Source organism: Meles meles, chromosome 8 (assembly GCF_922984935.1).
Source record: "Meles meles chromosome 8, mMelMel3.1 paternal haplotype, whole genome shotgun sequence".
NCBI lineage: Eukaryota > Metazoa > Chordata > Mammalia > Carnivora > Mustelidae > Meles > Meles meles.
In genome coordinates, this window is record NC_060073.1 from 63749300 (window position 1) to 63993092 (window position 243793).

Here is a 243793-nt window from a genome sequence, read left to right on the forward strand (position 1 = left end):
GGATGGGAACCCACTGGCCACTGTTGGCCCAGGCGCCTTCCGGGGGCTGGCAGGCCTGACACACCTGTCACTGGGCAGCCTGCAGGGTCTCCCGCAGCTGGCACCCTATGGCTTCCGGGAGCTACAGAGTTTGCAGGTCTTGGACCTGTCGGGCAACCCGAAGCTCACATGGGCGGGAGCTGAGGTCTTCTCGGGCCTGGGCTCCCTGCAGGAGCTGGACCTGTCGGGCACGGGCCTGGTGCCTCTGCCGGAGCCGCTGCTGCTCCACCTGCCTGCCCTGCAGAGCATCAGCGTGGGCCAGGCCGTGCGGTGCCGGCGGCTGGTGCGCGAGGGCGCCTACCCCCGGCAGCCAGGCTCTAGCCCCAAGGTGGCCCTGCACTGCGTAGACACCCGGGAACCGGCTGCTAAGGGCCCTGACGCCTTGTGACAAATGGCGTTGCCTGGGGCCACATAACGGACTGCCGCTCTGGGCTCCCTAGGGTCCTGGGTAACTTATATTTTGTGTGCCAATGCCAGGGAGGGGGGGACCCTGCCAGCCTCTGGGGCAGCAGCATCGGAAGAGAGCTGTGGGCTGAGGGAGAGGCTTTGGAGCTGTGCCCAGCACCCAGAAGCAAAGTCTTGTCCCTCTTTCCGTGTTGTCCTCCAAACCATAACTAGAAGGTCTTCGATGCCAAACCAGACAGCAGTCCCCTGCTGTCCTTCCCCACTTGTCACCAAAGTGCCTTCCCTCAGGCCTGGGCCAACCTGATCCGTGACAGGAGGAGGGTGGAAGGGAGCTACTTCTGCAGGGTGGAGGTCAGGCCCATGGCTGAGCATCCCCTGGGGCCCGTGGTTCAGTCAGGGGCATGGGCTGCTTTTACGAAATAGCCCCCCTCTTTGCTCTGGGCACATGAGGCCCACCTAATCATTTTCTTTTCCTCTAGGACCCTGGGTAGAAGCTTAGTCATGGAAGGGACTAGAGAAAAAATCAAGTGCACCTCCTCAGGTGACAGATGGGGCAACTGAGGTCTGGAGAAGGAACATGCTAATCAGAGGTACTACGGCGGAGGCATGGCTGGCCCCAGGACCCTGCCTCCCAGCGAGGCCCTTTGCACTTTTCTGTTTTCTCTAAATCGTGCCCTCTGTCCCCTTCCTGGGCTCCCCCATCCGGCTATGTGTGCCCTTTCCCTGTCATTCCCAGGACCTCGGAAGTGGGTCTCTGGGCCCTATAACCAGCCATGTGGCACAGGTTAAGTCAGCTCTCCGCGGAGCCTCTGGAAACTTCAAGCATGCCAGTCCCAACCCTACCAGTGTCCCACTCTGGCATGGGGTCCCGCAACAACTGGAAATTCATCCATTGAGCCCTGACGCATACTGCCTCTAACGGACTCAGCAAGGAGTCCATGCGGTCCCAGAAACCCCCAGGAGCCTCCTGGATTCAGCCCCCACTGGCCCTGAGCCCCACGGCCTGTCTTCCCCATCCATCAGGAGGCAGGTACCCTTATCAGAGTTCATGCTGTCCACCCACGGTGGCGTCTGAGCTCCCCAGCCCTGGGCTCTGTCCTTAGTCTTTGTTTTATAAAAGTTGTTGTCTTTGTAATGGCCTGTGACTTCAACCCCCCCAACCCTCTCACCCCTGCCGGCAGGGGATGGAAACGTGTCATTTGTAAAAAGAAGAAAAGCATTGCATTTGTTCACTTTTGTAATACTGTGTCCTGGGGATGCTTTGAGGGAGGAGGTGTTGGGTGGTAGCCAAGAGACTGTGGCCCATTGGGCCTCGGGGTCTGGTCCCACAGAGATGCCCACAGGACAATGAGAGCTCTGTCCTCCCCCACCAGCCCCACCTTGCACCTAACTGGTCCTTGATTTAATAAACACTATAAAGTGTCCCTCTTTCCATCCTTCCACCCGCATCCACAGCCAGGTCTTGGGCAGCCTGTTCTCCCAGAAAAGCCCAGGAGCCTCACAGGATTGGGACAGTGAGCTGACACAAGGGAGCCAGTCAGGAATGGGCTGCTCCTTTCATTGTGGCTGCTACCCTATCTAGCCATCGCCCCCTCTCCACTGCCCCAGCTCCGTGACGTGTCAGGCCCTGGCACGCCTCTTGCCTTTGCTCAGGCTGTTCCTCTGGGTCTTGGCCTTCCGCCATCCCTGCTGCTCAACTCCTTCCCACTCTAATTGACTTGGTTCCTCCCTCACCTCCTCAGAGCTTTCCCTAAGGTCCTCCTTCCCCCCCTCCTGAGCTCCAGCAGTACGTGGTTTCTGCTTGGCATTTTGACTGCTGCAGGACCCTGACTCCCGTTTGCATACTTCCAGTCCTGGGAGCTTGCTTTCAGCTCATCAGAATGCCTCTGCTGTCTCTAAGTTGTTCCTTCTAACTGGCCAAGGTCTGCAGGAACATCCATCACCATCATCACCGACAATGACAAGCTTTTTTCTGCTACCTATTCTGTGCCCAGGGACTCATGTTCTTCGGGTGTGAGTGTGAAGGACACACACAAGATACCTGACCATAAGAGCTGCACAGGGAGCTGTAAGCACCCTGTGGTGGGACTAGGAAGTCTTCCTGGAGGAGGCAGGTCCACAGAGCTGAGGACAAGTGAACCTGGACTGAGGGGGATGACACTTACCAGGAAGGGGTCATGGGTGAACAATGGCACAGGACCCAGAATATTCAGGCTACAAGTATGGCTGGGAAGCTTGCCCATCATGTCACTCAACCCCAGGCTCGGGCTCCATGAGTGGGAGGCTAGCACCCATCAGTCAATATGGGAATAGGTATCTGGGTGAGACCTCAACACTCATGACCCTCAGATTGGTTCTCCACCCCTCCCTCATCCCCTGGGACAAGAGAGCCTTCAAATGCAGGGGCAGGTGGGGATCCTAGGGACTTGAACCCAGTGAGGTTTGACCCTCCCTAAGTCATTGAAGGGTGGGGGGAGGTGGGGCACATGGAATGTAGGTGTCTTTCAAATGGGGATAAAAAGTACTAAATTACAAAAATAAAAAGGGTGCAAAGCGGTGCTGAAGGCACTGTGGGGAGGCCAGGCCTCCTGCAGAAGATATGTGAATTCTGGGGCAGGTCACCTCCGCCCCGGGCTGCAGCGTCACATCTGCAAAAGCGAGGGGACTGAAGCTCCACGAGTGAGGGTGGGACCATCACACTGTGCCTTCTGTGGGGCATTACCCAGCGCATCCTACAGCGCTGGCCTGCAAACCCTAGACAGAGGAGAAGCCCCTCTGGCCAGCTGCCCTCACTGAACCCAGCATCCACGCGCCCCTCCAGAGACTCCCAGCCCGCAGCGCCACCATGTGGCCTCACGTGGCTAGACACACCCAGTCCGAAGTTCCTGGTTCCCAGGGCCGCACCGGGAGGCCAAGGCGGACCTGCGCAGTTCGCAGGCCCAGCACCTCATCCCACTAGCCACGCTGCCTTCATGCTGCTACAGGCTGCCCTCCTGGGTTCCTGGGGCCGAGAATGAGGATATTAAAACCTTAAAGAATTATAGAGATGAGTGCGAAGATCCCGTTTTAGACTTCACAGGAAAGCATTAAAATCTTGGGTCCATAACAAACCGGCTGTGTGACTTTGGCCACATCACTTGACCTCTCTGAACCTGGAGAAGAGGGATGGAAATATCTCCCTCCACAGGATTGTATGAGTAAATGAAGCAACATCTGTAAAGAATCAAGCACAGTGCCCGACACAAGTAAATGCTTGTTCCTGGCTTCATTGAACAGAAAACTAGGAAATAGACCGCAGAAGCAGGTAGTCTTTGACTCCTATTTTGAAAAATGACTCAAGACTGAAGAACATCACAAAGGTTTTGGACTGTAGAGTTGCAGGACAATACTCTAACACAAAAGATTTTCACTCTGGGTACCAAACATAGAATAGGCCTTCAGCACACATCAGCTGAGTTTCGGGGACAGGCAGACAGCTCAGGCACAGTTTGTCACCATGGCATAGGCAGGCTTCCACACATTTCCTTGCGTGCTGCTAACAATACAGCTTCCCCTTACTGGACACATGTTCCTTGGACTTGGTGGGCAAATACCATTTTCCTCCTCACCACAGCCCCAGGTAATATTGTCACCATACAGATGAGACCAGGTTTCAGCTGACCAATGGTGAGTCATTCTTGTGTGTCCTATTTCAGTGGCTGGACAGCTGTGCAGATCCCATACGTCAGAGAGGGCAGGGGTGCTCTGAGAAACTGAAAAAACACTGGGATTCTGTCTATTTTTCTGATGAAAAGAAATCAGGGAAGTTATGCAATTCTAAAGACCTCCAATCAGACTGTTGGTTCTGCATCACAGAGCATGAAAAAGCAAAGGTCAAAGTCAAAGTCCTCCCCCCTCCCCCCACCCGTGACCCTGTTTCACAAATGCAGAGACTAAGGCCCAGAGAAGAGCAGCCCAAGGTCACAAGGCAGGGGACCAGGATTCTGTGCTTCAGAACTGGTGACATAATTTGTGGGACCCAGTGTAAAATGACAATACAGAAACTCATTCAAAATTATTGAGAATGGCAAGATGGCAAGAGCAGAGCATGAAATCAAGTCCAAGGCTCTTCTAAGGTCGCACTGCCCATGAAGCCAGGCCGCTGTGCTTTACTCACACTATTTTACAGAGAAGGAAGGAACAAACAGCCCGTGTTGGTCAGGATGGCAGAGAGTGTCATCCCCCTGGAAGCCTATTCTTCTTTCAAATCTGGAAATTTCCCTCCATGGGTGTCATCATACCACCCCCTGATGTCCCCAAATTGTCATGGCCAAAGGGGTCTCAGAGAGGGCAGAGGAAGACATAGATACTAGCGCCCACCAGCTGCACCCAGACCAGCTCCCAGGATGTTTCTATGCACAAGACGGCCAAGCATGCCTGGGACAGAGGCCTACCCTCTGCTCCTACCTCAAGTACACTAAGATGGTAGAGGTCATAGGCTAATAGGGTCTTGCCCATTAATGCTCAGTGTTCTGTGTTGGCTAATGCTTAGGTGGGAGCAAATGTTCATCGATACCTGATATTTACCAATACCTAATGTCCATCAATCACAGTTCCTGCCAACAGCTGATAGCTACAAAGGGAAAACGTCCAGTGGCGGTAATGTCCGCTATTGCTCAACAAATACCAATGGCCACTGTTTGCGGGGAGCTAATTGTGACGATAACTGCTTTATGCATCGACACCTAATGTCAGTCCATAGTCAGCATCTGGCAACAGCATCTGGCCATCCAGCGAAGTCATGTGTCCTGTGTTTATTCTTCTCTTTTATTTATTAAAATGCCAGCGGTTGTGTTTATGGATGGGATTGTGTTTGTTGAGCCAAGCAGGAAATTCTTCCTGTGTTTACTGTTTAATTCCAAAAGCGATTTCTGCTTTTATTTTGCATCCCTGTTAGTCAAAATATTCTGATTTAGGAATACACATTTGTGTTTCTTGATACCTACACGTAGATATGTGTAACATGTATATGTCATTATTATATACATGATACAAGAAAACAGAGAAAAAGAGAACATGGTTTTAGAACAGAAGTGTCAAGGCAGGAAAAATGTTCTAACTAGTTGTTTCTTAGAAGCAGCAACGTTTTCCCAAGTTGTGTGATGATTCAAGCATCAGCCCTCCTGCTCAGGTGAAGGATGAAAAGCCAGGTTCCCTAATAAGGTCAAGGACCTGACACAGGGCCCCTTAAAGCCTCGTAGCCAGCAATGAAGGCACAGGCTCAAAGCCCGGCTTTGCTGCTTTCAGCTAAGTGGCCTGGGGTAAGCCCTTTAACCTCTCAATGAGCCTCAGTTTCCATGTCTGTGAAATGGAGTTGGTAACTATCTCACAGGCTTGTGGTGAGGAATAAGTGAGTCAATGTCATAAAACACTTAGGCTAGGGTCTGGCATAGAGTAAGTGATAATAAATAATGTAAAATACTATTTTCTTGAAAATTCCTTCTTTGTCAAATTTAGAAGCATGCTGTGACTCCAAATACTCTCGGGCAGAGTTTCTTCAATGGCCGTCGGCTCTCAGCAGGTGACCTCATAGAAGGTGTTATGCTCAGGAACTTGGCTGAAGATAAGTTCTACCCTCTGCACCAGTACATTTCAAAATTGCCCTCGTCATACAATTTCTTTCTGACCCAAAGCTTGTAAGGGAATAGTGCTTGGGAAATATTCCCCTAACCATCCTCTTTGGGCCTGGCGGTCACAGATGGAACAGCCAACCTGCTGTGATTTGAAACGCAGAGAAAACATTCCACTCTCGTGTCACCATCCCTGACAGCCTCACTGTGCCTGAAATATCGCCTATTATTCTTTGGCTTAAGCTATGGACATGAACAAATGTCTGTGTGGGATGGGGACATTTGCTAACTACTGGGGAGCAAGGGGCACCTGACCGCTGTCTCCAAATGTGACGTGCCCTAAAAATGACTTTAAGGCCTATGCTATAATGGTTGCTGAGACGACGGTGCTAGAGGTCAGATCATGAGATCCAGAAAGAAGGTAGTTGAAGGAGAAGGTCTCTTACTCATGTAGCCTCTCCACCAACCATTGTGATATCCTGTCCTATTGATGACCCCCTGACCCACCTCCTAGTAGTACCACCCTTCTTTTCAAATCTGGATTGGAGCCAGATTTGCTTTACTCAACAGGAGACAAGAGAAGTGGCTCAGGGTCATTTCCAGACGTACATTTTAAGAAGGCCTGATAAGTTTCACTTTTGCAACCTTGGGAGCCTGGAGTTGGTGAGGCAATGTAGAGAAGCCGTAGACCATATGGAGAGAGAAAATCTCAATCATCCTATAGCCCAGCAAACCTCAGACCACAGCTGAACACGGGAGTGACCCCAAGCAAACCAGCTGGAGAACTGGCCAGGCGATCTCAGCCCTGATTGTAGAATCCCGAGCAAATAGAACGATTGTTGTGCTAAGCCATTATTCTTCAGAGTGGGTTCTTTCACAGAGCTCTTCCATGGGGCAGTTAATATCCAAAACAATCAAGTCTAGGCTCCAGGATGGTTAGTTGGGAGCGGGGGGTGGGTTGGGGAGTGGAGACCAGGCAGAGAAGCACTGTTGAGAGGAAACGCACCTACAAAGCATTCTTGAGTTTCTGAGATGCCGCGCTGCCCGTGAGCTCATCTCTTGTTCTGTGTGTCTTGAAGCCTCCCAGGGGCCTGGTCAGGCTCCCCTCAGCCTCACGCTCTCTTCCCAGCACCCTACCCCAGCCCAGACCGAGGACTTGCAGGTCCCCAGACAGACACACGTCTCAAGCAGGGCCCTCCCCTTGTCTCACCTCCAGTCCTAGCTCAGACCTGGAAGAATAAAGACCCAACATCCCCCGCCCCTGCCCTGTCCTGGCTAACAGGCCTTCCCTGTCCCCCAGCGGCTTTCCTCCAGGCGGCCGGCTGGACATCTATGACGGCCCTGGGGCAGGGCTGAGGTGGCGGGGAACACCGGGGCCACTAGAGGGATGCGGGTCTGGAATGCAGCGGCCACCCCCTCCCTGAGCGGGCCCTGAGAAAGGTAGAGCTTTTTGTCCCTTCCCGCAGACTGTGGGCAAAGTCATACTTAGCACAAGCTTTAAAAATACTCTCCCCATCCGCAGACACAAACACTGTAATTCCCTTGACGGGCCACACCCACCCGCTGAATCCAATGTCCTGTGCGGACCTGTGAGAAGTGGGTAGGGACAAAGATGGGGGCCTGTGGGGAGTGTTCTCTCGGGGTTGAGCAGACCTGGAGGGAGTGGCGACACAGAACTTCCCATGTTTCTCCTCGGCTCTAACCTAGTACCTCGCCTGCCCTTTGAAGAGACTCTGATCACCTTTATTTATCCAGCTTACACTTTACACTGAGGGCAAGAACGGCGCCTACCTTGCCTCCCAGAGGGTCCCTGGCACCCAGGCTGGCTACCCTGGCACGTAGTTGCTTGTCAATACATTCCTGAAAATAAATAAATGTGTTTGTTGCATCTATTTTACTGACAGTAAAATGAAGGCCCAGCGAGGTTAAGTGACTTTCCCAAGGCTGCCCAGCAAGCTCATGGCAGAAACCTGCTCTTGAGACTTCCAGTTCCTCTGCAGTAGGACCCTCCCTTCCCTTTCCGCTCCTCTCTCCCTCAGGTGGCAGCTGTGTCCTTCATCTACCTGAGCTGGGATGGGGAAGGGGTCCCCTCTGAGGCTCCCCCTCCTCCTCTCCAGCTCCTTGACAGGGAAACACCTCTGCTCTGACTCTCCCCCAGGTGACGAGGTCTGTGCCCCGCTTCACCCATCCCTATGGCAGCCTTACTGTCAATGGAAGGGTGAGTGCCCCCCTCCCCTGCCTCCGCCTGCTTCCCCAGCTGTAACATAGTCAGACTCTAAGATCAAGGGCTCCTTCTGAAAAGAAGGTCTGGTAACCCCTATGAGAAAGACTGAAGCGCCAGCCCCCTCATGCTCGCAGCATGGCACACAGCACAAACCCTCACCAGAAATGCCCAGAAATCTCATTTTTTCCAAATGTACCAAAATTTCACCTCAATGTTACGTAAGTTTCTAACTTTTGTGTGCGTGTGTGTGCACGCACACACGTGCACATGAATGGTGGTTGTGGTAGCTTTCAGTTTTTGTTTTTTTTTTAAGATTTTATTTTCATTTACTTGAGAGAGAGAGACAGAGAGAGCACAAGTAGGGGAGAGGGAGAAGCAGACTCCCTGCTGAGCTGGGAGCCTGATATGGGGCTGGATCCCACGACCTAGAGATCCTGACTGGAGCCAAAGGCAGAGGCGCGCTTAACCATCTGACCCACCCAGGAGCTCCTGGCTTTGAGGTTTTAAAAACAAACAAATCCAGATGATTCTCCCACAGAATCAGGTTCAGAGTTTACACAGCGCTCACCTTCCACACCCATACCTCCTTTGCTCTTCACAACCTTCTTGTGGGGAAAGGAGGGCTCGGCTTATCCCAACCCGATTCACAGATGGGGAAAGTGAAGCCCAGAGCGTAGGTGGCGGAACCTGGGGCTTGTACTCAGAAGCCCTATTCAGAGTGATTCCATTTCAAAAACAAAAGGAAAAGAAAAAAAAGAAAAAAGGCCAAAGGTAATTACTGCACAGAGAGACCTGCCCAAAAGCTTGCTTAGTCCTGGCAGGGAGCTAAATCAGCTGGTGGGAAGCCCATTTTCTAGGAAGTGGGGGTAAGAGGAGAGAAGAATAATAAAACCCTGGGACAAAGGCAATAGGATGCTGAAAAAGTGACTCAAAGGATTAGGGCAGCCCAGGGGTGAGCCTGCATGCCTCTGTGCTCAGGATCCACCCACACACACTTGGAAGCCCTGAGATTGTCAAAAACACCACGGTCCTGGCTGAGAGGTGTTCTGACCCCAGCCCTGTCATGGCGGCTCCCGTGGATTGCAGTAGGAAGTGGCAAGTGGCTACCTAAGCAGGGAGCCGCATTCCCATCGGACAGGAGGGACTCCAGGGATCCTTGCAAGCATTCAGGTGCTGGCAGAACCAGGAGCAGAGGCCAGTCTCTGACCTGTCAGTGTCGTCCCCATGAGAGGGCCAGGCCAACGCATGCCTCTTGCCTTTCCCCACCCACTGGCCCCTTTGCTTACATCCCTGTTCCTGGAGCTGATGCTCTAGTCCCAGGCTTGGGGCACAGAGGGTGAGGCAGCCCCTTGAGGAGAGAGCAGAGGGGAAGCTTGGAGAAGTAGAAGTCTGAGTGAGTAGTGGCTGTTGGCAGTCCCCAAGGACTGCATTCCTTCACATCTTCCCCTCTGGTAAAATAACTTCCAGTCTTTAAAAACTAACCTTTATTCAGGTGATTTGTTTAAAGTTCCCCAAATAGTCACTGCTTATATATTGACTTACTTCATTCTCACTATGCAGAAATATGTTTGACAGATGAGAAAACTGAGGCTCAGAGAGGTTACCTGATTTGCCCTATGTCACACAGCAGGTAAGTGACAGATCTCAATTTTTTTTTTTTAAAGGAAACTCTGTGCCTGTTGTGGGGCTTGAACTCATGACCCTGAGATCAAGAATGGCATGCTCCACCAACGGAGCCAGCCAGTTGCCCCCAGATTTCAGATTTTAAAAGCAAGTCTGTCTGACTCTGGAGACTATAAATAAACTAGGTGTATAGACAGAAAACACATCCTAACCACCCAGAATGAGAAACAGAGACTCCTAGAGTATCAGTCTCCTCTGTTCTTCCTCACCACACCCGAGACTGGGGTTTGGAGGGGAACTTGGAAGGGATCTGAGGTCCTGCAGCTGGTGATCCAAGTGCTCTGATCTGCGCTCCAGCCTAAACCACCGACCTGTGAGCGGGGCCAGTAGGGAGCAACCTCTAGTCACCCCCACTTGATTGTTCTATTGGCCAAGGGCAGTTGCTCTGGGGTTGGGAAGCCCCTCAGAGAAAGGCCCTATGAGCCCAAGTCTTCATTATTCCCCTTCTTAGGTAACCGGCTCAAAGCCAACCAGTCGAGTGGGCCTGAATTTGAACCCAGGTCCTCTGACCTTCCTGTCCAGGCCTCCTCCCTGCCTATCCCAAGGCCTTGTTCAGTGTCAGATGTACCGAGGACATATCGTGGACCACGGCTATTGTGGATGAGGCTATGGCATAGTCCCATATCCCATGCCCAGGTCCATGGCACTTTAACAAGGACTTCAGAGATTTCACTAAAAATGTCTCGCCATGTGGGGAATACCCAGGCACAAAGGCAGGTCAGCAGGGAAAATATTTAGCTTCTGGAATCAGAGTGGCAGGAAAAGTGGGGACACCTTGCCCTCCAGCTGTCCCTGCTGCTTTCTAGCTACATCTACATCATGGAGCTCTGGGTCCCTCACCAGAGAGTGGGGATACCAACCCTGTTTGCAGCCCATTTGCACCACCCTCAGAGCCCCTGTCACATGGCCTGGCACACTTTGGGGGGCCTCAAAGGAGCCGGCAACTTCCTCCACTTCCTGAGGTTGAGATTCGGGGTGCATCCCGGGACCAGGCCTGTGTTGGGTTTGACTGGGCAGTACTGGTGCCATGCTGGTATGTGAGTCTTGTGACTCTCTGTGCTATTAGGCATAATGGGGACCCCAGGGAGGCTTGGGTCATTATGTCATTGACATCCAGCCAGGAGCACTGATAAGACAAATTAATGTGCCATGTAGCCAGAAACCACGGAGGAAAAGGAACCAAAAGGAACAATGCAATCAGTAATGCCTGTCTACCACCTGAATGGTGTGTAAGATTTCAGAGCAATTGCATGTCCGTGCAGTTTTCATCTGAACAAAAGCCTTGTGAGGAGCTAGGAAGGCACTGTTAACTCCTTTTACAGAAGAGAAAACCGAGGGTCAGAGAGGAGTTATGTAGTTAATCCAGGGTCATACATGCAGTGGTAGAGAGGAGAGTAAACTCTGGGCCTGGGCTTCTTACCCAGACAGGGAAGGAGGCAAGGACATGGGAACCCAGAATCCTCCTGTCTGCCCCTGCAAAATTGCCCTTAGTAGTAAAAAAAAAAAAAATGCAAACGAAGACACTGTGGGATGCCGTTTGCACTGTTATTGTCTCGTTTCTAGGAGGTGGTGTCTCCTTGCAGGACAGGGTGGGAACATAGGCTGTCTCACACCCGGCACAAGAGACAGAACTTTGGCACAACTTTGCTGAAGAGCAGTTTGGCAATATGTACCCAATGTCCTATAATGATTTCAAAATAAAAATTTTGAATGAAGCTGCAACCCCAGCCAGGGGCTGGGTACTGGCAGGGAAGGGGACCTGAGGGCACCCTCTGCGTGTGGATCAGGGTGCAGAGTACACAGCAGAGCTGTGACATCCAATGAGCTGTGCCCTTTGATACGTATGCTGCTCTGTGTCTATATTAAACTTCAGTACAAAGGGGTTCTTTAAGACTAAACCTACAGAAGAACATTTAAAGATGGGAGGAAATGTCCATACATATATAATATAAATATCTTAAGTAGAAAAAAAAGGGCACAAATTAGTATATATTATTTGACACAATATTTAGTTTAAAATTATATAAATCCAGGGGCTCCTGGGTGGCTCAGTTGATTAACCCTTATGATCTCTTGGTTGTGGGATTGAGCCCCACATGGGGCTTTGTGCTCAGTGCGAGTCTGCTTCAGATTTTCTCTCCCTCTCCCTTCTGCTTGCTCTGTCTCTCTTTAGTAAATACATAAAATTAAAAAAAAAATAAAATAAAATCATATAAATTGAGGGCACCTGGCTGGCTCAGTTCATGGAGCATGTGACTCTTGATCTCAAGGTCATGAGTTCGAGTCCCATGTTGGACATGGAGCATACATAAAGAGATAGATAGATAATAGATAGAATCATAAAAATGTATATATATGTAGAGAAATGCCTAAGAAGATATGCCAGGTTGCTAACAAGGCTGCCTCTGGCTGGTGGAATTATGCTTCATCTAAACTCACTTCTTGGCTCTGTATTTTCCATATTCACTATGATAGACATTGTTTTAAATGCTAGCCTCCGATGTTTGTATGGAATTCCCTAACTTACACGTATTTTTTAATAACCATGTTCTTAGAAAGATCCACAGGACAGAGATAATTATTCACCTTTCAAAGATCAGGCAACAGTAGGCCAGGGAGGGAGCCACTTATCCAAGGCCTCACCACAGCTGCACATGGAGTGAAGGCTGACCTCAGCTCTCCCAGCTCCCACGCCGAGCTGTCCCCATGGCAAAAGACCATGTTGGGCACAAAGAGATTTCAAAGGTAGTGAAAATCATAGCTCTCTCAGTTGGATTCACATCACATTCAGTCCAATCCCACCATCTCTACATCATGCACCAGAATGGCCATGTGCTCTCTCCTTACATACCTCCAGTGACAGGGGACTCACTGTCTCCTATGGCAGCCCCTTCCATACTGCTCTATGCTTAGTGAATTGCCCGGCATTTTCACTGACCCCCAAGTCCATACCCACTCCTCCACCTTCCTTCACCCATCTTCATCATACTTGTTGGGCTACACGAATACATATGATCCCTCTTTCTTGTGGTAGTTCTGTGGAATTGGGGAGACAACAATCTGTTCCTGTCCCTCACTCCTAAGGATAGGACTTTGAGGTTCATATTTTCTAGACCCAAACCCCAAGGCCCCAAGAAAATTGAATGACTCACCTGAGGTCCCACAGTGATTTCAGTAGATGCATACTGAGTGTCTGCTGTGGTACAGGATGCTTTCTTGACTCTGTTCTTATGACTGGAGCTACCTGGACACTGGGGGACCACCTGGGATCCCTCTTTTAGGAGTAAGAAGTAGAAAGGAGACATGTCTCAATGCCAAACTTGCTTCCGAGTCCTCTGGAAGCCATAATCCACCCCCCCCACCCCCACACACACACCAGAGTCTGCACACACGCTCCACCCACACACTTCCCTGCCCAGAACTACTCCCAGGCCACCCAAATCCCTCAGATCCCACCGGAAGTCCCAGCTCTGCTCTTGCCATCCTAAGGAAATGAGTCAGGTGGGAGGGACTGAGGAAGGGAATGTGAGGAAGGAACTGAACAGTCCTGGTCTCTCATAGGGGGTTCTGAGGTGACCTTGAGAAAGTCACTTCTTCCCTTGGGACTTCAGCTTCCCCGTGTGCCCACCAAGGTGTGGGTCCCCACCCCAAACCAAATCCCCACAGGTGCTGTTGTGAGGAGCCTTTAGGATCCAGGCTGGGGAAGGTCTTAGACAGATCAGGGGTCTGGGATAACCGAGTGGTGCAGGAGCTGTGGCTGTTTAAAGCCTCCTTTCTTCCCTGCTTATTCATTCAAGCCTCCTCTCTCAGGCCAGGGCCAGGCACTAGTGGGAGGGAGAATCTTCAGCCAGGGTACCACCCCCAGGAGTCCATGGGGGCCGGTGGAGGGGAGCAGCAGCGGGAGGCTGGTGGAGAAGGGGATCAGAACGCAGGCAAGTAAACCAACAACTGCAAATGACGACACAAAGCTCGGGGCACTGGGAGAGAATCCCAAGAAACAAAATCCGCTCCGTCTGTGAGATACAAGGAGGAAGAGTTGGTCTCTGGCGGGACTTTGAAGGAGGAGGAATAAGAGCTTTGCACCATGGACAAGATGGAAAAGGACATGGAGCAGAGGCATGGATGTGAGAACGGCCTCCCCTCCTGGCCCAAGAAGATCTTTCTAAAGATCCCTGCAAAGACTCCCCAGAATGAGCCGCCTCTGTTTGCCGGGCTCCAGAGAGACAGCCTGAAGCAGAGAACAGAGAAGCTGTAATAAAAGGCCTTTCAGGTCTTTCTAAGGTCGGCGATTCTGAGCTGACCCCAATTAGAAGGAAAGCACAAGGTCGTTTTCCACTCTGTGCCCAAGAAGCAGTGTCACATTTCAGGACAAAAGAAAGATCTCAAACTGAAGTTACACGATTACAAAGCCCTCCATGGAATCCGTATGCCTTTGCCTCGGCCTTTGCCTCGGGCTTTCCCGGCCTGAGGGCCCTCATCTTCCTAGATCTCAGCTCTCAGAATCCTGTTCTGAGGTTCCCTGGTGAGGGCCTGGGCCCCTGCACCTCCTGCCAGAGGGAAGACCCTGGAGAGAGCTGTGGGTGGGGAAGGACTGGACATGGCTGCAGGCGGGTGGCCAGCGCCCTGACCGTCAGGTCTCCCAGCTGGCCCCCAAGGGGTAGAGAGGTCCTTTTCTCACATGGACGCCCAGTTACCCGTCTCCTTAAAACACAGGTACAGCAATCCCCTTAATCACAGTTGTCCTCCTCTGCCAAGACTAGGAGCTTTGGCTTCTCTCTCTGCCCTCAGGGATGGTAGGTGGGTAAACTTAACACCATCCTGGTTCCAAGATGAGTCAGAATGGAGACTAGGAGGAATGGGGAGGGCGGGTGCAACTCCAGGAGTCCAGGTTACCAGAGAATGTCTGAGTTAGGGCTGAGGGCCCACAGAGGAAGCCATCGCAAGACTTGATAACCAGCAGTGAGGGGTCAAGGCAGATTCCACATGTTGGCTTGGCTGATGTGTTGGTGGTGGGAGGGCAGAAGAGAAAGCCAGGGGAGAGGGCTGCATAATGAGCTAGCAGGAAATGCCCATCGCCTCTTAGAATTTCACCTTTGGCATAATAGGAAAAAAATTGTAGATGACGGACTTAGTCAGTAGAGAGGTAAGTTAAATCATCTGTTTTATCTGTACTAGGCAATATTATAAAGTAGGAGATATGGGGAAAGAGTCACAATAAATTATGTTTTGAAAGTGGGTCATAAGAGTATTGCATAATATTCCTAGTTCTGTAAAAGTAGATGTATGTATCTGCGGATGAACTTTTTTGTTTCTTAATTTTTTAAAAGATTTTATTTACTTATTTGACACACAGAGAGAGAGATCGCAAGTTGTGAGAAGCAGGCAGAGAGAGCAGGGGAAGCAGGCTCCCTGCTGAGAAGAGAGCCCCATGCAGGGCTCGATCCCAGGACCCTGAGATCTTCAGCTGAGCTGAAGGCAGAGGCTAAACCCAATGAGCCACCCAGGTGCCCCGATGATTTTTTTAAAAACTGAAATAGTAAACATCAAAATATTACAAGTGGTTATCTCTTTTTTCTTCTTTTTAAAATTTATTTGGGGGAGGGGCAGAGGGAAACGGAGAGAATCCCAAGCAGACTCTGTGCTGAGCACGTAGCACAACAAGGGGCTCAGTCCCACAACCCGGAGATCATGACCTGAGTCGAAATCAAGAGTCAGATGCTTAGCTGACTGAGCCACCAAGGCGCCCAGGGGTTGTCTCTTGATGATGAATCATTGGGGATTTTTGCTATCTTCTTTGTGTATTTTTCAAATTCTTTCATGAGGAACAACAAGTGTTACTTATGTATGTGCTCTGTTCTGAGGAAGATATGGAGTCTGGACTGACAGGTCCTTAAAGCAATAAAAAGGGTCTCAAGATACTTGTGTGTGTGTGTGTGTGTGTGTGTGTGTGTGTGTCCTGTCACATGGGGAAGCCACCCCTTGGCCCCAGGCAACAGCTGGGTATTTGCCTGTCTGGTTCTAAGCAGCACAGTCCCTTCTGACTCTTGGATCCCAGTCCATGGAGGACAGAGATCGCCAATAAATTGCATCAGGATCTCTGGCCTAGAACAGCTCTGGGAGCTTACTCCAAGTGGGGTGAGGCCGACCTCCCAAGGCCAAGAGCCCGGAAGAGGAATGGGACAAAGGTAAGATGCTGTTGAGCTGGTCCAGGTACATGTGATAATTAAAATCAATAAACTATTCAATAAAAATGTACTGAATGAATTGATGAGGGGCGAGATAAACTTTGTGAATCTTCTGGATACATTGGGAATTATTTTTTTCAAATGACAAGTGAATTAAACAGAATCATAGAGAAATTATTTCAACACCAAGTACTAGTCTGTACATCAGCTGCCACAGATGAGTAGTGCTCAGTCCCAGTAAGATCCCAGTAAGTCCTAGTGAGACACACCACTGGCTGCTTGAGATTGGACTGAATTCTGTTCTTCCCTCGTAGCTGAGTCTAGTCTATGGTGGCAGCTCGGTTACATTCTGCTAAGTAAAGAGAAAAGGATGGAACCAGGGGCCTCCCTAGCTGTACTGTCACCCCCCTGAGCTCATTAGTTCCTCATACTTCCCTCCAGAAGTTCTGCACATGGGATGTCCTTGGACACTTGCCTGAAATTGGCAGAAAGCCCCTGACCTTTTCCTAATGAGAGCGTTATTAATGTTCTCTGACTCCAGAATGACAGCTCGCTACTTTTTTTTTCCCCATGCTTCCCTGAAAACCTATTAATGTAGGAGCATCTGGGGGATTTCAAAGTTGACAATGACCTTGACAGTTTCTGCAGCCGCTCTGCCTGCGGTGCCCTCGGGCATTCAGTGGTATTTCATAGGTTCACATAAGCCTTCCAAGGAGCTCCACAAATTCTACCAATTCCCATCCAATCACTCTGACATCTTCTGAGCAGACGAGGTGGCCATTTCCTGGCAATTATTCTTCATCTTGCCTCCCTCTGTTCTGCACCACTGTGGTTTCTGCCCCCTAACATTGCCAGAGGTTTAGAATCAAACTCTGAGTCATGGACTCATGAAGGTCAGAGCCTGAAGGGTCCCAGTCTGGGGGGCGGGGGGAGCAGTGGGTCCAATCGTTTTGTGCAAATTCATTTCCATTCTTTTCATGCATCATTACTGAGCTAGCTGTTCTTCTGTGCTGGGCCCAGTGCCAGGTTCTGGGGGCACAGAGCTGGTGTTCCGCAATCTCCCCAATAGCCTTTGAAGAATTTGCTCGCACTCACAGGGTAGAGAGACCCTGTAGACATATCCAATTCATTCATATCTGTTGAGGGCCAGATAAAGTCCAGGAGAGGGAAGGGCAGGCTCCATACCTGGCATGGAGTCCTATATGGGGCTTGAATGCCCGACACTGAGTTCGAGAACTGAGCAGAGATCAAGAGTTGGCAGCTTAACTGACGGAGACACCCAGGCACCCCGAGGAGCTTCAGTCTTCTTTGGTCTCTTGGGTCATCCAGGTAGAAGTACCCCCAGCTGTTTGGGGCAGCTGTCCACTGGCCATACTCTTCTCCACAGAAGCCCTGGAGAGACAACAAGTCTCCTTTCCCCTACTGCTCTGTCTCTTCAGTCCCCCAAGATTATACCCCTACCTGGGCATAAACTTTTCCTCTCAGATGGCTGGGACAATCCTAAAAGGTGAAGCCAAGAAGAGATAGCTTTATTTAAGCAGCAAGGCCAGAGACAGCAAGCCCCCAAGCCCAGTCCCTGTCTGCAGACAGGGGTGAGTTTATTTGCTGCTCTATCTGGGGGTCTTCAGAAGAACCAAAAGGTGCCCCAGGGTGGTTTAGGTAAGGTTTCCCAAGTCCTCTGCAGCATCACCTGAGGGCTTACTAACCTGTCTTAGCCTTACCCCAAACCTGCACCTCTGCTGAGTCAGAGTCCTTGGGGGGGGCGAAGCCAGAAATCTGTGCTGCTAATAGAGTCCCCAGGTGATTTTTAGGCCTGTCAAGTTTCAGAATATTTCATCCCCTAGTTTCTCTTTCGAATAAAAGAAAACTTATTGACCATTCCGGTCAAAGGATTTTACAAAATTCTTTAGTTCTCTTCATGATGTGGGTGTGTGTATGTATGCATATGAGGGGCGTCTATATGGTGCATATATGCATATGTGGTGTGTATGTGTAATATACATGTGCGTGATGTGTGTGCATGTGTGTATTGTATGTGTGATGTGCGTGTGTGTGTGTTGGGAGGGCAACAGGCAGGCAGGAGGAAGGTGGATTGGTTTTTCACTACACATGGAAAGACAAAAGTCCTGGGCGGGGGATACCTGGGTGGCTCAGTCAGCTTAGTGTCTGACTCTTGATTTTGGCTCAGGTCATGATCTCAGGGTCATGAGATCAAACCCCATGTTGGGCTCCATGCTCAGTGGGGTGACTCTGCCCCCTCTCCCAGCTCACATGTGCTTGGTCTCTTTCTCTCTAATATAAATAAATAAATCTTAAAAAAAAAAAAAAAAGATAAAAGTACTGGGGTTCCTGGCTGGCTGATTTGATAGAGCATGTGACTCTCAAGGTCATAAGTTCAAGCCCCATGTTGGGTATAGAACTTACTTAAAATAGATAGATAGATAAAAGTACCTATCTTTGGGGAGTGAAGTTAATAGCTATTTTTCTTTGGCCTTCTGTTCATTTTTCAACTTTCCAACAAGGGGCATATTTGACTTATGCAACAAAAAGAAAAAAATTAAAAGGAATTCACTGTATGTCACTGTCACCCACATTGAATCCCTTAGTCCCCGCAAATCCTATGAGTGTGCTGCTATCCTTGTCTGATGTGTCAGTGGAAGAATGCTCACTGACTGTTTTAGTCTGGCTACAGGAGCCATCTGGAGACAGGGATCCACCCTGTTCTGTCATCCAGGGCTGGCCCAGATGGCCTGGTAGGGCCTTGGCTCCGTCCTGAGCATTTAATTCCCAGGGTTCCAGGGAGCCTTGGAGCTGAACCCTTGCCAAGGGGGGGGTGGGGACCAGGTGCAGAGCATGAGCCAGGATGGAGAGCTGCCATAGGTCCTCACCTCCAAGACATGCATTGCCGTCCTTGTATTGATTTTTGAAATGGAGTTCGACATCTAGAAATTGACATGTACATTTAGTGAGGTGATAACTTCTTGTTTTCCCAAAGGATCTTATTAAATCTGCAAGTTATACTCAGAATGGAGCACAGTGCCAGGCTCACAGTGGATGCCAAGAAATATCGCTTAATAGATGAATACATATATTAAAAGGAAAAAATAATACCTGTCTTTTTATAATAGCACCATGCCTTCCACTGATCCCAAAGTAAGTGATGCTTGCCTGGGGGGCTCCCCTGGCTTGCTTGGCTTGGCACAGTCCCCTGGGGGACACTGAAGAAACACAGTGACCCTCTGAGCCATGTCTGAGGGGGCAGACACTTTCCCTCCTGTCTTTATACACACAGAGTTTCTCAACCATCTCCCCAGGAGCATAAGAAAGTTTCTGCTCAAAGAGCAAAGTGTCTGTCCCGTGCCGGGTCCCACTGTGCCACCACCTTCTCCAGTCTGTGGCCTGTGTGACTCCTGTCCAGAGCAGGGCTTTTCCTTTAGGAATGTGTGTGCTTACAGAAGGTGAAGGATAGAACCAAGCAGCCACAGGGTAATCAGGTGCTAATTTAAGGCAACAGGCACCTCCCACTCCTATTCCAGAGCAAAGGAATTACATTTAAATTTTGTAAAAGATTGACTGATTGATTTTAGAGAAAGAGAGAGTGTGTCCACGCAAGCAGGGTGGGAAGGGGGTAAATGGGAGGGTAGGGAGAGGGAGAGAGATAACCCCAAGCAGACTCTCCATTGGGCACAGAGCCTGACACGAGGCTCATCCCATGACCCTGAGATCATGACCTAAGCTAAAACGAAGAGTAGAACACTCAACCGACTGAGACATCCAGGCTTCCCAGGAATGATGACATGTAAAGGGATATTAAGCTGAACCCTACTGATAAAAAAAAAAAAAATGTGATTCATTCCAGATGCGGAGTAGTTCATCATTATAAGAAAATTAACTATTTTGAATGGTTGTCCCCTTGGCCTGAGAAGGGAGTGACTGAATCCAGCGTTTAAAGGGATTTGGCATGGAGCCTGGGTGGCTCAGTCACGTAAGCATCTGCCTTTGGCTCAGGTCATGATCTTGGAGTTCTGGGATTGAGCCCCGCATTAGGCTCCCTGCTCAGTGGGTAGGGGGTCTGCTTCTCTTCTCTCTCTCTCTCTCTCAAGTAAATGGATAAACGTCTTTTAAAAATAAAATAAAATAAAACAAAATAAAATAAAGTGATGTAACATCTAGCTAGTGGTCTCTAAGCAGGTCTCCTTGGTTGGTGGGGAAACTCCATCCCCATTCTCTAGTTGCTGTTGGCCCCCAACCCCACCCCACTCCAACACCCTATTAGGGCCAAGTAGACAGGAGGATAAGGGGCAGACGAGGATTAGCTTGACTGTTGCAGATGTAACTTCGCATTGGGTCCTTCTCAAGATGGCTCTGCAAAATCATTGGCATTTGTCTTGCAGGGAGGTCTGTGGGCCCCTCACAGCCTTTCCCCATCCCTGAGGAAGTTCCTTGGTTTGGATTTGCCTTCTCTGGCTGAGAACTATGCCTTTTCCTCAGCTCAGCTCAGCTCCACTTCATCTCTTCTGAGGTGCCATGTGCCTTCCTAGGAGGTCCTCTTAATCCAACTCCTCTCTATGGCGGGCGGGTGGGAGAGGGGAGGGGCGGGGAGCGCGCTCCAGGCTCTTTGGGAAAAACCTCAAACATCCTTGCCCCGCCAGAATCTGGTCTGTTCCTAAAGCACCGCCATCTCCGATTTGGCCACTAGTAGGCGCTCTAATCAAACCTCTAGCCAATAGACCTTCTCAGGCGCCAGGCAGGTACTAATCTGTACTCACTACATGTCCAGGCACACAAGCTACATTCTCTGGATGGTTTCCAGAAAGCCCCCCTCAGATGGCTTAAGTAAGGAAGAGATTCCCCTTTGGCCTTCCCGTCGGGGGTCAGGGTGGGGCGCAGACAGGGACAGAGATGGAAAATACAATCCAGTCTCCAGGGAAGACTTCTTTACCCAGCTTTCTTTATCCAACTTTCTGTGTATCTTCAGTGGGGGTTTTAGGCTCTTAGTAAGTCCTGTGGAAGTTGTCCTTCCCTTGGTCTGTGGTGCCTCCATGGGCTCTCTGAGACAAACAGGAAGTTGCCTCAGCCCTGTCAGGCTTCTTTGATTCCAGCATATTCAGGCTTCTTTGATTCCAGCATATTCTAGGTACACAAGGAGTCTGTGGGATGTGAATTCAGATCCCCCACTCTTTGCTTAACAAGTCACTTGGGCAAGTTGCTGAACTTCTCTTAGTCCCAAGTTCCTTACTTGCAAATTGGGTTTTAAAATCCTTATTTCACAGAGTTTGGGAGTTTAGGCAGATAATATCGTGGGGCATTTGGCATAGTGCCTGGCTTATAATAAATGTCCATTAAATGAGGATCATTATTCACATGGTCCTGCTCATATGTGAGCTTCCTGCTCTGGGCCTGGGAAGCTTCCAGGTTTTCCAGGGCTGCTTTGCCTTGGGATAAGCTCATCAATTACGCTGCCTGTTGCCAGCTTGTCTCCCCGAGGAGCAGTAGGGAAAGATCACAGGTGTTACCTTCACACAGGGTGGGTCCCCTCTCTACCCCATCACTTCTCAGTGAGGTGACCTTAACTATCTCTGAACCGGGAGGTCCCTCCCCTGAAAAGTCAAGACACTAACAAACTGTTTAGAAAATAAACCTCCCTTGGTCTCAGAGGGCTGTTCTAAGGATGAAATTAGGTGGCATATGGCAGGTATCTGGCACAACCCTCATGGCCTGGGAGCCCTCAGCAGTGATTAATTCCCTCCTCCTCCCCCTGAGAGGGAGCAGTGGGGACAGTATCTGTCACCTGCATGTCTCCATCCATAAAACAGTTGTGATAGCTGAAGAAAAGAGTCTCTTGTACCAGGTCACTTGCACTGTAAAGGGTGAGTGGAGTTTGACCATTAGCAGGAAGAAAGAAAAGACCAGAAGTTCTAGAAATAGCTCCTGAAGAAGAAGCCACTTTAAATTTTGCTCCCCAAGGAAGATTCAAAGCAGATTGTTCTGTTGAAATGTGTGTTTGTCTCAGGAATCGCTTATACACGGTTGCTAAAGAGGGGTCCAGTGTCTATGGTACATGGGAGCCGTATTGATTTTTTTTTTAACATTTTATTTATTTATTTGACACAGAGATCACAAGTAGGCAGAGAGGCAGGCAGAGAGAGAGGAGGAAGCAGGTTCCCTGCTGAGCTGGGAGCCCAATGCGGGGCTCGATCCCAGGACCCCGGGATCATGACCTGAGCCGAAGGCAGAGGCCCAAACCCACTGAGCCACCCAGGCACCCCCATATTGATTTTTTAAAATTTAAATTCAGTTAGCCAAAATATAGTACATCATTAGTCTCAGATGTAGTGGTCAGTGATTCATCAGTTGCATATAACACCCAGCACTCATCACAACATGTGTCCTCCTTAATGCCCATCATCAGGTTACCCCATCCCCTGCCCACCTCTCCTTGCCCCTGCCCACATCCCCTTGATTCTTATGTAACATATTCCAGCACGTCCGTGTTTTGAAGCAATTAGGAACAAGCTTTCTCATGACTAAAGGGGAAGCGGCAGCATTTTAGGAAGGTCTTACAGAAAGCTGAAATTCCTGCAGAAGTGCTTTCCTCTGGGGCATATTGCTGCTGATGTAGTGGCTTCAGGAACCAAAGTCCTCTCCACTCTGTGAGGCTCTCGGGGAAGCGGATTGTGCAGATGAAGAAGCTGTGGATAGACTTCCTCTTGTGTCGATGAAAACTTGTTTTCTTTTTTGAAGAAGTCTAAACCTTAGTTGGGGTTTTTCGCTTTGGGGACTCCAGCTCTGTTAGAGGCAAATGCCCTAAAAATCCCACAGGCGGGAGGAGGAAGCTCGGGTTGAAGGCTGCTGGCATGTGGTGACCAGGATGCTGTGGGCAAGTGCTGGCAGCCCCGGGGCCGCCATTGACTAGGACTGCTGCTGTATTTGTTAGTGCTCTGCTTACTGAGTTCCATAGGTCTTAAGTGTCATGCCCCCAACTTACTCTTTTGCTGGGGTTAAACGCTATCATTTATTTTTTCAGAGAATTTTATTTTATTCAAGGGGTTTTAATCCATCATATCCATTATTTATTTTGATGCTCAAATTAGCCTTTGCTTGGCTAGTGGGACATTATCCTTTTTTTTTTAATATTTTATTTATTTGACAGAGAGAAATCACAAGTAGGCAGAGAGGCAGGCAGAGAGAGAGGAGGAAGCAGGCTCCCTGTGGAGCAGAGAGCCCGATGTGGGGCTTGATCCCAGGACCCTGGGATCATGACCTGAGCCGAAGGCAGAGGCTTTAACCCAGTGAGCCACCCAGGCGTCCCCATTATCATTCTTTGAGCCCTTTCTTCATTTCTTTTTTTTTCTTTTTAAAAATTTACTTATTTTATTTAAATTTAATTAATTAACATATAATGTATTATTAGTTTCAGACGTAGAGGTCAGTGATTCACTAGTCTTTTGTACTACCCAGTGCTCACTACATCACCCGCCCTCCTTAATGTCCATCACCCACTTACCCCATCCCCCCCCCTCCCTGCTAGCAACCCTCAATTTGTTTCCTATGATTAAGAGTCTCTTATTGTTGTCTCCCTCTCTGGTTTCATACTGTTTTATTTTTTCCTCTCTTTTCTGCTCTGATCCTCTGTTTTGTTTCTTGAATTCCACACATAAGTGAGATCATACAATAATTGTTTTTCTCCAACTGACTTATTTTGCTTAGCACAATACCCTCTAGTTCCACTCACATCATTGCAAATGGCAAGATTTCCTTTTTTGGTGGCTGCATAATATTCATATATGTATATACACACATACCACATCTTCTTTATCCATCCATCTGTCAATGGACGTTTGGGCTCTTTCCATATTTTGGCTATTGTGGACATTGCTGCTATGAGCACTGGGGGGCAAATGCCCCTTCAGATCACTACATCTATATCTTTAGTAAACCCTATAATTTTTACACCATGAGATTTTTGCAAAAGGACTTTCTTTGTTTTATTTTCTTTTTAAGGTCTTACATATGGCATGGCCACATGTGGATACAGATGTCCACATTAGGATCCCACGGGCCCATTAGGATTACTCAAACCTCCACGAAAGCAACAATTAAAATGCTTTTGGGGTCGTTCATGCCCATATTTTCTAGGTTTGATAAAAGCTACGTTACCGCAATAAGAGACTATTTCTCAGATAGAAAAGTACATTTCAGAGGTAAGTGAAATTCAGATGTCATCTCCTCCAGGAAGCCCTCTCTGCCTTCTGCCAGGTTGGGCTAGGGGCCCTCCTCTGGTCTCCCTCAGCTTCCTGCATTTCTCTGTCTCCGCTCAGAGTACATTGTGTGGTCACTGCCTCCACCGGTACATGGGTCTCACTGGTCCTTGGGGGTCAAGGGCCTAGCACAAGGCCGGGCACTGGGGTGGCATCAGGGAGCACTGTGCACTGAAGGAATAACATGGAAACATAGTTTGGGGCTGGTGAATAGAATAGTGTGACTCAGCCTGTACTTGCAGCCAGTGAGAACTTATTTCAGAAACCGTTTACCCCTCTAAGTCTGTAGTAAGCCTGTGTGTAAACACTTTTTACAAAGTTTGTGAAGTATTTAGCTTTGTTTACTAGCTCTGGCACAGGCCTCTTCCCAGCCTAGAAATCCCCCTGAGGTTTGAGGCGCTGTGTGCATGCATACAAAACCCAAGATGGGACTGCATGGAACAGTGAGGAAAACCAAAGCAGGAGAGCATGGGAGGGTAAGAAAGTGCTGGGCTGTGAGTTAAGCCGTATTCCAAGTCACACTCTGATATTCATATGCCATGTGACCCAGAGGGTCTCTTTGCCTCTTTGCTAGTTTCCTCATCTGCAGAAGGAGGGTGTTGGAGTAGGTCCCACCATTTGTTCAACACATATTGGTCTTCAGGACCTATGCAGTCTCTCCGTGGAGGAAAGAGGAATTAACGTCTACTGATGGGACCTACAGTGTCCCAGGCAATTTGTATCTAATATATGAATTAAAGCCTCCTACAAGGTAGGCATTATTATCCCTATTTTATAGCTGCAGAAATCAGGCTCGAGAGATTAAGTTACTTAGGGACACCTGGGTGCCTCAGATGGTTAAGTGTCCAACTCGATTTTTCATTCAGGTCTTGATCTCAGGGTTATGAGATTGAGCCCCGTGATGGGCTCCAGCTTGATGAGGAATCTGCTTATGATTCTCTCTCACCCTCTGCCCCCACTTCCCTCCTACCTGCTCATGCTCTCTCTCTCTCTCAAAAACAAAAAACAAAACCCAAAAAAAACAAGGTTAAGTTTAAGTGACTTATATTTGCTCAGGGAGCTGGCAAGCAACAGAGCTGGCATTGGAACACAGGTCTGCCTGACTAAAGATTAAGATGGTTCCCACCCAACATGAACTCCATGATTTAAGAAAATAACAGTTCAGGGGAATGTATATTCATCTCCTCCCTTAGATATGTGTTTTCATCATTTAAGTGAAAAAAGGATTCTGGGGCACATGGGTGGCTCAGTTGGTTAAGTGTCTGCTTTTGGCTCAAGTCATGATCCTGGGGTCCTGGGAACGAGCCCTGTATCAGGCTTTCTGCTCCTCCCTCTGCCTCTCCCCCTGGCTTGTGCTGTCTCTCTCATTCACTCACCCTCTTGCTCTCAAATAAAATCTTTAAAAAAAAGAAAGAAAAAGAGATTCTGACTCAGAAAACAAATAATGTCCTGTTCTAGCTTATATGTTATAAAAAGCTGAAAGATGACTTGTTCATTCCTTTATCCATGCATTCACTCATTTGTTCAACAGATATGTATCGAGTGTCTATGCAGAGAACGCACACTATTGGAAGCACTGGATAAGTGCCATGAACAAAGAGAGATGAGGTCTTTGGTCTCATGAAACTGACATTGTATTGGGAAGATAGATAATAAGACACAAACAACTAAATAAGATGATTTCAGTTTCCTGTAAGTTCTAGGAAAAATATAAACTAGGAGAAATGATATGGCAGATTGCAGGTCTACCAAAGTCAAGATCATTAGAAATGGCCTCTCTGAGATGACATTTGAGCTGAGATCCCGTTGAGAATGACCAGCATGTGATGATCAGGGGAAAGTGCTTCATAGGCTGAGGGAACAACAAGGGAAAAGGCACTGAGGTAGGGACAAGTTTGACTATCTGAGAAATAAAAAGAAAGCCAGTGTGGCTGGAATAGATCAACAATTGGGAAAGTGGCAGAAAACAAGGTGGGAGATGGCGCCATGAAGCCATGGTACAGAGTTTAGATGGCTAGGCAAAGTCACTGGCAGAAGGTCAGCAGGGTCATGACATTCAACCTTAGAGACACTCTGACCCAGGCATCTCACATTAGTCCAGCTGAAAAGACCTGTCTGGAGACCCAACGAAGTCAGCTGGTAGTGGAACCAAGAGTTACTGGAAGACCATGGTCTCCCTACTCCCCAGGAGGGTAAATCAGAGCTCTTGGCAGTGACCCTGGCTGTAACGGAGCTGTCCAGGCCACCGTCGTGTCTCTGTCCTGATCAATTGCACCAACCTTTGCTGGTCTTCTGACTCACATCCTTACCCTCCTAAGGTTTATTGTCTACACCGTAGGCAGAATGAGCATGTTAAAATTTAGTTTAGATCATGTCCGAACTCTGCTCAAACCCTCTGATGCTTTCCCTGTACCTTGCTATACTGTTCATTTCCGTATCCCCACCAGACGTGAGGCAGGCTCTTGTTTGGGAGCCCTGGACCCTTGGTGTGCTGAACACAGGCTCCAGCAGGCCAAAAACAAAACTCTCAGTAACTGCTGAAGGAATAAACATGTATAGATATAAAACCATGCAAGCAAGCAGACAAAGTGACTTGCTTTTTGCCTCTCTAGAGTCGTCTGGTTATCCCTGGGGTGTAGCACATTTGTTAAGATCATGGGCTCTGACCCAGACTGCCTAGACTGAAAACCTGTCTTTTCCACTTACCAGTGACTGGAACTTGGTAAGTTATTAGGCCTTTGTGTCTCAGTTTCCTTGTTTATATAAAGCAGATAATAATACCATCTAACTTGTAGGGTAGTTGTGCGTATTAAATTAGTCAGGATATATGAAGGGCCTGGAACAATTCTTGGTAACCCCCGACTACTAGTCATTGATATTATTACTGATATCTACATTTGCAGTGAGTACAAATGAATGCAAAAAAGGTCTAGACGGCTTCCACGGAGACTCCTGGTATTGGAGTCAATGCCCTGTCTTCGGAGGTTTCCCCTAATTAGCTGGCATGAACTTGGGCATGAACTTGAACAAGTCATTTCACCCTTCAGAATCTGTTTCCAAATCTGAAAAAGGAAGGTCATCTTACTTCCCCCGTTGGAGGATAGCTTTGAGATTAAGCGAGATTATGTCTATCAAGTTTTTGGCACAGGACCTGGCACCCACTCAAAAAGCAACAAATGTTTCCTTTCTTCTCCCCTCTGGCCTGTGAGCTCAACAAGCATGCCCAACCAGGGATCCTTGTTAAACGGGCCTAAAGCTGCCCACACGCTCCGTGCCTAGCACAGAGCCGGGCCCTGTGGATGGACAATAAGCAGCAAACAAACAAAAGCAGCAAACAGACAATAAACACTTGTGGACTCTTACTTACGTAGGCTGCCTTGGCAATATTTCACTCATCTGTCCCCTGGGTTTCATTTTTTTCTAGAAAACTTACCCAGAACCTCATCATCTCTCATGGTGGCTATGCCAAGGACCACCTACTGATCTCCCCATTCTGGGAAGGGCTTGTCCCTCCAGCTGTACTGAACACAGTACCAGACTGATCTTCCTACAGTACGGCTCAGACCACGCCCCTTGCCTTGCACAGAAGCCTTGGTGACTTTCTGGGCTGAGCCAACCCATCCCCGCTCCTTAAGCTGGTGGTAGAGGCTCACCATAGACCACCCCTGGCTGTCCTCACCAGGTCCTCTCTCTACCCCCCTCCAACCTTAGACACACACACACACCACAAGCTAGAGTTGTTCCTCCCACATCTATTGCTACAGCACCCCACGGTACTGCTCCTTGCACCCGTGCTGCTGTGGACCTTGTACTGTGTTCATCTGTGTGCATGAGCCAAGTGGGTCCTTGGTCAGTGTGATGAACAGCTGCGTGTTGGCCTTGCATAATACATACTTGACAGGTGAGTCCCCTAATCTTGCTTGTTCTAGCATGCAAAAGTGTCTTGAATCAGTCTCTTGTCCTCAGCCCTGCTGTTCCCTAAGTCAGACTGAGTCCTCTCCCCCTGGGACCAATATGACAGCGTCCTAGCTGTCTCTCTTCTTTCCTTCTAAGCCCCACTGCCAGAGTGCCCTTGCTAAAACGAAAATCTCATCATGCCTTTCCCAGGCTGAAACCTTTTATTAGCTTCCCCAAGGCCACTGCCTAAAGCTGCCTTCCTTTTCAGCCTCTTCAGCCTAATCTTCTGCTCCCCCCAGCCCCAGCCCCACTCCACACTTCCCTGTGCTCCTCCAGTCATGCTTATAATACCACAGCAACCCTGTGCTGCTTCAGGCCTCTGTGTCTTAGCATATGCGGTTCCCTTTCCTTCAAATGACACACCTGCCCTTCCTGTCCCTGTCATGTGATAAACAGTTGCCCATGCCTCCAAACCCAGTTCTGCCGAGAGTTTCGCCTGTGCAGGAGGAGATGGCTGACACATGAGCACCCCCCACCCTTGCCATACATTTGCCCTACAAACCTCCGGCATTCTCTGTGCACCAGACGCTCCTTAGAGGCAGCTACGGTTCTGGTCAGATCCCTGTGGGGGCTATTGGTACCCTGTGTTGATGGGAATGGTGCTCATATCAGCCTTGTTTCTTCCCCAGAGCACTGAGCTCCGAGCGGCTCCTGGCTCTGTCTCCCAGCACCCCTCTTCACGGAGGGCTCACACGGTGCTCACACATGGGGGAGACCCATGAACAGGAGCAACATAGGCACAAACGGTCTGTCAGTCTGTCTCTGAAGACTAAGGGAAGGCAAGTGTGGAACGGCACAGAACAACTTCCAAGATCTGAGCAAGGCTGACACAGTCTCTTGCCTCTTATTCTGCAAGCTTGCCCATCACTAACGAAAAGATGCCTTACCTTTAGCTGTCCTGGGACTCCTGCTCAGGCTTCGGTTGAGTGGCTCCCAGTGGCAAAGTCCTCCAGAAATGCCCCTGCAACCCCCAGAATGCTGGGCGGCGACCAGGTCACACAAGCTGCTGACAGCCCAGCACGGCGGGAAATCAGCTTTGTTACCATGATAGGGGGGAGGGGGCAGGAAATCTGTAAGCTCTGGATCTAGCTTCCCCTGTTCAGAGCTTCAGTGTGTCCCTTCTTTTCTTTGACAAAGCTTGCTGATGCTCACTTTGTACTTGGCATTGAGGACGGGGAAAGAAATTAGACTGTCCCTGCCCTGGAGAAGCACCTTGTCTATGGAAGCTGGCAGCAGGGTTCAAGACAAATCACGGAACAAGTAAGTCACCATGTGGTGAAGTCCCAAAGAGCTAGTTCCTAAAGGAGGAAGGAACATGGTGCCTTCTAAGAATGTCAAAAAGAGGGGCTCCTGGTTGGCTCAGTGGGTTAAGCTTCTGCCTTCGGCTCAGTTCATGATACCAGGGTCCTGGGATGGAGCCCTGCATCCAGCTGTCTGCTCGGCAGGGAACTTGCTTCCCCTTCTCTCTTTCTGCCTACCTTTCTGCCTACTTGTGATCTCTGTTAATAAATAAATAAAATCTCTCTTTTTTAAAGATTTTATTTATTTTTGACAGAGAGAGATCACAAATAGGCAGAGAGGCAGGCAGAGAGAGAGGAAGGGAAGCAGGCTCCCCGCTGAGCAGAGAACCCGATGTGGGACTCGATCCCAGGACCCTGAGATCATGACCTGAGCGGAAGGCTGTGGCTTAACCCACTGAGCCAACCAGGCGCCCCAGTAAATAAAATCTTTAAAAAAAAAAAAAAGGGAAGAAGAATGTCAAGAAGATAAGTGAGGGGTACCTGGAGATTAGGGGTAAAGATCCCAGGTGAAACAGGACACATGTGCAGGGTGGAGGTAGGGAGAACAGCCTTGTCACTATCGTTAAGAGCTAACGTGGGTGTGGCACACACTCTGCCAGGCACTTTTCTAGATGCCTCACGTGCGTTAACTCCTTTCATTGTCCCAATAAGCGATGAGGTTAATTGTGATTATTATCCTATGAGCCATGGAAACCCATTGAATGGTGGCCAAGCAGGGCAAATAAATCAGATTTACATATGAGAAATTTCCCTCTGACTCTGGTGTGGTGCACCAAAGAGGGTTAGAGTGGATATAGGATGCCCATCAGAAGGCCTGCACAGTCGGGGACCAGAGGCCAGATGCCAGGAGCCTGGGACCTGGGGGCTGGCTGTGGGGGCGGAGAGAAGCGGACACTTCTGAGGGCTATGAAAGAGTGGAGTAGACAGAACTGGTTAGTGCTTACTCATTCTTCGGGACTCAGCCAGCCTCCCACAAACCTCCTTCCCTCCTCCTCTAGGCTCCTCCAGGCTTGGCCACCTTGCTTCCTTCTAATAGCCCTGATCTTACTCAACACCAGATTCCAGGCCAATTTTCCAACAAGCACATCACTGAAAGCCAGCTGCCCAAATGAATAATTCCTCAAACCATCGCTTTGCCAAATGGTTAATAAGCCAGAAGCAAATTCATAATAAGCCAAATCATTCAACGCTAATTCCTAAATTTGCTTGTTTCATTTTATTTTCTTTACTTTTTTTTCTTTTTTTTTTTTTAAGAGAGAGAGAGCATACGTGCATGTGAGCAGGGGGGCACAGGGTTGGGGCGTTGCAGAGGGAGAGCAAGAGGGAGAATCCATGCTCTGCACAGAGCCCACCCATGGCTTGATCTTAGGACCCAGAGATCATGACCTGAGTGGAAATCAAGAGTCAGACCCTTAACGGATTGAGCCACCAGGTGCCCCTTTCAAAACTACTATGTAATTTATAGCAGTTGATATTAGATGGGACAGGGTTTTGGTTTTTTTTAGTTGTATTAGGTATGTAAAAAATGATACTTATAAAAATATGCATAAAGTATAAAAAACAATGATACAACAAAACTCCTGTAGGCTCCTTGCTGAGCAGAGAGCCTGATGCTGGGCTCAATCCCAGGATCCTGGAATCATGACCTGAGGTGAAGGCAGACGCTTAACTGACTGAGCCACCCAGGCGTTCCAGTCTAAGTCATTCTTTACAACAATCCAATGAAGTACAAATAATTAGCCTCATTTTATAAAGTACTTGAGGTTCAGAAATTTAAATGACTAGGGATATGAATCCAATAAGAAGTGCAAGATTTTATACATTGTATCTCCCCCATTTCACGAGGTGGTCTGTGAGAGGAAAAACCTAGCCTCTGACTCATTCTCTAAGCAAAGGGTTCCTCTCCGGACAACTCCTACCCATGTTCCCCCGACCCCTGTATCCCATTCTTCCCAGCATGTCACTAGTTCCTCCTTTCCAACCTCATTCCTCCCTGTCCCCTCCTCTCCATCCCTAAAACCCATCATTGTCCACTGTTCGAACCGATGTTGACCACTCACTGAATTAGAACAAAGAGCCAAGGACCTTAATCTCCCACCTGCCCCTTCCCACCTTCCCCATACCTCAGCTTCTTGCTCCTAGACAAGAGTCTGCTCTCTCCCTCTGACAGCCCACAGCTCTGCCCTACTCTGATGAACCTGATTGCTTGGCCTGGGATGTAGCATAAGCCTCTCCCAGATGGGAGCTCATTGAGCAAGGGTCTGGTCTTTCATGTCTATTTCCCCAGCAGCTCCAGAGAAGTTTTCCCTAGTGATATTTAGCACTTTTCATCTCATGTTATTACTTTAAATTTTTTTAAAGATTTCATTTTTAAGTAATCTCTACACCCAACATGAGGCTCGAACCCACAACCCCAGAATCAAGAGTCACACACTAGGGGCGCCTGGGTGGCTCAGTGGGTTAAAGCCTCTGCCTTCGCCTCGGGTCATGATCCCAGGGTCCTGGGATTAAGCCACGCATCCGCATCGGGTTCTCTGCTCAGCGGGGAGCCTGCTTCCTCCTCTCTTTCTCTCTGCCTGCCTCTCTGCCTACTTGTGATCTCTGTCAAATAAATAAATAAAATCTTTAAAAAAAAAAAAAGAGTCACACACTCTACTGACTGAGCCAGCCAGGCACCCCTCTATCTCATGTTATAAAGGACCTGTTTTATTCTCCTTTATCTCCCCAGATCTCAGCTCAGGACCTTGCACAGAATGAGCAACAAACATTTAATGAAAGAATCCATTTTTACCCAAACCACTTCCCATGCTGTGCTTGGATTAATTTCAGTTAATGTTTACTGATCTGCTTTAGAGTACCAAATATTGTGCACAGCCCTCCTGTTCTGGGTCAGCCAAGCCATTCCCTCCATCTCATCTCTACGGGCTCAAGCAGAGGGCCTACTAGGCATCTGGTACCTTTCTGGGCATAGTTTCAAAGACCTCCTAAAAGTCTGGCCCCCAATAACAAGCACTGAGATTCACATAGCTCTTCCAAGTGGAAGCAGCACTGTCAGACCCATTCGATCTGCCCAGCCCGAGTGCTACAGGTGTCATGATCTCCGTGTTGCAGATAAGAAAAACCAAGGTCCAGAGATACCAAACGATTTGCCCTGGTCCACACAGGAAGTCTCCAGAACTGAATCCAACTTTTCTAAAGCGAGAAACCTGGCTTTCCCATTACAGAAATCTTCATGGCCGTTGGCAAGTCAGCATAGCGGAGTTGAAAAGGCTGGTAGCTTGGAGTAAGCCAAACTTCGAGTCTGAGTTTCAGCCTTATCACTTAGTAACTGCGTGACTTTAATGAAGTCTTTAGCTTTCCTAATCCTGAGTGTTTCATCTGCGGATGAGGCAGTGACATCTACCTCACACGGTGATGAAGATTCACAGGAAGAAAAAAAAAATGTGTATAAATTGCCTTGTACCTAGTCAGGGCTCAGTAAACTGAGAACTTCGCCTGGCCCCACTGTGCCCTTCTGCCTAATCTCTATGACTATAATCCAATCCTCCAAGTTCTGTGCCCTATACTGTTAGTCTGTGCATGTAAGGGATTGCTCACCCACAAAAGATGAGGACACTGGGTTCAGCACAAAGGACAAATGCATATTAATTTCCTCATTCCTGGGCGCAGTTCTTTATTTTCCTCTGGTTGGTTGCTTGCCTTCTCTGAGACTTTTAAGAGCATATATGTTTGGGTTTGCCCATAGCCTGATGTGGCCTGCTTTAGCTACAGAGCATGGTTTCAGCCTTCCTTCTCCCACACTGAACTCCTTTCCCCACCCACCAGCTACCAAGCTACAAAGGAGTCTGTGGTTCCTTGAAGCCCCCATGACCCTCAGGGGACATTTTTTTATAGCTGTTTTTCATCTCAGAAATGATTCCAGGCCCGACAAATGGTCTGCAACAAAGGGTCTATCAGTCTATTTCTGAAGACTTAACTAAGTGCAAATGATGGGGGCAGGCCAGGTCCTAGGACCCCAGGACTAGTCAAGAGAAACCCTGGCCATGTGGACAGGATGGAAATGAAACACCAGGCAGCAAGAAGTGAGAGCAGAGTTTATTGTAGGTACAGAGAGAAAGTGCAGACGCAGACAGAGTGTCTGGGAGACCCAGAAAGGAAAGGAGGATATCTGGTCTTTGTTCGGGGGTCTCAGGGTTTTTATTGAGGATTGTGGTCTGGTGTACCTGTCTCCTCAAGGCATCTAGGAACCCCTTAGAATAAAGACGAGGGTCCAGGTGTTATTCCTTGGAGCCCGGGCATGTGATCGTCGAGATGTCTAGCCTAGCTCGGGTGGTCTGGAAATCACATGGGATAGCTGCTTCTGATCATTCTCACCTGGTCCTTCCTTAGATATTATCTATTTTAAAAAAGCATTAACTCCTTGTCTCTTACAATAAGGATATGCACTATTTGCATTCTGAGGCATGTGCAAAGTGGGATTGCAGGTTCTAGCAAGAACAGGAGCAGGGAAAGGAGGGAAAAAAGCAGGTTTTTAGGCAGTCGGTCAGTTTCCCTATCTCGCAAAGTCACATGGCTCACACCAGTGCTAATTATTATTATGACTGCAGCTGGCAGTTACTGGCTGTCTAGATGTGTGCAACGGCACTAAGTGCTTTACACACGATCTCATCTTATCTTTACAACAAAACATTGGGATGGGTAGTTATCTCTGTTTCAAAGATGAGAAAACTGAGAATTAGAAAGGTTGGGTGACTTGCTCAAGACTACACTAGTCGCAGAGGTGTGGTTCAGAGCCCTGTCTGATTGCAAGCCCGACTTCTTTCCCCCAGTGTGTTCATGGGAGATACAAACCCAGAAACAAATACTTCATTCCTTGCAAATGTCCCTTAGTTTCTGATTATAAAATGTGGTTCTGAATACAAGAGTCCTCCTCTGGAGGAGGAGGATCAAGGACTGGGATGAGGGGAAGATTTATTTTTTGAGTACTTTTTTAGTACTTGGTGCATTTTTTCTACTGGTATGATTTTTTTTTTAAATCTAACAAAGGGGGGGTGGGTAGAATATGCCACTTTGGCAAGTGGATTGTTTTATGCTGAAAGCAATCAAGACCCAGCTGATTCAGGAAAAGCTTTTTATTTCCCCCTTAACTACCTAAAAGAATTTAGAAAGGGGACTGTAACCAGGAAGAGAGCTATTACCTAAGATCACATTTTCATCTGGAAGACTTCACCTGCTTGGCAGGGCAAAGGGTTTTTTGCCCAGCATTTGCGCTTCTCACCTTCCTGTGAATCACCTTCCCAGGTCCCTCCCCTTTGAGATCCCAGACCCAGGTCCTTGTCCTTAGCTTAGCAAGGTATATAAGCCTCAACTGCGTGGTTGCCTTTGAATTTCATACCTTTGTGGGGACTTGTTTTTCTCTTGTTAAGCTACCTTTTTATTATAGGTGGGGTCTCAGCCAAGAACCTAGAATAGTTTTAAAAAACCAATTAAAACATAGTAGAACGTTTAGAAAATATAGTCAATAATAAAAAATCGTTCTAAATCCCACTTTACATAAATACTCACTTCTGGCTTTTTTTCTAAGCGGGTGTTTAAAATGGGATCACATTTACACATACCGCTTTTTAACCTGCTTCACCACTCCCCCTCCATACCCCCTCCCCACTACTTATTTGCATCTTATGACCTACTGCCACATCTTTTTATGTTCACGATACAGATCTGATAGTACTGATGTTTTTCCGGTGGTTTACAAGCCCTTAACACTAGGAGAAAGCTAAGACAAACATTTTTGAATGGGAATCCTGTGCACACCCGACTGTGCACTCAGCTCGCTCCCAACTGATGCTCCTAATGCCCCTGCCTCGGAGGCAGGGACCCCACGGGCTCAGGGCTCAGTACAAGGTGTTAGGGATGCTGGTCCTGGGGCAGGGGCTGGTGTCCCTGTGATACCCACAGAAAGCTCTCCCTCTGGGCTAGAGCTGGGCAGAGCAGAGGTCAAGTTACAGAGCTTCCTGGCTGGACCCAGCTCCAGGAGGGTCCCCTCCCTTCCACTCTGGCTCTAGGCTCAGTGGCACCTGCAGGCAGGAGTCCCAGCCAGCAGGGAGTGGCACACCAGGTCATGCCAGTGCCATTTTGTGATTATAACGCTGATGGCGCCCACAGGCGCGAGTCAGTCCCTGTGACAATGACTGAGGTTCCTGTAAGGGGAGCCCCCCCCCCCCCAGACAGCTAAGAGGCTTGGGGAGGTGCCTGCCATCACGGATGGTGGTGAAATGACCTGAAAGATTTAGGATGTTTCTGGATCCCAAAGTCCCTATTCTGTATTCTCTTACCGAATCCTTTAAAAAATTATAAATATGGCACACACAAAAATAGAATAATATAATAAACTCTGTGTACTCTTTACACAGCTTAGACACATCTTTGTATTTTCCTATATTTGCTTCAGCTCTTTTGTTCTCTAAGAAATGGGGCACGAAATATATAGTTGAGTGTCTCCGTGTGACCTCCCTAATTCCATTCTTATCTATCCCATAGAGGCCACTGCCATCTTGAATTTGGGACTTATCAATTTATTAACTGAATGTGTGTTTTCAATGCTTCTAGTACATCCGTATGGTTTTGCATGGTATAAGCTTTATATGAATTGTAGCCTACTGTGACTATTCTGCAAACTTCCTTTTTCTTCCCCTCAATCTTACGTTTTTGGGATTCATTCAATATACCTGCGGTATACAATTTCATTTTGTGATTATACTCCAGTTTATTTAAAAATCCTTCTGTTCAATAAATAATCATGGCAATAAACACTCTTGTTCACACCTCCTAATACATAGATATGAGGGATTTTAGGGTATGTTCCTAGGAGTGTGTGAATCATGCTGAATCGTGCTGTGGGCACATCTTCACCTTCCCCTTCACCAGCCACTGCTCTCTGGAGTGACTGTCTCTCATGTGACATTTCCACCAGCAGTGTATGAATGTTCGTGTTCTACGTGATTGACAAACTTGATTTATCTCTCTTTTTAAAAAGATTTTATTTATGTATTTGAGAGAGAGAGCCTGAGTGGTGGTGGGGGGCACTGGTTTGGAGCTTACAGAGGGACAGCAGACTCCCCACTGAGCAGCGAGCCCAACACAGGTCTCCATCCCATGACCGTGAGATCATGATCTGAGCCAAAGGCAGATACTCAACTGACTGAGCCATCCAGGGACCCCCAAACTTGATTTATATTTAATAAAAATGAGGTGTTTTTTTTTTTAAAGATTTTATTTATTTGACAGAGAGAGATCACAAGTAGCAGAGAGGCAGGCAGAGAGAGAGCGGGAAGCAGGTTCCCTGCTAAGCAGGGACCCCAATGTGGGGCTCGATCCCAGGACCCTGAGATCACGACCTGAGCCAAAGGCAGAGGCTTTAACCCACTGAGCCACCCAGGCGCCCTGAGGTTTCTTTTAAAACCAAGTTCAAGTTTCATCTCTTCCATTTGCTCTCAATTGTACCTTGTATGAATTATTTTGACTCTCTAAGCCTTGGTATTTTATTTTATTTTTAAAGAATTTATTTACTTATTTGTCAGAAAGAGAGAGAGAGAGCATACAAGCAGGGGGAGCAGTAAGCAGAGAGAGAAGCAGGCTCCCCGCTGAGCAAGGTGCCCGCATAGAGCTGGATCCCAGGACCCAGGGATCATGACCCCAGCCAAAGGCAGATGCCCAATCAACTGAGCCACCCAGGCACCCCTAAGCCTGGGTATTTTAATCTGCTAAGTGGAAAAGTGATTTTACTTTGCTAGTCTGAGAGAATTAAATGAAAGAACGCATATAAAAATACTTGCTTAAGGACTCCTGGGTAGCTCAGTCAGTCGAATGTCTGCCTTCAGCTGGGGTCATGATCCCAGGGTCCTGGAATCAAGTCCTGCATCCAGCTCCGTGCTCAGCAGGTAGCTTGCTTCTCCCTCTGCCTCTGCCTGTTGCTCCTCCTGCTTGTGTGCTCTCTCTCTCTCTTTCTGTGACCAATAAATAAAATCTTTGAAAAAAAAAAAAAATCTTGCTTAAATGCCTGGCTAACATAATAGACACTCCATAAAGAGTAGTAGTACCAGTAACTATAGTAAATGATCAGTTTGTATTGAGTTCTTGCTATGTGTCAGACATTGTCCTGAGTGTTTTAAGTTCATTATCTCATTTACTCATAATAGCAGCCTTAGGAGGTTGGTACAAGTATCAGCTTAATTTTTCAGGTGAGGGAGCCAAGCAAATTGCTCAAAGTCACAGAGATAACGTGAGGTCTTGCTGGATTCAAATCTCTGGTCTGGTAGGGAGCTTACACTTAAACCCACAGACAATGGGGAACCACTGAAGGAGAATCACTTGTATTTGTTCATTTGCCTATCTGACAAGAGTCTGTGCTACCCTATACGTAATAATCACCATTTTTTAAAAAAGATTTTGTTTATTTATTTGACAGAGAGAGACACAGCCGTGTCTCACAAGCAGGGGGAGTGGGAGAGGGAGAAGCAAGCTCCCCACTGAGTAGGGAGCCGGATGCGGGGCTCGACCCCAGGACCCTGGGATCATGACTGAGCTGAAGGCAGACGCTTAATGACTGAGCCACCCAGGCACCCCAATAATCACCATTATTATGTGGGTGGGGCATGTGGAGGAGAAGGACAAAGGAGCTAGAAAGGTAGTCCACTTTGTTCCCGGCCCTGTGTTGGGCACTAGAGACACGATGGGGCTCAAGATACTTTCCCTGCCCTGAGGTTGCCTAGATTCTGGTTCCGTGTTTCTTAAGATCTGGTTTCTGGACCATGGATCTCACGATGACCCAGGCTGCTTGCCCAACATGCAGATTCCTGGGCCCCCAGAGACTGGGGCAGGGGGCCCTGCAGGTTTCTGAAGGGACATAACAGGCAGCTATTCTGGTATTCACAGACGTTTGAGAGCCACTGATCTAGCTGATTAGGAAGACAGACAGCCACAGTAGCAGACAGCCACACTGCAGAAAGATAGGAATTACAATAGCAGGTCTGGGAAGAGTTTCTGGAGGAAGCCTGGAGCGGTCTGAAACCTGAAAGATAAGAAGTTAGCTACGGGGACAGGAAGGGAAGGGGAGACGTCCACAAAACCCAGCTGTGAGAGAAGTGACTCTTCTAGGGAAGAGTATTTAAAGTATTTTAGGATTTCCTGGGTGGCTCAGTCCGTTAAGTGTCTGCCTTTGGCTCAGGTCATGATCTCAGGGTCCTGGGATTGAGCTCCACATCAGGCACTCTGCTCAGCGGGGATCCTGCTTCTCCCTCTGCCTATTTGTGCTCTCTCTCTCTCCCTCTGTCAAAGAAATAAATAAACTCTTAAAAAAAAAAAAAAGAAAGAAAGAAAAAAGGATTTTAGGGTGACCGGAGTGGAGTGTGGGATATGTGGCAACAAGGCTGGAAAGGTGGGTAAGGTCCAGGTCACAAAGAACTTTGTTGGTCACATAGAGGAGTTTGGACTTTTTCCCCCACAGGTAGTGGAAAATCACTGAAATTTGAGTGACGATTCAGAGGAGGGCACTGATAGTTTTGAATTGAAGAAAGAGCCCCCTGGCAGCTGTAGCATAAAGAATAGCAGTGGGACTAGAATGGGGCAAGGGTTTCCTCAGGGATCTGAGGGAGGGCACAGGCAATGAGGACCTGGACAGAGACAATGGCAGTGAGAGAAAGAGAGAGGTGGACAGACCGAAGGGCCCACAGCCGTGATAACTGATTGGATACGGCTGGATGGGGATAGGGAGAAGTCAAGGCTTCTTTCTTTAGCAAACTGGGTCAATGGTTGTGAATTTCACTGTAGTAAGAAACCACTGGAAAAGAAACCAATTTGGAGGGAAAACGATGAGATCACCTTATGACACACTAAATTTGAGATCCTCCTGAAATATAGAGAACTGTCCAAAAAACAGCTGGAAATGCAGGTCTATGGGGTATCCTGTTGGTTGCCCACTTAACATCCTCTTCCCCTTCCTCCCTAACGGAAGCCAACTTTGTCTGGGACAGTGATGTGCCTTGTTAAAACATCCATCCTCCTAGACCCTCTTGCCAGTCTTCCCAGACTCGATAGTTGGTCAAGAGATCCAGCTCTTCCCAATAAACTCTAGGTGGACATCATTGGATGGAGGTTCCAGAAAAGCTTTTGTTTTCCTGATAGCAATGGACAGGTCCAGTTGGCACATGCCTTTTACCCTTGTCCTTCTTCCTTCTTCTTCTTTTTAAAAAATATTTTATTTACTTATTTGACAGAGATCACAAGTAGGCAGAGAGAGATGGGGAAGCAGGCTCCCTGCTGAGCAGAGAGCCCTATGCAGGGCTCGATCCCAGGACTCTGAGATCATGACCTGAACCGAAGGCAGAGGCTTAACCCACTGAGCCACCCAGATGCCTCCTTCTTCTTTCTTCTTGCCTAAACAGAGTAGTGATGCTTGGATAAGGTGAAGCCATTTTGTGACCATGAGGATGAAGGCTGATCGCATACTAAGGGAAGCAGAGAAGAAAAACAGAATTTTGGCATTGTGGAGCCCTGGGCTGTCTACCATCTGAGAAAAATAAACCCTAACTTAGTTAAGCCACTGGGATTGGTTTTCTGTCACCTGCAGCAAAACATGATCCTAATTGATTAGGGCTAAAGGGCTCCAGAGCTAAAGCTCTGGAGACAAATCTGGGTTGGATTGAGATTTGGATCAGCATCTAGATGGTAACTGACAGTATTTCAGTGGATACAAGAAAACCAGCACCTGAATAGGCACAAATGTAAATGATTCTTCTAAATTGAAGTGGACTTAATTTGTAGACACAGTTGAAAGGAGGAATTCTTGTTCACCAGGAAAGAGTCTTTACGTTACTTTATTGTTGATATTTCCATAACCTCATTCAACACAAAACAATCAATTTAGGACTATTCAACTACTACTCAACCCCATGACATTTATTTTGTAACAACTTTCCGGGTGCTAACCCAAAGGCAAGGATGTTTCATATGCTGGCAATTTACCCCCCAGGGTGTGGTGTGTTTCATACTCAGGAGGTGAATTGGTAAACCTCAGTTTTCCATGAAGCAAGTGCCCTTGGAGTTTCTTTTGGGAAGGCTGGTATGTGGACTTCCCAGCACCTGTATTGCACTTTAAACTGATGGTCTTATCTTTTGCCAAGATTATTTGTCACAGTCTCCTAATTAACTAGAAGGTTGATCAGGCTAATTTTCCTGATTCCTCTCTTCTCCCTGTCCTGCCCCCTACAAAGAAAAAAAAAATCCAAAAACCAGAAACCTATTTTCCCTAACACGTGGAAACATGTTATTCCCTTTCTCGAACACTTTTGTTGTCTCTAAGATAAAGCCCAAACACCTTATCTCAGTGTATTAGGCCTTAATCTTTCTATCCTTAGTTTCTGATAAATGTCCCCACCTCTCTCCCATCTCTGCACACTGGTCAGCCACTCTGAATGTCTCATTCTGCCTACATTTTTCTCATCCTTTTTTTTTTTTTTTTTTAAGATTTGATTTATTTATTTGAGAGACAGAGAAAGCAAGAGCAGGGGGAGGGGCAGAGGGAGAGGGAGAAGCAGGCTCCATCCCAGGACCTTGGGACCAGGGACTGGAGCCAAAGGCAGACGCTCAACAGACTGAGCCCCCCAGGCGCCCCTTTCTTGCCCTTTAAAGTGCTCACAGACTATTTTCTTGCCCAATAATGCTTTCTCTGCCTCTTGCTCTGAAGGACTACCCCCATCCACCCACAGCAGCCAGGTTAATTTTCTGGCCTTTGGGCAGCTGGGAATGCTGGAAACCCAGGAGTAGTCAATCCCCCGTTCTCTTCTCCTGGATCTCTTTCCCCAATATCTCTCCATATCCTGTTGACTCAACCCCTTAACCATCTGTGAATTTGTCCTCTCCTCTCCGTCACTATTGCTGCTAACCAAATCACTGCAAGTCCCTACAGGAGCCTTCGTGTGGTCAGTCTTGCCCAATTCAGTCAATCTGTCCTCCTCTCTGCAAATTTACCCATGTCACTCCCTAAAAATTCTTCCTGTCCCTGATGGCATTATCCCTGCAGATCCCTCTCAAGCCTTATTTCCCACGCTCCAAGTACAGAGAGAAATCGAGCCCGGTGCTGGCCTTCAGCCCTCTGTGCTTCACAGGCCCCTTCTCCTGCATTCCTCAGGGCTAGCATGGCACAATAGTTAAGAACATGGCCCCTGGCACCAGAACTGCCTGGATTCTAGCCTCTGCTCAGCCACTTCTTAGTTGGACGCCCTTGGGTGAAACATTTAATCTCACCGTGTCAGTTTCGATATTGGTAAATGAGGGCTAAAGTTAGCCTTCATCTGTGGGATTGTTAGGAAGATTTTAAAAGGTAATACTAAAGACTACTCAGAACAGGGTCGGGAACTGAGCAAATCTTATCTCAATATTAGCTATTATAATTATTACATTTCATTTTGATCCTTGAAAATTGTCTTTTTCTCTCCTTCTATTATCTAGAATAGTGCAGAAGACATGGTAGGACATGGCTTGTGGCTAAGATAAGGGGGCCAGGGAGCAGTGAGGGGAAATGCTGAGAAACTAGGGGCCAAAGAAGCTTCCTTAGCTCAAGTCAACAAAAATTGGCTTTGGAGGACCTGGATGACTTGGTCCATTAAGCATTTGACAGTTGATTTCAGCTCAAGCCTTGTTCTCAGGGTCATGTGTTCAAGCCCTGGGTTGGGCTCCATGCTGGGCATGGAGCCTTCTTTAAAAAAAAAAAAACTGACTTTTTGTTCTCTGTGACCCAAATTTCAGCTTAGTTTAGAAAACAGGTCTTATGGGAAAACCAGGCCCAGATGTTCTCCACCGTCTCTCTCGTGCATGGTGGACAGGATGATGCCTGTCTGTTTCACCAAGGGGGTTTCCTCCTTCCTTCTAAGTGACAATAATAGCACAGTACTACGAAGTATTTTGATCTCATTTCATTTCCCAGGCACTGTATTTTGCAAACATCTTTTTCACTTAATCCAAACATGAAGTGGGTACTGTTACTTCCCCATTTTTTTTTTAAAGATTTTATTTTTAAGTCATCTCCACACCCAACACGAGGGTCAAACTCACAACCCCAGGATCAAGAGCCACATACTCCACTGACTGAGCCAGCAAGGTGCCCCTGCTTCCCCATCTTATAGATGGGGAAATTGAGGCTTGCAGTGGTTAATAGGACTATAATCACAGCTTATTAAGAAGTGAGTTTGGGACATAAGGTTACATTTACCATGTTCCAGAGCTGGTACTTTTCTTTTCTTTCTTTCTTTTTTTTTTTTTTTTTTTTTTTAAGATTTATTTATTTTAGAGAGAGAATTGGAGTGAGTTGGGGGAAGGGCAGAGGGAGAGAAAAATCTTCAAGCAGACTCCAGCTGAGCATGGAGCTGGCCACAGGGTTGATCCCATGACCCTAAGTTCATGACCTAAGCCAAAACCAAGAGTCAGGACACTTAACTGACTGAGCCACCCAGGCGCCCGCAGAGCTGATATTCTTAACCTCTTCACTGCTATGCCAGATTGCTTCATAAAAGTGGATGTTTTACTTAATCTGAGAAATACCTGTGGACTTGTTCACATACTAGTTCTGGTGCTAGGCCCTGGGAACACAGATATGCATATGGGTGATCATTTGTTTCCAGGAACTCATAGCTGCCTTCTGTGTACAAGCTAGTCAACAGGCAGTGAGGCCAAGTGTGGGAAATGTACAGGGTGCTAGGGAGCAAGGAAAAGAAAGCGTTAAGTCTACCTGAAGAGTGGGACCTGGGATCCAGGTACGGAGGTGGCAGTTGGGTCTCAAAGTCTGAGATTGAGAGGGATGATTACTCTAGTGATATTTCTGGAAGCATAAGCATGAGCAGGTGCATAAAAATTTATTCTTTGATGTTTGTCATGTATTTTAAGTGAGAACAAGAAATCCCAAAGGATGTCTGGGTGGCTAAATCAGTTAAGCATCCAACTCTTGGTTTCAGCTCTCACCTCAGGTCATGATCTCAGGGTCATGGGATCTAGCCTGGCATTGGGCTCCCTGCTCATCAAGGAGTCTGCATAAGATTTTTTCTCTCCTCCCCCTGCCTTTCCCTCCACCCTGTCTCTCTCCCTGTCTCAAATTTAAAGAAAGAAAGAAAGAAAACTCCCAAATGATTTGTGTTCTGAAACTCTATTGTAATAGGGGCATCTGGTTGGCTCAGTCAGTTAGGTGTCTGCCTTCAGCTCAGGTCATGATCCGAGGGTCCTGGGATCGAGCCCCACATTGGGTCTCTGCTTGGTGGAGAGTCTGCTTCTCTCTTTCCCTCTGCTGTTTCCCCTGCCCGTGCCCTGGCTCTCTCTCTCTGTCAAATAAAGAAAGAAAGAAATAGATAGATAGGTAAAATCTAAAATAAATAAATGAATAAGCTCTATTTTAATAAAACATACATATGTATATTTCTTAATAAAACACACACACAAACAGAAAGATGTTTGGTCCATTGTATACCAAAATATTATCACTGCTTATTACCGAGTGATGAAATTTCAGATGATTTTTTATACATGTATTTTTATTGTAGGTTATATTTTTATATTGTGAAATATAACTTTATTATGGGAATGTAAATTGGTATAACTACTTCCAAAAGCTATTTGGCATTATCTATTAAATGTGAAAATGTGCAGACTCTTCCATTCACAGGTAATATGCTAAAGAAATTCTTGTGCATGTGTATCAGATGTGTGCAAATGAGTGTTCAAAGTAGCCTTGATTACAGTAGCAAAAATGGGTAAATGGATACATACAGTGTGGCATGGTCATGCTATAGAAGACATATAGAAGACAATAGATGACATTATAAAAGAGTTAAAATGAAGAAACTGCAAGGTTTTTTTTTAAGATTTTTATTTTATTTATTTGACAGAGAGAGAAACAGCAAGAGAGGGAACACAAGCTTGGGGTGGGGAGAAGGAGAAGTAGCTTCTTGCTGAGCAAGGAGCCCAATGTGGGGCTCTATCCCAGGACCCGGGGATCATGATCTGAGTCGAAGGCAGATGCTTAACAACAGAGCCACCGAGGTGCCCCAAGAAACTACAAGTTTTATACAACAGCATAGATGAATCTTAAAAGTATATTGTTGAGCCAAAAAAAAAAAAAAAGTCTAAGAAGAATGCTTACTATATGAGTCTATTTTTATAAAATTCAACAACATGCAAAATATATACTCAGGGATACATTCATGTGATAAAAGTATACAAAGGTAAAAGAATGATACAAAATTTAGGGGGGCCTTGGAGGAGCAGTTGGTTAAGTGTCCAACTTGTGGTTTCAGCTCAGGCCCTGATCTCAGTGTCCTGAGATCAAGTCCTACATCGGGCTCTGCATTCAGTGCAAAGTCGGCCTGAGATTTTCTCTCCCTCTCCTTCTGACCCTCCCCATGCTCTCTCTATCAAAAATAAATAAACAGATCTTTTAAAAAAACAAACAAACAAAATTCAGGAAGGTGGTTGCTTCTGGAGGGAGAGAAGTAATGAGATTGGAGAAGGATACATAGGGCTTAAGGCATCAGTCATGTTCTAGTTCTCAAATAAGTTCTATCTTAATCAGGTTCTAGCTCATCATTATTCTTTTTTTTTTCCCTTAAAGATTATTTATTTATATGACAGACAGAGATCACAAGTAGGCAGAGAGGCAGGCAGAGAGAGGAAGGGAAGCAGGCTCCCAGATGGGATCATGACCTGAGCCGAAGGAAGAGGCTTTTAACCCGCTGAGCCACCCAGGCGCCCCATCATTATTCTTAATATAGTCAGTTATGTATTATTTTTACATGTTATATATTTCATAATAGGACTATTTTAATCCATATTTTGAAATTTCCCATAATGAACATGAGTACCGTCGGTTATATTAAACAGAAAGGTAACAAATGTAATGCCATTTAAAAAACTGTTATGCTCTTGTAGCTTTTCTTACCCTGGCCTCTTTATATTGTTCATTCACCACATATATGCTGAGGACTTGCTCTGTCCCAAGCTGTATGTTGGGGATACAGTGATGTTACATAGTTCCTATACTCATAGAGCTTACCCTCATGGGGGCTCTTTTGTGTCCCTGTAAAATTCTCAGAGTTTGGCTTTCACAATCAATATTTTACAGATCCATTAGCAATGTTTGTTAATGTAGCTGTTAAGCACCTGTATTCTGAAGGTAGCTGCTTAAATTCAAATCCTGGCTCTGCTACTAACTAGTTACATATATTTAAGCAAGTAACTTAACCTCTTTGTACTTTAATGACCTGAACTTGAAATGGTAGAGAGAATAGTATCTACCTCATTGGGCTGTGTAAAATTTAACTCAGTCCGTATAATATAAAGAACCCAGGACAGGACCTGGCTACTGGTAAATGTACCATAAATGAAACCTATTGTTATTGTTTTTGTTCTTTAAATATTCCTTGAGCACCAGTTCTGTGTCAGGCCCCATGAGAGACTGGTGATACAGAGACAGAATGAGACCGAGTCTGGAAGATGGATTCTTAAACAGACTACCATGAAATGTGAGAGAAGCTATAGTGGAGGGAAACCGGGGCTGCAGGACCATAGACAGGCCTCCAGACAGCCTGCGGGGAGGGGCTCTTCCCTCTCTGGGTAGTGTCCCCAAGTGGGTGACATGGTAATATTCCCACATACAGGATCTAATAAATGCTGACAGGCTACCACAGATGTGCCTTGCTGTAAGAAGACAAGAGGCAACGTGTACGTCATAAAATCACTTTATCTGTAAGCCTACACAGTTGGTTTCTGTGTATCAAATTTTCCTCTGCAGTTAGGAAATGGTGCAACAGGTCTCGTGTGGAAAAAATGGCTTACAGCTTGGATTTCTTTTGTTTTGGGAACTAGTAAAAAGGGTTTTCACTAGGAATCTAGTTGAAAGCTCCCAAAATTTGGGTTCTCAATTTGTTAGCTGAAAAACAAATACAGGGATTGGAAATAACATAAATATTCATTAATAAGGGAATAGTAACATGGATATACGATGATTAAGTACATTGTGGTATATCTATAATATCGAATATGATATAATTATTAATATGTTTACAAGGACTTTTTAATGGCATGAGAAATGCTTATGAAATATGAAATAGAAAGGCAACATTAGTTCTATCATGTAAAAAAATCCATAGATAAAAGGCTGGAAAAAAATATACTTACATGTTAACAATGGTTATTGCTAGTTGGTGGGATTATGAGTGATTTCCTTTATTTTTTTCAGAGTTTTCTAAACTTTCCAATATAGGAATATATTACTTCCTTTAAAAACACAGCTTTATTGGAGTACCTGGGTGGCTTTGTTGGTTAAATGTCTGACATCGGCTCAGGTAATGATCTCAGGGTCCTGGGACTGAGCCCCATGTTGGGCTCTCTACTCAGTAGGGAGTCTGCCTCTCCCTCTGCCTCTGTACCCTACCCCATGCTGATGCATGCGCACTCTCTCTCATATAAAATCTAAAAAAAAAAAAACAAAAACATAAAAAACCAGCCTAGTTAAGATATAATTAATCTACTATACTGTTTAGCATTTAGAATACTTACTGTACATTTGAAAGTATACAATTTGGGGCGCCTGGCTGGCTCAGTGGGTGGAACATGAGACTCTTAATCTCAGGGTTGAGTTTGAGCCCCATGTTTGGTATAGAAACTACATTAAAAAATAAAAAATCTTAAAAAAATAAAGCATACAATTTTATTTTATTTTTTTTGCATATTCAGAGTTGTGCAACCACTACCACATCTAATTTTGGAACACTTCAATGTCCCAAAAGAAACCTTGTACATATTAGCTATCACTTTCCATTCCCTGTTCCAGCCAACCACTCATTTACTTTCTATCTACTTTACTTACTACTTTACTTTACTAAAGATTTGCCTATTCTGGATGTTTCATACAAATATGTACCCTTTTGTGTTTGGTTTCTTTGATGTAGCGTAATGTTTTTAAGGATCATTGATATTGTATCATGCATCCGTATTTCATTTCTTCTTATTGTCAAATAATATCCCATTGCACGGATAGTCTATACTTTATTAATCCACTCATAAGTTTCCACTCTTTGGCTCCTATGAATAAAGCTGCTATGAACATTCTTGTACAGTATTTTATGGCCAGTTTTCAAATTCCTTGGCATACAGCTAAGAGTAGAATTGTTAGGTTCTAGGGTAACTCTGCTGAGTATTTTGAAGAAGGACCAGCCTGTTTCCCAAAGTGGTCATATCATTTTCCATACTATCAGTGCACGAGGATTCAAAATTTCTGTCTTTGATAATATATTATTTTTATTGTTTTTCTGATTATAGTCACCCTAGTGTATGTGAAGTGGCATCTCATCGTGGTTTTGATTTGCATTTGTCCAATGGCAAACATGGGCATCTTTTCATGTGATTATTGGTATTTCTCTTCCTTGGAGAAATGTCTAGCCATATGCTTTGCCCATTTTTAATTGTTTGTGTGTGTGTGTGTTTTATGAAGTTGAAAAAGGTCTTTATATATTCTGAATACAAGTCTCTTGTCAGATATATCATTTATAAATATTTCTTCCCCTTTTTGAGTTGTCTTTCCACTTTCTGGATGGTATCACTTGCAACAAAAAGTTTTTACTTTTGATGAAGCCCTAGTTACCTATTTTTTCTATCATTGCTTGTGCTTTTGTTATTTTATGTAAGAAATCACCACGTAACCCAGGGTTACAAAATTTATTTTTATGTAAACTAAGAGTTTTATAGTTTTAGCGCTTACATGTAACTCTATGATCCATTTTGAGTTAATTTAGTTTACTGTGGCAGGAAGGAGTCTAATTTCATTCTTTTGCATATGGGTATCCGTTGTCACAGCACGATTTATTGAAACGGCTATTTTTTCCCTATTGAATTGTCTTAGCATCCTTTTTGGAAATCAACTAACCAAAAACTTAGGGGTTTGTGTCTGGACTCTTCATTCTATTCCTATTAATCTACATGTTTATCCTTATGCCAGTATTACACTCCCTCGATTAGTATAGATTTTTAGTACTGAAATTGGGAAGTGTGACTCCTCCAACTTTGATCTTTTTCTAGATGGTTTTGGCTTTTTAAGGTCCCTTACATTTCCAAGCATTGTTTTTATACTTGGGAAAATTTTGTTAGAGAGAAAGATAGACCTTGCTGATGGTACTATGAAATCCATTTTGTTTTCTGAGAGTGATACTACGGCAGTGCACCTGTTTTCTTGGTCAGGTGAATTTTTCTCCCCTAAATTTTGTCCTGGTTGTGGTAGATTTTTTTTTTTCACTATTGATGAAAATGTGATGAAATGTGTAAGGTATTGAATTAGTCAAGACTTCATCTCCTATCTTCAGTCATTTGGCTGGGTCAGGGGTTCTTTCCACAACACCCTCAGTTTTTTTTTTTTTAACTTTTATTTATTTGACAGAGAGAGAGCACAAGCAGAAAGAGTGGGAGAAGGAGAAGCAGGCTCCCCGCTGAAAAGGGAGTCAGAGGCAGGGCTTGATCCCAGGACCCCAGGATCATGACCAGAGCTGAAGGCAGCCGCCTAATCAACTGAGTCACCCAGGTGCCCCACAACACCCTAATTTGTTATTTAGTCCAAGTAAAATAGTATCATACTCTATTTTTGAGGTCTCTATGCTGTTTTTATTGTAATTTCATCAGCAAATCCTGTTGGTTTTTTGTTTTGTTTTGTTTTTTTTAAGATTTTCCAAATAAATTCTACACCTAGCATATGGGGCTTGAATTCACAATCCCAAGATCAGGAGTCACATGCTCTACTGATTGAGCCAGCCAGGCTTTCCAACTCCAGCAAGTCACTTTTGAGTATCTATTTCTGATGTTCACTTTGAAAATACAAATAGATGTGTACTTATTCATTTATAAGTTATATATACATGATTATTATACATATTAAAAGCATACACAAAACATTTTAGAGGCTGAGATTTTAAAAACGCTTAGAAATAGAAGTTGTCCCACACCTCAACGCCTTTTATCCCTCTTGGATCTTTACTATTCATTTTAGCGTGTTCCAGCACCAGCCTAGGGCCAGGTACATAGCAGAAGTTTGATGTCTGCTGTTCCAAAGAAAATCTTCAGATATCCTACTATACCTATTAATACACACTGCCTCTATTCCTAGGTCTGCACCCTGAAAGTAAAGGTTTTTGCATCTATCATCTGCTAGGGTCACTTTGCCAGAGGCTGTGGGCACATCTCCCTTTGTTTTCTTTTACCTGTGATTGCATCTTATTTGACTATTTCCTTTAGAAAATAGCAATTGTATCATCCCTAACTATGATCTTCATTTCGAACTGCATGGTCAGGCATGTCCTGGGTGCCTAGACCATAAAGAATGATAGCAAGCTTTCTTATCCAGATATATCACTGGAGGGCAAGGGAGCTCTTGGGGGCAACAATGGGAGGTGCTTCAGGAAGCTGGATTTTTTTTTAAGATATTTTATTTATTTTTGAGAGAGAGAGAGGGAGAGCATAACCAGGGGAGCGGCAGGCAGAAGCAGACTTCCCACTGGGCAATGGGGGATCATGACCTCAGTCCGAGGCAGAGGTGGCTCAAGCCACCCAGGCACCCAGGAAGCTGGATTTTAAAGGGCCAGGGGGAGTTAGCTAAATAGAGAAGAGAGGAAGGCAGTCCCAGCTGAACAGCAGGGCCATATGCTGAGGTGGGAATGGACCCAGCACATTCTGAGCTAGGGAAGAATTTGAATAATTGCGGGCAAGGGGCCGGAAAGTTTGCATTTGTGTTTTTAAAAGATCCCTCCGGCAGCGCTGTGTAGTGTTAAGAGTGTTGAGGCTGGAAGTAGGGGAGGCTGTTAGTGCCTGGAGAGTAGGGCAATATTATAGGTAGCCTGTGGAAACCTCCTGCATTGGAAGCCGAAACTGAACCAGCTCAGCTTTAGGGCTTTGGCTGCATTCCTTTATTGGATCTCAACGCCCCCCCCCCCCTTTTTTTTTCCCTCCAGGGCTTTTTGGCCCTTTCCCTTTGTTCCCAAGAGACACTTACCTCTACCTTTATCAGAAAATCACTGTTTATTTCCTACAGTTCCCGGGGGCTGGGAGAGATCTGTTTCCGGGCTCCACTTGAGGCCTGCCCTCCAAGGAAGATACTAAGGTGCATCTCTGCACAGGTTTTATCAAGCCAGGACTTGTGGAAGGCTTCATCCCACCCTGCCCTCGTTAAAAATCAAACCACAAGCGCACAGACACAGGGATAAAGGCTCAGACACGTCCAGACAGAGAAACGCCTCAGGGTTATCAAGGAGCCCCTAACCTACAGCCAGGGGCGTGTCTGGGTGGGACTGGGAGCCGGGGAACCGTCACCCCTGAGGCCAGATCACAGCCCCGCCCTGGGAAGAAGGGGGCGGAGGAAAACCTCAGTGCCCTCGGGGTGGGCGGGGCGGCGGCCGAGCGCTGGCGGCCTGGTGGCGCCGGTGGGCGGGGTCTCCCCGCCGGGCACTGCCGCTGACGGCGCCGGCCCCGCCCCTCGGGGGAGGGCGTGCGGGCGGCGAGTGCGGTGAGCGCGCGAGAAGGGCCCTAGCCGGCCTGGGAGCCTCGGGAGCCGAGCGCAGCGAGCGGCGAGCGCTTGGGTGGCGGCGGCGGCAGCGTGCGCGATGGCTCCGGCCGCGGACCGCGAGGGATACTGGGGTCCCACGACGTCCACGCTGGACTGGTGCGAGGAGAATTACGCGGTGACCTGGTACATCGCCGAGTTCTGTGAGTGCGGGCGCCAGCGCCCGGGCCTGAGGCGGGAGGCAGGGAGGGAGGGAGGGCGCCGGTCTGAGGGGAGACGCCGCGTGAGGAAGGCGGAGGGCGGACCTGGCCGCCAGGGGAGGCACCAGGCCTGACCGGGGAGGAGGAGTGGGGAGCCCTGGCCTGGGGCAGGAATGGGAGCGCTGCTGAGGCGGGGAGCGGACGGGGGAATCAGTGCGTCGGCTTGAGGGGTGCTGGGGTCTGGACGGTTTGGGGGCGTTGAGTTTGGGGGAGTGGAAGAGAAGTGGGGAGCCCCCGCTGGACCTGAGGGGAGGCCTGAGGGGTAGGGCTGGGGTGGGAATTCCTGCCGGAGTGGAGGAGTGGGGCAGGCTGGGGCGGCCTGAGCGGAGGTTGGGAGAGTGGACACTGCTCGTTATAATGAGGCCCCGGGACACCTGCTCCTATTGTTGCTGCCACCACCTTCGGCCTAGGGGCACAGGAGAAAGGAACAGGTCCTGGCTTAGTCTTACTCCAACCGTGAAGAGTCCCAGGTTTTTTCCTTCCTCTTCGTCTGTTCTCGTTGGACCTCGTCGGTCCCCGCCAGGGAAGGTGCCAGGCTCTGAAGAACAGAAGGGACCAAGACCCTGCGCCACTCTGCCTTCTTTAAGACTACCTAAGGCTTAGGGTTCATCTGAAGACATTCCTTCCATTGCTTGCACCTTCTGAGGAGTTGGGGAACATCCTTCTCCAGCTGCTGCTCCTGACAGGCCCCAGTGAGGGGTGGGTGGGTGGGGAATTGGGTGTGTGTGTGGGGGGGGGGGGGGAATTGGGTGTGTGTGTGTGTGTGTGTGTATTTCGCCAGATTTTATTCCACTAGGCTAGAGGAGCACAGGAAAAATCTGCCACTTTTTAAAACGCAGTTTACTTTGGTTAAGTTTTGAGAGCACAGTGTTTTTGAGAGCACAGTGTTTGATCCTTCTTCTGGTACCTACCTGCTTCTGGCAAAGTACAGAGCATTTTTTGGGCTATTTCTTCTTTTAATTGGATCCACTTTATCAGGACACGAAGCAACTCTTCTTCGCTAACCTACCCTTTGTTGGGTCCTTTCCTCAGGTATTTGTTTGGCTTTCTAGGAAAGAGGCAAGAGTTTCCTGCTAGCTGATCCTACCTCATTCTCTTCACAATAATTGGCTAAATATAAAAAAACAAACAAAAACAAACCCTAACTCTTTGTAGTGTTCAAGACTTTAAACTATTCCTTTTAAACCACGATTTAGACTGAGAGTCACTTATCCAGAACTACTGGTTTAAAGTAATAATTTTTACGTAGTGATGGAAGTATAAGGGCAAAGGGATCATTTGTAGTGTAATTACTTGGCAGCCTATGTGTTGGCAAGGAAACGCTTTACCAGTTTGATGTTAGGTCATGTTGGCAAGCCCATACGTGGTCCTGAGAAGGTCCATGAGAGGAAGAGACTTTAAACCATGCTTTCTGAACTGGAAATGTGTAACATGGAAAAGAGAAACTCAAGGGTCTTCAAATTTTGGATGGGCTGTCATATAGAGCAGTTTAACTTTCTTTATTTCTCTAGAATGTGGAATTAGAGTGTATGGATGGAAACTAACTGTAGGGGAGAGATTTTGCTTCAACATAAGGAAACTTTTAAACCAAAGAATAATGGGATGGATTCAGGAGACATAGAGGTTCCTGAAAGTGTTGAAACAGACATTGCTCAACTAACTCACATGAATATTTTATGGAGAATTAATTGTTTAGTAAAGAAAAGGGGTTGGCTTTAGTTGGCCTTTAGGTCCTTTGCATATTTATGGGTGGATATAGGTAATAATGGCTCTTAGTTTAGAACCAAGGATTAGAATCAAGAGAAAACTGACAGTTAAGTCATGTGAGCTATGAGAGTGCAAGATACTTCGGTTCTGCCAGATAGCTCTGAGAAATGGGAAATGGCTTTTGGTCTTACTGTTCTCAGAGGAGGAAACTGAGCAGACTGCAGGGAGGGTTTTGACATAGGAATCGGGGTGCAAGAAGAGGGTAAGTGAATGTTGGTTGTTCTTTGCACGTGTACCTTTGGAGAAAATTATTGGGAGAAAGTTGAGGTCAAGTCTTCTTACCTAGGAGGCAGTGGGTATCTATTATATTTTGGAGTATGAGAACTTGATCTTTGAAAAATATGCTGGTTAATAATGGTGTGTTTAAAACAAATGTAGTTTTGGGTGCCTGGTTGGCTCGGTTGGAGAGTCTGCCTTCAACTCAGGTCGTGATCCAGAGTCCGCGGGGAGTCTGCTTCGCCCCCTCTCCTCTGCTTCTCCCTCTCTTTCTCTCTCACTGTATCACTCTCTCTCTCAAATAAATACATAAATTCTTTTTTTAAAAGATTTGTTTATTTATTTGACAGAGAGAGAGAGATCACAAGTGCAGGCAGAGAGAGGGGGAAACAGGCTCCCTGCTGAGCAGAGAGCCCGATGTGGGGCTCGATCCCAGGACCCTGAGACCATGACTTGAGCTGAAGGCAGAGGCTTAACCCACTGAGCCACGCAGGCACCCGATAAATTCTTCAATTAAAAAAACGCAAATGGGGTGGGGTATTGGGTTAGCCTGGTAGTGGGTATTAAGGAGGGCACATATTGCATAGAGCACTGGGTGTGGTGCATAAACAATGAATCTTGAAACACTGGAAAAATAAAATAAAAAAATAAAAAATATATAGTTTTATCATTGTTATAATATTTACAGTAATGACACAAATATTAAAGATAAGAATGGAGATAATAGGCATCTCTAAGTGCTTACTGTATACCACACTTTGCTAAACACTTCATCTATCTTCTCTCATTCTTTTTTTTATTTTAAAGATTTATTTATTTAGAGAGTGAGAGCAAAAGAGAGAGTGGGTGAGCACTCACTTGCATGTGGGGCATGGAGGGAGGCAAAGGGAAAGGGAAAGAGAATCTTAAGTAGACTCCCTATTTAGCTTGGCTTGGGGGGGTGCTCAGTCTCAGACCCTGAGATCATGACCTAAGCTGAAATCAGATCAGGAGTCTGTAACTCAACCTACTGGGCCACCCAGGTTCCCCTCTTTAATTTTTTTAACCTAAGGTTGCAAAATGTGGTGTAGAAATAGCATTCAAGTTGAGGTCTGATTCTGAAGGTACTATATGCCATATTCTATCACATTTTCATTTTGTCCCTGTATGTAAGGGATGATGATAGGTGAAAGAGTATACTATTGCAAAGGATAAACTGAATAATTATTCAAGAATCCTATCTTTTAGCATTAGGCTGTGTGTATTTTGAATAATAAAAAAATGAGTTTCTGGAATTGCATGTTCAGATGTGGCAGCAGTTCTGAGTTACTGAAATACCTGAAAATTTGCCTTTTTATTTTTTAATATCACCCAAGATCAGTTCAAATTCTTCTTCCTTTGTTTCTTCCTCTTCTCTTTTTTTCCAAATTCCTTTTTTGCTTGAGCCTATTGTAAGGACAGAGGAAAAGGTAGAGTTTTTTTCTTAATTATAATTGGGAAATAATATATCCCTTGGTGTGGCGGAAGTTATAGGTACAGGCAGTCCTCACTCTTTATGGTAGTGACCATGCAACTTAAAACCTGGCCAAGTAGTTTTTTTGTTTTTAGGATTTTATTTATGATGGAGAGAGAGAGGAAGAGAGGGAACACAAGCACGGGGGTGGGAGGGGGGGAACTGGAGAGGGAGAAGCAGGTACCCTGCTGAGCAGGGAGCTGGATATGGGGCTTGAGCCTAGGACTCTGGGATCATGACCTGAGCCGGAGGCAGAAGCTTAAGGGCTGAGCCATCCAGGTGCCCCCTGGCAAAGTAGTCTTAATAATCAATGGGAAAAGTTACAGTTGTTCTGAGAACTTCAAAATTTTTTGTCAAACACCATAAACCCTCTTATTGTTGGTTATAAATTAGAGAAATGAAAAAAAAATAGCAAAACTATTATTTAGTACTCTGTAATTTAAAACATTAAAGACACTGATAATTAAAATGTGTTATTTCTTTGTACAAAAACTTACCAAAAGTAGTTTGAACAGTGCTGGCTTTCTTGTCATGTAACATGTGATGTGGAATGAGTGATTTTTCTATGCCTTAATGAATTGTCATTCTCCTTTCTAAGTTTGGTTCAGCTTCAACATTTTACTCTTTGCACTTTCAATATTGTGAAATATCTCTGAGAGTTCTTCTAATGCAGAGTTTTTGCTGGCATCATTTCTTCTGGTCCATCTTCATCCTTTTCTCACAACCACTTTTTTCATTTATGTTGATAAGTTTGCATTCAAGTTAGTCTGGCTGTTTATCTTAGAGTCACTCAGATGGCAGCAGTCAACATCATCGTTGTCAGTTATTTCTTTGATAACTGTTTATGTGTGATTGGAATTGCACTTCCAACATTATCACTTTTTGTTTCTTTACTACACTTTCATCATTGTTGGCTATTTCCATTTTTTGCTTATTCATTTTTGTAAAATGTCACATATGTTCATTACCAGGAGACAAGGAGGCGACTCAGCTACACACTTGGCTGTCTGTACGTGAACTGAATAACAAAGTGCAGTGAATAATCACCAACAGTTTTTGCCTTAATTTTTTGAAAAGATTTTATTTACTAATTTATTTTGAGAGAGAATGCACCTGCATGGGGGTTGGAGGGAGGGTCAAAGGGAAAGGGAGAGAATCACAAGCAGACTCCCCACTGAACATGGAGCCTGATGCAGGATTCGATCTCATAACCTGCAGATGACCTGAGCCGAAATCCCGAGTTGGATGCTTAACTGACTGTACCACCAAGGAGCCCTTCAAACCACTTTTCAGATGTAGATCTATAGTAAGTCATTAGAGCTTAGTAATGCTTGAAGGCAAAGAGCATTTTGAAGTCTCATCTTGGTTTAGTATTTACCTGTGTTGTCCAAGATATTAACTAGGAAGAATTTTCATTTGGTAGCACATATTGGAAGAAATGATAGATTTTTTTTTTTTTTAATGGAACAGTAATTGGTATATGGGTAAATAAGAATGAATACCTCAAATGGCAATTTGGGGAACTTTACTAAGCCAGAATACATAGAATAGTGAACATTTATTTATTTATTTATTTATTTTTAAATTTTTAAAAAAATTTTATTTATTTGACAGACAGAGATCTCAAGTAGTTGGAGAGGCAGGCAGAGAGAGAGAGAGAGAGAGGAGGAAGCAGGCTTCCCGCTGAGCAGAGAGCCCGATGTGGGGCTTGATCCCAGGACCCTGGGACCATGACCTGAGCCGAAGGCAGAGGCTTAACCCACTGAGCCACCCAGGTGCCCCTAGAATAGTGAACATTTAAATGAAAGTCTTGGGATGCCTGGAAGGCACAGTTGCTTAAGCTTTCAGCATGGGTTATGATCCTAGGGATCATGGGATCGAATCCAGCATCTGGCTCCTTGCTCAGTGGGAGCCTGCTTCTCCCTCTGCCTGTCTGTCTTTCTCTCTCCCTGACAAATAAATAACATCATTAGAGAAAATAAATGAAAGTTTTGCCCAGTGTATTATTAGCTCTGGTTAAATTTTTAAGTTGTTCCTTTGATTTTGGGTTTACCCTATTCCTTTGCCAACTGTTTCTCCATTAGTGGGGAAAAAAAACATGACCTGGAGAGTTTTAGGTAATGCAAAAGAGCGTTTTAAAAGAAGTGGAGGCATGGAGAAACATTTTAGGTCTGGCAAAATGATAGCGCCCAAAAGAGACAGCAGAAGCATTTGATAGTGACACAAAAGTCCTACATATATACTGCGAGGAAAGTTCATGGTATAATGACTCGGAGCCAGGATCAAGATTCCTATCTGAACTTTGCTCAGTTGAATGTTGTGACTCTGGGCAAATCACTTAGTCATTGTTTGTATCGGCTTATTTTCTATAACATGAGAGTAATGATATCTAAGAGGGTTAGGAGAATTAAATGGCATGATAAGTGTGAAAGTGCACAATCAGGTGAAGTGCCTGGCCAATACAAGGTGCTCAATAAATAAGTCTAAAAAGTAAATCATACTGTGTTATAGTTGTGGCCTCCTCATCTGTAATGGTTAGTTTTATGTGTAAACTTGGCTAGGCTATCATATCCACTAATTTAATTAGATACTAATCTAGGTATTCTGTGAAGGCATTTTATAAATGTTGTCAAAATCTACAATCAGTTGATTTTAAGTAAAGACTACTCTCAGTGATGTGGGTGGGCCACATCCAGGCAGTTGAAAGGTTAAACTTTTGAGGGGGAGGTTTCTTCCTTGACTTACTTGACTCCTCACTTTAGTGGACCTTTCCTCTCTTCTCTTTTCCTCTCTTTCATCCTTTTTTTCATTTGTTTGCATATATTGAAAATATACCAGAATTTGTAGATGTTTTCAGTGGGATTGCTTTTGCACAAGATATACCCTTATCATTTCTAGCTACGTTCTCTCAGTGGATACCTCTTTAAATCTTGAGTGATTACTCCTTACAGGGTTGGGTGCTTCTCTTTCCCTTGGAGGACTTAAAAAAAAAAACACTTTTTTTTTTTTTTTAAAGATCTTATTTATTTATTTGACAGAGAGAGAGAGAGAGAGATCACAAGTAGGCAGAGAGGCAGGCAGAGAGAGTGGGGGAAGCAGGCTCCCTGCTGAGCAGAGAGCCCGATGTGGGGCTCGATCCCAGGACCCTGATATCATGACCTGAGCTGAAGGCAGAGGCTTAACCCACTGAGCCACCCAGGTGCCCCTAAAAAAGACTTCTTTAAAGAAAATTGTTCATTTGATAGAGAGCCTGCATGTGTGCAAGAGGAGGAAGGAGCAGAGGGAGAGGGATAAGCAGACTCTCTAATGATCGTGGAGCCTGACATGGGACTCGATCTCACAACCCTGAGATCATGACCTGAGTGGAAATCAGGAGTCAGACACTTAACAGACTGAGCCACCCAGGTACCCCTCCCTTCGAGGACTTTTTATTAACTGAAGGATAAAGGCCAAATTCTAACATGGCATGAAAACTCCTTTTTTTTTTTTTTAAATGAATATTTTTACAACAGTCAAGAATTCTGTAGTAAATATCTGTTCACCTATTGCCTAGATTCTATTTTAACATTTTATTATGCTTGTTTTATACTTTTTTTTTTTAAGGTTTTATTTATTTGACAGAGCACAAGCAGGGAGAGCAGCAGGCAGAGGGAGAGGGAGAAGCAGGACCCTGGAATCATGACTTGAGCCAAAGACAGCTGCTTAACTGACTGAGCCACTGAGGCGCCTCATGCTTGTTTTAGTGCATGTCTGCCCATTTACCCATTCTTCTGTCAATTCACTTTATTTTTTATACATTTCAAAGTAAATTACAGACATCTATACACTTTCCCCTAAATCCTTTAACATGCCTATCAGTTCAATTTTTTTTTTAAAGATTTTATCTATTTATTACAGAGAGAGCATGAGAGAGACAGTGGGCATGGGTGGGGAGGGAAAGGGAAAGGGAGAGGGAGAAGCAGACTCCTTGCTGAGCAGGGACCCTGATACAGACTTGATCACAGGACCCTGGGATCATGACCTGAGCCGAAGGCAGACGCTTAACTGACTGAGCCACCCAGGTACCCTTAAAGATCAATTCTTTGGGGGTTTTCTTTGGATGTAAAATTTATATTTGATGTTATGCATAAATTTTATGGTATATTTGCTGAATTTTAACAAGTGCATACATTTGTGTAACCAAAACCTCTATTAGAATATGGAATTTTACTATCAAGGGAGAAAGTTCCTCATGCCTCTTCCCTGTTAATCCTCACCTTCACCTTCCCCTTCTCTCTAGGACAGCCACTGTTCTGATTTCTCCCCCCGACCATAGATTAGATGTACCTGTTCTGAAACTGAATATAAGTGGAATCATGCAGTATTTACTGTTTGGTAAACAGTAAACTGTTAGTGGAATCATGCAGTATTTACTTAGTAAACTAAGTGGAATCATTCAGTATTTACTGTTTGGTAAACTTTCATTCAGTGTATGGTTTTTGAGATTTCACCAATGTTGTTGCAAGTTTTGGTAGTTCCTTTTTATTGCTAAGTGGTATTCCATTATATGAATATTCCACAGTCTATCAGTTTTCCTATTGCTGAACACGTGGCTTTTTTCAGGTTTTGGTAATTATAAATAAAGCTGCTATGAACATTCTTGCACAAGTTGTCTTGTGGAAATACATTTTCATTCTTATAGGTAAATAGTCAGGATTGGAATAACTGGGTCAGAGGGTTAATTGTGTGTTCAATTTTATTAGAAACTGCCAGATCTTTACTCAAAGTGGTTTTACATAGTGTTTTACATTCACAGCATTTCATCCACTTCCTCACTAACATTTGGTGTGTCTTCAATTTTCACCATTCTCTTAGTTATGTAGTTTTTTAACTCATTATGGGATCCGGTGTATTCTAAACTGTTTAGTCTTTGTTCCTCCTTTTCCCTATAATTCCTGCTTTCCTTGAATATACTGTACTCTTGCCAAAACATTGTTTATGTATTATGTTTATATTTTGGTGCACTTTTCATTGTTTGTGTTCTTCCCATGAGAGATAATAGTAAATGGTTTTTTAAAGCCATGAAGTTTGGGAGGTGGCTTATTATTCAGCAATAAGTAACTGAAATAGGGTCTAAAGTTGAGTTTTTTTTCTTTTTTAAAGATTTTACTTGTTTATTTGACAGATAGAGATCACAAGTAGGCAGAGAGGCAGGCAGAAAGAGAGAGAAGGAAGCAGGCTCCCTGCTGAGCAGAGAGCCCGATGTGGGGCTTGATCCCAGGACCCTGGGACCATGACCTGAACCTAAGGCAGAGGCTTTAACCCACTAAGCCACCCAGGCGCCCCTAAAGTTGAGTTTTGAGCAATTTTGATTTCCTGTTGTGTAAACTCAGAGTATGCCAAATCACACCATACATTTTATTCTTAGAGGATGAAACTTTAAAAATAATAATAAAATTTAATATTGACCTTCTCTTTGAAAATTTCAGAGAATTTTTATAAGCATCGTTTTATTTATCCCTATAATGCACTCATAAGACTCAAAAGAGGCGTTTTACCCAAAGAAAATAAATAAGTACTTTAGGTTGAAATAATTCAGTTGCATGACTGGAAAAATTTTTGACACATTATAGATGTGGACCATCTTAAAGTTCTTTAACTTTTCAGAGCAAGCTGCTTTTAACAGCAAGAGGAAAGACTGAATGGACTCAAAACAGACCTCTTAACATTGCACTTGTTAAAATCTTGATACTGCTGTAAAAACGGTCTTATGGCTGGAATTCATTCATTTCTACAAAACAATAAGGAGACATTCTAGGTAAGATAGTCTTCGCAAATGAAATATTACGGTTTCAGACTATTTTACCTGCTGGGTAGCAATTCCTCCCCACCCCCACCCCCTTTTTAAAGTAGACAGGAGGGCAGTCTGGTTTTGTTGTCTGATATCCATTTGATCCCTGGAGTTCCTTTAGTTAGTTTTGCCAATTGGATGTTCAGTGTTCTTTTACTACTATAGAAATATCCAACTTAGGTTAAGTGTCTCAGGTAGTGTCTGCCTTTGGCTCAAGTCACGCACGATCCTGGGGTCCTGGGATTGTGCCCTGCATCTCCCATCTCAGGCTTCCTGCTCAGCAGGGAGTTTGCTTCTCCCTCTCCCTCTCCATCTCCCTCTCCCTTGCTTGTTTTCTCTCTCTCTGTCTCTGTCAAATAAATAAAATCTAAAAAAAAAAGAAATGTCCAACTTAGTTTGACAATCAAAGAGAATTATGACCTTGATAAGGGAGGACTGTTCTTTTTTATTTTTTTTTATTTTTTTAAAAGATTTTATTTATTTATTTGACAGAGATCTCAAGTAGGGAGAGAGGCAGGCAGAGAGAGAGAGAGGAGGAAGCAGGCTCCCTGCCAAGCAGAGAGCCCGATGTGGGGCTCGATCCCAGAACCCTGGGATCATGACCTGAGCGAAAGGCAGAGGCTTTAACCCACTGAGCCACCCAGGCGCCCCGGACTGTTCTTTTTTAAAGAGCATTCATTAAATAAACATTTAGCCCCCTCTGTGCCTTTCTTTCATCCCATTTCTTCCTTTTTTCCAGAGATAACCACTATCCTTAGTTTATTGTTTATCATTTCCTAGCTTTTTACCATATGCATTTCTAAAAATACACTGTTAAGGTTTCCTTATTTTATAGTTTATATAAGTGGAATTATACTGTGTATGTGTGTGTGTTCATTCTTCAACTTGCTTTTCTCAATTATGTATCATCCTTGTTCCCAAGAATTATCTCTATTGATGGGTTTAGATATAGTTCATTTATTTTTACTGTTTAGAATTCTACTATACGAATATGTTGATTTATCCATTCTTCAATTTTTGGATGTTTTTGTTTTCAGGTTTTGGCTATTATAAATAATGTTATAACCTTCTTGTGCATATTCTAGCATACACAAATTAAGAGTTCTTGTATCTATTGACAAATATAATGGTTAGATTGTAGGGCATGCCCATATTCAACTTTTACTTTTCGTAGATCAGAAATTCTCATGTTTTTTGGTCTCATAACCTCTGTTATACATTTGAAAAATTATTGAGGACCCTGAAGAGCTCTGTGAGTTAAATTTTTTGGTATTTACTGTATTAGAAGTTAAAACTAAAAAGATTTAAAAGGCTCTCTCTGGCAAGTAAATAAAATCTTAAAAAAAAAATTAGTTTTTCATTTTCTGTTTCTACCCAGAAGTAGAAATACTGGATTTTATGGCATTTCTGTTTTTAATTTTTGGAAGAACTTCCATACTGTTTTCTGTAGAGGCTGCGCCAATTTACATTTCTACCAGGAGTGTGAGGGTTCCCTTTTCTCTGTATCTTCACCAACACTTGTTATTTCTTGTCTTTTTGATATTACTCATGCTGACTGGTATGAGGTGATAATCTCATTGTTTTGATTTATATTTTTCTGATGGTTAGTGATGTTGAGAGTCTTTTCATGCATCTGTTGACCATTTGTATGTCTTACGTGGAGAAATGTCTATTCACATCTTCTGTCCATTTTTTAATTGGATTGTTCGGGGTTCTTTGGATTAAGTTGTGCGAGTTTGTTTTTTTTTTTTAAATATTTTATTTATTTGACAGAGAGAAATCACAAGTAGGCAGAGAGGCAGGCAGAGAGAGAGGAGGAGGCAGGCTCCCTGCGGAGCAGAGCCCGATGTGGGGCTCGATCCCAGGACTCTATGATCATGACCTGAGCTGAAGGCAGAGGCTTTAACCCACTGAGCCACCCAGGCGCCCCAAGTTGTGTGAGTTTTTAAATATATTTTGGATATTAACCCCTCATCAGATACATCTTTTGCAAATATCTTCTTTCATTATTAGGTTGCCTTTTCATTTTGTTGATGGTTTCCTTTGCTGTGCAAAAAAGCTATACATAATTACAATGTATGATTTGCTAAATTTTGACAGATGTACTCCTATGAACCCATCACCACAACCAAAATTTGAATATACTCATCATCCCAAAGAGTTTTCTTAGCACCTTTGTTGCTTCATTGGTTGTTTCAGGTAGGAGACTAAATATGGTCCTTATTACTCTGTCTTAGGTGGACATGTAAATCCTGTTTACAGCCTATATTTCTTGTTATTGCCTTCTGTAAGAAGTCTTCCTTAATTATTTGGTAAACATGCTGTGTAGGTATCTTCATAAAATTGCTCTACCAACTATGAGACTAGTACAAGGCTATGTGTACCACCAGTAAATCGTTTCCTTCTTTAAAATAACAGCACTAATTCTAAAAATGACCTGAAATTTAAGTTGTATATTGAATTTCTGCTTTAAAATCTATTTTGTTCTTTTGTCTGGCCTATTTTTTACCCAGGCTTTTTTTACTGTCAGCTATTATGTGCCCTTATGTTTAAGTTGTTTATCTTATAAAGCAGATAACTGTTTCTTTTACTGTTAAAATTCAGTCTTATTTTCTGCTTTCGGTGACTACTGATATATTTTTATTTCCACCCTTTAAAAAAAAAAAAAAGATATTTATTTATTTGACAGAGTACGAGAGAGAGCATAAGCCGGGAGAGCAGCAGGCAAAAGGAGAGGGAGAGGCAGGCTCCCTGCCAACCAGGGATGTGGGGCTCAATCCCTGGACGTTGGGATCATGACTTGAACTGAAGGCAGATACCCAAATGACTGAATCACTTGGGCATCCCATATTTCCACCCTTTTTTATAATGCTTTTCATTCTACATCTATATTTCTTGCCTTCTTTTGGCAGTGATAGGTTTTTTAAATTTCTTTCTCCCCTCTACGGTTTGGAAACTACTGGTTTGTTCTAGTTCTGGTGTTTATTTAAATATTTTTTTAATACATGTTTGACTTAAAGTCCAAACTTACTTCTTCTCTCATTTTAGGTAATTGAAAGAAGCTACTTTAACTTTGTGTATGCTCCTCCTAACTTACATGTCATTTATTTATTTATTTGCCAGAGACAGAGCAAGAGAGAGCGAGTGCATCTTATTCAGTATGTAGTTCCACCTTGGATTAGTCTTTGCAGCATAACAAATTTCTACTTATGTAATGGCTTAAAGTAACACATATTTATAGTTTCACATTTTCTACGGGTTAGGAGTGTGGCTCTGGCCTAGCCGGGTCATTTGTTTAGAGATTCACAAGGCTGCAATCAAGGTGTTGGTGGGGGCTGTGGTCTCATCTGAAGCTTGAAGAGGGAAGCCTTTACTAGCAGAATTTGGTTCCTGGTAGTTGTTGGATTGAGGCTTCGGTTTCTTGCTGGCTTTTGGATGGAGGCTACTCTTAGCTCCTGGAATCTGCCCTTAGTTCCTTGTTACATGAGACCCCCAGAATAGGCAGCTCAACAACGTGGCAGCTTGCTTCTTCAATGCCAGCAAGGGAGTAAGAGACTCCAGCAGGATGGGTGCTGCAATCTCATATAATATTATCACGTACATGTAATTATGTATATCTCATCATCTTGCTGTATTCTTTTGGTTAGAAGCAAGTCACTAGTTCTGCCTACGTACAGAGGGAGGGAATTACACAAGGGCTTGGATACTAGGAGGTAAGGATTCTGGTGGCCACTTTATTAATTAATTAAATTATTTATTTGAGAGCGAGCGATCGAGCAGGTGAGGGGGGCATTGGGGGGTGGCAGAGGGAAAGTCTCAAGCAGATTCCTCACTGAGCTTAGAGTCCCACGGGGGGCTGAATTCCATGCCCCCAAGATTAGAACCCAAGTTGAAACCAAGAGTTGGACACCCAACTGACTGTACCACCCAGGTGCCCTATTTATTTAAAAAAATGTATTTTTTAAATTTCTTATATAGAGAGAGTGTACACAAGCACGGTGAGGGGCAGAGAGTGAAGGGGAGGGAGAGGGACAAGGTAACTCTGGCTGTGTGCAGAGTGACTGCTCTGTTGGATCCCATGGCCCCCTGAGATCGGGACCTAAGCCAAGACCTGAGCCCAAAGAAAGTTGCGGGTCAACGGACTGAGCCACCCCCGCGCCCCCTGGTGGCCACTTTAGAGTATGCCTGTCACAAACCTTGTGTTTATACTTCCAGAGGAGGTAATTGTTTTTATTGTTTTATTTGTTTTCTCTTTTAGACTAGGTCACTATGGAAGAACTTTCTTACTGTTTTCTGTGCTACTGGGTGGTTGCTTTTCTGTTTCATTTAACTACTGAGAAGGTAGTCCCTCAAGCATTTCATGTAGATGATCTCAGATCCAGTTCCCATCCTTCCGTGGTCCAATGCCTTATCTCTTATTCCTTTGTGAGCATTTGAAATTCTACTTTCTATGGTAATGAGACAGCCAATTCACTGCCCTACATCTTTCTCTTTGTAGAACAGTCATACTGATTTTCTTGGTTCTTAGTTTTTCCCTCTGGGAATTACTTTTAGTCTTTTGGAAGTTGAATTGTGCATTGAAAAATATATTATTAAATTTTATCCAGCATGCCTAGGTGTTTTTAAGAGAGGATTTTTGGGGTGTCTGCCATATTGCTTAATAGCTATTTCTTTATTTTAGCTAACAATTTATACATTTCAAAACTAGAAATACTATTAACTATATATACACACATAAAAATGTGTGCTTACAGATACATAAGATAAGAACTTCAGGTAGTGAGTATTGGCACATGTGCAATATAGAGTTGAGAAGTATAATGGATAAAGACTTTCACAAACTGGCCATTGATGACTTTTCTTATGTAATCTCTTGCCATTCTAAACACTTGCACTTTATACTTCAGCAATATAATTCAGCTTTTATTTCCTCAAGCACAGAATGCAGCTTCATAGTTTCCTGTGTTTGCATACATTATTCTTTCCGCTCTGGAATGTCCTGCTTTATCTCTCTCATCTCTCTTTACTTGGTTAATTGAGCCTTTTAAATTTTTTTCTTTCACATTCATTTTTTTCTCTTTAGCATTTTAATTATTATATTTTTCATTTCTAAAGGCTTTCTTTTTTAAATCTACCTGACAATTTCTGATAGTTTTTTTATTTTTTGGTTTTTTTTTTTTTTGCTTTCTTTTATTTCCTTAAACATATCAAACATTTAATATCTTATAATCCATTGACTCAGTATCTTTCATCTTTGCCTGTTTCTGTTGCTTGTTTTGCTGTTCTTCCTTTATGGCTGCATGTTTCCTTATGTGCTCTTATGATTTTTGATGATTTCATTTTTCTGTAGACTTGGGAAGTCTTTGAGACCATGTAAAGTCAATAAAAGGAGGGGCCCTAGGATCTTGTTCATTGTTGTATCCCAGGGTTTGTTACAGTGTTTACTATATGAGACTTGAGCAAATATTTATTGAATGAATGCTGTGTATACATTTCACAGAGTATTGTAATTATAAATATGTCTATATTCTCTATTATATTGATAATGCCTCAAGTTAAAAAACTTTTCAGCTTTAACTCAGTATCCATAGCACTTAGCACAGTATCTTAATATAGATTAAGTTCTCAGTAAATGTTGTTGGTTAAACCAGTGAGAAATTGCTTAGCATATTCTGCCCATTGTAATCTATAAAATAAAAAAGATTTATTTTTCCTTTGTTGTCATTTGAAGCCATTACTAGTGGAGATAAAGAAATGATGAATCAACTCAGATAACCAGTAGTATGTCTTGATCATGACTGATTAAAGCAGAACCTTTTTCCAGACTGAATTACAAAACCAAAACTTTTTTTAAGTTTATTCATTTAAATGATCTCTACACTCAGCATGGGGCTTGAACTCACTATCCCAAGATCAAGAGTTGCATGTTCTTCCAATTCAGCCAGCCAGGCACCTCTAAAACCAGAACTTTCGAAGTCCCGTGTCACTGAAGGCTGATCATATTATCAACTGCCAAGTACTTAACTGATTTCAGGGCATTGTGAATATAGAAGTATTACTAAATATCTACTATAAGTATAGTACTTTGCAATGTTGTATGATGGATTTTTTTTCCCAGTAGATTATGTGTTGTGTGAGGTATAAACTTAAAAATGTGAAAAGGTGACTAGCAGAAAAGATAAGTGATTTGTTTCAGCAGTGAAAGAATTGCCTTAAAAAAGTATCATTTCTTTAGTCATAATGGATCACAGATTAATAAATTCTTTTTTTTTTAATTTTTAAAAGATTTTGTTTATTTATTTATTTGACAGAGAAAGACACTGGGAGAGAGGGATCATAGGCAGGGGGAGTGGGAGAGGGAGAAGCAGGCTTCCAGCTGAGCAGGGAGCCCAATGCGGGGATTGATCCCAGGACCCCGGGATCATTACCCAAGCTGAAGGCAGACACTTAACGACTGAGCCACCCAGGCACCCCCAGATGAATAAATTCTATAGACGTTCAGATGAGTCTAGTATAATTGCCAGAATTACATGGCTTGTTTGGTTCTTAAGATTTATTAGGATAGACCAACGCTTATGATTGTGTCTCTCTTACTGTCTTTCCTTTTTCTTTTTCTTTCTCTTTTTGCATGTTGTGGTATTAGGAACACAGCTTGTTAAAGAACAAATGACATGAGATTGAATCTAGATCTTCCCACTTGGGAGCAATATGACACTAGGAAAATTTCTTAATCTTGCCAGATATGTAAAATAAGGATAAGCTCACAAGGTGATATTTTATATTAGAAAGATTATGTAAAGTAGGTCACTAGTTTGGCTCCAGGCATATAAACTCAATAGATTTTAGTACTCTTCTGTCTTATTCTTTTTCTTTTATTATCTAATTTGTGTGATTTTTTTTCACTATTTCATTCTCATTCTTTTTTTAAACAAAATAAAAACCAACTTTAAAATAAAGTCAGTATTCAGATTAAAGGTTATAATGGAAAAGACCACGCAAATACTCCAGTTATATGTATGTGTGGGTGTAAGAGCATTGCGGTTTTAGTTGGATCACAGAGAAACCTTTGTTTGCTACATGGGACACTTGTCTTGGCTGACCTATCTCATTTTCTCTGGTTTTCTTTAAAGCAGTTTTTTTTTTAGACATTTAAAAGCTGACACTTGGGCAGTGAATACCCTGAAAAAAAGTCTTGTTCCTCTGGAAATTGACCCAAAGTTATTTGGGTAGAACTAAAACAGTTCTTTGGGGGCAGGATGAGGGAGAGGGAGAGAGAGAATCTTAAGCAGGCCCCATGCCCAGTGTGATGAGGGGCTTGAGCTGAAATCAAGAGTCTGATGCTTAACTGACTGAGCCACCCAGTTGCCCCTAGAACAATTCACTTGAGAGATTTGGGAATTCAAAAAATTAAAAAACTTGTATTTTATTGTCTTTAATTTTTTTCCCTACTGCTTAGGAATTTGATTTAAATTAAATGCTGTTTAAGACATTAAGTTAAATGAAATAAATTCATAAACTTATATTTTACTTAATGTTACTTAATTTACATAATGTTTACTTAATGTTCTGTTGGAGCAAGTATTTAGTTGCTTACGGTCTTAAAGAATGAGATATTACTGAACATTAACAACTAATTATGCATTTTCAAAAATAATTCCACAACTCAGATAGGTTTTCATGTTTAGGAAATGCGTATCTCAGTGATTTGTTTTCATTATTCATATTGATTTGGAAGCTGACCAAAAGAAATGAATTATTTTTATTTCATTTTACAGAAAACTTTGAAATTACCAGGAAGTTAAAGATATATAACTCAATAAATATTTAAGAAATGTATTTATAACCATCAATTAGAGTAAAATCACTAAGACATTTAAATTACTTTATTTTACTTTAAATTCTAAATTATTCTTAATTATTATGATAAAATAAGAAAATGTTTTACTTAATTTTTTTTCACTTTGTGGATTTTTTTTTTTTTTTAAAGATTCACTCATTCACTTTAGAGAGAGAGCGAGGGCATCGAGGGGCAGAGGGAGAGGGAGAGACAAACTTTAGCAGACTCCTCGCTGAGCTTGGAGCCCAACATGGGACTTCATCTCACGACCCTGAGATGACGACCTGAGCCAGAGCCAAGGGTTGGATACTTAACTGACTGCACCATCCAGGAGCCTCTCATTTTGAGGATTTTTCTTTTTTCTTTTCTTTTTTTTGGAAGATTTTACTTATTTAAGAGAGAGTTTGAGAGAGAGCATGGGAAGGAAGGGGCAAAGGGAGAGGGAGAAGCAGACTCTCTGCTAAGCAGGGAGCCCAGTGTAGGGCTCAATCCCAGGACCCTGGGATCCTGACTTGAGCTGAAGGCAGATACTCAACCAATTGAGCCACCCAGGTGCTCCTCACTTTGTGGATTTTTTAAAAAAAATGAAATAGGACATTCTAATCGAAATCAACATAAGAATAGGAAATAGTTTATAAAATGGAAAGAAGACAGGTTATTAGTACCTTTGCATTTGAATCCTGATTTTGCCTTGTTCCAGCTGTACGATCTTCTATATATTAGGACAAATTGCTTAATTTTGATTTCACTTTCTTTAACTGTCAGATTTGATTAAAAATACCTTATAAGTTGGTTTTGAGGATTAAGTTAGACAAAGTAATGACCTTATGCATTCTAAAGTACCATATAAAATGTTGGATAATAGTTTTCTTAAGAATTTAGACTATCAGATTATGCACTTAAATTTAAACTTCCTTTTCATCCATGAACTGAGGAAGTATTCATTTTTCTGTTTTAAAATGTCTCCTTTTTTGCTACAACTAAACTCTCCCTAACGTGGTGTCTAAGCCTCATAATTGATGCTCATATAATTGTGGAATGAAGGAATGAATATGTTCAACCTCTTGATATCAACATTATGTATTGTTATTAACCTCTTTACTAGATAGATGGATATGGATGCCTTTGTAACTTATTTCAGGAAGCCTCATCAAGATGTAGAGATATCAGGACACCTGGGTGGCTCAGCCAGTTAAGCATCCGCCTTCGGCTCAGGTCATGATCCCAGGGTCCTGGGATCAAGCCCTGTATTGGACACCCTGCTCAGCGGGAAGCCTGCTTCTCCCTCTCCCACTCCCCCTGCTTGTGTTCCCTCTCTTGCTATCTCTCTCTCTCGGTCAAATAAATAAATAAATTCTTTAAAAAAAAAAAGATGTAGAGATATTAACTTAAGCCCTCAAATAATGGCATAGGCATTAATTGCTTCAGACTTGGGAGGCAGCCTAGTTTAATTGATAGACCTATACCTTGGGCTTGAGTCCAGTTCTGCCCCTTCTTGGTTGAGCAAAAGTGGACAAGTCATTTAATCTTTTGAGTCTGGGTTTCGCTAGTCTGCTCCTTAGTGGGGTTACTTTGGGAATTTAATGTTAGTGTATGTGAAAGTATTTATAGATATAAAAAGAAATTTTTGTTTTATTAAGATTGAAAAAAATATTAGCTGAGCCATACGGCTTATTTTTACATTCATGAAAGTGTACAGAAAATAGTATTGCAAAGATCTTTCAAGTTTGGGTATTTGAAAGGACTCATGAGTCTCCATATTTACCTAAGGCTTTTGTTTAAAGGATATGGTGTAGCAAGAGAAAGAGAGAGTGGAGAAGCGTTAAGAATGTGGGGGACATTAAGGGGAAACTGTCTAGAATCCTAATTTGTACACAGGTCCATTTTATCCCTGGATTTGACCACCAAGATCTGTGTGATAAATCCTGGGTTGTGGAGAGCTCAAAGCAGTTCATAGTGGGGTATTTTTATGTTGCTCTGGTCATGTAGTCAAGCCTGGCTGGCTAACCAGTTCTATCAGGTGAAAATGTGTCAGTAAACAAACTGGTTTACAGGTCATCAGGTAGTTTTGGACCTGAAACAGCACATCATAAATCTAATTGACCTTATCTTGTCCAAGAGCCAGATAGCCAGATGTCCTCAGAGATGAAGATGGAGTTTTCCCAGTCCAGCTGTAAATTGACCCTATCGTACACAATTATATTCAGAGCACCTGCTATGTACAAGGTATATGGTATGCCTTTGGAAGTGGCATTAAGACATCATCCTTGACAACTAGAAAGACTAGTGAAGAAAAGAAAGGTCATCAACAAAGTGGTATTGGCAGTTAGGGGAGTAGTAAGCATGACCTCACAGTTTCTAGGTGATTTCCTGCTTGCTTATTTAAGGCTTCACTGAGGAAGTAACAATTTAGATGTTAGAAGTAAGAAGATAGAATTTGTTTCCAGTAATGGGCCCTACTCTGCACAGACATGTTTAAAATCGTCATTGTGACCTCCCTACCATTGCTGAATGGTTTTATCTGCTTTATCTTTTATTTAATGACTTTTTCAACAATTAGATCTGATGAAATTTTTTATCCCTAAGCAACAGGGAAGATTTGAATTCTATCTCATGAAAAGATTTTAAGGAGGTATACAGCATAGAGAATACAGTTAATATTGTAATACACTTATAATGGGAAGCATTCAGTAATGTATAAAATTGTTGAATCACTGTGTTGTACACCCAAAACTAACATGTTGACTATACTTCAATTAAAAATTCAAAATTTTAATAAAAGGGTTTTAAGGAGCAACCACTACTTATTAAAAATATATACAGATTTCTAGGGAAAAATTACTTTTTTATGGTCTTTTTTGACAATGTTAAGAACAATATTAATAGGTCATATTTATTGACACTATGTGTCAACCACCATGCTAAGCACCTTATTTAATTATAATGAAAAATCTGTTTGAGGAACATTTATGATAATGGTCCTGCATATTTAGAGTTATTTCCTCTTTCCATGGAAAGAAAGTGGGTAACTTTCTTAACATTTTCAACATTTTATTATTTTTTCAGCGAAGTTACATATTTGCACGCTTTTGGTTGCCTTTTGTGTAACCAGTTGGGAATATATTCTTTCATCATAGAAGACTCTCTTAAATTAGTCATTCATGCCTTCTCTTCCCTCTCTCCCATCTCACAACCATCTTAGTTCAGTTCCTTGTCATCACTTATCATCACATTGGATTATTGTAGTCATAACTTCCTACTGTATCCAGTCTGTAAACTTAAAGTTATTCTTCTTTTTATCATTCCTCTGCATCATTTACTCCCCATTTGCTCTCTCTGGAAGAGTTCAGACTTTGTGTAGTTTGGTAGGGAGATCATAGACATATTGTCCATGTTTATATTAGTTCCACTGTATCAGAGTAGCTGTATGTGTATGTAGCTCCCGATATAACTTTCCTCCTAGGCTTAATAAAAGTCATTTGTCATGGTTTCCTAGGCACAACATGTTCTTTCTGGCTTTGTACATTCGTGTGCTTTCTCTACCTCAGATATTGTTCTGTGCACTTGTTTAAACTCCTATTCACCCTTTAAGGTACACTGAAATATTATCTCTTCTGTGAAATTTTCATCAATTATACCAAGCCAGGGATTAATGAATTGATACCATTTTCTATGAACTTCCATTATGGTATGTTGTATTTTTTTTATTATGTTAAAATCATGTTCATATGTTCATAAAATTAATGTTCATATGGATTTCCTTTGTGGAAACCACTTTTCTTGTTTTTCTTATTAGAGAGTAATTACTTATTGTGGAAAATTTTGAATCAGTCAGCAAATATTGATTGACTATTTTCAATATGCCAGGCACAGTGCAAAGTCTGGGAGAAACTGGTGAAATCTTCATGAAGTGTACACATTAGACTTGGGAAGTACTTAGTTCAGCTCTTCAAAATGTTGTGAAGGGAAATGTAGAAAATACAAAGAAGCAGAAAAAGAAAATGAAAAGCACCAATAATCACCATGTTCAGCATTACATTACAAAATGAAATGTAAAAATCAGACCTGGCCCCAGGAGGCCCATGAGGCGTAATTGATCTGCATAAGCAGTGGCTTAGATTCCCTGCTGCCAACTCCTGTGTCAACTCATCCTCAACCCACACCTGTGGCCTCGTGGACCATTTCTTAGGAGCAGTTAATTGTTTGCTGTGTATCCTCCATACTGTCTTTTATCTTTCTCTCTCTCTCTTTCTCTCTACACACACACATATTTTAAAAATAAAAATATATGACTATGCCTTATGTAGTATTTTGTGACTTGATTTTCTCAGTGGATGTAAGGAATACTTCCATTCTTTAAAAAGTGATTTAGAAGATAAACTTTATTTTTATTCTATTTGAGCTTACTTTAAATTAAAAAAAAAATACACTGAACCTACATTTCTGTATCAAAAGTGAAAAGATATTTGTTCACCCCCCTCATGTGAAATAATACATGGAACATACGTTCTTTTACTTTTACTTTTTTTTAAAACCTCATACAAGTTAAGATAAGAGGGCCTGAAATATGGCAGTGATAGTGAGGAGGAATGTAAGGGAACTCTAATGAGCATTCTCTACCCTTGCTTTTTGCCCTTCTGCCTCTACGATAGCTCAGGACTCCTTTCCATCTCTTTCCTCTTTTCCTTTTCTTCTTCTCCAACTAGGAAGTCTTTTTTTTTTTTGTCAGAGGGAGAGACACAGAGAACAGGGGGAGAGGCAGGCAGAAGAAGAAGCAGGCTTCCCACTGAGCAAGGAGCCTCATGCAGGACTCCATCCCAGGACCCTCGGATCATGACCTGAGCCGAAGGCAGCCACCTAACCAATTGAGCCATCCAGGTGTCCTGGAAGTCTGTTTTATATGAATATAAAGCAGTAAGGAAGATACTTGTATAAATGGACATAAAGATGTTCAATGAAATATTGTTTAATAAAAGAAACATAGCAACATAGCAACAATATTAAACAAAATATTGTTTAATAAAAGAAACACAGCAACAGGTATAAATGGACATAAAGATGTTCAATGAAATATTGTTTAATAAAAGAAACATAGCAACAGTTGGTTAGGCAGCTGTCTTCAGCTCCGGTCATGATCATGGAGTCCCGGGATTGAGTCCCCAATCAGGCTCCCTGTTCAGCAGGGAGTCTGCTTTTCCCTCTGACCTCCCCGCCCCCGGTGCTCTCTCTGTCTTTCGGATAAATAAATAAAACCTTTAAAAAACAAAACAAAACAAAGAAAACATAGAAACAACCTAGAATGTCCAGTGATATGGGAATAGATAAGTAAAATTGGTATATTCCTATGATAGCATACTGTACAGCAGTTGAAAGGAATGGACTATTATAATTATCTACTGGATCTCTCAATTTTTATTGATTAAAACTTTGTGGAGTGAGGGGCACCTGGGTGACTCAGTGGGTTAAAGCCTCTGCCTTTGGCTCAGGTCATGATCCCAGAGTCCTGGGATCGAGCCCCGCCTCGGGCTCTCTGCTCAGCGGGGAGCCTGCTTCCTCTTCTCTCTCTGCCTGCCTCTCTGCCTACTTGTGATCCCTGTCTGTCAAATAAATAAATGAAATCTTTAAAAAAAAAAAAACAACTTTGTGGAGTGATACAGAGTTATCTGATTTAGATAAAAATAAAAAGCACAAAGCAAAACTGTATGTTTATGGACATACATCATACATATATGTAAAATAATTTTTAAATGAATTACAGTTATGCACCCAAATTAACACTAGCCATTTTCTCTGGAAATTTGTGAAGGGAATTCGACTGGAGAGATGGTTGACTTTGATTATATCAGTAATAGTTCATTTACTTTATTAAAATAAGAGCTTGAGGCAAACATGGCAAAATGTAAGTTATGATCAATTTTTAGGTTTCTTTTTTTAAATTCATTTACATTCAATAAGCCAGCACATAGTACATGATTAGTTTCAGATGCAGAGTTCAACAATTCATCGGTTGCATATAATAACCCTGTTTTGGAAAGCCATCCTCAAAGTGCTAGCCCTGAGGGCAGCAGTGGAATCACAAGACCCAAGAATCCCATTCATTCTGTCTACAGTGGCACTTTTGCCAGCACAGGCCCAGACATTGGGAGAGCCAGACATGGGTCCCTGGGCCTCACCCTGGATGTCTCTGTGACGTTAGGAAAGACAGACATGGGTCCCTGGGCCTCACCCAGGATGTCTCTGTGCTCCCGTGCAAGTAAGGTAAGTGGCAGGTCAGTTGATGGGCGAGGTCCATTTCAGCTGTGAAATTTCCAAAATGCCCAGTTAGCACCCACTCTGGTTCTTAGACCTTGTGTTACCACCTTCCCACCCAACGCCTTTGGTTTTCTTAATGGAAGAGAACAGCTTTCATTGATCACTTTGTATGATGAGCTAAATAATTTTTAAAAATTATCTTGGGATTCCTAATTTTCCCTAAACTCCCCATATGGAACAATTGTTCCTGAATTTTTTTTCTTTTATTAACATATAAAAGTATTATTTATAAAAAGTATTATTTGTTTCAGGGATACAGGTCTGTGATTCATCAGTCTTATACAGTTCACAGCAGTCAGCATAGCACATACCCTCCCCAATGTCTATCACCCCACCACCCCATCCCTCCCACCCCCTCCCCTCCAGCAACCCTCAGTTTGTTTCCTGAGACCAAGAGTCCCTTATGGTTTGTTTCCCTCTCTGCTTTCATCTTGTTTCATTTTCCCTTCCCCTACGATACTCTGTCTTGATTCTCAAATTCCTCATATCAGTGAGATCATATGATAATTGTCCCTCTCTGATTGACCTATTTTGCTTAGCATAATACACTCTACTTTCACCCATGTCCTTGCAAATGGCAAGTTTTCACTTTTTTGATGGCTGCATAATAGTCCATTTTATATACCAGTTCTTCTGTATTCATTCATCTGTTGGATGGACATCTAGCCTCTTTCCATAGTTTGGCTATCGTGGACATTGCTGCTATAAACATTTGGGTGCACGTGCCCCTTCGTATCACTACATTTGTATCTTTGGAGTAAATACCTGGTAGTGCCATTGCTGGGTCAGAGGGTAGCTCTATTTTCAGCTTTTTGAGGACTCCTGTACTGTTGTCCAGAATGGCTGCACCAGCATGCATTCTCACCCACAGTGTAGGAAGGTTCCCTTTTCTCCGCATCCTCGCCAACACCTGTCGTTTCCGGACTTGTTAATTTTAGCCATTCTGACTGGTGTGACGTGGTATCTCATGCTGGTTTTGATTTGTATTTCCCTGATGCCAAGTGATGTGGAGCATTTTTTTCAGTGTCTGTTGGTCATTTGGATGTCTTCTTTGCCTTCATTTTTGTTCATGTCCTCTGCCCATTTCTTGACTGGATTCTTTGTTCTTTGGGTGTTGAGTTTGATTAAGTTCCTTTTTTTTTTTTTTTTAAGATTTATTTATTTGACAGACAGAGATCACAAGTAGGCAGAGAGGCAGGCAGGGGGGCCAGGAAGCAGGCTCCCTGCAGAGCAGAGTGCCTGCCGGGCTTGATCCCAGGACCCCCGGATCATGACCTGAGCCAAAGGCAAAGGCTTTAACTCACTGAGCCACCCAGGCGCCCCTTAAATTCTTTATAGATTTTGGATACTAGCCCTTTATCTGATATGTCATTCACAAGTATCTTCTCCCATTCTGTCAGTTGTCTTTTGGTTTTGTTGACGTTTCCTTTGCTGTGCAAAAGCTCGAGATCTTGATGAAGTCCCAATAGTTCATTTTTGCCCTTGCTTCCCTTGCCTTTGGCGATCTTTCTTTCTTTCTTTCTTTCTTTCTTTCTTTCTTTCTCTTTTATTTATTTGACAGAGAGAGAGATCACAAGGAGGCAGAGAGGCAGGCAGAGGCGGGGGCTGGGGGGGGGGGGCGGGGAAGCAGGCTCCCTGCTGAGAAGAGAGTTTGGCGATGTTTCTAGGAAGAAGTTGCTGTGGTTGAGGTCGAAGAGGTTGCTGCCTGTGTTCTCCTCAAGGATTTTGATGGATTGTTGTTTTACATTGAGGTCTTTCATCCATTTTGAGTCTGTTTTTGTGTATGATCTAAGGAAATGGTTCAGTTTCATTCTTCTGCATGTGGCTGTCCAGTTTTCCCATCACCATTTGTTGAAGAGACTGTCTTTTATTCCACTGGACATTTTTTTCCTGCTTTTGTCAAAGATTAGTTGACCATAGAGATGAGGGGGTCCGTTTCTGGCCTCTCTGTTGTTCCATTGATCTACGTGTCTGTTTTTGTGCCATTGCCACACTGTCTTGATGATTCTAAAGCATTGTGACAGAGCTTGAAGTCCAGAATTGTGATGTCATCAGCTTTGCTTTTCTTTTTCAACATTCCTCTGGGTATTCGGGGTCTTTTCTGGTTCCACATAAATTTTAGGATTATTTGTTCCATTTTTTTGAAAAAAGTTGATGGGTATTTTGAATGGATTGCATTGAATGTGTAGATTGCACAAGGTAGCATAGACATTTTCACAATATTTGTTCTTCTAGTCTATGAACATAGAACATTTTTCCACTTTTTTGTGTCTTCTTCAGTTTCTTTAATGTGTACTTTATACTTTTCTGAGTACAGATTCTTTGCCTCTGGGTAGACTTATTCCTAGGTATCTTAAGATTTTGGGTGCAGGTGTAAATGGGACTGACTCCTTAATTTCTCTTTCTTCTGTCTTGCTGTTGGTGTGATTTTACATCCTGATACTTTATTGAATTCCTGTATGAGTTCAGGCAGTTTTGGGGTGGAGTCTTTTGGGTTTTCCACATAAAGTATCATATCATCTGCAAAGAGTGAGAGTTTGACCTCTTCTTTGCTGATTCGGTTGCCTTTAATTTCTTTTCGTTGTGTGATTGCCGAGGCTAGGACTTCTAGTACTATGTTGAATAGCGTGGTGATAGTGGATGTCCCTGCCATGCTTCTGACCTTAGGGGAAAAGCTCTCAGTTTTGCCCCATTGAGAATGATATTCGCTGTGGGTTTTTCATAGATGGTTTTGATGATATTGAGGTCTGTACCTTCTATCCCTACACTGTGCAGAGTTTGATCAAGAAAGGATGCTGTACTTTGTCAAATGCTTTTTCTGCATCTATTGAGAGGTTCATATGGTTCTTGTTCTTTCTCTTATTAGTGTAGTGTATGACATTGATTGATTTGTGGATGTTGAACCAATCTTGCAGCCCGGGAATAAATCCCACTTGCTTGTGGTGAATGATCTTTTTTTTTTTTTAAGATTTTATTTATATATTTGACAGAGATCGCAAGTAAGCAGAGAGGCTGGCAGAGAGAGAGGAGGAAGTAGGCTCCCTGCTGAGCCGGGAGCCCAATGCAGGGCTCTATCCCAGGACCCTGGGATCATGACCTGAGCTGAAGGCAGAGGCTTTAACCCACTGAGCCACCCAGGTGCCCCATGAATAATCCTTTTTAATGTACTGTTGGATCCTATTGGCTAGTATTTTGGTGAGAACTTTTACATCCATCTTCGTCAGGGATATTGGTCTGTAATTCTTTATGGGTTTTCGTCAGATTTTGGGATCAAGGTGATGCTGGCCTCATAAAATGAATTTGGAAGTTTTCCTTCCATTTCTATTTTCTGGAACAGTTTCAGGAGAATAGGTATTAACTCTTCTGTAAGTGTTTGGTAGGATTCCCCTGGGAAGCCGTCTGGCCCTGGGCTCTTGTTTGTTGGGAGATTTTTTTTTTTTTAAGATTTTATTTATTTATTTGACAGAGAGAAAGATCACAAGTAGGCAGAGAGGCAGGCAGAGAGAGAGAGGGGGAAGCAGGCTCCCTGAGCCCCAGGACCCTGAGATCATGACCTGAGCTGAAGGCAGATGCTTAACCCACTGAACCACCCAGGCACCCCTTGTTGGGAGATTTTTGATGACTGCTTCAGTGTCCTTACTGGTTATGGGTTTGTTCGGGTTTTCTATTGGTTCCGTTTTGGTAGTTTATACGTCTGTAGGAGCGCGTCAATTTCTTCCAGATGGTCTAATTTGCTGGCATATAGTTGCTCATAAAATGTTCTTATAATTGTTTGTGTTTCTTTAGTGTTGGTTGTGATCGCTCCTCTTTCATTCACGATTTTATTAATTTGGATCCTTTCTCTTTTCTTTTTGTTAAGTCTGGCCAGGGGTTTATCAATCTTATATAATTTTTTCAAAGAACCAGCTCCTACTTCTGTTGCTCTGTTCTACTGTTCTTTTGGTTTCTATTTCATTGAGATCTGCTCTGATCTTTATTATTTCTCTTCTCCTGCTGGGTTTAGGCTTTCTTTGCTGTTCTTTCTCCAGCTCCTTTTGGTGTACGGTTAGGGTGTGTACTTGAAACCTTTCTTGTTTTATGAGAAGGACTCATATTGCTCTGTCCTTTCCTCTCAGGACTGCCTTTTGCTGCATCCCAGAGATTTTGAACAGTTGCGTTTTCATTTTCATTTGTTTCCATGAATTTTTAAAATTCCCCTTTAATTTCCTGGTTGACCCATTCATTCTTTATCAAGATACTCTTTAGCGTCCATGTTTTTGAGTTCTTTCCAACTTTTTTCTTCTGATTGAGTTCTAGTTTCAATGCATTGTGGTCTGAAAATATGAGGGCATGATCCCAGTCTTTTGGTACCAGTTGAGGCCTGATTTGTGACCCAGGATGTGATCTATTCTGGAGAATGTTCCATGTGCCCTAGAGAAGAATGTGTATTCTGGTGCTTTGGGATGGAATGTTCTGTATATATGTGTGAAGTCCATCTGTCCAGTGTGTCATTTACAGCCTTTATTTCCTTGTTGATATTTTGCTTAGATGATTTGTCCAGTTCAGGGAGGGGAAACTGTATCCCAAAATTTTAAAGAAAGAAAAACATATATACACAAAAAATAAGATTGAATACAATGAAGGGATGGAATGTGACTGTAAAAATGAAAATTAAAAAAGATTTTAAAAAGGAATTGATATGATGTTGGTTAAAATAGGAAGGAAGAACAATTCAAAACAATTTAAAAAGAAAAAAATTAAAAATTAAAAAAATTAACTGGAAAGATTAAAGAATCATGGGAAAAAGCCATGAATTCTATGTGCTCTCTTCCCCTAGCGCTGGATTGCACTTCTCATTGACTGGTAAACTTGGTCTTGGCTAGATGCTCTTGCTGATCTTCTGGGGCAGTGCCCTGTTGCAGTGATTCTCAAGTCTTTTTGCCCCAGGTGGAGTTGCACACTGTTGCCAGGGCCCAGGCTACATAATCTGCTCAGGTTTGCTCTCAGTAGCTTTTGTTCCCTGACAGCTTTGGAGGATGAGAATGAAAATGGTGGCGTCCCAATCTCTGGTCCAGGAGGAGCCAAGAACTCAGGGCCCCCCTCCTCAGTATGCCCTCAGAGAAAAGCAATCAATCACTCCTGTCTCCCTGGTCTCCAGCCACACTCTGTGTTCACCTGGCCTATGATTGAGCGTTTCTATCTCTGATACATGACACCGTTTGGAGTCCTCAAGCTCAGCTGATTCCTGCGGCACGCTCCTGTGCTGCTCCTCCCAGAGGAGGAAGGGGAGTCTCCTCGTTTCTGCCGCTTGTTGGGCCCCTGCTCAAAGAGGCCGACTGTGCCACAGATCACAGTTTATGGCAACCCCGAGCTGAGACCCCACTCCTCAGCTCAGTCTGTGCAACCGGCTTCCCCACTCCAACACCTGGGAGCTCTGCCACACTCAGGCGCCCCTCCCCGTCTTTCTGTAACCCCAAGGGTCCTGAGACCACACTGTCCGGGTGAGGGTTCCACTCCTGCTTAGCCACTGGAGCGATGTCCCTTCGCTGAGCAGACTTCTAAAAGTTCAGATTTTGTGCTCTTTCACTTGCTAGGAGCCAGCTGATGTAGGCTCCCTCCCCACCACTGTCTGTCTTCCTGTATATCACCTTGGATTCGTTTCTCTGCAGGTCCTGCCTTCCAGAAAATGGTTGCTTTTGTGTTCATAGAATTGCTGTTATTCTTTTCTTTGATATCCTGTGGAGTTTGTAGGTATTCATATAGTTTGATAACTAGCTAAATTCCTGGGACCAGATGAAATTTAGGTTTCCTACTCCTCCAACATCTGCTCTTACCCCCAGGTACCTTATTCTTTTTTCTGGATTTTACAGTTTCTGTAATTAAAGGTCATTGTGTAGCATCTGGCACAAAATAGATAATGAATTTCAATTTGTTTTGTTTTTGTCAACCATTCCTACAGGTCGAGTGAATCTTCGTAGTATCAGTAAGTACTTGGGATGTTACATAGGTAGTTTAATACCCCAGTTATTTAAAGCTTCTCCAGCCCCTTTAAACTTACTGCCTCCCGCCCTGTGGTGATACATCTTGAGGTACAAATTCAGGAAATAAACATTCTTTATTGTGCCGGGAACCAGTTCTTAGGAGAAATACCAGTATACCCTGTCTATCAACTTTTATATTGTTTCATGGTTATTGTTTCTGCACTTGGAAGTCTTCTGTAGATTACAACTCACTAATCTGCTACTAGTTAATTATTTGACTGCTATGTCAGTTTATTGCGAAACCTTTGTTATTTCCTAATTGTTTTTTTCTTCCAAGTTTTTATTATTGATTGATTGATTTTTAAAGATTTTATTTATTAGAGAGTGAGAAAGAGAGGGAGATAGTGCATGTGCCTGTGCATGAACAAGGGGAGGGGCAGAGGGAGAAGGAGGCTCCCTGCTGAGCAGAGAGCCTGGTTTGGGATTTGATCCTAGGACCCTGGAGTCATGACCTGAGCCGAAGGCAGATGCTTAACCCACTGAGCCACCCAGGTGCCCCTTCATTTCTTGTTTTGTTTTGTTTTTTCCTTTAAAGATTTATTTATTTTGAGAGAGAGAAAAAGAAAGAAAACGAGAGCATGGGGGAGGGGCTAAGGGTGAGAGAAGCAGACTCCCCACTGACTGCAGAGCCTGATGCGGGGTTCAGTGTCATGACCCTGAGATCCTGACCTGAGCTAAAATTAATAGTTGGATGCTTAACCTACTAAGCCACCCAAGCACCTCTTCTTCAAGTTTTTATTTTTTAATTTTTATTTTTAAAGATTTTATTCGTTTATTTGAGAGAGAGAGAAATCACAGAGGGAGACTGAGGGGGAAGCCGACTCCCCACCAAGTAGAGAGCCCAACATGGGGCTCCATCCCAGGACCTGGAGATCATAGCCATAGCTGAAGGCAGACTCCAACCAACTGGTCCACCCAGATGCCTCCCCACCCCCAAGTTTATATTTAAATTCCAGTTGGTCAATATACACTGTAATATTAGTTTCAGGTGTGGGAATTTAGTGGTTCAACCCTTACATAAAACACCTGATGCTTGGGGTACCTGGGTAGCTTAGTGTGCCTATCTATCTATAATTTATATTTATATATCATATCTTCTTTATCCATCGTCTATCTGTGGACACTTGGGCTCTTTCCATAATTTGGCTTTTATGGACAACACCTGGACTCTTTCCATAATTTGACTATTGTTGATAATACTGTCGTAAACATCAGGGCGCATGTGTCCTTTCAAGTTAGAATTTTTATATGCTTTGGGCAAATACCTAGTAGTGCAATTGCTGGATCATAGGGTGGCTCTATTTTTTTTTTTTAATGATTTTATTTATTTGACAGAAGGACAGCCAGAGAGGGAACATAAGTAGGGGGAGTGGGAGAAGGAGGAGCAGGCTTCCCGCAGAGCAGGGAGCCTGATGTGGGGCTCGGCCCCAGCACCCCAGGATCATGACCTGAGCCAAAGCCAGACGCTTAATGATTGAGCCACCCAAGCGCCCTGGGTAGTTCTATTTTTAACTTTTGAGGAACCTTCATTTTGTTTTTCATATGGCTGCACCAGTTTGCATTCCCACACAGTGTAAAAGTGTTCCCCTTTCTCTGCATCCCTACCAACATCTGTTGTTTCCTGTGTTGTTAATTTTAGCCATTCCGACAGGTTGTAAGGTGGTATCTCATTGTGGTTTTGATTTGTATTTTCCTAATGATGAGTCATTTTCAGCATCTTTTCATGTGGCTGTTAGCCATCTATATGTCTTCTTTGGAAAAATATCTATTCATGTCTTCTGCCCATTTCTTAACTGGATTATTCTTTTGGTTTTGAGTTTTTTAAATTCTTTATAGATTTTGGATATTAACCCTTTATCAGATATGTCATTTGCAAAGATCTTCTCTCATTCCAGAGACTGCCTTTTAATTTTTTTGATTGTTTCCTTCTGGTATATTCATGATTTTTAACTGATGCATTCCAGTTCTAAGTAAATGAGTGAGTGAAAAATTTAGTGAGACTAGTTTTGAATTAACGATAAATCTGATAAATGAGATTAATTTGTGAGTAAAGAATTACTCCATTACATCATAATTGAACTACTTATGAAATGATATCAGTTTTTGAATATCTTTACTATTTTGTAAATTTGGCACTAGTTTAATTTGCAAGAGAGCAGTCTGGTTTTCCTTTGTATTCCTTTATAGTGCTTTTCATATAGATATTCAGTAAATACTTGCTTTTGAATGAGTGAATAAATGTAAGGCTACTGCTCTTAAGAAATTTAACTAAAGGGGGTACCTGGGTGGCTCAGTGGGTTAAGCCTCTGCCTTCAGCTCAGGTCATGATCTTAGGGTCCTGGAATCCAGCCCAACATCAGGCTCTCTGCTCAGTGGGGAGTCTGTCCCCTGCACCCCCCCACCTACCTTTCTGCCTACTTGTGATCTCTCTCTCTGTCAAATAAATAAAATCTTCAAAAAAAAATTTAACTTAAGGACATAGATGTAAATACTTATGTTTTGATTTAGTGGGAAGGGAGCTATCTGTACAGGGCATTCTGTGCCAAGTGCCAGATGAGGGGTTAGAACAGTCTGTGCTGAAAGAAGAGGGAGTGATCATTTTCAATACTGTGACTAAGCAAACCTTACTGAGTTGGGCCCTGAAAAGAAAGTTTTAATGAAAGTGGAGAGGAAGTGGAGATTATAAAAATAATCATTTTCTGATTTTGTTATTTCAGAATGCCTCTTCATTCTGAATATGGTTTGGAAACTTCCCCTTTTTTGACCTTTGGATAAATCTGAAGTCTTTATTTCACTAAGTATTTCTCCAGGGAGATCAGAACCATCTTAGTTCCCTTGTTTTTCTAATTCATGTCTTCTGTATCGTTCTTTTCTGTTAATTGTTTATTCTCACTGTTCAGCTCTCATCTTTGAGCCTTCTTCAAAAGCAGCATTATGTAAATAAATGTTCTTTTTTTGCTATGAGCCTTTCCCTTTCCCTATGATCTCCGTCTTAATAGACTATAGTACCTGAGCCGTAACTAATGTGGGGCTCCCAAGGTCTTCTGTTATCGCTCTAAGAGACTACTATGTACTTGGCCTTTCTTCCCAAACCTAAAATGTACTTCCTCTTGAACTGAATATGGACATTTTCATTTTTATTATTTTATCATAGTTTTAAGTTTTATTTTTATTAAATACACAGTAAAGTGAAAATAGAATGTATGTTTTAAAAAATAATGTGTAGGGGCGCCTGGGTGGCTCAGTGGTTTAAGCCGCTGCCTTCGGCTCAGGTCATGATCTCGGGGTCCTGGGATCGAGTCCCGCATCGGGCTCTCTGCTCGGCAGGGAGCCTGCTTCCCTCTCACTCTCTCTGCCTGCCTCTCTGCCTACTTGTATCTCTCTCTGTCAAATAAATAAATAAAATCTTCAAAAAAAAAAAAAAATAATAATGTGTAAGTTTTGCACAGTGGCAGTATCGTAGCCAATGAGGTTTATCCGAGGTGCGATTATTGCTAATTAAAGAATAATATGTAAAACCAGTTTTCATAAATTAAATAATTTTTTTGAAGCTACTATATGCACTCTAAAGAAAATAGGATGACTCTTGTATTAGTAGTGACATAAATACTTTTTACCTTTCTTTCTTTTAAGGCATAGCTCCAGTGCTAGCTCCTTACTGAATCTCTTCTTGAGTTCCTTCCGTTTCCCTGAGTATGTTGTTGGGGGCCCCTTGGTCCTGCCAAGGACCTCCCTTGCTATTTGTTTACCTGTCGGTCTTTCCTACTAAGTTGTATATATATTTTCCCAGAACAGGAACCAGAGTTATAGTTATTCACTTGCTAAACCTTTCTTCCCATCTCCCATCTCAGTGCTTTGCCCATAGGAAATACTTAATAAATGTTTGTCAAATTGAACTGAATTTGTGCTCATAATTCTTTAAAGTAAGACATACCTATGTTGGTTTCCTGTTTTTATTCTGATATCTGTCTTAATAAAGGAGTACCTACTACTGTAATACGCATTTGTATGATTTTTTTAAACTCTGGGTGAAATAGCATATACTACAATTTTCTTTCTTTTTCTTTGTTATTGTTCTGAATTAGAAGGCAAGCTTTCTCCCTTTTGACAACTGTTCTGAGCTGATCTAAGTAAGTATCAAGACAGTTCCCAGGCAGCACTTAATTTTTATTTATTTTACTTTTATGTCCATTAATTAACATATAGTGTATTATTAGTTTCATAGGTAGAGTTTAGTGATTCATCAGTTGCTAATACCCATTGCTCATTACAATAAGTGCTCTCCTTAATGCCCATCACCCAGTACCCTGTCTCCCTACCCACCTCCCCTCCAGCAACCCTCAGTTTGTTTCCTATAGTTAAGAGTCTGTTATGGTTTGTCTCCCTCTCTGATTTCATTTCATTTTATTTTTCCCTCCCTTTCCCTATATTCATCTCCTCTGTTTCTTAAATTCCAGCACCTAATTCTTAATATGATCTTTTGGGTCATAGTTATTGTTTTCATCGTACTTTAAAGAATTTAAATATTTTTGCCCCCCCACCTTTACAGGTCAGGAAACTAAGTCTTTTTCTTTTTTTTAAGATTTTGTTGATTTACTGGGGCGCCTGGGTGGCTCAGTGGGTTAAGCCTCTGCCTTCGGCTCAGGTCATGATCCCAGCGTCATGGGATCGAGCCCCATATCAGGCTACCTGCATAGCGGGAAGCCTGCTTCTCCCTCTCTCACTCCCCCTGCTTGTATTCCCTCTCTCGCTGTGTTTCTCTTTGTCAAATAAATAAATAAAATCTTTAAAAAAAAAAAAGATTTTGTTGATTTACTTGTCAGAGACTAAGAGAAGCACAAGCAGGGGAAGCTACAGACAGAGGGAAAGGCAGGCTCCCTGCTGAGCAAGGAGCCCAGGACCCTAGGATCATAACCTAAGCCAAAGGCAGACGCTTAACCGGCTGAGCCTCCCAGGAGTCCCAGGAAACTAAATCTTAAGCATAAATAATTTTCCCAAGTTAACACAGCTAGAAAGTGGTATGAATAAAATGTTGCCTGATATAAATTGAGAAGATTAAATTAGATGGTCTGCCTGTCTTCTTTCAGCTCCAAAGTCTTTGAAGTTCTGGGAATCTTTTACATTATTTGAACATCTGTATAAGCAGTAAAATATTTGACAAAGTGAACTTGTTTTGGGGGAAAGTGTCAGGTTGCTTTCAAGCTCAAACCAGTTACTGCTCTCACAAAGATCGTTTGCTGACCATGCAGGAGGGTTCCTCATAGTGGCAATAAAGCAGTAATTTTTTCAGCTTCACCAGGTTTTAATGCTTCTATTTTTTTATCTTCCATTTTGGGTGGTGGTTATACAGCTGTCAGTGTCTACCCAGTTGCCCCAGGGCTTTCTTGTGTCAGGCAAAATTTGGGAGAACCAAGACTGCTGAGCACACTAGCTCCACCTACTGTCATGCTGAGGCAAACATCTTCCTACTGTTTCTCCTTTGAGAGTTGTTTCTAATTTATGTTTGTATATTGCTTTTTCCCCTTGATGTTCTTTCCTTTACTTTTGATATTTTAGTTTTCTTTTCATTTCCCAAAACTTAGTTTTACTTACTAAGAAATTTCTAAATTATGGGAATGTTGTTAATGTCTGTAATCTTTATTTGGTGGGAGAATACAAAGAAATTGTGTTTGGGGGTATGAAAATATTGTAGTTTTCAAATTTGAAAAAATTCCTTAAGTCTATATTCAAGTAGGATTCCTTCTATGAAAAAATTTTTTTTTGCTCTAATGTTTTAGTATACTTACTGTGTGGTATATGACTGAATCTCTAGTTTTTACTTCTGGTAACCTTTATTTATTTATTTGACAGAGAGAGAAACAGGGAGAGAGGGAACACCAGCAGGGAGAGTGGGAAAGGGAGAAGCAGGCTTCCTGCCGAACAGTGAGCCCGATGCGGGGCTTGATCCCAGGACCCTGGGATCATGACCTGGGCTGAAGGCAGACGCTTAATGGCTGAGCCACCCAGGCCCCCCACTTCTGGTAAAAAACTTTTAATTGAATTTTCTGGGAGCATCCCAAACCCAATTAAACTCCAAAGAGTAGTAATTTAGCCTTCATTTTCTATCATTCATTTATATTATTAATATTTAAATTTTAAACTATAAAAATACCCTGTTGTAGAAAATACAGAAGAAAGAGAAACGATTGGTTTACCATCTTAAAAAACCCATTCTTATCATATTGGTGTTTCGGGTAACCTTCAGCAACCATAGTTATGCCCAGCCATGATTAATGAAAACAGTTTTATAGTTGTGCTAGTTACCAACTTATCCCTCAGCTCCAAACTGATTCATTGCATGCTCTGTGAAAATGGACCTTTACATAGGTTTCCTTTGCTAACTGGCTGAATGTTAAACTTTACCAGTAGAGGGCACTGGAGAGACATTGGAAGAGGGAGGGGTTTTCCATGCTGGCCTGGTAGTTTCTCCAGTGCCTGGCTCTTCCATTACAAGTGGCTTATCTAGTGTCTCTCTGACAGTGCATGAAGATTCTAGTGCCCTGATCTTGAAGCTTGTCAGCTTTTACAGTGATAGCTCCTGCAGAGGACTGCAGTCAGCAGGATCCACTGGCCAGTAGCTCCCCACTCCATGTGATCAGCTTTCCCTAGAGGGCATATGAAGAACAAGTTCTTAAGGGTATAATTTTCAGTAAGCTCTGCAGTTGTGGCACTACAGCAACTTTTTTGTTGTTCTGTGAGCTGTGGTCATGCCCTCTCCAACAGGGTTTAGATCTCAGTCCTGGCTGAGACCTCTTCTTTTAGTATTTTATCTCCAACCTAGGAATAGTGGCCATTCCTTATATCTGCTATTTCTATATTCTCAAGTATTCTCTTCTTTTTTTTTTATTTATTTGACAGAGAGAGAGATCACAAGTAGGCAGAGAGGCAGGCAGAGAGAGAGGAGGAAGCAGGCTCCCCGCGGGGCAGAGAGCCCGATGCGGGGCTCGATCCCAGGACCCTGAGATCATGACCTGAGCCGAAGGCAGCGGCTTAATCCACTGAGCCACCCAGGCGCCCCTCAAGTATTCTCTTCTTATTAGCCAATCCCTCATTATTCCAAGTCTCTCATAGGTAATGATTCTTTTTTTTTTTTTTTTTAAAGATTTTATTTATTTATTTGACAGAGAGAGATCACAAGTAGGCAGAGAGAGAGAGAGAGAGAGAGAGGAGGAAGCAGGCTCCCTGCCGAGCAGAGAGCCCGATGCGGGGCTCGATCCCAGGACCTGGGATCATGACCTGGGCCGAAGGCAGAGGCTTTAACCCACTGAGCCACCCAGGCGCCCCATAGGTAATGATTCTTTATGGTAAACTTTTCTTATTCAAATTACCCTCTGGTAAGGGTTTCCCAAACACCAAAATGATAAAAATGGATATTTTAAGATGGTAAAATAATGGATTTTCTTCTTCTTTTTCCTGTATTTTCTACAATAAGGCTATATTGTTTTAATAATTAAAAATATTAATATAAATGAATGATAGAAAGTAAAAGCTAAATTACTTCTACTTAGAGTTTGGTCCTTGAGTTACACCATTTTTAAAAAATATTTTATTTATTTGTTTGAGAGAGTACACATGCTTGCACATGAGTGGGTAGGGGGAGGGACAGAAGGAGAGGGAGAAGCTTGCTGAGCAGGGAGCCTGACTCCGGGCTCAATTCTAGGACCCTGATCATGACCAGAGCTGAAGGCAGATGCTTAAACCAACTCAGCCACCCAGGTGCCCTGACTTATACCATTTTTAAAGGAGAAATTTTCAGTCTGTGGTCATTTTATGTGCATTTTTTTTTGTCCAGTAAAGCTAAATGACCTAATATTTATATAACTCCTTATTTATAAAGCAATTTCATATCTATTCTTTAAATCAGCTTTTTAAAAACGAACTTTTATTTTTGACTTTAACTTTATAGTTTTTTTTGCCTTTGTAGTTAAACCTTTTGGTGTCATGTTTAAAAGCTCATTGCCACTCCAGGGTCATCAAGCTATTTTCCTGTGTTTTCTTCTAAAATTTACGTTGTTTTACCTTTCATGTTTAGATCTGCAGTACATCTCAAAATAAAAAGTATGAGTTTGGGGCCCAGATTTGTTTTTTCCCATGTGAGTAATCTATTTGATCCAGAACCCTTTATTGAAAAGACCATTTTTTCTGGGGCGCCTGGGTGGCTCAGTGGGTTAAGCCTCTGCCTTCGGCTCGGGTCATGATCTCAGGGTCCTGGGATCGAGCCCCACATCGGGTTCTCCACTCAGTGGGGAGCCTGCTTCCCTGCCTCTCTCTCTGCTTGCCTCTCTGCCTGCTTGTGATTTCTCTCTGTCAAATAAATAAATAAAATCTTTAAAAAAAAAAAAAAAAAAAAAAAAAAAAAAAAAAAAAAAGACCATTTTTTCTATACTACACTGAAGGGCCATGTTTGTCATAAATCAGGTGACCATATAAGTTGGTTCTTAGGATCTTTTCTCTTATTCTTTTTGTCTGTCCTTGCTAATAGGCCTTGATATCTCTAAATACTCTAACTTTGTTGTTATTTGAGATTGTCTGGGTTCTTCTTGGCCTTTTGAATTTTCATATAAAGTTTAGAACCACTTTCTCAATTTGTACCCAAAAAACCTGTCAGGAGTTTTAGTCTTAAACCTCTTTGTTAGATTTGCATTGAGGTATGTGATGTATTTTGATGCTACTGAAAATTACACGTTGTAGCACTACAGCTTGCAGTTACAGATTCAAGTTGTCAGTCTGACTCAGGAGTCAAAAATGTCTTTATTACTATGTTTTCTTAGCTGTGTAGAGAGAGAAAGTGGGTACAGGATCATTATCTAATCTCAAGACCTATTATCTTCCCAAATACACAGATTCAAGTATAATACAGTAATACTTCAGGAGTCTAGGCCAGAAAGCAAGTCTTTTTTTTTTTTTTTTTTTAAGATTTTATTTATTTGACAGAGAGATCACAAGTAGGCAGAGAGGCAGGCAGAGAGAGAGAAGGGGAAGCAGGATCCCTGCTGAGCAGAGAGCCCGATGTGGGGCTCGATCCCAGGACCCTGATAGCATGACCTGAGCTGAAGGCAGAGGCTTAACCCACTGAGCCACCCAGGTGCCCCAAGAAAGCAAGTCTTCTACAAGGAAAAAATTCGTGCTAGCTTCAAACTTCTCCATAGTAATGTTCAATTGGGAAGACAACAGCATAATACTTACAAACTTTTGAAGGAAAGAGAGCCCAACATTTTATAGCTAAGTCATCTTTTGAGAATAAAGGCAGAGCACAATATTCTCAAACACTCAAGATGTCAGGGAATACAATACGTGTAACTCCCTGAAAAACTACATGAAGATGAATTATGAAATCTAAACAAGTAGATCATGGTTTAAAAAAAAAAGGCAAAATGGGAAGAAAAGTCATGGGGAAAAAGACTAGTGGTAGTTACTATATCCATTTAAATAGAGATTTGGGGCTAAAAACAAGGCTGAACATAGAATTACCATATGATGCAGAATTCCTGTCCTAGGTATATACCCTAGAGAATTGAAAACATGTCTACACACAAAAAAATGTATTATGAATGTTCATAGCACATTATTTATAAAGTCAAAAGAGTGAGAAACAACCCAGATGTCTTAACTGATGAATATATAAGTAAGATGTGTAATACCCAGCCAGTGGACTATTTGGCAAATATTTTATATTTAAAAGAATGAAGTTGGGCCCCTGGGTGATTCAGATGGTTAAGTGTCTGCCTTTGGCTTAGGTCATGATCCTGTGGTTCTGGTATCAAGTCCTGCATTGGCCTCCCTGCTCAGCGGGGAGCCTGCTTCTCTCTCTGCCTCTGCCTCTCTTTCACTCTCTGTCTCTCATGAATTTAAAAAAAAAAGAAGAAGTTATAGATACATGCATGCTACAAAATGGATGAGCCTTGAAAGCATTATGCTAAGTGAGAGAAGCTAGACACAAAAGACTACCTATTGTATGATTTCATATATATGAAATGTCTAAAATAGCTGAATCCATAGACACAGCAAGTAGATTAGTGGTTGCCAGGGAGGGTGGGGAGGAGAGATGGGGAGTGACTCTAATGGGTCTGGGGTTTCATTTTGGGCTGATGAAAATGTTCTAAAATTAGTCATGATGGTTGCACAAATCTGTAACTATGTTAAAAACCACTGAATTGTATACATGAAAAGGGTTTTATGATATGTGAACTATGTATTGATAAAGCTGTTATTAAAAAAATCCACAAAGGTAGAAAATGTTTGCAGAACTAGACTTACATCCTTGACATTGTGAAATATATAGGCCTCAACAATGTGGAAATGACAAAAAAAATAAGTACATGGGGAAGAGAGGTGTGAGGAAATTTTGGAGTATGAATTTTTTTATGTTTCACAGCAAGAATGCATTTGCTATAGGGGCGCCTGGGTGGCTCAGTTGGTTAAGCTTCTGACTTTAGATTTCAGCTTAGGTCATGATCTCAGAGTCATGGGATCAAGCCCTGGTACACTCCCCACTCAGCATGGCATCTGCTTGTCCTTCTTCTCTTCTTCAAATACATACTCTCTCTCAAATAAATAAATAAATAAAATCTTTTTTTTTTTTTTTTTTTTAAAAGGATGCTATTAAACCCACAAAAATCCAGGTCTCTTTTCTTTCTTTTAGTCTTTATTTTATTATTATTTTTTTTACTCTCTTTTTAAAATTAAACATTTCTAATACCTTTTTTTAAGGTTATGTCTAATATCCTATAAAACTATCTTTTTCTTAATTGATCCATTCTTTTTTTTTTTTTTAAAGATTTTATTTATTTATTTGACACAGAGAGATCACAAGTAGGCAGAGAGGCAGGCAGAGAGAGAGAGGAGGAAACAGGCTTCCTGGCGAGCAGAGAGCCCAATGCGGGACTTGATCCCAGGACCCTGAGATCATGACCTGAGCCGAAGGAAGTGGCTTAAACCACTGAGCCACCCAGGTGCCCCTTAATTGATCCATTCTTTCATCTCTCTCTATATGTAAAACTTATTAGCAAAACATGCTGCCATCTGCTATAACCATTGTTAAATTAAAAGAGAAAGAAACACATAATTTTATGAATAATACTAGAGGATAAGGGAGAAACTACTATACTCTGATTTCATCAAGCATGTATGTATGGATTTATTCATTCTACCAGACTTTCCTTAGTGCCTGCTCTGTCCTTGGTATTGTACCAAGTGAAAAGCATTATAAATATGAGTTAGACATGGCCCCTGTCCAAAAAAGTTCATAGTTTAATAAAGCAGCTTGTTATGCTTTCTTTGGACAGCTTTAATTTTAGAATGTTTTGCCTTACATTGAGTGGAAATCTACTTCTCTGTAACTCCAGTGATTTTAATTTTGATAGTTTACAGCTTCTGGAAGCCTTGTTCACCTGTAGTTTAATAATCCTTCAGATATTTGAAGACTGGAATCATGCCGTTTTCATATGATGTGTTTTATTAGTTAAGTGAATGATTCCTTTATTTTAGTCTCTTCTCTCAGTACTTAGGATTTGTGTTTGTGTAAAGCAGGGTGCCATAAACATTCCAAAGAGAAGCTGAAATAAAGCAGAGAGAAGGATGACCACTACCCATCTCTTCACATTTTTACCTCTAAATTTTGCTTTGAGGTAGTATATTCAGATTTTCCCCAAGAATAGTCTACTGTCATCTTTCTCTCTTTGGATCTTTCTCTTACCGTTGTCCTTATTCTGTCACAGCAGCCTATATTTGTGGTTTACAGTTTCTTATTCTAATTTGTAAAACTTTGCATTGTCCTTAACTGAGTTTTAGGTAGTTTATAAGACTCTCCTACCCCGTGCCTCCAGGTGATTTGAAATGTGTTTCTGATTTTCATAGTATTGACATCTCAGCTGAATTTAATATTATCTGTACCTTTGGGCATATTTTGATTCCTTTATCTCAGCTGTCAGTAAAGATTTTCGTTAATTTGAATCCTAGGACCCTCTGAAATGGCATCTTCTTCAGGTTTCAGCATCTTCTGCAAGTTTACTTAAAGCTATTGAAAACTGTTGTTTGGATATATAACTATCAGTCTGTCTAGTTCCCCACCTTATGTTTTCACCTTCCACCGAAGCAAATTACTTTGCTATTTGTGCAACTGGGAATTTACTTAAAACATTTTTAATAGAATACTCTTTGATACAATTTTTTAAAAGATTCTATTTGTTTATTTTGGAGAGAGAGCATGAGTGGGGGAAGGGGTAGAGGGAGAAAGAGAATTCTGAGCAGACTCTGTGCTGTGTGGAGCCTGACTCGGGACTTGATCTCACAATCTTGAGATCATGACCTTAGCTAAAATCAAGCCTGATCAACTGAGCCACCTAGGCACACCCTCTTTGGTGTAATTTTTAAAATATTAATAAGGACCTTCTTTTCACAAACACTGTGCTAGTACATTAAAGGGTAAGAACATTGACTGTAAGGACAGATAGACCTGGAATAAGATCTTGGCCCTGCCATTTATTGACTGTAAGGACAGATAGACCTGGAATAAGATCTTGGCCCTGCCATTTATTTACTGTGAGAATTTGGGTAAATTAAATAATCTCTTAGCCCGGGGCACCTGGGTGGCTTAGTCGGTTGAGTGTCCGCCTTCTGCTCTTGTCATGATCCTGGAGTCTAGGAATCGAGTTCTGCAGCTGGCTCCCTGCTCAGCAGGGGTCTTCTCCCTCTGCTCCTCCCCCCAACTCATGCTCACTCTCTCTCTTGCTGTCTGTCTCTCAAATAAGTAAATAAAATCCTTAAAAAATATTAATCTCTTAGCCTGACTTTATTGTTTGCTTAATGGGACAATAATGTTTCAATAGGTTGTTGTGGGAAACAAGTTAGCACATGTATAATGTGAAGTTCTGTACTTGGTACTTAACATACCAGTAGACTTTAGTTCCTTTTTCTCTTTTCAGGATCTAAATCAAATCTTATCACATCTATGAAACTATCCCCAACTGCCTTATTCCCTTTCCTAAAAGTTTCTTTAATTAATTTTTATTTTATCAATGTGATGAATTAAAAATATAAAAATCCAGTACATTGGGGCGCCTGGGTGGCTCAGTGGGTTAAAGCCTCTGCCTGCAGCTCAGGTCATGATCTCAGGGTCCTGGGATCGAGCCCCGCATCAGGCACTCTGCTTGGCGGGGAGCCTGCTTTCCCCTCTCTCTCTCTGCTTGCCTCTCTGCCTACTTGTGATCTCTCTGTCTCTGTCAAATAAATAAATAAAATATTTTAAAAAAAAATCCAGTACATTAAAAAATAAAAATCCAGCTAGTGGTAGAAGAATTGTACTAAAACCAAAAAGCAGTGCCTTTCCCTCATTTCTTTCTACCCTCTGGTTCTACTCCCCAGAAGCAAAACTTTTTTTTTTTTTTAAGATTTTTTATTTATTCATTTGACAGACAGAGATCACAAGTAGGCAGAGAGGCAGGCAGAGAGAGAGAGGAGGAAGCAGGCTGTCCGCAGAGCAGAGAGCCCGATGCAGGGCTCGATCCCAGAACCCCGGGATCATGACCTGAGCTGAAGGCAGAGGCCTTAACCCACTGAGCCACCCTTTAAAAACAGTTTTATTGAGGTAGAGTTGGCATACAACAGAGTGTGCATATTTGAGGTGTATAAATCAAGTTTTGACATATATATACGCATGTGAAACCATCACCACAGTCAAGATACTGAAGACACCTTAGCTCTACCCACACCCATTGTTCTTCTTTCTGACACTATAGGTTAGTTTATATTTTTCTAGATTTTTATACGAACTGTTTTCATTCTTGTCTGCTAATTCTTACATATGTGTCAGTTCTGGATTGGTTTTAATGGATTATTTGTCTCACTATGGGTTGTGGTTTTTTTTCTGTGCTTGGTAATTTTATTTTTTTTTTAAGATTTATTTATTTATTTTAAAGGTAGAGAGAGAGAGACCATGTGCGCAAGTTAGCGGGGAAGGATAGAGGGAGAAGAAGGGAGAGTCTTTGAGCAAACTCTCTGCTGAGCACAGAGCCTGGTGTGAGGCTCCATCCCACAATCTGAGACCATGACCTGAGCCAAAACCTGAGAGTTGGATGCCCAACCTACTGAGCCACCCAGGCACCCCATATTCATGGTAGTCTTTGAATGGATGCCAGACATTTTGTTTTTTACCTTGTTGGGTGCTGGATATTTTGTGTATACCAGAAATAGCCTTGAATTTTGTTCTAGGATTTAGTTAAGTTACTTAGGAATCAATTTTTATTTTAAATTTTGTCTCTGGTGTTATTGAGATATAACTGAAAACAGTTGACCCTTGAGTAATATGGAGTTGTGGAATACGGATCTGCCTATGCAGTCAAAAAGCCATGTATATAACTTTTGACTCCCCAGGATATAACTATTAATAACTTACTGTTGACCAGAAGCCTTACCAATAGCATAACAGTTGATTAACACATATTTTGTGTTATATGTAACATATACTGTATGTTTATAATACAGTATGTTAGAGGAAAGAAAATATTAGTAAGAAACTCATAAGGAAAATAAAATGTATGTACAGTATTATATTATATTTATTGGACCTGTGCAGTTCAAATCTGTGTTGTTCAAGGGTCTACTGTGTAACGTTATAAGTTTAAGGTATACAGCATGTTAATTTCATAAACATATATTGTAAAATGATTAACAGCATAGCGTTACATAATTACCTGTCACATAATTGCCATTTGTGTGTGTGTGTGTGTGTGTGTGTGTGATGAGAACATTTAAGATGAACTTTCTTAGCAACTTTTAAGTATATATTATAGTATTATTAGCTGTAATCACCATGCTGTACATTAAATCTCCAGAATTTGTTAATCCTATAACTGGAAGTTTGTACACCTTGGCCAATATGTCCTCATTCTCCAGTTCCCCACCCCAGCCCTTGGTAACTACCATTCTATTCTCTATTTCTCTGAATTTGGCTTTTTTAGATTCCAGATATACATGATGTCATATAGTATTTGGTTATCAAGGTAAGCTGGATTCATGAATACAAGTTTGGAAGTATAACCTTCTCTTCTACTTTTTGGGAACAGTTTGAGAAGGTTTGGTGTTAATCCTTTTAAATATTTAGTAGAATTCACCAAGGAAACTGCTTGTCCTCAGCTTTTCTGTGTTGAGAGGCTTTTGATTACTGATTCACTATCCTTACTTGTTATTGTTTTATTAAGATTTTCTTTTTCTTCCTGATTCAGTCTTGGTGGATTGTATATATCTAGGAATTTATCTATTTCTTCTAGGTTTTCCAATTTGTTGGCATATAATTGTTCATAGTAGTCTCTCATGATCCTTTATGTTTCTGTGGTATTAGTTGTAATGTCCTCTTTTAGTGGTGATTTTATTTATTTGAATTCTCTTGCTTTTTTTCTGAGTTAGTATAGCTGAGGGTTTGTCAGTTTTTAATCTTTTAAAAAGCCAGCTCTGGGACACCTGGGTGGCTCAGTTGTTAAGCGTCTGCCTTTGGCTCAGGTCATGATTCTAGTGTCCTAAGGTGGAGTCCAGCATCAGGCTCCCTGCCTGCTTCTCTCTCTCCAGCTTCTCCATGCTTGGGCTCCCTCTCTAGCTGTCTCTCTCTCTCTCTCTGTCAAATAAATAAATAAATAAAAACTTTTAAAAAATAAATAAAAAATTAAAAACCAGCCCTTCATTTCATTAATCTAATACATTTCTTTCTTTCTTTCTTTTTTTTTTTAAAAGATTTTATTTATTTATTTGACAGACAGAGATCACAAGTAGGCAGAGAGGCAGGCAGAGAGAGAGGGAGGAAGCAGGCTCCCTGCTGAGCAGAGAGCCTGATTCGGGGCTTGATCCCAGGACCTTGGGATCATGACCCGAGCCGAAGGCAGAGGCTTAACCCACTGACCCACCAAGGCATTGGTGGCATCTAATACATTTATTTCTACTCTGATTTTTATTTTTTTCCTTCTCCTAACTTTGGGCTTACTTTTTTCTAGTTCTTTGTGGTATAAAGTTAGGTTGTTTATTTGAGATTTTTCTTTTTTCTTCTTTAAAGATTATTTGTTATATGAGAGGGAGAGGGAACATGCTTATGGTGGGGGGAAGACAGGAAAAGAGAGAGAGAATCTCAAGCAGACTCCACCAAGCATGGAGCCTGATGTTAGTCTCCATCCCACAACACCGGGATCACAATTGGAGCTGAAATTTGAAGTCTGATGTTCAACTGACTGAGCCCCAGGCGCCCCAAGGTTTTTCTTTCTTTTTTTAAAAACAGGTATTTATTGCTATAAACCTTCCTTTTAGAATTATTTTTTTTTAACATTTTTTTATTTATTTGACAAACAGAGATCACAAGTAGGCAGAGAGGCAGGGAGAGAGAGAAGAGGAAGCAGGCTCCCCTCTGAGCAGAGAGCCTGATGCGGGGCTCTATCCCAGGACCCTGAGATCATGACCTGAGCCAAAGGCAGAGGCTTAACACTGAGCCACCTAGGTTTTAGATTTTTAACTGCATCCCATAAGTTGGTATATTGTTTCCATTTTCATTATTTCAAGTTTTTTTTTTTTTTGAAAGATTTTATTTATTTATTTGACAGAGAGAGAGAGATCACAAGCAGACAGAGAGGCAGAGCAGAGAGAGAGGGGAAGCAGGCCCCCTGCTGAGCAGAGAGCCTGATGCGGGACTTGATCCCAGGATCCCGGGATCATGACCTGAGCCGGAGGCAGAGGCTTAACCCACTGAGCCACCCAGGCGCCCCAAGATATTTTTTAATGTAACTTTTGATTTCTTCTTGCTCCATTTGTTGTTCAGGAATATGTTGTTTAATTTCCACATATTTGTGCATTTCTAGTTTTCCTCCATATTATTGATTTCTAGTTTTATACCACTGTGGTCAGAAAAGATACTTTGTATGATTTAAGTTTTAAAATTTTGCTAAGATTTGTTTTGTTACATATAATCTATCCTGAAGAATGTGTATTCTGCTGCTTTTGGTTGGATGGAATGGTCTATATATATCTGTTACATCCTTTTGGTGTCAAGCATAGTTTTATGCTTATTCCAACTTTTCTGTATTAGTTTTCTGTCTGGATTTACTATTCATGTAGAAAGTGGGGTATTGACGTCTACTATTAATTGTATTGTCTGTTTCTTCCTTCAGGTCTGTTAGTGTTGCTTAATATATTTATATGCTCTGATGTTGGGTACATACATACTTACAGTTACATCCTCTTGATGAATTAAGCCTTTGTTATTGCATAATGATCTTCTTTGTCTTTTTTACAGTTTTTGTCTTAAAGTCTATTTTGTCTGAGTGTAGCTATCCCTTCTCTCTTTTGGTTTCCTTTGCATGGATTATCTTTTTTCCATACCATCTCTTTGAGCATATGCATGTCCTCAAAGCTGAAGTTAATCTCTTGTAGCTGGCAAGCATACAGTCAGGTCTTGTTTTTTATCCATCTAGCCACTGTGTGCCTTTTAATTGCAAAATTTACATTTAGATTTTAGATAATTTACATTTAGATTTAGATTATTTTTTAGATAACTTACATTTACATTTAGAGTACTTATTGATAGTTAAGGACATACTAATGCCATCTTTTTGTTTTCTGTCTGTTACATAGTTCCCTTATTCCTTTCTTCCTCTTGCTGCCTTATTTTGTTTTTGTTTGTTTGTTTGTTTTTAAAGATTTTATTTATTTATTTGACAGACAGGGATCACAAGTAGGCAGAGAGGCAGGCAGAGAGAGAGAGGAGGAAGCAGGCTCCCTGCGGAGCAGAGAGCCCGATGCGGGGCTTGATCCCGGATCCTGGGATCATGACCTGAGCCGAAGGCAGAGGCTTTATTCCACTGAGCCACCCAGGCGCCCCGCCGCCTTATTTTAATTGATGATTTTCTGTAGTTATATGCTTTGATTCCCTCCTCTTTATTTTTCTGTAGGTTTTTGCTTTGTGGTTACCCTGAGGCTTACCTAAGACAACTTATAGATGTAACAGCCTTTTTTTCTGCTGGTAACAGCTTTGCTTGTTAAAACTCTACCCTTTTATTCTCTTCCTTGTAAGTTTTTGATATAACAGTTTACCTCTTTTTTTATTGTCTATTCATTAATAAATTATTATAGTTATAGTTTTTTTGTTTTGTTTTAAATTCCAGAATAGCTAACATATAATGTTATATTAGTTCCAGGTGTACATTGTAGTGATTTAACAATTCTATACATTACTTAGTGCCCTTTATGATAAGTACATTCTTAATCCCCATCCCCTGTTTAACCCATTCCTACCCCACCTCCCCTCTGGTAACTATCAGTTTGTTTTCTATTGTTAGGGATCTGTTTCATGGTTTCTCTCGCTCTCTCTTTTTTTCCTTTGCTCATTTGTTTTGTTTCTTAAATTCCACATATGAGTGAAATCATATGGTATTTGTCTTTCTCTGACTGGCTTATTCGGCTTAGCATTATACTCTAGATCCATCCATTTTGTTCTAAATGGCAAGATTTCATTCTTTGTTATGGCTGAAAAATACTCCCATTGTGTATACATATGCTACATCTTCTTTATCCCTTCATCTATGGATGGAAACTTGGGCTGCTGCCAGAATTTGGCTATTGTTAATTATGCTATAATAAGCATGGTGTGCATATATCCCTTCAAATTAGTGTTTTCACATTCTTTATAAATTTTTATCATTATGTTAATATTTTATAATATTTTACCATTTTAATGTTACTATTTGATATTAATATTTTATTGCTTTTATAAATAGAAAATATTATAAATGTTTTTATATTTATTTATTTGACAGAGAGAGAGAGCACATGAAGGGGGAGCAGCAGGCAGAGGGAGAGGGAGAAGCAGCCTCCCCACTGAGCAGGGAGCCAGATTCGGGCTCCATCCCAAGACTCTGGGATCATGACCTGAGTTGAAGGCAGCCACTTAACCATCTGAGCTGCCCAGGTGCTCCAGTGTTTTCATATTCTTTGGGTAAATACCCAGTAGTGCGATTAGTAGATTTTAAGGTAGTTCTATTTTTAACTTTCTGAGGAAGCTCCATACTATTTTCCACAGTGGCTGCACTAGTTTGCATTCCCACCAGCAGTGCATGAAGGTTCCTTTTCCTCCACATCCTTGCCAACACCTGTTGTTTCCTGTGTTGATTTTAGCCATTCTGACAAGTGTGAGGTGATACCTTATTGCGGTTTTTATTTGCATTTCCCTGATGATGAGTGATGTTGAACATCTTGTCATGTGTCTGTTGGCCATCTGCATGTCTCTTGGTGAAATGTCTGTTCTTATTTTCTGCCTATTTTTAAATTGGATTGTTTGGTTTCTTGGGTTTTGTATCAGTCCCTTTTATATTTTGGATACTAACACTTTATTGGATATGTGATTTGCAGCTATAGTTTTGTTTTGTTTTTTTTTGCAACTAGTTATTTTTATTACTTTTGTCCTTTCACCTTTATAAGTGATAGAGGTAAGTGATTAATATACCAGTGTATTATGGTATTATGGTATTCAGATTTGGACCACATGCTTACCTTCACCAGTGTGGTGTTTATTTTTATATATATTCATGTTACTAGTTAGCATTATTTCATTTCAGCTGGAGATCTTTCTTCATGGTTTTTTTTTTTTGTTTTTAGAGGTTGTGAGAATACAAGTGGGAGAGGGGGAGGGACAGAGGGTGAGAAACAGAGAGAGAGAGAATTCCAGGCAGGCTCCATGCTCAGCATGGAACCCAGAGCTTGGCTTGATCTCATGACCCTGAGATTATGACCTGAGCCAAAATCAAGAGTCGGTCGCTTAACTGACTGAGCCACCTAGGTGCCCTGATCTTGTGGGGGTTGTTTTGTTTTGTTTTTTTTAGATTTTATTTATTTGAGAGAAAGAGAGAGCCCAGTTTGGGGAGGGACAAAGGGAGAAGCAGGCTGCACCCTGAGCAAGGAGCCCAATGCATGGCTTGTTCCTAAGGCAGTCACTTTACTGGTTGAACCACCCAGGCACCCCCGATCTTGTTTTCTAATGTAAACGTTGATAGCTATAAATTTTGCCTTAGTGCGGCTGTTGTTTCATCCCATGAATTTTGGGATGTTGTGTTTATTTTAATTCATCTCTAAGTATTTTCTACTTTTCTCTTTTGATTTCTTCTTTGATCAGTTGGTTGTTCAAGAATATGGTGTTTATCAAAACAGTGTGTGGTACTGGCACAAAAACAGACACATTGATCAATGGAACAGGATAGGGAGCCCAGAAAGAAACCCATGCTTATATGGTCAACTAATCTCCATCAGGGGGGCAAGAATATATAATGGGAAAAAGAGGGGCGCCTGGGTGGCTCAGTGGGTTAAGCCTCTGCCTTTGGCCAGGTCATGATCTCAGGGTCCTTGGATCGAGCCTCACATCGGGCTCTCTGCTCAGTGGGGAGCCTGCTTCCTCCTCTCTCTCTCTCTCTCTGCCTGCCTCTCTGCCTACTTGTGATCTCCATCTGTCAAGTAAATAAATAAGTGGATTAAGCCGCTGCCTTCGGCTCAGGTCATGATCTCAGGGTCCTGGGATCGAGCCCCGCATCGGGCTCTCTGCTCCGCGGGGAGCCTGCTTCCTCCTCTCTCTCTGCCTGCCTCTCTGCCTACTTGTGATCTCTCTCTCTGTCAAATAAATAAATAAATTAAATAAAATCTTAAAAAAAAAAAAATAAAAAAATAAAATAAAAAAAATAAAAAAAATGGGAAAAGACAACCCCTTCATAAATCGTGTTGGGAAAACTGAATAGCTACATGCAAAGAAATGAAACTGGACTACTTTCTTATATCATACACAAAAATAAGCTCAAAATGGATTAAAGACGTAAATGTAAAAACTGGAATCCTAAAACTCCTAGAAGAAAAAATTGGGGTTCTTTTATTAAGAAATAAAGGAGAGTGATATTGGGATGGCAAATAGCCCCCCAAAATATAGGAAAGAAAAGAATATGTCATTTAATTTCCACAGACTTGTGAATTTTTGTTTGGTTATTTTTAACTTCATTTTGTTGTGGTTGGAGGAAGTATTTTGTATGTTATCTATCTTTTCAAGTCTGTTGAGAACTTGTAGTCTAACATATGGTTTGTCCAAATGTTCCATGTGTATTTGAGAAGAATGTATATGCTATACAGTAGAGTATTCTGTATATGTCCATTAATTGATATTTGTTATAAGCTCCTGTGTTGAAAATTACTCATTTTGAATTTTGAATGCTTTGTGCCACTTTATTCTACCCAGAATTAATTTATAAAATAGTTTATCCATTTCTTTCCCCCTTTTACTACTTATTTCTGCTTTGGGGTGTTTATTATTTCTTTGCTTTTCATGTTTGAGGTTTGTTTCTGGTTTGTAAAGATAGGAACAAAAATCAGATGAAGAGCCATTGTTAGAAACAAGAAATTAAATATATTGCCATAAAATAAAATTTCAAAAAGACATGCAAAATGCATACTCCAATTTGTTGCTGTTTGATTCAGTAGACAAAAGTAAAACAATTCTGTTATTTTATCTTGTCATTAGTCTATGTGGACTGTTCTTTCAGTCTCAATACCTACCTTTTCCAACCCATTTTCTGCTAAATCTTTGGAGTTCTTTTTGAGATACTTCTTTTAATCTTTAGAATTACCTTTAAGGGGCATGTGGGTGGCTCAGCTGATGAAGCATCAGCCTTTGGCTCAGGTTATGATCCTGGGGTCCTGGGATCAAACCCTGTATTGGACTCCCTGCTCAGCAGGGAGCCTGCTTCTCCCTCTGTAGCTCCCCCTGCTTGTTCTCTCTTGTGCTTTCTCTCTCTCTGTCAAATAAATAAATAAAATCTTAAAAAAATTTTTTTTTCTTTAATGACTATTCTGATTGAAAAATCTTAGTTTTGGGACACCTGGGTGGTTCTGTTAGTTAATCATCTACCTTCGGCTCAGGTCATGATAGAGTTCTACAAGGGGCTTCTTGCTCAGTGGGGAGCATACTTTTCCTGCATGATGCTCTCCCCCGTTTGCTCATTCTCTCTCTCTCTCTCACTCTGACAAATAAATAAAATCTCTGAAAAAAAGAAAAATCTAAAAAAAGAAAAATCTTAGTTTTACTTGTCAAAAGTTATCTTTATTTTAATTGGATCTTTTTTTTTTTAAGATTTTGTTTGAGAGAGAGAGAATGAGAGAGAGTGCAGGAGAAGGGGCAGGGTTAAAGGTAGAAGCAGATTTCCCACTGAGGTGGGAGTCTGACATGGGACTCAGTCCTAGGACTCCAGGGTCATGACCCAAGCTGAAGGCAGTCGCTTAGCCAACGGAGCCACCCAGGTGCCCCTATTTGGATCATTTTACAGTATTTATTTTGAGTAGAGAATTATTTTCCTTGTAAATATGTTTCCGCCATCTTTCTCAGAAGTCACCTATTTAACTTTTATTAAGGGCCAAGTTCAGGTATTTTTATTTAAAGTGGTATTGACTAATATAATTATTTTCTTGTGTTCTTCTTCTATAGGGAATACAGTGAGTAACCTGATTATGATTATACCTCCAATTTTTGGTGCAATTCAGAGTGTTAGAGATGGACTGGAAAAGCGGTACATTGCTTCTTATTTAGCACTCACAGGTATGTGTAACACTTCGTCTAAAAATGATGTACAGTATTCAGATGGATTATTTTTCTCATTCATACTTAAAATCAGTTCTTAATTTTGTGTTACTACACAACTTGAACATATTCTGAAACTTCTGATTTAAAATTCCAGTACATTGAACTACATTTTGAATACAGTTTTTAAAAAATCAGAATATTTCAAGCATACAGAAAAGAATAGAGATAATATAACAAATGTACCCATGTGTCTTACCACTCAGCTTTATCAGATGTTAGTACTTTGCGATATTTGCTTCAGATTTTTTTCTTTTTTAAGGAAATAAACTACTAGATAAAATTGAACCTACGTTTGTATTCCTGCCTGGTTTTATTCCCTTCATCCTCCCAGCTCATCCTCCTAGAGTTAATCTCTACACTTAATTTGATTATCATTTTCTCAGGTCTTTTTGTGTTTATACTACATATAATGTATACTTTAAAGTATATAATATATGGTTTGCATATTTTCAAACTATTTAAAAGATAGTACTGTATCTAACCTTTTGCAACTTACTCATATTCCTCTACCTTGTCTATGGGGCAGGGACTGTGTCTTGGTTATCTTTGTATCCCTATTGACTGGCAATTTAGTGGTATTCAATAAGTGTTGGATGGATGGGTGAATGAACTTTATCAGAGCCTAAGATGGGAAAATCTCTATGTCATGTTCTTCCATTATCATCATAATAAGAAAAATAACAGTTGATTCTAGTTTGTTTCTTTTATATATAACCTTCTAAACACAATCTCTTGTTTTAGCCCAAAGTATTATTTATACATAGGTAGAAAGGACTTTTAATTACTACAGATCAATAAACTATAATGTGTCATATCAGATGCTGTAATGTGTCATATCAGATTCTACTATAATTAATCATTAGATATGAGAGACTTCAGTTTCAGAATCCATTTCTCATATGCATGATATTTTAAGAAAGTTATTTGTTTTGGGGCACCTGAGTGGCTCAGTGGGTTAAAGCCTCTGCCTTTGGCTCAGGTCATGATCCCAGGATCCTGGGATCGAGCCCTGCATCGGGCTCTCTCCTCAGCAGGGAGCCTGCTTCCCTTCCTCTCTCTCTGCCTGCCTCTCTGCCTACTTGTGATCTCTGTCTGTCAAATAAATAAAATCTTAAAAAAGTTATTTGTTTTAAGAAAGTTACTTCAAAAGGAGACTTGTTCACAGACTTAGCTCTTTGCTTTATTTCCTGGGATTTTTAAAACAAAGATTTATTTATTTATTTTTAGAGTATAGATGGGTAGGGGCAGAGGGAGAGGGATTCTAATGCAGACTCCACACTGAGCATGGAGACTGACTCGGGGGTTGATCTCAGGACCCTGAGATCATGATCATGACCTGAGCCGAAACCAAGAGTTGGAGGCTTAACCGACTGCACTACCTAGGTGCCCCTATTTACAGGGATGTTTTAAGAATGTTTATAAAATACTGACAGGTCACAATCAGTAATAACAATAAGAATAAAAAGATTTGTGGGACTTCTGGTTGCCTAGGATGATAGTGTCCTCCTAAATTAGAATTTGTCCACTCATCCTCCCAGAAAACCACACAGATTAAGAAACAAAGTTCAGAGTACCACACTTATTTAATACTGTGAACTTCAGATCATTTTTAAATAAGTAAAAACACCAATTTCCAATAGAATTATCTTCGATGCTTTAGAGTTGGGGAAGTTTGAAACTGCGTGAAAAAGAGGAGAGGAGTTGAGAGCCAAAATCTGGAAAAAAAAAAAAAATCTGCACACTAAATGCAAAATTTCTGAAAGCAGTCTGAGATCTGGTAGATTACAATACTGGCTAAAGGTAAAGACTTTAAAATGTGTAAGACCTAAGGTAGCATGTTTTAGAAAGGTACTACTTCTGGGAAAGAGGTATATAAAAAGGGGATGGGACTGGGGTACCTGGGTGGCTCACTTGGTTAAGTTTCTGACTCTTGATTTTGGCTCAGGTTATGATCTCAGGGTTTTGGGATTTGAGCACTGCATCAGGATCTGTGCTGAATGTGAAGCCTGCTTGGGATTCTCTCTCTCCTTCTCTCTTAAAAAAAAAAAAAAAATGTATTTAAAGAAAGAAAGAGGGAGGGACCCTTTGGAGATATGTCAGTGAAGGGAAAGAAGGAAACTAGGGGGAGGAATTAAGATCCTGTGGAAACAGATGAACTAATCAATCAGACCCTTCCTCCTTCACTCCCTGTATTGCCCAAGTAAGTAAGTATATATGAAAGAGGGCACTGAACCTCACTATTCTGACAGAAGGGAGCAGTCTTGAGCTAGGAATTTTTAGGCCCCCCAAAATCTTGACTCTTTCCTTCATAGGGACCAAAAGAAGCAGTCTACATCCGTATAAAAGTACTGTAAAAAGAAAACAGAAAATGCAAGTCAAGATTTTTTGGCTCATGGGCATCTTTCCTGCACAAATAGTTACAAAGCAGAAAGAAACTATAGCATCAAACTCCAAGCTGAATTAACTAGCCTCAAAGAAATGAATCAAAAATTCAGAAACAAATAACACCCTCTTCTAAAAGAAATAAAATTAGAATTGATTAAACTTAGGAAAGATATTGAAGCTGAATTACAATGTGTTGAATATTAATAAGGGCTACTTAAGAAGGCAGAGAAGTAAGCAAAAGAATGAAAATTAGATGATGAAAAGGGCCAGAGAGAAAGTGATTGAAATGGAAGAGAGGCAGAGAAGACTTCATAAACATATCACTGGAGTCCCTGAAGAAGAAAAACAAAACAGTGAAATAGAATTTACGTTTAAAATTATAATTCAAGAAACTTTAGAAACAAAAGAAGAAAAAAATGAATTTGAAAGGTCCATTTCCTAAAACTGTCTTGGAATGATTAACTCTGAAACATAGCCTTGTAAAACTGGATTTTAAAAACGAAAAAAAATCCTTAAAGCTCTAATGAACAAGGGCCCCTAACTGACTAAGGCAAATAAATTAGGCCAGCATTACACCTCATCAGCAACACAAAGAAAGGTACCAGTGGAACAGCATTTTTAGTGTCAGCCACACATTTTCAATTCTAATAAAGTTGTTTTCAGATATCCAGAGTATAGAAAGACATTTTTAAACATGCAAGTCTCACTGACTATTATATACATGACTCCTTCCTCATGAATCTGTGAGCACTGTACTAATTTAGTAGCTACTAGCCACATGTGGCAATTTAAATTTAAATTAATTAAAATTAGATAAAACGTAAAATTCAATTTCTCTGTTGCACTAGCCACATCTCAGGCACTCAATGCTCATAGGAGGCTTGTGGCTACCCTGTTGGGCAATGCAGATACAGAACATGTCCATTGTCACAAAAAGTTCTGCTGATTATATTATACTAGAGAATGATGTTCATCCAACTAAGAAAAGACTGGGAAAACTTCAGCAAAATGTCTGATGATGAGATTTTAATATATTTAACTATAGATCTAAGTCTAATATAGGTGTGATAGAGTTAAAGGATAATATATGGATACATTATATGGTATAATAAGTAGAAAGAATGAAGTTTTTTTAAATAAGGGAAAGAGGGATGCCTAGGTTGGTCAGTTGGTTAGATGTCTGCCTACAGCTTAGGTCATGATCCCAGGGTCCTGGGATTGAGTCCTTCCTCAGTAGAGAGGCTGCTTCTTCCTCCACCTGCTCTGCCTGCCGTTTCCCCTGCTTTTGCATGTGTGCTCGGTCTCTCTCTTTCTCTCACACAAATAAATAAAATCTTTTAAAAAAAAGTTTAAATGAGGGAAGGAAAGGGCAAAGTAGAATAAATAAGTTCATTGACTGTTGCCTAGGTAATAAGTTGACTACTAAAGAATACAATTTAAAAGTAAGAAATTGGGTTGTAAAAGGTCAAGTAAGAAAATAAAGGGGGGCTCAGAGTACTATAAAATGCCTAAGTACAAAAGAAACCCTTAGAACAAAAGAGATGCCTTTTTTATATACCAAAAAAAGTTTTTTAAAGAGCAAAAGACTTAGCACTTAGAGAAATACATTAAATATAAAATATGTGTAACAATTATAGTAAGTATTATTGAGATTAAACACATCAATCGATACAAATGAGCTTAACTACCAAAGGAAAACATTTTTAGATTTGCTTACTAAACAAACCAAACTTTATGCTTCATATAAAAGATGCACTTAAAATGATTCAGAAAAAATTACAAATCATAGCAAAGTAGGGGTAGTGATCTTGATATCATATAAACTAGAATTCCCATTAAAAAGCATTAAATGTAGGGGGAGGAGCAAGGTGGAAAGAAGGAAACCTAAATATCGTATGGTCCAGGAATTCAGCTAGATGGTTACCAAACCATTCTGAACACCTACAAACTCAACAGGAGATCGAAGAATAGCAGCAGTTCTATGAACACAAAAGCAACCATTTTCTGGAAGGCAGGACCTGCAGAGAAACGAATCCAAGGTGATATACAGGAAGACAGACAGTGGTGGGGAGGGAGCCTACATCAGCTGGCTCCTGGCAAGTGAAAGAGCACAAAATCTGAACTTTTAGAAGTCTGCTCAGCGAAGGGACATCGCTCCAGTGGCTAAGCGGGAGTGGAACCCTCACCCGGACAGTGTGGTCTCAGGACCCTTGGGGTTACAGAAAGACGGGGAGGGGCGCCTGAGTGTGGCAGAGCTCCCAGGTGTTGGAGTGGGGAAGCCGGTTGCACAGACTGAGCTGAGGAGTGGGGTCTCAGCTCGGGGTTGCCATAAACTGTGATCTGTGGCACAGTCGGCCTCTTTGAGCAGGGGCCCAACAAGCGGCAGAAACGAGGAGACTCCCCTTCCTCCTCTGGGAGGAGCAGCACAGGAGCGTGCCGCAGGAATCAGCTGAGCTTGAGGACTCCAAACGGTGTCACGTATCAGAGATAGAAACGCTCAATCATAGGCCAGGTGAACACAGAGTGTGGCTGGAGACCAGGGAGACAGGAGTGATTGATTGCTTTTCTCTGAGGGCATACTGAGGAGTGGGGCCCTGAATTCTTGGCTCCTCCTGGACCAGAGATTGGGACGCCACCATTTTCATTTTCATCCTCCAAAGCTGTACAGAAAGCTTTCAGGGAACAAAAGCTACCGAGAGCAAACCTGAGCAGATTATGTAGCCTGGGCCCTGGCAACAGTGTGCAACTCTACCTGGGGCAAAGAGACTTGAGAATCACTGCAACAGGCCGCTGCCCCAGGAGGCAGTTTCTTCTACTAGACTAAAATATACCCAAAATCTAGTATGTAGCTCTATTCTATTCACCAGCCTGATCATACTCTTTTTTTTTTTCTTTCTCCCCTCCGACTCCAGTTTTGGGTTTCTTAATGATTCGGTTAGTATATATGTTTTTACCATTGTAGCATTTTGTTCCCTCATTCATCAATTTTCTCTAGACAAAATGACAAAACAGAAATGCTCACCTCAAAAAAAGAAAGAATAAGAGGCAGTTCCAACTGCCAGGGATCTGATCAATATGGACATTGGTAAAATGTCAGAACTAGAGTTCGGAAAGACAATTGTAAAGATGCTAGCTGGGGTTGAAGAAGATAACTAGAGAATCCTGTCTGGAGAAATAAAAGAACTAGAATCAAACCAAGTTGAAATAAAAAAGGCTATTAATGAGGTGCAATAAAAAATGGAAGCTCTAACTTCTAGGTTAAATGAGGCATGAGAGAATTAGTGATATAGAAGACCAAATGATGGAGAATATAGAAGGTGAGAAAAAGATGAACAACTACCGGATCACGGGAGTATTCGAGAGGTAAGTGATACCATAAGATGGAACAATGTTAGAATAATTGGGATCCCAGAAGAAGAAGAAAGAGCTGGACAGAAGGTATACTGGAGCAAATTATAACAGAGAACTTCCCTAATCTGGGGAAGAAAATGGGCATCAGAATCCAGGAGGCTCTGAGAACTGCCCTCAGAATCAATAAAAATAGGTCAACACCCCGTCACCTAATAGGAAGACTTACAAGTCTCAGAGATGAAGAGAAAGTTCTGAAAGCAGCTTGGAACAAGAGGTCTATAACCTACAATGGTAGAAATATTAGGCTGTCAGCAGACCTATCCACAGAGACCTGGCAGGCCAGAAAGGACTGGCATGACATAGAGGACTAAAGGAGAAAATTATGCAGCCAAGAATACTATATCCAGCTAGGCTGTCATTGAAAATAGGAGAGATAAAAAGCTTCTAGGATAAACAAAAACTGAAAGAATTTGCAAACACCAAACCAGTCCTATAGGAAATATTGAAAGGGGTCTTCTATGCAAAGAGAGAGCCTAAAAGTAACATACATCAGAAAGGAACAGAGACAGTATACAGTAACAGTGCCCTTACAGGCAATACATTAGTACTAAATTCATATCTTTCAATAATTACCATGAATGCAAATGGGCTAAATGTCCCAATCAAAAGACACAAGGTAGCAGATTGGATTAAAAAACAAGACCCATTGATAGGCTGTCTGCAATAGACTCATTTTAGATCCAAAGATACCGCCAGATTGAAAGGGAGGGGGTGAAAAACCATTTACCATGCTACTGGACATCAAGAGAAAGCTGGGGTGGCAGTCCTTAGACCAGACAAATTAGATTTTAAGCCAGAGACCATAATAAGAGGTGAGGAAGGACACTATATCATACTTAAAGGGACTGTCCAACAAGAAGATCCAACAAAATTAAAGAAACATATTGACAATAATATAATAATACCAGGGGACTTTAACACCCCCCTCCCTGAACTGGACGAATCATCTAAACAAAATATCAACAAGGAAATAAAGGGTGTAAATGACACTGGACAGACGGACTTCACACATATATACAGAACATTCCATCCCAAAGCACCAGAATACACATTCTTCTCTAGGGCACATGGAACATTCTCCAGAATAGATCACATCCTGGGTCACAAATCAGGCCTCAACTGGTACCAAAAGACTGGGATCATGCCCTCATATTTTCAGACCACAATGCATTGAAACTAGAACTCAACCAGAAGAAAAAAGTTGGAAAGAACTCAAAAACATGGACGCTAAAGAGTATCCTGATAAAGAATGAATGGGTCAACCAGGAAATTAAAGGGGAATTTTAAAAATTCATGGAAACAAATGAAAATGAAAACGCAACTGTTCAAAATCTCTGGGATGCAGCAAAAGGCAGTCCTGAGAGGAAAGGACAGAGCAATATGAGTCCTTCTCATAAAACAAGAAAGGTTTCAAGTACACACCCTAACCGTACACCAAAAGGAGCTGGAGAAAGAACAGCAAAGAAAGCCTAAACCCAGCAGGAGAAGAGAAATAATAAAGATCAGAGCAGATCTCAATAAAATAGAAACCAGAAGAACAGTAGAACAGAGCAACAGAAGTAGGAGCTGGTTCTTTGAAAAAATTATATAAGATTGATAAACCCCTGGCCAGACTTAACAAAAAGAAAAGAGAAAGGAACCAAATTAATAAAATCATGAATGAAGTAGGAGAGATCACAACCAACACCAAAGAAATACAATTTTTATAAGATATCACAAGCAACTATATGCCAGCAAATTAGACCGTCTGGAAGAAATGATTGTGTTCCTAGAGACATATAAACTACGAAAACGGGACCAGGAAGAAATAGAAAACCTGAACAGACCCATAACCAGTAAGGACACTGAAGCAGTCATCAAAAATCTCCCAACAAACAAGAGCCCAGGGCCAGACAACTTCCCAGGGGAATCCTACCAAACACTTAAAGAAGAGTTAATGCCTATTCTCCTGAAACTGTTCCAGAAAATAGAAATGGAAGGAAAACTTCCAAACTCATTTTATGAGGCCAGCATCACCTTGATCCCCAAACCAGATGAAAACTCATCAAAAAGAATTACAGGCCAATATCCCTGATGAACATGGATGTGAAAATTTTCACCAAAATATTAGCCAATAGGATCCAACAGTACATTGAAAAGGATTATTCACCACGACCAAGTGGGATTTATTCCTGGGCTGCAAGATTGGTTCAACATCCACAGATCAATCAGTGTCATACACTACATTAATAACAGAAAGAACAAGAACCATATGAACCTCTCAGTAGATGCAGAAAAAGCATTTGACAAAGTACAGCATCCTTTCTGGGTCAAAACTGCGCAGTGTAGGGATAGAGGTTTCATTCTTCCATATCATCAAAGCCATCTATGAGAAACCTACAGCGAATATCATTCTCAATGGGGAAAAACTGAGAGCTTTTCCCCTAAGATCAGAAGCTCGGTAGGGACATCTACTATCACCATGCTATTCAACATAGTACTAGAAGTTCCAGCCTCAGGAGACAGACAACATAAAGAAATTAAAGGCATCAGAATCGGCAAAGAAGTCAAACTCTCACTCTTTGCAGATGATATGATACTTTATGTGGAAAATCCAAAAGACTCCACCCCAAAACTGCCTGAATTCATACAGGAATTCAGTAAAGTGTCAGGATATAAAACCAGTGTACAGAAATCAATTGCACTTGTATACACCAACAACAAGACAGAAGAAAGAGAAATTAAGGAGTTGATCTCATTTATAATTGCACCCAAAACCATAAGATACCTAGGAATAAACCTAACCAAAGAGGCACGGAATCTGTACTCAGAAAACTATAATGTACTCATGAAAGTAATTGAAGAAGACACAGAGAGATGTAAAAACAGTCCATGCTTATGGACTGGAAGAACAAATATTGTGAAAATGTCTATGCTACCTAGCGCAATCTACACATTCAATGCAATCCCTATCAAAATACCATCAACTTTTTTTAAAGAAATGGAAAAATAATCCTAAAATGTGTACGGAACCAGAGAAGACCTTGAATAGCAGAGGAATGTTGAAAAAGAAAGCCAAAATTGGTGTCATCACTATTCCAGACTTCAAGCTCTATTACAAAGCTGTAATCATCAAGACAGTGTGGCAATGGCACAAAGACACATAAATCAATGGAACAGAATAGAGAACCCAGAAATAGACCCTCAACTCTGTGGTCAATTAATCTTCGACAAAGCAGGAAAGAATGTCCAATGGAAAAAAGACAGTCTCTTCAACAAATGGTGTTGGGAAAATTGGACAGCCACATGCTGAAAAATGAAACTGGACCATTTCCTTACACCACACACAAAAACAGGCTCAACATGGACGAAAGACCTCAGTGTGAAACAACAGTCCATCAAAATCCTTGAGAATACAGGCAGCAAATTCTTCGATCTTAGCTGTGGCAACTTCTTCCTAGAAACATCGCCAAAAGCAAGGGGGGCAATGGCAAAAATGAACTATTGGGATGTAATCAAGATAAAAACCTTTTGCACAGCAAAGGAAACAGTCAACAGAACCAAAAGCAATTTAAGAATGGGAGAAGATATTTGCAAATGACATATCAGATAAAAGGTTAGTATCCAAAATCTATAAAGAACTTATCAAATTCAACACCCAAAGAACAAAGAATCCAATCAAAAAATGGGCAGAAGACATGAACAGACGTTTCTGCAAAGAAGACATCCAGATGGCCAACAGACACATGAAAAAATGCTCCACATCACTCGGCATCAGGGAAATACAAATCAAAACCAGCATGAGATAGCTCACACCAGTCAGAATGGCTAAAATTAACAAGACAGGAAAGGACAGATGTTGGAGATGATGCAGAAAAGGGGGAACCCTCCTACACTGTTGGTGGGAATGCAAGCTAGTGTAGCCACTCTGGAAAACAGCATGGAGGTTCCTCAAAAAGTTGAAAATAGAGGTATGTTATGACCCGGCAATCACACCACTGGGTATTTACCCTAAAGATACAACTGTAGTGATCTGAAGGGGCATGTGCACCCGAATGTTTGTAGCAGCAATGTCCACAATAACCAGACCTTGGGAAGAACCTAGAGATCCATCAGCAGCTGAATGGATACAGAGGATGTGGTATATATATACAATGGAATACTATGCAGCCATCAAAAGAAATGAAATCTTGCCATTTGCAATGACGTGGATGGAATTAGAGGGTATTTCGTTGAGCGAAATAAGTCAATCAGGGAAAGACAATTATTATATTATCTCCCTGATGCGAGGAATTTGAATGGCAGAGTGGGGGGTTTGAGGGGTAGGGAAGGAAAAAATGAAAGAAGATGGGATCCGGAGAGGGACAAAGCATGAGACTCAATCTCACGAAACAGAGGGTTACTGGGGTGAAGGGGGTTATGGAGAGGGTGGGTGGGTTATGGACATTGGGTAGGTTATGTGAAATGGTGAGTGCTGTGATACATAAGACTGACAATTCACAGACCTGTACCCCTGGGGCAAATAATACATTATATGTTAATAAAAATAATTTAAAACGTTGAAAATAGAGCTACCCTAGGACCCAGCAGTTGCACTGCTGGGTATCTTTGTATCCAAAGATAGAAATGTAGCGATCCGAAGGGGCATGTGCACCCGAATGTTTGTAGCAGCAATGTCCACAATAGCCAAACTATGGAAACAGGCTAGATGTCCATCAACAGATGAATGGATAGAGAAGATGTGGTGTGTATATATGTATACACACACACACATACACACAATGGACTCTTATGCAGCCATCAAAAAAATGAAAATTGGGGCACCTGGGTGGCTTAGAGGGTTAAACCTTTGCCTTCAGCTTAGGTCATGATCTCAGGGTCCTGGGATCGAGCCCCACATCGCGGTCTCTGCTCAGCAGGGAGCCTGCTTCCCGCCTTTCTGCCTGCCTCTCTGCCTACTTGTGATCTGTCTCTCTCTCTGTCTGTCTGTCTCTCTCTGTTAAATAAATAAAAAAAAAAAATATATATATATATATATTTTTTTTTAATTTATTTATCTGACAGAAATCACAAGTAGGCAGAGAGGCAGGCAGAGACAGAGAGAGGGGGAAGCAGGCTCCCCACCGAGTAGAGAGCCTGATGTGGGGCTCGATCCCAGGACCCTGGGATCATGATCTGCACCGAAGGCAGAGGCTTTAACCCACTGAGCCACCCAGGCACCCCTATATATTTTTTTAAAGTGAAAATTTTCCATTTGCAACAACATGGATGAAAGTAGAATGTATTACGCTACGTGAAATAAGTCAATCAGGAACAATTATATGATCTCACTGATATGAGGAATTTGAGAATCAAGACAGGGGATCATAAGGGAAGGGAGGGGTAAATGAAAGAAGACGAAACGAGAGAGGGAGAATGAACCATAAGAGACTCTTGGTTTCAGGGAAGAAAGTGAGCATTGTTAGAGCGGAGGGGGATGGGAGGTATGGGGCAGCAGGGTGATGAACATTGGGGAGGGTATGTGCTATGGTGAGTGCTGTGAATTGTGTAAGACTGATGAATCAGAGATCTGTACCCCTGAAACAATAATGCACTATGTGTTAATTTTTAAAAAACATTGTGTGTGACAAAGACATTATAATTCTAGAAACCATGATTCACAATGAAAATACAAGTTATGATTATCTGTGCACCAAATAATACAAATACTATTTTTATATAGCAGAAACTACAAAAGATAATAAGGATTAAGAGAAACATAATAATAGAAGATCATAGTACGCCACACTCAGTACAAGACAGGTTAAGTGAAGAAGAACAAAAAGCAATATCTGAGATGTAACACATAACCAACTAAGTAAACCACATGAATTTAGGCTGAACTTCACACCCTGATAATAGAACATACGCCCTCTTTTCATGTGTGCATAAAACATTCCTAAGAACAAAAGAGTGAGTTCCATGAATAATAAGTAAAATAATATCCTCTGGTCATAATGCATCCATGCTAAAAATTATCAACAAATTCAAACCAGATGAAGGTTCTTCCTTTTCAAAATTTTAAAATCTTCTATTAATTCCTGATTAAAAAGGAAAATGTAAAATGGAATTATCAAATCCTAAAAATAGAGTTGTTACAAAAATTTTCCTGTCAGATTCTATGGGGATTTATTTAGAGCAGTCATTAGGACAGTCCATAGGCTTAGACACTTAATAATAAAAGATCAAAAAGGTGAAATATATTTTTTAAAGATTTTATTTATTTGAGGGAGAGAGAGAGCAGGAGCAGAGGGAGGGGCAGAGGGAGAAGCAGACTCCTGCTGAGCAGGGATCCCCAGGAGTGAGTCTGCGGGAGACCGACGTGGTGGTGGATCTCAGGACCCTGAGATCAGGACCCATGCCTAAGGCAGCTGCTTAATAAATTGAGCCACTCAGGTGCCTCCCAAAAAAGTGAAAAAAAAAAAAAAAAAAGTTTTTCTTAAAAGATTTTTTTATTTATTTGACAGAGAGAGAGAGAGTACCAGTAGGCAGAGCAGCAGACAGAGGGAGAAGCAGACTGCTGAGCCCAGAGCGACACATGGGACTCAGTCCCAGGACCTTGGCATCACAACTGGAGCCGAAGGCATATGCTTAACCCTCTGAGCCACCCTGGCGTCCTCAAAAAGTGAAATATTAATTAAGATCTAATAAGGCAAGAAAAAAGGACCACAATGTAAACCAAATGAATGTTCAAGGGAGAAAATTATAGACATAAGCTGAAATTAACAAGATAGAGGACAGAAAAACAGTTCTAATTAATGCATCAAAATTTTAAAGAAAAAGTAGGCAGCTAGCTAACTTAAGAATCAAGCATAAACATGCATAATAAATGACAACAGGAAGTATCCATTGAAACAAAGGAATTAAATTTTAGAAACCTCTTTTCGGCTTTTTGACATGTGTGGGAAACAGTGTTTTCCAATAATAAACTGGAATTTTTATTTGCTGACTTGTTCTAAAATAAATAAATAAAAATAAAACCTCTAGGTGTGCCTGGGTGGCTCAGTTGGCTCAGTTGCAAAGGCAAAGCCTCTGCCTTTGGCTCAGGTCATGATCTCAGGATCCTGGAATTGAGTCCCGCATCGGGCTCTCTGCTCAGCGGGGAGCCTGCTTCTCCCTTTCTCTCTGCCTGCCTCTCGCCTGCTTGTGATCTCTGTCTGTCAAATATATAAATAAAATCTTAAAAAAAAACCAACCTCTATATAAGTACATTTAGAACTGGATAATTTACTAAGAAAATAGTTTACCAAAATTGACCCCAGGACAGATAGAACGCTTTTATATAGACCGATGTCTGTATAAAAAATAAGTCATCAAGGAACTCCACAAAATAATACCGGGCCCAGGTAGTTTCACAAAGAGTTCTACTAAAACTTCACAAAGACCAGATAGTCCCAGTGTTACAAAAATTTTTTCAAAGCATGAATTTCCAAATTCTTTTTATGAAGCAAACAATGGTGTTATGTAAACTTGATAAAAGTGCCATTAAAAAGTGAGGTAAGGTTGGGGCACCTGGGTGGCTCAGTGGGTTAAAGCCTCTGCCTTTGGCTCAGGTCATGATCCCAGGGTCCTGGGATCAAGCCCTACATCAGGCTCTCTGCTCACCAGGGAGCCTGCTTTCCCCTCTCTCTCTGCCTGCCTCTCTGCTTACTTGTGATCTCTGTCAAATAAATAAATAAAATCTTTTTTAAAAATGAGATAAAAGAATTTTTGCTCTTAAAAGGCTTTTTTTGGTAATTACTAAATAAGATATTTACATTTATTTAATTCCCTCTTTTCTTATTTTAAAAAGTAGTAGATAATAAATAGAATCTGGCCCCACATTAGGAAAATCATATACCATGACAACTGGAGTTTGCTCCCCAGAGTGCAGGATCATTCAAATTTAGGAGATCCATTAATACATACAATAAACACAGTTTATTACAGTAGTAAATTCAAGAAGAAAAAAAGTGATTATCTTTATTAATGCTGAAAAAGCCTTTGTCAAAATTCAGTACCCATTTCTTTTTTTTTTTAGTTTGATTTTATTAATTAATTAATTTATTTATTTATTTGTGTGACAGAGAGAGCAGAAGCAGGGGGGAGCAGCAGAGAGAGAGGGAGAAGCAGGCTCTCAGACACTGAGCAGGGAACCCTATCCGGGGCTCAACCCCAGGACCCTAGGATCATGACCTAAGCCGAAGGCAGATGCTTAGCCAATTGAGCCACCTAGGCACCCCTACAGTGGAATTTTTTTTTTTTTAATGCCTAAATAGGTGCGCCTGGGTGGCTCATTTGCTTAAGCATCAGGCTCCTGGTTTTGGCCCAGGTCATGATCTCAGGGTCGTGAGATTCGGCCCCATGTGGGGCTCTCCACTCAGCACAGAATCCTTCCTTTTCCTACCCACTTACCCTCCCTCCAACTTTTGCTCTTTTTCACTCTGAAGTAAATAAATAAATCTTTCAAAAAAAAAATTAAAGGCATAAATAGACCCATATTAGAGTTCAGTATGTGATATTAGAGTTCAGTATGTGATAAAGATTGTATCTCTGATCACTGGGAGAAAGATGAATATTTTAATACATGGCATACAGAAAAATAGAATGGATGTATGTATACCTTATATCATACATAAGAGCAAATTCTAAATTGATCGGGGACTTAACTATAAAAACTAAAATCTTGTGAGTACTAGAAGAAAATACATGTAAATTCTTCTGTATCCAGGTGTGGGGAAAGTTTTTGTAAGTGTGGGTCAACATCCGGCTGTAATAAAGGAAAATGTTGGTCAATTAAGTAAAAACTGGTTTGGCAAAAGAAAAAAAAAAAAACACCATAAGCAAAGTCCAAAGCAAAACACCAAATGGTGAAAATATTTATGACGTACACTATAGGAGAGGTTTAATATCACTAACTTTTGTGTTTAACAGACTGAGCCACCCAGGTGCTCCTCAGCAGGACCTTTAAATATTGAGGATAAAAAGGACCAAAAATCTGATAGAAATAAGTCATTAGAGACAAAATATTCTCCAAAAAATGGCCAACATATTTAAGAAAAGATATTCAGTTCATTCATAATAAGAAAAATACAAACGAGAACTATACTGATAATATTATTTCTCATTTGTCAAAAATGATTAGCAAAAAGTGAAATGCTTGACAACATGTTCTTGGTAAGGCTGTGGTAGAAATCTGCACTCCTCACACATTGCTGATGAGAATACAAAATTTTTGTAGTTGAATTTGGCAATATCTAACAAAACTATATATGCAATTACCCTTTGACTCAGCATTCATATATTTTTTTACTCATTTTTTTTATTAGCATATAGTGTATTTTTAGCCCCAGTGGTATAGGTCTGTGAATCGTCAGGCTTACACACTTCACAGCACTCACCATAGCACATACCCTCCCAGAGGTCCATAACCCAACCACCCTCTCCCTACCCCGCTGCCCCTGGCAACCCTCAGTTTGTTTTGTGAGAGTAAGAGTCTCTTATGATTTATCTCCCTCCTGATCCCATCTTGTTTCATTTTTTCCTTCCCTACCCCCCTAAACCCCCAACTTTGCCTCTCCCAAATTCCTCATATCTTTTTTAAAAGATTTTATTTATTTATCAGCAGAGAGAGAGCACAAGGGGCAGGGGGAGAGGGAGAGGGAGAAGCAGACAACCCCCCTGAGCAGAGAGCCCAACTTGGGGCTCGGTGCCAGAACTCTGGGATTATAACCCAAGAGGAAGACAGCTGCTTAACTGACTGAGCCACTGAGGCACCCCTCAACACTCACATTGTATTTTCTGCAAAGATAAATATCCAGTGATTCAAAATTAAATGGACACATGGATATTTATTATAAATTAAAATCTCATGGGGCACCTGGGTGGCTCAGTTGTTAAGTATCTGCCTTTGGCTCAGGTCACGATCCTGGGGTCTTGGGATCAAGCCCCGCATTGGGTTCCCTGCTCAGTGTGGAGCCTGTTTCTCCCTCTCCCACTCCCCCTGCTTGCGTTCCCTCTCTTGCTGTCTCTCTCTCAAATAAAAATACAATCTTAAAAAAAAAAAAATCCCATATAAACTTCAAATATAAAACCCATATATTCTTTAAAAGATGCAGGTTGTAAAAGTATAAATGTAAAAGGATACAGAAGGGTTTAACACTTACTGTTTTTATTTTGGAGCCATATTATGATTTCACATGCTCAAAAAATGTAATCAGATCAGACAGAAGGAGGAGGGACTCTGGCTTTGAATACAAAGAAAAATAAATTGCAGAAGATAACATCTGATAAAGAATTGTTATCCAGAATATATAAAGAACTTTTTATATACAAAATGTAATATAAAATTCAACATTAAGAAAATAATTTGGTTAAAAAATGGACCAAGAACCTTAATAGACACCTTACCAAAGAAGATGTATGGATGGTAAGAAATATGAAAAGATGCTCCACATCATATATCATCAGAAAAATGCAAATTAAAATAACATTGAGATCCCATTGTACATCTGTTAGAATGGCCAAAATCCAAATACTTTTGAGGATGTGGAGCAATATGAACTCTCATTCATTGCTGCCAAGAATGCAGAATGGAGCAGCCACTTTGAAAGACAATTTGGTGGTTTCTTGTAGAAACTAAACATAATCTCACCATACAATTCAGCAGTGATGCTTTTTGTTATTTACCCGAAAGAGTTGAAAAATTATGTCCATACAAAAATCACACAGTTGTTCATACCAGCTGTATTTATAATTCCAATACTTGGAAGCAAACAAGAAGTCCTGTAAGGTAAATGGATAAACTGTGGTATCTCCAGACCATGAAATATCCAGACAGTGAAATGATAGAAGTGAGCTATCAAAGTATGAAAACACAAAGAGGAACCTAAAATGTCTATTTTAGTAAGTGAAAGAAGCCAGTCTGTAAAGGCTACATGCTATACGATTCCAGCTCTATGATGTTCTGGAAAAGGCAAAACTACAGAGATAGTGAAAAGATGAGTAAAACAATCAGGGTTGCCAGGAGTTTGGGGGAGGGAGAGATGAATAGGAAGAGCACAGAGATTTTTAGCACTGTGAAATTATTCTATATTTCTATGATACTGTAATTGTGGCCACATGCCATTATAAATTTGTCCAAATCCATAGAACGTACAACACTTAGAGTGAACTCTAACGTAAACTGTGGACTTTGGTTGATAATGTGTTAATGTAGATGTATCAGTTGTAACAAATATATCTCTAGGGATGTTGATAATAGAGGAGGCTATGCATGTGGGTGTGTATGGGAAATATCTGTACCTTTTGCTCAATTTTGCTGTGAAATGAAGTCTTGTATAAAAAGAAAAAGTTATAATAATAAAAAAAGTACTGTACCTTTATCAAATAGAGAACACAACCACAGATGAGGAAAGTGAAAGAATTTTCCAATTAACTTTGTTATTTTCATTCTGTGTCCCCAGTTTGAAAACAAAAGGAAGTTCAATGAAATCTTGAACCTTACTTTACTAACTTTATTTACTTTTATTTTTTTATTTACTGTTTATTATTGGTAGTGCTATGAGTATAGCAATTCTAAAATTATTTTTGTATGACTTTTGGGATTAAGCAAATGAGGAAATTTATCAAAATTGTATTGTTGGGTAAGTGTTCTTATGTGGAAGAAAGATATTAATTTGGATAGGGGAAGATACGGAAGAACCTTGTGGTATTAGATTGGAGTTAGCTATCAGCATAATTAAAACAAACAAGATCTCACATGTTTTATCTTTCGAAAGTGTCTTTAAGCAGTGAGTCTTAAGTGGCAGCAAACACATCTAGTGTTCTAGTGTTGAGGTTTTGGTTTCTAAAAATCTTTACTCACTGAAGGAATGAAGACTTCTTGGAGAAATGACCATTTCTGGCATGAGGCAAGGAGAATACAAAATGAGTCTGGCACATCCTGTCATGCCAGAAAGTAAGGAAGTGTCCAAAAATGAGGGAATCTTGTCAAAATAACATAGAAGGCATTTGGCCAAGCCAGGACAATTTGAACTTCCAAATGGAAAATGATGGAATTTGGGGTGCCTGGATGGCTCAGATGGTTAAGTATCTGCCTTCAGTTCAGGTCATGATCTGCAGGTCCTGGAATCAAGCCCCATGTCCAGTTCCGAGCCTAGCAGGTAGTCTGCTTTTCCTTCTTCCTCTGCTTCTCTCCGTGCTTGTACTCTTTCTGTCTCTCTCTCTCTCTCTCAAATGAATAAATAAAATCTAAAAAAAGTTGGGGGGGATGATAGAATTGGGTTATAGTACATGGTATGAAAAATCTACAAGTTTGTACTGATACTAACAAATAAACTAATGGTATGGGAAGGGTGTGTTGGAGAGGATGTGGAGAAAGGGGAACCCTCTTACACTGTTGGTGGGAATGCAAGTTAGTGCAGCCACTTTGGAGAACAGTGTGGAGATTCCTGAAGAAATTAAGAATAGAGCTTCCCTATGACCCTGCAATTGCACTGCTGGGTATTTACCCAAAGATACAGATGTAGTGAAAAGAAGGGCCATCTGTACCCCAATGTTTATTGCAGCAATGGTTACGGTCGCCAAACTGTGGAAAGAACGAAGATGCCCTTCAACGGATGAATGGATAAGGAAGATGTGGTACATATACATATACATGTATATGTATATACATATACAATGGAGTATATTGCCTCCATCAGAAAGGATGAATACCCAACTTTTGTAGCAACATGGACGGGACTGGAAGAGATTATGCTGAGCGAAATAAGTCAAGCAGAGAGAGTCAAGTATCATATGGTCTCACTTATTTGTGGAGCATAACAAAGAACATGGAGGACATGGGGAGATGGAGAGGAGAGGGCGTTGAGGGAAACTGGAAGGGGAGATGAACCATGAGAGACTATGGACTCTGAAAAACAACCAGAGGGTTTTGAAGGGGTGGGGGTGGGGGGTGGGAGGTTGAGAAACCAGGTGGTGAGTAATAGGGAGGGCAGGTACTGCATGGAGCACTGGGTGTGATGCCAAAACAATGAACACTGTTATGCTGTAAATAAACAAATAAAAAAAAAATGTTTAAGTCATGACAGAGAAAGGTTGAGGAACTGTTCCAGATTAACAGCTAAATGAAATATGGGATTTGCAGCACGAGGATAAGGAAGTCTAAGGGGCAGTATTGGGCAAATCAGTGAAATTTGAATAACGACTGTATATTAGATAATAATATTGTATTAATGTAAGTTTTCTGAATTTGATAACTACATTGTGGTAATAGAATGTCCCTGCTTGGGAGATAAATGCTAAAGAATTTAAAAAGTCATAGTCTCAGCAACTTACTCTTAAATAGTTCTACAAAATAACACTAGTGGAGGTATTACTTTATGTACATTTTTATGAATATAGACAGATAAAATATGGCAAAATGTTAAGGGTACATAGGAGTTCATTGTAATGCTTTTATAAATTATGTAATATCTTTTTTCTTTTTTTAATTTAAATTGTATTACTTATACATATAGTATACAATTAGTTTCAGAGGTAGAGGTCAGTGATTCATCAGTCTTATATAATTACATCATTACATCGTATGCCCTCCTTAATGTCCATCACCCAGTTAACCCATCCCCCTACCCTCTCCCCTCTAGCAACCCTCAGTTTGTTTACTATGATTAAGAGTTTCCTGTGGTTTGTCTCCCTCTCTGATTTAATCTTGTTTTATTTTTTCTTCCCTTCCCCTATGATCCTGTTTTGTTTCTTAAATTCCACATATGAGTGAGATCATATGATAATTGTCTTTCTCTGACTGACTTATTTTGCTTAGCGTAATACCCTCTAGTTCCATCCCCATTGTTTCAAATGGCAAAATTTCATTTTTTGATGGCTGAGGAATATTCTGTTGTATATATATATCCACTACATCTTATTTATCCATTCATCTATCGATGGACATCTAGGCTCTTTCCATAGTTTGGCTCTTGTGGACATTGCTTAAATTCTGCAATATCTTGAAGCATTTTCAAAATAAAGGGTTTACTTTTTAAAAAGATTTATTGAGCACTTATTATCTGGATGCTGGGATATCAAGCATTTTAACAAAAAACAGGAGATGTGGAGTAGTAAACATAGGAACGAAAATAGACAATGATTATAGGAGAGAGATTTTTGCTGATCTAACAATCTCTCTCTTTGTGTAACTTCTATACTTTATTCTTGCTTTTGTGATTGCGATCTTATCAGTACATTTTAACTGTCATAATCTGTTTTTAAGTGTCTGTTCCATCTGAGCTTCCTGAAGCTAGGGCTCAGTCTTATGCTTCTGGATTTCTGGCATTCAGCAATACCTGGTGCAAGCTAAGCATGTGAGAATGTTTGATGAATGAATGAATGCTTTATTTTAAATGCCTTGAACACCACGCATGTTTTGCTAAGACTTTTTCATATATGTACTTGTTTGAATTTTTCACTGAGGTAAGTCTCCTACTGAAAAAATGTGTGTGTGTGTATGTATGTATGAGAGAGACACACACATGTATACGAACAAACTTTATCTGGAAATAAAGATTTGATTAACAATCCCAAGGAAATTTAGTAAATACTTGCATAAGATTTTCAGTATTTTAATTTTGTGTTCAAAAATCCGTAATAATTTCTTGAGATGCACTTTTTTTCTTGAGTTGAGGGAGATTTTACAGAAAGAACTAGGAACTTTGGCATTGTGCTGAATGAAGCACATTTGGGACAGACTATTAGTAATTTATGAGGTATATTGTGTTCTCGTTTGAGCCTAAATCCACGAAATTTAGTCATTTTTAAATTCATTCTGCAGATGTTTACTGAGAATCTATTATGTGGTAGGTATCGTTCTCTGATCATTGTTCACTGGAGCTTTTAGCAGCAGAGATAGGCATTACACAAATAATTTTATGATTAAGCATATACTAACAGTTGTGTTCAGTGTTAGGAAGCAAAGATAGCAAGAACAGTGAGGAAGAATTAAAGACTTAAAAGTGTTATTTTTTCATATTTTTTCTCATCTTGTGTCCTTGAGCAATTGCCAGTTCTTCTGGTAAGCTTGATTTCAGTTTAATTTACCATCCCAGTTATACCTGCTTTGGAACTATCCAGTCCCTTTGTCTAAAATCTGTATCTTTCTGTTTATTTTTCTACTATGGTATAGTCTAAATATACACATTTTATGAAAGGAAGAGATGTTCATAAGAGATCAATAGGAGAATCAAAGATGGCGCCTCTGGTTATTTTTCTGAAAAGTCTATTAGAAAAGTAGAAATGCTATTAAATTGAAGGGAGAATAAGAACCTAATATTTGTTTTAAGTAAATATTTTTGAAACCAGAAAAATTATTTATATAGAGAGATGATAATGAATTCATATGAGTTGAATATTCCTTGTCCCATAATAAAACTAGGAGAATAAATTGAAAAGCAAAGACAGGTTGTTTGAAGCTGAATTCTGCCTGCGTAGTTACTACTTAGTGTTTGATACTAGGATTCCTAGAATTTTCCAAGCTTCATGTGATTATGGCTTAGTCATTAATTTTTATGAGGCCATAACATTTTCTGTTAACATTGGTGGAGTTTGAAGAGACAACAATAATTATCATTTGTAGGGCATTTATAATATACCAAGCTCTGTGTAATTAATTTATATCATTTAAAACTCTCCACAACCTATGAGGAACTCTTTAACCTCATTTTATATATGAATATTTGAGAAATATTTTGATGAAGATCACAGAATTTGTAAATGGTAGAACAATACCTATGTGCTTTTAATCATTATGCCATAAACCAGTAATTTAAAACTGTATAATCTAAAATAGAACCATGCCAAAAGAAACCTTTTTCACAAGATTTAATTTTTTCTGCTATGTGATTTAATTTTTCCCTTTATCCCTAAATCTACAAAATCTATTTGTAGTTTCACAAATGTATTTGTTGTGTGTTTATCTAAATAAGTAGGTAGTTGGCAACAAGAAAAATAAAATGAGTTGTAAAATAGTCAAAACAAAGTAGAGAGGAAAAAGTCTAGTAAAGATTTTTATTATGTCTAAGTCTATTCTAAGTCCATTTTTACTGAAGTAGAAATGTCAGAGATACAAAGTCATTTCTTTGTGAAAGGACCATTGAAAATTCTTTGCATGGAGTAGCCTTAAGTTTTAGTATGACTTACCTACAGTCTGTCACTGCCAGACTAGGTCAAAGTCATCTGAAATGATCTTAAGAATTTTACGCTTTTTGTCTAGGAGAAAGTAAGGGGATTGCATACTAGGTTAATAACCTTTTAGATGATAGTAATTACGGTTAGTAATGAAACAGACATAAAATCAATGTGCTGTGGAAAAGACCTTTGGAAATCATTTTGTAACCAGCTTATAAGTTATTTATTACCCTTCATCTTAGTTCCATTGTTTCAGACATTGCCAGAAACACAGTGGTCTTTTTTTTCTAATATTTTGGAAAAGAAATGTGGTAGTAACATCACCCCAAAGAAACAGTGTTTTCATTTTTTGCTTAATATTCTTAATATTCTTCTTTCTGTGTATGCAGTTGTGGTTTTTATGACTATACTTTGAATGAACATGTCCAGCCTAGTAGCCAAAACTCAGGGACAGGGGGTGCCTGGGTGGCTCAGTCATTGAGTGTCTGCCTTCAGCTCAGGTCATGATCCTAGAGTGCTGGGATTGAGTCCCACATTGGGCTCCATGCTCAGTGGGAAGCCTGCTTCTCTCTCTCACTTCCCCTGCTTGTGTTCCCTCTCTTACTGTCTCTCCCTGTCAAATAAATAAATTAAAACAAACAAACGAACCCCAGGGACAGGCTCAACTAGAAGAGCAGAGACTCTGGATAACTAAGTAGCCTGTGTAGTCAGTGAACAGGAAGTAAGGAAATGAGATGGCCCGAAAGTAGCCTGGTAGAAAGTAAAATATGGAAAGAACCAAGATGTCCTTCAACAGATGAATGGATAAAGATGTGATGTGTGTGTGAACAAATGAACACACACACACACACACACACACACACACACACACACACACACACACAGTGGAATACTATACAGCCATCAAAAGAATGAAATCTTGCCATTTGCAATGACGTGGATGGAACTAGAGGGTATTATGCTGAGTGAAATAAGTCAGTCAGAGAAAGACAATTATCTTATGATCTCCCTGATATGAGGAATTTGAGATGCAGGGCAGGGGGCTGTGGTGGGTAGGGAAGGAAAAAATGAAACAAGATGGGTTTGGGAGGGAGACAAACCGTAAGAGACTCTTAATCTCACAAAACAAACAGGGTTGCTGGGGGGTGGGGGGTAGGGAGGTGGTTGGGTTATGGACATTAGGGAGGGTATGTGCTATGGTGTGTGCTGTGAAATGTGTAAGCCTGATAAGTCACAGACCTGTACCCCTGGGGCAAATAATACATTATATGTTAATAAAAATAATTTTTTAAAAAAGTAACAAGTAGAAAGCCTGATAAGATATAGCCCAAGGCAGAAATCAGACAGCTGTAATGACTCTTCATCTGGTTTTTATGGCCTCAGTTGTGATTTATTTTAAGTGGTTTTAAGCTGGTGCCAGAATAAGACAATAATTGATTGACAGTTTCTGAAAAAATAAATATTAAAAAAATCATAGCATCTAGTCTCATTTTTTTTTTTTTTTTTTTAGAATTTATTTGTTTATTTGACAGACAGAGATCACAAGTAGGCAGAGAGGGGAAAGCTTCCTTTCCAGAGAGCCTCCAGAGAGGCTTCCTGCTGAGCAGAGAGCCTGATGCGGGGCTCGATTCCAGGACCCTGAGATCATGACCTAAGCCGAAGGCAGAGGCTTTAACCCACTGAGCTACCCAGGCGCCCCTCATTTTTGTTATTATCATGTCCATCATTATTGCTGTAGCTCCATTATGTTTAACATAAACCTCCCTAAGCAGTCCAAAAATTCCCTTTATTTGGCTATAGGTATCCTTAAACAGATTATTTTGGTTCTCCCTTCAAGTACCATATTATCTCTCATCCATTATTACCATTTTGTATTCTTACTTTTCCTCTACCTGTGAACATTTGTTTGTTCCTTAACCTGCTTGATGGCTTGGATAGATGTTCCAGTTCCAGAAACAGTATGAATAGTACTAAAGCAAATCACTTACATAGGAGTATTTGATGGGTAAAGTATATTTGGAGCACAGCAGATAAGAGGTTTCCACTTCCCAATTCGTTCTTTTTAAAAATTGAGGTGTTATTTCATATATAGTAAAATGTTCAAATGTTAAGTATACATACAGCTCAACAAGATTTTACTCATGTAACCACCACCCAGATCAAGATAAAGAAAATTTTAACCCAGAAAGTTCCCTTATGTTCTTTTTTAGGCAAGATTCCCCCCACCCCAAAGATAACTGCTATTCTCTCTCTCTCTCTCTTTTTTTAAGGTTTTATTTATTTGTTTCACAGAGAGAGAGCACAAGTAGGTAGAGTGGCCGGCAAAGGGAGAGGGTGAAGCAGGCTTCCTGCTGAGCAGAGAGCCTGATACAGGGCTTGATCCCAGGACCCTGGGATTGTGACTAGAGCTGAAGGCAGACACTCAACTGATGGACACCCAGGTGCCCCAAAGATAACTACTATTCTGACTTATATTTCCATATATTGATTTGCATGTTCTTAAACTTTATGTAAAAGAGTCACGAGCTATGTACTTTGTCATCTGGCTTCTTTCACTTGAGGTAATTTTTTTTTAAAGACTTTTTAAAATTTATTTATTCATAAGAGACAGAGATAGAGAGGCAGAGGCAGAGGGAGAAGCAGGCTCCCCGCTGAGCCGGAAGCCTGATAGGGGACTGGATCCCAGGACCCTGGGATCATGATCCAAGCCAAAAATAGACACTTAACCATCTGAGCTACCCAGGCTAACTTGGTGTACAGCTTTTGAGATTCATCTGTGTTTATATTGTTTATATCAACAGTTCATTCATTTTTATTGATATATAATATTCCATTGTGTGAAAATAATGTAATTTATTTGCTTATTTTCCTGTTAGTGGGCATTTGGGTTGTTTTTGGTTTGGGACTTTTATGAAAAAAGACTGTGGATATTCGTGTATATGTCTCTTTTTTTTTCTTTTAAAGATTTTATTTATTTAAAGAGAGCATGGGGTGGGGGAAGGACAGAGAGAGAAGAGAATCTTAAGCAGACTCCATGCTGAGTGAGGAGCCTGAGGCGGGGCTTAATCCCTGGACCCTGAGATCACAACCTGAGCTGAAACCAAGAGTCAGAACTTAAACGACTGCGCCACCCAGGTGACCCTCTTGTATATGTCTTTTTTTTTTTTTTAAGATTTTATTTATTTATTTATTTGACAGAGATCACAAGTACGCAGAGAGGCAGGCAGAGAGAGGGGGGGAGGCGGCAGTCTCCCTGCTGAGCAGAGAGCCTAATGTGGGACTCGATCCCAGGACTCTGGAATCATGACCTGAGCTGAAGGCAGAGGTTGTAACCCACTAAGCCACCCAGGCACCTCTGTATATGTCTTTTGATAGACATACGCACTCATTTCTTTTGGATATATGTTTAGGTGTAGAATTGCGAGGTCATAGGGTAGTCTTTGTTTAAATTTATTAGATGCTGCCAAACAATTTTTTAAATGGTTGGACTATTTTATATTTCTACCAACAATATCTGAGAGTTCCTGTTATTCCATATTGTTGCCCATATTGTTGCGGCCAGCACGACAAATCGACCAGGAACGTGAGGGTAAGAGGATGGTGAAAGAAAAAGACTTGAGAGACAAAGAGATGGGGGCAGGAGGAGCACTGAGGAGGATGTCCCACAGTGCTGACTTTATTCAGGGCAGTGAGGCATTATATAGCCAACAGTAACTATCTTCAGCTGGTTACAAAAGACTTTGCTACGTGCACAAAAACCCACCAGACCAGGCCTGTTTTGCCCACTTCAGATAAACACCTGTAGGCAATGGCTGATGTTAGTACAATTGTTCCGTATTGATACAAGAAGTAACAGCAAACCTGAAAGTGATTTATGAACTGTACTGGTACAGCAAGGACCAGTTAAGTGTTTATGACCCCAACCAAATTGCTCTCATCTAACTAGTAAACATGTGGGAAGTCACATTGGCGAGCGCACAACACATAGCACAGACCCTTTCTCAGTGCTACTCAACTTTACCGTCCTAAACCTTTTGTTAGGCTATTCGGACTTTATTTTTTTATTTTTTATTTTTTAAAATATTTTATTTATTTATTTGACAGAGAGAAATCACAAGTAGGCAGAGAGGCAGGCAGAGAGAGAGAGGGGGAAGCAGGTTCCCTGCCGAGCTGAGAGCCCGATGCGGGGCTCGATCCCAGGACCCCAAGATCATGACCTGAGCCAAAGGCAGAGGTTTAACCTACTGAGTCACCCAGGTGCCCCGGCTATTCGGACTTTAAAGGAGACACAAGTCAGGGCCTGGTTTGGTCCTCCTCTCAAGACTTATCGCGGCCTCCCATACCATATTGTCAGTCTGTAATTTTAGTCATTCTGGTTTGGTGTGTAGTGGTGTCTCACTGAGGTTTTAATTTGTGTTTCTCCATTGAGTAATGATGTTGAGCACTTGTCAAAAGCTTGGCCTGTTGGATAGCATCTTTTGTAATGTGCCTCTACAAGTCTTTTGCCCATTTTAAAATTGGATTGTCTTTTTCTTACTGATTTTTGTGTCACATTTTCTGGATATTAATCCTTTGTCAGATATATGTATTTTGAATGTGTTTTCCCAGTTTCTAACGTGCTGTTTTACATTTCTAATAGAGTCTTCAGAGGAATCAAAGATCTTAGGCAAGAGTTTTTAAAGGCACTTCAGACACCAGTTTATTAACTAATATACTAGCCATCTGTTGGTTTTCTATTGTTACTATAACAAAGCACCACAAATTAAGTGGCTTAAAACATTAAATAAATGTATTATCTTGTTCTGTAGATGAGAATTCTAACACAAGTCTTACTGTACTAAAATTAAGGGTGCCTGGGTGGCTCAGTGGGTTAAGCCACTGCCTTCGGCTCAGGTCATGATCTCAGGGTCCTGGGATCGAGTCCCGCATCGGGCTCTCTGCTCAGCGGAGAGCCTGCTTCCCTTCCTCTCTCTCTACCTGCCTCTCTTGTGATTTCTCTCTGTCAAATAAATAAATAAAATCTTAAAAAATAAATAAATAAAAATAAAAAAATAAAATTAAGATTGGCAGGTCTGTGTTTCTTTCTGACTCTCCCTAGGAGAGAGTCAAGTTCCTTGTCTTTTCCAGTTTATATGGCTCAGGGCCCCTTTCTAGCATTCCCTAGCATTCCCAGGCTCATAGCCCCTTTCCTGTATCTTCAAAGCTAGTAACTTTATATCTCTGAGCATTCTTCCATGGTCACATCTCCCAAAGGCTCCTGCTTTTGAGGACTTAGGTGATTAGGTTGGGCATACTCTAATAATCTAGGATAATCTTCTCAATTCAAGGCCCTTAATTTAATCACATTTGCAAAGTCATTTTTTGCCATTTAAGGTACAGTGACGTATTTGCAGGTCCTGGGTTGGGATGTAGACATCTTTGGGAGCCATTATTCTGTCTACCACTGTAATGTAGTTACTACTGTAGTCCATAAGTTGCTAAACTAATGTAGCAGCCCATCTCCTACTAATGTTGCAGCATCCTCATTGGGAGTGGGATTGGAGAAAGTAATCCAAAATATACTGATAAGGCTAAATTGGATATACTGGCCTCTGTGTGTATGTGTTACTATGATAAGGTTATATACTAGGTACATAGTAGGTTAGAAAAAAGAATGTGCAGTTCCCCTTAGGGTAGGTGGAAAACAATTAGAAAAGCTCTTATTAAATATCCTAACTGGCTTTCAGTCAGTTTAGGGATAAAGTCCAAACTTCTTAGGACAACTCTCCAAAGTTCATTCTCTTAATCACTACGCTCTACTGCCTCTCTAATATGGTAGTGTATTTTATTTCTCATGTGAGTGCTAACTTCATGAGTAAAGTAGGATCATGCATGCCCTGTAATTGTAGCTGGCAGTGTTTTGAAACCACCAAATAACACCAGAATCTTTAACCTGAGGTCATAATGTTAAAATAAGCACAACTTATTCCCTGTAATGCCTTTGATACTTTATAGTAATATGCCCTTCTCCTTTTTCATTTATTCTAGGTCCCTTTTTATACATTTTGATAAATCAGGATAGAATTTTTAAAAGAACTCACAGTATTTCTTGGGCTGTTAATTTTTTGTCATGGCAAATAAGCTAACCTACTTCTAAAATCTAATCACTCTGTTCTCTGTACATGAATTTTTTAATAACTTGAGTTAGGGGTTAGAAAATAAAATTTGTTGACACCTATTGTATGCCAGGTATATGCTAGGTAATCCTCAGACCAATCTTTCGTGATAAACATTGTTATCTGTATTTTATAGCTTAGGCAGCTAAGTCTCAAAGAGAATTAACCATCTTGCCAAAGTTGATAAGTAATAAGTGGTGGCCTTGGGATCCTACTTTAGATCTGATTCCAAAGCTCTTGTGCACTCTTTCCATGGCGTGATCAGTCAAATGGATCAAAGTAAATGGATATCAGAACATATCTATATTCTCTTGTAACCTTGAAAGACTTTGACTCGTAGCACGCCAAAATATTTGAATCAAGAGGTTCCAACTCAGTGAAATTCTATTATATGCTTGAGAGACTTAAAACTGTACTGAAGTGCTGTGAATATGAACATCTAATTAGAAGATGTACAGTGACCTTTCTATTCTAATTCCATTACTATTTCGACTGCCTCAGTTTTCACTTTAGCCATAGCCATATCGGGAAACTTGTCCCCATTACTCATTTTTGGAATGTTCTAGATAATTCCCTACAAATGTGAATTTTATTTTATTTTTTTTTTACTATTTTCTTAAAATATGAATTTGATTTTAACTTTTATGCCTGAGACTTTTTTTTTTTAAGATTTTTTTAATTTACTTGACAGAGATCACAAGTAGGCAGAGGGGCAGGCAGAGAGAGAGGAGGGGAAGCAGGCTCCCTGCTGAGCAGAGAGCCCGATGTGGGGCTCAATCCCAGAACCCTGGGATCATGACCTGAGCTGAAGGCAGAGGCTTTAACCCACTGAGCCACCCAGGTGCCCTCCCCCATGCCTGAGACTTTTTAAGGGAAACATTGTGATGAAATGTTGGCTAAGAAATAGATTGTTACAGTCCACAATAGCCAAACTATGGAAAGAACCTTGATGTCCATCAATAGATGTATATATATACAATGGAATACTACTTAGTCATTTAAAAAATGAAATCTTCCCATCTGCAACAATGTGGATGGAACTAGAGGGTATTATGCTGAGTGAAAACAGAATGGCTGAAAGTTGGATATAGGGCTTGTAGGGCTTATTAAAGAGATGGTATCTCATTGTGGTTTTGATTTGTATTTCCCAGTTGCTGATACATCTTTTCATGTGTCTGTGAGCCATTTGTATGTCTTCTTTGGAGAAATGTCTATTGATGTCTTCTGCCCATTTCTTGAATGGATTCTTTGTTCTTTGGGTGTTGAGTTTGATTAAGTTCTTTATAAATTTTAGATACTAGCCATTTATCTGATAGGTCATTTGCAAATATCTTCTCCCATTCTGTTGGTTGTCTTTTGGTTTTGTTGACTGTTTCCTTTGCTATGCAAAAGCTTTTTATCTTTGTGAAGTCCCAATAGTTCATTTTTGTCCTTGTTTCCCTTACCTTTGGCAATGTTTCTAGGAAGAAGTTGCTGTGGCTGAGGTTGGAGAGGTTGCTGCCTGTGTTCTCCTCAAGGATTTTGATGGATTGCTGTTTCACATTGAGTTCTTCCATCCATTTTGAGTCTGTTTTTGTGTATGATGTAAGGAAATGGTTCAGTTTCATTCTTCTGCATGTGACTCTGCAGTTTTCCCATCACCATTTGTTGAAGAGACTGTCTTTTTTTCCAATTGGACATTCTTTCCTGCTTTGTCGAAGATTATTGACCATAGAGTTGAGGGCCCATTTCTGGATTCTCTCTTCTGTTCCATTGAGCTATGTGTCTGTCTTTGTGCCACTACCACACTGTCTTGATGATGACAGCTTTGTAATTGAGTCTTGAAGTCCAAAATAGTGATGCCATCACTTTTGCTTTTCTTTTTCAACACTCAGGGTCTTTTCTGGTTTCATACAAATTTTAGAATTACTTGTTCCATATCTTTGAAAAAAGTTGATGGTATTTTGATAGGGATTGCATTGAATGTGTAGATTGCTCTAGGTAGCATAGAACATTTTTCCATTTCTTTGTGTCTTCCTCAGTTTCTTTAATGAGTATTTTATAGTTTTCTGAGCACAGATTTCTTTGCCTCCTTGGTTGGTATTACTCCTAGGTATCTTATAGTTTTGGGTACAATTGTAAATGGGATTGACTTCCTAATTTCTCTTCCTTCTGTCTGATTGTTAGTGTACAGAAATACAGCTGATTTCTGTACATTGATTTTCTATCCTGCCATTTTGCTTAATGCCTGTATGAGTTCTAGCAATTTTGGGATGGACTCTTTTGGGTTTTCGACATGGAGTATCATGTCATCTGCAAAGAGTGAGAGTTTGACTCCTTTGCCAGTTCGGGTACTTTTTATTTATTTTTGTTGTCTGATTGCTGAGGCTAGGACTTCTAATACTCTGTTGAACAGCAGTGGTGAAAATGGACATCGCTGCCATGTTCCTGACCTCAGGGGAAGAGCTCTCAGTTTGTCCCCATTGAGAATGATGTTTGCGATGGGCTTTTTGTGTATGGCTTTCATGATATTGAGTTATATTCCCTCTATCCCTACACTATGAAGAGTTGTAATCAAGAAAGGATGCTTTACTTTGTCAGTGTTTTTTCTGCATCTATTGAGAAGTTCATATGGTTCTTAATGTACTGTTGGATCCTATTGGCTAGTATTTTGGTGAGAACTTTCGCATCCATGTTCATCAGGGATATTGATCTATAATTCTCCTTCCTTTTTGGTAGAATCTTTGTCTGGTTTTGGGATCAAGGTGACGCTGGCCTCATAGAAAGAATGTGGAAGTTTTCCTTCCATTTCTATTTTTTAAAACAGTCTCAGAAGAATAGGTATTAGTTTTTCTTTAAATATTTGGCAGAATTACCATGGGAAGCCATCTGGCCCTGGAGTCTTTGTTGGGAGACTTCAATTTCCTTATTGTTTATGGGTCTGTTCAGGTTTTCTATTTCTTCCTGTTTCAGTTTTGGTAGTTATACATCTCTAGGAATGAACGCATCCATATCTTCCAGACTGCCTAATTTGTTGACATATAGTTGCTCATAATATGTTTTTAAAATTTTTTGTATTTCTTTGGTGTTGGTTGTGATCTCTCTTCTTTCATTCATGATTTTATTAATTTGGATCCTTTCTCTTTTCTTTTTGTTAAGTCTGACCAGGGGTTTATCACTCTTATTAATTCTTTCAAATTCTTTTTTCTGTTTTTTAGATTTTATTTATTCACTAGAGAGAGAGAGACAGAGAGCACAAGCAGGGGGAGAGGCAGAGGGAGAGGGAGAAGCAGAATCCCTGCCAGGCTGGGAGCCTGACCTGGGAATCAATCCCAGGACCTGGAAATCATGACCTGAGCTGAAGGCAGATGCTTAACCATCTGAGGCACACAGGAGCTCCTTATTAATTCTTTCAAAGGACCAGATCCTAATTTAGTTGATCTGTTCTATTGTTCTTTTTTTTTCTCTCTCTCTCCTTCATTGATTTTGCTCTAATCCTTATTATTTCTCTTCTCTTGATGGGTTTAGGCTTTATTTGCTATTCTGTCTCCAGTACCTTTAGGTGTAAGGTTAGGTTGTGTATTTGAGACCTTTCTTATTTCTTGAGAAAGGCTTATATTGCTATATAATTCCCTCTTAGCATTACCTTTGCTGCATCCCAAAGGTTTTGAACAGTTGTGTTTTCATTTTTATTTGTTTCCATGAATTTTATTTCCTGTTTGACCCATTCATTCTTTAGCAGGATGCTCCTTAGTGTCCATGTATTTGAGTTCTTTACAACTTTCCTCATGTGATTGAGTTCAAGTTTCAAAGCATTGTGGTCTGAAAATATGCAGGGAATGATCCCAGTCTTATGGTACTGGTTGAGACCTGTTTTGTGACCCAGGATGTGATCTCTTCGGGAGAATGTTCTATGTGCACTAGAGAAGAATATGCATTCTGTTGCTTTACGATGGAATGGTCTGAATATACCTGTGATGTCCATCTGGTCTAGTGTGTCATACAGAGCCCTTGTTTCCTTATTGATCTTCTGCTTAGACGATCTTTCCAAAACAGTGAGTGGGGTGCTAAAGTCCCCTACTGTTATTGTATTACTATCTATGTGTTTCTTTAATTTTGTTATGAATTGGCTTGTATAATTGGCTGCTCCCTTGTTAGGGACATAAATATTTACAATTGTTAGATCTTCTTGTTGGATAGACCCTTTAATTATGATATTGTGTCCTTCCTCATCTCTCATTAAAACAGTGTTTGGTTTAAAATCTAATTTGTCTGAAAAAGGATTGCCACCCCAGCTTTCTTTTGATGTTCATTAGCATGATAAATGGTTTTCCACCCCCTCACATTAAATCCGGAGGTGTTTTGGGGTCTAAAATGAGTCTCTTGCAGATGGCATATCCATGGGTCTTGCTTTTTTATCTAGTTTCTGATACCTTGTGTCTTTTGATTGGGGCATTTAGCCCATTTACATTCAGAGTAATTACTGAATATACCATATTTATACCATTTAATATACCACATTGTAATTACATGTTTACTTTCTGACTTTTTCCTAATGTTCTTTAGTAGTTAAGAGAGAAAGTGTCAGAATATGAGGTTGGAGAGATTTAGGCAGAGGCCAGATCATGCAGGGCCAGAGTAAAGAGTCTAGATTTTATTCTAAAAGCTAAGAGGGTTTTTAGCAGGAATGTAACACGATCCTATTTATGTTTTTAAAAGATCCCGTGACTGCTTTGTGGAGAAGAAGAATGCAAGCTGGGAACCTAGTTAACAGACTGTTGCAGTGGTGTAAGTGAGAGGTGATAGTGGTTTAGACTAGGACAGTGGAGGCTGGAGAGAAGTAGATGATTCAGGACATTATTTTGGATAAAGGGCCTGTAGGGCTTATTAATGTGTTAAATGTGGGAGTTAAAGATTTTCAGATGACTCTAGGTTTCTAGTTTGAGCAAGTGTGTAGAGAGATGATCTAGAATTCTGTTTTTATTATGGTGAGTTTGAAATGCCTGTGAGACATTAAATGAAGGTGTTAAAAATGTGTGAGATTGGAGTTCAGAGGGGGCTTTAGGCCCCATTGTCCTTAAGTTGGTATTTAAAATGATGAGATCACTCAGGGAATGAGTGTAGGAAGGGAAGATGGCCAAGGATGTGTATAAATTTCGTTAAGTTGTCACCCAAAGGTTGAATCTGGCATGCAGACATCTTAATTGGCTCCTATTTAAAATTTAACCATTTTAGGAGCACTGGGTGGCTTAGTTGTTAAGCGTCTGCCTTCAGCTCAGGTCATGATCCTGGGGTCCTGGGATCGAGCCCCACATCAGGCTCCTTGCTCAGTAGGGAGCCTGCTTCTCCCTCTCCCACTGCCCCTGCTTGTGTTCCCTCTCTTGCTGCATCTCTGTCAAATAAATAAATAAAATCTTTTTTAAAAAAACTTTAAAATTTAACCGTTTTAAAATTAGTTGCCTGTATTTGAAAATTGAGATAATTCCCATATAAATCCAGATCTTTGTGGTGCTTGGGTGGCCCAGTCGGTCGAGTATGTGCCTTAGGCTTCGGTCGTGATCCCAGGGTCCTGGGATTGAGCCCCAGTGGGACTCCCTACTCAGCAGGGCCTGGGGTTAAGGGTTCTGCATCTCCCTCTCCCTCTGCCCCTCCCCCCACTCATGCTCTCTGTCGCATTCTCTCTCTCTCAAATAAGTAAATAAAATCAGAAAGGAAGGAGGGAGGGAAGAAAAAGGAAGGAAGGGAGGAGGGATGGAAGGAAGGAAGGAAAATCCCTGTCTTTGGAAAGAAAAGAAAAGAAATCCCTGTCTTTACCTTCTCTGAATAATTAGAAGGTGCAACATCACTGAACCTGTATTTCTACATGGAGAACAATCAGTCCAAGCTATTCTCTTTAGAATGGTCTATATAGTTGACCACAATCTCTACTGTTCCCTTATTGTTCTTCACTTGGTTGTTTTACTCAAATGCCTCTCTGGGCATTTGAATTTACAGCCCCTGATTTAGACCTTAAGGGTAGAAGAAGCCAAAAAAGGAACCTAGGAAGAAGTAATCAGGAGATGAGAAAACCAGGAGAATAGGGCATAATGGAAAACTAGGTAGGAAAGTGTTTCCAGTTACTAAATGCCACTTAGAGATTGAGTAAGATGAAGACAGAAAAGGACTGTTATGGTGTGAATGGGTTTGAGGAATAGATGGGAAAGAGAGGTTAGGAAGTAGAGGTAGTTCTTTTGAAAACTCAGGAAAGTGAAGAGGTGTAGGTAATGGGGCAGAAGGGTGGTTTTTGGAGATATTAGCAAGTATGTGAACAATCCATTAGAGAAGTAGACATTAATGATGCAGGAGAGAAAGGTGAGAATAAATTGAAGATTTAGGAGGACAGATGATATCCTAGAGCACAAGAGCCCAGTTGGCCTTTGCTAGAAGGAGACATCCTGCTTTGGGGAAGGAAGGAGAGTGTTGTTCCTGAGGTGATGGCAATACAGAATACTGATAGATAAAAATGAGAATATTCAATGTTCACACAGAGCCAGAGGATTATCTTAGGCTAAAGATTTAGACTAAATATAGACTTTTACTCATTCATTCATTCATTCATTCATTCAAAAGAGAGAGGGGAGACGGTGGGGGTAGGGGAAGAGGGAGAGAGAATTTTAAGCAGTCTCCAAACAGCATGTAGCCTGATGCAGGTTGGTCGCTTAGTAAAGTGTTGATTGCTTAACCAACTGAGCCACTAGGGTGGCTATATAGATTAATATAGATTTATTTAGACTTAATATTTATTTTGGAATTTAATCTGTAAAATTCTGATACTTAAAGAGCACATAATAGTCACATATGGTCTCATAGTATTGAAAGAGAGAATATTACGTTACATTTTATAGGTGAGAACTGAAGGTCAGACATGTAGATTTAAGATTGCCTATTGACCAGAACTGGGGCTTTACCCCCTAGTCATCATGAGTTCCAGTCTTACCCTCTTCCTGACATACCAGTATCTCTAACTGACCTAACTCTAAGTGAACTAGCCATATACTTTAATCTTAAGGGAACATTAGTTGATGTTTTTGATCAGGTTTTAGAGAGCATTGTGGTTGGGAGAATATGCTTACACCAAATTTGTTTTTTACCACCTTTGTGATTCAGAATTTAAAAAGAAAAAAACAGGTTCCAAAACTGATTTGGACATTTTTCTTTTGATAGCCTTCTTAAAATCATAGAAAAGATGTTTTGTTAAGAAAAAGATAATATTGAACATCTGCAGAATATTTTTTCCTGTCTTTTCCTGAATTGAATAATAAAACCTGAAATCATACCTTGCCCTCATTTCTTATCTAATGAAAATAAATTTGAGTCTTATTTATGTGCCTTATATTTCCACATCTGGCTTTTGAAAGGATTTTATTTGGTGCCTCTAATTCTGTCTTACTACAGAATCAACCCTTCTTAAGTTTTGGATCAGCCTTGACTTATTAAAGTTTATACACCAGAAACAGTAGTTTCTAGGGAATAATTTCTAGATACCTGTATCTTGTCAAGACAGTTTTATGTACAGCCTTAAATGACAAACTTATTTTTTCATTTTAAGATTCAAATTCATAGGGGCGCCTGGGTGGCTCAGTCTGTTAAGCATCTGCCTTTGGCTCAGGTCATGATCTCAGGGTCCTGGGATAAAGCCCTGCATCAGGCTTTCTGCTCAGTGGGGAGTCTGCTTCTCCCTCTCTGTCTCCCTGCCACTCTACTTGTGCTCACTCTCTCTCTGTCAAATAAGTAATACAGTCTTTAAAAAATATAAAGGGTGCCTGAGTGGTTCAGATGGTTAAGTGTCTGCCTTCGGCTCAGGTCATGATCCCAGGGTCCTAGGATCCAGTCCCGCATTGGGCTTCCTGCTCGGCAGGGGGAACCTGCTTCTCTCCGCCCCCCCCACTGCTCCCCCTGCTGGTGCGCTTTCACTCTCTCCCTCTCTCTCTCTCAAATAAATAAATAAAATCTTAAAAAAAAATAAAAATCTTTTAAAAATCCATATTCATAAATAAAGTCTTTAGTAAAATAAGCTATGTAATTAATAAACTAATTTTGGTGGGGCTTTAAAAATTGTTCTTTTGCTTTTTGTGACATATTGAGATTTATAGCTAGAAGGGTTTTTATTCCCTTTTTCCCCATTAAAGCACATAAGTACGTCATAGTTTTCCGCCGGGTATAGTCAGTACGATGAAGTATTTTAAGAGACTCAGTTATCACTGTTAATCCTCTTTTCTCATTTGCTGTTATATATATTTGAAGTAATCTCTACTCCCAGCGTGGGGCTTGAATTCACAACTCCGAGGTCAGGAGTACCATGCTCTACCAACAGAGCCAGCCAGGCACCTGTCATTTTCTTTCCAATATTTTAATGTATCTGGAGAGCACCTGGGTTAAGCAGTGATTAGAGGCAAGGTGATCAAAATGCTTCCTGAACTCTGTTTTGATTTCTTGTGAAATGTCGATATGTAGCTGAGTTTCCCATCTGGCTCACATTAGAGGCATGCTTTTGGGCATCCTAGTTTATTTTTCTCCTTCCCTTTGCAAACCACCTCCTGCCCTTGTTTCCTTTGCCACAAATTTCCTTAGATTCTGGTCACAAAACCACAGTTTCATTCTTGACTAGTCCCCTTCCTCCTCCTCAGAATTCCCACATCCCTTCATTAGCCAAGTCTTCAGGTTCTATCTTTGTGATCTCTAGAACAGCCTCTTTCTTTCCATTTTTGTTGTCATCGTTCTAATTGAGAACCTGTATTTTCTCTTACCTAGATTTCTCCTTACTAACTTCACAGGTGGCATGGGACACCGTGCATTTTTTCCTGAGTAAAAGTTCTGTTCCCTTGGACACATGCTGCCCTACAACTTTATCAAAATTCTGATATTTCTCTTAATTGCTTCCAGGAGTAGGTGTGACACAAGGAAAAGCTTTAGGGCAGATAGACTTTGTTTCTATTCTGAGCTCTGCCACTTACTAGCTATTTCATGTTTCCAAACATCACTTTCTTTCCTCTGTACAATGACAGGAATAATAATGTGGGACTACCTTGTAGATCTTTTGAAATGTTTGGAGGTAGGGTATATATAGTACTATACCTGGCACTGGTATTACAGGTGCAAACTAAAAAACACTATTTATGCTACCACCTCACTTTTCTGCCTTATTTTCTCTTCCTCTCTGATACTCACTCCAGTCCTATTGAATGAAATGCTTATTCCTAAATATTGTCCACGTCTCCATACCTCTACTCAAACTATACGTATGTTCTCCACTTGCATGTTCTCCCTCATCTTATCTGTCTGCAGATCTCTTTTAAGTTCTATCTCAAATATCACCTTGTGAGGTAAGCCTTTCTGTTCTTATTGCCCACATTGTACCCAAATAACATTTTTTTCCCTCTTTGGACTCATTTCTCATATTATTTTCTTAATTCAGGGACATTCCTTACCACCCTCTACTACCAATATACATACGCTGATGGGAAGTGCTGGATCATTGAGGAGGAAGGAAAAAACCCAACCAATTAGCAAGTACTTAATAAGTGTTCTTTATATTTTCAGCACTGTGCTAGGTTCTGGAGATTCTTTGTTGTTTTTTTTTTTTTAATTTTTAAAGATTTTTATTTATTTGACAGAGAGAGAGACGGTGAGAGAGGGAACACAAGCAGGTGAGTGGGAGAGGAAGAAGCAGGCTTCCTGCTGAGCAGGGAGCCTGTTGTGGGGCTTGATCCCAGGACCCTTGATGACTGAGCCACCCAGGCGCCCCGGTTCTGGAGATTCTTTAGTGAACTGTAGAGACCTGGACCATGCCTTTATGAATTTTAGAATTTAGTAGTGATCTTTGGCTTCTGATGCTCAGGAAAATCATTGGCAAGCCTTTAAAATATGGATATCAGAGTATGCACTGAATCAGGAGTTTCTAGAACAGGGGCCTCTAGGTAAAATAGAGTTCTCCAAGTCTAGTAACTACTGGCCTAGCCAAACACTATTTCTTACATGCCTAGAATGGTTATCTTAATGAGGAGGAAGCAGAGGAAGATTTGGCTTAGGAGGTGACCTTTAAAATAGATAAGGGATATACCCTGACTGAAGTATTAAGGGTATCCAATGTACTCATGGTTCATAAAAATATTTATATATATACACACATTTCTATATACACACACATATATGTGGATATAGATATCAAAATGTTAGAAATGGTGATTCTGGGGCACCTGGATGGCTCTGTCAGTTAAATGTCTCCCCTTGGCTTGGGTGATGATCTCAGTCGTGGGATCGAGCCCCACATTGGGCTCCCTGCTCAGCTTCTCTCTCTCCCTCTGCCTGCTACTCCCCCTGCTTGTACTCTTTCTCTGTCAAATAAATAAATAAATAAAATCTTTTTAAAAAACAAGGTGATTTTGAGTAGAACATACACAGCAGTTTATTATTCTTTAAACATTTCTGAAGTTTGAAATTGTTTCAAAAGAAGAAGCTAACAGGAATGAACAAAAATTTCTAGACCCAAAAATTGGGTCTAGAAATTGTGTGAGATTTCATTTTTTAAAGGTAAGGTTTGTTTTGTTTTGTTTTGTTTAGTAATCTCTACACTCATCGTGGGGCTCAAATTCACTACCCCAAGATCAGTAGTCTTGTGCTCTTCCAACTGAGCCAGCCAGGTGCCCCAAAGTTGTATAACATTTCAATAAGCAGAGACATAGATTATAGGATTGAAGGCAGGGTGTAAGTATTCCAGGCTGAAAGGACAGGGTAATCACAAGACCAGCAAAGGCAGAGAAGACTAGAAGTTGATAGTGTGCGGTAAGAAACCAGTCAGGTGTGACTGAACTACAAGTTGCAGTAAAAGAAATGAGTGGAGCCAGATTATGAAGCTCCATGTATGCCTTGCAAGTTTAGTCTTTATCATTTAAGCTAGTGGTTGCCAAGTAGAATGCTCATAGCCCAAGTAGTAAAGAAAATGATCTGTTGAAGTACACCAAGAAAACTTTGTAACTTCTCTTTGAATATGTTACCTCTTTTTTACCTCATCTTAATTTCTATTTTATGTATTTTAAAAAATATGTATATACAGTTTACAAATAAATATCATATATGGGATTGCTAAAAAATTTTTTGTTTTTATCAAAGTCGAGAGACCACTCCTTTAGACATTTTCCTGTATTGTAATTACAGCAATATTTTAAAAAATGCAAAACTAATTAGTCCCTGTATGTATGCATGTGTATATGTGTGTATACATACATTTGGGTATATGTGTAGGCTTTTAACAACTTAGTATTTAGGATAAAGTCCAAATCTGAATCAGATTTTTTTTTAAAGACTTTATTTATTTATTTGACAGACAGAGAAATCACAAGTAGGCAGAGAAGCAGGCAGAGAGAGAGAGGGGGGGGAAAGTAGGCTCCCTGCTGAGCAGAGAGCCCGATGGAGGGCTCGATCCCAGGACCCCGAGATCATGACCCGAGCTGAAGGCAGAGGCTTTAACCCACTGAGCCACCCAGTCACCCTCTGAATCAGATTTAAATGTGATTTTAAAAGGTCTTCTCAATCGGGGCACCTGGGTGGCTCATGGGTTAAAGCCTCTGCCTTCGGCTCAGGTCATGATCCCGGGGTCCTGGGATCGAGCCCCGCATCGGGCTTTCTGCTCTGCAGGGAGCCTGCTTCCCCGCCTCCCTGCCTGCCTCTCTGCCTACTTGTGATCTCTGTTAAATAAATAAATAAAATCTTAAAAAAAAATAAAAATAAAACCTCTTCTCAGTCTACTGCCTACAAATCATACCAGTCTACTCACTGACTGCATCCCTATTTCAGCATTGTTCATTGTGTTAGCCAAGGTCTCTCAGTTTTTTTAATGCACTACCTTGCCTTTACATCTGCAGGATGCTTCTACATAGAATGATCTCATTTGTTTAAAAAAAAAATTCTTTTACTTGCTTAACTCCAATTTACTCTTCAAGCCCTATCTTATTTGTTACTTCCCATGGTAGCCCTCTTCTGACTACCCAGATGGGGTTATAGCCCCTGTATATAGACTCCCAAGTTCTGAAAAGGCCACTTTCATATTTTTAATGGCTTAAGGTTCTGAGGACAGGAACCTTATCTTTCTTGTTCACTCATTTATCCCAGAGGAAATGCTTGGAATGTTGTTGAGGGCTCAGTAAATATTTGTTCAAAAGGAAATGGGGTTGTGTAGCAGCATTAGTGGTGGGAATGCAAAATGGTATAGCCACTTTGGAAGACAGCTTGACAGTTTTTTACAAAATTAACTATGCTCTCGGGGCACCTGGGTGACTCAGTGGGTTAAACCTCTGCCTTCGGCTTGGGTCATGATCTCAGGGTCCTGGGATCAAGCCCCACATCGGGCTCTCTGCTCAGCAGGGAGTCTGCTTCCCTCTCTCTCTCTCTGCCTGTCTCTCTGCCTATTTGTGCTCTCTCTCTGTCAAATAAGTAAAAAATCTTAAAAAAAAAAAATTAACTATGCTCTCACTATATGATTCAGCAGTCACACTTCTTGGTATTTACCTAAAGGGTTGAAAGCTTATCTTCACACAAATACCTGCACTCAGGTGTTTATAGCAGCCTTATTTACAAGGCTGTGCTTGGAAGCAAGTTAGATGTCCCTTAGTAGGTAAGTGAATAGGTAAACTGTTAGACCTTTAGATAATGAAATATTTATTCAGTGCCATAAAGAAGTGAAATATCAAGCAATGAAAAGAGAAGAAGGAACCTTAAATGCCTACTACTAAGAGAAAGAGTACTTATTGCTAACTGAAAAAGCTACATACTGTATGATTTCAAGTATATAATATTCTGCAAAAGGCAGAATTATGGAGACAGTAAAAAGATCAGTGGTTGCCAGGGTTCAGATAGAGAGATGGAGGGGCACCTGGGTGGCTCAATGGGTTAAAGCCTCTGCCTTCTGCTCAGGTCATGATCCCAGGGTCTTGGGATCGAGCCCCACATTGGGCTCTCTGCTCAGCAGGGAGCCTGCTCCTCCCCCGCCCCCCCCCCCGCTTGCCTCTCTGCCTACTTATGATCTCTGTCTGTCAAATAAATAAATAAAATCTTAAACAAAAAAAAGAAAGATGAAATGGCAAAGCAAAGAGAATTTAGGGTAATGAAACTATTCTGTATAATGGTGAATACAAGTCATTATAAATTTGTCCATATCCAATAGTGAACCGTAAAATGTAAACTGTGGACTTTGGGTGATAATGATATACCAATTTAGGTGCGTCAGTTGTAACAAATGTACCATTGTGGTAAGGTATCTTGAGAGTGAGGGAGGCTGTGCATGTGAGGAGGTAGGGTTTGTATGGAATATCTTTGTACCTCAATTTTGCTGTGAACCTAAAACTGCTTTTAAAAAAACCATTAAAATATAGGCAAATCTATAATATAGAACATTCTACAAGAAAAAAGAGGGGGGCATGCAGCCATCATTAGGGAAATGCTAATCAGAACCACAGTGAATACCACTTCAATACATTAGGATGGCTATAATCAGAAAGACAGCCAATAACAAGTATTGGGAGGATGTGGAGGAATTCATATATTGCTCATGGGAGTGTAAAATGATATAGCTGTGGGGAGGAGTCAAGATGGTGGAGAAGTAGCAGGCTGAGACTACATCAGGTAGCAGGAGATCAACTAGATAGCTTATCTAAACATTGCAAACACCTACAAATCCAACGGAAGATCGAAGAGAAGAACAGCAATTCTAGAAACAGAAAATCAACCACTTTCTGAAAGGTACGACTGGCGGAGAAGTGAATCCAAAACGACGGGAAGATAGACCATGGGGGAGGGGCTGGCTCCCGGCAAGCAGCGGAGCAACGGAGCACAAAATCAGGACTTTTAAAAGTCTGTTCCACTGAGGGACATTGCTTCAGAGGCTAAACCGGGGTGAAGCCCATGCGGGGTCAGCGTAGCCCCAGATCCCGCAGGGTCACAGAAGGATCGGGGGTGTCGGAGTATCGCAGAGCTTGCACGTATTAGAACGGGGAAGCCGGCTACAGAGACAGAGCCGAGGACTGAGCTCTCAGCTCGGGGTTACCCTGAACTGGTCGTAGGCTGGGTGAGCTCGGAGCACGGCTGGAGGCCGGGGATACGGGAGTGATTGGGCGCTGTTCTCTGGGGGTGCACTGAGGAGTGGGGCCCCGTCTCTCGGCTCCTCCGGGCCAGAGACTAGGAGGCCGCCATTTTCATTCCCGTCCTCCAGAACTCTACAGAAAGCGTTCAGGGAACAAAAGCTCCTGAAAGCGAACCCGAGCGGATTACTTAGTCGGGCCCCTGGTAAGGGCGGTACAATTCCACCTCGGGCAAAGACACTTGAGAGTCACTACAACAGGCCCCTCCCCCAGAAGACCAACAAAAAATCCAGCCAGGACAAAGTTCATCTACCAAGGAAAGTAGGTTCAATACCTAGGAGAGCAGCGGAATTCCAGAGGAGGAGAAAGCAAAGCACGGAACTCATGGCTTTCTCGCCATGATTCTTTAGTCTTGCGGTTAATTTAATTTTTTTTTTCAATTTTTTTTCTTTCTTTTTTCTTCTTCTGCTAATTTTTTTAAACGTTTACCCTTTTCTTTTTTAACGTTTTTAAACTAGTTTATCTAATATATATATTTTTTCTTTATTTTTTTTAAATTTTTTTCTTTTTTTTCTGAACCTCTTTTTATCCCCTTTCTTCCCCCCATGATTTGGGGTCTCTTCTGATTTGGTTAAAGCGCATTTTTCTGGGGTCTTTGCCACCCTTTTAGTATTTTACTTGCTCCTTCATATACTCTTATCTGGACAAAATGACAAGGAGGAAAAATTCACCACAAAAAAAAGAAGAGGCAGTACCAAAGGCTAGGGACCTAATCAATACAGACATTGGTAATATGTCAGATCTAGAGTTCAGAATGACGATTCTGAAGGTTCTAGCCGGGCTCGAAAAAGGGATGGAAGATATTAGAGAAACCCTCTCTGGAGATATAAAAGCCCTTTCTGGAGAAATAAAAGAACTAAAATCTAACCAAGTTGAAATCAAAAAAGCTATTAATGAGGTGCAATCAAAAATGGAGGCTCTCACTGCTAGGATAAATGAGGCAGAAGAATGAATTAGTGATCTAGAAGACCAAATGACAGAGAATAAAGACGCTGAGCAAAAGAGGGACAAACAGCTACTGGACTACGAGGGGAGAATTCAAGAGATAAGTGACACCATAAGACGAAACAACATTAGAATAATTGGGATTCCAGAAGAAGAAGAAAGAGAGGGGGGAACAGAAGATATATCGGAGAGAATTATTGGAAAGAATTTCCCTAATATGGCAAAGGGAACAAGCATCAAAATCCAGGAGGTGCAGAGAACCCCCCTCAAAATCAACAAGAATAGGTCCACACCCCGTCACCTAATAGTAAAATTTACAAGTCTTAGTGACAAAGAGAAAATCCTGAAAGCAGCCCGGGAAAAGAAGTCTGTAACATGCAATGGTAAAAATATTAGATTAGCAGCAGGCTTATCCACGGAGACCTGGCAGGCCAGAAAGAACTGGCATGATATATTCAGAGCACTAAACAAGAAAAACATGCAGCCAAGAATACTCTATCCAGCTAGGCTATCACTGAAAATAGAAGGAGAGATAAAAAGCTTCCAGGACAAACAAAAACTGAAAGAATTTGAAACACCAAACCAGCTCTGCAGGAAATATTGAAAGGGGTCCTCTAAGCAAAGAGAGTGCCTAAAAGTAGTAGATCAGAAAGGAACAGAGACAATATACAGTAACAGTCACCTTATAGGCAATACAATGGCACTAAATTCATATCTCTCAATAGTTACCCTGAATGTTAATGGGCTAAATGCCCCAATCAAAAGACACAGGGTATCAGAATGGATAAAAAAACAAAACCATCTATATGTTGCCTACAAGAAACTCATTTTATACCCAGAGACACCTCCAGATTTAAAGTGAGGGGTTGGAAAACAATTTACCATGCTAATGAGCATCAGAAGAAAGCTGGGGTGTCAATCCTTATATCAGATCAATTAGATTTTAAGCCAAAGACTATAATAAGAGATGAGGAAGGACACTATATCATACTCAAAGGGTATGTCCAACAAGAAGATCTAACCATTTTAAATATCTATGCCCCTAACGTGGGAGCAGCCAACTATATAAACCAATTAATAACAAAATCAAAGAAACACATCAGTAATAATACAATAATAGTAGGGGACTTTAACACTCCCCTCACTGAAATGGACAGATCATCCAAGCAAAAGATCAACAAGGAAATAAAGGCCTTAAATGACACACTGGACCAGATGGACATCACAGATCTATTCAGAACATTCCATCCCAAAGCAACAGAATACACATTCTTCTCAAGTGCACATGGAACATTCTCCAGAATAGATCACATCCTGGGTCATAAATCAGGTCTCAACCAGTATCAAAAGATTGGGATCAATCCCTGCATATTTTCAGACCACATTGCTCTGAAGCTAGAACTCAATCACAAGAGGAAATTTGGAAAGAACCCAAATACATGGAGACTAAACAGCATCCTTCTAAAAAATGAATGGGTCAACCAGGAAATTAAAGAAGAATTGAAAAAATTCATGGAAACAAATGATAATGAAAACACAACAGTTCAAAATCTGTGGGACTCAGCAAAGGCAGTCCTGAGAGGAAAATATATAGCGGTACAAGCCTTTCTCAAGAAACACGAAAGGTCTCAAGTATACAACCTAACCCTACACCTAAAGGAGCTGGAGAAAGAACAAGAAAGAAACCCTAAACCCAGCAGGAGAAGAGAAATGATAAAGATCAGAGCAGAAATCAATGAAATAGAAACAAAAAAACCAATAGAACAAATCAACAAAACTAGGAGCTGGTTCTTTGAAAGAATGAATAAGATTGATAAACCCCTGGTCAGACTTATCAAAAAGAAAAGAGAAAGGACCCAAATAAGTAAAATCATGAATGAAAGAGGAGAGATCACAACTAACACCAAAGAAATACAGGCAATTATAAGAACATACCATGAGCAACTCTATGCCAACAAATTTGACAATCTGGGAGAAATGGATGCATTCCTAGAGACATATAAACTACCACAACTGAACCAGGAAGAAATAGAAAACCTGAACAGGCCCATAACCAGTAAGGAGATTGAAACAGTCATCAAAAATCTCCAAACAAACAAAAGCCCAGGGCCAGACGGCTTCCCAGGGGAATTCTACCAAACATTTAAAGAAGAACTAATTCCTATTCTCCCGAAACTGTTCCAAAAAATAGAAATGGAAGGAAAACTTCCAAACTCATTTTATGAGGCCAGCATCACCTTGATCCCAAAACCAGACGAGGATCCCACCAAAAAAGAGAACTACAGACCAATATCCTTGAGGAACACAGATGCAGAAATTCTCACCAAAATACTAGCCAATAGGATTCAACAGTACATTAAAAGGATTATTCACCACGACCAAGTGGGATTTATTCCAGGGCTGCAAGGTTGGTTCAACACCTGCAAATCAATCAATATGATACAACACATTAATAAAAGAAAGAACAAGAACCATATGATACTCTCAATAGATGCTGAAAAAGCATTTGACAAAGTACAGCATCCCTTCCTGATCAAAACTCTTCAAAGTGTAGGGATAGAGGGCACATACCTCAATATGATCAAAGCCATCTATGAAAAACCCACCGCAAATATCATTCTCAATGGAGAAAAACTGAAAGCTTTTCCGTGAAGGTCAGGAACACAGCAGGGATGTCCATTATCACCACTGCTATTCAACATAGTAGCATCCTAGCCTCAGCAATCAGACAACAAAAAGAAATTAAAGGCATCCAAATCGGCAAAGAAGAAGTCAAACTATCACTCTTCGCAGATGATATGATACTATATGTGGAAAACCCATAAGACTCCACTCCAAAACTGCTAGAACTTGTACAGGAATTCAGTAAAGTGTCAGGATATAAAATCAATGCACAGAAATCAGTTGCATTTCTGTACACCAACAATAAGACAGAAGAAAGAGAAATTAAGGAGTCAATCCCATTTACAATTGTACCCAAAACTATAAGATACCTAGGAATAAACCTAACCAAAGAGGCTAAGAATCTATATGCAGAAAACTACAAAGTACTCATGAAAGAAATTGAGGAAGACACAAAGAATTGGAAAAATGTTCCATGCTCCTGGATTGGAAGAATAAATATTGTGACAATGTCTATCCTACCTAAAGCAATCTACACATTTAATGCAATCCCTATCAAAATACCATCCATTTTTTTCAAGGAAATGGAACAAATAATCCTAAAATTTATATGGAACCAGAAAAGACCTCGAATAGCCAAAGGAATAATCAAAAAGAAAGCCAAAGTTGATGGCATCACAATTCCAGACTTCAAGCGCTATTACAAAGCTGTCATCATCAAGACAGCATGGTAGTGGCACAAAAACAGACACATAGATCAATAGAACAGAACAGAGAGCCCAGAAATAGACCCACCACTCTATGGTCAACTAATCTTCGACAAAGCAGGAAAGAATGTCCAATCGAAAAAAGATAGCCTCTTCAATAAATGGTGCTGGGAAAATTGGACAGCCACATGCAGAAAAATGAAATTTGGACCACTTCCTTACACCACACATGAAAATAGACTCAAAATGGATGAAGGACCTTAAGGTGAGAAAGAAATCCATCAAAATCCTTGAGGAGAACACAGCCAGCAACCTCTTCGACCTCAGCCGCAACAACATCTTCCTAGGAACATTGGCAAAGGCAAGGGAAACAAGGGCAAAAATGAACTATTGGGATTTCATCAAGATCAAAAGCTTTTGCACAGCAAAGGAAACAGTTAACAAAACCAAAAGACAACTGACAGAATGGGAGAAGATATTTGCAAACGACATATCAGATAAAGGGCTAGTGTCCAAAATCTATAAGGAACTTAGCAAACTCAACACCCAAAGAACAAAGAATCCAATCAAGAAATGGGCAGAGGACATGAACAGACATTTCTGCAAAGAAGACATCCAAATGGCCAACAGACACATGAAAAAGTCCTCCACATCACTCGGCATCAGGGAAATACAAATCAAAAGGTGAGATACCACCTCACACCAGTCAGAATGGCTAAAATTAACAAGTCAGGAAATGACAGATGCTGGCGAGGATGCGGAGAAAGGGGAACCCTCCTACACTGTTGGTGGGAATGCAAGCTGGTGCAACCACTCTGGAAAACAGCATGGAGGTTCCTCAAAATGTTGAAAATAGAACTACCCTATGACCCAGCAATTCACTACTGGGTATTTACCCTAAAGATACAAACGTAGTGATCCAAAGGGGCATGTGCACCCAAATGTTTATAGCAGCAATGTCTACAATAGCTAAATTATGGAAAGAACCTAGATGTCCATCAACAGATGAATGGATAAAGAAGAGGTGGTATATATACACAATGGAATACTATGCAGCCATCAAAAAAACGATATCTTGCCATTTGCGACGACGTGGATGGAACTAGAGGGTATCATGCTTCGTGAAATAAGTCAATCGGAGAAAGACAACTATCATATGATCTCCCTGATATGAGGACATGGAGATGCAACATGGGGGGTTGGGGGATAGGAGAATAATAAATGAAACAAGACGGGATTGGGAGGGAGACAAACCATAAGTGACTCTTAATCTCACAAAACAAACTGAGGTTGCTGGGGGGAGGGGGGGTTGGGAGAGGGGGAGGGGGATTATGGACATTGGGGAGGGTATGTGCTATGGAGAGTGCTTTGAAGTGTGTAAACCTGGCGATTCACAGACCTGTACCCCTGGGGATAAAAATACATTATATGTTTATAAAAAAATAAATTAAAAATTTTTAAAAAATGATACAGCTGCTTTTGAAAAACACTTTGGCATTTCTTCAGAATGCTAAAGACAGAGTTAACATATGACCCACAAATTCCACTCCTAGGTATATATGCCCAAGAGATATGAAACCAAGTCTGCACAAAAACTTGTATGTGAATGTTCATAGAAATGTTATTCAAAATAGTCAAAATGTGGTAAAAAACCTAGATGTGTATACTAGCTTGAGCTGCCATAACAGAATACCATAGCTTGGGTGGCTTGAACAACAGACATTTATCTCCCACAGTTCTGGAGTCTGGAAAGTCCTGCATTAAGGTACTGGCTGATTTGGTTCCTGGTGAGATGTTGGCTTGCAGCTGTCTTCTTCATGTCCTCACATGGCCTCTCATGACTCAGGCAGGAAGATTGAGAGTGCGGTCCTATCTTTTCCTCCTCTTCTAAGGACACTCATCCCATCATGGGGCCCTACCTTCATGACCTCATCTAAATCAAATTACCTTCGGGTGTTTGTTTGTTTGTTTGTTTTTAAATTTTATTTATTTATTTGATAGAGTGAGAGAGCACGAGCAGGGGGAACAGTGAGGAGAAAGAGAGGTAGAAGCAGACTCCTTGCCAAACAGGGACAATGATTTGGGGCTCGATCCCAGAACCCTGGGATCATGAGCTGAGCCCAAGGCAGACGCCTAACCATCTGAGCCACTCAGGTGCCCCCCTAATTACCTTCTAAAGATAATTATTGATATATGCTATAATATGAAGGAGCCTTGAAAATATGCTGAGTGAAAGAAACCAGACAGAAAAGATTGCATATTGTATGATTCTATTTTTATGAGAAGTCCAGAACAGGCAAATCTATAGAGACAGAAAATACATTAGTGGTTGTCTAGGGTTGAAGAGTAGAGAGTTTTGAAGAGAAATATGGAGTGACTACAAATAGGTATGAGATTTCTCTTTGGGATGATGAAACTTCTAAAATCAGATAATGATGATGGTTGCACAGTCTGAACATTTAAGAACAGTTGAATTGCGCACCTTAAATTAATTTTATAGTATGTGAATTATCTCAATAAAGCTGATAAATTTTAGCAAAAATCATTGGCTTACTTTAAGTAGTAGTGAGTAGAGAAAGATGATGCTCTTCTATTACAATTCTTTGCATTCTTAAGTAGATTGTTGAAGTAAATTGTAGAGAGCCCTGAAAGTCAGGCTTTTAATGATATATAACAAAGATACAAGAGAATATTTGAAAAGGTTTGTACCAAAACAGTTCTTGAGTAAAGCACAATTAAGAGGCCAGTCTGCTTTTCATAATGAGTAGTCATCCCACTGCATTTTAATTTTTTTTTTATTTCATAGTATATTATGTGACTTTAACTCACAAAGTTTGTGGACTCCCCCTCCCTTGCATTTATTTATCCACCTTTGCACTTTCTAATTTCTCCTTTGGGAAAAAGACATCAACCATTCTGCTTCCTCTTTTTTTCTTTTTATTTTTTAAGATTTTATTTATTTGAGGGAGAATGAGCAAGAGAGAGAACACAAGCAGGGGCAGAGGGAAAGGGAGAAGTGCAGGGAGCCCAATGTGGGGCTCAATCCCAGGACCTTGGAATCATGACCTGAGCCGAAGGCAGATGCACCTACCCCTGCTTCCTCATTTCTTTAGTAAAATGAGTGCAGTAACTGTTTACTTCTGTCATCTCATGTTAAACAGCAAAAATAATGTGCTAATATATTTAGTGATTTTTTTTTTTTTTTTTGAAGCAGGAGTAATGGAACACTCTTGGTTTCTGCTCAGGTCATGATCTCAGGGTTGTGAGATCGGGCCCTGTGTTGGACTCCGTGCTCAGCTTGGAGTCTTGAGGTTCTCTCCCTCTTCCTTTGACCCTTCTGATTGTGCTCTCTCTCTCTCTCTCAAATAAGTAAATCTTAAAAAAAAAGAAGTAGCAAGGGACACATGGGTGGCTCAGTCGGTTAAGTGTCCAATTCTTGGTTCTGGCTTAGGTCATGATCTTCTAGTGATGGGATCAAGCCCATCCCAGACTCCACACTCACCTTGGAGTCTGCTTGAGATTCTCTCCCTCTTCCTCCTCTCCTCTGCACCCCCACTGGTGTTGCATGTGCATGCTCTCATAATTAATTAATTAATTGAAATCTTTTTTGAAAAGTAAGAGTACAAATTATTTGGTGACACCTCCGTTTACCACGTTTGTTGGGCCAACTCTTATACATCCTTAAGGCTAACTCCCGTGGCTTTTTTTCTTTGTCTTCTTTCATAAGTGCCCTCTACTGTGCTCCCATGGTACTCTGTATATCTCTTTATCATATCTCTACCTACTGGCATCTTCTGTGCCTGTCTCTTCCATTAGACTATATGCTTCATTAAGGCCAATGATTGGATCTTATCTTTGTACTGTAACTGAATTTGGCAAATAGGAGGTGCTCAGTAAATGTTTGTTGAATTGAACTTAATGTAGAACCTTTTTTGCCAGGTGTAATCGGGACCGATACTTGGTTAGCTAATTTTTAAAAATTCAAAACAGAATTATTATAAAATTACATATATACCTACCTTAAATTTTTATTTTATTAAAACCTAGTTATAGAATCTTTGACAAGTATTTGATAAATGACGTGGTCTTGGGATCCTAATTATAGTTTTACTTAGCTTTTCTTGCATTAAAAAACAAAAGTTTTTAAAAACCCTAAAATGAAAGTTTATTTAAAATAGAGGCATTTGGGAAGAACTTGGAGGCCTAAATATGGAATCTTCAGATTTTTACTATTTTTTTTTTCAATCTAACAGGTATCTTACCCACAGTTAATTCAATAGTAGTGTTTATTAGCAACTCTCTTTTATTGAGTCTGTTTTAAGCATTTTAAATAGTTTTTGTAGAAACAAGAGCTCACTTTTTGCAATCATATTTCTGATAACTAAATGCAGTGGCATTAACAGGTTTGGGGACAAACATAACTGTCTGGCTCTTAGTAAGTATATAATTCAGCTATTTGGATAAAAGTACTAGAGTAGCTAACTAGCTATAATCATCATCCTGTAATATTGAAACTATAAAGCTTATCCTGAGAGGCAAACAGACTCTCCTTTGCTGTCCTGTCCACCGCTCCCTTGCAGTGTAGTCAACAAACTTCTGTCTCTGTTAAAATAAAAAAAGGCTTATCCTGAGCATCAGGTAGTATATTTTACAGAAAGAATGGAAAATACTGTTTAATCCAGTGAATCCACTTAGTGGAGGGAATTTATGAAAATTTATACTGTACTTGGTTTCTTTTTCCTATACTAAAATTTCATTAATTATAGAACTTACTCAGAGTCTGCTGTGTCCTGCCATAGATTTTATAAACTTGGTTCTTAAAATTCAGCAATTTGGATTGTCTTACTATCTTCTCACATAACTCCGGCCAGCCCCAAAGAATTTTATGCTAATCGTCTTTTTTTATTTGTTTGTTTTCATTTCAGTGGTAGGAATGGGATCCTGGTGCTTCCACATGACTCTGAAATATGAAATGCAGGTCAGTAATGACAAAATTGACTAAATGCTTATTTCTCTTCACCCAGAGACACTTAAGATTTGAGGAAACAGTACATTACTAGAGGGTGCTATTGAGATAAGACTGAAGGGAAAACAGGGATTACATCTCTGGAGCTTTTATTTCAGGCCAGAGGATTGAAATTGACTAAGTGGAATAAAGAAGCAAGCAAGTAAATTAGTTGACCATGGAGAAAATAAGTGAGAGCACTGTAGCTTTTGACCTCATGTATATGTATACATATACAAACATATGTGTAATGTTAGCACAGGATTAGGGAGTAGAGACCCCTGGAGACATTTCAAAAGACAGTTCATTAAGATAATATATTCTTTGATGCCTATATTTCCTCGTGTCTCTTTTATGGTATCCATTTGAATGGATGGTTCCTTTAGCTAACAAAGTTTTAGAGCTATGCAAGGGTTTTTATTTACTGTCCTTATCTCGGAGGCTATACATATCTAGTCCTCAGTCTTTTGACCTCTTTATTCCCTATTGCTAACCCAGAAACTCATAGAATAGCACTGTTCAGTAGAAATATAATGTGAGTATATATGTAATTTACAATTTTTCGGTAACCACATTAAGGAAGGCCATGTTGAAAAGAAATAGGTGAAATTAATTGTAATAATATATTTTATTTAACCCAATATATTCAAATATTATTTCAACATGTAATCAGTATAAAAATTTATTACTGAAATGTTTCATGTCTTGAAATAAGGTGTATATCTCAATTTAAATTAGGTTTATTTTCAGTGCTCAGTACCTATATAAGGCTGGTGGCTACTAATTGGACAGTGCTATTCCAGAAGGATCTGTGAATTATTAATTATAGTTATTTAAATGTATAGGAATTAATTCTTAGGAATGATTCTGATATTCAACACATATTTATAATAAATAATAAAATACTAGAGAACTGTTTAAGATTGAAGGAGACCAAAAAGACATGACAACTAAATATAATGTGTGATTCTGGACTGGATGCTTGTGTGTGTGTGTGTGTGTGTATGATTACATTTATGGTATTATTGGAATGCTTAGAAAAACTTAAATGAGGTCTGAGGATTATATGGTAGTAGTAAATCAGTGTTAATATCCTGATTTTGTTGGTAGTATTGTGACTATGTAGATGAATATCTTTTTTTATAAAGATTTAATTCATATGCCATAAAATTAACCATTTTAAAGTATGTAAGTTAATTGTTTTAAGTACACTTACAAAATTGTGAAGCTATCACCATTATCTAATTACAGAACATTTTCATCACCCCAAAGAGAAACCTCATGCCCATTAACTTCCCTCCCCATTACTCCTTCTACCTTGCCTCTGACAACTACTAAACTACTCTCTGTCTCTGTAGATTTGCCTGTTCTGGACATTTCATAGCAATGGGTTATACAGTGACTTTTTATGTCTGGTGTCTTTGACTTGGGCTGAATAATAATCCGTTACATAGATATACCACTTTGGTTTATTCATTTACCAATTAATGGACTTTGGGTTGTTTCCACTCTTTGGCTTTTATGCATAATGCTTCTGTGAACATTGGTGTGCAAGTTTTTGTGTGGATATATGTTTTCAGTTATTTCAGATATATATTAGAAGTGGAATTGCTAGGTCACATGGTAATTCTACATTTAACTTTTTTTAAGTTAAAAAAAATTTTGTTTTGCGTTTTACCTTTTGAGGAGCTACCAGACTGTTTTTCAAAGTGGCAGATTTTTTTCAAAATTCCCACCAGCAATTTTCTTAATATCCTTGCCAGTACTGGTGATAGTCCTTCTTTTAGATTATAGCCATTTTGCTGGATATGAAGTGATATCTCATTGTGGTTCTGATTTATATTTCCCTAGTGACCAGTAATGTTGAACATTTTTCATGTGTTTATTGCCCATTTGTAATCTTCATGGAAGAAATGTCTGTTCAGATCCTTCTCCCATTTTTAAATTGGGTTATTTGCCCTTTTGCCATTGAGTTGTAAGAGTACTTTATATATTTTGGGTACTAGATCCTTACTGAATACATAGTTTACAATTTTCTTCCATTCTGGCCTTTTTTCATTTTCTTAATAACATCCTTTGAAGCAAAATTTTTTTTTAAATTTTGTTGAAATCCATTTTATCTGTTTATTCTTAGGTTGCTTGTGTGGGTTTTTTGTTTTGTTTTAGTTAGGTTTTGGTGTTTTAGGGAGAGAGTGTGCAGGGGGAGGGAGAGAAAGAATCTTAAGTGGGCTCTGCACTAGGCTCTATCTCATGACCCTGAGATCATGACCTGAGCCAAAATCAAGAGTTGGATGCTTAACCAACTGCGCCACCCAGGCACCCCAGGTTGCTTGTGCTTTTGATATCATATCTAAGAAACCATTGCTTAATCCAAGATCATGAAGGTTTATACCTATATTTTCTTCTTTTTTTTTTTAAGATTTTATTTATTTATTCAACAGTAGAGGGCGAGAGAGAGAACACAAGAGGGCAAAGGGAGAGGGAGAAGCAGGCTTTCCTCTGAGCAGGGACACAGGACTCAATAGGAGGACTCCGGGATCATGACCTGAACTGAAGACAGTTGCTTAACCAACTGAGCCACCCAGGTGCCCCATATGTTTTCTTCTAAGACCTTTATAGTTTTAACTCCTACATTTAGGTCTTTGGTCTATTTTTTTTTTAAATTCCAGTATAATTAGCATAAAATATTCTATCAGTTTCAGATGTATAGTGATTGAACAAATCTATATATTATTCGTTGTTTATCATGATAAGTGTACTCTTAATCCCCTTCCTCTATTTCACCCATCTACCCACTCTTCTCCCTCTGGCAACCACCAATTTGTTTTCCATATTTAAGAGTCTTTTTTTGTCTCTTTATTTCTTTGTTTTGTTTCTTAAATTCTACATTTGAGTAAAATCATGATATTTACATTTCTTTGATATATTTCACTTAACATTACACCCTCTAGATCCATCTCTGTTGCTGCAAGTGGCAATGTTTCGTTCTTTTTATGACTGACTTAATATTCCATTGTACATATATACCACATCTTATTTATCCATTCATCTATGGATGAACACTTGGGTTGCTTCATATCTTGGTTATTGTAAATAATGCTGCGGTAGACATAGTGGTGCATATATCTTTTCAAATTAATGTTTTCATTTTCTTTGGGTAAATACCTAGTGGTTGAACTACTGGATCACATGGCAATTCTGTTTTAATTTTTTTTTGAGGAACCTCTGTACTGTTTTCCACAGTGGCTGTACAGTTTGCATTTCCCAAGAGTGCATGAGGGTTCCTTTTTCTCCACATCCTTGCCAATACCCATTGTTTCCTGTGTTCTTAAATTTAGCCATTCCGACAAGTCTTAGGTGATACTGCATTGTGGTTTTGATTTGCGTTTCGCTGATGGTGAGTGGTGTTGAACACTTTTTATGTTTGTTAGCCATCTGTATGTTTTCCTTGGAGAAATGTCTGTTCATATCCTATGCCCACTTTTTACTTGGAATTTTTTTGGTGTTGAGTTGTATAAGTTCTTAATACACTTTGGATACTAACCTGTTACTAGGCATATCATTTGCAAATATCTTCTCCCATTCAATAGATTATCTTTAGTTTTGTTGGTTGTTTCCTTTGCTATGCAGAAGCTTTTAGTTTTGATATTGTCCCAATAGTATTTTAGTTATTATTTATTTATTTATAGTTATTTGCTTTTGTTTTCCTTGCCTGAGGAGACATATCTAGAAAAATATTACTGTGGCTGATACTGCTTGTGCTCTCTTTTAGAATTTTTATGGTTTCAGGTCTCATATTCAGATCTTTAATCCATTTTGAGTTTATTTTTGTGTACTGTATAGAAAGTGATCTAGTTTTGTTCTTTTGCATGTAGCTGTCCAGTTTTCCCAGCACCATTTGTTGAAGAGGTTGTCTTTCTGCCTTTGCATATTCTTGTCTCCTTTGTCATAGATTAATCGACCAGATAATCATGAATTTATTTCTGGGCTGTCTATTCTGTTCCACTGATCTCTATGGGTCTATTTTTTTTTCTTGCCAATACCATACTGGTTTGATTACTGTCTCTTTGTGTAGTATATCTTGAAATTTGGGATTAAGATATTTCAGTTTTGTTCTTTTTTTTTTTTTTTCCAAGATTGCTTTGGCTATTCAAGGTCTTTTGTGGTTCCATACAAACTTAAGTGTTATTTGTTCTAGTTCTGTGAAAAATGCTGTTGATATTTTGGTAGGGATTGCATTAAATCTATAGATCGCTTTAGGTAGTATGGACTTTTTAACAGTATTTGTTCTCCTGATTCTTTAATCCATTTTAAATAATTTTTTTAATGTGATATGGGGTCTGGGTCTAACTTCATTCTTTTGCATGTGGATATCCAGTTGCCCCATAATCATTCATTGAAAAGAATGTTCTTTACCCATTCAGTTGTGTTGGCACCCCTGTCTATGATTGTCAAGCAATCATAAGTGTATGAATTTATTTCTTGATTTTCAGTTAAACTCTCAGTTATGTTCCATTGACCTGTATGTCTTTACTTATGCCAGTACTAGTACCACACAGCCTTGATTACTGTAGATTTGTAGTAAGTTTCGAAATTGGGATCTGTGAGACCTCCAGATTTGCCCCTTTCTAAAAAAATTGTTTAGGCATTTCCATGTGAATTTTAGGATCAGCTTTTCAATTTCTGCAAAAATTAGCTGGGATTTTGAAAGGGATTCCATTGAATCCATAGAGCACTTTAGAGAGTATTGCTATCTTTATTTTTTTTCTTTGCATTTACTTTTATTTGCCTATGATCTATAATAAACATATTTTGGTAATAAAATATTTTAAAACGTAAGTTAGATGATTTTTTTGCTAATTTATCTTTATGAGTAGTATTGCTATCTTCAGTATTGTCTTCCAATCCATGAACATAGGATATCTTCCCATTTATTAAGTCTCTTGTTTCTTTCAGTGATGTTTTATAGTTTGTGTGCAAATCTTGACTTGTTAAACGTATTCATAAGTATTTCAGTTTTTGATGGTATTGTAAATGAAATTTTCTTAATTTCATTATTTTGATTTCTCATGCCTAATTTATAGATATAACAATGGTTTTTGCATATTGTTATTGTATCCTGCAACTTTGCTGAACTTTTTTACCTGTAGTAATTTTGTGTGTGTGCATATGTGGATTTGTTAGGGCTTTCTGTGTACACAATCATGTCATATGCAAGTAGGGATCATTTTATGTCTTCCTTATCAATTGGATGCCTTTTACTTATTTTTCTTGCCTAGTTGCCCTGAATAGAACTTTCAGTACACTGTTGAATAGAAGTGGAGAAACCAGATATCCTTGTTTTGTTCCTGATCTTAAGAAAAAAGCTTTTAGTTTTTCACCATTAATTTCAGTATCAGCTGGAGTTTTATATGGATGCCCTTTTTAAGTCTGAGGAAGTTCCCTTCTATTCCTAGTTTGTTGAGTGTTTTTATCAAGAGAAGATGTTGGAATTTTCAGATATTTTTTTCTGAATCTCTTGAAATGACCAGGTGGTTTTTCTCCTTTATTATATTAGTATGGTCTAGTACACTGGGTCTCATATGTTGAACCAACCTTACATTCCTGTGATAAATTCCATTTGGTCAAGGCATATAATCCAAGTGAGTATCTTTGTAGGAAACATGCACTAGAGTACTTAGGAGTAATGAAACTTCACGTCAGCAATTTATTCAAACAGTTCAGAGGTTAAAAAAAAGTTCTTTGTATTGTCTTTCAAACTTTTTTGTACCATGAAATTGTTTCAATTACTTTTTTAATAAAAAAACAATATACATGTTCTTTGACCCCAGCAATTGTACTCCTAGAAATACTTTCTTAAAAAGTAATCAGAAACAGGAAAAAGATGTTTTACAAGTATGTTATACAGGTGAGAGTGTTACACATAATAAAGGTTTTTAAATGATCCAAATGCCTAACAAAAGGGAGATTGTTAGTATATACTTTGATATATCTATGTGTTGAAATGTACTGTTGCCATTTAAAATATTTCAAGGGACACCTGGCTGGCTTAGTCAGTAGAGCCTGTGACTCTTGATCTCAGGATTGTGAGTTCAAGCCCCACACTGGGCATAAAGCTTACTTAAAAAAAATAGAATAGGGGCACCTGGGTGGCTCAGTGGGTTAAAGCCTCTGCCTTCGGCTCAGGTCATGATCCTAGGGTCCTGGGATCGAGCCCTGCATCGGGCTCTCTGCTCCGCGGGGAGCCTGCTTCCTCCTCTCTCTCTGCCTGCCTCTCTGCCTAGTTGTGATTTGTCTCTGTCAAATAAATAAAATATTTAAAAAAATAGAATAAAATAAAAGAAGCATGATCTCTGGTACATTTACAAAGTAAATAAATAAAATGTTTTGAAGACTTGAAATGGGAAAATGTTATAAAGACGAAACTTCATGTAATGTGCTAATTAATTTTATAAGCAATAGAAGAAAGACTAGAAGGAAGTACATTTTCCCTCACTTCTTTTCCTTTGTTACAAAAAGTTTGTAATCTGTGGTTCAAAATTATAATAACTCCTACCCATAAAATATCCTTAAAGTCCTTGCACCTTGCTTTCTAAGCAATATTCAGTTCTTTTTTTTTTTTTAAAGATTTTATTTATTTATTTGACAGAGAGAGATCAGAGTAGGCAGAGGGTCAGGAGGAGAGAGAAGAGGAAGCAGGCTCCCTGCTGAGCAGAGAGCCCTACGTGGGGCTCAATCCCAAGACCCTGAAATCATGACCCGAGCCGAAGGCAGAGGCTTAACCCACTGAGCCACCCAGGTGCCCCCAATATTCAGTTCTGATCAAGCTCAATTATCTGTGTATTCTGTGCCTGAAATGAGTAGCTAAATATTGTTCATAGAAATTATATCCCTTTGTTAAATCTCACTTTTAAGTTATTGAACAAAAATCTCAAATAACCACTCAGTGCCATAAGATAGTACCATTACATTTCCCGACAGTTTCAGTTTCCATTCTCTAGAACTATTATTTCACACTTGCTGCTCTTTTTGGATTTCTTTTTATATCTTTTTTTTTTTTTTTTTTTGCCTCATATCCCCTTCTCCTCAGTGATAGCGTCACCAGTATTTCACTAATAATATAGAGGTTAGTAAGACACTCCCTCATCTTTTTACCACTATCATCTTCCTCCTATTATTGTGGAAGAAATGTCCCAGCTCCTCTCAAAGACTCAAGCCTGCAGTTACATACTCCCAGTCATTTGCTCCACCAGTCTTTTTGAAAGTCACTACACTCATTCACTGCTGTCTGCTTACACACATACTCAAATAACTCTCCTCCTTTAAAAATGACTTATCCCTGACCCTGTGTCCAGCTCCAGCCATTGATCATTTTTTGGTTCCCTTTCATATCAAAGCCACTTGAATGTCTCTGCTCTCTCTACACTTACCTCCCTCTCTTTTCCTCCCCTTCCAGTTAGGTATTTCTTCCCTTCATTTCACAGAAATGGCTATTGTCAAGGTCACCAGTGACCTTCATCTTGCTAAGTTCAATAAATACATTTCTGTCTTATTATTTGACCTCTCAGTAGCATTCCATACAATATTTGCCTTTTTCTTTGTGAAACACTTGTTTGGGCTTCCCATTTTCCTTTATATAAAAGGAAATTCCCTCAGCCTTCTTCCTTACCTCACTGGACACTCGTGTGTGTGTGTGTGTGTGTGTATAGTTTTATGGTTTTATTGAAACAATTATGTATGACACTCTGCCTGCCTCTCTGACTACTTGTGATCTGTCAAATAAATAAATAAAAGATCTTAAAAAATATGTATGACATATTTGATAAGTCATACACATAAACAGTCTATTCACTGTCTTCGCTGCACAGCCTGGCATTGGGATTGGCGACTCTGATGGCCAGGTGGGCTGCTCTTTCCACAATGGCTTTGTGGTTTTTAGAGGAGATATTGTGACTAATCTCTGCACAGTAAGATTTCTTGCATGGCAGCACTTCAAGCTTCTTCTGTTTTTTGTTGTTGTGTTTTTTTTTTTTTTACGATTTTATTTATTTGAGAGAAGGAGAGCGTGCATGCACACATGTGCACAAGTAGTGGGAGGGGCAGAAGGAGAAGGAGAGAAGCAAGACTCTCTGCTGAGCACAGAGCTGGCTGAGGGGCTAGATCCCTCGACCCTGAGATCATGACCTGAGCCGAAACCAAGAGTTGGACGTTTAAACAACTGAGCCATCCAGGTGCCCCAGCACTTCAAGCTTCTTGATGTTGTGGGCTAGGAACTTCAGGAAGCCACTGAGCAGCTTTGTTTTCTTGTTGTTCCTGTAACCAGTGTTGGGCATCAAGATCTAGCCCTTGAATCTTCTATGCATCGTATCGTCAATGCTTTTGAGTTTCCACCAGTCGCGTTTAATTTTCATGTATCAGTCTGACTTGTGCCAGATGAACTTCTTGGTCCATTAAAAAGTTAATCATCTTGGGCTTTACCAAAAGTCTGAGGGCAGCCATGATGTTGAGTAGGAGATGGCTGCCACTTCTGCAGGCAGTGCTGAGGAAGAGAGGGGCCCTGGCCCCTCTTTTAGTCCTGGGCTACCTTCTCTATAATCTCACCTAGGTGATCTCATATAATGTCATGATTCTTATGCTAATGCTTTCAAAATATCTGTCTTCAGTTCTAACCTCATCTTTGAGCTCTAGATTTGTACAACCAATTACATGTTTGACATACCACTTCAATGTCTAATAGAAATTTCAACCTTTAATGTGGGCAATATGTAATTCTTTATTTCTTTTTCCATACCAGTTCCTCCCCTAGTATCCACTGTGATGCCATCAACCACCCAAAATGCTAAAGCTAAAAATTAGAATTGTCCTTGATTTCTTTCTTCTCCTCATACCTCACATCGTATCTGTTAGCCATTCTTCTGGTTTTATTTTTAAAATATAACTGGAATGGGGCACCTGGGTGGTTCAGTGGGTTAAGCCTCTGCCTTTGGCTCAGGTCTTGATCTCAGGGTCCTGGGATTGAGCCCTACATTGGGCTCTCTCCTCAGCAAGGAGCCTGCTTCCCTTCTCTCTCTGCCTGTTTCTCTGCCTACTTATAATATCACACTCTGTCAAATAAATAAATAAAATCTTTAAAAAATACATAACTGGAAAATGTGTTCCATTGCCTACCCTTGTGTAAGCCATCCCATCTCATTTCCTGGCTCTGCAATAGTCATCCAAGGTAGTCTTTTAAATTTTAAAGCAGGTCGTATTGTTCTTCTGCTGAAAACTCTCCAAGATATCCATTTGCACTTAAAATGAAATCTAAATTCTTTACTGTGACCTACTAGATCTGGCCCTGGTTTTGTTCTCTAACTTCAGTTTTTACTCTTCCTCTGCATTTTTTACTACACTCCAGTGACACTGGCCTGATCTCCCCCAACTAGAATGTAAACTTCTTAAGAACAGAGATCCCACTTCTCTTAAATACCCACTGTACTTTAGCATATAGGCTAGTGCTGGCACATGGCATCTGCCCAATAAATATGTAAACGAAAGGGAGGAAGGGGGTAAGGAGGAAAGGAAGGACATTTAATTAAAGACATGAGTAAATAACTAAAGAGATGCATTAAAGTATTAAATAGTGGTTTTCCCTGGATCGTGGGATTGCAGGGCATTATATTTCTCTCTTGCATTTCTATGTTTTTTAGATTTTCTGAAATAAATGAATTACTTTTGTAATAAGGAAATACATGTTTACGGTTGTTTTAAAAGAAAAGAGACTTTAAAAGACTCCAAATGTGGTTTGGAGGAGTAGTAATGATAATAAGCCAATCTGAATGACCTTCATCCTAAAGCAGACTACCTTCTGTTCTTGGGGGGTGGGTATTTAATTCAGTTTTGAGTTTTATTTATGTGGCAGATTATTGTATTTTCCAAACATGTTAACACCAATATGTCTCATCCCACCTGCTTCAGTCAGTGTGGCACTGACTCTCCTCAAGAGTTGGGATCTTTGTTCCTTGCCCTTGAATTTGGGCAAGACTGTTACTATGGTAGATATAAAGTTATATGACTTCGAAGAGTGAGTCACAAAAGGCAATAGAGCTTCTTCCTCATTCTCCTGGGATGCTTATCCTTGGAACCCAGCTCTGTGTTGTAAGGAAACCAGTCAGCCATGTGGAAAGGCCCATGTATGTTCCTACCACAACCTCACCTAAAGTTCCCAGACTGCAGCCACATCAACTGCCCAAAATTTGAGTGTGTGATTCTTAAGATGATTCCAGCACCAACCTTTGAGCTGTCCTAGCTGATGCTGAGTGAAGGAGAGATGAATTGCTCCCTCTGAGTTCTGCTCATAATGCATATTTTTAAAAAGATTTTTACTTATTTATTAGAGAGAGAGAAAGCACAAAACGGGGGAGCTACAGGCAGAGGGAGAGGGAGAAGCAAACTCCTGGCTGAGCAGGGAGCCCCGTGCGGGGCTCGATCTCAGGACCCTGGGATCATGATCTGAGCCAAAGGCAGACACTTAATGACTAAGCCACCCAGGCCCCCCTCAAAATGCATATTAATCAGCAAAGTATATATTGATATTTTAGGCCACTGAGTTTTAAGGTTGTTTGCTATATAGTAAAAGATAACCAGAACAATTTACAAAACATATCTACTCTAATTCTGTGCATATGGCTATCTCTTATATCCCCTTATACACATATTTTCTAAGGCTTAGTTAAGTTTTTAAATTTCTAGGATCATTCCATTGTCCATCATGTTGTTCCGAAAACAGTAACCCTGGAAGGTAGTATGTGTCTATCACATATATAAAGAAGCACCTGCATGAATGTGCTGAGACAAGGCTAGGCTAAGTATCTGAGGGAAGGAAGGGATAGGCTCCCCTATTGTGTACTGAATAGATCGTGACAGTATTTCATTTCTGAGGACTAACCTGGTTTATGTTCAAATGAGAAACAGCAGAATGTTGAAAGAACTAAAACTGTAGTTGTGATGCTTGAGGGGAAGGACTGGGACTATTTTAGCTTGAAGAAGAGAAGACATGCCGCTCACTCAGCTGTACATACCAGACTCTCTCGGTTCTATGCATTTTTCATGTTTGGCCCTATTGCACTTCCCTTTCTCCCTTGGGTAGTTCCTGTTTATCCTTTAAACTCTAAGCCAAAGTGGCAGCTCCACTAAGAGGCCTTCCATGGCCCCGGGGTTGGATATGTACCCTTCATATGTTCTTCTACAACACTCTGTGCTTGTCTGTTACTGCCCTTATCTTTTGTTTTATAAATATATTTATATCTTTCTTCTGTATCAGCATGTGGGTTACCTAAGAGCAGGGACTCTCTCTGGTTGACCTTGGTGTATCCCATACTTATAGTGCACATAACACTACGTAAATGTTTTATGAAGCAGTATTTAAAGGGTTGACATGTTGAAAGAATTCGATTTATGCTTTGTGATCCTAGTGGTGGTAAAGGTAAAGAGACATCTTGCTCAACATCAGGAAGAATTTTCTCAGCTAGTAGATGGTAAGAACTTCCTTCAGAGATCTCGAGTTCTCTGTCCTTGGAAGTGCCCAAGTTGGACACATACTTTCATTAGTTCAGAAATTAGTACCTGGGCAACAGATCTGCATAGGTAAAGATGATACAGTCCTTTCCTCAAGGAATCCATGGTCTCAGAGTGAAGGTAATATGCTAGTGAATGCAGTGGTAAAGGGACCTACAGTATGCTATGGAATCGAAGAGAGAGATTATTTAGGGAAGGGAACTGAGAGACAGGGTTTCACGCAGGTGACTCAGATACATGTTTGAGTTGCATCTTCAAAGTTAAATAAGTATTTTCCAGGCCAACTCAAACCTACAGAGTTGAGAGTATGTCTGGTATCTAGGGCACTGCAAGTAGTACTTTGTGTTGTAGCCATGGATGGAAGGGAATGTGTGGTGATGATGGTAACAGTTCTAACAGTAATAATAGCTAACATTTGTTACATTATTGAATACCTGCTCTGATTAGGCATTGAACTAAATATTAGTAAGAGATGTGGTTTGGGAAGCTAACCAGAGGCCAGATCTAAGCCTTTTGGATTTTATCCCTTGTAAGCCATTAATAGATTTGGAGCAGAAGTGGGACACACTTTGATTTGTATGTAAACTTAATTGTTGATAAGATTGTTACCAAGATAACACAGCATTTAAATAGACCAGATGGCCTTTGATCTTGAGATCTTTGATTCTGTGCTTTATCATTACTGTAATACTACTCTATCAAGTTTGGGGACAAATTATATAGATGTCTTATTTCTTCCCTCTTTGGGTCTACAAAGTTGTGCTTGCCAGATGATATATGACCCAATTTCCCAATGATTTAGGAGGGAAGAACCCTCAGTATCGAAGGATTTTTAAAAACAGCTTCCCTGTCTTTTTTTTTTTAAGATTTTTTTTAAAGTTTTTTTTTTTTTTTTTTTTAATTTGACAGAGAGATTGGGATCACAAGTAGGCAGAAGGGCAGAGAGAGAGAGAGAGGGGAAAGCAGACTTTCCGCTGAGCAGAGAGCCCGATGCGGGGCTCGATCCCAGGACCCTGAGATCTTGACCTGAGCCGAAGGCAGAGGCTTAACCTGCTGAGCCACCCAGGCGCCCCTTCCCTGTCTTTCTAATTTAAACATAAAATGATTGTGAATATTCCTTGAAGGTTTCTTATCTCTTTTCAGGATAAAGTTGGTTTAGCTATGTTAGGCCATTATTTTTTTATGCACAGTCATTGAAGCAAAGCACAAAACGACAGTGCTGCCACTTACTAAACCCTGGAGGACATCGAACCATTTCATCAGCCTGAACTTACCTGGTTGTAGCTGTAAAGAAATTGGAGGCCCATTTTTACTTCTGCCTAAACTGAACATAAGCAGATATTGACAGTTCTGTCCTAAGAATGATTTAGAGCTTAGATGGTATTTTCTTCAGATTTGTTATTGCTAGGTAGCTGCTTGGGCTCCAGATGGATTCTGCTACCACTTTGCTGGCTGTTTGAGCATAGATATGCCACTTAATCTTGCTGAGCTTTTGTTTCCTCATCTACTTAATGGATTTACTAATACTTGTAGGAGTATTGTGAGGATCAGTTGATTGGCATATGTGAAAGTGTCATCATAGGATCTGGTAAATAAGTGTTTAAATTAAAGTATTAGCTTCCTTCCTTTTTCTTTAACCAGTTAGAATTTCTGAAACTACTGTTATTGATTGTTAAGTGATTCATTCCTTTGAGTACTATTATGTTTGCCCCTGTGAAGGGTAATATATTTTTTTTATTAACATATAATGTATTATTTGTTTCAGGGGTTCAGGTCTGTGATTCATCAATCTTACCAATTCACAGCACTTACCATAGCACATACCTTCCCCAATGTCCATCACCCAGCCACCCCATCCCTACCAACCCCCCCAGCACTCCAACAGCCCTCAGTTTGTTTCCTGAGACAAAGAGTCTCTTGTGGTTTGTATTCCTCTCTGGTTTTGTCTTTTTCTCTTTTCCCTTCCTTCCCCCTATGATCCTCTGTCTTAATTCTCAAATTCCTCATATCTGTGAGATCGTAAATTGTCATTCTGATTGACTTATTTCGCTTACCATAATACCCTCTAGTTCCATCCACATCATTGCACATGGCAAGGTTTCGGGAGGTTTTTTTGATGGCTGCATAATATTCATACACACACACACACACACACACACACACACACACACACACATATTGAAGGGTAATATTTTAAGCTATTGCTAACTCCTTTCTCATGGATTAATGAGAAAGAGCAATGCATTTGGGAGTGGGTTTGAGGAAGACATTAGAGAAGGAATAGAGACATCAGGAGTGGCATCAGGAGACATCAAAGGTATCAAAGAAAAATTTAGAATCATAGACCTTTAATATTAGAAGAGATTTTTATTTTAAGATTTTATTTATTTATTTATTTGAGAAAGAGAGACAGAGGGAGAACAAACATGGGGGAGAGGGAGAAGCAGGCTCCCTACTGAGCAGGGGCAGGAAGTGCAACATGGGGCTGGATCCCTGGACCCCAGGATCATGACCTAATCAAAGGCAGACGCTTAACTGACTGAGCTACCCACGTGCCCCTAGAAGGGATTTTTAAAATGTAGTCCAATCTACAAATTTTATAAATGGAAAAACAGCTAAAGAGAGGTGAAGTAAATTGATAAAAGTTACATAGAAAGATAGAGACAGGATAAGGACTACATTTTTTTTTTAAGATTTTACTTATTTTAAAGATTTTTTTTTTTTTTAAATTTATTTGACAGAGAGAGACACAGTGAGAAAGGGAACACAAGCAGAGAGAGGGGGGAGAAACAGGCTTCCCGCCAAGCAAAGAGCCTGATGCTCAATCCCAGGACCCTGGGATCATGACCTGAGCTAAAGGCAGATGCTTAATGACTGAGCCACCCAGGCAACCCTAGATTTTATTTATTTTAGAGAGAGTGAAAGCAATCACAGAGGGAGAGGGATCACAGAGGCAGAGGGCGAAGCAGTCTTGCTGCTGAGCGCAGAGCCGATGCAGGGCTCCATCCCAGGACCCTGAGATCATGACCTGATCCAAAGGCAGTTGCTTAACGAACTGAGCCACCCAGGCACCCCTACATTTTGTTTTTATTTTTTTGTGTTTCCTTTATCTATCTTAGGAATTTGTCTTGCATTGCTGGTGGTTAAAGTATAAAAGCTTCAATTTTTTAGGAGCTTCTCCCAGATATTTTTTTCTTTTCACTCATTCAACTCATTGTTTTTTGCTTTCACTAACTGACATATACAGTTATTCATAATCCTGGAGAGGGTGAAGGTAAAGGCAATTTCTTAATTTCTTTAGCCATATGGAATTTTTCTTTGTGTTCTTCTGCTTTTTCTAAGTATTCTCTGCTGAGCATAAATCTTTGATATTAGAAAAAAGAAATAGCTGCTAGTAAAAAAAGAATGTATCCACCCCTTCTTATAAGTAAATAAATCTATTTATCCTGGAAATTAAAACCAAAGAAAAATGTGTGTGTTCCACCTATCATTTTCTTTATAATACAAAACCAAAAATTGCTTAAATGCTAGGTAATTAATATAATCTAATTCAGACTTTATAATGTAAACAATAGATGTTCTGGTTATAAATATTACCTTCTTTCTTCTTTGCTCTCTATCTCAGTGAGTAGAACCACCTTACACTGAAAGCCCGAGCCAAAAACCCATGATTCATCTTCAATTTCTCCTGCTTTCTCACTTCTGCAGACACTGAAAGCTCAAATATATCTAGCTCTATCTATCTATACAGCAATGACCTTAATCCATTATCTCCAATCCAGATTTCTGTAACTGTTTCCTAATTGGTGTGCCTGCCTCCCCTATCCATTTGTCACAACAGAATAGAAACACTGTTCCTACAAACAAAACTAATTGTTTTCATTCTTTGAGCAGTGTTTGCTAGGCTTGGTATAAGTGTTAGAGATGAGACATGTAAAATGCAGTCTCTGCCCTCCAGAATGCATGCCACTTTTTAAATATCTTTAATATTTCCCCGAGGTTAGGCTCATGGATTTGAACCACAGGCTGTGATCTGGCCTGTGCCTACCTCTCCAGACTCCTCTTCAGTCATACACCCCACCCTCTCCCTGGAACTCTGTGCTCTTTTACCAGTCATAATTTTGCTACTTAAGATTTTGAAATAAGACTTCTGTATTTGGGGGTGCCTGGGTGGCTCAGTGGATTGGGCCGCTGCCTTCGGCTCAGGTCATGATCTCAGGGTCCTGGGATCGAGCCCCGCATCGGGCTCTCTACTCCACGGGGAGCCTGCTTCCTCCTCTCTCTCTGCCTGCCTCTCTGCCTACTTGTGATCTCTCTCTCTGTCAAATAAATAAATAAAATCTTTAAATTAAAAAAAAAGACTTCTGTATTTGTATTACCCAGATTTTAAAATCTGTGCCCTTTTAACATATGCTTAGTTCAATTTAGTTTCTCTAAACAAACAAACAAGCAGCCAACTTCTGGAGTCCAGTCTTTTCTTCTGAGCTACAGGTTTGTACTTCTAGTTGCCCGATTGACATTTCCACTTGGTTGTCACATAGGTACCTCAAACTCAGTATGTTGAAATTGTTCATGTCATTTTCTGTCTTCACAGTCTCTGTAAACTGTATTGTCATCAACTGTGGTATTTAGGCAACAAACCTGGGAGTTACCCTTAGGAGTTTCTTCTCCCTCACCTTTATATCAAATCAATCACAAATCCCGGTTTAATTTACTTCCTAAATATTCTCAAGTCTAGTCACCTCGGTCTATTCTCAATTCTGAGGCCTTAATCCAAGTAGGAACTTTGCTTGGCCTGGACTGCTATAACCTCCTAGGTAGCCCTCCCACAACTGTGCTGTTTCAGTGCAGAACACTCTACACATACCCAATCTGGCACCATATGTTTATTATTGTATTCGTCAGCTGGGACTGCTGTACAGAAATGCTATAGACTAGGTGGCTTAAACAGTAAACATATGTTTTTTCATAGTTCTGGAGGCTTGAAGTCTGAAATCAGGGTGCCAGCATTGGGTCTGGTGAGAGCTGTCTTATAGGTAGCCACTCCTTTTTTTTTTTTTTTCTTAAATGCCCTTTGTTTGTTTTAAGTGTAGTTAACATACAGTGTTATATTAGTTTCAGGTATATAGTATAATTCAACAGTTCCATATATTACTCAGTGCTCATCAAGATAAGTATACTCTTAATTATTTATTTTTAACATAAGTGTACTCTGAATCCCTGTCCCCTATTTCATTCATTCTCTCACCCACTTCCCCTCTGGTAACAATTTGTTCTCTATAGTTAAGAGTCAGTTTTTGGTTTATCTTTTATTTTTTTTCCCTGCGTTTTCTGCTTGTTTCTTAAATTCTACATTTGAGTGAAATCACGGTATTTGTCTTTCTCTGACTGGTTCTTGCAAGCTCTCTGGTATCTCTTCTTAGAAGATCATTAATTCCATCCTGAGGGCCCCTACCCTCATGACCTCATCTAATCCTAATTACCTCCCAAAAGCCCCATCTTCAAATACCACTGGATTGGGGATTAGGGTTTCAATATGTGAATTTAGGTAGGACACAAACATTCAATCCGTAATAACTATATTTTCTTATTTTGTATATTCTTGATGCTCTGGCTTCTGGAGCCTCCCTGACTAGGCAGGCATTGTCCTTTCCAGGGGTGGCCATTTCTTACATAGCAAATAACTCGCCCTGGACTGCACCTTTCATATTCAGACTAACCAATCCAGAGCCCATCCTCTAAACCACCTTCTTTTTCTGACTCTTACACTCCAGGAGACAGTATTCTTCTGCTCTAATCACCTCAAGTCCAGGTACCAGACAACTAAAGATAGCCCCTAGACCTTAGAGCCTGCTGAAATTACTTAAATTAGCCAATGCTAAGCATGCTTGCCCTCTCTTACCTTGCCTTTCTCTGGGAAACCACGGTACAGGTTGTCATCCATGCTTTCTCCTTGCTCATTCTGCCTCCTGACTGACGCTGGTGCTTTCCCATGTGGCCCTGCTTGGCATGGCATGTCACTTCTTAGGAACTGTGAGTAACTGCCTTTTCAGTAGCAGTCATCTCCTGATCTGTTGGCTTCACCATACCTGAAAAATAATAAAACCTGTATTTTAAACACACTAACACCACTATCGACTGACTTGTGTCCCCTCAGAATTCATATGTTGAATCTCTAGTTCCCTGTGTGACAATATTTGGAGATGGGGCCTTAAATGGTTATTGGTTTAAATGAGGTTATGAGGTGGAGTTTTTGTGATGGGACTAGCGCCCTTATAAGAAGAGACCAGAGAGCTTGCTCTCCCTCTCCACCATGTGAGAATACAGTGAGAAGGCAGCCATCTGTAAGCCAAGAAGAGAAACTTCACCAAGCACCAAATCTCTGCCATCATCTTGAACTTCCTAGCCTCCAGAACTGTAAGAAATAAATTCTGTTGTTTAAAGTATCCAGTCTAAGATATTTTGTTGCCACCCAAGCTGATGGAGACCACCACCTAGCTTAAACATTTTCAGTGGTTTGCCATTGCTTTTAAGATAAAATTAAGAAATTCTTTTTTTTTTTTTTAAAGATTTTATTTATTTATTTGACAGAGAGAGATCACAAGCAGGTAGAGAGGCAGGCAGAGAGAGTGAGAGGGAAGCAGGCTCCCTTCAGAGCAGAGAGCCAGACGTGGGACTCGATCCCAGGACCCTGAGATCATGACCTGAGCCGAAGGCAGCGGCTTAAACCACTGAGCCACCCAGGCGCCCAAAATTAAGAAATTCTTACGGCCTACAACATTTGCCTGATTGATTTACTGCTTATCTCCAACCTCATCTCATATCCTTTCTCTTCATCATTAATTAAGCTTCAGTCACAATGGACATATTCATGAAGTTTTTTAAAGTTTTTTTTTTTTTTTTTTTTTTTTTTGACAGAGAGAGAGGGATCACAAGTAGGCAGAGGGGCAGACAGAGAGAGAGAGGGGAAAGCAGGCTTTCCACTGAGCAGAGAGCCCGATGCAGGGCTCGATCCCAGGACCCGGGGATCTTGACCTGAGCCGAAGGCAGAGGCCAACCCACTGAGCCACCCAGGTGCCCCATATTCAGTTTTTTAAGTTCCCTTCCTGCAACAGGACCTTTTCACATTATGTTCCCACTGTTTAGGGGTTCTCATCTTCCCCTCAGTCCCTCTTTACCTTACTCATATCTGCATGTTTCAGGACTCAGTTTATGTGTCACTTCTTTAAGGAAAATCTTCACGACTCCTTATATGAAGGCCCTTGTTTTTTGGTCATGGTACTCTGTACTTTTCCATCATAGCACTTACCATAATTGGAATTAAACATTTATTTGTGTAGTTAACTTTCTAGTGTCTTTCACCCTGAGTAGATTGTAAAGCATGAGGGAAAGTGTTATCTTATCTCCTGCATATAGCATAGATCGAGGCACATAGTAGGTGGTTAATAAATATTTGTCGAATGAGTGAATAAAAGAGTGACAATAATTATTTTAGCTGTCTTTATAAACTGTATAGATAGACCTATAGATAATATGGAGAAAACAGATCTTTTATGTCCTATTATCCAAATACATGAATAGAAGGTCTCCTAAAATGGGTCATTTAAATACCTCAGTACTGCATTGTGGAAAGGCCAAATAATTAGACACATGTTTTGCTAACACATGAAAGCTGAAATAAAGAAGATATAAATGCAAAAGATGTTTAATATAAAGCCAGGAGATTGTGGTTCAAAATTTCAAATAGAGGAATCTTCTGTGTATCAAAAACCTTGTGGTAGATATTGTGATCCTGTGCCAACTTTTCTGAACATGTGAAAGTGATTAAAGTGAAAAGTTTTGGAGACCACTTAATGTAGAGATATGCCCCAGAGTGAGTTTAAAATCTGGCTCTATTACTTATTAGCTCTGTGATCTTAAACAAATTACTTAAATTGTCTCAACCTCAGAGTTCTCATCTTGGGATGGAGATAATAGGACCTACCTTGGAATTTTTGTTAAACTTAAATGAGATAATGAATGTAAGACACTTAACTATAAGACCCTGCATATATGCTGCTATTTCATTATTCCAGTAATTTACCAGAATATATTACTTTGTGTAAACTCTCTTCCTTCTTCCTAGAATGTATTTCTCTACCACCCCATTTCATTTCCTGCCACCACCTTCTCTGGTTTCTGTGACCCCCTTTTGTTGGAATCCTTATATCTAACCCCATGTTTTTCATTTCCCTCCCTTACTAGACTGTGAGGGCATTGACTGCATCTTGTTTTCATTATATCCTTAGCAACTAACACATTGCCTGGCACATAGTGGATATATTATAAAATAATTAATTAAATGCATATCTAGTGAATAAGTAAATAATATAGGATTGGCTTAAGGATTAGAAATAACCTATCTGCAACATTTAGCTTAATGTCTAACTTGTAGTTTAATACATATAGCTATTATTATTATTACTGATAATATTTTTGAGAAACATAGGTTACTTAGATTAACTAAATGACTTTGCTGCCATTAATATCCCTTCTTATATATATTAGTGAAAATTTTACCCATCTTAGGTGTTCTAGGAAAAGGGAAAGTACAAAAGAATATTGATAGGACCCCCAGACCTGTACATGGTAGACCTCATTCTTTCCTGGAAGTATGAGATCATAGTTTGGGGTAGTGAATGAACTGAGTGGTCCAGTGAGTCAGGTGTCCTACTTAGGTATGTACATTAGGATAGACAGGTAGATGGACAAGCTTATTTGTTCAATGACAGTAAACCAACCCCCATAAGTAAAGGGCAGGGAAAGGTGAAAGAAAGAGACAGGCCACTCCTGGTTTGTAGGTGGCAGTTTTAATAAAAAGAGAGTACCTACATAAAGGGTTCATCTTGGGTGGCAGCAATGGGTCCCCCACCTGCCCATCAAAACTTGAAAGTGTGTAAAGAGGACTTAATTCAGTTCAGCCAGGTATTCTATACAAGTGTTTTCAACATCACATCACTATCTCAAGACTGTCCTTGGAGCAGCCTCTGGGAGCAAGAAAGACAAGTGGACTTGTCCTGTCCAAGGATAGGAGGGAGTGAGGAACTTCCAATCGCCTGGGTCCAGCTCAGAGGTTAACTGACAGTCACGTCCTTTCAGTGAGTTCCCCAACACTCAAAGTAATTAGAAGTTAAATATGTGAAAGTATTAGTAAAAGATATTAGATGAGAGGTGACTATAATAATCATTCTGATGTTTTATTTTGATTTGTATAGTAATTGTACCTCTGCAATATTCAAGTCCTCTTATCTTTTTTTGTTTCTTATAGCTATTGGATGAACTCCCAATGATTTACAGCTGTTGTATATTTGTGTACTGCATGTAAGTGCTTCTGTTTAAAATTCCATTGTTTAATATATTTTAAAGTTCATTTTCACCTCATAATGAATTAAGTAATATAATTAACCCTATTACATTATACTGGGAGATTGTAATAGTGTAAAAGGTTATTACTTCTGTGATCTCCATGTAGAGTATAAGCTGTGGGAAGTTATAATAATGTTGCTTATTAACTTTTATGATCTCAAAACCCTATGGCCAGTTAGATACTCTTACTATAATCTGACTTAAAGAGTTTTGACTTAATTTGTATAATCTGCATTTCCTTGAGTTATGAATGTAGATAAAAATGTTACATGTTATACCATAAAAATAATATTTATGTACTTTGTACCTGTAATTGTGGTAGGTATTATACAAATCCTCTCTAATTCTTCCAGTTCTGCAAGATAAATGGGTATTATCCCCATTTTATAGACGACGAAGTGAAGCACAGAGGGATTTAGTAACTTGTCTAAGCATATAAGCAGAACTTGTGCTTAGGTGACTTGCCTAAGGCCATGTAACTGGTGTCAGAGTTGGAAATTGAACTACAAATTAATAAGTTTACCTTCTAACCATGCATTTAATTCTATAGCACTAGTACTTAAAATTTCTCTAAACCCTTTATGTGATGGTTATCTCTTTTAGGTATGATCATTATTACTAGTTCAAGTATATTTTCTTCTTCTTCTTCTTCCCGCTATTTTTGTGGTGTTTTGTTTGTTTGTTTGTTTTTGAGAGTGTGTGCTAGTGGAAGTAGTAGGTGGTTGGGGAGGCAGTGAGAGAGGGAGAGAGAGAGAGAATCCCTGACAGGTCCACGCTCAGTACAGAACCTTATGTGGGGCTCTGTTTCAAGACCCTGAGATCATGACCTGAGCTGACATCACAAGTCCAATGCTTAACTGACTGAACCACCGAGGTACCCCAAGAATATTTTCGTCTAAAGATATCTAAAAATCAGAATCATGTGATATTATTTAAAGAGCTCATGTGGAGACACCTGGGTGCCTCAGTTGGTTAAGCATCTGCCTTTGGCTCAGGTCATGATCCCAGGGTCCTGGGATCCAGCCACGCCTTGGACTCCCTGCTCAGGTTTGCTTCTCTCTCTCCCTTTCTCCCTCTGCCCCTCCCCTGCCCTGGTTCTTTCTTTCTTTCTCTTTCAAATAAATAAATAAAATCTTTAAAAAATAAAAAAGCTCATCTGAAACTTTTCTGTAAAGGGACAGAATAGTACAGTAATACTATTGTACTAGTGCTACAGTAGTAATTATTTTAAGTTTCATGGACCTATGATCTCTGTTGCAGCTCTTCAACTCTGCTACTGTAGCAGTGAAGCAGCCATAGATAATATGTAACCAAATGAGTGTGACTGTTCCAGTAAAATTTTATTTACAAAAACAAATTTGGGCCTTTGGGCAGTGGTTTGCTGCTCCTGATCTAGAAAAGTACTTTCAGGTGAGCTTTTTAAAAATAAGTCAAGTCACAGAATATGAAAGTAAAAGAGACCTTAGAAATCATCCGGGCCAACCATCTTTCTGTAGAAATAAGGAAGTAGGAGTTGGGTCCAATTCCTACAGCCAATTAATGAGTAAACTGAGAACTTTCCTGCTGCTTCTACTAAAACATAGGTTCAAAGGTTGGATACCTAACCCTTGGTCAAATATTTGTTCTTATTTCCTCAGTTACTGAGTATTTGCTAGCCTAGTGATTAGATATGATTAGACACATGAGAAAAAGATTTTAGGGGCACCTGGGTGGCTCAGCGTGTTAAGCCTCTGCCTTCACCCTGGGTCATGATCTTGGGGTCCTGGGATCAAGCCCCGAATCGGGCTCTCTGCTCAGTAGGAAGCCTGCTTCCCCTCTCTCTCTGCCTGCCTCTTTGCCTACTTGTGATCCCTCTCTATCAAATAAATAAATAAAAATCTTTAAAAAAAAAAAAAAGATTTTATCCCTGCACACAAGGAGTTCACAGTCTGGTTGAGGAGACCCATAAAGAGACAATTATAATAAGAGTGATATTTTCTGTAATAGTGTGCCTTACTCAGGGATGGCTCATTGCAAGATTTAGAAACCTACTCAAGCCAGCTTGACTTAAGAGAGATTTATTTAGAGGACATGAGGAAATTATATGAAACCCAATAACAGGAAGTACAGCCTGACTACAATTCAAGGGCAGCTTATTTTTCCCCACCCTTTTTTCTCCATTCCTTCTTCTCTGCATGGTCTCATCTTTGAATTTGCTTTATTTTTCCATCCATGCAGGTCACTTTTCTGCTCATTCATCTTCTTGTTCACTCAGTTTAGCTGCCCAAATATCAGCATCAGACTTTGAATCCAGACTTGACTCCTCACATTTAATTGATTCAATCTCTGACTCCCAAACTCCTAAGTTTTCAGGAGAGAGCCTCTCTTTGACCCAGTTAAAGCCAGGTGCCTTCTCTTGATTTCTCCAGCCTCTTAGAGGTGGTGCAGGTTCTCTGAGATGAGTTTGTGTGGGAGGAAATGATGGGCATCACTAGACCCAAAGGTGTGTATACAAGTGGTAAGACAGTGTTCTATTTTACTAGTTATATATTTTAAAATAAGTTTCTTTCTCTCTTTTTTTAAAGGTTTGAATGTTTCAAGATGAAGAACTCTGTAAACTACCACCTGCTTTTTATCTTAATTCTATTCAGTTTAATAGTAACCACAGTAAGTCATATTTTGTTTCTAACAGATGAAGCATGTGATGTGGGTTTGAGAATTGTCAGGGTATAGGTAGTACTAGAAATGTGGGCATAGAAGAACTGGCACAGAGATAGCATGAACCATTAAGATGACCAAAGATGCAGCCCTATGCAATACTTTTTTTTTTTTTAACAGAGATAAACAAAGAGTATACAGTTATGATACTTTACCCTAAAAGTTGCAGCTGATTTGTCTGTTTGCTATTCACAGCCTGTCAGTATGCAAACTTTCATAATGCCTAAAGATTTCAATAAGAGTCATCACTTTAAATATAAAAACTATATACATTTAAGGTATAAAACATGATACTTTGATACATAGTGAAATGATTACTCCAGGTAAGCTAATTAACATATCTTCAAACATGTATGTGTGTGAGAGAGCGAGAGATGAGACCCCCTGAAATCTATTCTCTTAGCAAATTGTCAGTATTCAACCCAGTATTAACCATAATCACCATGCTGTACATGGGAATACTGACATTTGAGAGTCAGGGAGAAAAAATGGAGCCAGCAAAGGAGACTTAGAATAAGTAATCAGAGATGTAGGAAAATGAAAGAGCCCAATATCACAGAGTACAAAAAGATTTCCAGAAGAAGTAACAGTGTTCGTTGCCTCTGAGAGGATGAGTAAATTACAGATTGAAGTTTGACCTATAAAAATTTCAGTTAAAAGACCAGGTAACCCTAATAAGGATACTGTCAACAATAGATTGATAGAGGCAGAAATTAGGTATCAGTGAACTGAGAAGGTGAATAGGAGGTTGAAAGAACAGGTACACTATTTCCTTATGCTTCTGCCCTGCACTGTGTAGTCCTTCCTATAAACTACATACTCATTGATCATGAGAGAATCCTAATGTTTCAGAGGTGAAAGGAAGTCTTATAAAAGAAGAGACTAGAGGACATCTGGGTGGCTCAGTCCGTTAAGCATCTGCTTTGGGCTCAGGTCATGATCTCAGGGTCCTGGGATTGTGCCCCACATCAGGCTTTCTGCTCAGTGGGGAGTCTGCTTCTCCTTCTCACTCTCCTGTGCTCTCTCCCTCTCTCTGTCTCAAATAAATAAATCTTAAGGGAAAAAAAAGAGAGAGACTAAAGTCTAGAGAGTTTTAGTGATTTGCCTGGCCAACCAAGTTTATGTGGAGAATTGTGGCGGAGTCAAAACTGGACCACTTTGTAAATTCAGAACTGATGTGATCAGAATTATAGGCTTGGGAGTCAGTCAGATCCGAGTTTGGAGCATCACAGTTACTTAATAACTAGGAACCTCGGGCACGTTACTTAATCTCTCTGTATTAATTTCCTCATCTGTAAAATGAAGATAATAATAGCATACATTTTGTATTGGTTGTGAAAATTAATACCTGGCACACAGTAAGAACTCCATAATTCTTTTGCCTTAAAATATGTCTTTAAAAGGCATGTCCTTTTGCATTTCTTCTATTAATAGCAGTAGGAATATGAAACTATACAAAGGGAAGTTAATATTTTGAAACAACACATTTCAGAGATGAAAAGCATTCTTCCTTACTGAGTTTAGAGTTACAGATATATAGTGTCTCATATACATCTTACTATTAAAGTTCTATGGGTGCTTAAAGGAAATAATCTGCTTTTATTGTGTGAGGATAGGAACTTCCTTCTGGAATAAGAAATTTTGTAGCCAAATTGTAAAATTACATAAAATTTTTGTGAGGTCAGCACTACATTAAATGAGCATATAGAGATATCTAAGCACAGCCTTTGCTGTCAAAGAGATGATTGCCTTGTTGGGGAGAGAAACAAACCATTAAATTATATGAGATTTATATGTGGTCAGTGAGGGCATAAAGGAGGGTGAATGGCTGCTTCTGCTGAATGGAGAAAGGACCGGGAAAAGCTTCTAGAAAAAGGGATAGTTTGAGCTGGATCTTGGAAGATGAATGTTTGCCAGCAGGGGAGGATTTCTGAACAAAGTAAAGAGCAGCATGTTTAAAGATGTGGAAGCACTATACTTTCTGAAGCCTAGGATGAGAAAGGGAAAAGATGAGAGCAGTGAGGGCAGGCAGAAAGTCAGGATTGAGATCATGCAAAGCTTTGAAATTTGGACTTTGTATTATAAGTGTTCAGAGCCATTTCAGGATTATGATTTGAATTTTCATTCTCTCTACCATGTCTTTTTAAAGGCATACTCCCATTTTAAAGGGCAATAAATGACATGCTAAATCTTCAATAGACATTGAACTTAATCACCCAAATGATATTAGAGCCTAAAACTAGGGTTTGTGTAATTGGAAATGCATTTAGGTGATGAGTTATGTAACTAGATGAGTGTGTTAGAGGTTTTGGAAGTAAAAAAAAAGCACAAGAAATTTGTTAAATGCTTTCAGTTGTTGAGCATGCATTATATGCTAAATTGTTTCATGTATTTTAGCTTATTATTCCTTACCACTATTATTCCCATTATCCGGATTAGGAGAAAATTAGTCTTTTGGTTAAGTGACTTGCTCAAGGTCTATAGCAAATAAGTGGCAGACTCTGAAATTTATCACCTGTCGCTAAGTCCAATGTTCTTTCTGTTGTAGAACAAAATGTGTTATAGACATTGTCAACAGAACCTCTTCACCCCTCATAAGTAACTGTGTACCTTTGCTCTTCCTTGATGCTGATGTAGAAGCCAAGAGGCCAGAGTAATCCACAATAACTGAAAAATTTGTTTACCGTGGTAAAGCTAGCACTGGTAGAGACCCACCTGAAGGTGCTAGCCTTTCTGTGGTCTGCCACCTAATCTGATTGGTTTTATGTGGCTAGAATCAGAGCTAAGTAGCAGTACTAGGGAAGCAAGAGAGATTTGGGATTTGCAGAATTGTTAGAATAAGTTTTCTTCCCCTTCAGTAATGCACTTCATTCACCTGTTTTTCTTTTAATATTTTGTAGGTTTACCTTAAGGTAAAGGAGCCTATATTCCATCAGGTAATTTTAAAAAATTATTACACATGTGATTGTTTAACAGTACTTGCCTGCATTGTGTTTCCTTTTCTGGTAAATTATATGCAATACAATTTCTGAAAATAAAATGGTAGATGTCCAATGAAAGTATTTAAAACAGAGTTTGCAAACTCAAGTGCCTAAAGGATGCCAATGCCCAGGCCCAGCTGTCTTTAGTAGTCAGTATGCAAGTGTAGCATTGCTCTTATAAGAAAAATCAAAGTATTCATGTACATACACATACAAGGTCCTTCTTATGACATCATTTTCTAGAAAAGATAGACTGAAGATTCCTCGAATATTTCCCTCCTAGTATTTTATGAGTTTTTTAAGGTGGGAGATTATTTACATTGAGGAGAGCAGACATAGGAAACTTTGCTGTAGGAAATAATGATTTAAGTATATCCCATAATGAAACCAGAGGAAAATAAAGTAGCAGACCCCAAATAGAGCCATTGTTAATTGAGTGCTGTCATGTGCCTGGCATTATGCCATTACTGCACAGACTCTGATCTCCCCAGCAGTCCTACAAATTAGGGATTATTGTTCACATTTTAAAGGAAATGAACTCAGAGATACTAAGAATTTGTCCAGCATTTACACAGTTATTAAGGGGCAGAGCCAGGATTGTAACCTAGATTTGTTTGACTTCTATTACAATTCTTTTAACAAACTAGAAAACAAACAAACAATAAATAAATAAGGACACATTTCAAGAGTATCAGAAGCCTTGCAGTTTTAGAATATTTTATATAAAAAGTAAGTGATCCTGTATCTTTTTAAACTTAAGCTAGATAATAATCATCTAACTGAAATCTGTTTCTTAAAATAAATTCCAAAAGCACATTATTGTGCCTTGCTTTTCTACAGGCAAGCCTAAAGTAGATGTTACCAGAGAGAACATCCTCACTTCCTTACTATTTTAACTTGAAGTATGTCATTATGGAATTACCTCTTTATGAAGAAAGATTTATTGACACAGTGTAGAGGATGAAGTTTACTTGTATTAAGAATACTTCAGCTTTTGAAAATTTCTTATTTGTCTTTATAAGAAAGAATCACAAGAGCAAAAAAACAAAATTTGGAAATTTGGGGTTAATTTTTGTAAGTTTATGACCATCAATTTTCCATTTTGTGTTTTAGACTATTTTACACTGTGTTTATGTAATAAAAGTAATAAACTGTTCATCTAACTTCCCATGCTGCAACTCTCATGTGTTTTTCAGTAATAAGTATTTTCTTTTCTGTAGATAGTGGTAAATGTTTGCTATTAGGAAGGAAGGGAGGGAGGATGAAAGCTTAGAGCTATGGGTTATATACTAGGCCTTCTCAGGAGAGAAGTGAAGAAGCAGAGAAATGGTAGGGTGAAGCGGGTAAGTAGTCTGAAGGTAGAAGACAAGTATTCATTTAACAGATGTCCACTGTGTACCTTCGCAGTACCAAATTCTGAGCTCAAAGTTGGAAATAGAGGGGCAGTGGAGCAAAAATGTGAATACCTAAAATCAAGCAGACCTGGATACAAATCAAGTGTTTACTTACTAACTGTATACCCTGGACAAGTTACTTACCTTCTTTGAGCTTTGGTTTCCTCATTATTCCTCAAACAATTTTTAAGTGCTTTCAGTATGCCAGATGCTGTACTAGGCATAAGAGGGATACTAGTGAATAAAATAACAGCGTCTCTGCTCTTGAGGAGCTCATTATACTGTATGTCTAAAATTGTATAATAATCTCCTAAGGTTATCTGAGGATTAAAGGAGGTACTGCAGGGGCGCCTGGTTGGCCCAGTCAGTAGAGCATGTGACTTCATCTCAGGGTTGTAAGTTTGAGCCCTATGTTGGGTGTAGAGATGACTTAAAAATAAAATCTTCTAAAAAATAAAAATAAATTTAAAAATAAATGAAATAATGCATATAAAATCCCTACCACATGGTAAGCAGTTAGTAAATGTTAATTAATATTAATAAACCAAGGTAAATAAGACATGATTAATATTCTCAGGGTCAGGAAGATAGAATAGTAAAAAAAAATATAGTATGTAAAAGCACTGCTAATGCAGTCTCTCTGCTTACATGACTCAGGATGGGATTACAAAATATAACAGTTGCATATAGCTAAATTATTATTTCCTCTAATATCGAAAAACAAAATAGGGAAGATGGTCTGCTATTGTGATACAGTAGTATTTCTCGCTATTTGTAATGTTTTATTTGAAGAGATCTTTGGCCCAAAGTCTAATCTGGAATATCCTTTCCTGCCCTGTTAAGTAATTAGAATTGATTTTCTTCTTTTTAAGTAAGCTCCACACCCAACAGGGGCTTGAACTCACCAGCCTGAGATGAAGAGCTGCAAGCTCTATCTACTCAGGCGAGCCAGGCACCCCAGAATCAATGTATTTTTTTGTACTCTATTCCTAATCGGTTTCTGAGTATCATCCTTAGAGAACTGCTTTTTCTGAGAATCTTTTTGTCTAAGTTTGTAGACTATCACTCTCATTCTTTTATATCACTATTGATATTATGTATAGAAATTTAGAAAAATTATTTTGAAATTTGTAATTGGAAAATTGTTTTGGAATTTATGACTGGATTTACAGTAAGTTTAAAGATCTTAGAAGTAATGGAAAAGGAGGGTAGAGCAATGTTATCTAATATAAAGTAACTCTGGCTTGAAAGTTTGGAATTTGATTTCTTACCACTTCCAATTTCTTGAAGTTTGGAAATCTCAAACCTTGAGACTTCGTTATCCATGGACATGCTGTGCCTTTTCTTCAGTTTCCTCACCTATAATATGTTTAAAACAAGGAGAGGTTTTATTTCATGAGGATAATATAAAAATACTATATAAGGTAAAGCACAAGGCAATAAATACAGTAATAGTGTGACACTGAAAGTACATATGAAGGCGTAAGATGATGCAATAAATTTCTGCCTATGGTAATCACAGAAAGCTTCTGAAAGGAGATATTTTAGAAGGATTAGAGGAAAGAGTTAATAAACACTTTAAAAGTATCTGTCACAGCCAGGATGATTGTCTTGCTAACCAGATTAGCTTCCCTGAGGGAGAAAATACTGATAACAGTTCTACTTTACTGTATTAAAACCCATGGTGATCCAGACATCTCCAAAAGAGCCAAATGCTGTTTATTTAATTTGATGGCCTTGCAAAGGGTTATACTAAAATCATAAGCCTGCCACATTCAGTAGAAATACTAATTTATCTTAAGAAAGCAACAACAAAAAAAGTATACATGAAAATAGGATAAAAGAACTTTTAAGTCAATGAACCTCTTTAAGCCAATTGATAAATTAGTAATTGAATGTCTCAGGTGAGATTTCATATATAATCTCAGAGAGTACTATTGCTTTAATCTTCCTGTCAAAGTAGATGTCTCCTAAAGATAGAGACATGACACATCAGTATTTTACTACTTTCTAATTTAACCCTCAAGGTTTCTAAGAATACACTGTATAAACAATTTGAAAAACAGAAACTTAAGCAGATTTATTTAAATTTATTCTGGTTTGTTTTTTTTTAAGACACTAATTATTTGACAGGGAAAGAGAGAGTGCACAAGCAGAGGGAAAAGCAGACTCCCCACTGAGCAAGGAGCCAGATGTGAGGCTCTGTCTCAGGACCCTGAGATCATGATCTGACCTGAAGGCAGATGCTTAACCAACCGAGCCACCCAGGTGCCCCTCTTTTATATAGTTTATATAGACTGACTTACCTATTACCTTACTAAATATCAACAAACCTATATAGAAATTACCATCTTCATTTTATAGGTGAGATAACTGAGAGTTAGAAAGCTTAAATGATTTGTCCAATGTTTCTCACCTAGTTACTAGGAGCGCTGAAAATTGAACCCAGGTCTTTTTTATTCCAAAGCCCATATTCCTTCTGTGATATGATGATACTCCTGTAGCAGATTACTTTGCAATTTAGTTTATTATCAAAATGAAAATATTTTAGGTGAAAATTATGAAGAGCAAAAAAGATGTACTCTATTATCTTTTTTATTTAAAAGATGACTAATACTAGAATATGCACAGAAAAAAGTTATGAAGATCATGTGACTACCTCTAGCTGCAGGAGAAACTGAGAAATCAAGCTTTTATAAAAGCTGGTGATGATTCCTAAATATGTTTCTTCAGCTTAGATTTTTTTCTTCTAAGATTTATACCCAGATATCTAACATCTGTTCCAGAGATATCTACATGGATATCTCACTGACACCTCAAACTTTGAGCATATCTAGAAATGAAATCACCATTTTTCTCTCCAGTATTTCTTCTCTTCCTGTATTCCCTAACCCAAGGAAAATGATACCATGTACCTAACTGCTAAAGTCGTAAACCAGGCCATCACTGACTTTCTCAACTCTTTTAACTGCCATATCAAATTATTATCAGTCCAGGCCCTAAATAACTCTCTAATCTCTCTATTCCCACTGGTAGTACCCTGGTTCAGGCCCCATCACTCACCTAGGTTACTGTAATAGCTCGTCATTGGTTGGTTTTCCATTGGTCTTGGCTCCCTCTAATTCATTCTCCACCCAGCAAGAGAGGGATATCCTTCTAATACACGAGTGATCATGTTGCACTATTGCTGAAACTTCCACTGACTTCCCTTTGTCTATAAGATAAAGTTTAACTAAACATGACTTGAAAAGCTAGACTTGACCTCTGCTTTTACCTTTCTGACTTCATTTTTCCCACTCTTCCTCCAACAATATATTCTAGACATACTTTTTTTTTCATGCCAGTTTACTTTGTTCTAGCTCCAATCACACACACACTCTCTCTCTCTCTCTCTCTTTTTTTTAAGAGAGCGAGCACATGCACACAGGGTCAGGAGGAGCAGAAGGAGAGGGAGAGAGAGAATTTCAGGCAGGCTCCACACTCAGAGCAGACCCTGACACACGGGCTTGATCTCAAGACACAAGATCATGACCTGAGCTGAAATCAAGAGTCCAACACCTAAATCACTGAGCCACCCAGGCGCCTCTCTTCTGGCTTCTCTTAATAATATTTCAGTGGTTATTAATGATGTTTCTAGTAATGTTTCAGTTATAAAATTAAAAATCACTATCTTCCATAAAAGTCTTTCTGATCTGCCTAAGTCTAGGTGGCTTTTGAATGTACTTACAAAGTACTCTGTACAGTTCCTGTCACAGAATTAAATACTACATTTTTAATTGCCTGATTACTTACCTCTTTCCACACTAGATCATAATTGCTGTGAGGGCAGTGATCATGCCTTCCTTGTTCACCATTAGAACATCATGGCTGCAGTTACGGATTTAATCTGACAATCATCCTCTAATCAGGTTTAATCTAATGCTGTGTTTACTTAGCTCTATAAAGGAAAACATGGTAGAGAATACAGCAAGTATAATATTTTCATCTCATCAGGAGATCCAGAGTTATTTATATATACAGATTCTTTTGTCCTCTCATCCACATAAGTTATGTATAGCTGCCAGGGATGAGAGCTAAGTGTAGTGGAGGTCATTATAACACATAGGAGGTACAGCCCCCTTTTCCTACCATTCTTTGTAATGAGCACCTTTCATATTGTTCTCATGCAGGGCCCAAGCCTTTAACCTAGGTGCAGTCCTTCACAACCAGAGCAGACATAACATTTTCCATTTATCTTAATTGTGGTATTCAAGGCTGGGAAAATGAGGTCATTCTTAACCAGCCCTGCATCAAGACAATGCCTGATACTAATCCTTTACTCCACACCATCATATCCCCAGGGTCTAGCACAATGCTCAATAAATATTTGTTGGAGTCTACTGTTGTAGAGAGACTACAAGTAGTAGGCAGGAGCCATTTCAAGGCTTTATAAAAAGAGTCCACATGAAATATAAAGACATGGGAAGGTTAAAAGTGAAAGTATGGGAAAGTATATATACCATGCAAACACTAAGCATAATTGTGGATGTATGTTATATGTGAATAGTTATTTTATTATAGAACAAAACAGACTTCAAGGGAAGAGCATTTCTCTTGTTAAGAAGGGTTTACTTCGTAGCGTTAAAAATACTCAATTCATCAGAAAATTATAGTTTAAAATTTATATGTATCTAATACATGTAATGTCTCAAATATATAATGCAAAAATTGACAGAACTAAAAGAAAAAATAGACAAATCTATAATTTTAGGTGATTTTAGTAGCTCTTAGTAATTTATATAAGATGTAAAATATTTAAACAACATGTGTAAGAAACTTGATCCATGGGGCACCTGGGTGGCTCAGTCAACTGGGCGGCCAACTCTTGATTTTGGCTCAGGTCATGATCCTCAGGGTCCTGAGATCCAGCCCTGTGTCAGGCTTCCGACTCAGCAGGGAGTCTCCTTGAGGACTCTCTCCCTCCCGCTCCTTCTGCCCCTCTCCCCGTGCATACAGTCTCTCTCCCTGAAATTAATTAACTAATTAAAAAGGAACTTGCCAGATGTAAAATACTGCATCCAACAATTGCAGAAGCACATTTTTTTTTCAAGCCCTTAGAGAACGTTTACAAAAATTGACCATACACTTGCCCACACAGCATCTTAAATTTCAAAGAATTAGAATCAAAATATAATTTCTGGGGTGCCTGGGTGGCTCAGTGGGTTAAAGCCTCTGCCTTCGGCTCAGGTCATGATCTCAGGGTCCTGGGATCGAGCCCCACATCGGGCTCTCTGCTCAGCAGGGAGCCTGCTTCCTCCTCTCTCTCTGCCTGCCTCTCTGCCTACTTGTGATCTCTGTCTGTCAAATAAATAAATAAAATCTTTAAAAAATATATATAATTTCTGACTGTAATACAATTATATTAAATATAAGTAATATAATTCTAAATAACATATGGATCAAAGAAATCATAGATAATGGAAAATACTTGGAGTTGAATCATAATGAAAATAAATATATGTTAGGGGCGCCTGGGTGGCTCAGTCGTTGGGCATCTGCCTTTGGCTCAGGTGGTGATCCCAGGGTCCTGGGATCGAGCCCTACATTGGGCTAAGAAGCCCAATGAGCTTGGAGGGAAGCCTGCTCCTCCTTCTTCCATTCCTTCTCTCGCTGTATCTCTCTCTGTCAAATTAATAAATAAAATCTTTTTAAAAAATTAAAATAAAAATGAACACAATAGAAAACAAATATAGGGGCACCTGGGTGGCTCAGTGGATTAAAGCCTCTGCCTTCGGCTCAGGTCATGATCCCAGGGTCCTGGGATCGAGCCCAACATCGGGCTCTCCACTTGGTGGGGAGCCTGCTTCTCCCTCTCTCTCTCTGCTTACTTGTGATCTCTCTCTGTCAAATAAATAAATCTTAAAAAAAAAAAAAAAGAAAGAAAGGAAACAAATATAGAGAAAATCAGCAAAGCCATAAGTTTCTTCTTTAAAAAGACAAAGTAAAATTAACATATATCCATGGCAAATTTGATCAAGGAGGAAAAAGGCAAGCACAAATAATACCAGAAATGAAAGGATGATACCACATCAAATCCTAGAGGCATTAAAATGTTAATTGACTATTATGAGGGACATTATACCAATAAATTTAAAGTTTTATTTTTTAAGTGTACAGATTTCCTAGAAGTATAACCTGCTAAGAGAAATAAGTCAGAATGAAATGCCGTGTATTTTCACTCATAGGTGGAATTTAAGAAACAAAGGGAAAAAAAAACTCTTAACTATAAAGAACAAACAAACTGTTGGTTACCAGAGAGGAGGGGGGATGAGTGAAATAGGTTGGGGGGGGGGCATTAAGAGTACATCTTTGATAAGCATTGAGTAATGTATAGAATTATTGAACAATGATTCAATAATTGTGATATTGTTGAATTACAGTAGTAATACTGTACACCTGAAACTAATCTAACACTTAATTATACTGGAATTAATAGGAAAAAAAATAACATAACTGTATTTAGAAACAGGTTCTTGAAAGAAATAACATAAAATGAGGTCATATGGATAGGCCCTAATCCAGTATGACTGGTGTCCTTATAAAGAGAGATTAGGACACAGTTATATACAGAAGAAGATCATATAAAGATGTCAGAAAAAGATGACCATCTATAAGCCTAAAAGAAAATCCCTCAGAGGAAACCAAACATGCTTGCACCTTTATCTTGAATTTCTAGCCTCTAGAAATATAAGGAAATAAATTTCTGTTGTTTAAGCAAAAAAAAAAAACCCTAAAGTCATTTTTGAATAATTATTACCTATTTATTGAAATAGGTCCGCATTATTAGAAAGATATGATAAAATAAAAGTAAAATGCATATTCATATAATAATTTTATGAAATATTAGTAAATATATTTAGTTTTAAATGTTTTTTAAAACAATTATTAAATTACATTTAATTTATTAGACATTATTAATTATTAGATAGAAATGAAGTGGATATTAAGCAGCAGTGAAAATGAATACTCCACAGCTCATATAACAAGCTGAATTAGTTCACAGACATCATATTGAGTAGAGGAAGTTTGACACATACATATTATAGGGTTCCATTTATAATGAGGTTCAAAACAGGCAAAATGAACTACTGGGATTTCATCAAGATCAAAAGCTTTTGCACAGCAAAGGAAACAGTTAACAAAACCAAAAGACAACTGACAGAATGGGAGAAGATATTGGCAAACGACATATCAGATAAAGGGCTGGTATCCAACGTCTATAAAGAGCTTAGCAAACTCAACACCCAAAGAACAAGTAATCCAATCAAGAAATGGGCAGAGTGGGGCGCCTGGGTGGCTCAGTGGGTTAAGCTGCTGCCTTCAGCTCAGGTCATGATCTCAGGGTCCTGGGATCGAGTCCCACATCGGGCTCTCTGCTCAGTGGAGAGCCTGCTTCCCTTCCTCTCTCTCTGCCTGCCTCTCTTGTGATTTCTCTCTGTCAAATAAATAAATAAAATCTTTAAAAAAAAAAAAAAAATGGGCAGAGGACATGAACAGACATTTCTGCAAAGAAGACATCCAGATGGCCAACAGACACATGAAAAAGTTCTTCACATCACTCAGCATCAGGGGAACTACAAATCAAAACCACGATGAGATACCACCTTACACCAGTCAGTATGGCTAAAATTAACAAATCAGGAAATGACAGATGCTGGCAAGGGTGCAGAGAAAGGGAACTCTCCTACACTGTTGGTGGGAATGCAAGCTGGTGCAACCACTCTGGAAAACAGCAAGGAGGTTCCTCAAAAATTTGAAAATAGAGCTACCTTACGACCCAGCAATTGCACTACTGGGTATTTACCCTAAAGATACAAACGTAGTGATCTGAAGGGGCACATGCACCTGAATGTTTATAGCAGCAATGTCCACAATATCCAAACTATGGAAAGAACCTAGATGTCCATCAACAAATGAATGGATAAAGAAGAGGTGGTATATATATATACACAATGGAATCCTATGCAGCCATCAAAAAAAATGAAATTTTGCCATTTGCGATGACATGGATGGAACTAGAGGGTATTATGCTTAGTGAAATAAATCAGTCCTAGAAAGACAACTATCATGTGATCTCCCTGATATGAGGAAGTGGAGATGCAACATGGGGGGCTTGGGGGTAGGAAAAGAATAAATGAAACAAGATGGGATCGGGAGGGAGAAAAACCATAAGAGACTCTTAATGTCACAAAGGAAATGGAGGGTGGCCAGAAGGAGGAGGGTAGGGAGAGGGTGATGGGGTTATGGACATTGGTGAGGGTATGTGCTATGGTGAGTGCTGTGAAGTGTGTAAACCTGGTAATTCACAGACCTGTACCCCGGGGCTAATAATACATTATATGTTTATTAAAAATATTTTTTATGTTTATAAAATATATTTTATTTTTATATAAAATATAAAATATATTTTTATTTTTATGTTTATTAAATATTTTAAAATTATTAAAAATAATTTTAAAAATTAAAATAAAGAAAATAATAAAATGTAACAAAAGATAATACTTACATTTTATTGAGAGGGCCAATTTTATAGGTAAAATATACTTCCTTTGCCAAAAAATAATGATTTTACTAACTTCATTTTTCTTTTCTTATTCAGGTCATGTATGGAATGTTGGTCTTCACATTAGTACTTCGATCTATTTATATTGTTACATGGTAAGTGATTTGGATCAACAGTATGATTAGATTACATTCAAGTAATAAATCTATAGCCTAAATTGAAATAACACCCAACTCTAGCAGTGATACTGATAGAAAATTTAGGCCAACATTTATTGTGGTATAAGATAATGAATACTAGTTCTTTAAGCAAGGTGTTAATTGGCATCCTATAAAAACAAAAGTTCCACATTAATTTGAGGAAAACTGTATGATGGCCTCCTTTTGAATATTTGTAATGTACATTAATATATTGCCTTGAAAAATCCCTACAGTAAAAACAAAAATTGTTTTTGTTTCTCTGAAACTATGTGACTCGAACCCTTCTTACAAACCACTGTTTAAGGAAGAAAATGTCTCTGCGTACTTGTGATCTCTGTCAAATAAACAAATAAAATATTTAAAAAAAAAATTTTTAGGGGCGCCTGGGTGGCTCAGTGGGTTAAGGAAGAAAATGTCACAAAGAATCAGTAACTCCAGAGAGATGATTTAGGAAATAATCTTTATAGAGTTTATGCAGATTAAATAATATTCATGTGAGTAACTTCCATAGGACCTGGCCATGCAGCATGTACTCAATAAATGAATAATATGATTTATGGGTTTATCCTTTTTTTTCTTTTTTAATTGAGCTTTTTATTTTGAGGTAATTGTAGAAGAACATGTATTAACAGAGATCTCCTACACCCTTTACCAATTTTCTCCAATGATAATGTCTTGCAAAACTATAGTACAACATTACAACCAGGATTTGACATTGACAGAGTCAAGATACAGAACAATTCCATTGCCACAAGCATCTCTGTGTTGTCCTTTTGTAGCCGTACCCACTTCTCTCCTACCCCATCATCTCACCACCTATTCTTAACCCCTGGCATTCACTAATCTATCCTTCATTTATATGATTTTTTTATTTCAAAGATATTATGTAAATGGAATCATACGGTATATATAGTAACCTTTGGGATTGGCCTTTTGCACTCAGCATAATTTACTGGAGATGAGTGCAAGTTGTTGAGTGTGTCAATAGTCCATCCGTTTCTATTGCTTAGTAATATTCCATGATATGGATGTATTACAGTTTAACTATTAACCTGTTAAATGACATCTGGAGTGTTTCTAGTTTTTGATTATAAAGAATAAAGTTGCTGTGAACATTTGTTTTTAGGTTTCTGTGTGAATGTAAATTTTCCTTTCTCTGGAATAAATGCCCAGAGTGGAATTGCTAAATTGTATCATGGTATATGTTTAGTTTTTCTCAGAACTGCCAAACTGTTTTCCAGCTGGGTTACCATTTTACATTTCCACCAGCAGTATATGAGTAACCCAGTTTCTCTACATTCTTGTAAATATTTCATGTTGTCACTATTTTTTTTACTTTACCTATTCTTACAGGTATGCACTAATCTCTCATTGTGGTTTTAATTTTCATTTCCCTGATGTCTAAAGATAAACATATTTTCATGCATTTATTTGCCATCTGTATATCCTCTTTGTTGAAATGATTGTTTGTGTCTTTACCCAATTTGTGATGGTATTTTTTTTTCAGTTGAGTTTTGAGAGTTCTTGATATATTTTAGATATTTTCCTTCATCAAATAATGTAGCTAATAAATATTTTCTCTCCCAGTCTATACCTTGTCTTCTCATACTCTTCACATAGTCTTTAATAGAGCAAAACAGTTTTTAATTTTAATGAAGTCTAATTTATCAGTTTTCATTTTATGGATCATACTTTTGGTGTCATATATAAGGACTCTCTCCCTAACCCTAGATTCCTAGATTTTATCCTGGTTTTTTTTTTCTAAAAGTTTTATATAGTTTTATATTTTACATTTGAGTTCATGATTTATTTTTAGCTAATTTTCATATAAGGTATAAGGCTTAGGTCAAGGTCTTTTTTTTTTGTTTTTTTTTTTTAACTTATGAATGTCCAGCTACCCTAGGGCCACTGGTTGAGAAGACTTCCTGAAATTTCTCCACTGTATCACTTTTGCTCTTTTCTCGAAAATGATTCATATATATTTGTGTAGGTCTATTTCTGGGTTTTTTATTTTGTTACATTAATCTGTATGTCCCTCCACCATTGCCACACTCTGAGATTACTGTAGCTATAAATTATAAATAATAACAACTCTTCAAATCATGTAGACTGTTTCCTCTCAGTTCTTTTTAAAATTGTTTTAGGTGTTTAGGTTCTTTGATCTTTCCATATAAATTTTACAATATATATTTAAAATTTTTGTTTGAATTTTTTTAAGAATTACATTAAACCTACATATCAATTTGTGAAGAATTCACCTTTACTGTGTTGAGTTTTCCAGTTTATAAACACATGTCTTTCCATTTATTTTGATTGTTCTTTGATTTTGTTTATCAGCACTTTGGGTTTCCATTTCTTTTTTTTTTTTTAAGGTTTTATTTATTTATTTGACAGAGAGAGAGAAATCACAAAGGCAAGAGAGGCAGAGAGTTGGCAGCGAGGCAAGCAGAGAGAGAGGGGGAGGCAGGGTCCCTGCTGAGCAGAGAGCCTGATGCAGGGCTCGATCCCAGGACCCTGAGATCATGACCTGGGCCGAAGGCAGAGGCTTAACCCACTGAGCCACCCAGGTGCCCCTGGATTTTCCATTTCTTGAGCAATTGTAAATGGTATTTTATTTTTAAATTTAGGTGTCCACATGTTCATTGCTATTATATAGAAATACAGTTGGTTTTCTTTATGTTTATCTCATATTCTGCCACCTTCTGAAAATAGTTCTAGAAGACTTTTTATAGATGCCTTGAGATTTGCTACAAATAGGGACAGTGTTTATCATCCTTTCTAATATACGTGCTTTTCATTTCCATTTTTGCCTTATTATCCTATCTAGAACTTCCAGGACTATACTGAATAAGAGTGGTGAGAGTAGATTTTCTAGCCTTGTTTTTAGTTTTAGGGGAAATGTATTCAGTCTTTCACCATTAACTTAAATGCAGTGTTAGCTGTATGGTTTTTGTAGATGTTCTTTATCAAGTTGAGGAAGTTCAATTTCATCATTTTTTCAATATCAGTTGATTTGATCACCTGATTTTTTCTGCAGTCTGTGAGTATCATTGTTACTACATTGATTGATTTTCAAATATTGAACCAGCTTTGTATTCCAAATAAACCCCACTTAATCATGGTGTAAAATTATTTTTTTATTGCCAAATGATACTTGTTAATGTTTTGTTAAGGATTTTTACATCTATAATCATGAAGAATATTGATTTATAGTTTTATTTTCTTATTTCACAGTTCTGGAGGCTAGAAGTCAGAAATCAAGGTGTCAGTATGGCCATGATTCCTTTGAAACCTATAGGGGAATCCATCCTTACTTCTTAGCTTCTAGTGATTTGCTGACAATCTTTGGCACTCCTTGACTTTTATCCACATAATTTCAATCTCTGCCTTTGTCATGCCATGATGTTGTCCTTGTATTTCTGTGTATTTGCATGGGTTTTTTTCTTGTAAGAACATCAGTCATATTGGATGCGGAGCCCACTCTACTCCAGTGTAACATCATTTTAACTAATTATACCTGCAGTGACCCTATTCCAAATAAGGTCACATTCTGAGGTACTGGGACTTAGGTCTTCAACATACCCTTTCTCAGGGGAAAAAATTAACCTATAGCAGTGCTTTTCCCTGCACCACTTAAAATATGCATTTATAACTACATCAGACAGTATTACAATTTTTGCCCCACCATAAAACATAATTTAGAAATTCAAAAGGGAAAGAAAAATAAATGTATTACATTTACTCATATTTTTACTCTTTCCATTTTTCTTTCTTCCTCCCTAACATTCTAAGATTCCTTCTCTCCTCATTTCTTTTCTGTTTAGAAAACTTCCTTAGACATTCTTTTTAGGGTAGATCTGTTGGCATTATATCCTCTAGGTTTTTCTTCATATGACAATGTATCTTGATTTCTTCGCTGGATACAGAATTCTAGGTTGACAGTTCTCTCTCAGAACTTTAAAACTTCTTCTGGCCTTCAGGTTTTCTAATGAGAGATCCTGTCATTCGAATTGTTTATTTCCTATAGTAGGAGAAGTGTTGCTTTTCTCACTCTTTTCAGGATTTCCCCTTGTCTTTAGTTTTCAAAATTTTATCTGTGATGTGTCTTGATGTGGTTTTTTTGGGTTAACATGTTTGAGGTTAGCTCAGCTTCTTGAATCTGTGGGTTTATGTGTTCTTTTTGTTGTGGGGGAAAGAGTTTTTTGGCTAAATTTGAAAGTTTTTCAGCCCTGCCTTTCTTCTCTCCTTCCGGGACACCAAAAACACGAATGCCAGATCTTTTGTTATAGTCCCACCTTCTTATGGCCTGATGAGGAAGTCAGTCTAGACTTCCCACTCAGTCTTTGCAGCATGGATGGGAGTGAGGCTAGAGGCTGTTCTGTAGCCAAACATCACAGTGTGTAGCTATAAAATACTAGTTACTATATAAATTTTCAGTCTTGCTAGGCTGCCTCTTTCCTGGTCATTTGGCTAGAGAGAGCAGACTTTTGTTGGGCTGGAGTTTTTTTTGTCTGTACCTAGTGGCATTTCTGGGTTGCTCTCATTTTCATTTCCAACTCTGGGATATATAAGGCAAAAAGAAAACACACGGAATGTACCAACGTAGTGTAAGTCATGTCCCACAGTCTCTAGCCAGTTTGCTGTCTTCTCTCCACCTTTCAGAGTCTTCTTATGTTTGTTTTTATATAATATTCAGGATTTTTAATTGTACTTAGTGGGAAGAGCAAGGGAAAGTGTGCCTGTTTAATCTTCTCAGAAGCAGAAGTCCCTTATTTATTCTGCTTTTATTTTATTTTTTTTTTAAGATTTTATTTATTTATTACAGAGAGAGATCACAAGTAGGCAGAGAGGCAGGCAGAGAGGGGGGGAAAGCAGGTTCCCCGCTGAGCAGAGAGCCTGATGTGGGGCTCAGTCCCAGGACCCTGGGATGATGACTTGAGCTGAAGGCGCTTAACAACACTGAGCCACACAGGCACCCCAGAAATTCCATAGTTTTTAATATCATAAAATGAGAATATTTCAACAGTATATTATAGATAGCAATATACTAATTGAAGTGAATGCTTTTATATATTAAGTTATAGCCTTAAACCTTTGTTTCTAATGCCTTAACTGTCAAATGATTAAAACTTAGAAGCACAGTATTTTCTAATACTAAAAAGCAGGTATTTTATAAAATTATTTTAAAATTATACAGATTTTATAAAATCATATATAAAATTAAAAAGCAAGTATTTTATAATACTAGAAAAGTATTATAGTCAGCATGCTAGACCAAGAAGTAAATACTGAAGTGACTAGAGTAGGTACTGATGCTGTCAGTGTTTAGCACTATGTGCTTCGCTGTGTTTATGCTACAAAAGTGCCATATTAGGGCGCCTGGGTGGCTCAGTGGGTTAAGCCGCTGCCTTCGGCTCAGGTCATGATCTCAGGGTCCTGGGATCGAGTCCCACATCGGGCTCTCTGCTCGGCAGGGAGCCTGCTTCCCTCTCTCTCTCTCTCTGCCTGCCTCTCTGCCTACTTGTGATCTCTCTGTCTCTCGCTGTCAAATAAATAAATAAATAAATAAATAAATAAATAAATAAATAGTGCCATATTAGACTGTAGCTAGCTAGTACTGCTGCCTTCTGTAACTCCAAAGAGGAAAACAGGACTTGATTAACTGAGTGCTCATTTCTTTTATGATACTGCTATTATCCTTGGCTTGGATAGGTCATGCAGATTTATGTGGCTGCTATTTTCATTTACTTAGCATTACTTTAATACCTTGAATGGAGAACCAGACATTCTTTCTTCATCTGACTACCAATGGCCATTTAACTGTAGTAGCAAAATAAACAAACAAACAAAAAAACATTTTTTATGAAAATTGGTGACAGCTGGCACTTAAGATCAGAAGAGTTGTTTATACTTGATGCTTAAGATGATCTCTGCCCAAAACTCTGAAAGACTTTAAGATAGAAAGTAATACATACTACAATACTGAGTTTTCTTAGAATTATTACATTTGATAATAAAAACCCACCTATTTGGGGCACCTGGGTGGCTCAGTGGGTTAAGCCTCTGCCTTCATCTCAGGTCATGATTTCAGGGTCCTGGGATGGAGCCCTGCATCAGGCTCTCTGCTCAGCAGGGAGCCTGCTTTGCTCGTGTGCGCTCTCTCTTTCTCTCTGCCTACCTCTCTGTCTGCTTGTGATCTCTGTCTGTCAAATAAATAAAATTTTTTTTAAATCTTAAAAAAAAAAAACCACCTGATTAGTCTCAAAAAATCCACATAAATACACAGTACTTTTTTTTAAAAAAGGGTATAAAAACAGTATGTGCCACATAAATACTGACTAAAAGAAAGTTGGACTAGCCATTTTAATAACGAAAAAAATTTAAAGCTTTATTTAAAACAAATGTGTTTGCTACATAATTATTAAAAGATTTAATTTATTAGAAAAAAAAGCAATTCTAAACCTTTCATGGAAAATTTTAAGCAAAAATTGACAGAATTACAAAGAGATGTGTATCAGTGCTCTATCATGCTGAAATATTTTAACACAGTAAACATATTAGCCAGGATATGGACAAAATTTAAATAATAGAATAACAAATTGATTTAATATATTTAAGTTAAAGAAGTTTGGTCTTCTCAAGCATGCATGAAGTAGTTATTAAATCTACCAGACAATAGTTTTATTTTTTTATTAACATATAATTTATTATTTGCCCCAGGGATATAGGTCTGTGAATCATCAGGCTTACACATTTCACAACACTCACCATAGCACATACCCTTCCCAATGTCCATAACCCAGCCACCCTAAACTTACTCCCCACCCCTCAGCAACCCTCAGTTTGTTTCATGAGGTTAAGAGTCTCTTATGGTTCAGACACTAGTTTTAAAGCAAGGTTCAGCAAACTTTAAAGTATAACATGTTCTCTGACTATAGTATAATTAGTTAAAACAGAATTAGTCAAAATAGCCCATGTATTTGGAAACTTAAAACCATACTTGTAAATACAAGTAAAAAAAAATGCAGTAGAAATAATATTCACAAAGTAATCACGTTGAAAGTGCCACAGATCAAGTACTACAAAGTACTGGTTCTTAGTGGGAAATTTATGCCTTAGATGTTTACATTAGGAGTAGAGAAACTGAAGAATAATGAATTAAGCATACAACTTCAATAATTAGAAAAAGGATCAATAGAATCAATCCACAAAAATGAAGAATGGGACTATGAAAGGGCAGAAATTAAAGAAAAGAAAACATATAATATTGAAGATCAACATCTTCGATCTGATTTTCCTCCCTTCTGAAACCCTACTAAGACTCAATAAAGCATAAACCCACAAGAAGACTGAATAAAATTTTAAAGCTGGAAAATAGATGGATTACTGCTAACCCAAGGAAGCCAAATTTTAAACAAAGAACCTCCAGTTTACATCATAGTTTTCTCAAGTATCAAGTATCAAGCATTAACCCAATAGACAGTTTGGAAAAGCAGATGAAATTGGGTTCTACATAAGAGACTATGGACTCTGAAAAAGAACCTGAGGGTTTTGAAGGGTCAGGGGTGGGAGGTTGGGGGAACAGGTGGTGGGTAATGGGGAGGGCACGTTTTGCATGGAGCACTGGGTGTTGTGCAAAAAGAATGAATACTGTTACGCTGAAAAAATAAATAAAAAAAAAATGGAAATTAAAACAACATTGAGATACCACCTGACACCAGTTAGAATGGCCAAAATTAGCAAGACAGGAAACAACATGTGTTGGAGAGGATGTGGAGAAAGGGGAACCCTCTTACACTGTTGGTGGGAATGCAAGTTAGTGCAGCCACTTTGGAGAAGAGTGTGGAGATTCCTGAAGAAATTAAGAATAGAGCTTCCCTATGACCCTGCAATTGCACTGCTGGGTATTTACCCCAAAGATACAGATGTAGTGAAAAGAAGGGCCATCTGTACCCCAATGTTTATTGCAGCAATGGCTACGGTCGCCAAACTGTGGAAAGAACCAAGATGCCTTTCAACGGATGAATGGATAAGGAAGATGTGGTACATATACACAATGGAGTATTATGCCTCCATCAGAAAGGATGAATACCCAACTTTTGCAGCAACATAGACGGGACTGGAAGAGATTATGCTGAGCGAAATAAGTCAAGCAGAGAGAGTCAAGTATCATATGGTCTCACTTATTTGTGGAGCATAACAAATAACATGGAGGACATGGGGAGATGGAGATTAGAGGGAGTTGAGGGAAACTGGAAGGGGAGATGAACCATGAGAGACTATGGACTCTGAAAAACAACCAGAGGGTTTTGAAGGGGCGGGGGGGGGTGGGAGGTTGAGAAACCAGGTGTTGGATAATAGGGAGGGCACGTACTGCATGGAGCACTGGGTGTGATGCCAAAACAATGAACACTGTTATGCTGTAAATAAACAAATAAAAAAAATTAAAAAAAAGAAAAAAAAAAAATTGGGTTCTAAAATAAGGAGGGCTGGTTAAAAGCCTTAAGAAAATGTTAAATGCTTACATCCCCTCACCTACTCCATACCACAGAAGAACTACAGGAGCTTGTAGGTTTATTCTATGGTAATGGTGAGCAATGTCTCTAGATTGGGTTTTGCCCTACAGTGAGCATGTCAATAACATGGTGAAATCAGAGAAATTGGGTGACCTTATGCACTTTGAATGTTGAATGTAAAAACCTCTAAGCAGAGAATTGAGAGGATCTTCTTTTAGGGAATATGAGAAGCCTTAAAAGACCTAAAGATACTGATTTGGGGGTTCCCTAACAATTGGCCCAGCAAAATAACTCTACAGTAAAGGTTACTAGTCTAAGGGCCTCAACCACATGCTTAGAGTTTGTGGTCACCTTTTTAGTTTCCCATTCTTAAGAATGAGGAGACAGTGCCAGACAAGAGGAATGTATCCAGTATGAAAGACAGAGGCCAAAACAAATAAGGGACGGTGGGGGGGGGGGGTGGGGAATCAACTTAGAAGAAACAACTTATACATGAAGGAGAAAACATCAAATATAACAAAACAACAAATACCATTAATCCATTCATGTTTCTAGAAATACGCTATATCTATGAAATCAAGAGTAAGATGCAAGATAAAAAAAAAAAAGGAGCATTCAGAGAATACCCCCCACCAAAGATAATAAAAATATGGTAAAATTGAACACTGAAGTGAATGGTTTGAAAGATACATTTGAATCAGTCACTGGAATTCCTTCTCCTGAACATATATTGTGATTGCATTACGGCCCATCATCCCCCATCCACCAGTAAGAATCTACCAGAGGAAAGGCACTAAATCCATGGTGGTCTAGAGTAAACAAGAGCACAAGGCCTCAGGACCCTTGGGCCCACTCATCACCACTGCTGTGGAGAAACAGTGAAGTGTTTCCTCATGTCTGTGGGCTTCCCAGCAGAAAAGACAGAAGCACGCACACACATACACACACACACACACACACACACACACACACACACACACCCCTGGCTGCCATCAGGATGATGAGAAAGAAATGGAGAAGAGACTCAATAGAAATATTACTAGGCCAGGTGCGAAGACAGTGCAGATAAAATGGAAGGGAAGGAATCATTACCAAAATTACTTAAAATACCCTGCAATTGAAAGACATGAATTATTGCATTGAAACAACCACTGGCTATTCAACACAATGGGTAGAAATAGACCCATGCCAGTTTCAGAATTCTTGACAAGGAAGATTCCACAAGTTTGTAGAGTCAGAAGACAGATATACATATGAAGGATCAGAAATCAGAATGGTTTGGGGCTTGTCAAAACAAAACTCGCAGCTAGAATTCTAGAATTCTAACTTAGAATCCTGCAGCCAACCAGACTACCAGATCATATATTTGAGTTCTCAAAAAAAACCTTAGCCCGTAAACTACTATGGAAACCTACTGAAGGATGTATAATGAGAGAGTAAACAGAAAAGGAGGAAGACATGAGATAACAAAACATAGGAAATCCAACACTGAGAGAGGTAAAGGCAATTCTCAGGTTGAAGAGGAAAGGAAGGAATTTCTCAGCTGATAGCTATACACTAGTGAGGAAGGTAGTTCAGAGTAAAGCGATGTTACACCAGACCCATATGTGTTGAGGGTCTTCTGTATTACCCATTCTCATACCTGATAATAATGGGTAGTCTGTCCCCAGAATCTTATCTGTACTTAGCTTGTAGGGACCATGTGCTGATGAAATTCTTGCTCTCTCCTCTGTACCCTGCTGCCTGGATAACCAAAGACATTCATTTCACCCCACAGAAGAATTTTGCTTTGAACTACCGCTGAGAGCTGAAGATTGGCCCTGGTAAGTAAGCTTAGAAGCAGAAAATAGAGAGTACCCTACTCCCATTGATATATTCGGTCACATCTCAGCATCTGGCCCACACTGCAACCCTGCCAGATGCCTTCACTTTGTTGAGCCCTGTGTTCTCTGGGACTCATTTTTGCCTCCCCTAAATGGGGTTATGATATACTCTGAAAAGCTGAAGACAGACTGTGACTCTTTTAACCTAATCTTCTCTGAGAACCTTCATCAAACAGTGGCAATAATGCTTTTTCCTCTGCACAGCCAGGTTTGTGCTTTCCTGATGGTTTTTAAATTACCCTTTTTCATTCATTTATATGCAAACACTAACAGGTAAAAATAATTAAATATTTGAGAAAATCTATTCTTGTCGTTCACCATACTTTAAAAAAAAAGGAGAAAAAGTACATGAAGATAGCAGATTTAGAAAGAGTATTCTATAAAGTTCAACAGCTGTTTATAAACTAAAGACAAAAAAAACCCTTTACAAATTAGTAATAGAAGGGAACTTTCTTAACCTGTAAACTCTGCAACATCTAAAACATTTAGTAATAAAGTATTTTTTAAAAAAGTTATCTTTGGGGAAAAAAAGTTATCTTTGAAATGAAGAATAAAACAAGAATATGTATTATCACCACTTCTATTCCAGCCTTCTATTGAAGGCTTGTCCAGTAATAATATTTGCAGATCACATGATCATGTACAGAAAATGTCATAGGACATGTACCAAAAAACTCCTAGGAGTAATAAGTTGGAATTCAGCAAGGTCATGAAATTCAAATGAATATTCAAAATTCATATTTCTATATACTAGCAGCAAATAATTAAAAAGAAAAATTTCAGAAGTACAGTTTCCAGTAGCACCAAAACACATCAGATGTTTAAAGATTAAAATTTAGTGACAGTATGTAGGATCTGCATATGGGAAACTACAACAGTTTTTTGCCAAGGGAAATTAAAGAAGACCTAAACAAACGGATAGGTGGGCCATTTTCATGGATTAGAAACCTCAATATTGTTAAGATGTCAGTTCTCCCCAACGATCTGTAAGTTTAATGCAATCACAATCAAGATCTCTGCAGGCTTTTTGGTAAAAATTGAGAAACTGATTCTGAAATTTATAAGGGAATAAAAAGGATCTAGAAGAACCAAAGCAGTTAAAAAAAAGAAAATGTCACGGGCGCCTGGTGGCTCCATTGGTTAGGCATATGCCTTCGGCTCAGGTTATGGTCCCAGGGTCCTGGGATTGAGTCCCACATCAGGCTCCCTGCTAAGTGGGGAGTCTGCTTCTCTCGCTCCTTCCTATCCTCACACTCTCACATGCGCTGTCTCTCAAATGAATAAATAAAATCTTAAGAAAGAAAAAGAATGACAAAGTTAGAGGACTTAACATTCCTTAATTTAATCTGTGGTACACTGATCAGGACAATGTGGTATTGGTAGTAAAAATGAAATATAGATCAGTAAAACATCTGCAAGTAGACTATTCATCCATACTGACCTGATGTTAAATAAACATTCAAAAGTAATTCTGTGGGGGAAAAGATAATCTTTTCAATAAATTGTCCTGAAACAACTGGATATTCTTATTTTAAAAATGAACTTAAACTCCTGCCATTACAAAAGTTAATGCCATTATAAAAATTACTAGAATTGAATCATATCCCTAAATGTAAAAGCTAAAATTATAAAACTTCTAGAAGAAAATATAGAAGTCTTTGCAGACAGACTTTAGTTAAGCAAAGTTATTAAATAGGATACAAAAAATACAAACCATGATGAAAAAAATTGATAAATCAAACTTTATCAAAATAACACATTTTTTTCTTCAAAAGACATTAAAAAAGTGAAAAGCAAATCACAGATTTGAAGAAAATACAAAATATATATCCAACAAAAGGCTTAATGTTTAGAATACATAAAGAATTCTTACAACTCAGTAAGAAAGCAAACAATTTTTTTAAATAGGCAAAGATTCAACAAACGGTAACAAAGAAGATTAACGTGGATGGCAAATAGGGCATAAGAAGATGTTCCATAACATTAGTCATTAGGGAAATGCAAATTAAAACAATGTTGAGATACCACTAACATCTACAAGGAACAAGTAAAATGAAAAAATCTACCCATGTTATATGAAGTGTTGGTGGGAATATAGAACAAAAAACTCATACACTGCTGGTGGAAATGTAAAATGATACAGCCACTTAGAAAAACAGATTAACAGTACCTTAATAAGTTTGACATTCACCTGCCGTACAATTCAACTATTCTTCACCTTTTTACCCAATAGAAATGAAAGCAAACATTCATACAAAAACTTACCTATCAGTGTTCATAGCTGTTTTATTTGTTATAGAAAAAAATGGAAACAACATTAATGTCCACCAACATTTGGACAGATAAACAAATTGTGGTATATCCACACAATGGAATACCACTCAGTGATTAAAGGAAATGAAGTATTGATACACATAACAACATGGATGAGTTTTAAAATAATTATGCCAAGTGAAAGAAGCCATACAATGAAGAGGATGTATTGTGTTATTCCATTTATACAACGTTCTAACTAGCTTTTGGAGATGATGGATATGTTTAATATCTTGATTGTAGTATTTCATGGATGTATACAAATGTACTGATCAAATGTACACTTGAAATATAGTCAGTTAAATTGTAAGTCAGTGATACATCATTGAAGCTATAAAAATATATAAGCTACTGGTCTTATTTTGGGTAACTCACTAAGCTTCAGTTTTCTTAGTGGTGAAGTGCAAAAACTACTACCTGCTTCACAGGGTTTATTTGAAGATTTTATTCATTTGCCTGTGTATCTAATTGACTGTGGTGCCTGCCTGACACAGAGCAGGTGACTCAGTCAATGTTAATTCTGTTGCAACATGACCTACTTCTTCCAGGGGACTGATAAAGTTATTGGGGGCCTTCAGATTACTTTCTTGAAACACTTAGAAAAGTCTTAATGGCATATTCTTCCTCATTTTTTAATGGCTAAATGTTAATAGGCAAATGTATTAGAGAATTTAGTAGATAGGTTTGCATTTGATACTAATGAAAACCTTTCCTTTTCCTGAAAGCAGTGGCTTCAAGCTCTGAACATGACATGACTTAACAAAATTTCAGTTTGCTGTTCTTTTTTTTCCCCACAGGGTTTATCCATGGCTCAGAGGACTGGGTTATACATCCTTGGGCATATTTTTAATGGGGTTTCTATTATGGAACATAGATAACATCTTTTGTGATTCACTGAGGTAAGATATATTTTCAATCTCTAAGAAATATTTTTGGAAGCAATTTATTAAGCAGAAAATTTCATAAGCATATAGAATTACTAGTGCCATGAAATGAATTTTTGCCATTGTTAAGTTAAATTCTGAGAATACTTGTTTAATTAACCTAAAAATTTAGACCTAAGACTATTTCATAATATCTATAGGGATTTTTGTGTGTATATATCACAGAATTATAGAGTTGATCAGATGTTAATTAGGCCTCTGAAATCTGCCTAATCTGCTGTGTTGAAGAAATACGAAGGATTTGTAAGAAGCATATAAAATACATGTATATAATTTTGTACTTTAATATACTTAATGTTATTTTCTAAGAAAGGCAAGTGTTCTCTTTACCACCTTGTCAGCAATTATGTATTGACTAGAGTTTGAATTTTGGGTCTCTGGGCTTAGTCCGTCACCAAGGTCAATATCTTTCTGTACCTCAGTTTCCATAAAATGAACATGTTCAACAGGTTAAACTAATGGGTCCTTCCAACTCAAAATTTTGTGCCTAAAGTTTTGCATAAACACATAAATTGAAAACCACCAGAGAGAGGCAATCAGCAAAATTCAGACTGTGAGAAATCTATAAGATGAATGACGTAGTCTCTTCGGCATAAATTGCAGAGGGGTTAAAAAAAAAGAGGAACATACAGATTAAAAGAGACTTAAGGGCGCCTGAGTGGCTCATTCAGTTAAGTATCCAACTCTTGATTTTGGCTCAGGTCATGATGGCAGGGTGGAGAGATGGAGCCCTGTGTGTCAGCCTCTGCTCAGCGTGGAATCTAGGATTCTCTCTCTCCCTCTGCCCCTCCCCCTACAGGTGTGTGTGCGCACATTCACACTCCCCCTGGAAGGGAGGAAGGAAGAAAGAAAAAGAAAGAGGAAAGAAAATATTTAAAAATATATGAGGGCGCCTGGGTGGCTCAGTGGGTTAAGCCGCTGCCTTCGGCTCACGTCATGATCTCAGGGTCCTGGGATCGAGTCCCACATCGGTCTCTCTGCTCAGCAGCGAGCCTGCTTCCCTCTCTCTCTCTCTGCCTGCCTCTCTGTCTACTTGTGATCTCTGTCAAATAAATAAATAAAATCTTAAAAAATAAATAAATAAAATAAAAATAAAAATATATGAGACTTAAGAGATAGGATGTATCAACCAAATGCAATGTGTTGATTTTTTTTTAAATTTTGATTCAAGCAAAACAACTGCAAAACAAAATTTTAAATGCATGAGACAATTGGAACTTTAATCAGTAATTGAATATTTCATGATATTGAGATTATTGTTAATATTTTATATGTGAAAATGGTATTACTGTTATGTTTTAAATAGGTTTTCTTTAAAAAGATTTATTTATTTATTAGAGCAAACACAAGTGGAAGGGATAGAGGGACAGGTAGAGAGAATCACAAGCAGACACCATGCTGAGTGTGAAGCCCTACTTGGGGCTTGATCTCATGACCCTGAGATCATGATCCCGAGATCAGAACCTGAGCAGAAACCAAGAGTCAGTCACTCAACCGACTGCACCACCCAGGCACTCTATAAAGAGCTTTTAATCTTTAGAGACACATACTGAAATATTTAGAATTAAAATGATACAATATCTAGGATTTGCTTCAAAATATGGAAGGGGAGAAGTGGATGTGAGTCTCAATGGTTGGCTAAGTTATTTAAATTGTTGAACCTGGATAATGGATACATTATAATTTTGCTCACTTTTGCACATGTTTGAAATTTCCCATAATAAAAAATTAAATAAGTAAATATATATTTTAAATGTATACAAACAAACTAGTAATATACCTTGCTTAGAAAACTAAGTTCTGAGTGAGTGATTCTGAATCCGTATTACTCATCAGAAGCCCCATTAGAGAGAGCACTTAACGGTGCCGAGATAAGTCATCATCCTCTAGGTTAAGAGCCACTAAGAAATGAAGTAGGTTCTTAGAGATGGTAATTGTCTCAAAAATTCATGGGATATCTAGAGAAGTAGTTTTAAATTGATTGTTTTCCTTCCTTCCAGTAAATGACAAATTAATATGGTACACACTTTAATCAAAAGATGTAGAATTTGAGACTCAGCTGAGCCACTTGGCTGAGTGACTTGGGCAACTCGGTCTCTGAATTTTAGGTTCTTCATCTGTAAAGCAAAGCTAATAATAGCCACTTCAAAGACTCACTATGAAGTGAAATAGTATTTACCAAAAGTACTTTATAGACTGTATGGTGCTCATCTAAGATGTAGGTTGTGTGTAGGGCAGGGAAAAGCATGTATCTGGCTTCTTGAGTGAATAGCTACGTAGACCAGTGTTTCCCAGATTGTGTTCCAGGAAACACTTGTTTCATAAAGTGTTAGTAAGATATTACTTGAAGAAAGGGTTCTGTCCATTAGTACATTACCTAAAAAAAAAATGAAAATAACTCTTGTGTAGTTCTGATAGGACTTCTCAAGGCCTTCATTCTGTTATTAGAAATTGTAGTCTCCAGGAGAGCAATAACCTATATACTACTGTCTGTGGGTTTTTTTGAACACAGAATCATTTCTTCATGGAACTCTGGTAGGATCACTGTTCCTCAAAATATACTTTGGAAAACAATATGCAGACTACAGCAGATTTAAGGAAATTAAATAATTGCCATATGTGAGAATAACATTTCAAAATGCTCAAAGGCTGTCAGCAATAGTTGCTAAATATTTTTAAAAAATAGTAATAATGGTGATTTTTCCCCCCCTCTTTACACAGGAACTTTCGAAAGAAGGTGCCACCTATCATAGGTGTTACTACACAGTTTCATGCATGGTGGCATATTTTAACTGGCCTTGGTTCTTATCTTCACATCCTTTTCAGGTAGGAAATAGAGACTTTTTTTTTTTTTTTTTTTTAGCATAGTATTGAAGTGTTTTCCCTTTACTCTGCAAATAGGATGGTGTAAATATAAAATGTCAGAGACAAAAATCAGGAACTTATATTCTAGCTTTGCCTCTGCACCTGGGTGACCTTAAACAAGTCCCTTCCCCTCTCTGAAGTTTTGTTAGTTTTCTCATCCTTTTTTTAAAAGATTTTATTTATTTTTTTGTCAGGGAGACAGATACTGAGCAAGCAGTGGGAGCAGCAGGCAGGCTCCCCGCTGAGCAGAAGCCCAATCTGGGACTCTTTCCCAGGAACCTGGAATCATGACTGGAGCCGAAGGCAGAGGCTTAACTGACTGAGCCACCCAGGTGTCCCTAGTTTTCTCATCCTTACAGTGAGATGGTTGTACCTAACTGACCTCTGACACATGATTTACATTTTAAATCATCATTCATCTCCTTTTTAGAGCAAGTAGGATGTAAACATTTCTGTTTCTTATTTATCAACATATCTTTATTTATAGAGAATAAATTTAGAGGGAGAAAGCAGCCAGATCCCCTAAGTAGCAGACTGGGAAAGCATGAGTGTTAGAAGTCCCCAGCTTAATTTGTCTCTTTCCCTGAAATAAGTTGGTTGCCACTTCTTTTCCCTTGCTCAAGAGTCTGCTGGAAATCAATCATTTATAACAAAAGTGAAATTTTGAATTCTCTCTGATCACACTATTCAAATAATGTCTCCATATCATTCTCCCCTTACCAGGCCTTATTTTTCTTCAAAGCATTTATAAACAGTTTATATATATTTATTGTTTGTCCCCACCAGCTAGACTTAAAGTTCCTTGAGGTAAGGGACTTTATCTTATTCACTGGTACTCTCAAATGCTTAGAACAATACCTATCAGATAGTAAGCACTCAGTATATATTGTTAAATGATTTAATGAATGTGTACCTATTGATCTCTTTACAAGGGGTCAGAATATGTTTAATCTCAAATTCTTCTCAAGAATCGAGAGAGCTGAAATATTTCTAGATAGGGGAAAAATTTTTTCTTTGAACCAATATGAAAATGAAAATTTACTCAACTGAAATTTGTAGAATACTTCCTTAAAATAACATTGGCATCTCACCTCTCTGGAGATAACTATTTAGGTAATCCGAATTATCTAAAATATAACTACCTGAGAATTATAGAAAAAAAACTTTTGGGCAGCTAAATAAGAATCATTGCATTCATGCTGTGAAGAGTTCAAGGTTATTAATCATGGAAGAGCTCTTAAACTCTGTAAGTATATTTATTTTACTTTATGCAATCTGTTATTACTATATTGATTATTGGATTCTCAGCCCATAGCACTTTAGAAATAGCTAATTTAAAAGGGAAGGGATAGGAAATGTTTGAGGAAATTGAAAAATTATAGAAAAGGAGAAATAAGAATGAGCCTGACAATTACAAACTTAGCACTTTAACACTGCCCAAGAAGTCCCAAGGATGTTACTGCAGTATAATACAATACAGTAGTAAATTTCTATAATAAATAAGAAGTGAAAGTATACTCATTATATGCTATTTTAAAAGGTTAGGGTTCATGGCGCCTGGGTGGCTCAGTGGGTTGGGCCAGAATCTCGGGGTCCTGTGATCGAGCCCCGCATCGGGCTCTCTGCTCAGTGGGGAGCCTACTTCCCCCTCTTTGCCTACTTGTGATCTCTCTCTCCCTGTCAAATAAATAAATGAAATCTTTAAAAAAAAAAAAAAAAGGTTAGCATTCCCACTTTCCCTTTCCCGTTTTCACCTTCCCCTTTACATCTCCCTGTCACTTTCTCCTTCTCTTCTTCTGGTATGGAAACCCTTCAGGGAAGCGGGGTAATGATGGGAAAAAGTGCTGTGACGAGGTGGCAGCATTCAGTGTCTGAGGAATGAGGAAAGGAGGCCAGTGTTGGCAGCATGGTGAGCTCCAAGAAGATCTGGTGGGGCGGGGTGGAGGGGGTGGAGTGGCTGCTGTGCCCTGCAAAGAAACAGAGTGATGAGGTGAAGGGATATGGCGGGGTGCATGGAGGAGGTGGCTGGAGTTAGGAAATGGGTTACACTGAACTAGTAAATTCATTGATTAAACAATAAGTAAATATATTGTGGACCATAAAAGCCTGATTTCTCCACTGTTTCAAGGGATTTACAAATATGGAAAGAGGGAAAGCTAGACAGAATCTTGAGAGGATTAGATTGGAATTTAAATTATTTAAATTATTAGGGGCTCAGTCAATTAAGTGTCTGACTTCAGCTCAGGTCATGATCTCAGGGTCCTGGGACTGAGCCACACATCAGACTCCCCGCTGAGTGGGGCATCTGCTTGTCCCTCTCCCTTTACCCCTCCCCCCTGCTTACTCTTCTCTCAAATAAATAAATAAAAATCTTTTAAAAAAAGTATTAGTATGAACTCATGAGTGTGTGACACAAACATAAATATACACACAGATATGGAAGAAGTTAAATGTGTGTGTGTTGTATAAATTAAAAATACATGTGTTTATATATATGCTAACACATACATGTATCGCCTAGCTCTATGAAACCCTGTAAAGGCTGAAAGGCAAGCTTTGGTCTTGTAAACCTGAGATAGTGTGAATATCAAAATTAAATAGCAAGAGTTTCGAGTTAAAACCCATTGAATAAAATGAGAATCTGTGAGTGCATACTAATATAAATAAATGAGAAGGGAAGTCTTCCTTACAAAAGAATGCCAACTAACAAATGTAGGGAACAATGGACACAAATGATTACCATTTGGCAGCCATCTTAGGGATAGTTGATATGTATTATGTATCAGTGGATGCTCTGGCTGATAGGTGGGAGTATGATGAGGAACACATATTAGTGTAATTTAGAATATCTCTCCATGAAATACTAATACAGAGGGGGAAATAGTGACTTTACAGTGAAAAAAACTGGCAGCAACCAACCTGACTGTGCATTTAAGGTAAGATTGTCCATGACAGAGCACGTCATTATGGTATGTCTCCTGATAAAATGCACTGAAATGAGCTCAGCATCATTTCTGTAGTATTTCTGCCAAAAATACACGGCCTGGATCTGGTTATGAGGAAATATTGATGGTTCTGTGTTGAAGGTCCTTCTACAGAATCAAAGTCTTGTACTTTTTAAAACTATCAAGTTCATGAGACAAGGAAATACTGAAGAACTGTTCTAGTTTTAAAAAAAATTAAGATATGAAAACTAAATGCAGTGCATGTTTCTCGATAGCAAACTGGATCAGAAAGGAAAAAGAAATTACTGGGACAGTCAACAAAATTAGAACGAAGTCTTGAGTTGGATGTTAGTATTAATTTCCTGAGTGGAAGGGTTGTATTATAGTAATTTAGGACACTGTCCTTGTTATATGGTGATACATATTAGAATATTTAGAAGTGGTGGGTATCATGTCATTCAAAGACTCCATAGGATATATATACACTTGGACGTGTGTGTGCGTGTGTAAAAACATATGTGGTTAAATGATAACAATTTGGCATCTGGGAGACGGGGTACAGAAATTCTTCATACCAATCTTAAAACTTTCCTGTAAATTTGAAACTCTTTTTAAATTAAAAAAATAAAGGAGAGGAGAAGGCCAAGCCTCCAGATGATGATGGGGGGGAAGGGGTTGAGATTTTGGGTGTAAATAAGCAAATAGAAAACTGATGATCTAATTGGTAATCAAAATGCTTTCTAAAACAGTAGGATATCCATTTTTGTGAAAAAGACAGGGCTAAATATACATATAAGCTTGTAAATACCTAATTATCTTTGTAAGGGTTTATGTTAACTGGTAAGTACCAGCATTTATCTCTGTGCTGAAGGTACCAGGTAGGAGACAGACCTTTTTCCTTTGTACTCTTCCAAATCTTTACCAAATGATTATATTACCTATTTTTAGAAAAATTTTTAAATAAAACAGTGAGATATTTTTTATATCCATTAAGTGAGCTCTGTAATATTTTAAAATTTCCTTCTGTTTTCCTTAGTTGCAGGGAAATGATATGATCACACATTACTTGTCAGTGTAAATTGATGTAACCCATTTGGAAAGAAATTTGATACTATATGTGTTTGTGAAAATAAAATATTTATATTTTTTATCCCAGTTATATTCCTTGCAATTTATCCTAAAGAAATAACCCAGAGAAGTGAAAATGTATGTGTAAACTCAATTATGTGTATTACAGTGTTTCTTAATCAGCAAAGCAGCAATAATAATAGAAGAAAAAGAAATTACACAATAGGGAAGAATTATAAAATATAGTATATCTTTTATTCAGCTATTTAAAATTATATGAAAATTTTATAGCAACTTAGAAAGATATTTGGAATATTTGGCTTTTTAAGTGAAACAAACAGACTAAAATCATATGTAGGTAATTATTAACCCTGTGTAAAAACTAATTTGTATCAGGACAAGGGTTAAAGTAAATACAGAAAAAAATGAAGCATTTTGATTATATTTGGTGGCATGGTTTTGACTTATTTTTTTGTTGTTGTTTTGTTTTCTTTTAATGTTAAAATGTTTTACTTTGTTGTTTTTTTTTTTAAGGAGGAAGGGAAGATAGAATATATTTTAGACATATTTCATCCTAAATAACTAAAATAAAAGAGGCTTGGATATTCAAGCTTCAGTTATGGATATTTTGATTCTTTGGGTACCTCATCGAATGAAACATGCAAATAATATTTCAGAGGGATGATTTGAGAATTTAACAATATAACATATGTGCCCTTTCAGACTTAAGTACTATACAAATGTTTGTTTCAAACAAAGAGTTAATACTGGGGAATAAAAATATCTGAGCTTGGAGCTTTACTCCATCACTTCATAACTGTGTAAACAGTCTTGAGCCAAGTTATTTACTTGCCATGTATACTGATTTAGAATCCAGTCTCATCTTCATAGATTACTTATTCTAAAACTACTGTGAGGAAGACTTTCCTTACCTTCCTGATTCTCATACCTGTATTGTAATCCTTATAGAGCTGATATAACCACTTCCAGAATATTCTAAGAATCCTCTACTTTAATTCTTGCTATCTTCAAAGATGAAACTGGCAGATGTGACATGAATCATCAAGTGTGAGTGGAGTGCTCCCTACTAAACTACAAACATCCTGAGGTCACAATCTGAGAGTATTCATTTCTGTCTTCCTTAGCATCTTGCCAAGTGTTCTGTAGCTTCTCAAAAAATGGTTGCTAAATGAACAAAGAATCTACTAGCGTTGCTTTCTTTCTGTGTATACAGAGGCACTGTGCTTAAATCTCTCAGTAAGCCAGTTTGTATGAATTAAAAATTAATCTGAAGTGCTTTCCCTCCCTCCCCTTTTCTTCTAGTTTATATACAAGAACTCTTTACCTGAAATACAGGCCAAAAGTAAAGGTAAGTTCCTTTCCTAGGGGTGGGTGTGTGTGCGTGTGTGCATGCATGTGTGGGTGTGTTGGGAGGATGGGTCCCAGGTGGAAGAAGGGCATGGGGTGGAAAGGTAGTAGACAGAGTACAAGCTTTGGAACCAGATGCTTTTGAATGTTGACCAGGTCTTCCACGTACTGCTTTATGACGTTGGGCAAGTCTGTTCTTTTTAAGCCTCAGTTTTTTCAACAATAAAATGGAGCTGTCAATAGCTATATTACAGAGTTGTTTTAAGAATCTGAGATGATTAAAATGCCCAGCTCCATGCCTGAAGTTTAATCCATTTAAATAATTTAAATTAAATAAATAATAAATTAAATAAAATATACTAATAATATTTTATTATATTTAATATAATAATAAATTATAATTTATTATTAATAATAAATTAAATAAAAATAGTTTCTGAGATCTCATGCAAGTCTGGAAAGATTATGCCATATTCAGGCTACTAATACCAGAATAGTTGTTAGCACATCTAGCTCATAGGTTCTTTTTCAGGCATGACATGCGGTAGTTACCTTCTTTCATTTTGCCCTAACTTGTTTCCAAACAGTTTCTCTTCGGAATCTGGCCAGTGATCCTGTTTGAGCCTCTCAGGAAGCACTGATGAATTACTCCACCAAGAAAACAAAAAAGCACCTCCCGTAGGCCTGGCCAAATGAATAAGGAAATCCTTAAAGATCTACACACTCAAATATATTATGACCATCATTGTAAAGGAGTGACTTTCTGAGTAATGCTGCCAGTCACGCAGAGAATAAGGAATGGGGCATGTTGGATGTTTAGCTTGTGTCTTTAGCTCATTATCCTTCTCCTCCTCACCCTCACTCTAAAATGTTTAAAAAAAAAAAAAACAGACATGATGTGTGTGTATATACTCAAATGCTGGGAAAATGAGGCTTTTCTTAACAGGTTAACAGTTTGTGTGGATCATAGGAAATTGACCTCCTTCCCTTTTTTGATAAGGGTTGCATGTGAATTATATTTGCTTAATATTTGATTAAATAATCAAAACAGCTAAGTATTGGAAAACCCCATATCCAGATGGCCAGCAGTGGAACCAGCACTTAGCAGTGTAAGCCTTGATTTATATTCTTGTCATAGTAACCTCATGAATGATTTTCCAAGGTAAAAAATAGTTCTGATAGTTCTTCACTGTCTGATAGTTCTTCACTGTCTGCCTTCGTGCTAGTCAGTATGTCATAAGTAAGCTCCATCCTGCTGCTAGGTTCCATACTTGCCATATCCCAGATTTGCAGTGGGCTCTGAGGTGTCTGTGTGTGTGGCCACAGCCAATCAGAGTGCGTGGGTCATCTTGTAATATTTACGAAGACCATGAGGACACTTATAGAATGTTATACCTCCAGCCAGTTAAGGGTGGTTTCTCAATTTTCTTTGATCTTTGCAGATCTTTAAGTTTCACTGGTATTATGGCTAGGCAGACATGACTAGTGGTCTGGCCTACTCCCCATATTCCATCCTCTTAGCCTAACTTATTTGAAGTTACCAGTGAATATTGTTATACTCTGACTTTTTAAATTATGCCATATTTTCCAGTTTTCAGAGAGGCTATGGTTATGCCCAGGGAAATGTTTCAGGTTAACCAGAGAGAAAATGATCAGGATCCTTTTTACCTAAAGCTTACTAGAATATCTGCCCCTTCGTTTTTTGAAGGAAATAGATATGAGTTGAGAACAGCTCTAACTTACTTGAACTTGTAACGGAACTCACCAAAATTAAAGTGCTAAGAAATGGCAGTGAAATATCATTGAAAGGCAGCTAGTTCTAATTTAGCTTTGAACATATAACAAATTGAATCACTTTTCACAAACATAACACCTGTCCGGAATAAAAACCTGATTTGGCCCCTTTGCTGATGTATCACCATATTTGTAGTTCCATACCATTTGGTATTTTTGCAACTTTTTCCTGCTTGTGCATTGTAAAATCCAGATTGTTTTTACCACATGGTGACATTGACTCAGATTAAATCCTGAAGCTACAACTTCAAAAGGAGAATCATTTTTTTTCTTACGCAGAAGTATAAAATACTGCTATCATTTCTCCAGTATGTAGTAAGTCTCCTTGGTACAAATTTAAAACCAATACAGATTTTGGTTTTCTTCACCTATTAGCCTTAGTTTTAGTCAGAGTACTATTTTCCTTACCTTAGTGTGCCAGCATGCCACTAGGCAGATAAATCTGCCTACTTTTATGATCTTCCAGCAAGAAAAACACTTGCCAAAACAAATCTAAAGAACTTTGGTTGTGCCTTAAGAAAATCTAAATCTAAGCCGTTCCAACACGCAGCCCGTAAGTAAGACTGTTCTTTTGCCACAAGATTCTGACTTCTGGCTACATGTCATGTGCCATCTTACATTTTTTTAATAAGTTCATTTGTTTCACACCATTGTCTTTTTGTAATTTTCTTTCAAGATACACTTCTGAGTAAGGAATTTATATATGGCAACAAAGGCACAGCCTTCTTGACAGCGCAGCTAGGTGTGTGCCACCGAGTTTCTGTGTATCACAGTTAGATGAGGTATGGAGAGCTGCCCCCACTGACACTGGGGTCCTTTCCAGCAGCTTGCTGAATGAGCAGTTCAGCTGCTTCCCCCTGGAGTCGCTTGAAGAAGGTTGTTCAGCACCTCAGTGGAGAAGCATGGGCACCACTGGATGACCTGTAATGCTGTGGCTGGTTCTTTAGAGACCCTTGTTTCTGCTGTAAAAACAGCAATGTGAAAGCAGAAAGGATCTTAGAAGTGTTGAAACGAAAGCAGAGACTGAATCCAGACTCTTAACTCTCCAAGTTAGTGCTTCTCATGTGGCTCTCCTTCTAGCAGCCCAAGTATTTGCACACTCCAGACTTTGTTTCTGTGCCATAGTGAGTATTATGGAAATACTACTGACCTTCAGGATATCACTAAATCGAATTTATTTCAATGGCTTTATTTTTCCCTTCTAGGATTATGGGTGGGCATTATGGGGTTTGATTACTACCCCCTTCCCTTTATTTTCTTGGCAGACTTCCTGAACTAGAGTATACAAAAAACCTGTTTTCTGCTGAGCAAACAATTGTTCGTTTACATATCATCTGATATGGAAGGCATTCCTCTGTGAGCCCTATACCAAAATCCTTTCAGAAAATACTGATACCTTAAGAGGATATGAAAGAAGCAGTTTGCTTGCACATCCTAATATACTGCATTTTCACAGAAAATTGAAAGCAACTTGCTTTTTTTTTTTTAAAGAAAAACTATATGAAAGGTGGTTGTACTAATCTGGTTGGTCACTCTACCCACCCCTTCCCACCTTGGTGCTTTCATGAAACGTTGCCAACACCTGAAGTAATCTCTTTTATCCTTGTGATATTGTATAAATTGATGATTGGTGATAAATTGATGAGAAACAATCATTTTTGAATAATTTAAAATGAGAACCCCAAATAGTGGTATTTGGTGTAGTAGAATTAGATAAAATAATGTGGTTTACCCTAAATGCACAATTTCCAGGACTGTTAAACTAGCTTTCCTTCTTAGTATAAGAAAAACTAAGAAAGTTTTTCTTATACTAAGGAGAAGGAGGTAGGGGTCAATATCAAGAGAAGAAAAACTTTAAGTATATAACACATGAAAATCTTTAAATACCTTAAAAAACTAAGTTCTAGTAAAGATTTTTATTTTAGGGGCACCTCAGTTGGTTAAAGCATCTGCCTTCTGCTCAGGTCATGATCCCAGGGTCCCGGGATCAAGTCAGTTGGCTTGACTCAGTTGGGTGGCTCAGTTGGTTAAAGCATCTGCCTTCTGCTCAGGTCATGATCCCAGGGTCCCGGGATCAAGTCCCTCATCAGGCTCCCTGCTCAGTGGGAAACCTGCTTCTCCCCTTCCCTCTGCTGCTCCCCCTGCTTCTGCTCTCTCTCTCGGTCAAATAAATGAATAAAATCTTTTTTTAAAAAAAGATTTTATTTTCAAGTAGTCTCTATACCCAATGTGAGGCTCAGACTTATAACCGCAAGATCAAGGGTCACATATTCTACTGACTGAGCCAGCCATGTGCCCCAAAACTATGTTGTTTTAATGCCAGCTCCTTCAGAATTTAGCCAGTGCCCCTTAAAGTATAATGAATCAGCTTAAGGTTTTCTTATGAGTCCTCTGGGTTCCGTATTACTTTGCTCTTGAAAAAAAATAGTTTGTTGCTAAGTTGAACAGTTTTAGCTCTCAATTCCACATTTACATGACAGAAGTAATTATTTTAACCCTGTGTTTATGATGTATTACTAGATAAGTATTTATATAAAACTGATGTTTGGGAAAGAGAGTCAGTTATAATTGGAATTTGCAAGTATGTGGCAATTTATAGATCTGCCTGTGTCTTACATTTTGCATCGTATCAGTTCCATAATATAATTAGTTTGATGACTTTGTCTTATTTTTCAATGTGTAAAATTACAGCTTATTAACTATGCTGTAAATATTCAGAAATAATGAGTAAAATTTGGCTAAAAGTTAAACCCCTTCACAGAGGGGGCTATAAAGTGAAAAAAAAGTCACGACCCATCTGAATGGGTTAAAAAAGGCTGTTTTTTAAACTGTTGGACTTCCTTTAAGAATAAGGAAACTTTTAAATGTCTAACTGTAGTTGCTAAGTGAGAAGTTGGCAGTGCTGAGGTTTATGTGAGCATGTTGCTTGACTTAACATTTTCTCCTGTTGGGGAGGAAAAAATCTCTCCTTTACACTCTGAAATCCAGTAGTTAGGGGCCATGAATTAAGCTGATTAGCAAGAGAAAATGTAGATTTTTATTCACATCTGTACACAAAAGTGTGACTCAACAAGGCAGAATTCAGGACTCATATACCATCTTAATAAGGGGAGGGGAGAAAGGGCACTTAGGGGAAAACAAATGTCTTTCAGAAAGGATAAAGGGGTCCTCAGGAGAAAAGAAGGGAGATGTGACGGTTTTGTGACAATGCCTGCTTAGTTGTGGTACCAAAAGTCCCAGGGAGAGGACTTGTAACAGTTGAGTTCTTGGGAGAGGTTCTCCTTTTAGGCAGATAAGGGGAGTTCAGAAAAGCCTCTTCCTGCATCTGTTGACTCTCAGATGCCCTTAGCTCAAAATAATTGTTATGCCACAGTGGCGTGTTCTGGACCCCTTTATTTCCCCATCTAAAACTTCCCAAGGTGTTTCAAGGAGCAGAAGCTGAGGTAGTGACTATGGAGAAAGGATTCAGGTTAGAAGCTGGGAGGTAAGAGAGATGCAAGGGAAAGAAGGCATAGATGTATGGAGAAAGAAAAGGAAAAAAACTAGTAGTTGGAGAGGATTATAAACTCAGTTTCTTGAGTTCAGAAAGCAGTCAGTCCAAATGATTTCTAGATGAAATGGCAGTCACGATGGCAGTGGCAATATCACAGTCATGGGCATTTCCTGAAGCTCAGAGGACCATGTTCTGGTGAACTTCCTGAGTGGCCCAGACTGTTGGGATAAAACCTTTCAGAGTCCCTTCAGCTTGCAGGGCTTTAGAAAACAGGCAGTTCTAGTTCTTAATGGTGCCAAGTCAGGAGGGTAGAAGAAAGTTGGAAAGGTTACTGACAAAACGCACAAGATGGCAGGATTCAGCTTTCAGAGAGGTGAAAATAACTCAAAGACAATGAACAGGACTAGAATCTGATAATCCACAGTGGTGGGTTATAGTTTTCCATTGAAACAAAATTTCTCTGTAATCACCCCCACTTTTATCAAAGATAATTAAGGTATGACTATTTTTGTTTGCAAAACAAATCATCTCATTAAACTTGGCCTGATTGTTTATGTAAATGTGGCGAGGATGGTAATTGACAACACAGGCCTTCTTAAGTTTGTTTTGCTGGAACTTTTATTAGGATTCTCAGATTGGACTTTTAAAAGGCTCAAGGCTAGCAGAATTTGCCATCAGACTTCACTTGCAGTACCCACAGATTTGGATGAATTCCTTCTCGAGGTCCCCAACCCTAATTTTCCTGGGTCTGCCAGGAGGTAGCTTTCCTCACTCACCTGTAAGGCTGGGAATTCTGTAAGCCAGGTGCCAGGTGGGTTTTCCAGGAAGGTTCCTTAAAGTCCACCTTTGTTTCTTAAGCCTGGTCATCTCTGATGCTATGCACACCATTCTCATACATGACACTCCAGTCAAAGCCTAATATAACCAGTGTTTATATATATAACCTAATATAACCAGTGTTTCTAATTGTGTCTTGTTATAAAAAGAACAAATTCTTGCTGAACTTACTCAAATAACTATATTGCCATGAAAATAACATTCAGGAGGGTTTCCAAATTTTGGATGGATCAGGCAGGGAGAAAAGATAAATGTTTTGTTTTTGTTTACAAAGGCATAACCTACTAAATTGCTATAAGTATAGATAAGAGAAAGGGATTCTTAAACCCAGAAAATGAAACATTAAAGAATGATCAATAATCTGAGCAAAGGTCATAAAAGAAATCATAGTCATTCTTTATCAGTCCACTCAGTGCCATGTGATAAATTTGGGTGTTTCTTGATTTGGGGTTCTATGAACCTATGAGATTTTCTATTTGTTTTAGAAATCATTATTCAGGGTATGATCTTAAAATTACCTAAACAACGACATCAGAAACCTGTACCCCAGAGTACATGCTCTAATCTTACTGTGGATCCCTGAGACAATCCTTTTTTGTTGAAGATTAAACTTACAGCTGATTACAAGAATTTTCAGGAAAACATCAGAGTAAGATAATATATGTGAGTGACAAAAGGCTTTAAATGGCCATGGTTAAAGATTTGATGAGAGTTCTTTATAATGTAGTTGACAAGGAAATTGAGTTGTCTCTGTGATATTTAACATTTTAAGATAACTGGAGTCACCATTGATCACATTCTACCAGGACATGGACAGCTATGACATTGACAAATTTCCAATAATCCAAGAAACTGTGTCCTTTTAACAGGGAATTTTACCTCTAGTTTTGCATCCATATACCATTGACCTCATTTCTTTAAAAAAAAAAAAAAAGATTGTAAATAAACACTTTCAATCTTAGTCAGTTTGCCCACATGAATAAGGTATTCCCCCTTCTTTCTCTCCCCTCCGCCCTCTGTCCCCTGCCCTCTTCTGCAGATCCTTTACAACTTTGTGCCCATGTGGGATTTCGTCCTTTCCTCATCCTCATTCTGGAACAACCTTTAAACAACCTCTGTGCAACTACTTGAGGACAAAATTGTTCTTCTTGTTTCCTTAACAAAAACACATCTTTTATTTCTTTCAGGCCTTTTGAAATTGCGTCCCATCTTTATTGTTTCTCGTATTTTAGACTTACATGTGTTGATTAGCATTCTTAGCCATTAGTAACCTAGATTTCTGGTGAAAATGAGAAAGTCATTAATTGTGAACTGTCACATATCAGCATTTTGTAAATTAGCACGTTTATGAATGTACCATTCAGTTTCCAGAGCTGTATGTTTCTTCATAGTACAGTTTCTTAATGTGGTGAAAACATGTTTATTAACAGACCCAAATATCTTTAGTCAAAATAATCTTTAAGTCAAATAACAGTTCCAAATATTTTTAATGAAAAATAAGTCAAAAGTAGATAAGCTTGGGCTTAGTAATTGTTTCCCTATTGTTTTATTTGAAAATGATCTAAACACAGATACAAATAACTGCTTCATCTGAAATTCAAACTGAAAGTAAAACCCTGACTTGGGACCGTAAACTGTGACATTGGATAATGAAATCTTGACATCGTTGAGAGAAAAGTGGAAAATGTGTAAGAGCTAGCAAGTTTCACCAAGCTGCAATTCTTTCCCTGATAGGCAATTAGAGCAACTAAGGAGAAGACTGAGCACTAAAAAATGTAAGCAGTATTGTTAGCTACAGAATTTCTGCTGTAACAGACATAAACTTGGCCATTTACAATAAGCAGTACCAACCCCATTTTAATTCACTTTCAGTAGCCAGTATTGTTTCATAAGACCTGCATTTAACACTAAATCCAGCAAGTTACTACCTTTTTGGATTGGCAGCTCGTGTAGAAAATGATCACAAGAGTATTTCCTCCTAGAAGACCCTAAAAACAAAAAAATTATCACAGGTGACCTAAAACAGCCCCACTCTGTTTAGCTCAGCAGCTGTCGGTGTTACAGCACCAACCACACAGGTCACACTTCGCTCAACTCTTTTTCAGCCCTTCTTAACAAGACCTGCTTTGTTGCTTTAAAGACTACAACACTGATACTTGAACTAGATTTAGTCACTGGTAATTTATTCACAAAATTGTCAGTAAAGAAGCTTTATTTGAAACTTCCAGCAGTGTCTTTGCAGAACATCACTTGTACATTGAGTTGGGGAAGTAACTAAGTTTGCAGCAGAGCACATTTCTTGGGGAAATCTTTAAGCACATAAATGTAGTTCACTACAGATACACATTTTGAGATCATCTGCACCTTAAAGAAAATGATAAAAATGTTTTATGATATCATATGGCTCTAGACCAAGGGTTGGCAAACTACAGCCCACAGACCAATCCAGTCTGCAGTTGTATGGCCCGCAAGGTAAGAACGATTTTTGCATTTTAAAAGTGTTGTTTAAACATACAGAAAGAAGACTATGCGGCAGAGATGTATGTGGCATGTGATGCCTCAAATACTCACTGCCTGGTTGTGAGAGTTTGCCTCCTCTTCTCTAGGCCTCCAATAAATGAACTCCGTAATGCAAGTACAGTGTAGTACTTCCCACTGCACTTGTCCGCAGGATGATTCCAGTGTGTATTCATCAGAATGAAAATATTTTATACATTTAAGACCTCTCTCACTCCTTTGTTGAATGTAATAGGATTTGTGTTTAAATATTTCCACTATAAAATTATTTCTTCATACCAGTTTTACTAGATCATTGAGGCCTGCTCTAAGTGCCTAAACCTTTGAATAAAATTACATGATTTTGTTTTCATTGTGAAGAGAGTTACATTCCATACTGTAAAATCCAAAGATGCTAGTTAGCATTCAGTTTTTAAGTTGACTTCCAAAAAGTTGAGATCTTCTGACCATCTTTCCTCATGCCCTGTAAAATGTGTCATGTGGCAGTTGTCAGGGAATTAATAAGCTATCACAGTAATGGGTGGTTTTTTTTTTTTTTTAAACTTAGTCCTTTTTTTTTCTAACAAAGTCCTTTTCACAATTAGTCCTGGTTTCCTTTTGGCTTTTCTTTTTAGAGCTAAATTATTTAATACCAATTAATTAGTGAGTCTGTTTTAATAACTAGGTATTATCAATTTCTGTTTAATGTTCTGATCAGACATTGTCTACTGTCCAGCATTCCACACATTTAATATTTCTGAGTCGTTAATGTGACCAACAGATAAACCGCTCAAGCTAATATAAAGGTTCCTAGTTTCATTTTGATGCAGATGTCTGTTCTATTAGCAATTATTTAATAAACATAGGTTGTACTGAATCTTTGCAAAGAACTAACCATTTTCAGGTGATCTCCGACCTGCTTATTCACTTTTTCCATTTGATTTGCCAATGCCACAATCATTTTTCTAGAAGATAGTAAAATTATGTATTTTTATCTAATCTGCTATAATCTTGGCTATATGTCGTTACTTCTCCAGGTGAAAGTATTAAAAATGATAACTGTTTTGAAATAAGACTTCTGGTAATGTTTTACCCTGGTTTATATTAATACATTTATATAAAGGTAGGTCAACCATGTTTAGTTGCACAGTCTGTGCACTGCACAAGTTACCCATTTGAGGGAGGGGGTTACTGGAGGCTGAAATCTAACCTGTGCTCAGCTTGGCAAGGTATGTGCCTTGGTAGGGTTGCATCTTGGGACACCTTTTCCCAGTTTCTAGGTGAAAGGGTCTGTCTAGGCCAGCAGCAATCCTATCCTGTTCATGGGAAGGCTCTTTCTACTCCAAGCCTAGGTAATTTGCAAAGCAAAAGCTAGTTAAACATTTCTAATCTATAAATACACAGCATTCTCAACTTTAGGAGCTCCAGAGTAAACACGTGAACCCTATAGCTTCACACAACAAAGGGGAAAAGATCAAAACTAGAAAAAAATATACTGCATAAGCCATTGTACGTCTGTGGTTTCTATCTTTGTCAATGGCCAAAGGGCCATCTGCAAGATGTAAAACATAGCTAGGACTTCCCACTTCTCACTCAGTAATCCAAACCATGGCTTTTCAAATATTAGTTTTCCTAGCCAAACCCACTGGAATGGGAAGTCTGAATCACTGCTGATCATGTGGTAGATAAGTCAACTTGTTTCTCCTTTGTATGTCAGGAAGGCACAGCCTTACCTGAATCAACAGGCTGCCAAGGAATGCAAGCGAATTTGCAAAGTGATTTGAAAGTGAGGACAATATGGGTTGGGATTGCTTTAATTCTACCTCAGAGTAATTCATGCCTTTCTCAAGCCACTCTGCCACACACACACACTCTCTCTCTCTCTCCAAACGCAGACACCCACCATTTGAGTGAATTTCTGTGAAATTGATGAGGCTTAAATCTAGCATGCTGGGAGTGGGGTTTTCCCCCCACCACCCCCAGGTTTTTTCCTTTTTTTCTTGCTTTAGCCCTGGACTGGAATACAGGTCTACCTAGGTGATAGAGAAAGCAGGACCTGTCTCACGTGGTAAGCTGGCCTTGTCTCAGAATAGGTCTGATTCTTAAATGTGGAGAAAGCATAAAAACAGAAAGGATTCATTTCTCGAGCTTTGCTATGTGGGAACCATATGGCCCAATGCCATCCACTTAGCAAACTTTGGAATGCTGTGTCCATGTTAGGTGCTAGGAGCACATGGAGAACAAGACTTCGTGCCCTAGCCACTTACACTCTAGTGCCCAACAAGTAACTACCAGGGACATTGGAGTGAGTATCATGGAGGGAGGAAACAGAGCTTTGGGAGTGTGCACAAGGGAACTAGAGAAGGGGACACGTCTCTGAGGAGGAATGTTAACTGAAGAGTGAGAGGAGTTAGGAAAAGAAAGGCCGGTTATAGCAGAGAGTAAGAAGTGAGTGTCTGGAGAGATGAGCAGGAATTAAGTCATGCAGGGCTTTCTTCTCTTTCTTTTTTTAAAAGATTTTATTTATTTGAGAGAGAGCGCACGCATGAGAGAGAGAGGGAATGTAAGCAGGGGAGTGGTAGAGGGAAAAGCAGGCTTCGCACCAAGGAGGGAGCCTGATGTGGGGCACAATCCCAGGACCCTGGGATCAGGACCTGAGCCAACGGCAGACACTTAACAACTGAGCCGCCCAGGCGCTCCTGCACAGGGTTTTCAAAGCCACATTGAGAACCTGAATTTGGAAAGCTCCTGAAAGGGTCGAAAATGGACTAAAGGGAGCCAGTGTGGATGCAGGGATACCAGATAGAAGATCAAATACATCTGAGTTATATGGGAAGCAGCAGATTTGGGGTGAGTTCGCAAGTAAGTTCGGGATTCATTGAGCGTGAAGTCTGTATGAGGGAAAATCCTGGTGGTGAGCTTAAAGAGAGTAAAATACTGTAGATCTGGAGCTCAGCTGAGCAGTTGGGTTGAAGACAGAACTCTGAGAAAAACATACATGATATTTGAAGCCATGAGAGTGGAGGAGATCATGGAAGGAAAGAAGAGGATCTCAGACTGAGCCCTATAAACCAAACCATTGAAGGATTAGTTAGAGGAATTATGAAGGGCAGGGGCACCTCCAACCAGAAAGAATCACTTCTTACTTGGAAAGGAATCCAGGGAGAAGAGCCCGAGTTCTAGTTCTCAGGGTCTCTGTATGCCCGAGGCTGGGCTGTTGCAGCTGTGGCTGCTGGCAAGGCTAGCTCTGGTCCACATGGCTTGTTGGGGGGAGGGCAGTGGCCCCGACCCAGCACTGCACTGAGGCAGTAGGCTCCAAGGGAAGCCTGTCAGCGTTAAGTCCTGACAGGGCACAGTTACAAACTTCATGTCCTTGTTGGTGTCTACAGATCTGGCTTAGGATTTTGGGCCCCCACTGAATAGGTGTCTTGTAAACAAGTCACTTAACTTTAGATACCGGATTCTGGATTTGTAAAATGTAGGATTGTCTGAAGGGTTAGCACCACGGTGTAGCATGAATCTAATTATAGTGGGCTTTCTGAGTAGTATCCTTCCTGTGAGAATGTCCAGCCTGGGCCTGGCAGGGATACCTCAAAACTTGTGGACAACCCTGAGGAGTCAACCTCTCTTTCAGGTCCCTCTTCCATTGACCAGTTTGACCTGGAGCAAGGGGCTATCCAACTTTCCTCCCTTCCTGGTCATCAGGTGCCAGCTTGTGCTCACAAAAGCTGTTTGTCTTGGAGGTGGGGACAGGGTCCTCTGCCTTATCCCACTTCAGTTTTTCAGACTAGGGTGTGGCTGAACAAGAACTGGACTGAGACTTTTACACTAGATTAAAACACCACCCATTGTGAAGAGGTGGGCCGGAAAGGAGTTAAGATTGTTATAACTCCACTCTGAACAGTACACACATGTCTGAAGTCACCCTGCCACACATATCCACTACATACATCTTAGTAGGATCCCCGCCCCCCCCAACCCACTGCCCCTGGCCACTCCAGAACCTTCCTAGAGAGGCCATAGTTGCCTGTCCTAAAGCCTATTCATTTTACTCCAATAAACTTACCCCATCTAACTCTCTCGCCACTTCAATTCCCCTAAACTTCCCAAAAGACATTTCTGTTAAGGAAAATAGATGTGGTTTTAGGGGGCTTAAACAAAATGAGTCGTTCTGCTCACCTGGATGGTTGCTCCTGACAGGCCTCAGCCTTGAGTGCAACAGGAATTCTTAATCTGGGAAAAATCCAGTCAGGTCCCTCCTTAGGGCTGTTCTCTTGTCCTCATGTGCCCAGATTCCATTGGTGCTCTCATCCTCTTTCAGCCTTCACCTGCCCAACAGTTTCCAGGAAGTCCGGACTTCCCTAATCCTTCAGTCATCTCAACCATCCCCATCAAAAGCTATACTCCAGCCCCGCCCCCTTTTCCCTCCTTCCTCCCACCACTCCCTTCCCTCTCATCCAAGTTAAAATGCAGGCATGGTATTCTAAGCCCTTCCCAGGGTACTTCTATCTTTGTATCTTCAACTCCCAATATTTATTCCTTCAATCACATTAAACCTGGAATGTTTCCCAGACATGCCCTGTTTATTCCCACCTCTGTAGCTCTGTCCGGGAGTGCCCTCTCCTTGCCTGCTGGCAAAACTCCTTTCCATCTCAAAGCCCATATGGTAAATTAAATATGGCCATCAATTTTTGGAGCTCCTCCTCATCCCTTGTATCTGGGCTGCTCCTGTGACTTGCTTTGACCAACAGAATGTGGTGGAAGTGATACAATGCAAGTTCTGAAGGCAAGGTCTTAGAGGCCTTGTAGCTGCTGCCCTCACCGTCTTGGAACCCCGAGACCACTGTGCCATGAGGCAGCCCAGGATGAAAGAGCACAGAAAGCACGAGTCCCGGCTGTCCCCAGCTGACCCATTAACTGACTAGAGCCACCGGAGAGAGCCCAGGCAGGCCTGGCACCAGAGGCTCCCAGGCCACCCACAGAATCTTGAAAAATAATTGAGACTGGTTGAGACTGGGGATGGTTTGTAACACAGCACTAGATAACTAATATAATCCCGTCCTAATGTGAAGTCTTCCACAGCTCTCTCAGTTCCTTTCTCCAGATTCCCTCTGTGTGTTTTGTATGCATCCCACCCCTTTTTAATTATTCAATATCTGGCTCTCCAAAGAGATGGTGAGGTCTTGAGGACCAAGACCGAGTCTGATTCACTTCTCACCTGACCACTCACAGTGGATAATGGGACGAAGTCCGTGATCATTTGCCAGATACAGTATGCTCGGATGTCATTAATGTGTTTAAAAAATAGCCTTATGAACCCTTCACATACGATTTCCTCATAAAGATTTTAGAGCATATCCTATGCTTTTTAAACTTTTTAAAAAGATTTTATTAATTTGTCAGAGAGGAGAGAAAGAGAGCACAAGCAGAGAGAGGGGCAGAGGCAGAGGGAGAAGCAGGCTCCCCACTGAGCACAGAGCCTGATGCAGGACTCGATCCCAGGGCCCTGAAACCATGACCTGAGCTGAAGGCAGATGCTTAACAACTGAGCCACCCAGGCATCCCCAGAGCATATCCTGTGTTAACAGAACAGGTCCCAGGCGCTGGGGTTGCTCTCAGTCCAGCAGGGAGACTGATCATGAAAACACAGCATTCAAGGGTTTCCATCAGGCATGCTGCTGGAGAGGACAAGGCAGTCATGGGTAGAGTCAACAAAACTGGAAGAAATGGCATTTAGTTTCATCACAAAGGGTAAGCAGTCACTGTAGGAGGAAGTTTGTAGCTGTCCCCCACTTCACCTTCCCTCCAAGGAGGAGGAGGATGTCATGGATTGGTCAGATTCAAGAATACTGAACCAAGCCCAGTCCCGGGAGTGGGGCCTCAGCATGTGAAGGCATGAGGTTAAAGGTAGGTCCCAACCTGGGGATGGCGCCTGTCTATTTCTTCTCTCTCAGACACTCGAGTTAAGACAGGGGCTTGGGCTGCTCCCCATTGCCGAGGAGGTGCACCTTCTCCCCCTCCCTGCACTGTTCTCCTTAGAGGGTGAAGAAAGAACCAGAAGGAGGACACGGAGGGAAAGGAACAGGACAAAGCTGCTGGGTTAGGGCTCCTTACTTGGAGTTGGGGCCAAAAGTAAAAAATTTGTTTGCTTGCCATATCCACTGTGCATATATTCCCCAGGAATACCTTGGGATGGTAAGGGGCTGGTGGATGACCCAGGAATCCATCCATTCATCTATCTCAGCATGAAACCAGAGGAGGGAATAACCAACAAACTTTTCCTGTCCTAGGAACATAAGTAAGAAAATCCCAGGCAGAGTGAATAGCATTGCAAAGGAAAGAAAACATATGCAAGGAGCAATAGATGGAGAAAGAAGTGAAGGGACAGGGTCACAAAGGAACTATGTGATCCTCCTCTACCCCATAAACATTACTGTGTTAGTTGCTAATGTTACTGTAGTACCCACTTACTGCATGCCATGCATGGGTCACCTTACACAAATCACCTCCTATCGTCCTCTGAGCCACTGAGATAAATGACTTGCCCGTGTTCCCACAGATGAGGAACGTGAGGCTTGAAAGGATCACCGAAGTGGCAGGTCTGTCCTCTTTAACCAACTTCGGCAGCCAAGGACACACGGTGCACTGAGCTCATTGTACCAGGCTTCCTGCAGGAGGTGGTACTTGACCTGAGTCTTGAGGGACAAGGGATCAGGGCCAGCAGAGGCCATGAAAGCCTAAGGTGTGAGGACTCCAGGAGATCCAGAAGAGGGCACTGAGAAAAGGGGGAAATCCAGCACAAAACAAAAACAAAAACAAAACCATGGAGGACTCCCAAAGCTCCACAGTGTCAGCATCCAGGAGCAGAGTCCTGCCCTCAGGAACAGGACCTGGCCCAACCTTTTCTTTACTCGTATCAAAAACTGGCTCTGATTCAGCTTCCTGGATCAGCTTTATCAAAGTAAATCCAAGTTTCCTTGAGACAAGAATTGCTGTTGCATTGAGACTGAGATGATTTTTCTTTCTAGAAATGATTCTGGGCAGGGAGAGAGAAGCTAGAGAACGCTTTTCCATTTTTTGTAAAACTAGATTTTGTGTGGCTCTTTGGCATGGGCAAACTTATTTTCTTGCTTCCGATTCCACTGAGGGATGAGTGTTGACCTTCTCGATTTCTCCGTTGAGAAAACTCAAACCTGGATTAACGACTTGACACAGTTAATGAACGCAACTGGGACTCGTGCCCAGTTATTCAGACTCCAAATTGTACTCTCATTCGTTCTTTAATCTTTCATTTACTGGGGGGAAAAAATGTGCCAGGCACAGGACAAGCCACTGAGCTTTATAATTAAGTAGACTTAGACCATCTCACTGTCTCTCCTGTCTCCGTGCCTCAAATGCTGAAATATGAATATAGTGAGAGTATTTCTAATGGGACTCAGTGACTGCACCAACACTTTTGCAAAGATCTCTCACTTTTTTGGGCAGTTACTGGCACTGCCATTTGTTTTTAAGATTTTATTTACTCATTCGATAGAGAGAGAGCACACAAGCAGGAGGAAGAGCAGACAGAGGAGAGGGAGAAGCAGGCTCCCTTCTGAGCAGGGAGCCCAAAGCGGGGCTCGATCCCAGAACCCTAGGATCATGACTTGAGTCAAAGGCAGATGCTTAACTGACTGAGCCACCCATGTGGCACCCCATGGCACTGCCATTATTTCACTGAACACCTGCTTTGTACCCGTCTTGTGCAAGACATTGTGCGTGGACTATAACAGGCAAGCACTTGAGCGTAATTCAATCCAGTAACACCTCCTATGTGGAAATGACTCAATCTGAAAATATTTATTGAGCACATACTTTGGCAAAGTATTCATTCAACACATATTTACTGGCACCTCTGATAATCATAATAGCTAATATTTACTGACTGCCTATTCTGTATTGAGTACCGTGTGAAATTCTTTACATATATTATCATTTACTCATCACAGTAACTCTTAGGAGGTAGATATTAGACAGCTTGAATTAACTTGCTCAGAGCATGGAATTAGAAACTAGTAGAGGCAGGGAGACTAGAGAGTAAAGAGTAGAGAGCAGGAGAGTAGAGAGGCCTTGTGGATCCCGAGGATGGTGCTCTGGCTTCCAGCAGGATCGGCGTGAGCGCTGCTGGTGTGCCAAATGAAGCACCCCAAATTCCAGACAATGTGGGAGATTGGTTCTGGGGCATCTACCCCTTCACCGCTGATGGGAACAATTTCCAGAGGAACTTGATGCTAACTTTGGAACTTTTTGCTGTGGGTGTTTGGCTGGCCAGGAATTTGAGTGACATTGACCTAATGGCACCTCACCTGGGGTGTAGTCAAATAGACACATAGGACCCCCTCCGCTGAATCTGAACATTCCAAAAACAGAGCCTCCCATCTGTGACCATCACAAGACTTGCCCTGATGGAAGTTGACGTTTCATTCAGACAGGCACCTTCCCTTCCCAATTTCCTTTTCTCTGTTGAGCCCACTCAGAACTCTGTTCTCCGGTCAGCAATCGGGTTTCAGCCAAAGTGTTATCCTCTGTTCTGTAAAGTTCTGTACATAGCCCCTCGGTTTATGCAGGGGTGGTATTTGCTCTTGCCCTGAGGAATAAGCTAATGGTATTTTAACAAATATTTGGAATAAAGACTGCACACAAGGCAAAAGGAAAAAAGAAACTAGTAGATGCAGATGCAGTATTTGAACCTGGGAAACCAGCCTTTTTTTTTGGAAACCAGCATTTTTTACCACTATGTCGGCGGAACCCCAGGACACCAGGGGTGAACAACACAGATGCCATCCCTGCCCTCAAGATGCATAGAGAATAGGAGAGAAGATACACTTTAAAAAAAATAATGTTCTGGTCTCCTTTGAGCTACAATAAAGCCTAGCCAGGGCCGTACCTCTTCAGTGGACCTGAAGGATAAAGCGGCTGAGCAGGCAATAAGTAGGCAAAGGAAGGAGAGGGCATCCATCCAGGCAGGGGAGCTCCAAGGCAGAAGGAGCTTTGCCAGTCTCAGGCTGGTGGCCAGGGCATGTGGCTGACAATAGGAAGCCAAGGAAAGGAGCATGAGGTTTGGCATGAAATCTGCACGGTTCACAGGTACTCCAGCTACTGTGGAGGAGGGATTCCCCAAGAGCACGGACGTATGTGGAGAGACCGAGCAGGAGCTATGTCATCTGAGCCACAGATGCTAGTTTGGAAGAGACTGTTGGATAGTGGGAGTGGAAGTAGATAGGTGGAGGAAACATTACGGCGTTAAAATCAACTGAGCTTGGGTGGGGGGATGAGGACAAGGAAGGAGTTAATCACAGTTTGGGGCTTGAACAAAAACCACAGTGGGTGGTGTCACTCTGGGACAACTCTGGGGACAAAGATGAGAGTTGAGGTTGCACCCGATGTGGCTGTGGGCCACCACGTGGAGTTTGGAGGTCCTCAAGCAAAGGAGATAAGTAGTAGGACAGACTCTGGGGACCTCCCACTATTAAGGGTGGAAAGAGGAGGAAATGAGCAAAGGGAATTGAGAGATATGGTTAAAGAGGGAGGAGGAAGGGCAGGAGAGAGTGGCATCTCTGAAAGTGGAGTGTTTCAAGAGGGACAGGACCCAGAGTGATGGAATTTCGCATGGAGTAAATACAGGAAAGGCTGTTGTGATCTGGAGTTCGTCCTGCAGGGGTCTTCATGAAAGCAGGGTTTGAACGGCAGCTGGACAGGTGCAGGGAGTTAGATACACAGCAAAGAGAGCCTGACCTGGCATGTTTGGGGAACAGAAAATAATACCAGGCAGGAAGAAAAAGAAGTGGGGCCAGAGGACGTGGAAGAGGTCATAATACCAGTGCCACTTGTTGACTGGCTTTCTATGTTCATTTAATGCTCCCAACAACCCTGCAAAGTAGGAATCTACTAGCCCTTTCTTGTAGAGAGCCCGCAGCCCTAGAGATTGGAAGTGACTTGTTCAAGAGGATACCCAATAGTGGGGACACCGGAAGCAGACCTGGGTCTGAGTCCAATGCTATCACCTCCTGCTTCCTTGACTAGGGTGGCAAGGAGGGGAAATGGATCAGAGAGAGGGCTAACAGGGATGGAGAGGAGGGAATAAGCATGGAGAGATTGGGGTGCAGGAACTCCAGGATATGGAGCGTGGATGTAAATTGAGGCTGGGGAGAGTCAGGGCTTCTGGTTGGAGCAACTGGGTGGATGGTGGTACCATTTACTGAGGTGGAAAAGCAGAATATGAAGTCACGGGAAGATGAGGATTTTAACTTTGACATGAGACTGCTGCGCCTAGGTGGCATGCGGGGGAGATGTGGGGAGACAATGAGATTCTGAAAGTCAGAGCCCTCTGGACTGTGGGAGACGGGAGATGCTTCTGTGTACTCTTGAACTGCGTTTCCTTTGACCTTGTAGCAGCAAAGTTGAGAAGGCCTGTTTCTGGGAGAGAAGTGGGAAGGGTGCCCTTCTGCTGATGTCAAACATGACTCCTAGCTCACCTCTTACTCGGTTTACCCCACAGATGTCTTTTCTCTGCCGCAGGTCCATGAATCCCAGGGCTTTGTCCCTCTTTCTGGGGGGTGTGAGTTTCTTGGCCCTGAACCTCTGGTTCCTCCAAGCCTCCGGGTTCCAGAGGGAGAAGGTGTGGGATGGTTCTCCAGAGGCTCCCCCTGCTGCTCTTGCGGCTGCGCAGCCGTGGGCATTCAGTTCAGAGTCCCGAGGTGTGGCCAACGACTCGGTCAACGCCATGGTCGACTTTGACTGGAGCAGCTGCCCCCACGCATCTGCAATCCAAGACTTCCTGCGGTGCCGCCACTGCCGCCACTTTCCCCTGCTCTGGGACGCGCAGACCAAGTGCGTGGGCTACCGCACGCTACTGCGGGCGGTCAAGTCGTGACCCGCCAGCCACGAATGGCGCTAGCTCATCCGCCGCGCGTGGGGGCAGGGGAGCCGCCCCTTCCTGCTGGGCTCCCTGGGGTCCAGCAGGCCGAGAGCACGGGGCGGCTGGCGGCGCTGGCGGCACTGGAGGCGCGCGAGCTCAGCGACACGCTGCAGCGGCCCTTCACCCACACTTTCCTCAGCCCCACGCTCCAGCACCTGCACCTGCTCGACTGCCTGGCGGAGCGCCGGTCGCGCGCGCGCGCTTGCTTCCTGCTCAGCCGCGGCGACGATGTCTCCGCGCACGCCGCCGACCGCCGACGTGCTCTGCTTCCTGCAGAAGCTGCAGCCGGGCCGCCCCCTCCTCGCGGCGCGACTCCTGGCCCGCTCGGTGCCCGTCCGCGAGGGCTGCAGCAAGTCCTTCGCGCCCCCGCGGCTCTATCCCGGGCAGGCCTACTTGCTGCCCAGCCCCGCGCGAGGCCGCCCACCACAGCCCGCTCTTCCCCATCCGGACGCCTACAGGGGCACGTGTCTGAAGCGCGCCAGCGCGGCGCCCGGCAGTCCTCCTTCCACCCCTGCCTGCCGCGAGCTGCGGCCTGTGCACCGCTGTGCGCCCTACGAGATGCTGCTCACGTGGAAGGCGCTGCGCGAGCCGGGGGTGAGCCGCACCCGGGTCCTGAGGACGGGCGGGAGGGTGAGCAGCCCCACACGAGACGCTTTCCGCGCTGAGAACGGATCTTCCCTGCTCTGGATGCCTTTTATTCCCACCCCCACTCCCCGCCCCCAGCTCGGTGCACCCGAATCTGAACCCGGCTACACAATAGAATCACCAGGGCAGGGGTAGGAAAGGCCTGGGGCCTGGCCCCACCTCCACAGTTTATGATTCTATCATTCTTGGGTGTCCTCAGACATCTAGGTGATCCGAATGTGCAGCTATTCGGAATGAAGCCCACTGGGCAAGGGAGGTCCGTTATCCTTCCAAACCCAGCTCCCTTGCCCCCTCCAGGAGCCTGCGGGGCCAGCTCCTGCACTGAGCCCGTGGGGGCAGTGGGGCAAGGCGGTGTGAGGAGCCAGGATGGAACGTCACCTGTTGGGTGCGGTACACGGATACTACACTTGATCTTAGCCAAAAGGCCGAGAAGCGATGGGGTGCAGTACACGGGTGGTCATTGCCGTCATTCACTCCGCTAGTGAGTACTGATGGGGCCGAACGGCCGGTCAGCAGATAGATCCCCTCCCCTAGAAGTCAGTTCACACTTGGGCCCTGGAGAGCAAACAGATCAGAGCTGGGGGCGGGGGGTGTCTAACAGCCTTCCTCCCACCCAGTTCTCTCTACCACTCCCCCACCCCTGCAACACCTCTGTGAGGTCAAAATCCCCACTGTGCAAAGGGGGACCCTGAAGCTCACCAAGGACAGTGATCCAGGGCCATGTGATCATTCCCAGTTATCCCCCCACTGTGGTCCTCTCCACACTCACTGACTCCAGCTGATGGCCTCTTCTAATGGCCTTGCCCATGCACACCTGCCCCAACAGCACTTACTCCCGGGATGGGGGGGGGGGGTGGCACGGGGGCAGACAGGCTCCTTGGCAGGGTCTGGGCCTCAGAGTTGGTCAGCCTTGGGGAACCAAGCTGGAGATTCAGGGTGGGGTCAGCGTGGGGGTCAGTGATGATGAAACTGTTAAAGATGCTGACTGGGAAATCTGGACAGTATTTGGAAAGTGTGTGGAGGTCAATGTACAGAACTGTGTTGGGGGTGGGAAATCCGATTAGCAGCCTTGAGGGACAATGATCAGGGAGAGTGCAGGGGAGATTGGCTCTGTTGTGAACATCAGTTAGGAGGCTGGGGGGTCAGTGATCAGGACTCTGGAAATCGGGCTGTGGTCCTGACTGCCAGGAGCTGTCAGCCATCTTGGCAGAGCAGGAAAGTCAAGGAAACTGCTTCAGGGTGAGGCAGAAATGTGTATCACGGTCCCAGCTGTGGGAACCTGACAAGAGGGACACAACTTCAAGGAGGAAGGAGCCCCAGTGGGAAGTCAGGAGGCCGACCAAATGCCTTCCCTGCCCTCAGGACAAGGCCCATCCCTCCCCTATGGTGGACTGGATCCGGGCAGAACCACATGCAGTGTCTTGCTTTGTGGGGCTCCCTCCTGCCTCTTCCTCTCCACACAAGCTCTCATCCTGTCACAGGAAATACCTTCCAACCGCCACCACCATCCACGTCTCTTGAGGCATTTAGGAAGTTGCCAGCTGTCCACCAAAATCTGCTACTCCCTCCGTCCTGGGCGCACACCACTGCCTGGGAGCCTACACTGCCCAGCTTTCGTTGCAATTTGCCATGACCCTGTGACCAGACTTTCTTAGATGACTGCTTGTGGACACCATGAGGAGCACACCTAAACCCTGCCTGGCCTGGGCTCACCTCCCTGGATTGGCCCAGGGATGGGCCTGTGACCCAGCTCTGACCTCGCAGATGAGGACAACACTCCAGGACTACCTCCAAACAAAGAGCTGCTCTACCCAAGATGTCAGTAGTGCTGAGGCTGAGAAAACTCTTTTCCTCTCTGCAAGGACCTGGAGTCGACCCTGGATCTCAGACAGGCCTTTACGCAACTCCTGGTGTGGTAGCCAGGGGTCACCGCAGCTTGAGTGTGCCGCAGCCACTCCTCAGGCCTGCCCCCCCAACCATGCTCCCATCTCAGGAAAGGGCCCTATCATCCCCTGACTGTTCCACACCAGAAGGTGGGCGGTGATGATGCATCTCGAACTCTCCTTCTCCCTCATAGCCCATCTGGTCCACCACCAAGTTCCATTGATCCAAAATAGCTCTCCAGTCAGTTCTTTCTCATCTGTCCATCTTCTTCTCCATGGTGCCAGCTCTCACATGGGCCAGAGCGACCTAGGGATCCATTCTCTACCCTACAGCAGCCAAAAACCAGATCTGGTCATCATTTGGCCCATCTCAAAATCTAGCCCTGTTGCCCTCGGATAAGGAGCAAGTGCTTTTCCCTGCCCTCAGGACAAGGCCCATTCCTCCCCTGTGGAGGAACCTGCATTCCTTTGACCCCTCCAGCTTGATTTCTCCCCACTCTGCTGGGGCCTCTTGAAGTTCGGTGCATTCTCTGGCCCCTGGGCCTTCCACCATGCTGCTTCCTTGACTGAAACATTTTTCTACTCTTGCTTCGTTTTTTTAAAAAGTATTTTATTTATTTATTTGACAGAGAGAGAAAGAACACAAAAAGGAGCGGCAGGCAGAGGGGAGAAGCAGGGTCCCTGCTGAGCAAGGAGCCCAATGGGGGACTCGATCCCAGAATCCTGGGATCATGACCTGAGCTGAAGGAAGACGCTTAACCCACCGAGCCACCCAGGCACGGCCCCTGTCCCACCTCTTCCCCACCCCTACTCCTCTTCCTTCATCTGACAGAACCTTCAGATGCAAGGTGAAACATCACTTCTTTGGAAAAGCCCTTCCCAGCCCACCAGTCCTGGGGCACAGGGTTTCTCAACAGGATGGGTCCTTACACTCTACCTTGTTCTAGCTCTGAATTCCCCAGAACCCTCGCATCTGCATTCCCGCTGCGGCGACAAATGACCACAAAGCCAGCTGCTTAAACTCATGCAGATTTATTATCTTACTGTTCTGCAGGTCAGAAGTCCAACACAAGCTTCACTGACTTAAAACCAAGGTGTTGGCAGGACTGTATTCCTTTCTGGAGCTCTGGGGTGAATCTCCTTTCCTGGCCTCTTTCACCAATTCTGACTCTCCTGCTCCTCCTGTTTTTAGGGACCCTTGTGATCACATTGGGCCCACTTGGATAATCCACTCGGATCATCCAGGATTATCTTCCTATCTTAAAATCAAACCGTCAGCAACATTCATTCCCCCTGCAACCTTAATTCCCTTTTCCCTTGTAATCTAAACTATTTGTAAGTTCCAGGGGTGAGGGTGTGGACATATCTTGGGGTCATTATCCTGCCTACCAGTGCCTAATAAATATTTGTTCAACACGTGAACAATGATTAAATAATCAACTAAAACTAATAAATGAGGAAATGTTGTCCCTTCACACGGACCTCCCTGAGGCAGTCTCATGCTGGATTCCCTTCTCCCTAGGGCTTGTAACAGACAAGAAAACCAGAATGCTGAGGACAGGAGTGGACCCTTCCTTATTTGCTAGAAAGTCTGACTTCTGTGCTTTCACAACTTCCTCCTGTTTTCCTGACAAGCAGATGGACTCTCGCCCCTTTACAAGTAAAGAGATTAAGACTCAGGAAATTTATAGCTCAGAAGGGTTAGAACTCTGTAGTTATGGGCCTGCTGTGTCACTCTGGGTCCTGGTCATCCTTTCTCTGAAGCTGAGCTGCTCTTGTCACCAGGCCCAGTGAAGATCAGCGTCTGGCAGCGCCCTGGCACCCCCTCGCGTCATCTGGCCCTCAGGCGCGCCCAGCTACCACTCGCCCAGCCCGGCTCTTCAGGCTCTTGCGCCCCATAGCCGCGAGGGGGCGCTCCTCGCACACCGTTTCTGCGGGGAGGCAGGCGGCGGGTTCCTGGATCGGTGAAATTCTGGGTCACGGGGACGGTGCTCCCAACACCGTTACACCAGCAGGGCTCACTGACAAAGACCACATAAGCAGAGAAAACGATGGGCCTGTCTAACAAACGCCCTTGCGAAATCCTACATAAAATACCAGCAGACCGAGCATGACAACATGTAAAAAAGGAAAATGTATCAGCATCTGGACGGGTTTATCCCAGAAATTCCAGGTGGGTTTATTTAGCATGAGAAAAGCAATCGCGGTGAATGGATAGAAAAGGAAGATCTGTCGGGCAGATCAAGAGAAACGTATCTCTGGTGCAGGAGAAAAAAAGGGATAAAATTCAAGACCCATTGGTGACTCACTCACTCTCTTCCTTCCTTCTTTCCTTCTCCCTCCTTCCCTCACTCCCTTCCTTCCTTCCTTCCTTCCTTCCTTTCTTTTTTATTTTTTTTAAGATACAGAGAGAGCACAAACTGGGGAGGGGCAGAAGGAGAGGGAGAGAGAATCTCAAGTCAGCTCTGTGCTCAGCGGGAGCAGTGATGGGTCTGGATCTCTCCACCCTGAGATCATGATCCAAGCCCATATCAAGAGCCGGTCACTTAATGAGCGACCCAGGTACCCCAGCCATTCATGACTTAAAAAAAAAAAATTCTTTGTAAAAGGTGAAAGCGTTTTAAAGCATTTCCTTTAAGATTTGGAACAAGATGGAGCGCCTGGATGGCTCAGTCATTAAGCGTCTGCCTTCGGCTCAGGCCATGACCCCAGGGTCCTGGGATGGAGCCCCACATCATGCTCCCTGCTCAGCAGGAAGCCTGCTTCTCCCTCTCCCACTCCCCTTGCTTGTGTTCCTTCTCTCACTGTGTCTCTTTCAAATGAATAAATAAAATCTTAAGAAAAAAATAAAAGATTTGGAACAAGATTAGATGTGCCCACCATCACTTCTGTTCAACATTGTCCAAGACGTGAGAGCACAGCAGGAAGACAAGATAAAAATTCAAAGATATAATGACTTGAAAACAGAAAGGAAAAAATCAAAACCTCAGAGATCTGCAACCCTATCAAGTCCAATTTCCTGTCTCTGTAACAAATTAATGCCATACTCCTTATCTGAAGTGAAATTTGTGCATAATTTAATCTCTCATGCATATATTTTCCAAAAAATCACCATAATCCTTTAATTTTAATATTAGATTAATAAAATACTTTAAAATTATATGAATTGTAATGTATAAGTTCTTGGGCAAAACAAGAATAAACAAATAAAAAACACCTTACAGATTTCCAGATCTCTAAACTGGGGGGCAGTATACCTTATTGAGAACCAACATACAAATATCAATTTAATTTCTATATAGTAGTAATAAGCGGCCAGGAAAAGTCATTTTTTAAAGTACCACTATAATAGAGGGACACTTGGGTGGCTCGGTTGGTTAAGGGACAAGCCCCTCGAAGTCCTTGACTGCCTTGAATCCCTACCCCAACCAGGGAACAGGGATTATCATCATCCCCACTGGCCAGATGTGGAGACTGAGGCCCTGGAAGGAGAATGACCTGCTCAAGGTCACACCAGTCTTTAGAGGGAGGAAAACCTTCCCAGTCCCACCCATCTCAGCAGCACTGGGAAGGGGGTGGTGGCAGCAGCCCTCTGAGGCAGGAGGGGAGGGTGGAGCTCCAAGGTCAGGCCCACCTCAGCTTCCTCACCATTCCCCTCTCCTGTTCCCTTCCCAACCCTCCACCCATTCAATTCCAGAACCCCACCTGGGTGCCCCCTCACCCCTGCCCCTGCAGGCCGTGGGGACTGCTAATCTCTCCACTTTAAAGCAACATTATAACAATTTTTAGAGCCGGCCCCTCTCCACCCTGGAACAGTCATTTACAGAATTATTCTGTAGTGTTGATGACCCTCTTTTTCCCTCCTGCCTAGACTCAGCCTGGCCTTTGAGTAATGAACAGGCTCATTAACATAATTTTCCCAGTAGAAGAACAGTCTTTCCAGGAGGTCAATTCTGATGCTCTCCAAAACCCAGAAATGACATTAGTTTGTCAAATGTCATCCTTTATTCTTGTCTCCTGCTTCTAAGAGTTTGAAGCAATAGAGTAGGAGATTGGATTTGTATTTCAGAAAATTCATTCGGCTACAGTTGAAGGGATCTGAGGGGCAGGAGGGAGTCCTGGGGAAAGTGAGGAAATGGGGAGCAGGGGAGTAAGGGAATGCCTGACCTGGGAGGGAGAGAGGAATAGAGAGAGTCTAGAGGTCATGGCAGGTAGAATGGGACTTGGAGTTTGGAGTGCTAGCGGAAGGCACAGGAGGGAGCAAGCCTGGTTCAGGTCTCACCCAGGAACTTGAGCTTCACAGGCGTGGTGGGAAGAGTCAAGATTCTTATGAGGATGCTCTGGGCTTTTTGGGAAACAGTCTGACGTTCCTCAAAAAATGTCACGTGGAGTTATTCTATGACCCAGTAATTCCATTCTGAGGTATATACCCCAAAAGAACTGAAAACACGGGTTCGTCCAAGTATTTGTACATGAATGTCCACAGCAGCGTTATCCATAATAGACCCAAGGTGGAAAAATACCAAGGGTCCATCAATAGATGAATGGATAAGCAAAATGCAGTATATACATACAGTGGAATGTAATCCAGCCATAAAATGGAATGGTTTACTGACTGATCCGTGCTGTAACATCCACGAACCAGGAAAACATTCTGCTGGGCGAAAGCAGCCAGACCCCAAAAACCATCTATTGTATGATCCTACTTGTATGAAATGTCCAGAACAGCAAATCCATAGAGACAGAAAGTGGTTTCATAGTCACCAGGAGATGGTGGAGGCAAGGGGAGCAACTGCTAATGGGAAGATGAAAATATTCTAGAATGAGATCATGGTGATGATTGTACCATTTTGCAAATAGACTAAAATCTACTGAATCTTACCCTTCAAAAGGGTGAGTTGTATGGCATATAAAAAATTATATCTCAATAATAACACATTTACAAAGATGCAGTTGGAGACAAAGCACTCTCTCAACTTCCCTGCTCTCCCACTCCCTTTTCCTGCTCTCTCCACCCCTTCCCACCTGCCCCTCAGGAACCAGTCTCCGCAGACTGTCTGTCCTTCCTGTATTTCCTTTGCCCAAAGGAGCAGATCCCCTGTATCTGTGTGTGGGTTTTTCTCTTTCAAGATTTTATTTATTTATTTGACAGAGATCACAAGTAGGCAGAGAGAGGGGGAAGCAGGCTCCCTGCTGAGCACCATCCCAGGACTCTGAGATCATGACTTGAGCCAAAGGCAGAGGCTTAACCCACTGAGCCATCCAGGTGCCTATTCCTGTGTGTGTTCTTATGTTCTCTTCTTTCTGATATGAAGAGCAGCATTTTGTACAGATACTCTTTTGGCCTTTAATTTTTTCTCTTAATAGTGTGTCTGGAATTCATGCCGTATCAATTCAGAGATGGTCCTATTTTATTTTTTATTTATTTTATTGTTTATTTTATTTTCTATTTTATTATTTTATTTTTACAACTGCCAAATACTTCTTTGTATGGCTGGGCTATAGTTTATTCAACAGTCTCCCATGTGTGGTAGATTGTTTCCAAGATTTTGCAATTAAAAATAATGCTTCAGGGGCACCTGGGTGGCTCAGTTGGTTAAGCGACTGCCTTCGGCTCAGGTCATGATCCCGGAGGAGTCCCACATCAGGCTCCCAGCTCCATGGGGAGTCTGCTTCTCCCTCTGTCCTCCCCTCTCATGCTCTCTCACTGTGTCTCTCTCTCAAATAAATAAAAAAAAAATTAAAAAAAAAATGCTTTAACAAAAAACCTTTTGCATATGTATTTCCACATTGCTGGAGGCCTGTCTTCAAGAAAGATTCTTGGAAGTGGAATTCCTAGGTGAAAGCGTAAGGGCATATTTAGTTTTGTGAGGTATCGCCAAAGTTCTTTCCAGACGGTTGCGTCAATTTGCATTTCCACCAGTGAGGTACATAAATGTATTTGAATGCCTGTTTCCCCACAGCCTTGCCAACAGAATGTGTTGTGGTATTTTTCATTTTTTTGCCAGTCTGATAGGTGAGAAATGCAGTCTTTCTCAGAGTTGTTCTAATTTGCCTTTCTCTAATTCTGAATGTCCTTGAGCAGTTTTTTCCTTATGTTTAAGGACCATTTTTTTCAAAGACTTTATTTATTTGAGAGAAAGGCAGAGCAGGGAAGGTTTGGGGGGGTAAGGGCAGAGGAAGAGGGTGAAGCACTCAGCAGGGAGCCTGGCCTGGGACCAATGACCCTGAGGGCCATTTTTTATAGCTGTTTTGGTGAATCGTCTGTCCTGCCCTTCCCCTCATTTTACTGTTGGATTTTTGGATTTTGTCCCTCAACTGTTAAAGAGTTCCTTATGTATTAGGGAGAGCTGCCCTTTGTGGTATAATGTTGGGGATATTTTCTTCCCATTTGTCACTTGTCTATGGACTCCGTGTCATGCAAAGTTTGTTTATTTCTATGTAGCTAAATTTATCGTCTTTTCTTTTATGGCCTCTGGGCTTTGAATCGTCATGGAAAGCCTTTCCCAACCATGACACTTAAAGAGGAAGTCACTCGTGTTTCCTTCTGGTCCTTGTATGGTTTCAGTTTTACACTTAGAGCCTGAAACCATGGAGTTTATTCTTCTGTTGGATGGGGTGCAAGATATGGGTCTATTTTTTCCCCTTTTCCAAATGGCTACCCAGTAGCATTTATGACAAAGTCCATCTTTAGTATGTAACAAAGGTGTACCTCGAATCACTGGGATAGCGACGTATTGAGGTCTTTTTCCAAATTTTTTAGCTAACTGCAATTTGTCTCTTCATGCACCAGTGTCCCATTTTTAATTACAGAAGCTTTTATTGTTTTAATGCCTTTAATTTTTCGTAAGTAAGCTCTACGTCCAATGTGGGGCTCAAGCTTACAGCCCCTAGATCAAGAGTCACATGCTCTACCGGTTGAGCCAGTCAGGTGCTCTGACATTTTAAATGTCTGGTAAAGCCTCACAGATCTTCTTTTCCAGTGTTTTCTTGCCTTTCTTGCCTATTCTTGCATGTTTATTTTTCATATGCTCTTTGGCATCAATTCGTTGATCTTCATAAAATAGCTTGCCATTACTATTTTTTTTAAACATTTTATTTATTTATTTGACAGAGGGAGAGCACAAGTAGGCAGACTGGCAGACAGAGACAGAGAAGCAGGTTCTTTACTGAGCAAGGAGCCTGATGCGGGGCTCGATCCCAAAGGTAGAGGCTTAACCGACTGAGACACCCAGGCGCTCAATTTGCCGTTATTTTTAATGGGCCTATTTTTAATTTGCATTGAAACTGCAAATTAACATAGGGAGAACTAACATCTTTACAATGTTGAATCATCCTACCCAAGAGCAGGGGATGTCTTTTCAATTGTTCTTCTTTAGTGTCTTTCAAGAATGTTTTGATTTATCCTCATATAGTTTTTTTTTTTTTTAAAGAGTGGTTACATTTCAAAGACTTTTAAAATGTATTATTTATTTATTTATTTGAGAGAAAGAGAGGCAGCGAGAGAGTACACAGCAGGGGGAGCAGCAGAGGGAGAGGGAGAAGCAGGCTCTCCGCTGAGCAAGGAGCCATGCACAGGACTTGATCCCGACCCCTGGATCGTGACCTGAGCTGACAGCCGACGCTTAATTGATTGATTGAGCCACCCAGGCATCCCTCCTCATATAGGTTTTACACGTTTCTAATTAAATTTGTTCCTAAGCATGGAATCTTTGTTGTTATCACAAATAGGGTTTTCTGTACTGTTAGGACCTTTGTTTATTGTTTTTCCATATACAAAGGTTATTGAATTTTATATTTTA

General features: G+C 40.6%; 3 protein-coding genes and 2 pseudogenes across 7 annotated transcripts in view; 4 read left to right on the forward strand and 1 right to left on the reverse strand.

Moving 5' to 3' along the window:
• TSKU (tsukushi, small leucine rich proteoglycan) overlaps nucleotides 1-5907 on the forward strand; it is an 18206-nt gene extending 12299 nt beyond the window's left edge. For both annotated transcript variants that reach the window (XM_046015649.1, XM_046015650.1), the window contains exon 2: nucleotides 1-5907. This exon is cut by the window's left edge and continues 643 nt beyond it. In XM_046015649.1, coding sequence (XP_045871605.1) covers nucleotides 1-427 — 427 coding nt within the window. In that variant the 3' untranslated portion in view covers nucleotides 428-5907.
• Nucleotides 5908-51252: 45345 nt separating this feature from the next.
• Nucleotides 51253-215066, forward strand: ACER3 (alkaline ceramidase 3). 3 transcript variants are annotated; one of them, XM_046017382.1, is made up of 11 exons: nucleotides 51253-51447; nucleotides 103498-103608; nucleotides 155130-155182; nucleotides 176073-176125; nucleotides 178735-178816; nucleotides 181768-181803; nucleotides 191881-191939; nucleotides 205494-205595; nucleotides 208362-208466; nucleotides 213842-213887; nucleotides 214474-215066. In XM_046017382.1, the coding sequence occupies exons 1-11, from the start codon at nucleotides 51345-51347 to the stop codon at nucleotides 214525-214527; spliced, it is 804 nt and encodes a 267-aa protein (XP_045873338.1). In that variant the 5' UTR covers nucleotides 51253-51344; the 3' UTR covers nucleotides 214528-215066. The 3 variants fall into 3 exon arrangements, with proteins under 3 accessions (XP_045873338.1, XP_045873339.1, XP_045873340.1); XM_046017384.1 differs by having other exon boundaries at nucleotides 51275-51447; nucleotides 103498-103505; XM_046017383.1 differs by lacking the exon at nucleotides 208362-208466.
• On the forward strand, nucleotides 84416-84540 carry LOC123950087 (annotated as a pseudogene).
• An 18199-nt stretch (nucleotides 215067-233265) lies between the features above and the next one.
• On the forward strand, nucleotides 233266-239098 carry B3GNT6 (UDP-GlcNAc:betaGal beta-1,3-N-acetylglucosaminyltransferase 6). Of its 2 annotated transcripts, none has more exons than XM_046014306.1 (2): nucleotides 233266-234057; nucleotides 234406-239098. In XM_046014306.1, exons 1-2 carry the CDS (start codon nucleotides 233692-233694, stop codon nucleotides 234463-234465), a joined length of 426 nt encoding a protein of 141 aa, XP_045870262.1. In that variant the 5' UTR covers nucleotides 233266-233691; the 3' UTR covers nucleotides 234466-239098. The 2 variants fall into 2 exon arrangements, with proteins under 2 accessions (XP_045870262.1, XP_045870261.1); XM_046014305.1 differs by having other exon boundaries at nucleotides 235590-239098.
• LOC123950231 lies at nucleotides 234455-234545 on the reverse strand (annotated as a pseudogene).
• Nucleotides 239099-243793: the final 4695 nt, after the last annotated feature.

What these genes read in the sequence shown, in the direction of transcription:
- ACER3 (XM_046017382.1), top strand. Translation starts at nt 51,345, where the DNA reads ATGGCTCCGGCCGCGGACCGCGAGGGATACTGGGGTCCCACGACGTCC. An exon ending in TTCTTATTTAGCACTCACAG is followed by an intron (nt 103,609 to 155,129) that starts GTATGTGTAACA and finishes TTTTCATTTCAG; the next exon opens with TGGTAGGAATGGGATCCTGG. An exon ending in TCAGTTTAATAGTAACCACA is followed by an intron (nt 178,817 to 181,767) that starts GTAAGTCATATT and finishes AATATTTTGTAG; the next exon opens with GTTTACCTTAAGGTAAAGGA.
- B3GNT6 (XM_046014305.1), top strand. Translation starts at nt 233,692, where the DNA reads ATGTCTCCGCGCACGCCGCCGACCGCCGACGTGCTCTGCTTCCTGCAG. An exon ending in AGGCGCTGCGCGAGCCGGGG is followed by an intron (nt 234,058 to 235,589) that starts GTGAGCCGCACC and finishes ATCCTGTCACAG; the next exon opens with GAAATACCTTCCAACCGCCA.